Source organism: Schistocerca cancellata, chromosome 1 (genome assembly GCF_023864275.1).
Source record: "Schistocerca cancellata isolate TAMUIC-IGC-003103 chromosome 1, iqSchCanc2.1, whole genome shotgun sequence".
Lineage (NCBI taxonomy): Eukaryota > Metazoa > Arthropoda > Insecta > Orthoptera > Acrididae > Schistocerca > Schistocerca cancellata.
The window spans coordinates 198,320,717-198,609,074 of record NC_064626.1 but is presented as its reverse complement, the minus strand read 5'-3'; the positions used below and the strand labels follow the sequence as shown (position 1 = coordinate 198,609,074).

General features: G+C 40.9%; 1 protein-coding gene and 1 pseudogene across 1 annotated transcript; both read right to left on the bottom strand.

The window, feature by feature from the left end:
* Positions 1-23,298: 23,298 nt before the first annotated feature.
* Positions 23,299-23,416, bottom strand: LOC126099837 (5S ribosomal RNA; annotated as a pseudogene).
* Positions 23,417-81,903: 58,487 nt separating this feature from the next.
* On the bottom strand, positions 81,904-263,109 carry LOC126163057 (carbonic anhydrase 2-like). Its single transcript, XM_049919995.1, has 6 exons — positions 263,045-263,109; positions 260,000-260,103; positions 111,375-111,599; positions 107,462-107,606; positions 96,407-96,512; positions 81,904-82,137 (listed from the first exon to the last, which is right to left on the bottom strand). The coding sequence occupies exons 1-6, from the start codon at positions 263,107-263,109 to the stop codon at positions 81,904-81,906; spliced, it is 879 nt and encodes a 292-aa protein (XP_049775952.1).
* Between the last annotated feature and the right edge of the window lie 25,249 nt (positions 263,110-288,358).

The following is a 288,358-nucleotide window of genomic DNA, read 5'->3' as shown; positions in this document are numbered from 1 at the left end:
TGGCAGGTAACTTTCCAAGGGTTCAGGAAGACATTAGCAAATCTCGCTCAAAAGCTTCCCATCTACGAATCACGACGCCATGTAACACACCTATTTGATACACCCAGTATTTTCCACAGAAAAAATTCTCTGTGAATGCCTTGCTGGAATCACCAATAAAGATGAAATTAATTTCTACAGATTTGTAAAATCATCATTTCTCTTATTAAACATTTGTTGCCATTTTTGTGCAATGGGTAATGAAGCAAAACCTTCAGAATAATGTATTTGATCGTATAATTTATTTAGTACTGCAGTTTCTACGTAAGGATCATCTGCATTTGAAATGAGTTTCTGTAGATTTAAATCTTCAACTACATTAACAAAATGCTCAAATTCAACATTGCATTTTAAATTTATTGACAAAGCACTACTCAGTTCATTGTGCAGTTACTCAACCGATGTGTAATACGCAAAATTACGAACAGCTTTTGTGGTCTTTTTATTATTTATTTAAAATGATTCCCACAAAAAATTGAACTATGCGAAATTAAATATTTTCCAGCTGTACCCTCGGCCCTAACGCGCCTTAGCAAAGGCCTAAATCCTGGGAAAAAAAGGAGAACGAGTTTCACTGGAGAATCTGCGCTAAAGCCTGTTAGATTACAGATGTTGAGCTCTTGATAAATTTGTTAACGATCGATATAACTGTCACAGCTAAATTGCAGACAATTGTACACTACTAGCCATTAAAATTGCTACACCACGAAGATGACGTGCTACAGACGCGAAATTTAACCGAAAGGAAGAAGATGCTGTGATATGCAAATGATCAGCTTTTCAGAGCATTCACACAAGGTTGGCGCCGGTGGCGACACCTTCAACGTGATGACATGAGGAAAGTTTCCTACCGGTTTCTCATACACAAACAGCAGTTGACCGGCGTTGCCTGGTGAAACGTTGTTGTGATGCCTCGTGTAAGGAGGAGAAATGCGTAGCATCACTTTTCCAACTTTGATGAAGGTCGGATTGTAGCCTATCGCGATTGTGGTTTATTGTATCGAGACATTGCTGCTCGGGTTGATCGAGATCCAATTATTGATAGCAGAATATGGAATCGGTGGGTTCAGGAGGGTAATACGGAACGCCGTGCTGGATCCCAACGGCCTCTTATCACTAGCAGTCGAGGTGACAGGCATCTTATCCGCACTGCTGTAACGGATCGTGCAGCCACGTCTCGATCCCTGAGTCAACAGATGGGGACGTTTGCAAGACAACAACCATCTGCACAAACAGCTCGACGGTGTTTGCAGCAGTATGGACTATCAGCTCTGAGACCATGTCTGCGGTTACCCTTGACGCTGCATCACAGACAGGAGCGCCCGTGATGGTGTACTCAACGACGAACGTGGGTGCACGAATGGCAAAACGTCATTTTTTCGGATGAATCCAGTTTCTGTTTACAGCGCCATGATGGTCGCATCCGTGTTTGGCGACATCGCGGTGAACGCACATTGGAAGCGTGTATTCGTCATCGCCATACTGGCGTATCACCCGGCGTGATGGTATGGGGTGCCATTGGTTACACTTGTCGGTCACCTGTTGTTCGCAACGACGGCACATTGAACAGTGGACGTTACATTTCAGATGTGTTACGACCGGTGGCTCTACTCCTTATTCGATCCCTGCGAAACCCTACATTTCAGCAGGGTAATGCACGACCGCATGTTGCAGGTCCTGTACCGGCCTTTCTGGATACAGAAAATGTTCGACTGCTGCCCTGGCCAGCACATTCTCCAGATCGCTCACCAATTGAAAACGTCTGGTCAATGGTGGCCGAGCAACTGGCTCGTCACAATATGCCAGTCACTACACTTGATGAACTGTGGTATCGTGTTGAAGCTGCATGGGCAGCTGTACCTGCACACGCCATCCAAGCTTTGTTGGACTCAATGCCCAGGCGTATCTAGGTCGTTATTGTGGCCAGAGGTGGTTGTTCTGGGTACTGTTTTCTCAGGATCTATGCACCCAAATTGCGTGTAAATGTAATCACATCTCAGTTGGAGTATAATATATTTGTCTAATGAATACCCGTTTGTCATCTGCATTTCTTCTTGGTGTAGCAATTTTAATGGCCGGTAGTGTATATGGACGTTGGTGGTATAAGTGCATGTCTTCAGAAAGAGGCTTAGATTATTTGGAAGCTTGTGGGACCTAAATACGCACGAATTTTACGTTCTGCACAGACCAGACTGCACAGAAGGTAACCCCAAGGACAAAAGAAAGAAGATACAGAGAGGGGATTGTACACTGATTAAACAAGTCATTAATTGCCAATCTGTACACCACAGCATCGCAATTATTACACGAAGTTCCTCCTTCTCTAAACATTCGTCAAATACAGCAGGAAACATCCCACTTCACACTTCCACCCAGCGCCACTCCATGGAGGACGCGGAGTAGGGAAAACTGCGAACATGCCGTATTTAGATGGCAACGCAGTGGCGTTGCATACGACCTTGTTTCATATTTCACATTTGTCAACGACACAACTCTCAAACGGAACAAATATTCATTATTATTTAATTATATTTGGCGCGTTGAAAACGTAATTTGTATCTGGTAAAAACTGTCGGCATACGAATAGACGCAGACAATTTCAAATATTTTCGCACTCAGGTGATAGGTAATTTTGAGTTATTGAGGTTTATAATCGAGAAAAGGCGTTTCACGCACATACTATATGTTGAACGAAATATTGTAGCACTTTTTCAATGTCATAACGGAGACGTAGAAACTCTATCTCAGAAAAACGATGTAGACTTCCTGGACAGTTTTAACGTAAAAGAGCTTGTATTTGTACGGGAAATACATTTAGATCGATTACTTACATCTGCACATACATTAGGATTCTTTAAAAAAACAGCTCGAAAGTAAACGTAAGCTTGGCAGTGTCCTCAAAACTTTTAGAAAACTTTACTTGTGATTCGTTGAATTCTTCAAACTTCGAGTTTTCTTTAACACCAGAGAAGTAGGGAACTGACCTGTCTTTAACAGAATTTGCTCCTTCTACAAATGCGATTTGCTTTCTAAATTATCCCCACTAAATCATAAATAAGTCTGTTAAAGATATTTTCAGATTCTGGATCCTACTTAGATAATGGAAACTCTTTAAAATGCTTGTTTTTAATATAAGTCAATAATAATTAACGAATTTTGTTTTTTTTTAATTTTTTTTACGATGAGGTACAGTACCCCCACCCCAACCCCGCTCCTGGTAATGTGCGTTATGCGAGGTCTGCAATTCATTCCTTTTTATCAAACTTCTTGAAGGTGGGCGTAAAGTACCCCTCTTCAATCCATTCCAGGTATTCTTCCTTTCGTTCCTGCACTCCTTTTTCCTCCACAAATTCAACAATAGCCCGTTTTAGATCGAAAAATTATTCCACGCTTGCCCCTTGACTTAAACGAACGTGCTTCCCAGTAATATATAAAGTTTCCTTACTCTTCGTTCAGTTTCACTGAAAACAGTTGCAGATGACAGTGCATTAACGCGCGTAAGTATTCGTACCGCCAATTTGTTCACGTGCTACATGCCTGCAAATTTAGGTCAGCCTGCTTCTTGTATAGAACAGTGAATCCCGTCTGTCGATTGTTGTAATTTTGTATTTCATTGTTAACTAAATCTTTAAATTCTTACTGCGTGGTGTAATATTCAGAGTAACCTTGTGGTAGCAGTCGTCTATGCAACTACATAACAGGTATTGGGAATTCTCATCCCATTATTCTGTCATTCCCATTCCGTTTAAAGCCTCCTAACAATAGATCGCTAGAGTGCCTCTTTTTGTGCAAGCAGACACTATATCTGTGAACATCATACATACTGAAAACAACTAGGGAGGGTAAACGACGCTGACACTGCTAATCTGCCGAACTGAAGAGATTTGTGCCCACCAAAAAATACCACACTGCAATACTAAATGAAGTGATGCGCTGTACTAGATACTTCCGAGAAGGACCGAACAAAGCCGAGAAAGGCCGAGCGTCACCACATTCGTTGTTTGACATCCTAGGGCCAGCCATGATCAGTAAAATTAGATGCCTGGGTGAAGGGGAAACTTAAGGTAAAAAAGGTTTACAAAATACTAAGCGATGATTTGAATGTAAAGAAATGTAACATTATGACCACCGACCTACTATCGATATAAACCCGTCCAGGCGATAGCAAAGTCACCTGCCAAGGAATGACCGCTAGACAGACACACGCATGGTGCATGTAGTATCAGTGAGCATGTGTCCATGTGTAGAATGGGGAAGGTGCACGAACTATCTGAGTTTGACGAAAGGCAGATTGCGATGGCTTAGAGGCTCAGCACGAGTATTTCGGAAACTGTAGCGTGTTTCACGAGTGCTGTGGTAAGCGTAATCAAAACGTTGTGTAACAAAGGTGAAACCACGTCCAGATGGCTTGGGGCTGAGCAGCCAATCCTAATTACAGGTGTCAGGTGTCGTAGGCTGGGCAGACTGGTAAAACAAGACAGGCGGCGAAATTGTGGAACTAACGTCAAACTTCAATGCTGGGCAGAATAAAAGTGAACCAAAAACTTATAACGACGGGCGTTTACACCTGACAACTCATGCATGTGGCAATGTTAACATCACATCGGCAATTATGACTGGAATGGGCACATGACCATCGGCACCGGATCTTGGCCAGTGGCAGAGTGTTGCATGATCTAGTGAATCCTGATACCTTCTTCATCGTACCAATCCATCTTCTTCCACCTTGACACTTACAGTGTGGGGTGGAGGCAGACTGGTGGTGGCTTCATTACACTCTGGGGAACCTTCATGTCGACATCCGCGGGTCTAGTGAAGCTCGTGCAAGGCACCATGATGGCCAAAGAATATTGTACACTTGTTGCAGACCACGTACACCACTTCCTGACGATCATGTTTCCCGACAGCAGTTTTAATTTTTCAACAAGATATTGCGTCATGTCATAAGGCTATAAGTGTAATGGAGTTGTTCGAGAAACACAGCGGCGCGTTGCAGTTGATGTGCTGGCTGTCTGACTCGTAAGATCTGAACCCAATCGAATACATATGGGATGTGATTGAACGTGGGATCAGAGCTCATCAACACCCCCGCCCCCTCCCTGGAATTTATGGGAATCAGATGACTTGTGTATGCAGATGCGTGCCAACTCCCTCCAGCAACCTAACAAGATCTCACTGCTTCCATTTCATGACCGGCCGCCGCTGTTATCTGTGCCAAAGATGGAAATATCGGCTATTAGGTAAGTGGTCACAATTCTGAGTCATCAGTGTATTGTGCTTACATAGACGGCAGCTGAGAGAGTAGCTATTGAAGAATTGTTGCTTATGAATTCGACGACTTGTTTAGTTAGCATGGCTTGCTGATAGTGCCACACTATCATGAGATAGAATTCCGACTGGTTATAAACCACCTATGTACCAAGAACTGTATAGTGTGTCACTTCTCATATAACTTATTATAAAGAAAATTATCACTCTACAACCAAACAATAGTGTAGTACAGCAAAGTACTAGTCCTAGGAGAGGTGTTGTTGCTACTGTAACAAAGAAATCATCAGACAAAATGAAAAAGTATAGATTTTGCTTGTGATTATCGCTCCTCTAAGTAGTACAGTGACGCATGCATATTTAATATCAGGCATTACAGAAATTCCAGATACTATATAGCAGCTTCAGTACTTCTCCGCCAGAGACCTAAATACGATGCACGTTTCGGCTGGTAAATGCACAATATATTTTAATGTTCACTAGTGGATGTACAGACACTTTTTATCATATAACGTGTACACAGAGTAGATCACACAGTGCTTTAGATGCAACTAAATGGGAGGCAACCTCGTAGCTGTTTCAGTATTATCTATTTCTGTGAAGTGAAACATAAATGTCCTCTTTCTGGCATTGCACCAGTGACAGATTACACTCTGCTCACAAAGACAGCGTCTTTGAAACGAAATGTAAGTGACGGATGTGATCATAAAACACATTTTTATGCTTGAGGATGGTAACAGAATTGTTTCATCAGCCATGTAAAGCCCAAGTAGCATCTCTATTGGAGACCAACGACCTTGGCAGTGGTTTTTGCTGTCAGTATGTTGTTTCTGTTCTGGAGGTTCGTACACTTAAAAGTTCGTGACCAAACTCTGTATATAGCTGTATACAGGTAGAAATAGTATGTCAGGATGCTGAAATGTTTGTAATATCTTATTTCTGGAAATATTCTCAATGACCGAGACACAAGTTACATAAAAGTTGCAGAGTGTGATTAAAACTGGTGGCTCTGGCTGGTCCCAAAATACGCCAGCAGCCAGCGTGATGACTCGAGGCAGAGGCTCACCATTCTCGCAACCAAAAGATGGTAGTTAAATGTCTATATACAGTAGTTAACCGCCCACACTCATTCATAGCAGCATGAGCCATATCGACAGTAGCAGCACAGCCATGGACTGGTGGCTGCGGCGTGACGAAGAGAAGCATAGTAGAGCCCAGTGGGAGCACATCACAGATGAGGCAGCAGCAGCACTGGCAGAGGCACGAGTGACCAGGGCATTCCCCCTTCGATTTTGTTTGTGTTAAATAAAGGGCAAACCTGTCCTGTTCCTGACGGAATGGTGGTGTTGGTAGCAGCACCAGTGGGTGATGGAAAATGGTAAAACATAGGAGATTAATGTAATTTACCGGTGTCACGTGTGTCACATGAGGTGGATACGTTTTTTGATTAACAGTGTCAGCAGTTCTACACATGGGGTATCAGTATAATTTGTCCAAGTAATGTACTGTATAAATGTTTAACCAATCCCAAAGAAAGCAGGTGTTGACAGATGTGAAAATTACCGAACTATCAGTTTAACAAGTCACGGCTGCAAAATACTAACACGAATTCTTTACGGACGAATGGAAAAACCAGTAGAAGCCGACCTCGGGGAAGATCTGTTTGGATTCCGTAGAAATATCGGAACACGTGAGGCAATACTGACCCTACGACATATCTTAGAAGCTAGATTAAGGAAAGGCAAACCTACGTTTCTAGCATTTGTAGATTTAGAGAAAGCTTTCGACAATGTTGACTGGAATACTCTCTTTCAAATTCTAAAGGTGGCAGGGGTAAATTAAATGGAGCGAAAAGCTATTTACAATTTGTACAGAAACCAGATCGCAGTTATAAGAGTCGAGGGACATCAAAGGGAAGCAGAGGTTGGGAAGGGAGTGAGACAGGGTTGTAGCCTCTCCCCAATGTTATTCAATCTCTACATTGAGCAAGCACTGAAGGAAACAAAAGAAAAATTCGGAGTAGATATTAAAATCCATGAAGAAGAAATAGAAACTTTGAGGTTCGCCGATGACATTGTAATTCTGTCAGAGACAGCAAAGGACTTGGAAGAGCAGTTGAACGGAATGGACAGTGTCTTGAAAGGAGGATATAAGATGAACATCAACAAAAGCAAAACGAGGATAATGGAATGTAGTCGAATTAAGTCGGGTGATGCTGAGGGAATTAGATTAGGTAATGAGACACTAAAAGTATTAAAGGAGTTTTGCTATTTGGGGAGAAAAATAACTGATGGTCGAAGTAGAGAGAATATCAAATGTAGACTAGCAATGGCAAGGAAAGCATTTATGAAGGAGAGAAATTTGTTAACATCAAGTATAGATTTAAGTGTCAGGAAGTCGTTTCTGAAAGTATTATTATGGAGTGTAGCCATGTATGGAAGTGTAACATGGATGATAAATAGTTTGGACAAGAAGAGAATAGAAGCTTTCGAAATGTGGTGCTACAGAAGAATCCTGAAGATTATATGGGTAAATCACATAACTAATGAGGAAGTATTGAATAGGATAGGGGAAAAGAGAAGTTTGTGGCACAACTTGACTAGAAGAAGGGATCGGTTGGTAGGACATGTTCTGAGACATCGAGGGATCACCAATTTACTATTGGAGGGCAGCGTGGAGGGTAAAATTCGTAGAGAGAGACCAAGAGATGAATACACTAAGCAGATTCAGAAGGATTTAGGTTGCAGTAGGTATTGGGAGATGCAGAAGCTTGCACAGGATAGAGTAGCATGGAAAGCTGCATCAAACCAGTCTCAGGACTGAAGACCACAACAACAACAAATGTTTAACAGTTAAAATCTCATATTTATATGTGTCTTTGAATGTTGATTTTGGAAAGTACGTTTTTGGAATACTAGAAAAAAATCACTAAATATTATATCAAATATCTACAAAATTGTAAATATAAATGAAGATAGTCATATATTCCGGAAAATGCCATTTGACTGCCATGATATTATAGTAACTCAGTTACTAGGTTAATTACCCAACATTTTTCACACATACACTGTACTTTCTTGGGTCATAAGCACAGTAATTAATGTATGAGTGATTTAATATAGTGGGACCCATATTTTTATAGTGGTCACTAACTATATTAACTTAGTGAAGTTGAATATCACACTGGTCAATAATTTATTAAGATAATTCAACCAATAAAACACCCTTCCTTTGAAATCCACTGTAATGCCAAAATCTTGGACTCCATAAATCAAGTAATTCAGCCTGCCATGTCACTTACATCACTCTTTTGCGCTAGAAGAAAAGGAGGAGTGGGGTGGAGGAAGGACTGCGGTGAGGTGGCAAAATGGGGGGGGGGTCATATGGATAAATATCCATGTTAAACAAATGATAAGAACACAAGTGCCCATTTTGTTTACATAAGTGATGCCATTCTTTATATAAGAGTCTGATACAAGTGAGTCCTTTGTTCATATAGATGATGTGATTTTTAGATTTATAGGAGAAGACATTCATGGTTTATATGCATAAGGGACAAAGCCAACTGTGATTGTTTACTCTTGGGAACCAGATGACAATGTCGGAGATAGCTGTCGAAAGCTCAGATGTTTCATTTGAAAAGACACGGCTTCTAAAACGACAAGTTTGTTCCTGCATGTCGCCACAGTAGACTGCAAGGAAACAAAATGTGATCTTTGTTCTGAAAATGGCACAGCCCACCTACAAAAGCTACTTTGCGTAACTTGACACATTATGAGCTGTTAGTCTGTTCCCAATAAGAAATGGAAATAAGTGGTCGCATTAACTTATCTGTGTTAGTTTCTTAAGTATACCAGTTCAGTAACAGGATCCAGCTGTACTCCACTGACAATTAAAATGTTTCCGACTCCAGCGAAACACTTCTCGGTCTCTAACGTCTATGTCACAATAACAGGTTTCAGGTTATTACCGTCCTGAAAATAAATCTGCTGCAAGGCTATGCTGATTGAAAACCTGTATTGCTTACCAGTTCTCATGACATGCAGTAACTGTTCAAAAGTATCCAAGCACCTAATAACCGACACCAATATGGGGTGTATGCACCCTTCGACTTTATGACAGATTGCTGGTGCCTCTTTCAGTGAGGTGACTGAATGTCTGTAGAGGAATGGCAGTGCATTCTCTCACAGAAATCGGAACCAGAGAACGTAATGATGTTGGACGCTGGGGTCTGGAGCCGACATTGTAACTCATCTCAAAGGTGTTCCACTGGGTTGCATCCTCGTAACACACAATGCTGTAGAATCTCTTTTTATGATTCCACAGTGAGTGCTTTCTTAACCGCAATAGGAGGACCACATCCTAACAACGAAAAGCACCCACATACCGTAACACCACCTGCTTTGTTACTGCACTGTTGGTATTAAACATGATGGTAGGTTAACGTTCTCCAGGTATTCACCAAACCCATACCCTTCCATCACATTACCGTAGAGTATAGTGTGATTCATCACACCAAATCACCGCTGTCCAGTAGCTTCATTCTTTACACAACCACACGCGGCGCTTAGCACTTCTTAAATAAATCTGTGGCTCGCCCGTTGTATGACATTCTTTTTACTTCACTGCTCAGTCTCGTAACATCAAGTGTTCAATACTGCAATACATAGATGTGTCTGATACGTCTGATCAGTTATTGCATGAACAGTGTTCATAATACCGTATTTTTGTATTTATGAGCAATCTGTATAAATTTTTCGATACTGCATGTTAGCTGGATACATTACTAAATTGGTTATTAAAATACCTATTTTAGGTTCGTTTAGTATACACAGAATATACTAGTGTTAAAAAGAACCAGCCTGCATTCCTGTGATATTAATGAAGAAACATCTTATTGTGGATAGCAGCCTTAGGAAAAAGTAGAAGAAATGAAAGTGTTTTTATTTAGGTTAACATATTACATATTTTTGGAAACGTTATTAGTAATACAACTACAACACTAGCACTATACAATTATATCTATCTAACTGGTAACAACGTAGCAACAGAAACGTATATCAACAATGCTTGAAATGGTTAAGGGACATACTGAAACATTATTAGTACCTCAACAACGATACCAGCACCACAAAATTTAAAACCAATCTAACTGGTAACAGCGTATTAACAGAAACGTAAATCAACAATGCTTCAAATTGTAGAGAGAATTATCACTAATTCAACAACTGTAGCAGCCAAACACAACATAGAATCCAACTAAATGGTAACAACATATCAACAAAAACGTAAATCAACAATGCATTAAATTGCAGAGACAAAGTAGAGTTCGACATCGGACTGGAACCCATCGTTCTGCTGCGTCCTCTTCTTCTGCATTCCACGTAGTACTTGTTACCTATTATGATGCTACATTTCACACATAAACAACTCAGTCTATATTCGGCAAATACTAACAAAATTTCGCCTCACCTATAAAGATAAAAACAACACCAAGACATGATTTAGCACTGGGCATAGAAAAGTTATACATTGCTGGAGAGGAATTATGGGTTATGCAAGACATCGTTTTATAGTGATAGTGCCCGAACATGCTTCAGCACTTTCTGTGCTATCTTTAGCAGATTTTTTTTTGCTTATTTTCTTTATCACAAGACGTTATTAGTTGTGTATTGGTAGCTTTATATCTACCATACATTCTAGAGCTTGTCATGGCTTTTTGATGTCGCAATCTTTTTTCCTCGTTTATGATGTGTTAGAGCATTCATCTATTTTGTTGTTGTCATTCCGTACTGTTACACATCCAGTTCATATAATTTATCACCAAAGCACAGGGTTTATGCCACCATTTTACTTACGACCAAAATAAGTGCTGTCATACAAAGGGGAAGCAAAACCACAACATCAAAAAACCAATGTCAAACTGAAGAATTTGGGGTAGATATAAAGCTACAAGCATACACAACTAATAGCATCATGAGAGAAAAAAAAAGTATCCAAAAAATCCCGAAAAAGGTGGAACACAAAGTACTGAAACGTGTTTGAATAATAACAAAATGATAAAGCGGTGTCTTGCATAAGGCAGAAATCCTATCCAGTGTTTCTTAGCAAACACCGAAAATATTCATCCAGAAGATGATTATGTCATACATGAACTAGGTGAAGAAAGAAAGGAACTCTGAATAAAGAGCACCAAGAACTGAGGTCATGAAAACTTACTTTTTATATTTTCTGATTTCCTACTAAGATTTGATTTTTAAAAGTTATTCTCCAAGCTTAAAATGAAACACAAAAAAATGAACATATCAGAAGGTGTCATATGTAACTTTCATACATCCATGAAATAGGTAAAGCTATAATGATATTTCCATTACATAACTAGATTATTTTCATTCCTTTATTTCCTTTAGCACATATAATATTAAGGAAGCTCATAACATCACGCTTAACGTGCGGTACTCAGGGCGTCTCAGATATGTTGCGACAAAGTGCAAGCGGAGGCGGGGCACATCATAAGGGCTGAGAATTGCACAGCAGACCATGACCGCAAACGTGAAGGGTAAACGGTAACAGTGATTAAAGATTGGAAAGAAAACGAGAAGGTGATTCATTTGAAACATTTATTGAACATAATAACTAAATAGGGTGTACGACATCAATACAGTTCTAATATTACATGAGATCCTCAATGTTTGCACCAGCAGGCGCCAAGCATGCCTGACACCGACGGAGCAATGACTACCGGGGAAGCTCGAACACACTGGGAGTTTCTTTGGCTGGATGGACTGTTCTTGCAATAAGATCGATTTCAGACTCCACAGGGTCGGGCTACGTTAGCGATTTCATGGCTCCCCTCAGAAGAAAAATCAACGCTCGATAAATCCGGTGAGCGTGGGGGCCAGAGAACCAGTTCAACACGGACAATCCATCATGCTGGAATGACCTGTCCAAATTCCTACTAACAGCCAGTCCAAAATGAACAGGCGCCCTATTATGTTGCACCCACATGCTGTGTCTCACATTTTCTGGAACATTTTCAAGCAAGCTGGGAAGAATTTGTTCCAGAAGGGTCTGATAACTCGTGGCGGTCAAACGAGATGGTAAAAGGAACAGCCCGACTAAGCAGTTGCCGATCAAACCCGTCCACACATTGACTGTGAAGCGATATTGTATTGCGTGGTGCCGCACACCATGGGCGTTTTTTGCTTATTGTGGTGAGTGAAGACGCCATCCCTAATGAATGTGGCTTCATCAGTGAACAGTACATCAGCTTGGAAACGTACATGTCAGCCACTGTCTTGCAGAAACTACCGTGCGAAACGCAAAAGTTCGGGATGGTGTTCGGTGTGCAATAATTGGCCCCTTTGGAGATTAAAGGTGTGCAACGACTCGGCGTTCAAAACAGGCTGGACACTGCCACAAGACATTCTGAAGTCAAAGGCAATGGCACATATGCTGGTGCTTGGAGTAGTCTCCGCAGCATACAATACGCTTTCTTCTCTAACGACCTAATACATCAATCGTGGCCTGTCCTCAGTAGCCCTGCCACGTCTTAATAACCTGTACTCGAATAAACTACGATGCAGACGTGCAAAGTAGCAGTGGTGTGGTTCAAATGGCTCTAAGCACTATGGGACAACATCTAAGGTCATCAGTCCCCTAGACTCAGAACTACTTAAACCTAACTAACCGAAGGACACCACACACATCCACATCGGAGGCACGATTCGAACCTGCAACCGCAGCAGCAGCAGGGTTCCGGACTGAAGCGCCTAAACCGCTTGGTCATAGCGGCTGGCTAACTGTGGTATGGTTGATGTCTGTTCTGTCGTGTACAAAACCACATTGCGGCGTCGATGACGTTCGCAGCCATGGGTTGCTTTGCAAGAGTCAGTCCTTATGATGTGCGCCATCTCCCCTAGAAGTTTTTCGCAACTTTTCTGGGGCACCCTGTGTACAGAATTACTGAACAGCTGCAGCAGTACCATCCTTTGAGGGAACGACAGCTCATTTACACGCGAGAGGAAAGGACGTGGCTTAGTCCTACGACAGTCGGCTAGCCTAAACTGCCAGTGGACCGGGGAATGAAAATTAACATTGCCAAGGCCGAAAAGGATCAAGGATGTAGGTGCCAAGCCGTCAATATATTATTAAATTATTAACTAACACCAATAACTATTAAAGACAATGATCTCAGGGATTTCACCACCATACCTTGTACAATGTAGAGACTGCAGAAAGTCTATTGGCCCTGTAGCGGATTTTAGGAAGAGGGATATTGCAGCGCCTATAACCATCACTTCTGTCTCTATGCTGTTTATTTTTTGACCACAACCTACAACCAGCTTAGAGACAGAAGTGATGACATTTTCTGTACGACCTGACCTGCATTTTCCAGCAAGCACGTACAGTGTTACTGATTTGTTTGACTGAGGGGGCTGCTAAGTGTAGTACCACCTACTGCTCTCCACTGACTTAAGCCCTAGTCAGTTCAACTCGATTTTTAAACTGAAGGAAATACTTCACGGCATTCACTTCAGAACTGCCACAAATTCTTCGGGCAATAGACCGCGCCGCTCAAACTGTCAACACAACTGGCACTGCTAAGAGTATCCTACGACTTCCACATCGCTGGCAACGGATTGTACACAATGCTGGTGACTACTTTGAAGGTCAGTAAAACTTTGGAACACGTATCTATTTTGTACGGGCTGTAAATAAATAGTTGCCACTTTTAAAGTTCCACCCCTTGTATATGTAATTCCGGTACAAGGGGAGGACATTTTGCCTGAAAGTCGCTGCCTGGTATCGACGGATAAATACGATGTTGCAGAACATGTGTTGTTAAAAAGTACTATGCAATATTCCTTCGAACATGCATGCATACGTTTTTGTCAAACATGGTCACAGGCGATGAAACATGGATTCATCACTTCCAACAGGAAACAAAACAGCAATCCATGGGGTGGCACCACATCACCTCTCCTCCGGAGAAAAAGTTCAGCCGCTAAAGTCATGGAGACGGTAGTCTGGGACTCTGAAGGTGTTATTCTGTTTGATGTCCTCCCTCACGGCGGAACTATCATTTCGAAAGTGTATCCTTCAGCGTGTTCGTCGCCACAAAAATGTAAACGAACTTCTCCTTCTCGACGACAATTCAAGGCGACACTCAAGTCGACGCACCCGATGTGAAGTCGACGCACCCGACTCACAGAAGTTTATTGGACTGTTCTTCCTCATGCACTCTACAGCCCGGATCTCCCATCTTCCGACTTACATCTGTTTGACCCAATGAAGGATGCACTCCATGGACAGCTGTATGTGGATGTTGGGGAGCAGTACACTGGTACCACGCTGGTATACAGGCCCTCATAGTAAGGTGGCGTAAGGCCTTCGCACTCAACGGAGGTTATGTTGAAAAACAGAGTTTTGTAGCCTAAAGAGTGGTGAATAATATGGCGTAGTGGAATATTGAATAAAATTAACCTGCTTTCATAACATATTGAATGCCTCTCGTATAGGTTATATAGCTCAGTGTTCCTTCTAGATCTTCAGAAACCACTGTTATCCTGAACCGCTCCATAGATCTAGCGCATAATGGTGTGTTCAAATGTCATGAGCTGCTGCACATCTATATTCGTTAGAGTCCGTGTTTCACATCCGTAGGTTACCAACTCGCCTGACCGTGACCCTATAAATTTGCAGGTTGAGCTTTCTATTTAACAACCGAGAGGCCAACAATTTCTTAAACGTGTGGAATCATCTATTGCAGGTTAGCATGAGCCGTTTTATTTCATTTGGTATGCAGTTCGTCCTATTAATGCTACATGTCAGATAGTCAAAGATCAGCACATGTTCGAAATTGAAACGTGCTGCTGATAGAGTATCCAAGTTGTTGTTTTCCTTCCTGGTGCAATTCATGTACTTAGTCTTCATTTCATTGATACCAAGGGCTCTAGGTTTTGCGGCTTCTTTCAGCTCACCTACTGTTCTCTCCAGTCGAGCTCTTCTTCTACTGATAATTGCTACATCATCAACATATGTACATACTTGAGTTGTGCCCATGTAAACAGATATTCAAAGCTTTCAAACGGCTGCTTGAAGAGTCAGACTGAAAAGCCGTGTAGAGTGAACATCCCCTTGGTTGACACCTCTGGCAATTCCAAACGATTTACTCTGTTCTCCATCCACTCGCATTGCAGTATTGGAACCAGCCATCGTTGTTGGAGTAAGTGAAACATACTTACATGGTATACCAAGAAGTACCAATCCATTCACCATTTCTTCCCTATCAAGACTATGAAGGCTGGAAGTCCGCCTAGAGGTTATGAAGCTCATATACCCTTTTCATGTATTTGCCTCAGCACAAACATCTGATCTGTCGTTCACCAATTAGGCCTAAATCCACACTGATGTTCTGGCAGAATGTTTTCTGCATCTGGAGCTAGCCTGTTGTATATAATACCAGAGACAATCTTACAGGTTACACTGAGCAAGGCAATTCCTCGTTAATTCGAACAAGTCTTGTCTCTTTTCTTACGTATTCGTTGAATTACACCTACAGTCTACTCTTGTGGAATTCCTTCCGGATTCCATGTCAAATTAATATGTTTTCAGATTCACCTATGGAGTCCATATCCACATTTTGCAACAGTTCTGCAATTATTTCATCCGTTCCTTGTGCTCTGTAAGTTTTTAGACAGTGAGCTACCTTCTTCATTTGCTTTAATGTGGATTCTTCCATCTCTGGATCCGCAGCATAATTGAGTGTCTGCTCGCTCCTGGTAGAACTGCCCTCCCGAACTCTCCTGAAGTGTTCTCTTCATCTATCCGCAGCATCTTGTTTGTCTGTCAGGAAATTTCCCTCGTTGTCTTCACATGTTGTTATTTTCGGGCTGCAGTCTTGAGTTCCATGTTACATTTTCTTATAAAATTTTCTACTCCCATTCCTTTCGTAATGCTCTTCCATATTCTCTATCCTTGTTCTAATGGCTTCCCCTTTTTTCCTCCGACATACACTTGCTACCTCGGTTTTCTTTTCATTATATAATGCCTGATTTGATCTTTCATTTGTCTGCAAGCTCTTCAGTCTTGCGTCCTTTTTCCGTTCTTCTGCCTGTCTACATCAATCATCATACCAGCTTCACTTTCAGGTCTCCCTGATTCCCCAAGTATTTCATGTGTTGTTGTCAAAATGGCATTTTTAATATAGTTCCATTCTATATCTACAAGATTTCCATCCTCTTTTCTTTCTAACCCCCGTCTCAATCTGTTTCACCGGCTATGGGAGCCCTTTAGTGGCCATAATGAACTGAACCATATCAAGAAATTCCATTTTCAGTGACGTTACGCTGTAAATCACACGCCAGATGTCGACAAAAACGTTAATGATGAGCGCAAGGCAGTCGATCTATACCTTGACCTAAAAGCCATCCTGTCAGACGATCTAAATACATTATATTTTGTAATATGACGAAAGCACGAAACAAAGACATCTTCCTTTAACAATAATTGTAATTTCAGTTCGGAGAGATTTCAGGTAGCTCTTACGTTTTGATAAATGAAGTCCCATTATTTGAAAGATACGGATCTTCTACGAACAAAGAGTGCTGTGAGAATCACAATAAAAATTTCCTGTAAAGTAGCTGTCCATTTGATATCATTTTCAGAAGCGACTTCATTAAAGATTGTATTTTAATAGTATCCACAGCTTGATGAGATCCTTACGAAAGGACAAATAAAATCAAGAATAAAATAACAGAAGGCAATTATGCACTGATTTCGTATGTCGTATGTCGTTCTTAAGTTTTACTTTCCCACTGCAGCGCAATTTTTACTTATTTTATGTATGTATTCGTCTTCGTTTACTCATTTATTTCGTACGTACATTATCCGGTGGCGCTTATCTAGTTTCAAAAGTTACATTTACTTTATGATCTATAAACAACCATGTTGATTGCAATCATCTTCTTCCTGAAAAGCTGAACGTGTCTGATCAGTATCTCTGACATTTTTCTGCAGGTTAGTCGTTTATTACAAAGTAAACTGTGACTGTGAATTCCCAGCCAAGACATCAATATCGCAGGCAGCATGAGCCTGGTCCTACCGTAGCCACATGACGCATCTCCACCGCTACTAGAGTCTATGATCACCGGAACGAGTGCACATCTCGCTGCTCTATCGAGTATAGAGCGCTAAAACGATCTACGTCTACATAAATCGCATATAATCGGCAAACCATCATATAGTGTATGGCCGAGGGAACTATTTACCACTAGTAGTAATTTCCTTTCCTACTACACTCATAAATGGCGTGAGGGGTAGACAACTAATTTCTCTTGTCATGCCTTAGTGCTCCATAAACGAAATGCACACTGGTGGTAGTCGAATCGTTCTACGGTCAGCTGCAAATTCCGGTTCTCTAAACTTCCTCAACACTGTTTCGAGAAAAGAATGTCATCTTTTCTTCAGCGATCCCTATTTGAGATCATAGAGCATCTTTGTAACACTCGCATGTTGATCGAAACTACCGGTAACAGATCTATCACCTAGCTTCCGAATTGCTTACAAGTATTCCTTTAATCCGACGTAGTGGGGATACCAAACACTCGAGCAGTACCAACTCAAAAATGGGACGCATAGGTGTTCTTCACGTGGTCTCCATTGTAGACGATCTACACGTTCCTAAAATTATAAACCGAAGTCGACCATTCGCCTCCCCTATTCCGTCCTTACGTGCTAGTTTCAGTTCATATCGCTTTACAATATTACGTCTAGATATTTAATGGACTTGACTGTGTCAAAGCAGCACGCCACTAACTGCATTCGAACATTACAGGATTGTGTTTCCTACTACCTGTATTAACTTACATTTTTCTACATTTAGAGCAAGCTGACATCCATCACACCAAATAGAAATTCTGATTAAATTGTCCTGTACCCTTAAACTGTCAATAAACAACGATACTTTCAGACATACTACAGCGTCATCATCAAACAGTCGCAGAAAGCTGTTAACCCTATCTCTGTGATTATTTATGTATGTAGAGAGCAACTGTGGTCCTGTCGCACTTCCCCGAGGCATTCGTGACGATACCCTTGTCTCTGATGAACTATCACTACCGGGGACAATGTATTTAGTTATAGATTTTGCTTGTCGGCAACTGCAGGTTCTTTTTTGGCCCGAGCATCCGCCAATCACCGCTTGTTCAGCATTTTCGGGATGGTTTAATAAAACCAATGTTGGTCTGTTCTGTTCTTAATATGTTCAGAACTATGATCCAGTGATTGAATCCACGCGGTTGATGAAGAGCAAATATTTAATTATGAAATCTAATGGTACCTTAATATCTGTGATAGCTAGTGAAATGTACCAGGCAATGTGTATACTAGTATAACTGCTGGTGTCCTCCAATGAACGTTCGTCCCTGTTGTTCACTGGGGAAACACAGTAAATAATACATCATACAGTAAACTCTGTTGCAGTTCCTAAACTGTCAAAGTGAAGTGCTATTCCAGGAGGAAAATATGCGTGCACATACGTCTCAGTCAGGCCAACGAACTCTCGAAGATGTTCTCGGTTTGCATAGCGACCCTAAGCACTAGACTGGTGCTCCACTGAACATGTGTGAGGAAGTGTGCACCTATGGCTGGTACAGGCAGGATCGTGGGTAACATCCTCTTGTTCAGTTGAGGTAACAAGCGACGGAGCGCGGAACACATTTCACTGTTGAGGGTCATTCCGAAACTTAACAACACTTGCATATTTTCATGGAAAGTAGAACAGATGCAGGAAGCGTACTAACATAGTTAAACAAGCCAAGATTTTAACTACGTAGTGTCATTTATTTACGTAGTAATCACCATCAATTATGCACTTCTGCTAAGGGTGAACAAAGGACGGTATACTGCGCTCGTAAAATCCTGACGTAACTGTCTTACAGCGTTGACTACAGTATTATCACTGGAAAATATTGAACAAATTGTTGATCTTTTATAGGACCTAAGAGAACGAAGTGAAGTCTGAAAGTGATAAATCAGAATTGCGGCATGACATTCATAAGAAATTTAGCAATGAGTTTCATGGTCACATAACTGCTCTGGGATTCGACGTTATCGAGAAGCTAACAGAAGCTTGTCTTCTTATGTGAGGTGAATCGATAAATCTGGGCTTCCACCCTCGACTGAGGAAATTCAGTTTTTGTTTTCCATGGAGTAAATTTTTGGAGAGACCTGTTTGAACGACCATTACCCCCTATCAAGATATAGCAGTTTTAGTTTCGTCGCAGTGCATGCTGCAGTCTGTTGCCACTTACCGAAAAAGCGTCGGCCACTCTTGGGACGATCAGGTTCTGCATCTGGAGGGGCTTCTTGTTCGTTCTCCGTCCAGTCAGGCGAAAAACGGGTTTGTCGCTTCTCGGCTGGCACCCCCTCACTGCAAAAACGTTTTAGACGTAAGAGATCCAAGTGAAGTCTGAAACTGATTTCAGAACTGCGATAGGACATTCGCACCAAATTTAGCAATGAGTTTCATCGTCACAAAATTTCCCTCGGATCTGGCGTTAATGAGAATCAAACGGAAGTTAGTTCTCTTCTCTGTTTTGACTCAATAATTTTGGACTTTCAGTCTATTAGACACACACGATTGAGGAAATTCAATTTTTGTTTTCCATAATGTAAATACTTGGAGAGATCTGTTTTGCACGACCATTACCTCCTATCAAGATACAGCAGTTTCAGTTCTATCATAGCGCTTGCTTCAATTTTCAACAACAAGAAGAATAAATACGACCGAGATTAGCTTTACATCAAACTTAAAATGTAAGACGATGCAGGATGGATAGAAATTGATTTACACACTCTGACATGAAATCAACAACGACGAATAGAATGAAGTTCCACGACGCGATTCAATATTAGTTAATTTCGTAAGGAAATGCTAAACTCCAGTGAAACGTATAGATCGTGACTAACAAAAACGTATGTGTCAAAGGGACTTGACACCGGACTCATGGTTATCGCGAACATTCGCCCAACCCTTAAGCTATTTCAGCGCGCCTGCAGGCCGGCTTGATTTCAAAGTCTCACTGTCACAGTTGTTTCCCACTGTCATTTAAGAATGTCGCTACCAGAGGTTGCTCTGTATACACGATATGTGTGAATTTCTCCGGCGATACATGGAGTAATACGAGGACACATCCCTGTCAATGAGACATTGACCACTACGTTGAAAGACTAGCCACCCAACCACTTTCAAGTAGCATAGGCGACAGGGAATGCACAGATCAGAGATGCAACAGTGCCTGTGATTCGACGCAGAAGTGTTCCACACGGTTCGTTTTAAAGCGGAGATGCGACTGCCTGAATGTGGGGCAGCAGCCGAGGTTCGTAAACATCCGCAATAACGTGTATGCTGTTGAGGTTTTCCTTTATACGAATGATTCAAGATACTGTGGTGAATGCAACAACTGCCAAATCATTACACTATTTCGTTAATCTCCCGATAATCATGCTGTAGCACTGCGGTCATTATGTTACGTTTGGATGTTTGCAGACAGTATTATAGGGTACACTGAAGTGGGAGTCGTCCTAAAACACAACATTTTCCAGTCAGAGATTCAAAAGCATCTCTGACGTGCTAATCACACTCATAAAATTGTGATCCGATGACGCCTCAGGGCTCAGAACGACTCGGCGGCCGGTTGGTACCGTTGGGCTTTCAAGGCATGTTCGGGCGGTGTTGGTTTTGTTTTTTGTTTCTAAAAAGTCGATACCGATGCAACGTGATGCATTACACCTACCTACGCCGCCGCACATGGCATCGAGCCTCCAAAATAGATAGGTTCATACCTGTTGCAGTGCATTGAGTTAAGACTGAGGACGAAGCTGTGCGTCTGTTGCACCACGAGAGCACGCTGATGCCTTGCACTAGACGCCTTGTGCAATCCAGTAACTGCTCCTTACTGTGCATGGCCGTCTTATAACCACTGTTTACATAAATGTGTTTCCGTCGAAGGAAAATGCACTGCACGAACCAAATTATTATGATGAGAGGAACATGTCGTGGACATCGGCCACTTGGCGCGGTTGGAACTCGGTGATGTTCTGATATTGTGTAACCTCCCGTCGAATAAGCATACTGACATTCACATTTTCGCTTTCATGGCATTTCAGTCAACACATAGTCTCCACTTCTTTATGTAATATGTCACTCACACATACATATATCCGTCTAGTACTCCGCAATATTTTGTACGATGAAATGTTGTATATTAAACGAGTGTTTCAAATAACGTCTCCTAATTGAATTAACTCGAAACATGAAACATGGTAATTGGATATGTTAACTGCGGTTTCATGTTCCGATCTAGAGGAGAAATGCCCAATCCAGTTATAACATTATTCACAGGAATATTGTGCAAACTACTATGAAGTTCGTCGCACAGGTATTTCCCATTGTACCATACATTGAGGTTTCCTCCAGTCCCATTCACACATAGAGAGCGGGAAAATGACTGCTTAAGTGCCTCTCTGCAAGCTGTAATTAATTTTACGACCCCTGCAACAGTGTTATGAGGCTGCAGTATATTCCTAGATTCATGACAGCCAGCTCAAGTTCTTTACATTTTCTTGGTCCTCTCTCGTGTATTAAACAGACATGTTATCAACCGTGATGCTCTTCTTTGTATGCGTTAATTATGTGCTGACAGTCCTGTTTCGTATGGACTCCACATACCTGAGAAAATAGTGTACGATAGCTTGCACGAGTGTTTTGTAAGCAATCTCTGTCGTAGACTGACCTAATTTTACCGCTTCCCTTATCCTACCAAAGGTACCACCATAGGCAGATGGCAGTGTTTGTTAGGTTCAAATGGCTCTGAGCACTATGGGACTTAACATCTATGGTCATCAGTCCCCTAGAACTTAGAACTACTTAAACCTAACTAACCTAAGGACAGCACACAACACCCAGCCATCACGAGGCAGAGAAAATCCCTGACCCCGCCGGGAATCGAACCCGGGAACCCGGGCGTGGGAAGCGAGTTTGTTAGGAGTTTGAGAGATAATTTCATGAGTGAGACTACAAGTGAAGATTTTAAATAGGCACTCGTTACAAATATTCACTCATAGTTATCTAAAGACAGAATGATACACGCCATCAAAATCAGTTAACGATGGATAATATTAGGTGTAATAACTTTGGGAAATTAGTTCCTCTCTTTCCCCTAATTTATCGTTTTCTGTACTTCCAAAAAATAACAGGACGAGATGTACAAGTGGCAGAAATACATATGGATAAAAACTGGCAAAACGACACCTCAGAATGAGTAGTGCTACGAATCTTGTAGTGAAATTGCATTATTAATATTGCAAGCCAAATCTTCACACGTTTAAGCATTTTTGTATCAAAGATATATTAACATAAACAGAAAAATTTATTCCGACATTCCTAATTGCCTGAAAAAGAGTTCTGGATAATTTCCGAGTTGTTGTTAGAACTGGTGGAAGTATTTGCATATTGGGTGCTCCACATTCAAAGTGCGCATTCACACCTATTCTTCTTTCTCTTTGTCAATGAATACGTTTATGTGACGAACGAATCACTGTCACTGATGTCATGTGATGTACAGAATATTGTTTTTGCTTCACACGTGGCAACTAACACACGTAAATAGCGATTTGAACAGCCGCAGGGAAAAATTTCTGTGAGCAAGGCGAGAAGACTGCGCGACGAGCGAGGTGCTAGCCGCAAGGCTGCAGTGTAACTCACCATCACTCCTTAATTTACATGCACTCCGTCTTCAGGCCACAAGTGGCCCATAGAGACCAACCGACCACCGTGTAATCCTCAGTGAGGATGCGGATAGGAGGGGCGTGTGGTCAGCACACCGCACTCCCGGCCGTTATGATGGTTTTCTTTGATCTGAGCCGCTACTCTTCGATCGAGTAGCTCCTCAATTGCCATCACGAGGCTGAGTGCACCCCGAAAAATGGCAACAGCGCATGGCGGCCTGGATGGTCACCCATCCAAGTGCCGGCCACGCCCAACAGTGATTAACTTCGGTGATCTCACGGGAACCGGTGTATCCACTGCGGCAAAGCCGTTGCTTTAATTTACATAGTACAAATTTGTTAAATAATTATTGTAGTAACTCGGTCGCACAGTTGAGAGGTGGCATGAGCCCCCTCTCATATTTCTATCTTACGATTCTCCTCTCTAATTGCATGCGGTGGAAAGTTGCTATTCCTTCACACGCGGACTTCCCACGCAGCGTCTCTCGTCATCCGGGTGGTACAGTGACAGGCGGGCTGTGTTTGACTTTGAAAGGGTAAGCCGACAGGTGTGAGGGAGTCGAGTGAATGCTTTCCAGAGGCCGACATTGTCTAGAGGCACGCACGCAGGGCCTGAAGTAGCGGCTGGGCCAGAGGTTCCGTTACTTCGCAGAAACTTAGCGAAAACACTTTCTGGCGGGCTACCAGCAAGGCGTGGGAATGACTTGTGCACCCAGGCAGCTGTGGCGGGAAAATTCCCGCGCTTTCTGTGATTGGCTTGCTCAGGGCATAGCTCCATGACGTAGCAAGATCGGCGCAGAAATTGGCGCCAAGAATCTCCATTGGTGGAATGATAGCGTTCCAGCAATGGAGTGGAATTTTTCCACGGTTTTCGAGTTGCTGATTGGAACGTTTAACCACGGCCACTGTCGTGGAGGCGGGAATGTTCTGTGTTCGGTTTTGTACGGGTGCTCTTGTGGGTAGTCGGCTCTCGCCTTTCAGTCGAGGACGTTGAAGCAACCAGCCAACGGCTCCGGTACGCCAGATTGTGTCCTGGCAGTCAAGAATGTATGTCCGCAGCACCGGCAGATAGGGATTTTCCTAGGTGATAATCAGAGCTCAGCAGAGTGCGCCTGTTCGTCTTTTTTCTAACTTTGTTCTGTCTTGGGTAGCAGCAATTAATGTTGGGTTGGCTATGTGTTTTCTCTAAGATTTGAGTTGCAAGGAATTGGCTGCACATACCACTTCGTCATAATCCTCACAATCTAGTTTAGGGACAACTTCACATTCACAGCGTTTGTTTGAGTATCCAATATGAGCCAATTTGACGTATTGTAAATATTTCATGTGTTTTTGTTTATTATTTTGTGTTTAGTCTTAATAAATCATATTGTTATTTTGGACAGAACTTTCATTCTGTTAATCGGTAGAGCAACCCTATCATTCCTCAATATGTTAATGAAACCTTCGTTTATTTAACTTATTTATCAAATTAAATTATTGCAGGTGCCAAACTCTCATCTACTCCACTGGCAGGGTTGATTAGAGTCAGTTCGCGTATTTTTTTTATCCTTGTGCAACAGCAAAAGTTGGAGTTAGAATAGGGGGGGCTTAGAGCATCATGTACATATGTGGATTCTAGAAGAATTGAGTGTTAAATACACTGCTAGCCCCGGCTCCTCGCATAAAATGGCGACTCTTAGCCTAGGATCTTTCCTGTGAATCGCTGATAAGCTAGCACTATTAGTAGTAGGGACATTCAGAATTTTTTTTGCTTAATTCTTATTATTGATTAATACCCACGTTTTTTTCTGGTAGTTCCGCGTTTAGTTTTAAGTAGCGGCGCATGATTACAGTTTTTGTTTTCGGTGTATACACTCCTGGAAATGGAGAAAAGAACACATTGACACCGGTGTGTCAGACCCACCATACTTGCTCCGGACACTGCGAGAGGGCTGTACAAGCAATGATCACATGCACGGCACAGCGGACACACCAGGAACCGCGGTGTTGGCCGTCGAATGGCGCTAGCTGCGCAGCATTTGTGCACCGCCGCCGTCAGTGTCAGCCAGTTTGCCGTGGCATACGGAGCTCCATCGCAATCTTTAACACTGGTAGCATGCCGCGACAGCGTGGACGTGAACCGTATGTGCAGTTGACGGACTTTGAGCGAGGGCGTATAGTGGGCATGCGGGAGGCCGGGTGGACGTACCGCCGAATTGCTCAACACGTGGGGCGTGAGGTCTCCACAGTACATCGATGTTGTCGCCAGTGGTCGGCGGAAGGTGCACGTGCCCGTCGACCTGGGACCGGACCGCAGCGACGCACGGATGCACGCCAAGACCGTAAGATCCTACGCAGTGCTGTAAGGGACAGCACCGCCACTTCCCAGCAAATTAGGGACACTGTTGCTCCTGGGGTAATGGCGAGGACCATTCGCAACCGTCTCCATGAAGCTGGGCTACGGTCCCGCACACCGTTAGGCCGTCTTCCGCTCACGCCCCAACATCGTGCTGCCCGCCTCCAGTGGTGTCGCGACAGGCGTGAATGGAGGGACGAATGGAGACGTGTCGTCTTCAGCGATGGGAGTCGCTTCTGCCTTGGTGCCAATGATGGTCGTATGCGTGTTTGGCGCCGTGCAGGTGAGCGCCACAATCAGGACTGCATACGACCGAGGCACACAGGGCCAACACCCGGCATCATGGTGTGGGGAGCGATCTCCTACACTGGCCGTACACCACTGGTGATCGTCGAGGGGACACTGAATAGTGCACGGTACATCCAAACCGTCATCGAACCCATCGTTCTACCATTCCTAGACCGGCAAGGGAACTTGCTGTTCCAACAGGACAATGCACGTCCGCATGTATCCCGTGCCACCCAACGTGCTCTAGAAGGTGTAAGTCAACTACCCTGGCCAGCAAGATCTCTGGATCTGTCCCCCATTGAGCATGTTTGGGACTGGATGAAGCGTCGTCTCACGCGGTCTGCACGTCCAGCACGAACGCTGGTCCAACTGAGGCGCCAAGTGGAAATGGCATGGCAAGCCGTTCCACAGGACTACATCCAGCATCTCTACGATCGTCTCCATGGGAGAATAGCAGCCTGCATTGCTGCGAAAGGTGGATATACACTGTACTAGTGCCGACATTGTGCATGCTCTGTTGCCTGTGTCTATGTGCCTGTGGTTCTGTCAGTGTGATCATGTGATGTATCTGACCCCAGGAATGTGTCAATAAAGTTTCCCCTTCCTGGGACAATGAATTCACGGTGTTCTTATTTCAATTTCCAGGAGTGTATATTCTTTTGTTCATTGTTTTTGTGTTCCTTTGATGGTGTGTCCGTATCACATCACACTATGTCGGGTTTGTGTGCGGTTTCTCTACCACAACAAATCGTGCGTATAATTACAGCGTTGGAGAGGCGTTGTTGAAATTTTTTGTCTATGTGTAAAAAATATATGGAGTAGATTAATTTTATTGTGCATTTTAGATAAATTTGTTTTTCATGAATGTTAACGAGAAGGAAGGCACGACTATTATCGAGTGTAGCTACAACAAAAGAGGATACATAATGGATAAGGGGCAGTTTACTGACGGGAATAGGTTCGGAGATGAGATGGGCACATTTTTAGCAGGACAGGACGCCAGGGTCGTTGATGAGGATGGTGATTTGGACGCGATCTCAGAGCAGCGTTGCGGCCGTGATTATGATAGTGAAGTAGAGGATGAAACAGAAACAGGTACACAGGTCGAGACGGTAGCAGAAGTTTATAATCAAACGAACGAGAGCAGACAGAGGATAGCTCGGCCACGTCAGAGCTCTAGCGCCCAGGTGTCCAGAGTTACATCTCCCACGTTTGAAGAGGATCAAAAAGATGACATAAACCCAATACTGAGCTTCCTACGATCAATGAAAGAAGAAGCTGACGAACAGCGTAAGAGGGAGAAGGAAGAAGAGGAGAAACAACGTAAGAAGGAGAAGGAAGAAGCTGACGAACAGCGTAAGAAGGACACTGAAGCAATAATTTCGCATATAGGGGAAATTCGTGGGGAATTACTAACAATAAAGAAAGAATGTAAAGAAGCAACAAATGTCAATGGTAGCACAAAAAGTAGCAGGCCTAGCCAAAACGGCAGCAACAGGGGCAATGAAAATCGCAAAAGTAACTTCTCAACTCGCAGGGCGCTTGCGACGTGCAACACAAGCACACTCAAAATCCCTAGCGGTCTTAAAGACTCAAGGTAATATTGTGGTTACGAACATCACGAAACGAATGAAAGAAGTAGAGAGTCGGATAGCAAAACTAGAGCGAAACGGGCACACGAGCACTGCGCGTTCGGATACCAATGATGGAGTACACAGAATTGTGTCTCCGAGGAAAAGCCCGCCGTGCTCTAGCCCAGTGACAGCGTGCGGAACGAACAATGCACACGCAGAAACAGCAAGTAATAGCTCCAATAATTGCAGCCCACTTAGAAGAGTGAATGCTGAATGCCACTTCCACTGTGATACAGACGTAGCACATCACAGTTATCAGCAAGATAGATCAGGACACTCAGCAGACGTGCAAGTATCGGAAACCAGTGACAACACCAGTGCGAGGATCGGACAGAATTTTGATCACAATCACTTCCTGTCGATACTAAAATTCCAGAAATTCAAAGATAATGGAGGGTCGATGCATCCGAAGAGCTGGGTGATGCAATTTACAAATTCATTACCGTCGTCATGGCCAACACAGGCCAAATTAGAATTCATGTGTGGACACATCGAAGGCCAAGCTGCGGAAAAGATGCGGGGCGTGGCAGCGACGTGTCGGACTTATCAGGAATTTGTTGGTGCATTCCTGCGGACCTACTGGTCAAAGGAAACGCAAGACAGGATTAAAGAGGAAATAATTTTTGTCCTGAACTGGAAGTGTCCGGGCATAGAAGCGCAACCAAATTTTTTTATGATTTACTCAAGAAGAATCAGTTTTTAGATAGTCCATATAGCAACGGAGAAATCATTAAATTTTGCTTTTCCAAACTGCCTGTTAGGTATCAACAGACACTTGTCGGGAAGTGTGGAGCTGACATAGAAGCATTCAAGAGTCTATTGCGCGAACTCGAAGTAGTCTTCGATAAACAAGACGCAAAGGACAGGAAGAAGGCGCAAAATAACAAATACCACGGGCCAGCAAGGGAAGACGACAACAGATCGCATAATAGCACTCGTCAGTTAGGAAACCAGGGTTACGGAAATCAAGGTTACGCTTTTCAAGGTTATGGAAACCAGAGACACGGAAACCAGAACGTCAGGGAACAGGGTCAATCTAGACAAGGAATCTAGGACAGGAGGAATAACGAACGGCAAAGCGACCGTAATTGGAGAGAACGAAATCAATGACAACAGGAGAACCAGGAGATTGAAATTAGACCTGCAAATCCTAATGCACGTCAGAGGAGGGGGAGTCTAACAAGGGATTGGCGCTAGTCCATAGGATTCCACCACATCTCTCACACAAAGAAGTTCGTGGAATAATAGTAGCTTAAGTGGTGTACATAGTAGAATAGGCAAATATTGAACCTTTCTTCGGGGAACGATAATCGTTGCATTAATAGATTAAGATTGTTAAAATATTAACACGCTGCGTTTTCTCGCATATGAATTTACTGCTGTTAACTTTTTGTCTATGTTCGGGATCTCCTCTGTCGTTGCGGTAAGAGGCACTACCTTTCCATGAGCAATGTTTTTGCCCTTTCCTATCTGGTGTCCATGTTAAGGGGTAAAGATGAGTGACGAGATGTCGCACAAACGGGCGCATACAAGAACGTGCTCTTAGAAGCGTTCTGAGAAGTCGTGATACGCTCCATAGCGGCCACAACCAGTTCGTGAGACGTTCATACCAATGCTTGCAGGCACGCGTCAGTGCACTGCAAGATTGTGGTATATTGCGCGATTTCGAGGATGAATATGGGCAGTATAGTTTCTGCAGAGCTGCGCCAGCATCGTTGTCTTGCAAGTCGGGGTGAACCTGTGAGCGTTTGACTCCAATGGTGCCCTAGACGAGAGAAATGCGGGCATAAAGCCTACCATGCCAATGTGTTGGTTGGGGATTTAGCGTGCTGCTCGTGACTGTCACAGATGAATAACCAGGGACTTATACTTGGATATTCGTGACATGCTGTGTAGCTGGCGTGTGTTGGGCGACTGAATCCGCAACAGGAACCAGTCCTGGCGTGGTCATATTATATTGCCTCTGGAAAGGTGTGCTTTGATCACGAATACTGTATAACATAAAAAAAAGAAGTTGCAACTATAAATTTATTGTCGTGTATAGCCATGGCTAACCCAGTCTCTGGAGTTTCAGTGAGGCGTAGTGAGAACTCGGAGGCCATGTCGTATGGCGCGCACATCACTGTCGTCAATAGCGGCGTGCAGCGAGACATCTCAGCGGAACAGGAATTATGTAAGAGTGTTGTATAAGGTGAAAAGAAAAAAAATATAATAATAATAGAGAGAGTACCATATACTAGGATAAATTAAACTTTAGGATTTTTACAATAACTAGATCCTTAATAGTGTGGCGGTTTTCTACCACTAGTGTTCAGCAGAGCGCGCCTGTTGAGATGCTATTTTTCAGGTCACCAAACCATAGACCCGAGATGGAGGGACGACTGGCGAGCGAAAGTAGCATAGTTGCATGTTCTTTAAAGCACAGTAAAACTTAGACCTGCATAACAACATAATTTAATTAAAAGACATAGAATGTAGATCGTTGGCAAATGGTAGTTAATTCTTGAGCATGTCTACTGTCGATCTATATAATTAATAGTAATATTAGTGCGGGCCCACACATTTAGCTGTTCATCCAGTGTAGCGTCACACACCATGTGCAGTAGTGAGACCGTTCTCTATTATGTTATAATGATAGCCATAGATTAATAGCTATAAAAGTAAAATAAGAGTGTCTGAAATGACAGACCATCAATGTGTCATTATGTAAATTTATTATAACATAGAAGGTCATGGAAAAAAAAAGTTAGGCATAAGATTTTTGTCAGAACTGTGCAGATGACAGGTATCGTGGCAATGCAGAGGCCAGCCAGCGCAAAAACAAGAGGTCTTCGGCCACCTGACGCGAAGGGCGCGAGAGCATCCGGTTCTACAAGCTGACAGTCACCGGGCCGTATACCTGAGGGATTAGGCGGCAGACAGCCCTCGCCGGGCCACAAGCGACAGTGAGGCTGGCCATGGACACTGACACGCGACCCACACATGACAGCCAACTAGCTCTCCGGACGCGGCAGCCGTTTGGAGGGATTCCCTGCGGCAGACCACGTTGTCGTGAGTACACGAAGAAGATTACATATGGTGTCATAACCGGCGTCTCATGTGCCTCAGGACAGAAAGGGACGCTATATACTCACCTGTTTGGGTTTTTACAACTCACTAGCATTGGCCGATCTGCATACACAAAGCAGTATCGTGCCACACTAACAAATGTATGGTCTCATTTCTAACTTCTCCTCTCCATTAGAGAGCAGTTTTAACAATCATCGCTCCTAGTTCGATCCTGTATGGATGACCTCACACACTTGTGGAGTCACTCCACATACCATCATCCGTCGTCGAACTGCAATTTTGGGAAACGTAAAGTACTGTCCAGCGAGAGAAGAGACCTAGACTAGTGATGTATCCCAACAAGTAGACCTCAGAGACAATTAATCGACGTGAGGAGGGCCTATCACTGTGTCTTCCTACCGTACTGCCGTGATCATATGCGTGGGTCTGACTACAATCTCAACAGCGTACTGCAGACGCTCCAGCACTCCCTATTGCTGTAGCAACAATGTAGCAACAGCACCCGACATTTAGCACTATGTGATGTCAGTACTGTGGCCCCATCCCAAAAGCCCCCCTCCAATGCTCAAGACATGGAACCACGTGCATCAATGCATATGACTCAACATACCTACCCCCTCAGAGAAACTAATGAATTTGTGAAGTGCTTCGAACATTTCTAACAATGTGATTTAGTGCCTCATTCTCAGCACAGTCGTGAACAGTGTGCAATGTGCACGCACAACTTAATGTCCCATGAACCTTGTTTTTTTTTCTTAAATTTCTTTCTCTAGTGTTGTTTTTGTAATGTATGTGATACCTTGTATGTGTTTGTTTTACACAGTAATTCTTATTACAAATTACTGTATTGTTCTCCACACCATGTTTTTTTTGTATCTTGTATTTATTGTTGTGTGTATGCAAACAGTGTGCCTGAAGTCCCCATAAACTGAAGCCGATACCACCACTGTCATTGTGAATGGACCATCAGTTCAGGGAACATTTTGTAAAGGTTATTCTTGCTGCAGGGAGACAGAATGAATCGGAGGTTGTAATTAGATTCTGAAAGCTCACAAAGAGATTGTTAACTTAAATAGTATCATGTGTGAGTGAGTTCAGGTTAGTTTAATGATTAAAATAATTGTTACATCTTGGGCATTTAATTGCGGAGCACTCCAACTCTGATTGTAAAGAATAAATTGCTCCATATTTGGCTCACATGTCCGGGCCATATTTAGAGAGTGAATGTCTGTGTGAATCGGTGTTTGGAAGGGGCTCCCAGGGTATGGATGTGTGATGTGAGTGTTAGTGTTCCATATTAAGAAGGTGAAGTTGGCCACATCATAAATAATCCTCCCTCTATGAGCTGCATTTTTCAGTTGCAGTGATTTTCTTTATAGAGTGCGGCATGTGCAGCCAGTTTGCGAGATTTTTCTTGGGCGATTGACTCACTACCTTGCTCCTAAGTGAGCCAACGGCTCACCAATTACAATCTAAAATGGCGTAGGGGCTATGAGAGGTGGCTTGAGCCCCCTCTCATATTTCTATCTTACGATTCTCCTCTCTAATTGCATGCGGTGGAAAGTTGCTATTCCTTCACACGCGGACTTCCCACGCAGCGTCTCTCGTCACCCAGGTGGTCCAGTGACAGGCGGGCTCTGTTTGACTTTGAAAGGGTAAGCCGACAGGTGTGAGGGAGTCGAGTGAACGCTTTCCAGACGCCGACATTGTCTAGAGGCACGCACGCAGGGCCTGAAGTAGCGGCTGGGCCAGAGGTTCCGTTACTTCGCAGAAACTTAGCGAAAACACTTTCTGGTGGGCTACCAGCGAGGCGTGGGAATGACTTGTGTACCCAGGCAGCTGTGGCGGGAAAATTCCCGCGCTTTCTGCAAAACAGTAACTGTGATTGGCTTGCTCAGGGCATAGCTCCGTGACGTAGCAAGATCGGCGCAGAAATTGGCGCCAAGAATCTCCATAGGTGGAATGGTAGCGTTCCGGCAATGGAGTGGAATTTTCCGCCGGTTTTCGAGTTGCTGATTGGAACGTTTAACCATGGCCACTGTCGTGGGGGCGGGAATGTTCTGTGTTCGGTTTTGTACGGGTGCTCTTGTGGGTAGTCGGCTCTCACCTTTCGGTCGAGGACGTTGAAGCAACCAGCCAACGGCTCCGGTACGCCAGATCGTGTCCTGGCAGTCAATAAGACAGTCTGGTAATGTATGTCCGCAGCACCGGCAGATAGGGATTTTCCTAGGTGATAATCAGAGCTCAGCAGAGCGCGCCTGTTCGTCTTTTTTCTAACTTTGTTCTGTCTTGGGTAGCAGCAATTAATGTTGGGTTGGCTATGTGTTTTCTCTAAGATTTGAGTTGCAAGGAATTGGCTGCACATACCACTTCGTCATAATCCTCACAATCTAGTTTAGGGACAACTTCACATTCACAGCGTTTGTTTGAGTATCCAATTTGAGCCAATTTGATGTATTGTAAATATTTCATGTGTTTTCGTTTATTATTTTGTGTTTAGTCTTAATAAATCATATTGTTATTTTGGACAGAACTTTCATTCTGTTAATCGGTAGAGCACCCCTATTATTCCTCACTATATTAATGAAACCTTCGTTTATTTAACTTATTTATCAAATTAAATTATTGCAGGTGCCAAACTCTCTTCTACTCCACTGGCAGGGTTGATTAGAGTCAGTTCGCGTATTTTTTTTATCCTTGTGCAACAGCAAAAGTTGGAGTTAGAATAGGGGGGCTTAGAGCATCATGTACATATGTGGATTCTAGAAGAATTGAGTGTTAAATACACTGCTAGCCCCGGCACCTCGCACAGTTATTTACTTAAGTTTCTTGGAATGAAACGTCTACGATGTATCTTACTGAATCGTATTATTTTCGTTTATGAAAAAGATATCCAGTGTTTGCATTTTAGAATAGCTAATCGTTCATTTATATTATGTCCCAGACATAATAGATTTGATCACGATCGAGAATACAATGAACTGACGCAATTTCCTGAAGGATGGCGATTCAGTCCCTCTTCTGGTCAACCTGTGTTAGTTTTCCATGGTTTCACAAAATTTCTTATCGCAGATGCCATAACGAGTCCTTTGTAATGGACACAACAAATTTCATTTGCCATCTGTCTCCGAGCTTCGCATCGACATCGACGAAACGTTTCACTGTAATCTTTCTTCTTCCCTACATAATCCAATCTTCTAGCCTAGAATTGACAGGCCTGTCATTATCTTTGCCAGTATTAGAGATTCTACTGAATAATATATTTCGTTCGTACATGCTTCTTGAGAATACGATTACATTCCACACCCTCTTCACATTGTTTTCAGACCTTTGCCGATACCTGTGTCCTATGTCTTGAGCTCAGTCTTTTCCCAACTTCATAATGGGAGAGTCAGAAGTATTAATCACTGATTTTGAAGAGTCGTAGTTACGTTATGGTGAGACTTGTGCTGAGTATCTGACTAGTTTCTGAGAAACTCGATGTTGAAGTTCTATGCGCACTTCCTATAATCCGTATCGTTACATGTATTTCGCCCAGCCGAGCACAGTGCAGGGGTAAGTCCCATAGCTACCACACTGATTTTACGGGTTCAGACCATGCACGTGCAGATTTTTTTTTCCAGTTTCATCATATAAAATATCATTAAACGCTATATGTCACGCAAAATTATTCAAAAACACTCACTTTCGGCATACTAGTTTCTAATCAAATCAATCATCATACTAAACTTTCTTCATATGTGTAATCCGTTTGCTTCAGAGTAGATTGCACAATCGTCTTATTTGATATCGCTTACTGCGCTGCAGGAGCAACCGCAACACAGATTAGATGATGACCACGTAAATTTAATGAAACCTAATGCCTTTCAGGCACACAGAGCTTTTACAAGGAGTGTCGGCCAATACAGTTTGTTTGAACTGAAAAAGACTGTTCTTCCCTCGACCAACTTTGACATGGACCAGGCATATTTGATCATTCTTGTTATAGCTGGTGTACAAAATTAATACAGAATTAAAAAATGCATTTTTGTTGAATATTCCTCCTAAGCGGTTCTCTATCACTCTTTATAGCAAGTAGGGAGAATTTTGAATTTTTTTCGTCAAAATTTTGACATTCCTGCTTTTACAAACATCACAGGGTTGATCAAGTGGAGTAAATTTGTGTGGGATAATTTTTACGGTGCAGATGCATGCTTATCTTTCATATACAAAGATTAGATCACAAAGTGTCTGCTCATTCTGCCGTCACCACGAGTCAATAACGTAAAGAATTTTTTCATGTCCAATGTAAGTAAGATTGATAGACTTCAAAAACCTTTCTAGAGCAGTTCCCTGACCGCTTACAGGACACGGTCAAACTTTTTGTATTTATGAGTTGTCAACAATTTGACCGAATCCCCGGATGGTTATTTCACGCACAACAAAACGCAAGGGAATCGCTTCCACGATGTAGCGCTGTGAAGAAGCGCTTGTTCAAACCGATTTTCGCTCCTTGTTCCGCAAGTAATGTATAGCACGTCGAGTTTTGCTGGAAAAATCAGGGATGAGTACTATCGTCTGTTTATAGAATACTTCCGCAGCTGATAATACTTCGTCTGTCGCTGAGAACTGTTCGGCGCTGACCACATATTTGGAATATTAATTCAGGACCACAACGAGATACACATTTGAACAACGTGTGCTGTAGTGATTTATTGACAAAATTCCTAATGCGACAATGCCTCTTCTGGAAGAAGTTTCATGACGTTTGATATTTTATGCTATTCTCTACGATGAAATTGGAAAAAAAAGAAAATTACATGGCTAGGGTTTGAAACCGTATCGTTGGTGTGATAGTTACGAACTCTAGCACCTGCACTATGCTCGATCAGTCGAATTACGTTTAACATTGTGGATGTAGGAAGTCTGCGTTAAGCTTCAACATCCATTTTCTCGGAAACTAGGAGCCGTCGCAAGAAAAGGCACTAGAAATGCGCTTAGGAGAGGTCCCTCTACGAACATACCTAACATTCATCAAAATCCGTGATTAAGAGGTGTTATGGTTTCCTTCTCAGACATTGTTTCTGAATTCCTAGCTTCTCTGTGAAAAGGATTGATTGTAATGTCCATTTATTTTCATTTTTCTATTTTAAATCGGCATTCCACATACATTTGATTCCTCTGTGCCAAATATCATCGTCCTCTTTCCAACTCACTCAATACATTTTCTTATTTGACGTCATTACCTCTGAACTTCCTCCTTTAGGTGTGCTTGTAACTTATTCTGGTTATCAGCGGAAGCGTAATGATACCGATTTTTATTCATTGAATTTCTATGTAATTTATCTGTCATGAGACACCGGGTATTTATTTTAACAGTCAGAAATATCTTCCTTTCTCGGAGGGATAACTGATACTCTGTGACCCTATTGAATAACTTCACGCTAATGCTTCAACCCTTATTTTAATTAACAGGAACTTGTTCACCTGACATACTGCTGGCGATGAAAACTTTATATGCAACCTTTCTTCCGCGGCGGCCGAGTGGTTCTAGGCGCTTCATTGCTGAACCGCGCGACTGCTACGGTCGCAGGCTCGAATCCTGCCTCGGGCATGGATGTGTGTGATGTCCTTAGGTTAGTTAGGTTCAAGTAGTTCTAAGTTATAGGGGCCTGATGACCCATAGTGCTCAGAGCCATTTGAAACAATCGATTACATCAGCAAATATTAGTCCCTAAGAATTTTTTATTTATTTTTTTTTTTTTGCTGGTTGTCTCATGGCTATCGTATCTTCGCCAAGCAGCGCAAATGATATCCCATCCGTCGGCAGCGATATGGGGATGTGATCGATTATTCGATAGCGCGCAGGGCATGGACAATGCGCCGTGCAGCAGCAGGTGCCGACAGAGGCAACTCCTTTGGTTTTTCAGCCGCTTGGGAAAATTGGCCGTAGAGCAGTTCTCACACTGAAAATCAGGGGTGGCCAGGATTTCGGCTAGATGGCCATGCCTGAGCCCGAGTACCAAAGTGCTCAGCCTGACTGGCTGGCCACGCAACGCTATCTGAGCGTGAGGAGGGGAAGGAGAGAAATCTGAGAATGTGCCGTATTTAAATGGCAGTGTAGTCCACTACATACAATTTCGTTTTATATTTCACATCTCTCAACAACACAGATCACAAACAATCAAAATTACCGGTATTATTTAATTGTTTTTGATGCACTGAATAACATAATTTTTATTGGGCACAAACTGTTGGCAAATGGGCAGACGCAGATAATTACAGACAACTTCTCATTCAAATAGCCATGTAATCATGACTTATTTAGTTTTATAATCGAAAAAATGTCTTTAAAACAATTATGTCTGTCGAAGTATTGTGGCACTTTTGCAACCTCATTATGGACACACTATCTGAGTAAAGCAATGTAGATATCCGAAACAGTTTTAATGAAAAAGACTTGTCACTGAAACTGGAATTACGTGGCAGGTCAGTCAGTTACATTCGCACATACACAGGGCGCTTTGAAAAGAAATCGCAAATAGTCTTGAAAACAGCTTGAAACAGTTGCAAGATTTACAATGTCCTCAAAGCCTTCATAAAACTATCCTTGTTATTCTTTCAATGCCAAAATGAATTCTGCAAACCTCGCAGCTTCTTTGATGTTAGTCGGATTAGTGAACTGGAGTGTCATTGTTAGAATAATCCCGCTGAACAATGTGATTTTATATTTAAATGCATCCCTACCAAATCAGAACATAGTTACCTTGAAATGGGTCACTGTGGACAGTGTACAGTCTAGTCCACTAAAAACACGACGTCTGCAATTCGTTTCAGATGTCCCAGTTTTCGTTTGTGCACCACTATTTCCCTCATAAATTCAACGTTAGCGAATTTTAATTCAAAATTAGTCATGTCTCTTGACTTAGACAACGTACTTTGCAGTTATATATGTAGTCTCCATACTCTTTAATGAGTTCCATTGAAAACTGTTGCAAATGGCAAAAAAATGGATGCCACTAGAGAAATTTTACTATTTATACCACAAATTTATCCACAGACTTCATGCCTGCAAACTTAGCACAAAGAGCTTCTTGATATGCAGAACAATGAATCCCGACTGCCAATCATTGAAATCTTTTACTCTGTATTGCACGTAAATATTTAATTGCATTCTATGTGGTATTGTAATATTGCTTCACAGCATACATGCAGTATCGGTCTCTAATGCAAGTTGAGAAATCTCGTCCCTCTCCTCTGACATTCCCATTCATTTCGAAAGTCTTTGACAATAAGAAAGTAGACTGCCTTCTTTGTTCAAACAGAGTAGTACTTGTATATGGGGTTTCTGGGCCAAAGAGAAAATTTTTTGAAAATACCCTAATATAAAGTCCACAGCTCGTGGTCGTGCAGTAGCGTTCTCGCTTCCCATGCACGGATTTCCGGGTTCGATTCCCGGCGGGGTCAGGTATTTTCTCTGCCTCGTGATGACTGGGTGTTGTGTGCTGTCCTAAGGTTAGTTAGGTTTAGGTAGTTCTAAGTTCTAGGGGACTGATGACCATAGATGTTAAGTCCCATAGTGCTCAGAGCCAGAGCCTAATATAAAACGAGATTTTACTTTTGTTCTTTCCCTATTTAAGAACTTATCTGTATCTGTGAATGAAATTTTCATTCAATTAAAATTTAATGTTAAAGAAAATAAATTTAAAAAATACAAAATTTCCAAATTTTGTTTAAAATTCTATAACATAAACTCATGTACCTTTAGGTTGTTTTTTACCTTGATAAATAAAATTCAATGCAATAATTTTTGCTAATTTATCTTCATCTTTTGAAATGATCTTAGTATAACAATATGGAAGAGTAATTTACATTTATCATTTAAAAGCAATGAAAATTTTTCACCATATTTAGTTATCAAAATTTAAGCTTTTGAAATATTGTAAGATTTATTTTTTTTCAGCTCTGACAATTTAGTGATCCCCTCGTATCACCATTACTATTATAACTCTTACGTTCACTTCCTAGATTTTAATGACGATGCTCATGCTGCTTTTTTCTGTTTTATGTATATATGAAAAACTAGTTTCTCCAATATTTCACAGAATTTCATTGTTGTCTTATGAGAGGGTAAAACATTAATCCTTCTAGTCATATTCATGACATAGACAAGAACATTTTGAATAAAATTAAATGGATATACATTTACATCGTCATGTAATTGTGTTTTTAAACCTCTAAAAGGATCACAAGGTTTTTAAATGTTATTTGAGGGGTCAAGATGACACAATTATTGAGAAAAAATTTCATTTTCTCCATTTTAGACAGATATTTTACAATTTAACATATTCAAATACAGAAGAATGATTTAACAGATTATTTTTCGATTAGTTTGGTAAAGAACTAAAATGAAGTAAATCATATCAAATTCAGCAGAATTATAATAAGTAGTAATATCTAGTTGAAAATTTCTTTTTCAATGTAATCTGCCAAATTCAAATGTTTGTATTTGAAAGAAATATACTGCAATTTTTGGATTTTTCAGTCCGTCTTCTTGTAGTCCAAGCAAACACTTACTTTATACAACAATTTTACCTTGTTTTAAAAGTGTACTGTTGTCATTATTACTAGTCCATCGAAGAACAGAATCTTCATGATTTTTTTCTTTAACTCCAAGTAAAAATTACTGTTAAATATTCTTCCCACATTATTTCGTTAAAATCCTTAAAAATCATCAATATAAATCTAATGAGTAATGTAAATCATTTTGTTTGTTTTTAATTGTATCATTGTTCAGAATATGTTCTTCTATAGTTATTTCATTTGAGACGAATGAAGTTCATCGATTAAAACTTGACGAAGAAATATATGGATGTACTATTCTAGCAAAAATTTAATTGTAATAATATCAGACAATTTTAACACGTAATTATCAATTAGTTTAACATTCGATTGAATATTGTATGCTGAAAAGTCTCTACCATCTGCATATTATTTCAAATGTCATATAAAGTAGTGAACAATTAGGATGAATCCATCTACTGCTAAGATTAATTTCTCTTTTGTTGCTAGAAAATTTTAATTTTTTTCGCATTAACAGTTAATGAGTCCAGTTGTTAACTCTCGATTATGTTCAGGATTTATTAACGAAACAATTTTTTAATTCATTTTTAAAATTAGTCAATCAAATTACAATTTTCATGAGTGATGATAATTATTATATTTTGAACAAAATTCAAATTTCGAATGTTTATAGGTTAATTTGGTTCATAAATTATTGCTTCTACAAATTAAATATTAGGTAGAGATGAAGAAATATTATTAGTTTCTTTGTGAAAATCATAATTATGTTTAATAAACATTTTATTAGCTAGATCAAACTTCGTATTTTTTAAATAACTCTGCTGCGGTTTTGATGATTTATTATTGACAATCTAGATATAGTTAGAGAAAATTTTACTAGACATAAAGATAAGCGAATAGATTGTATTTACTTAGGTCAAACCTATTTAAAAATACAAAAATAATTACTTAGAGATACCCTAATTTTTTAAATTTTCGCAGACAAGATGTCAGAAATTGAAATCACATTTATCATAAATTTGTTTGGGGTAATTTAAAATTAGTCGATTTTAAGGAATTGTGTAGTAAGTGTTGGAATAATGATGAATTTGTTGGAATAATGATGAATTTGATATGACAGGAAAAATTAATAAAGCTAAATACAGAAAAAGATAATGAATTTTTCAAAAATTAAATGTTAAGCATAAAAATATTGAACATATAAATGTTGATTGTAAAAACGCTACACGCAAAATGTTGAGATTAAAAACATTGTACATAATAATATTAAACATAAAATGCTGAACATAAAACGTCAAGCACAAATGATGAACATAAAATAAAAATAATTATTGTATTTTTGTCTTTAATAAATGTTTGCAAAATTGGCATCAAAACTCGTTGAGTAAACCTAAACAAAATAGAACGATGAAAGGAAAATTAAGAGAAGAGTTTGAAAAATAGTAAAAACAAACGAATAGATTTTGAAGAATTTTAAGAAAGTAGATCATCCAGTTATTGATCTAACAAAACAAGTTAAACAAGGAACTTATGATTCAGGTGATAAGGTTTTGAACAAAACTGAAGAAAACAGGGAAGTTCAGATACCAATGGTTCCTTGCATTATTTATAAAAATTGAACAGTCTTACAACAACTAAAGAATGTGATAGTGATGAAAGAGATTACACAGTAAGTGAAACAGAAATATATGACTTATTCAAAAAATATGAAGAATATGTTAAAGAAAGAAGTAAATTAAAAGAGAAAATGTTTAAAACTAAATATAAGGGAAACATCAATTTATAAGTGATAGTGAAGATACAGTTTTTGGATTAAGCCTGCTGATAATTATAATAAATTGGTATATATCCAGTTGATTTCAACAGTGATAAATTAAAACTGCTGAAAAACACTATGAAGGCACTGAAGGATATTGGAACTTTTAACTAAATAAACATATAACTATACATGATCTATGCTAGAATTTAATTTGACCTAAATGATATATATTCTGATATCAATACAATTCAAATAAGTCAAATAATGGAAATGAATATAATAATATGAGAAGAACCATTCTACACAGGTATTGTCCTAGTTTCTTGAGAACTAAACTGAAAGATTCAGTTCAAAAGGTTGGTGGAGGTTTAGTAAAATAATGTTCTGAAAAACAAGCTGAATGTATTTGGATGAATGATGTTCATTAATTGAGAGATTAAAAGTTATCTACAGGATTAATAAAAATGTTAAATTATAGCTTTCATGATTTTATAATTAACAATCCCAAAGCAATAACATTTTATTATAATTTTGAATAATTTACCACACCCATTTAGGCAAAGTGAATATGGAAAATGCTTAGTTACTGATGCAGTTATGAATTTATCAGCTGAAATGCATTTACCTATGCATTTGTGGTGTGGCCCTGAGACTAAAGTAAACGACGGATTAGGAAGTGGAGATCAAGGAAAAGATGTAAGAGATGACGCATGAAATTTTTACACTGATAGTAAAGAATTCAAAACAGACATAAGGCTAAAAAATAACTTCAGTTAGCAATAAAAGAAAGAATGTATGCATCATATGCTTCAATAGGCGAAAAATTAGATGCAATGGCAGCAAGAGAATAGTGTATGGAGGATAAAAATTACTACTTGCATTAAATGTTGGTAAAATTGATGGGGATTATAATTTTTTTAAATTTTCAACCTATATAAATGAACTTTACTATTGATTATATTAAATTTATAAAGAAACAAAAATCAATTAAATTTTAATTAATTAATTAACAATTAGCCATTTATAACTGAAAAAAGTAACGTAAAACACTTGTGGAAATTTACTTATTACATTTGATGTTTCTCATGTCACAAAAATTGAATAATTAATGAACCAAAAAGAAACAAAACATGATAGTGGATTATTACATATTTTAATTAACTTAATAAAACTAAACTTACTTCACAAAAAAGATAAAAGCGTTTTCATACTATTTCTCAAAAACAGATTTAATTCCATTCTTGAACAATTTAAATAATCTTAAACATAAAGTATGTGATAAACAAATAATCGAATTCACTTTTTCATCTAGAGACGAAGAAAAAATGCACAATTTCAATGTATATGATATTATTCCAATAAATGTTGTTAATTTTGCTAATAATATAAACAGAAATTTAAGAATTAATTATGGAGATCATTTGAAGAGCGTTATTGACAACCATTATAAAATTACTCCTAACATATGATCAATAATAATAATATGCAAATCAAAAATACTAACCATAAGATTAAAATATTCAGCTAAAACTTTTCCAGTTGATGTTAAGTTATATAAATTTGGTGATAGTTAATTTACTTTTTATTCTATATAAATGAAGATTCGTAATGTAGTAATGTAGTAAGTTTCTTGAAACACCTAATACTCATAGAGGAACAACTAAAATTGCAAAATAGAGAATTGAAGGATCTTCTTCAATTTTGTGAACAGAAAAACAGCAAATTTGTTAAAAGAATTTACTAACGGAAAAAAATTCATGAAGAAACTGCCAATGAATGACACAAACCATTGAGAATAATTCTAAGATTTATGGCAATCTTATTTAGTCGAAATTGATTCTGAAAAATTAAAATGAATTTCAAAAAATAAAGGATATAAATATCAATTAACTGTTATAGATAAAATATGCTTAAGCTATTCCAGTAGAATTAAAACTGATAAATATAGTTGACTCATTTCAAAAACTATTCAAGTTAAGAAAATCAAAAGAATTAGAAACCGATAATATAAAATGATCTTATAATAAAGAACTACAAGAATTAATAAAAACATTTATGCTAATCGTTTTAAACTTCATTACAATTAAATGCATCTTATCTCAAAAGTTTTAATAGAACATTATTAAATTATATATGGAAAAAATTGAGTTTTAGGAAATTTTAAATAGGTTGAACTAGATTTGAAATTAGTTAATGGATATAACAACACAAAACATTCAACAATAAAAATAGAACCAAAAGATGCAAACAAACAGAAGTAATAACAGTATCTGTAACCAACATGTCAGAAGCTAACACTAAATACAAAATTGATGATAAAATAAGAATGCGCATGTTACAAAAAATTTCGAAAAAGGATACACATCATATTTATCTAAAGAAATTTTTGAAACTGAAGATATTATTCATTCTGATCCAGTCATGTATAAATGGTGAAGATATAAAAGAAAATTTTGTGAACACCAACCTGATGTTTATCTTGCTGAAAAAGTTTGAAGTATGAAAGGTAATAAAGTAAATTTTAAATGGTTAGGATTTGATAATTTACATAATAGTTGCATAAGAAAAAAAATGTTTCATATACTTTTTATATATAAATGGACAGTCTAAAAGCTAAAGGAAAACAACTGGAAATAAAATGTTAATCTAGCCAAAAAGGGAAAAAATTTACATTGATTAGTAATTGATAAAAGTTACATTTTTAAGAAAATATATTAATTTTATTCAACAACTGGAACAATTGAAAAAAATTGTTGAAAATATTAAGAAGGAAAATATACATTAAATATATTTAATTTAGATAAACTTTTTATCTTATAATTTCAAGATAAAATTGAATGAGAACAAATTTCATGTGAACAATTATTATCTGAAAATTTTATCACCGAATTTGAAGATAACGTTGATTGGGTTAAAATTGCAATGTATCAAGAATTAACTGGAGATTTTATAAAAGATGTTGAAGATAAAATACATTCCAGGATTATATGATATATTCAAGAATTAGTTGAAGTTTTTATTTGTGATCATGATCTATTTGAAATGGTTGATATTTATATCTATAAAGTGTTATTTATAGTTTTATAAGAGAGTTTAAGGATGTATTAGACTGATAAAAATTGAGTGGAGTCATGTAATGAAAATTTTAAGATGTTTGCTATTGAATATTGGACTCATTTTTCGTATTGTTTTATTCATATTCACATTCACATAGACGTTAACAAAAATGTATTAATGATGGAATTATTCGAAAATTTTAAAATTTGCCTAATGTAATCAACTGGTTTCAACGAATTTTCTTTATTATATGATACATAACTCGTTATCATTGTTATTTAAAATTTAAAATGAAATATGCTTGGAAATTTTGCTTTATATACTAAGAAACATCAAGGTGATTAGTTATCTCATCATACAATTGTAATGTGAATAATTATTCAAATTATCGAAATAATATCAGCAACGAATTACTCATAAAGTTTCTTTAATTCAATCATATAAATTTATGCAAATACTTACATACTTAATTCTTACAAATTCTTCACAATTTTCTGTGTATTAGTAATATTTTTTGATTTTACAACATTTCTAAAATTTGTTGATATAACATACTCATCATAACCAACAATATTATTGGGTAATACTAAAATAACAAAGGAAGGTCATCAGTTTCATCAGGTAATTTTGAAACAAATGATAATAACCTAGTTATTTGTGTATTTGTTTAATGGAAAGCATATAAAATTCTATAACACTTCTGTTCTCATTTCTAAATAAAATTATCCTTAATTTATTTACATCTTTTAATAACTCACTGACCTTCATAAAGTTGCTATTCATTCATATTTATCTCATATACGTTATGTTTTCGAATTGATGGTTAAATATCATTAGTAACATAGGTTTCATTCTTATTTTTTAGATTTTGGAATTAAAAAATAACTTCCTTCATTGATGAAATTAGTTAATTTTTCATTTCTTATCTGTTCCTCCAAATTGGTGGTTTTAACTTTTCTAATGTTACAGTGTCATTGGGACAGTGTCATTAAAGAATCAATAGAAATACGGGTCCACAAGAATCTTGTGAACAGGGGCAAAGGTTATCAACTGAGTGCGGCCTAGAATCCAGCATAAGCTGCAATATACCAGGAACGCACAAAGAACTGTCACGAGACGCGACCGAATGCTCTGATGGAGACACGAATGGCACACACTTTCCCCCTTTACCCCACCCGCTGGCTCCTCTGGACCCAGCCTCCCGCAGCCAGGTGGTGGAGGGCACACCACAGGTATAAAGGGACTGGCATCCGCAAAGTCGTGGCACTTCACCAGAAGATAACGAGTATGTCACTCGTCAAAATGTCACAGTTTGAAGACACTGCCACCTGGGTGGAATCCCGAGAACTCTTCGCCAAAAACTTTTTATCATTATATATATATATATATATTTAATTAGTTATTTTTAGATCTAAAATTTTTGAAATAATGGAAATTATTACATTTAATTTTTTAAAATGGAATGTAATTTCCTTTTTATAAATGAAATGATGAAACAAAACAAGTAATTCATTGTGGAAACAAGACAGAGGTATAAAAAAGGAAATAAAAATTGCAAACAACAATACTCCTCAAAAATCGGTTGTATTGTCTGTATAATAAATAAGCGCAACTAATATAGATAAAATAATTCCGAACTTATCAATGAACTTATTATTAAATGGAATAAAGAAACATTTCCCTGTCAAACTTTTAAAAATGGAACTATTAATTATTCTATATATAGTCATAGCTACAACAATAATCAAAAATATAAAGAAAAATTATTTTCAAATAGTTGAATGTTTTTGTGGAAAATTTGTAATTTGTATTGAAAACGTATCAAAAACTACAATGAACTGAAAAAATTATAAAAAGGGTTAAATTTCTATTTCATGATTTATTTTTGTTAATCTCCCTACAACTGTGTAAGTCATGTAATAAATCAGATATAATCATACATTATTGTGTTTGAGTTTAATATATTATATCCATATGAGAATGCATTAATTCCATCTTGTAATATAATATGTTATCATTGTCAGAACAATATTATTACTTTCAAATGTATACAATTCATGTTTAAACGATCTAATTTAATTCATTTTCATATGTTGTTTGATATTGTCATCTAAATAATTGTTATGGTCAATCCTAATTGCACTTTTTGACAACAGATTTTTAAAGGCCTTATTTTTTCTCTTGTTCATCAATGTTACACGCATACATTTTCGATTCTGAACTAACGTGGTCCAACAAAATTTTCTCACAATTTTCGTCTCATATTTGTACTCTAACTTTCTTCTTTAGATTTGGAATTCCCCATCTCTCATGTTCTGAATGACCACTTGTGTCAAACTCGTTTATCATTGACTTCATATATTTATAAAAATTTTCAGTTCTTATACCACAAATAATACAATCTGTAACCATACAATTGAAAACAATATTTTTACCATATTTTCGTATATTACTTCATAATGTAAATCATACATTTCTATTTTCGAAATATGTAGATTGAAATATAAATTGGTTTACTGCATGTTACTTTTGTTTTTTCACATGAAATGCAACTAGACTTTCTGAAAATTCGGTAGTATGTTCATAATCTCGTTTTGAAATATATGTTATGTACTTAGCTGGATTTGCATTTATTTTAATAATGTGCCTATTTCTTATGTATTCCACTGTTTCTCCATATAGTGAATTATTCATTAATTTATAGAAATTTTTTCCAGATTCATTAGTAGCATTTTTCTCGTGTTGAATTAAATTCAGTGTATTTATCCAACGAAATTGATTCTTCAAGTGAAAAGATTTTATGAATTTTAATAAATTTTCGTCCAAGTTTTAAACATTGTTTAAGATTTCTATAATGTAAATTATGGTCTTCTTTATTATTTAATGTTGTTCATAATTTATTTCCTCTTTCTAGTGCTAATGGTAAATCTTTATGGAAATCATGTAATTTTTGGATGTTCTAAATTGATTTCTACCATATGAACATATTTATTATTGCATGTTATTTTAAGTATTTTTTGGTAATTAATACATTTTAGTTCAAAATGCTCAAAATTTTTTATTTTTAAAAGTTGAGACATTACCCAACCATATAAATTATTTACATATCAATATCCAATTTATTTTGATTGTTTCTCTGGCTCAAATTTTTTCTATTTTTTCAATACTTTGAGAAATTCCTACTCAAATTTCTTTTTCAAGAAATAAAATCATGTCATAATAGTCTAATAAATCAATTTCGAATTGCGTCATTTTTAACACACAATACCAACATAGACAAGGAGTTGTAAAATACCAAGATGGATCGAGTTTATAATAATTCATTCACGTATTGCTGAATTTTCGAAAATATCTGCAAAAATTAAAATGTCAGCTTTATTATGTAATTTGAAAAAATTTAGCATGAATATTATCTTTGGCAGATGTATTTTGTTTATTAAATCTCGAATAAGAACAGGCATTTTTAGGAAATATTTTTCCTTGTAATTTTTCTGCAGAATTCATATTTTCGTATGGATAACCTTTTTTTTTAATTATTAAATCTGATTGTTCGCATTTAAAATATATTGCTGTTTCTCTATATTGTTCTTGTGTAAGATTAGAAATAAATTTGTCAGTACTCGAAGCCATAAAGTTTAACCTATCCCAAAAAACCTTAATATTAACTCTATACTGTTCTAATGAGTGGAATACATTTTTGATCATTATTTGGAGTAACGTTAATATTCTCTTCTCTTACTGCTATTTCTTTAATAATCAAATGAACATTGTGAATATAAACTGGAATAAAATAACGATTTTGATCATTACAATGTTTGTGGGCACTTCCTCAATATTTTCCTGTTAAATGGCAATGAGCTCTTACCTTTTTTCACCAACAGTAAATTCTTTTCCACTTGTAACAAGTTTGTGAGTTTTTAAATTTAATTTCATTTTCGATTCTCGTTATCATTGGTACATTTTGACCATATATTCTTTAATTCTTGTTTTAATATTTCAATGATCCATTTTGGCTGCATCTTTACCAGTATACATAACAGGGTATCTACAATTACCATTAGAAGCTTAGACATAATAAATAAATGAAATCGGTAAATGTGCCTAATATTTATGAATAAAAAACTTTTCAGTGTTTCGTTGACTAGTGATAACATCTTTAAAAAGACTTTTGAAAGCTCCATTAATCACAAAAGGTACTTGTAATGATTATAAATTTTAAATTTAATTTTTTCGCCTGCTACAGCCCCATCTATTTAAAGTTCTATATGCTCTTTACATTCATTTCTGGACTCTTTAAATTTTCCTGTGAATAAGAATATCTTAAACATCGATCACAAGGATAAATTTTTGATTTGTGTTTAGTTATTTGTGATTTAATTAGTGTACAGTGTTATTCTACATGATGGACCTATCTTCAAAACTTCGTATTTATCAAAGTACAAATCCAGAATAAACAAGCTTTATACCAATGAGAAGAGAGTTTCACATTTTTTAAATAATGTCTGATATCAATTTAAGAAATTTAATAACTTTTAATTACTTGCAATTATTTAGGTTTTTATAATTATTTCATAATTACAAATGTGATAAATTTTCAATGTGGCCATTGTTGGCTGCTCAGCAAATATCGACATGATAGCTAAACTTGTCCCCCACACGTGAAAGTGTACCTTCTATTGCTGCGTGCAGCAGTGATCTGATTCTGCAGATCATTAGTTGGTAGAGGTGGGATGTAACAGCTTACTTTGCATAACCCCACAAGAAATAGTCGCAGTGTGTGAGATCAGTAGATCTCAGTGGCCTGATGTGCAGAGCCAGGTCCTCAAGTCCCCTGTGACTGATCCAGAGCTGAGGAAGGAGGTCATTCAAAATCCCCTGTACATTGTCATGCTAATGGTGTGGAGCACCAACCTGTTGACAAAAGAAGTCATGGGAAGCTTCCATAACTGTAGGGAACAGCCATTGTTCCTACATGTCTTGGTATGTCATTCCCCTTATAGTTTTTTCTGCAAATGGCCCATAAACCTTTGTATGGGATAGGGCTCAGAACATGTGTATCTTCGGTGAGTGAACATTATGACTGTTAACTTTTCCACTGAGGTGGGTCGTTGCTTCATCACTAAAAATTACAACTGTAGAAATGTGTCATCCTCCATCATTGTAGCACACAACCACAAAATGTGAGGTGCTTCTCTTTGTCATTGGGATTGAGAGCCTGCACAAGTTGTAATTGGTAGGGCTTGTACAGCAAACGCCATCTCATAACGATCCATACTGTTTGTTGGGGTACTACAAGTTCTTGATTGGCTCTTGCTAGACTTACTGGGATTGCACACAAAACTCTTGAATTAATTACACATCATCCTTTGACACACATGGTCAGCCTGTGCTTCTTCCTTTTGCACACACTCCTAGTCCATTTAAATTGCTTAAACCAATGGCTACTGCTTTTGCAAGTCAGTTGTTGAATACCAGATTTGGTACGTAATACCCACTGCACTGCATTACACTGTGACTGACTTTTCGTGAACTCAAGACTGCAGAAAACTTTGTGCTCCACAGTCACCATCCCACTCACAACTGACAGTGAAACGGAATGACGGACGTATTGCCATGCCAAATCTTCTCCACTTCTCAAACCATCATCGCTCACTCAGCATCACCCACCAAAAAATTTGAAACTTTCTCTTTTCACTGGTATACAGCTTATTCATTTTGGATTTGTGCTTGAATAAATACGAATATTAGAAAATGGGTCCATCATTCAGAATAACTGTGTATATAAACCTTCTATCTAACGATAATGAGAATTATTTTATTCTTGAATTAAAAGAATAGTAACATGTTATTCTTGATGATTCTGTTATGGTAAAGAGGATATACAATAAACTTTTCATCATATGCATAAACATTAATTGAAGTATTTGACTTATCTTCAAATTTTGGAATATCTGTTGACTGAAGAGAAGAAATTATTTTTTTCTTTTTCAAAAATGTCATCTAATTCTAATTCAATGTTTTTGTAATTTTAACTCTTTCATCATGATTATTTGCTGCACATAAAGCTGATTTCATTGAATACAGAAAAGATTTATGATATTTATTTTTCATATTATTAATTTTTTATGTTTAATTTCTTTTGGTAAATCGATACAAGAAAAACCTGAAATCAGATTGTGTCTACTAACACTTAATTCTAAACTCATCATATAAATTAAAAAACTAACCATACTTTTTCCTTTGCATTTTTTCCATTTCAATTAAGAGTTTATTCAATTGTTTTTATAATCAATGTTCTAAATTAGTTGTTCTTAATAAAGCTTCATTACCTGTTTCAAAATTAAATTCTTATGTTTCGTCTTGCCTTTTAAAATTACAATAGAATTTCATATTAAGTTTGATTTCTCTTGTTTGTATTAAAATATCTTAAATTTAGTGATTACTTCTTCTTTAATCTGATTAAAAACTCATATGCTTTAACAATATTATGACATTCTTAGTTTTGTAAGTTTTTATTCTAGGTTTAACAATAGAATCTTTTCCATTCATTCATTTAGGGTATTTTAAAGAACTTGTCATCATCTACAAAACTGAAACCAGGTAGATTTTTCTGATAGTTTTTGTGTAATTCCTTGATATACATTTACTGTAAATGTTTGTAAATCATTCTCATTATGGATGTTATTACTATTACCTTCAGATCTCTTTATGAAATTGTTTAGCTGTTGTTTATTAAGTTTAGAATAACTTTTTAAAATTTTCGTTTTACAGATTTGATGAAGTTCTTTTAACATTTTGTATTCAAATTGTTGTCATTATATTAATATTGTTCTCAGACTTTTTGATAAGAGCATTTATTCATTCATATTGATACAATGAATAAATTCATCTAGATCTCATTTAGTTGCATTTGAACAACCTTTTTCTTTATAGTAATTTTCGAAATCTGTGGAACTTCATCCACGTTTTTTACAACAATTTCCTAAATTTCAATAGCTCACTTTTGTAGTCATTTTGTTTTGTTCTTATTTATAGAGAAAAATTTAGTTTAAAAAAATTAAAACATTTACTACTGAAATATATTTTGAGATTTTACTTGAAATTTCAATGAATGATATAAATCGATGAGGTTTGATAGAGTTTATTTATAAAGACAAAAATTTATTAATTTTTTATTTTTTTAAATAATTGAAAATTTGGTTCATAAATGTAGATAAACAGACTCTTGGCGAATTTATTTATAGAGAAAACAATTTCATTACATTTTTTCTTTTTAAACAAATTAAAATATTGCTCATGGATACAGACAATTTTTTAAATAGGGGAAACAACAAAACTAAAACCTTGTTTTACATTAGGAAATTTTTAAAAAACGTTCTCTTTGGTCCAGGGAACCTAGACATATACTACAAAACAGCCATTGGACCTGTGAACATCCCTGATACCACGAGCAACTAGTGAAGAGTTAACAGCACTGACACCACGACTCTTTAATACTGTAGAATGTTTTACGATTGTAACTTACTGCACTGTAAAGCTGTTCCAGGTACAGCCAGAAGGACTGAGCAAAGCTAAGCGACAGGCCTGGCCTTGGCCCGCACATGTTGCACGCATGGAGTTTGGCACACTACGGCCGGCCCTGCTGTACATGGAATACTCAGTTATGTAGCATTATGGTATTGTGCTGATTGCCTCGCTGTGGACTTGGATATCAACTTATATAAAACTGAGATTTTGTGAACACTACCTATGAGAGACTTGGTAACCGCTCTGGAATTTTTCGACTTGCAGCTTCCAGCTTGAAGTTCCACATCGCAGCCTCTTTGCTCCAGTCTGTATTTTACTCTGAGCAGAAGTAACTCGCCTATCATGCATGTAAAGATCAGTTTCTGCTTGTATTCAGGGGGATAGAAAAGCAGTATTCTTCGTAAGCTTCATTCCATAATTGTATTAGTCTTACTTGCCTCTTTTTCTTGATGCACTATGCATGTGATATATTCACACAAATGCTCTGGGATGTCAGTGACCTCCTTTCACCTATATGGATGGCATGCCACTGCACTGTCATCAGTCAGATATTAATATCACATTCTATTTCGCAAATAAGGGGATATCGATTTCTGCTTCTATGATTTATTATTCCTTTAACTCCTTATGTGGAGCATAGGGCTGCAACAAAGGAACTCCATCTTGTTCTGCCTTTGCTAGTATTTTCACTTCTTCCCATCCAATTCCCTGCTGTTTCCCTTGTGCTTCAACTGATCGTCTCCACATCTTTCTAGGCCTGCCTCGTCTCTGTCGTCCCAACAGAAGCCAATATGGCAATTTCTCTGCATTATGTTCATTTGGTCTCCTAAGTGTATGTTCTAACCATCGCCCCTTCTTGCTTCTTATTTGCAGCTTAGTTGGCTTCTGGTTGTTTCTTTTCCAGAGTGTTTCGTTAGAGATGAAATTTGGTCACCATATCCCCAGGATGTTCCTCAGACATCTGTTGTTGAATGTCTGCAGCTTATGCATTAGCTGCTTTGTCACTTTCCATGTTTCACATCCATATAGAAAAAGATTTTACATTACTTGCTATTAAGATAGTTACTCTACAATACAAATCATATGTACAGAGTTAAGAGAAACGAAGGGAATAATGTGAGGGAATGAAAGGTATGAAAATGAGGTTAAACATTGGAAATCATTACTTTCGTGACTAGTCCGTTATTAAGACAGTTGTCATATTTCTGAAGACAGTGAAACATCATTTCAATAACAATCTATATTTCCCAGATGAAAAGTTCAAAATGGTTTGGATGCTATCCCACGACAGTCTAAATCCTTCCAGTAAATGTCTTATAGGTTTGGTATAATGCGGAATGATATGGGGCTCCAGTTATTATTTAAGACGCCCTCCAGTACGACAACGATGATAACCGGAGAAATATATGTATTTTACTAGTGTCTGTACTGCCAGACACGTGTCCAGAAGAACAGGCAGCGATCGTGATGCACTGGTGCACTGGTGCATACATTTATCTGAGACAGAGAATGGGGTAAGAAAGGGAAGGGACGGGTGATAATTCGTGACTTTCAGCTGCACAGTGGATTGTGGTAATGCAATATCAGAAGTTGAAAAATTGTGCTGTATCGGGACTCGAATCCGGATTAGCCGTTTCTCATGAACGATTGACACATCTGCTTTCGCCAGACGCAGTCCCGCACTGGCTCAGATTTCTAACTCATCGCACGCTGCAATCAAGCCTCCCCTATCCATTAAACTTAGCGAGCTGTGCATGTCTGACAGAACAGGTACCACTCAAATACATACACGTCAGTAAGAGTGCGTCAGCTCCTTGACGTTTGTTTCAGTGCGGATGCACTAATAACGTCCGAACTCCTGTGGGAATCATTAATTTGTGAGCAGGAGGTTAATGGACAAGGAACGCTGCATTGCAGCGTGGTGTAAGTTCGAAATTTGAGGCGGTAGGGGACCGTGTCCATGTGACCGAAGCGATTAAGGCAACGTCTTCTGAGAAGCGATAAATCCGGGTTCGTGTCCCGTTCTGGTACAAATTTTAAAGTTTAGGTGTTGTATTACCACAATTCCCTGTACGTGTGGAAGTCACCAATTCCCACACGTCCCTCTCCTTTCTCTCTCCATTCTCTATTTTATATAAAAGACAGCTGGTGACTAAAATTCCGCGACCAGCCACTTGTCGCATGGTACCTGAACTGGTCGCCTTTGAGGGATATCTTGGTGCCAGGAGGGACGACGTGCAGTACAGTGCGGCCCATGGGAGGGTGCGCCTTCCGCCAGTTCCTCAGCAGCGGATTCCCGTCCAGGCCGTACACACTGCGTAGGGCCTCCAACTGCAACAGTCCGAACCACCTTACTTAGTTGCACAGGCTGTTATTAATATTTGGTCACTACAACTGTCACTAGTAGAATATTCCCTTTTTTTCACGTAATTAAATCTCAATAAATGAGAATTTCTCTCTCTCTTAATAGACAGAGTGATTAATACTAATGTTTAAAAACCCAAGAAGCAACGTATATGACTCTGGGACGACTGCTTTAATGTAAGACACATGGGGCGGGAAATGTCAGGAAATAGCCAGAAATTAGATGAGAAATGTTGTACATTTGACGTCAGTAGATAACTTATTTCGCCGGACGTGCAGAGTTGGACTTCAGCGTGAACATGCGGTTGAGCCACGCTCTACTTGCATTCGGACAACGCTGCAATTTCGAAAACTTTATGTAAATGTGATCTGTTTTAAAAAATGGTTCTAATGGCTCTGAGCACTATGGGACTTAACAGCTATGGTCATCAGTCCCCTAGAACTTAGAACTACTTAAACCTAACTAACCTAAGGACATCACACAACATCCAGTGATCTGTTTTAAACACGGGAGTTACAAAATTATTGTACCAATGAAAAGCTGTTCTTACTTTGTGTTGCTCCCCTTCTGCCTCTTCTTTATTGTTTACTGAGATTATTTAATAAAGAAAAGGTGGTCTATTTACTGGTAACAACGCATTTGCGAACCTTATTCTCATTTACTTATGACCAAATACCGTTGGTTTTTGTTGTACTGTATTTTGCAACGAACCAGCAAAGACCGTGAGACCTGTAAACAAATAATAAATCTTTCCTCAATGTAAACACGTACCTGTCTAACTCAGTGAAAAAAATACTGCCCGCCAGATGCATAACTCAAACCCTGAGCCAGACCCGCAGAAGTCGCGCACATGGGCCCGGTGCCACAGCGATGTAAATACAGGACTAGTGTTGGGATGATTAAGTGTGACTGACCGATGACTCAACAGCTGCAAATGCGGCGCCGTACGTCATCTGCCGACGTCACATGTTCAACATTTCTCATCCATTTTCAGGGTATTTCGCGACATTTGCGACCCCATATGTCCTGTATTAAATTACTTGTAGCGTTACCTACGTCGCTTCAGAGGTTTTTAAACGTTACTAACAATCATCCTGTATGTAAAATATTGTAAATAATTTCTTAAACAATATATCAGAATACTTTCATAAATAATATTTCACGACGTAGTGCTATCGTGTCTTCAGTATTCAGTCATGACGTAAATGTTCCTCAATCCAGGAATAATATTAGATCTCAGTGTTTTGTGGCATACTGCTTCTGTTCTATAAACACTTACAAACGCTCCTTCGCGTTCCCAACGATTTGTTCCAGTGCGATCAGGCCCAGTTAGTTTACTTTCTTTCTTCAGTTTCTTTTTGAATGTCTTTTGTGGTTTGGCTGTAGTCCTCGTGGTACTTGCACAGAAATCGTTCCTTAAGTTCTCTACGGTGTAACGCTCGTCGACTGAGATATTGTCTGAATAACTCTGAGATAATTATAAAGAAACTTTTCTTTCGCATGGTTTGAGTCGTTTCATTGTAATAATTTGAACGTCAATCTCATCCCCAGTTTCTCTACACTCCTACTCATAGTTTGCTTCATGATATTTAGGTGTCCCTCCTCGTATGACGTGCTGTCAATGAAAAGAATCTCTCCAAACCCAGATAACAGTTAACACCGCCACCCTAAAGCGCTCACATAGTTAATTACACATGTCTGCACTGCAACTCGTCATCAGGCTATAGCCACATTATAGTTATTCGTTTAATTTTTTATCATTAATAAATATAACATCATTACCCCACTCTGATCCTTTGTCATCCAGGTACCTAGCGAATTTCAGCCTTTTGCCTCAGTCTACTGTGTTCACGTATGGTGTTTTCCGTACCACTCTTCCGTTAGACACTTCTTCCCTGATAACCCTCCGGGCAGCTGATTAAATGCATGCTCACCGAGGATTACGTGTAATATTTCTCATAATTAATTGCCCTTCTCTTTCATTTAACTTCCTTAACTGCCACTTTAGAGAGACATATTCTCTGCGATCCTCTTAAAATCATCTTATAATATACTACTTCTGGATAGTACTTCTGGATGTATTCGGCAAACTTGCAGTATTTCCGTTACTGCGAGCATTCGCCTGCTGCAATACGACAATTTCCCGCTTTTTAAGCGTTGTGTTAGTTCCCTTTGGGTCCAAATGCTACAATGCAGACCACACAGCACTGCGAAAAAAAAAACATTTGACGTAGTTAAGGCATCAGTGATTTCGGTATCGGCAGTGATCAGTTATAATTTTCGCTAATAACATTGCAATCTTCAACGCAAGCGAAGAATACTTATAGGACACACTGAAAGTTTTGAACAGTCTACTGAGCGCAAAATATGGATTGAGAGAAAACTGTAGAAAGTCAAAACAAAATGTTCAAATGTGTGTGAAATCTTGTCGGACTTAACTGTTAAGGTCATCAGTCCCTAAGCTTACACACTACTTAACCTAAGGACAAAGATACACACCCATGCCCGAGAGAGGACTCGAACCTCCGCCGAGACCAGCCGCACAGTCCACGACTGCAGCGCCTAAGACCGCTCGCTAATCCCGCACGGCAGAAAGTCAAAAGCAATGAGGAATAGGATATTATATTAGCGGGATTCTTGCCATCAAAATTAGGTACTATAGAGGAGAGCAAGTAAAGAAATATTGCTACCTTGGAAACAAAATTATACATGACAGAAGACGTACGGGAGACGTAAAGAAGGCATTCATGGCCGAAAGAAGACTACTAGTATGAAACATCAGCCTTAATTTCAGGAAGAAATCTCCGAGGATTTACGTTTCTAGTGTAGCATTGTTTTTTTTTTCTTGGTCATCAGTCTACTGACTGGTTTGATGCGGCCCGCCACGAATTCCTTTCCTGTGCTAACCTCTTCATCTCAGAGTAGCACTTGCAACCTACGTCCACAATTATTTACTTGACGTATTCCAATCTCTGTCTTCCTCTACAGTTTTTGCCCTCTACAGCTCCCTCTAGTACCATGGCAGTCATTCCCTCATGTCTTAGCAGATGTCCTATCATCCTGTCCCTTCTCCTTATCAGTGTTTTCCACATATTCCTTTCCTCTCCGACTCTGCGTAGAACCTCCTCATTCATTACCTTATCAGTCCACCTAATTTTCAACATTCGTCTATAGCACCACATCTCAAATGCTTCGATTCTCTTCTGTTCCGGTTTTCCCACAGTCCATGTTTCACTACCATACAATGCTGCACTCCAGACGTATATCCTCAGAAATTTCTTACTCAAATTAAGGCCGGTATTTGATATTAGTAGACTTCTCTTGGCCAGAAATGCCTTTTTTGCCATAGCGAGTCTGCTTTTGATGTCCTCCTTGCTCCGTCCGTCATTGGTTATTTTACTGCCTAGGTAGCAGAATTCTTTAACTTCATTGACTTCGTGACCATCAATCCTGATGTTAAGTTTCTCGCTGTTCTCATTTCTACTACTTCTCATTACCTTCGTCTTTCTCCGATTTACTCTCAAACCATACTGTGTACTCATTAGACTGTTCATTCCGTTCAGCAGATCATTTAATTCTTCTTCACTTTCACTCAGGATAGCAATGTCATCAGCGAATCCTACACTGATATCCTTTCACCTTGTATTTTAATTCCACTCCTGAACCTTTCTTTTATTTCCATCATTGCTTCCTCGATGTACAGATTGAAGAGTAGGGGCGAAAGGCTACAGCCTTGTCTTACACCCTTCTTAATACGAGCACTTCGTTCTTGATCCTCCACTCTTATTATTCCCTCTTGGTTGTTGTACATATTGTATATGACCCGTCTCTCCCTGTAGCTTACCCCTACTTTTTTCAGAATCTCGAACAGCTTGCACCATTTTATATTGTCGAACGCTTTTTCCAGGTCGACAAATCCTATGAAAGTGTCTTGATTTTTTTTAGCCTTGCTTCCATTATTAGCCGTAACGTCAGAATTGCCTCTCTCGTCCCTTTACTTTTCCTAAAGCCAAACTGATCGTCACCTAGCGCATTCTCAATTTTCTTTTCCATTCTTCTGTATATTATTCTTGTAAGCAGCTTCGATGCATGAGCTGTTAAGCTGATTGTGCGATAATTCTCCCACTTGTCAGCTCTTGCAGTCTTCAGAATTGTGTGGATGATGCTTTTCCGAAAGTCAGATGGTATATCGCCAGACTCATATATTCTACACACCAACGTGAATAGTCGTTTTGTCGCCACTTCCCCCAATGATTTTAGAAATTCTGATGGAATGTTATCTATCCCTTCTGCCTTATTTGACCGTAAGTCATCCAAAGCTCTTTTAAATTCCGATTCTAATACTGGAGCCCCTATCTCTTCTAAATCGACTCCTGTTTCTTCTTCTATCACATCAGACAAATCTTCACCCTCATAGAGGCTTTCAATGTATTCTTTCCACCTATCTGCTCTCTCCCCTGCATTTAACGGTGGAATTCCCGTTGCACTCTTAATGTTACCACCGTTGCTTTTAATGTCACCAAAGGTTGTTTTCACTTTCCTGTATTCTGAGTCTGTCCTTCCGACAATCATATCTTTTTCGATGTCTTCACATTTTTCCTGCAGCCATTTCGTCTTAGCTTCCCTGCACTTCCTATTTATTTCATTCCTCAGCCACTTGTATTTCTATATTCCTGATTTTCTCGGAACATGTTTGTACTTCCTCCTTTCATCAATCAACTGAAGTATTTCTTCTGTTACCCATGGTTTCTTCGCAGGTACCTTCTTTGTACATATGTTTTCCTTCCCAACTTCTGTGATGGCCCTTTTCTAGAGATGTCCATTCCTCTTCAACTGTACTGCCTACTGCGCTATTCCTTATTGCTGTATCTATAGCGTTAGAGAACTTCAAACGTATCTCGTCATTCCTGAGTACTTCCGTATCCCACTTCTTTGCGTATTGATTCTTCCTGGCTAATGTCTTGAACTTCGGCCTACTCTTCATCACTACTATATTGTGTTCTGAGTCTACATCTGCTCCTGGGTACGCCTTACCATCCAGTATCTGATTTCGGAATCTGTGTCTGACAATGATGTAATCTAATTGAAATCTTCCCGTATCTCCCGGCCTTTTCCAAGTATACCTCCTCCTCTTGTGATTCTTGAACAGGGTATTCGCTATTACTAGCTGAACCTTGTTACAGAACTCAATTAGTCTTTCTCCTCTCTCAATCCTTGTCCCAAGCCCATATTCTCCTGTAACCTTTTCTTCTACTCCTTCCCCTACAACTGCATTCCAGTCGCCCATGACTATTAGATTTTCGTCCCCCTTCACATACTGCATTACCCTTTCAATATCCTCATACACTTATTCTATCTGTTCATCTTCAGCTTGCGACATCGACATGTATACCTGAACTATCGTTGTCGATGTTGGTCTGCTGTCGATTCTGATTTGAACAACCCGGTCACTGAACTGTTCACAGTAACACATCCTCTGCCCTACCTTCCTATTCATAACGAATCCTACACCTGTTCTACCATTTTCTGCTGCTGTTGATATTACCCGATACTCATCTGACCAGAAATCCTTGTCTTCCTTCCACTTCACTTCACTGACCCCTACTATATCTAGACTGAGCCTATGCATTTCCCTTTTCAGATTTTCTAGTTTCCCTACCGCATTCAAGCTTCTGACATTCCACGCCCCTACTCGTAGAACGTTATCCTTTCGTTGATTATTCAATCTTTTTCTCATGGTAACCTCCCCCTTGGCAGTCCCCTCCTGGAGATCCGAATGGGGGACTATTCCGGAATCTTTTGCCAATGGAGAGATCATCATGACACTTCTTCAATTACAGGCCACATTTCCTGTGGATACACGTTACGTGTCTTTAATGCAGTGGTTTCCATTGCCTTCTGCATCCTCAAGTCGTTGATCATTGCTGATTCTTCCGCCTTTAGGGGCAATTTCGCACCCTTTCTTTTCTTTTTTTTTTTCTCTCTCATTTAGATCGCTTTTGTTCGTTGCATCTGCTCGGGGCGGACGTCGTAAGACATCCATTTATGTTCGTTGTTGATCGAGTGACTCAGTTTTTTTATTACAGAGGGCATGTAATTCTCTGACCGAACACGCTGAGCTACCATGCCAGCGACCCCTAGGACAAGAGAGTGCCCTGAACCTCTATCAGCTCCTCCGCCCTCTTTGACAAGGCCGTTGGCAGAATGAGGCTGACTTCTTATGCCGGAAGTCTTCGGCCGCCAATGCTGATTATTTATCAAAATTTAGGCAGTGGCAGGGATCGAACCCGGGACCGAAGACGTTTTGATTATGAATCAAAGACGCTACCCCTAGACCACGGGTAGTTTCCTGTAGCATTGTACGGAAGTGATTTATTGACTGTACTAAACGAGAAAAAAGAGAATCAAAGTATATGTCATGTAGTGTTGTAGAAGGATGCTGAAATCAGGTGTACGGACAAACACAGGAATGAGGTGGTCCTCCCTAGAATCGACGAAGAGAGGAACATATGGAAAACACTGAAAAGAAGAAGGGACAGGATGATAGGACGTGCGAAATCAGACGTTACTAGAGAGAACTGTTGAGTGTAAAAGACTGTAAATTGGAATATATCCAAGAAATAACTGAGAACGTTGGATGCAAATCTTACTCTGAGATGATAAAGCGGTGACACAGCAGAGCAATTATCGATTGGCAAAGCAGAACTAGTCAGAAACTAGTTGACTCACAAAAAAAGGAAAGATTGAATATTTTCATTGATGTCGTCAGAAGATTTCGAAAACCTGGTCAGTACAACTGAACTGTAATACAGAATCAACAACTAATTATTGCAATTCAGTAAATCGAAAGAAAGAATGGCAAAACACTGTATTTTCTGGACTCGTTTGCAAGTTTGATGTGTCTTCAAAGCATCAACGACATGGCTCATCTTGTAGTAGTATCATAAAAATGTTTAGTTGTTCAAACTCTAAGAACGAAGTGGATGTTTTCACCAGTGCAGAAAACGCGTCTTGTGTAGTCAAACGCAGTCAGAAACTGAAGCAGATGTAACGCCATTGCATTAGTATGTCTATGCAGTCATAGTATAGACCATAAACGTAATTTTTCACCAATATGGAAATCATGGTACGGATATAGAAATGATGAACAAGCTTTCCTAACTACAGTTCCCGCACACCAATTCGGACAACCCACTAATCTGAAATACTACTATGCACATGTATCTAGCTCAAAAGATAAAGGTTTACATAATTGGAGTTGGAAGTGTGTACAATCGTGTGTTTCTGAAGTTCATGCAGATTTGCGTACTGGAAGTGTTGTTGTAAATTATGAATATAACCCTACTTTTCTTAAAATTCCAAAAGTTACTAATGTTGATATATTTCCCATTTCTGTAACTCAAAAAGGTGTGCCTCAACGATATACACATAATGGTGATAAGCATTCCAATCCATTTATGACGTGCGATAATTTTTCGAAAGTACCTTTAGAACCAGCACAAATCCAAAACAGTTAGTATCAGCCATTAGACCAGTAACAAATAAGGATTCATCGGGATATAATGATTTGATTGAATAAGCTGATATTGCATCTAGTGGGTATAATATTAGACTGCATGATACTAATGTACAACCAAGTCTTCATATAGGGATAAATCCTACTTATGCTTTAAGTACCAGTAGTTTGAACAGTGATGTTTCAAAACGGAGTTGTGGCTCCGAAACGCGTTGGGCAGTAATTATAAAATAAGAATGTTGTAATTGAAGAAGGAACATTATCTCTATATATAAAAGTCAATGACCCGACTGACTGACTCACTCATTGACTCATCAACGACCAGCCAAAATCACTAAGGATAGAAACTTGAAATTTCCACAGGGTGCTGAGCCCATATTTTATGTGTCTTTTAGGAAAGGATTTTTCGATATTTGGTCAGAAACACCTGAAACAGTGTATGAAAGTTTTTTGAAAAATGTCCCATTTAAGGCAATTTTGAAAACATAACTACCATAAATTGGTATTTCACATCTCGGTCATAAACAAAAAAAAATACGTGTTTCAATATTTTTGGAAATTCAACCCCTAATGGGGTGAAATAAGGGATGAAAAGATTTGTAAAGATCCATGAAATTTCGTATTTGGCTTTTCGGTTAGAAATTAAAAAGTACATACTTCAATGTTTGTCGAAATTCAGCCTCTAGAGGTATGAAATACGGGATGAAAGTTATTATGGAATTATTTCATTATTAAAGCATTTATTTCACCCCCTGGGGTTGAAATTCAAAATACATTGAAAACACATATTTTTTATTTCCAACCAAAAATTCAATTACCAATTTTCATAAATTTCTCTTCAAAAATTCTTTCATAATGAATCATTTGTATACAGACTTTCATCTCCTATTTCACCCCCTTATGACCTGAATTTCCTAAAACACTGTAACAGTTGTTATTTCATTTCCCGGTTAGAACCTAAACACGAATTTTCATAGATTTAGGTTTATAAATACTCTCGTAATGCAATATTTTCGTAGCCCTCTGCATGACCTATTTCATCCCCTTTGAAACTTAATTCCGAAAACTACTGAAACACTTTTTTTTAACTGTGAAGTCCATACCAACCAGTTTTCATAGATTTATCTTTAGCATCAACAGTTCTTTAATAATGACTTTTTTCTCAGTAAACGAACTCTAGCCTCCTGATCGCCCTCAATAGAGATTTAATTTCCAGAATTGCTGAGACGTACGTTTTATTTCTGACCGATAAATCAAATATCAGTTATCTTAGCTCTAGCTACTACAATCGCTTTTTGCACAGTGTGTACAGTTACACATAAGCAATGGCCGTAACAACATACAAATTAGACTAAAGGAAAAGAATTACAAAAAATCTGTGCAAACCACACAGTCTACACGAGCAAAGCAGAGCGTGTTGAGCCAGTTAATTAATATATGCCTATCCTAGAAGTTGGTCACAGACAGAGGACTACTTAACATCTATAATAACGTAATCTGCACACCTCCCGCCAGTAAACAGCCATCTCGATCTGGGTCGGTAACGAGAAACTTCTTCCAAAGGGAGCGCGCACAAACGAGCCCTTTCTTTTGATGTACTGGCACTGCGAATCTGTCGTTGCGACACATAGCTACACGGTTTGCGTCCACACTGTAAGCGGTGAACCCCTTTGTTTGGTTTTGCGCAGCGCGACGCGTCCGATGCGGACGCCGCTTCAGACTGATTGAATAACGTTCTGTTTAATAATAGCTATTTCTCTTCTGATACGTAGCATTTATGTGTGCGTTTGATACGTAATGACGCGACTGATATCGAAAATTATTAAAAACCGGAGCGGATCTAATATTGACAGCTCCTGTACTGTGGTGTTCACACTGACGAGCAAGAGTATCTTTATCAGAGAGGGTAACCAACGAAGGCGGTGACTCGTCCGGAAAAGTAAGCCGTTAAAACACTAAAAGCGCTGTAGTGCCAAAGGAAGCATGACTGCTCAACTGCTAGTCACATCTCATTAATATTGCTCGGAAAAAAATCTTTAAGTGAAAGGCGAAGACAATACATCTGCATTTACTGTATATTCTAATTCAAAGTGGTCACACATTGCTGTACTTGCAGAAAACTGATGATTCGACAGCGTTTACTACATTAGGGTATATAGAAAATGTCTGACTATAATCCCATACGTCTTTTTGGATATGATGAAAGAGAAAGATGTTTACAGTGCACAGTTGATCAGTATTCTCAACATTATTTTCATCTCTTACCTACGTCTCGTGTCCTATACGAAGTTATGACATCCATAGCTATACAGTAATGTATGGTATCAAAATAGAAACACTTAGAAATGCTTGTCATAATTATAAGGTGGTCATATATTGTAGGTAGAAATTGTAAGAATCATTAAACATAATGATATATTTAAGATAGATAACATCAGTACTCCATCTCCTTCGCAACATATGCGTGTTTTAGTGTGTAGTAGGGTTGGTTCTCTCAGTTAGCATTGTGTGTCGCTGGAAATTTTTGTGGGTGACGTTGGGGGAAGAGGAACAAGTGATCCGGCAGAATCTTTGCAGATTCTCTTTCGCTTGGTGTGGAATCCGAATCAATGATGGATGCTAATGACACATAATAGGATAACCAATATGAGCAGAAATATTATTGTCAATTTACGCATAGAACGAGAAAAATATGAAAACTATGGAGATTATGGAAAAATATAGAGAATTTCGAAGAACACGTAATATGTGGAAGAAGGCGGATACAGAATGGGTATACAAGATAGCACTAGATATATGTACTTATACACAAGGAGAAATCGGAATTTGTATCATCAGCTGCAGGACTTTACTGTAAGCACTAGGTAATAGGCTGATGATACCACAAGTATATGCTTTAATAGTGGAAAGTTGGGCTATTCTAGGGACATGATGTGAAGACGAATCTGCCATATTCCCCTACACATGGACAATAATGCATCAGCAAAACGTAAATTGGGAAAAATTAGCACAGAACCGCTGGAAGCGATTTAGAGGAAGTAGGAAGAACAAAAAACCTATGGCTGTGTCATATCAAGTGGATTTGCCCAACATTAAAAGGCATGTTCTAATGGATCAAACGCCTGGACTATTGCATCAGGTTCGTATACACGATTTTTTTATCACTTTATGGAAGCGGATGTATTGCAAGACATCGCTGGGATTTTTAACAAAATGGAAATTTGTGTTTACCTAACATGGATCCATGACCTCTGTGTGCAAGAGAAAGAATTCCAGGGAACTGGTTATGTTATTCACAATACATATGCCTTTTCGTGTATATAAGCATTGATGTTGATGTAACTTTTTCTGGGTTGACGTTTGCAATAAGAGTTACAAGTGATCTTGCAGACACTTCGAAGATTGTCTCTGGCGTGGTGGGAAATCCGAATCACTGTTCAATGCTACAGAAACCTGGTACGGCAAGCAACCAGTGAGAACTATTCTTCAACGTTTACACGAAGTATATGGGAAAAATATGGAAAGCATTGAAAACATGCAAAAATATACAAATGTGGAAGAAATATGGAGAATATGGGAAACATTGAAAAATATGGTGGTAAGGTTGATGAGCGAATAACGGAATTTGTTGCTGATACCTACATTGCAGTCGCTTTCCTCTTAGGTCACTATCCAACAGGAGAGAGACAAAACGCATCCTGTATTATTGGTGACCTCCATTACAGTTCCACAACTGTTGGTAATAGATTCAAAACAATTCATACAAAAAATTGGTGGCCAACCCCTAAATAAATAAATTGTAATGACTGCATACATTTTGTCAACATGCACATCTCCATTACTTCGATCAGCAATTAATATTACTGGTCGCTGTTCACTTAATTTTAAGTCAGTTATCATAATTTTAAAACATAAGATGCTGATTTTTGATACTCTACATAGTTTTACATCGCATTTGAGATACAAATTCACAGATTCTAATCTCATTTCCTCGGAGATGGCTCTCCCTCATCGCTCGTAACTATGACCGCCTAACCACGCCACTGTGTGTTAGGTCAATACTGCCACTGTTGACTTGTCAGAGCAGCAATGCTAAATAACAGCCAGCAACTGTCTGTTTGCATCCCATGATTTAAACAGTAACAATTACTGCAGTGCAGTTTTACACAAACAAACTACGATAGAAAGTGGAGCTGCATGATGTTAAAAATGGGTGTTCTAAAGTGGAGCCGCATGATGTTAAAAATGGGTGTTCTAACGGATCGACCCCCAAGACTGCTGCAACAGCTGCTATCGCTTTGAACAAGAACAGTATTATGCATGAGTGCCACATTATTACAGCTTGACGATCATTTTTTTCCAATTCAGGATGCTGTTCTTTACAATACTGCCAAAATGTTGGGTATTATTGATTAGAATTACCTACTTTCAAGGTTGACACCTAATTCTAGCATTACTGCCGCTCTGAAATTTGTCTAGTGGGGTAATAAGAACACGCGAAGGTGTATCTATGTGGAGAAACACTCTCCAGACAATCATGACTGAGAAAAGGTTATAAACTGTGCTCTGTACAGTATTTAATTATTTGTCTGTAAACATACGAAAATGTACGTTACGCATTCGATTTCACTGCTTTGCAGGAGTAATGGCTTTTCAGCATAAGAAAGTTGCATTTCAAAACCAGGAAGATGGAAATTGAAGGGTGTATGGCCAGGAAGACTAGCGTCTTAATGAAACATTTTGTAAAGGGAGGTCTGCAGAGACACACAGCAGTGCTCTAGTATAAAGGGAAACTGCCAGGAGTATTTTATGCTATATGTTGGTGGAAACCAATGATACACATCTATTCCATTGATGCGCTGGAGTATTGGCTATTCTTCATTAGCAAATTGCATTCCAAAATCAGGATATATATATGTCGTAAATGACTTAGTTTTTAATGGGACATTTGTTAATGGTGGGATGCGTAATAAAACATCAATAACTACAAAAAAGACTATCTGTTGGTGGAAATCGATGTTATGTATCTGATTCCCTTTATCTGCAGCAGTACTGGCTATTTGTTGTACGCAAATTGCATTTATAAATAAGGAAGGGATGTGTATGCCGCAGAAGACTGTAGGAGGCAATACCATACTTTACTCTGCTTAAAAAAAAGAGGACTGACAGCCATACATATGCAACATGTAGGATGAGCTACAAAAATAGGGGGCAGACATGCCTATTGCAGACAATCTTTGTTTACACAGTGTTCAACAAAGATGACAATGATATTATATATAAGTATTATACACTCCTGGAAATTGAAATAAGAACACCGTGAATTCATTGTCCCAGGAAGGGGAAACTTTATTGACACATTCCTGGGGTCAGATACATCACATGATCACACTGACAGAACCACAGGCCCATAGACACAGGCAACAGAGCATGCACAATGTCGGCACTAGTACAGTGTATATCCACATTTCGCAGCAATGCAGGCTGCTATTCTCCCATGGAGACGATCATAGAGATGCTGGATGTAGTCCTGTGGAACGGCTTGCCATGCCATTTCCACCTGGCGCCTCAGTTGGACCAGCGTTCGTGCTGGACGTGCAGACCGCGTGAGACGACGCTTCATCCAGTCCCAAACATGCTCAATGGGGGACAGATCCGGAGATCTTGCTGGCCAGGGTAGTTGACTTACACCTTCTAGAGCACGTTGGGTGGCACGGGATACATGCGGACGTGCATTGTCCTGTTGGAACAGCAAGTTCCCTTGCCGGTCTAGGAATGGTAGAACGATGGGTTCGATGACGGTTTGGATGTACCGTGCACTATTCAGTGTCCCCTCGACGATCACCAGTGGTGTACGGCCAGTGTAGGAGATCGCTCCCCACACCATGATGCCGGGTGTTGGCCCTGTGTGCCTCGGTCGTATGCAGTCCTGATTGTGGCGCTCACCTGCACGGCGCCAAACACGCATACGACCATCATTGGCACCAAGGCAGAAGCGACTCTCATCGCTGAAGACGACACGTCTCCATTCGTCCCTCCATTCACGCCTGTCGCGACACCACTGGAGGCGGGCTGCACGATGTTGGGGCGTGAGCGGAAGACGGCCTAACGGTGTGCGGGACCGTAGCCCAGCTTCATGGAGACGGTTGCGAATGATCCTCGCCGATACCCCAGGAGCAACAGTGTCCCTAATTTGCTGGGAAGTGGCGGTGCTTTCCCCTACGGCACTGCGTAGGATCCTACGGTCTTGGCGTGCATCCGTGCGTCGCTGCGGTCCGGTCCCAGGTCGACGGGCACGTGCACCTTCCGCCGACCACTGGCGACAACATCGAAGTACTGTGGAGACCTCACGCCCCACGTGTTGAGCAATTCGGCGGTACGTCCACCCGGCCTCCCGCATGCCCACTATACGCCCTCGCTCAAAGTCCGTCAACTGCACATACGGTTCACGTCCACGCTGTCGCGGCATGCTACCAGTGTTAAAGACTGCGATGGAGCTCCGTATGCCACGGCAAACTGGCTGACACTGACGGCGGCGGTGCACAAATGCTGCGCAGCTAGCGCCATTCGACGGCCAACACCGCGGTTCCTGGTGTGTCCGCTGTGCCGTGCGTGTGATCATTGCTTGTACAGCCCTCTTGCAGTGTCCGGAGCAAGTATGGTGGGTCTGACACACCGGTGTCAATGTGTTCTTTTTTCCATTTCCAGGAGTGTATTTTAGCTGGGGAACCTTTTTTTCTCATTTTAGGACTTTGTTAAAGTGATACACCATAAATCGAATTTCTATACGTTGATATGAAAGATACCTAAACGAACCAATGAATAGAGCATACTTAAATCCCATTATACATACTTAAGCCTTCTTCATATTGTCTACTGGTTGGAGGGGGAGGTTACTACAGACAAATGTAAGCAGGATGGCATAGACTAGTACACCTTCCAGACAATCAAGACCAAGAAATACTGAAAGCTACATTCTGTCTGCCTATCGTTTTGATCCTCTACCTGTAAACTAAGTCTAATTTGTTTATAAAAACTACTACGAAGATAATAACTTCCATATTATACATAACTATTATATTAAAGCTGGAGGAAACGTATTTTTCTCCATCTAGGATCTTGCTCTCCACAACACCATCAAATATAGATATTGGAGAATTAGGACTGATTCTCACAAATAATGTTATTCAACTACTCCTAAGGAAGAACAAATGTTTCAAACACTCGTAAAACATATCCTACTAATAAATTATATTCCTAGCTATAGTTAATGTGTTGCGTTTATGAAAATAAAAGCTGGAATTATAAGATCGAATAAACAAAACGAAAGGTACTGGAGTATATGGCGGAAACTCTTGTCATGATGGAGGAATAAAGATTGTTGTTAGATAAATAAGAAGCTATTGCAGATATGTAGACAAGGCTCACATATTATTTTAAACACAGTGTACAGAAGTATCTGGTTATGAGTGGGGTATACAAAATACATGCATTTACTGTAAACATCAAGGGCAAATGGTCGTAAATTGAGTCATTCCCAGGAGCCAATGGATCAACGGATTTATACTATATTACAGGATGCACGAAAAATAGTGTAATGTTAGTTCTTAGAACCAAGTGCAATTGTCTGATTCGTTTCTGAGGAACACGACATCACTGGAAACTAGCAATTTATAATTAAAGGTGCAGCAGTCAGGCTCAGTTGACCACTCCTCTGGAGAAGCTTTAATAGTAGTATGTCTCCCCATATATTCTCATTAAAAATCTATTGTCCGCAAGATATACAGCACTTACGTTTCTATAACAGTTCTATATCAGAACTTGGCGCTCGTAGGACAGTGCATCCATCCCGTACGTGACAGATGGTAATTGATATCTCAAAACTCCCACAGCACCCTGGTTGACGTAACATCCGAGTAATTATATGAAAGTAATCTATTAAATAATGAAATTGAAACGTTTTTAGATGATGCACTAATAAAGTCTAATATTATAAAGGATGAATGGCGGTGCTGTATAAGGATGATGGAATTGCGAAGCTGACACGAACAGATTAGTGCTTTGCTATTCTGAGGGTACTGGCTTCTTCCGTTTTTAATGTCCCTGCTACTGCATACCGATTAAATAATACTTAACTAATTTCGGACCGCTGCATTGCATGACAACGTCAGATTCTGCTTTCAGATCATTTTATTCGTAATAGGAAGATCATAAAATTTTATTATTTATTTCGGCTTCCGTTTTCTTCGTAGAGAACTGTCGTAGGTAACGAAGTTTGATGATGCCTTGTAGGAACAAACCTTAGGACGCATTTTGCACAGTGACCTGTGATACACAATCAGTGGCATTCTCATACAGCGATCTTAATTTTCCACTATATACATAAACAAAACGCAAATTTAATGATTCCCTCACAGTTGTAAGTCTTAGGCAGTCACCAGGAAACAACTCACTGTATAATTGTCATTGCTAATGTCCCAGAAGGTTTTAGCACAGCCGACTTAAATAAAAACAAATGTTAACGTAAAAGATAAATTTGCTAGCAGTAGTAGTATTTTCTCAAGATGATTCATGTTAATAATAACTCATTGCTGGGCATATCCTTGAGAATTAGATACAGACATATAATTAACATGTTGTATTAGATCGTTTCAAGACAGGCTTTTGGTGTCTCCGCGATCCTTGAGTAGCATCCTGACAGTGTCTGCTGATACCATGATACATAAATCTCGTTGCTTGTGTTCTGCCGGTCCTATCTCAAGTGTGTGGGACGTTGAGCCATGCGTGATCAGCATGACGGTGCCCAAGAGGCTATTCTCCCTCTCACTCGCTCTCTCTCCAGTAGCAATATCTACGTTGTGCGGGCGATTTTGTGGTGACTGGTGCGACAGAGTAGGGACCATTCTCCATATCACTCGCTATCATCTATCAGATTTGTGGGCCACTCGGTGCGTGATGTCCGCAACGTGCGAGTTGAGGCCTGCCCGCTGCAGTATCTGGCATGTCTCGCAGTCAGCACATGGCGGGAGAAAGCTGTCAAGGCAGTATTTCCCCACACAGATCCTGTTACGATATATACAAGGCTGCAGTGGCGGCGGTAGAAACTTCGCTAACTATCTGAAGACTTGTGCAGGACTATGGAGATGATTGCACGTGGGACTATTTCTCGCATTTTTATTGTTTGTTTTAAATGAAGTGCATGTCTACCCTCTTCGCAAGCTATGACGATGGGGATAAATGTTTGTCGTGTACATTTAGCAGTGTGTTGTGTCATTTCATACTTGGATTCTTTCCGTCGTCATAAGTCTGCCATAAACCTGCTGTGTCAGCATCGCCTAAGCAGGTTGATAGTAACGTCATCGTTTTAACCCAGTAATAATGCAGGGATAAGCTCTTTGTAGACTTGACACGGAGTGAGAGTGTATTTGTTGCAGTGTGGTTATTGTTTAACGTGGGATATAAGTGTATTTGTTAAAACATCACGCTGAACTAATTGTTTAAAGCCGAATATCTCTGCCGAGTGGTTAATATGAGATACTGGTGTACTCGTTAAAATGTCATACTTTGGCAGTTGTTGAACATATGAAGTCTGGTATTTATGTGTTTTTTGCTTCATTATCTAGTTTAAAATTGTAAATAGCGACGGTAGGAGGTCGTGCATTGGAGTACTTACAGAAAATGCGAGATATTCTGGCTTCTAGTTGTGCTAATTAAAATAAACAACTTTAAGGCAGCCATTTGGCAGCATTAATTATGGTAATTAACGTAATATCTGCCGCAACAACACTGTGTCACGCAATTTGCCTTGAGGAACGGGTGGAGAGAGATGGACGGTCTAATTACATTCGAATGTGACGTTCCTCTTAATATTTTTATTCTCGGAGGGCGAAGGGGGGGGGGGGGCAGTTGCTGATTTCTCTGAAGATCCTCTCACTACAGCGCACAGATCTAGAATGGCGAAGCTCATACAATTGGCATAGAAAGAAAAGGGGGAGGGTGTAATTGTTTTCCCATCATTTTAAGTCAGTCTATTGGCGTAGACCATTGGTGGGAGGGTGACCTTGTCTTAGATCATCATCTGAGCAATAACCAGCCAGCGGATGTCTTACCTTCATTTTTTAGTCACAAAGTTGCCCTACAGGCGTTGGTGCCCTGAAGCAGGTTACCTTAACACGTAACAGATATCAGGTTACATGCTGACCTTAAATATATCTCATGCAGCTGGTCAAGAGACGTTAGCAGAGTATCAAGTTAAATACTGCTTTTAAGATAAGATACTTATCTGTACTGATCCTGTAACTGACACCTGTCTCCATCTCTCTTATTTAGTGCCTTAATTATTACATTCTTCTTGACGTATGAAGACTTTTTGTCTACCTAACGTATCTTTCACGCCAGGTGGGATAGGTTTGTCATAGCCGGTTGTCCCAAGGATTTCTATACTAATTCTGAGGGAACATCGACTGCTCCATGGAATCTGTTTGGAGTTCGATGTTTCACAGCTGGGTCAAATTTTTGTGGGAATCTCATATTTCACATCACACCTTTGTCTAGTTCCTTTTCCTTCCTATACAACCTTCTTCAAGTTAGTTTATCTTGTATACCCCTTTTGTATATTGCTTCTACTTTTAAACCTGCCTTCCTCATACAAATGATTCCCCTTGCTCTAATTTTATTTAAGTTTCCTCTAGGCGGCATCTACCTATCCCATAGTGATGCATGCTACTACAGCTTTGCACTTCTCCTTTAACTATTCTTGCTATAATATTTACACATTTTGTCAGTCTCAATTTTTTAGAACTTTTCACTGATTTTTGTGTGTTCCTTTGCTCTACTTTAAATTTTCTCCTGTCGTAAATTGAATTCAATATCTCGTGTGTCATTCAAGTACTGCACCTTGTGCTTTTTTCCCATTTTATATCCTGACTCTCAAATTATTTAATCTTTCAAAGCTAACTATTCGTCTTCTACTCTTTTATTTTCTTGTTTTTCACTCAATCATTGTATCTGCTCACTTTAAATTATCTAAATTTCTCGTTCTTTCAATTTATTTCCTTAACTTCCCACCGCTCTGGAATATGCTTCAGATTCAATCTACAGTTCATCTCCAACAAATTTTGCTGATAGTCTGCAGCTACCCTTTGAAATGCATTTATATAAATTTTGAACTTTTGCGGCAGTACAACACTTCACTGACCTAATCCCGATTTTGCCCATTACAAATACTTGTCGATTTATATCTACTATGAGTACCGAATCCAGTTAAAATCTGTTGCGATACCCAACAAATTCGTATTTTGTTCACTTAACAGCAGTGTGGAAGTGTACTGAATGCCTTCCGGAAGCCGATGATTGCAGCGTCAAACTGGAAGCCGCTCTGTATCCCATAGATGAACATATAGGGCGGCATTTCGCAGATTAATCTCAGTAGATGTGATTTTAGTTCTCTAAAAACATCATAATGCGTAAGCACAGAACTTCTTCCACAATCTGCAGTAGATTGACGTCAGTGATGCAGGTATATAATTACGAAGGTGTGATGAATAGTTATGCCTTCGAATTTTTTTGTGACAACTCTTAAGACTTATTAAAGAAAACAAACGTTATCATCATTCTACATGTTTATTCTTCATGTCTACACATTTATTTCTGAACGCACTCACCTCCAACGACGGACCAGTTTGTTGACACCTTCACTGTAGAATGTGTGGCTATATCGACGGAGTCACAACCTCACTTCAGCTTCCAGAATGAGATTTTCACTCTGCAGTGGAGTGTACGCTGATATAAAACTTCCTAGTAGATTAAAACTTTATGCCGGCCCGAGACTCGAAATCGGGACCTTTGCCTTTCGCGGGCAAGTTCTCTACCGACGTTTTTTTCTTTTCCTTGATCTCATTTTGTTCGTGATTGTTCGTTCTGTTTGTTCCGTGTGGACGTTCCATGACGCTTATTGATGTTCATCGTCGTTCCATTATCTCAGTTTTTTATTACAGAGGCATGCAAACCCTCTAACCGAACACGCTGAGCTACCGTGCTGGCATTGTCTGAGCTATCCAACGACGACTCACAACCAGTCCTTGCAGCCTCAATTCTGCAAATACCTCGTCTCCTACCTTCGAAACATCAGAGAAGCTCTTCTGCGAAACGAGGTACTGGCAGAACTGCTTGGGTAGCTCAGCCGGTAGAGCACTTGTCTGCAAAAAGCAAAGGTCTCGAGTTCGAGTCTCAGTCTGGCACAGTTTTAATCTGCCAGGAAGTTTCATTTCAGTACACACTCCGCTGCAGGGTGAAAATCTCATTCTGGAAACATCCCACAGGCTGTGGCTAAGCCATGTTCCCACAATATCCTTTCTTTCAGGAGGGCTTCTTCTGCAAGTTTCGCAGAAGAGCTTCTGTGAAGTTTGCAAGGTAGGAGATGAGGCACCGGCAGAACTGAAGCTGAGGAAGGGTCGTAAGTTGTGTTTGGGTAGCTCAGTCGGTAGAGCACTTGCACGCAAATGGCAAAGGTCCCGAGTTCGAGTCTTCGTCCGGGACACAGTTTTGATCTACTAGAAGTTTACCTTCAGCTTGCAGAGCTTCATCAATGTCAAAGTGAAGCCCTCAAAGGTGTACTTCAAGTTTTGGAAACAGATGAAAATCAGGTGGGACTAAGGCGTGACTGTATGGAGGATGGTCGATGACAGTGAACACAAGGCGTCCGACTGTTGGAGATGGTGCAGTGGGAGTGTATGATGCAACTCTCCTTGCTACCCTATTCTGCGCAAGCTTCTTCATCTCCAAATAACTAATGCAGCCTACATCCTTCGGAATCTGCTTACTGTATTCATATCCTGGTCTCACTCTACGATTCTTACCCTCCACGCCGGCCGGTGTGGCCGTGCGGTTAAAGGTGCTTCAGTCTGGAACCGCGTGACCGCTGCGGTCGCAGGTTCGTATCGTGCCTCGGGCATAGACGTGTGTGATGTCCTTAGGTTAGTTAGGTTTAATTAGTTCTAAGTTCTAGGCGACTGATGACCTCAGAAGTTAAGTCGCATATTGCTCAGAGCCATTTGAACCATTTTACCCTCCACGCTGCTCTCCAATACTAAATTGGTGATCCCCTGATGCCTCAGAACACGTACTACCAACCGATCCCTTCTGCTAGTCAAGTCGTGCCACAAATTCCACTTCTCCCCAATTCCATTCAGTACCTCCTCATTCGTTACGTGATATAGCCATCTAATATTCAGCATTTCGAAAGCTTCTATACTCTTCTCCTCTAAACTATTTATCGTCAATGTTTCACTTCCATACATGGCTACACTCCGTATAAATACATTCAGGAGAGACTTTAGACACTTGAATCTATACTCGATGTTAACAAATTTCTCTTCTTCAGAAACGCTGTCCTTGCCATTACCAGTCTACATTTTATGTCCTCTCTACTTCGACCATCACCATCAGTTGTTTTGCTCCCCAAACAGCAAAACTCATTTACTAAATTGTTTCATATCCTAATCTAATATCCTCAGCATCATCTGATTCAATTCTACTACATTCCATTATCCTCGTTTTGCTTTTGTTGATGTTCATCTTATATCCCTCTTTCAAGACACTGTCCATTCCGTTCAACTGCTCCTCCAGGTCCTTTGCTGTCTCTGACAGAATTACAATGTCATCGGCCAACCTCAAAGTTTCCATTTCTTCTCCATGGATTTTAATTTCTACTCCAAATTTTTCTTTTGTTTCCTTTACTGCTTCCTCAATATATAGATCGGGGATAGGATACAAGACTGTTTCACTCCCTTCCCAACCACTGCTTCCCTTTCATGCCACTCGATCCTTATAACTACCATCTTGTTCCTGTACAAATAGTAAATAGCCTTTCGCTCTCTGTATATGACCCCTGCCACCTTCGGAATTTGAAAGAGGGTATTCCAGTCAGCATTGTCAAAAGCTTTTTCTATGTCTACAAATGCTAGAAACGTAGGTTTGCATTTTCTTAGTCTGTCTTCTAAGATAAGTCGTAAGGTCAGTATTGTCTCACGTGTTCCAACCTTTCTATGGAATCCAAATTGATCTTCTCCAAGCTCGGCTTCTACCAGTTTTTCCATCCATATGTAAGAAATTCGTGTCAGTATTTTGCAGCCGTGACTTATTAAACTGAGAGTTCGGTAATTTTCACACCTGTCAACACCTGGTTTCTTTGGGATTGGAATTATTGTATTCTTCTTGAAGTATGAGGGTATTTCATCTGTCTCATACATTTTGCTCACCAGATGTTAGAGTTTTGTCAGGGCTGGCTCTCCGAAGGCTTTCAGTAGTTCTAATGGAATGTTGTCTACTCCCGGGGCCATGTTTCAACTTAGGTCTTTCAGTGGTCTGTGAAATTCTTCACGGAGTATCACAGCTATGATTTGATCTTCATCTACGTCCTCTTCCATATCCAGGCTGTTGCCTTCAAGTATATCGTCCTTGTATAGACCATCTATATACTCCTTCCACCTTTCTGCTTTAACTTCTTTGCTTAGAACTGGTGTTGATACTCATAGAATGGTTCTCTTTTCTCCAAAGGTCTCTCTAATTTTCCTATAGGCAGTATTTATCTTACCCCTAGTGATACAGGCAGCTACATCCTCAGATTCGTCCTCTAGCCATCACTGCTTAGCCAATTTGCTCTTCCTGTCGATCTCATTTTTGAGACGTTTGTATTCCTTTCTGCCTGATTCATTTACTGCATTTTTAATTTTCTCCTCTCATCAACTAAATATCTCTTCTGTTGGCCTCGTCTTTTTACCTTCTTGATCCTCTGCTGCCTTCTCTATTTCATCTCTCATAGCTACCCATTCGTCTTCTACTGTATTTTTCCCCCGTTCTTGTCAATCGTTCCCTAATGCTCTCTCTGAAACTCTCTACAACCTCTCGTTCTTTCAGTTTATCCAGGTCCCTTCTCCTTAAATTCCCTCACTTTTGCAGATTCTTCATTTTCAATCTACACTTCATAACCCATAGATTGTGATCAGAGTCCACATCTACCCCTGGAAATGTATGTTTCCCAAAACCTCTGTCTCACGATTATATAGTCTATCTGAAACCTTACAGTTTCTCCAGGCCTCTTCCACGTATACAACCTTCTTTCATGATTATTAAACCAACTGTTTGCTATGATTAAGTTATTCTCTGTGCAAAATTCTATCAGGCGGCTTCCTGTTTCATTCCACACTATTTATTCAACTATTACCTATCCTTGTCTTCCTTTTCCTACTATCGGATTCCAGTCCCTCATGACTATTATATTTCCTTCTCCCTTCACTATCCCAATAATTTCTTTTATCTCATCACACATTTCTTCAATGACTTCGCAATCTGCGGAGCTACACTCATGCTCATAAATTAAGGATAATCCCAGTATGTGGTATCACACAACGTGACACTACACAAACCTGGCGCTAATAGCATACGCACATAGGGAACACACACGACAAGGACCTGTAAATCCACGGTATTGGTGATAATTTGAGAAATCCGTCCCGAAACACATCTGCTACAAAACGCCACTGTTTCCTGCGCTTGTACCCCGACATCAGTATGGGATATGATCACCATGCACACGTACACAGACCGCAAACGGGTTGGCATACTCTGGATCAGGTGATTTATCAGCTGCTGGGGTATAGATTCCCATTCTTGCACCAGTGCCTGTCGGACCTCATGAAGTGTCCTAGCGGTGTGAAGACGTGCAGCGATACGTCGACCGAGAGCATCCTAGACGTGCTCGATGTGGTTTAGGTCTGGAGAACAGGCAGGCCACTCCATTCGCCTGATATCTTCTGTTTCAAGGCACTCCTCCACTATAGTAGCTTGGTGGGGCCATGAGCTATAATCCATCATTCGGAAGGTGGGACCCACTGCACCTCTGAAAACGCGGACATACTGGTGCAAAATGACGTACAGATAAACCTGCCTGTTACAATTCCTCTGTAAAAGGCATGAAGGGGTGTACGTGCCCCAATTATAATCCCACCTTACACCATCAAACCACGACATCCATACAGGTCCCTTTCAAGGACATTAAAGGGTTGGTATCTGGTTCCTGGTTCACGCCAGATGAAAATCCGGCGAGAATCACTGTTCAGACTATATCCGGACTTGTCCGTGAACATAACCTGGGACCACTGTTCCAATGACCATGTACTGTGTTCTTGACACCAGGCTTTATGGGCTCTCCTGTGACCAGGGGTCAGTGGAATGCACCTTGTACGAATAAACTATGTCCGTTCAATAGTCTGTAGACTGTGTGTCTGTAGACAACTGTTCCAGTGGCTACGGTAAGGCCCCGAGCAAGGCTACCTGCAACACTTTGTGGAAGTTTGCGGGCACTGATGGTGAGATATCGGCCTTCTTGTGGTGTTGTGTACTGTGGACGTCCAGTACTGTATCGCTTGGACACGTCTCCTGTCTGCTGGAATCTTTGCCATAATCTTGAGATCACACTTTGTGGCACACGGAGGGCCTGTGCTACGACCTGCTGTGTTTGACCAGCCTCCAGTCGCCCTATTATTCTACACCTCATAACGTCATCAATATGTGTTCTTTGAGCAAGTTTCGACACACAGTCACCATTAGCACGTCTGACAACGTCTGCACACTTACTCGCAGCACCGTACTCTGACATGCACCAACACACACCTCTTGGTATGTGGACTGCTGCCAGCGCCATCGTGCGACCACCGCAGGTCAAATGCACCGCAGGTGATTTAAGCGCGCAAACCGCCCACCAGAGCGTTCTTTCACCATATATCACCATTATCCTTAGTTTATGAGCATGAGTGTAGTTGGCGTATAAACCTGTACTACTGTGGTAGGCGTGGGCTTCTTTTCTGTTTTGGTTGGAATAATGTGTTCACTATGCTGTTCGTAGTAGCTTACCAGCACTCGTATTCTTTTATTCATTATTAAACCTACTCCTGCATTACACCTATTCGATTTTTTATTTATAACACTGTATTCAACTGACCAGATGTCTTGTTCCTCTACCACCGAACTTCACTATTTCCCACTTTATCTAACTTTAACCTATCCACTTCCCTTTTTAAATTTTCTAACCTATCTAGCCGATTAAGGGATCTGAAATTCCTCACTCCGATCTGTAGAATGCCAGTTTTCTTTCTTCTGATAACGATGTACTCCTGAGTAGTCCCCGCCCGGAGATCCAAATGGGGAACTACTTTACCTCCGGAGTATTTTACCCAAGAGGACGTTATCATCATTTAACCATGATAAACTGTTAGAAAAACCGGAGGAAGTTCACCGGCCGTGGTGGTCTAGCGGTTCTAGGCGCTCAGTCCGGAACCGCGTGACTGCTACGGTCGCAGGTTCGAATCCTGCCTAGGGCATGGATGTGTGTGATGTCCTTAGGTTAGTTAGGTTTACGTAGTTCTAAGTTCTAGCGGACTGATGACCACAGATGTTAAGTCCCATAGTGCTCAGAGCCATTTGAACCATTTTGAACCGGAGGAAGTTCTTCCATTTAATCAGTTTAGAATTTAACATGTAACTCATCTATTCAGATGTCTTTCCACTACTAATTTTCTATTTGACGATCACTAATTTCAGTATCTATGATTTCGGTTTTCATGCGTTGATTGATAGGAGAAACTGTATTACGGTCGTTCATATAGAACAAAAAATTCAGAAGACTGAATTCGCTATTTAAGTCTTACTACTGTCATCTCCTGCCTTGCTGGCATTATGATCAATGATCGAATGATCAGATAATCCGTTTATTGTATTTCCGTAAGGCGAAAGATTGAGATTCTTGGCAAAATTATACTTTCCAGTTCATTGATTGCTTCTAACATTGCTCTTCCAACGCTCATTTTGGATTAGATCAGCTTCTGTGTGTTGACTAGGCTCATTCTTGTTTTAAATTTATTTTGACATTGCTTTCACCGCAAGTTTCTAACATCGCTATTGAAACCACAGCGAGCCTCTCCCAGTTCTGACATCTCTGCGTGGCATATACAGGTTTATAGCCTGTTCTATAATTCTTTTGATTATCATCTATTTGCGGTTTATGTTTTCGTCCCCAGAGCTGAATATTTAACTTTCCGAAAAAATATTTTTCTACCTTTGTTAACATTCGTTGTAATATCCGCAGTCATCGCTGCTTATGATCACTGGTCTCTCCTCTACGTTAGTTGATTATAAAAGTTAGCATCTGATAATAAAAGTTAGCATCAGATAATTCCTATGTGGTTTTATAATTTGTCCTTATGACTCGGTTATACAACTGGGTTCGAAATATTATTCAGAAGAAACCTTCAGAACAATCTCACGCAAATTCCTGTCTCGGAGAGCAGATTTAATGACACTCTCCCATTACAGAGCTGGCCAAATGCTGTCTCCTCCGCATACTATCGCATGATCAGGGAAATTATGCGCGATATACCCTAAGTTTCCTCTGAGACGCTCTGCCACTGCAGTTCGTGAGGAACGTAGTATATAAAGAGCAATTGATTGCCACGTTTGATGGTTATCCTCACCCAACCTATTTTCAGCCGCAGAATCTGTAATATCCTCATTCGATATTACCTTGCTCTTTATGGTGATAAATGCCGCCACCACTGGTGTCTAGCCAATGCTTGCGATGTACTTTCCCATCTGAATTTAAGACTTCTGGGTGCAGCCACCTCTCTATTCCTAATATTACGTGAGCATTAATATCTTTAATACATGATACCTATTCCGAGACCTTACTATGGACACTCCAGGAGTATTCTAAAATCACGTTCATTTTGTCTGTTTCTGCTCAAAGTGGACGAAAGCTTATGACGTTACAGATTTTTCCCCAATTACTGCATCAGTGACCCTATGGAAGAATTCCTCAAACTTTGAAGTTCCACCTGCACACTAAACGCGTTTTGCTGCCAGGATAATAATTTGCTTTTTGCAGCGTTTTCGCCTGTTGAGAGCCATAGAATTCTGCAACTGACAGAAAAGGCCGAGAAATGCTCTTCCGTGATCGTCACAGAATGTGCGGATCCTCTTGTATAGATCTTTCCTCCAAACCGGAAAAGCCTGGCCGATTTTGGATACAGTGCTGCACGAATAGTGGGCCGTGCTTCCACCTTGCAAACAGGGTTAGCAGTCATCAGTTCATTCAACAGTCTAGACGGACCGAGGGTGGCTCCAGTGCCAAGGGGGAAACTGTCAATCCTGCTGACATGATGCACGTTTTGACAGATTTACTTTCAAAATTCGGACAAGATCTCCCAGCAGACATAGACAATGTACCCTGATCTAATTTTCTAGTTTGGTGGCTGTTTGCCTGAGGACTCTATTACCATCTAACGTTGGAGCTCCCAATGACTAACAAACCGCCTCTGTGTTTGTCCAGACTTGTGAAAATTGGCCACTGACCAGTCAGCCGAGGCTACTCGTGTTGATTAAGATGTGTTATCAACATTGGGCAGACGCGTATAATAAGCACAGACCCAACCCGTTTCCAACTGCTCTAAAAGAAAAAAGATAAAAATCCAACTACAGTGTCTTTCAGATGGAGTTTGTAATGGTTCTTTATTTACGTGACCATTAAGGCACTCCAACCCCAGTTCTCGATATCGGTAATATCGTACTACTTTTCTGCGAAGTAACAGACATATTTTTGTGACAATATTCACATTTGCTTTTATTAATGTACAGGTACTCCGATGTATCGATATGTTACAGTGATATGGTTTTTGTGTGTATTCATTTCTGTGAGACTGTCATAGTCTTTAACTTACTTGTAACCGTTTTGGCGCGAATGCGCACAGAGTAGTTTTTGTTTCACATTACCGAAGTTAAGTTGTTATTTCGCTTTGTAAAAGAACAGTCATGTCTTGTGTTTGGTTAAAGTGGAAATTAAATATATGAAGATTGATATAAAACTGTTTTCTTGATGATGTGACAATTAAGAAGAAGTATATGTGAATTTACAAGAAGTTTGATAAAAATGTGGATCGTGAACACCAAGTCAAAAATTATTTCTACCATACCATTGTTCTGAAAAAATGGTTCAAATGGCTCTGAGCACTATGGGACTTAACAGCTGTGGTCATCAGTCCCCTAGAACTTAGAACTACTTAAACCTAACTAACCTAAGGACATCACACACATCCATGCCCGAGGCAGGATTCGAACCTGCGACCGTAGCAGTCGCGCGGTTCCGGACTGCGCGCCTAGAACCGCGAGACCACCGCGGCCGGCCATTGTTCTGATCTGGGATTGTTTGATCATTAAGAATTTCCTGAAAAACGCATTTGTTAGGTCTTCAAATATTGTTAAAATACAGATCTGAACCTTCTAGCAGTCAAAGTGGAATCACCCTAGAACCAACAAGATGAGCCATAACAACTTCGACGAAATCTACGTGGGAATCCATTCAAGATAAGTGCCAAAATTGATGACTTTTTTACAGTGACTTCATTATTTCCATTCTGACGATACCATCCACAGTCAATAACTTTGTTGTTGCCCGATAAAGCGAACATATGCTGGGTGAGCAACATTATTAATCTGATTTCTAACCTACTTTGCAAATGGTGGTATTGTTAGATGTTGAAGGCAATAATACTGGCCAATGGCGACAATAAATTAAACGCACATTATACTGTATGACCACGACCTCTCTGAGCACTCTGATAGCTAACCAAACATAGGATTTCAGCTGACCTGTCGCTTGGAGATGGAGAGGGGCTGGTAGCGGACGATCCAGGTAAGTGCGTGCGCACACTTGCCGGTGAGTAGCGAGCCCATGTACAGGAGGTAGTCCGTGGGAAAACTCGGCACCAGCTCAGCCAGCGGTAGCGGCCCGAAGCGGGTCGACTTCATTGCGCACGCCACCTTCGGCAGTGCTTGTATCATCGGCTCCAGGTGCGGGTTGTCCTTCTTGGCCAGCTGCAAGCCAAGTACACGTATCACTACAACACAGTATCGTGATATTATAAAGACAAAAATGTTATTCACGTGTTTATTAATTTAAGCTATCTCAGATATGGAAAATTTTTACCTTTACACGTTCCTGGCCTTAGGAGAGCTGCAATACAAGCTGTGAAACTTTACCTACAACTTGTGCAGAAAGCAGACTGTAATCATAAGAGTCCAAGGACGTGGAAGGGAAGCAGTTCAGAAGGGCGTAAGGTAAGGTTGTAATCTAACCCAGTTTATTGAATCAGGCCACGGAGTACATCCGGCGACACAGCCTTTTCAATTGTGTCCTCTGTTCAGACTCACTCAGCGTCCTTCAGAGGCTATGTACCCTGTGCATCTCCCATCCCTTAGTGTAGCGGGTCCAGGAAAACTGTCTCTTGCTCACTCTTGGTGGAGCCAGTGTGATGCTTCTGTGGATTCCTGGTCATGTTGGTTTGCCAGGAAACAAGGCTGCTGACGCTGCTGTCAAGGATGCAGTCCTCGTACCTCAACCCGCGAGTTCCTATGTTCCCTCCGATTACCCCTGTGTTGCCGTCGGTCACGAGGTGGTGTCCCTTTGGCATCGCCAATGGTGCTCCCTTCACGGGAATAAGCTCAAGATTATTAAGCCTCTCCCAGCGTCTTGGACGACCTCCTCTCGGCCCTCCCGCCGGGAGGAGGTCATTTTAACTAGACTGCGTATTGGCCACTGCCTTTTTAATCATTGTCATTTGATAAGGGGCGCTACCCCACCACTTTGTACACATTGCGCCCAAGTTTTAACTATCCGCCACCTCTTGATGGAATGTCCATTTTTTAACCGTTTACGTTCCCGCTTGGGATTGCCGTCTGAGTTTTCGGCTGTTTTAGCAAATGACGCACAGGCTGCCGACCGTGTTTTACTACCGAGCGAGGTGGCGCAGTGGTAGCACACTGGACTCGCATTCGGGAGGACGACGGTTCAATCCCGCATCCGGCCATCCTGATTTAGGTTTTCCGTGATTTCCCTAAATCGCTCCAGGCAAATTCTGGGATGGTTCCTTTGAAAGGGCACGGCCGACTTCCTTCCCCATCCTTCCCTAATCCGATGAGACCGATGACCTCGCTGTTTGGTCTCTTCCCCCAACCAAACCAACCAACCGTGTTTTACTTTTTATCCGCAAAAGAAATATGGCGACGACCATTTCATTTTTAGTTCTGGACCTCCGTTTCAGTATGGTGTCTTTTTTATACCTTTTTCCACGAGCCTGTTTTTAGCTGTCTTCTATTATGAAAATATGGACTGACGTATAGTTGTTTTTTAACTCCTTTCGGTCTTCGTGTTCTATAGTTTTGACTTGGACGCGTATGACCCCAGCTGTTTTTTGCACCCTGAAGCAAAACAAAACTGAAACCAAACCTACACTGAACAAGCAGTAACAGAAACCAAGGAGAAATATGTAATGAAAATGATGATTCGTAAAAAAGAAACATAAACGTTAAGATTCGGCGACGAAATATTGATTCTTTCAGAGACAGTAAATGCCTAGGAAGATCAAATGAATGAAATGGATAGTGCCTTGAAAAGAGGCTATAACAAAAACATAAAATTTAGGTGAATTAAAGGTAGAAGTGAATCGTGTGATACCGAGGGAATTAGACTAGGAAATGAGTCGGCGTAAGTATTACATGAGTTACACTATTTGGCCAATGAAATAATGAACTAAAGCAGAAGACAAGAAAATGTAAAACGTTGACTTGCAACAGTAGGACTAGATATTCTGACACAGAGAGATATGGTAACAATGAATATAAATTTAAGTGTTACGGAGTTTTGATTCTGAAATTATTTATCACTTACACGGCAGTGAAACAAAGAGGACTATAAACAGATCAGGCAAGAAAAGAGTCGAAGTTTTTAATGTGAATAAGATTTCATGGGTAGACCTGATAACTAATGAGGAGGACTGAATCGAATCAGGGAGAAAACAAATTTATGGCACAACTTGGCTGTGCGAAAGGATCGATTGATAGAACATGTCCTGAGGCATCAATGAGTAGTAACGTTTAGTGGGCAAAAACTGTAGAGGGATGCCAAAGCGTCACTATGATAAACGGGTTGGAGTGGACGTGAACTGCAATAATTATGAAGGGATGTAGATGTTTCCATAAGATGGCCTAGCACGGACAGTTACATAAAAACAGCCTCTGGACCGCAACAACAGTGACTGGTAAACTAACTGCAAAATGTAAAACCCAGAACATATTCATTCTTTGACAAGGAAACACAAATCACTGTGTAATTGGAGAATACATTGTTACTCGAGTACAGGAAACTTCAGTGTGTGGACATATGGACGTCAGCCTAACAATAAACAATCTAGGTGCACAAAAGCTGGCGATTTTTTTAAACATATAGTATCTAGGCATCAACCTTTTGTTGTTTGGAATTTGGTACTATGCAGGTGTCATTATGATCAAAAACCATTACATACCCTTCTCCATGTTTGACTTGATCGTGGGGAAAAATTAGTCGTTAGTACACTTCCCCCGGGATCCATCAGTAGCAAAAACACCTTTCTGCATAGAATAATATAAATTTTTACTCGTCTGACCATATCACAAATTTAAACAGGTGTGTAATTATATTTCAGTTCTCCGTGCGCCACTAAAGCATTTACCTCCGCTACAAAGGTTTGGCAATACCAACTCTATGAAGATATTTTGTTCATGCAGCCCCCTGTCACACTGTTCTCGTTACCACTGTTGGATGTCTGTTTAACGCCCACTTCATTTCAAATGAATACAATATCACAGTGATAACAAATGAACTGGAAGCAAACGAACAGCTGCAACAATGTTATAGTACAAGGAAAGAAAATGCAGAATAGATAATGCCAGTGTTAAGGTAAGTTAAAACACCAGATACGAGGATGAAATATTTCTACTAACTTATTCGCTGTAGTTTGTTGTCAGCAGTGTTTCCAGTTTACCAGAGCCCTGGAAAACAAGCGATGGCTCAGATAAACCGACAGCAACGGTCTCCAAGTGCATGGTGATGTCCTCTACCCACTCTATGAAGATATTTTGTTCATGCAGCCCCCTGTCACACTGTTCTCGTTACCACTGTTGGATGTCTGTTTAACGCCCACTTCATTTCAAATGAATACAATATCACAGTGATAACAAATGAACTGGAAGCAAACGAACAGCTGCAACAATGTTATAGTACAAGGAAAGAAAATGCAGAATAGATAATGCCAGTGGTAAGGTAAGTTAAAACACCAGATACGAGGATGAAATATTTCTACTAACTTATTCGCTGTAGTTTGTTGTCAGCAGTGTGTCCAGTTTACCAGAGCCCTGGAAAACAAGTGATGGCTCAGATAAACCGACAGCAACGGTCTCCAAGTGCATGGTGATGTCCTCTACCCACGGCAAAGCATCACGAAAGAGGGGCAATCACGAATTAAATCTTCAGGCCACGGTGATCGGTAGGGTCGAATAACGAGTACAGTTTGCACAAATAAGAAAAGTGCCAACTTGTAAGGTGGTCAAAAAGATGGCAGAAATCAATTAGTCTTTCGAAGAAACTACTATTGCTGTTGCAAGTTGATGGTGAGGCGTTGCTAAAGTACGAGGGTAAGTCAATTACTATCTGCAATTTAGTTACATTTTTATTTATTTTGGTAGTACTGTTGTTTTACGTTGATGACGCATGCTTTTTTTATTTGTTGTTTGCAATTTTCTAGCTGCTAGGATAGTTTCATTATCTCTGCCGAGCTGTTAATCATGGCTGCTCCGCTGTCTATTTGCACCAAAGAAGAGCAACGTTCAGTGATCCGTTTTTTGTGGACTGAAGGCGTATCAGGGACCGAAATTCATTGAAGTACAGTACGGGAACAGTGGTTTGCCTCAACAAAGTGTCTACGACTGCATTGAAAAATTCCGAAATGGTCGCATAAGTGTTACGCACGATGAAGGAGCCGGACGACCGTTTACCGCCACAAATGAAGAAACTATTGAGCGTTCATGTGAAATGATTCTCTTAGACAGACGATTCACTATTGACGAAGTGGCACATCGTCTGCAGATTAGTCACGGCTCTGCCTACGAAATCATCCACGACAGATTTAGGTTTCATAAAGTCTGTGCAAGATGGGTCCCAAAACAACTCACACAGTTGCAGAAACAAACGCGCTTGGACATCTGCAAAAAACATTTGGGTCGCTATGGTAACGAAGGGGACAACTTTTTAGACATAATCATTACTGGTGACCAAACGTGAAGCCATCATTACGAGCCTGAGAGTAGACGGTAGATTATGGAATGGAAACATCCAAATTCGCTGGACAAGGAAAAAATTCAATACCCAACCGTCCGCAGAAAAACTGATGCTTACGGTTTTTTGGGACGCGCAAGGTCCAGTACGGGAACATTATGGGGAAAGGGGCACAACAATAAACTGTGTACGTTACAGTGAGATGCTTACTGCCCGACTAAAGCCTGTAATTCGAAGCAAACGGCGAGGATTGCTGCTAAAAGGTGTTGTGTTGTTGCACGACAATGCCAGTCCGCATAGTGCTACCCACAGTGCTGAAACGCTCCAGAAACTCAAATGTGAAGTACTGGATCATCCTCCATATAGTCCCGAACTTGGCCCTTCTGTCTATCACTTGTTTGGTCCACTCAGACATTAAGGGGCCGTCGATTTGCCTCGGATGAAGCAGTGAAAGAAGTGGTGCACTCCTGTCTCGCAGCTCAACCGAGAACCTTCTTTTATGAGAGCATCAGAAAGCTTGTTCAAGTGGGTTGAAACGCAAGGAGACTATGTTGATAAATTATGTTCTTGTAAGTTTCCTATTTGATTACAATAAAATTTTATAACTACACTCCTGGAAATGGAAAAAAGAACACATTGACACCGGTGTGTCAGACCCACCATACTTGCTCCGGACACTGCGAGAGGGCTGTACAAGCAATGATCACACGCACGGCACAGCGGACACACCAGGAACCGCGGTGTTGGCCGTCGAATGGCGCTAGCTGCGCAGCATTTGTGCACCGCCGCCGTCAGTGTCAGCCAGTTTGCCGTGGCATACGGAGCTCCATCGCAGTCTTTAACACTGGTAGCATGCCGCGACAGCGTGGACGTGAACCGTATGTGCAGTTGACGGACTTTGAGCGAGGGCGTATAGTGGGCATGCGGGAGGCCGGGTGGACGTACCGCCGAATTGCTCAACACGTGGGGCGTGAGGTCTCCACAGTACATCGACGTTGTCGCCAGTGGTCGGCGGAAGGTGCACGTGCCCGTCGACCTGGGACCGGACCGCAGCGACGCACGGATGCACGCCAAGACCGTAGGATCCTACGCAGTGCCGTAGGGGACCGCACCGCCACTTCCCAGCAAATTAGGGACACTGTTGCTCCTGGGGTATCGGCGAGGACCATTCGCAACCGTCTCCATGAAGCTGGGCTACGGTCCCGCACACCATTAGGCCGTCTTTCGCTCACGCCCCAACATCGTGCAGCCCGCCTCCAGTGGTGTCGCGACAGGCGTGAATGGAGGGACGAATGGAGCCGTGTCGTCTTCAGCGATGAGAGTCGCTTCTGCCTTGGTGCCAATGATGGTCATATGCGTGTTTGGCGCCGTGCAGGTGAGCGCCACAATCAGGACTGCATACGACCGAGGCACACAGGGCCAACACCCGGCATCATGGTGTGGGGAGCGATCTCCTACACTGGCCGTACACCACTGGTGATCGTCGAGGGGACACTGAATAGTGCACGGTACATCCAAACCGTCATCGAACCCATCGTTCTACCATCCCTAGACCGGCAAGGGAACTTGCTGTTCCAACAGGACAATGCACGTCCGCATGTATCCCGTGCCACCCAACGTGCTCTATAAGGTGTAAGTCAACTACCCTGGCCAGCAAGATCTCCGGATCTGTCCCCATTGAGCATGTTTGGGACTGGATGAAGCGTCGTCTCACGCGGTCTGCACGTCCAGCACGAACGCTGGTCCAACTGAGGCGCCAGGTGGAAATGGCATGGCAGGCCGTTCCACAGGACTACATCCAGCATATCTACGATCGTCTCCATGGGAGAATAGCAGCCTGCATTGCTGCGAAAGGTGGATATACACTGTACTAGTGCCGACATTGTGCATGCTCTGTTGCCTGTGTCTATGTGCCTGTGGTTCTGTCAGTGTGATCATGTGATGTATCTGACCCCAGGAATGTGTCAATAAAGTTTCCCCTTCCTGGGACAATGAATTCACGGTGTTCTTATTTCAATTTCCAGGAGTGTATTTTTAGCGGATAATAATTGACTTGCCTCGTAGCACTACAGGGCAGCATTACATTTCCACGTTTCCCATTCAGTTGCTGCTCCGACAATGTTAGGGGTATGTGTCCCAGAGGAAGCTACAAGCGTCCTGTAGCATCGTTTCCCGTCTCATAATTGATAGTTGCCTCACTACAGAGCGTGGTATATGCAGGGGGAGCTTTCGCCAAGGGCTCCACGAGTATGACGGGTGCGTGGTCTACAAATATACCAAATTTTGAGTTGCCAAAAGCGTATAAAGCCTTCATAACTGAACTTTTATCTTTAATGTTAGTGTTCATCAGCAAATCTACTTGTAAATTATTAAGGAAAGTTTACTTTCTGCGTTCATGTGCCGCCTCGTCGAGGTAACAATCAGCCGCCATCACGACGGTTACTAAATCCATAAACTTGGGTTTGATCACAGTTCAGTAGACATTCCAACTGAGGGAGACCTAAAAACTGTTGCACGAGTCGAGATTCTTTAGTTCGTAAATCGTGTTTAGGGTTCGTCAGTCTGCAGCGTCGCAAAACGTCAAGTTTATGTCCGTGAAACTCATCGGCAGCATCGTTAAGGGGATATGGAATCGCCTACTCCCGAAATGTTAAATTATTTCTGCTATAGGGAACATTTTCTCACAAACTACTGGAGCTATAGAGATAGAATTCTTACTGTAAGTACACTGACGTGTTGAATCAATATTGAAACAATAGTTTTTTGTCGAAGAAATTAACTACATAGATACTTTATTTGTAGCTTACAGTAAATTTTTTCAATCACTTTTCACTATATTATATCATTTAAATCAAGTAATATTATATCATTTAAATCAAGTAATTCTCCGTACGTACAACAACCTATGTGACTCCGTTGTAAAAATCTCAGACTTTTAGGTTCTACAAAAGAATAGATAATGTTCCTAGAAGAAGTAAAAAAGTAAACTTACCGGAAACGAAGAAGGAAGGTTAAAACAATGCTGATCCATAGTTAATACCCTCTTCGTAGCTTCATAATCGTATTCAAGTCTTCTTTTGGCAGCCTTTGTACCTGCCTTGCTTTCATTGCTGACATCTTGATTATATTGTCTGCATGCCTTAGTATGTGCCGATCTAAAATCAACATAGCACGTTTTGTATGGCAACCAACACACAAGCCTAACATTTCAAAGATATGGCATTTAGTAATATCCTCAAGACTGAAGGTTGCCACAGCATCACACACTCCGAAATGCAGTTATTTATTCTAAGAAACACTGTTTTTGGGGAGCGCTGCCATATCACACAACTCAAGAACTGCGTTCTGCGTTCTTTCATGAAGACATTTCACCATGAGATTTCTGTCACCCATATCTCTGAAGCTGGGCATTATTTCTTCCATGGTGAATGCTGGTAGACTGTGGTGATGACTATTTCTCCCCAGTGATTAGACTCTGTTTCATTTATACCCTTTCTTTTCACTTTTCGAGCACAAATCGTATTCCAGATGCTCATCTGTGGATGTGGCGTGGAAATACAAGGCCCACATACCTGTCCTCATTTCTCCAAGACTGCGTTTAGTTTACCTGATTGCTAGGCCATAGCAATTCTGAATGTGGTCTGTCATGGAATCTTTCCCATCCAAGGTTCTCCCATCATGTACTTTCTTCTTTTCCTTTCATAATTGATTTGAACCTTCTCAGCCTGGCACCCGTGCTTTTCTGCACATGTCTTATACATTCACGTTTTCTTAGATTTACACTGTTCCCACACAGTTTGCTTTCCAAAACGTCTTTGAACGCTTTGGAGTTACTATCTCCCAGATACTGGACACAGCGAACATTATACCATTCAGAAGAGCCTCCATGCCACCATTCACACCATAATAATTATCAACGAAGTCATCACCATGTTCATTTTTCAGCCTATCTGTGCTTGTACATTATTGGGACATTATTGCAGCATCAATAACCTTACCATTGTCAACAGTAGTCGCTGTGACGACACGATTATTGGAGACTTGACCTTTTTTTGCCATGTGCCATCAAAACTACCGTGAGGTCACGGTTGTCATCATTTTCTTTCACTGCTTCTTCTACAGCTTGTTGCATTGACTTCTGTGTTACATCTTCAAGTACAGATTCTAGTGTATAGTTGTAAGCATCAAACATTGAAGGTACACTGAGAATATTTGAACACTATATAGCATATCACCTGCTGCTTTCTCCTTATCAGTTGCTCGCAACCCACAGACTAACCTAGGTTTCATGTATCCATCATTTACAGTTACTGAAATAGAAATTTACAGCTGTATTTACAAACACGGCATATTTAATTAAACTAGGAAGCCAGGTCAGTATGGGATTCTACTTTCAGGGGAAACGTTTCCTTGATTTTTTTTGCAGCACACACTGTCTTCAAGAGCTTTGCGCAATATACTGGTATCAATGAGTTCAAAAACTTCCTTCCCTTTATCAAATAAAGTATATTGCTCTTCCAAATCTCTGAATTTCTTATGAGAAGCACTGTTTTCGTTTGGAGTAAGTTCGATCTGCAAGTCAGAAGTGGACTCAGATTTTCCAACAATGTTGACAAAGAATGCTTCGCTATGCTAGTGAATCATCGTTTCTTTTCTTTTACCGGTTCACGTGCTTTGTGACCACATTCCCTCTAGCTGTAGTAATGTTCGCTGCTGGGAATGAAGCACTTAATACGAAAAAACTCGACACAACTAGTTTTATGTAGCAAACTGTTTACGAACAATACAAAGTCAAAAAACAAAGAGTAACTTCATAAAACCGGAGACAAACATTTTCGGACAAATAGAGTAAAAAGAGCCGCTGGAAAGCGGGATAAATGTCTCACATGAACATTCTGCCAAAATGTTTATGATCAGCTATGGCAGAAGTGTATCAAAAAATTCAATCCCGATGTCAAAAATCTATAAAAATAAAATAGTTATAATTCTAATAGAGCCGTATATGATATGTCATTTAAAGAGGAACTTTGAGACATCTAATAAGTCAATAAAACGAAAATCAGTGTTTTCGACCAAAATCCGATTCCATATCCTCTTAAGACGAACTAACGTTAATTACTATAAACAGCCTGAAACATCAACAACAGAACGAAATATCGGAATAGCGACTTTCAAATAGCAAAGGTGCTAGTAGACGAACAACGTAACTGAAATGCACGGCAGTAGATTGTGATGCATCGCAAATACGCCGATCAGTCAGAGCATTATGATTTATGAATAACGACCAACTATCGATATACAGGGTGTTTCAAAAAGACCGGTATATTTGAAACGGCAATAAAAACTGAACGAGCAGCGATAGAAATACACCGTTTGTTGCAATATGCTTGGGACAACAGTACATTTTCAGGCGGACAAACTTTCGAAATTACAGTAGTTACAATTTTCAACAACAGATGGCGCTGCAAGTGATGTGAAAGATATAGAAAAGAACGCAGTCTGTGGGTGCGCCATTCTGTACGTCGTCTTTCTGCTGTAAGCGTGTGCTGTTCACAACGTGCAAGTGTGCTGTGGACAACATGGTTTATTCCTTAGAACAGAGGATTTTTCTGGTGTTGGAATTCCACCGCCTAGAACACAGTGTTATTGCAACAAGACGAAGTTTTCAACAGAGGTTTAATGTAACCAAAGGACCGAAAAGCGATACAATAAAGGATCTGTTTGAAAAATTTCAACGGACTGGGAACGTGACGGATGAACGTGCTAGAAAGGTAGGGCGACCGCGTACGGCAACCACAGAGGGCAACGCGCAGCTAGTGCAGCAGGTGATCCAACAGCGGCCTCGGGTTTCCGTTCGCCGTGTTGCAGCTGCGGTCCAAATGACGCCAACGTCCACGTATCGTCTCATGCGCCAAAGTTTGCACCTCTATCCATACAAAATTCAAATGCGGCAACTCCTCAGCGCCGCTACCATTGCTGCACGAGAGACATTTGCTAACGATATAGTGCACAGGACTGATGACGGCGATATGCATGTGGGCAGCATTTGGTTTACTGACGAAGCTTATTTTTACCTGGACGGCTTCGTCAATAAACAGAACTGGCGCATATGGGGAACCGAAAAGCCCCATGTTGCAGTCCAATCGTCCCTGCATCCTCAAAAAGTACTAGTCTGCGCCGCCATTTCTTCCAAAGGAATCATTGGCCCATTTTTCAGATCCGAAACGATTACTGCATCTCGCTATCTGGACATTCTTCGTGAATTTGTGGCGGTACAAACTGCCTTAGACGACACTGCGAACACCTCGTGGTTTATGCAAGATGGTGCCCGGCCACATCGCACGGCCGACGTCTTTAATTTCCTGAATGGATATTTCGATGATCGTGTGATTGCTTTGGGCTATCCGAAACATACAGGAGGCGGCGTGGATTGGCCTCCCTATTCGCCAGACATGAACCCCTGTGACTTCTTTCTGTGGGACACGTGAAAGACCAGGTGTATCGCCAGAATCCAGAAACAATTGAACAGCTGAAGCAGTACATCTCATCTGCATGTGAAGCCATTCCGCCAGACACGTTGTCAAAGGTTTCGGGTAATTTGATTCAGAGACTACGCCATATTATTGCTACGCATGGTGGATATGTGGAAAATATGTACTATAGAGGTTCCCAGACCGCAGCGCCATCTGTTGTTGACAATTGTAACTACTGTAATTTCGAAAGTTTGTCTGCCTGAAAATGTACTGTTGTCCCAAGCATATTGCAACAAACGGTGTATTTCTATCGCTGCTCGTTTAGTTTGTATTGCCGTTTCAAATATACCGGTCATTTTTGAAACACCCTGTAAATTCGTCCACAGCGTCACCTGGCGCGGAGTGATTGCTAGTCAGACACACGCACGCTGCATGCCGTATCAGTGACCGTGTTGTCCGTGTGCAGAATGGGGAACGCACGCTATCCGAGTATTACCGAGGTCAGATTGTTATGGTCAGGAGGCTAGGCACGAGCATTTGGGAAACAGCACGACTTGTCGGGTGTGCTGTGGTGCGCGTGTTCAGCACGTAGCGAAACCAAGGTGAAACCATGTCCAGACGTCGTGATGTTGGACGACCACCAATCATTACCCATGTCCGCGTAGTAGGTTGGGCTGACTGGTAAAACAGGACGGGCGGCGAACTGTGGGGGAACTAACATCAGACATTAATGCTGGGCAACAAATGTTTATAAACACCTAGTGCACCGAACACTCCTAACGACGGGCCTCCGCAGCCGACGACCCGTGATATCAGCAACTACGACTGAAATGGGCACGTGACCATCGGCACTGGGCGCTGGTGCAGTGGCAGAGCATTGCATGGTCTGATGAATCCCAATACCTTCTTCATCAGACCGATCTGAGGGCGTGAATCCGTCGTCTTCCAGGGAAACAGTTTCTTGACACCTGCACTGCGTGGCAGGACAAGCTGGCGGCGGCTGCATTATGCTCTGGGTAATATTCATGAGGGTACTCATTGGTCTAAAGGAGCTCTTGCGAGACACCACGATGGCCAAGGAAAATCGTACACTGGTTGCAGACCACGTACACCCCTTCATGACGATCAAGTTTCCCGACGGCAATGGCATTTTTAACAAATGTGTAAGAGAAGCTAAAACAAAGAAGCAGAAGTACAACAGTCTAAGTAAACCAAAACAGTATTGTGGACAGTGTCATAAACATGTGTGTAACACACATTCAGAAAAAACTGTGAAGTGTGTCTCTTGCCTTGAAGTTGAGGACTCAGAGTAGTCTACTGTATATGAACACATCTGTATTTTGTATTGTAATATGTCATTTTTATTCACTCGATCCAATATTTATAACAATTAACAACATTTATAAACCGATGCCTTAATAAAATACATAAACCATTTTGAAAGTTGTAATTTTTCGTCAGTAAACTTATTTAATACCTGTGGGCTCGCCGAATCCCCCTCCCCCCCCCTAGGCATCCAAGTTAGAAAAAAAGGCATGGGCGTCCTAGGGTTAAGTCGAAGGGAACGCAAGCGAAAGCATAACAGCGAACGAGAATTCTCTGGCTCAGACACTACGGCCTTCAATCGCGTTTGGTTCGCAGTCGCTTGTTATAGCTCGTGGTTCATCGGTTGACGATCGTTTAGCGAACCATTAATGGAAGTTCACGTCGGCACCAACAGCTTTCGTCTGCTGTCTTGTTCACTTTTGTTGTCGTTGAAATGAGTTGCGGGAGCGATGGAATGGTCCAAACAGTGTGTAATATTGCTGACAGAGAAATATAGATACCGTACGTGCTTCTGGGATCCAAAGGATCCACTGCAAAAACACCACATAAAAAGAAGTGTTGATTGGTACAAAATTGCCTAAGCACCCAATGGTGGTACTGGGGACGATGAATTCAGTAAATTCTAGCATGAGTCGAGAACGGAGTGGTTAAGAACAAGCTTTATAATGCTTTCTATTAAAAGGTAAAGTGCAATAAATTTCCTTTAAGGTAAACAATAGCGAACGGATAGGTACGTATTTCGCTGATTAAAATTAAAAGTATATGAAAGACCTGATCATTCTCAATGCTTACGTACATAGTAGCTGTAATCACATGACTGATGTATCACTTTAATGTTAAAAGATTTTTTATGACAAAAGAATGGTTTACCCGGGAACACGCTCCCTGCCCCCTAGCAAACTATATATTAGATTTTACAAAGTAGCGTATATGACATATCATATACATATTTCACATTTCATTAATCGTGTGTTACTGGCTTTATACGTACTAACAAAACTCTTAAGTGCTTCGTATGTGCTGTTGCAGACGTTAGAAACTTCCTGATATATAGCAGCTACTGAAATAGGAAACAATTATTAACGTGCCTTCGGTTACTAATACCCATAGCGTAGTTCTTCAGGTTGAATTAGTCGTCAGTAGTCAGTGACCGATTCTTAACCTTCCTTCTCTTCTGTAATGGAAAGCCAGAGAAAATAGTCAACCAAGAATGTTAAAAGTTTTGGAATGATGTTTACGGAAGCTGCAGTTGCACTACAATGTTAAGCACTACACTTCCACGTATTTAACACATACGTACAAATTCCGACATCAAAAATTATCTTCGTGAAAAACATACAAAAATATGCTCTCTGAATATTGAACGTTTTCATCGTGGCTGTATAGTGCTGTATTCTGTGTGCCGTTTATTAGGTTGGTTGGTGGATTTGTGGGAGGGGACCAAAAAGCGAGGTCATTGGTCCCATCGGACTAGGCAAGGATGGGGAAGAAAGTCGGCTGTGTCCTTTTCAAAGGAACCATTCCGGCGTTTGTAGGAAGTGATTTAGGAAAATCACGGAAAACCTAAATCAGGATGACCGGACGCAGGTTTGAATCCGACTCCAGCGTGCTAACTATTGTGCCATGTAGCTCGGTGCCGTTTGTTAACGCCAAAAAATAACAAAGTAGCGTTCATGGGCTATGCTCGTTATCTGGTGGTCTCTTCCGTTGCCTCTAGCATAAATGCTTGTTTACAGATACAATCGAATGGTACAGAACAAAATGTTCAAATGTGTGTGAAATGTATTGGACTCAACTGCTAAGGTCATCAGTCCCCAAGCTTACACACTAGTTAACTTAAATTATCCTAAGGACAAACACACACACCCATGTCCGAGGGAGGACTCGAACCTCCGCCGAGACCAGCCGCACAGTCCATGACTGCAGCGCCCTAGACCGCTCCGCTAATCCCGCGCGGCGGTACAGAACACTGGCGAATTATCTTTGAATGCACATTCCCTTGTATTCGCTTCGATTCGCTTTTGTCCGAAGGCGGATTGAAAAGCTAACACATGGACACAGTTCCCGCGCTATTCATCATATTCATCATACACTCAAAAATATCTCTTCACTTTTAAGGTAAGCTTGACCATGCAGACAGTTGCGTGTAATACATGCTGAAACGTATGTGAATGCGGAATGGTCAACTTGCGCTCACCTGAAAGAAGTAGGCAACTTCGACAACTCCGTCCATCTCCTTGAGAGCGGCCTCCTGGGTGAGGTAGCGACTCTTGAAGAGCACCATATGCATCTCAAGCGGGAAACTGCAAACAGACAGGACACCAATGTATCACAACCAGCATAGTTACAGAAAACATGATACTGCTGCACTTCATAATCAAGGTACGCTGACGAAAAAAAAACCGTAACACCAAAAACTAATTAATGTAGGGTAATATAATTTCTGGAATAAATCTGTCTAGGTGACATATGTAAGTACTCAACTTTGCAAGATCACAGGTTAATGTAAGCGCGAGATATGCCATTGGAAATGTGAAATGCTGGGAAATTAACAGCTGGTGTGTCCGCCAAAATGTTGAATGCAAGCTTGCAAACGTGAATGCATTGTGAAACTTCCTGGCAGATTAAAACTGTGTGCCCGACCGAGACTCGAACTCGGGACCTTTGCCTTTCGCGGGTAAGTGCTCTACCATCTGAGCTACCGAAGCACGACTCACGTCCGGTCCTCACAGCTTCACTTCTGCCAGTATCTCGTCTCCTACCTTCCAAACTTTACAGAAGCTCTCCTGCGAAACTTGCAGAACTAGCACTCCTGAAAGAAAGGATATTGCGGAGACATGGCTTAGCCAGAGCCTGGGGGATGTTTTCAGAATGAGATTTTCACTCTGCAGCGGACTGTGCGCTGATATGAAACTTCCTGGCAGATTAAAACTGTGTGCCCGACCGAGACTCGAACTCGGGACCTTTGCCTTTCGCGGGCAAGTGCTCTACCATCTGAGCTACCAAAGCACGACTCACGGCCGGTCCTCACAGCTTTCATATCAGCGCACACTCCGCTGCAGAGTAAAAATCTCATTCTGGAAACATCCCCCAGGCTGTGGCTAAGCCATGTCTCCGCAATATCCTTTCTTTCAGAAGTGCTAGTTCTGCAAGGTTCGTAGGAGAGCTTCTGTAAAGTTTGGAAGGTAGGAGACGAGATACTGGCAGACGTGAAGCTGTGAGGACCGAGCGTGACTCGTGCTTCGGTAGCTAAGGTGGTAGAGCACTTGCCCGCGAAAGGCAAAGGTCCCGAGTTCGAGTCTCGGTCGGGCACACAGTTTTAATCTGTCAGGAAGTTTCATATCAGTGCACACTCCGCTGCAGAGTGAAAAATCTCATTCTGTGAATGCATTGTGTTGTACAGGTGCCTAATGTCAGTTTGTGGGATGGAGTTCCATGCCTGTTACACTTGGTCGCTCGATACAGTGATGGTTACTTCTACTAGTGGATGACACTGGAGTTATCATAAGACGATGTTCCATATGTGCTCGGTTGGAAACAGATCTGGTGATTGAGCAGGCCAAAGCAGCTTGCTGACACACCGTAGGGCGTGGTGTTACGTATGAGGGCTAACGTTACCCTGTTGAAAACACCCCCTGGATGGCTGCTCATGAATGGCAGCACAACAGGTAGATTCACCGGACTGACGTAAAAATTTGCAGTCAGGGTGCGTGTGATAACCGCGGAGGGCTCCTACTATCATACGAAATGGCACCTCAGACAATACTGCAGGTTTAGGTACAGTGTGGCTGGCCTCCTAACCAACACAAGGCCATCACTGGCACCGAGGCAGAACCATCTTTCATCAGCAAACACCAGAGACCTCCACCCAGCCACCTAATGAGCTCTCGCTTGACACCACGGAAGTAGCAAAGGGCAGTGGTTTGGGTCAGTGGAACGCACGCTACAGAGGGTCTGGCTCGGAGCATCCTTGAAGTAATCGATTTGTAACAGTTTGTTGTGGTACTATAGTGCCAACTGCTGCTCGAATAGCTGCTGCAGATGCAGTTCGATGCGTTGGAGCCATACGCCGAACACGATATCTTCCGTTTCGGTAGCGCCACTTGGCCGTCCGGAGCCCGGGCTTCTTGCGATCGTACATTCCCATGACCACCGCTGCCAGAAATTATGTACAGTAGGGTGTCCCTTATTTGCCGACTTCAGTATTTTTGAGCCCTCACCCTCCAACATTTTTTCAATGACTAACATGCCTGTACAAAATTTTGTTGCGACCGAAGTTCTGCAACTCGACCGAGCATGAATGTCCGCAGATGTCTCACTGACATCACCTCAGCTTTTCAGTAAGTGTTCATCAGAGCGGTCAGTTGTTTATTTGTTCCCGATCTTACTGCACGAATTTTCCAATCACTACCTAATGTTACATCAGTTACTCAGTGCCAGGAAAACCGTGTTTGTAGTAGGAGATACTGTATAAAACACGAAATAACTGCAGGAGGAAGAAGTGAAGTTTGGAAGGTAGGAGACGAAGTAGTGGCGGAAGTAAAGCTGTGAGGGCGGGTCATGAGTGTTGCTTGTGTAGCTCAGTTGGCACCCCATGGTCGACTGGACGCGGGTTTGAGCCATTCACGCGTCCTTCCTGTCAACTTTAGTGCGATCGACGTGGTATGTGGTCACTTACGAGAAATTTCCGACCCGACGAAGGCTACATATTTACCTAACTGACGACCCTAAGTGCTCTCGCTGCGCGACGGTAGATACGGACGAACACAGACTGAATGTGGCCCAGCATGCGAGTGCTGGAATCTGATCCGCCAGACACTGGCTTTCCTGCTACGCCGCTCCTATGTTTCGATTGCTCCCCTGCACCCCTTTTATCCCGATGCTATTTACAGATGACCCGGATGAAAGCGGTCAGTTGGGTCCAAGGAACAGCGATATACTACATTTACCGCGACGGCGAAAAGGAAGTTCTCGATTTGTGGCAATGCATGATCGACGAGTTCCTGGTCTTAACGAACCGAACGGAGTACCGGAACATTCTTACTAACTACTTTCGGTCGTCATTCATACACTCACCGCTCAGCTCGGGTGTGTCGGGTGTGAGAAGATATTGTCTTGTAGACGTGGTGTCTCCATGTATCCCCTATGATAACAGAAACAGTCTCTGACTGTGTGCAGCGGCCCCGGACGCTCCGACGGTTGATGACTGCTGATGTCCATTGCAATGACGACCGCCTCGTACTGGCCGCCCGCATCGATAAGGCGAGCCCAGCGGGCAAGATTCCCCTTTTTAGTTCACATTATCGGCATAATTTTTGGAGTATGGCTCCCTTGGTTTTGTTACTTCTTATAAGAAAAAGATGATGGTTCGCGTAAGTGGTAGGAGGAGAGAGACATCGTGGCTAGGCCTCGGAATTCGACTCCTCCCCGCCATGCCTCCTCCATCCTGCCGCTGACTGTGCTACTAAAACAATCCATTTCTTTTTAATTTATTCCGAATACAAGAGGTAGAAGCAATGCGGTAATCGTTTTTGCCATAAAGCAGACAAAACCTCTCTTTTTCACATAAACAGAAGATAAAAAAAAGAAAAAAGTTGATAGAGCATTTGCTCGAGAAAAGCAAAGGTACCGAGTTCGAGTCTCGGTCGGGCACACAGTTTTAATCTGTCAGGAAGTTTCAACTGCACGTAGGCCTACTAATAACGGTCGTGAAATAAACACAGATCTAGACCCAAGCATTTGGCCTATGCGTTAACATCGTCCATTATGGATGAAATTGTGCAGAAAGGCCCTACTAAAGCTGTAGGTTTTGGTTAACCTTTCAATAAAAACAGAAGAAAACTTCGAACTCATTTTTATATAATAACTTTACCTAATGTAGAAAAAATGGGTCGAAAATGGGTTCTGTATTCGAAATATAGAGAAACCAGTGACACTCTCTATCAAGGTAATGATGGTAATTTCTTGCTTTGATTGAAATGATATCGAAATCTGGCCTTGTTCCGCAGTAGCATTTAAGTAGGGTAAAAACTCAACAACTTCATGACCATTATCTTGGAAAAAACATCCAAAATAAACTCATAAAAATCCTTGCCAAAGAGTAAAGTACGGCACTGTTAATTCTGTAGAGGAAAGTAAATATAATGAACAAATAACACCGATTGTTAGACCTGTAAACTTATCACAAGACCAATGACCGTAGAAGAACACTTTTTCGAATTCTGAACGCCACTTCAACTACAGGAGAAAGTTTGACTGAAACCTTTTTGTTGAAACTATATCAACTACATCTCTATATTCATGACTGCAGACGCCAGGCTTCCGATAAGGCGCAAATATAAAAGGTCATAGAAGATGTGTTCAAGCCCAAATCGTAAGTCTAATCCAAAAGAATTTTATACGCCATATACTACCACAGTGGCAAAACCTACAGCAAAAGCAGTGACATTTTTTAGTATAATTCAAAGAACGTTCATTATTTTTTGTGTATCCACTCAGATACAGATGGGAAATCTTATTGAACAGGGTACCTGCTTTAATAGTGAAGAAGCTTTCAGATACTCGAGAAAGTAGGGTACTGAGCGTCAGTACTATAGCGTACCAGGCAAGAGAAGTAAGAGATGTCCCATCTTGAGGAGATCAGTAGCACTGATGAATCGAAAACAAAGAGTGAATCACACTCGCTTGCTGTGAACGAATTAGAAATCTTCGGGTCTACTGTAGGCATTGTCATAAGGCATGATCTTCTCTTCGATTTTAATGCGGTAAGTAGGACACTTCAAACAGAAAACATGGACGTGAAAGTCGTAAGTAAATTTCTTGAAGTTTATTGAGAATTTCAATGTTGAAGGTTTTGTTAACGTGCAGACAACTGCGAAATAGATAGTTGAAAGTTTACAGATCGAGCCAGAATTTCATGAAAACAGAATTGGCAAGACGACGAAGCATTTTGATTATGAAAGTGACGACGTGGTTTGCGGGACACAACTTCCAGATGAGGAATACAAAGCTGATATTTTCTACGCTGTCGTTGACACAGTATCAAAAAATTTGAAAGAAAGGTTTGGGCAACTAGCTACGTATTCCGAAATATTCGACTTTTTGTTTTCTCCAGAAAGTTTAAGACACACACTGGACTAAGAACTGAAAAGTGCTCCGCGAAATGGTGCCCAAGCATATGAAAACGCCAGAACTAATATTGCAGATGCAGCATCTCGTCGACGCCTCGGGTACTCACGCTGACCAAACTGTCTATGCGGCGGTTAATAATAAAATCAACATTATGCCTTTCCCATTTGTTTGACCTGAAATTACAACGAAATCCAGACTTTTAGCTGCTTACAGGCGTTGATAAATATCAACAAGGACCGTTGAAAATGTGTTCCCCGACCGGGACTCGAACCTGGAATTCCTGCTTACAGGCCAGGCGCTCTATCCGTCTGAGCTACCGAGGACACAGAGGATAGTGTGACTGCAGAGACTTATCTCTGGCACGCTCCCCGTGAGACCCACATTCCCAATTTACTGTCCACACATTACATTTATAGTGCCCCTGCACACTATACTCATTACTCGCGGCAGTCAATCCACCGGTTCCCGTAAGAGTTCGAGTAATGTGAGTGCATCCGCACTGAAGAAGATCATTGAAAAAGGGCTCTGAGCACTATGGGACTTAACTTCTAAGGTCATCAGTTCCCTCGAACTTAGAACTACTTAAACCTAAGAACACCACACACATCCATGCCCGAGGCAGGATTCGAACCTGCGACAGTAGCGGTCGCGCAATTCCAGACTGTAGCGCCTACAACCGGTCGGCCAGAAGATCATTGGCCGGTTAGTTTAATCTGTATGAATATGATATACTACCCCGCTTTAGTGGGCCAGTCGAAATGTGATGGTGCGCCTGAATTGAGTGTTCGTCGAGCCCGGAAGCTTTGCGAGCAGCTCTCAACACTGCTGTCGTCACCTTGGAAGACGAATGTGTTGTGACTTGGCAAGACAGCCAAGTCACTATGCGAGGATGCCGAAATGCACGCGTTTAAGCTGGCGTGAGGTCTGGAACAGTTAAAGGAGTTGAGTCTAATAAATAAAGTACGAAGCTCTTTGAATACTTAACTTTAATCCACAATTGGAGAACATCGCTCTTGTTGATACAGGTTGCAATATCTCAATATCAACTGGTAATGGCGCCTTGCTAGGTCGTAGCAAATGACGTAGCTGAAGGCTAGGCTAACTATCGTCTCGGCAAATGAGAACGTAGTTGTCAGTGTAGCATCGCTAGCAAAGTCGGCTGTACAACTGGGGGCGAGTGCTAGGACGTCTCTCTAGACCTGCCATGTGGCGGCGCTCGGTCTGCAATCACTGACAGTGGCGACACGCGGGTACGACGTATACTAACGGACCGCGGCCGATTTAAAGCTACCACCTAGCAAGTGTGGTGCCTCGCGGTGACACCACAGAATGTATCTACAGTATATTCATAATGAAAATATACAAGAAAGAGCTACAAAAATGGTTCAAATGGCTCTGAGCACTATGCGACTTAACGTCTGAGGTCATCAGTCGCCTAGAACTTAGAACTAATTAAACCTAACGAACCTAAGGACAACATACACATCCATGCACGAGGCAGGATTCGAACCTGCGACCGTAGCGGTCGCTCGGCTCCAGACTGTAGCGCCCAGAACCGCACGGCCACTCCGGCCGGCGAAAGAGCTACACTTGTTGAACTAGAATACGCAAATAAAGTCGGCCGTTGTGGCCGAGCGATTCTAGGCGCTTCAGTCTGGAACCGCGTGACCGCTACGGTCGCAGGTTCGAATCCTGCCTCGGGCATGGATGTGTGTGATGACCTTAGGTTAGTTAGGTGTAAGTAGTTCTAAGTTCTAGGGGACTGATGACCTCAGCAGTTGAGGCGCCACGACACTGTGCGAAAGCAACACCGGAAATATCAAAGAGCCACCTACTGCTTGAACAGCACCTTCTACATGCATCAGTTTAAAATGTTCAATGGGCATCGCTGAACTCGATGCCCTGCATCATTCTGAAGGACGGAAAACAGCAACTCATCGACCTCCTAAATGATTCTAGTCACCAGCATCTGTTTATTTGGCCCACTGATGTGGAGTTTCCGGTGCCGCAGTGATCAGTGAGAAATCCGACAACAAATGTCCATAGCATGCAGTTCCCTTCGCAATATTTGCTCAGAAACTGGGTAGATGGGCCCCATAATTACTAACTGCAGTCATTTCTATCGGGTACCAAACGAACTGTTACTGACAAAGCGTGACACTCCTCTCTGGTCCCAGCCTATTATAACCTTTTTACGAGCACTGTTTTTACACTGTGTTAGATGGCTGCTGGAGCTACATCGTTATTGGGGAAGCATGCATTGATACACTAAGAAGTCGGGAAAAGTCATTCACTGAGTGGCCATGGGCACATCCAAACATAGCAGCTCCTTCTTGTTATTCTGTCACCTCTTCACATCGATCGATCATATTGCTCGATTCTTTACAACCGTCTGAAATGTACACACCACTCGACAGCTATGAGATAGGACAATGGTGAATGGTCACAAAACCACCTGTTATCAACTACGCATCAAGTGAAGCCCTTCACAACGAGCTACGTGCTCTTTTAAGCTGGTGATTATTATTTTTTTCTGATGAAATAAACGTTTTTCCGACGCTAATAAGATTCTTCGTTCATCATTACTACTCCTACAGCGACTAGAACACTGTCTGTTGTAGTCATGATAACTGGTAAACTGTCACGTTTGTAAGGTAAACCTAATTTGCAGGTAACAGCGCATTTTACTTAATTTTCAGTTTTGCTATTTCACATACGTGAAGTGAAGTGAATGTATCGGCGCTGCAGTATGTATGGAATAAGGAGCTGGCCAGCAGAGGCGGTTGGCCATCTGGCGCTTTCAGAGCCAGTGTGACGAGGAACCGATACAGAAACCGCTCGTAACGTCAGCACAGAGATACGCAGAGAAAGTACTTTTATTCTGGCACGAATCAAGTGACTTATTAATACATGTTTGTAACAAAAGTTGTCTTTTGCTACTGAGACATTAGGAGTGGTCTACGGGTCATAAAACGTTCCTTTAAGCAATTTTACAATGCCAAGAAACCCTGATATCAATAAACAAACGCATAACTTTGGCATAACTGAAGATGTACAATCTTATACGAACAATAACGATTGTACACTCAAGTCGCAGACAGTGCGCCAAAGTCGGCAGTCGTCTATAGGATGCCTTTCGATCTAGTCATGCGGTAGACCATGCTCTTGTGCCGTTATTAGTTAGTCAGTGTGAACAAGTTCATTTTACGGTGTTTCTTAAATAAACGCACGATAATGTCATTCAGTGCAAAAATTATTTGCACAAACAAATTCTTCCAGCATCATTAAGTAAAACATAGGCTGTAGTATTGCACTTTCAGAATCCGACGGCACTACTACGACTCTGAAATGGGACGTAAGACTATGAGAGCAGGCAACAGGTAGGAAGAATTTCTACACGGCGGATCAGAGAGTCAGTTCATGGTCGGACTGGCTCCATTACCACAAAACTCGGGTGTGAAAACGTTGCCAGTTATACGGTACGCCCCTTACACGAACTCACCGGCTAATCTGAGACGCTTCTTGAGGTTTAGTACGGTTGGGGCTTACTGCACTTGACGCAACTTGTGTGTGTCTGTCAACAGTAGAATCATGCGGCTGACTTGACAGGTAAACCTGTAGCGGCATGTGTGTAGCAAGGATAATCATAAGTTTCAATAACCACCTCGAAAAAAGTAAAAGTTACACAATTAATTTTTGTGTTTGTTTGGAGTTACAAGAAAGAAGTAATGACACACAGTACAATGTCAGACGGCTGGTGAAGGAAAAGCATAGTAACGTAGGTAACGTAGCCTGTTTATAAAGTCGGGTATCGTGCGGTAAATCGTTTTCCGCATTTGAAGGGGAGTAACGCTGGAGCAATCTAAACTGCGTTGGTGGAAGTATACGCTAAAATGCACCACCTTATGACACAGTGGTTAGACGGAGCAAACGCTTCCACCAGAGTCAAACTAGTGTAAATCAAGAAGAACGAAATGGCAACTGCCCTTCTATGAAGAACAGCGAATCTTAAGAGAGTTAGAGATCTCTGTTCTCGAAGACCAGCGTATTACACTCGAGGCAGTAGTAGAAAAATTGAAGATCAAGTCATGTGTAAGTCAAGTCATGCATCAGTTTTCAACGTTTTACATTACATTTTGATCATGCCACTAGTCAGCGCCCGCTGGGTTCCGTGATTGCCCATATTATCCATTCAGTAAGACCACTGAAGCGAAGCTTCTGCGGAAATGCTGCAAATGTATCAAGTCACAGTCTGATACATACAAATTCGTAAGCCGCGCTACTCTGTTGTGGAAGTGGTTACCGTTTGACAGTTGGCTCGACACTAGCGCTCCAAGCGGCGAGAAAGCAGTGACATGAGTCTTAAGGATAGCGTTTGTTCTTTATTACTTTTCCACTTAATTAACAAAATAGTTTTATATTCTTGTGTTTCATGCATTACCAAATTACCAAGAGACATGGATTACTGTGAAATAAATGTAAAGACAGCGGAATATCACTGATTGAGTACCATACCGTTAAGCTATAACATATTCATGAAGAAATACTTCCGAATATGTGCATACTTGCAGCTTAGTCTGCTGAAACAAATAAAATACAAAGAAGCATTTCATTTCATGCATAGGAAGCATATTTTTTGTTGTTGTCTGTTCATATTATGATAGGCACTTTTCTTGACATGTAAAAGAAATTTATAGTGTCTAATGATACGCCCATTCTTACACTTGACTCGACTTTCTGATATATGAATATTTTTGCAAATGTAATTACTTTTGCTTCAAAATCGAATTGAGGATCTCCAGCGTTTAGTAGCAATTTTTCGTTCTTAAAAGAAAACAACATTCTTCAGTATATATCCCTACGTTACAAGTGAACTGTGAAGGGACTACGCTGTCATGCACTGTTTCCAACCTTACAGAGCCCTTTGAGAACTAAAGAAAGACAATTATGGAGTCACTTTTTAGTTACTGTCGCTTTTTATGGTACTACACACACTCGCTATTGAAAGAACTATGTTAGAAATCAGTGTAAACGACCTACTCTAAGAACTATGCTAGAAGTCAGTTTAAATGATACTATTCCCTCTCATCCGATATCGCATTCAGAAGCGTAGCTTGCTGGCCGATTGGAGCGCTGCTATCGCAGTAAGTGAGAAAAGCGAATGTTACGTTACCTTTTGGTCAAGTCATACATGGTACTTCTTTATCAGCCTCATCACCATGGGCAAGAACTAAGTGTGCCGCTATGACAGCAGGACAAAGGGAAAAATCAAATAGTGAAGCCACGAGGATTAGTCACTTCCGAAAAAAGTGAAGGCCCGACCATCATAGGGCAAAGTCATGGTGAGTATTTTTTGACCCTGGCATGTTGTAGTGCTGACACATTACGCTGATAAGTGAAAAGCTGTCGAAAGAGCATGTCGAAAGGGCATGCCGAAAGAGCATATTTCTTAATCTCCATAGGTGATATTGGGACGATGTTAAGACGAAGAAGCATCACAAGAAGCTGTCCAACGGGGTATTTTTGCTTCACAACGAAACGCTAGTTCATTCTGCACAGGCAACAGTCACACATATTGCTTCTTTGGCCCATCAGATTTTGTCTTATGCCACATATTCTCGCTTTTACAAAGTGACATCTTCCTCTGTTCAAATGGATCTGAGCACTATGGGGCTTAACATCTATGGTCATCAGTCCCCTATAACTTAGAACTACTTAAACCTAACTAACCTAAAGACATCACACAACACCCAGTCATCACGAGGCAGAGAAAATCCCTGACCCCGCCGGGAATCGAACCCGGGAACCCGAGAACAGGTCTTCCTCTGTCCTCAGATGAAACAACCACTGTACGGAAGGCGTTGCTAGAATGACGACGAGGTGTTTCCAGGATGAAATGTTTCTTCAACAGCCAAAATGCAGACTTCTACAATCAAGGACTTTGCCAAGCTATCCATCGTTGTGGAAAATGTATTGCATTCCAGGGTGAATATGCCGAGAACGGGTAACAAGATCACCAAGTTTTGCGGCCCCAGCTCGTTGTCTTGGAAGTGTTAGTCACGAGTTACTGACTAGCCCGCGTACACTTGTGGCTACAAGGAGTGGCGCGCGCTCGACTCACCTGTCGCCCTGCAGCGTGTGCTCGCTGCCCTCGGTGTCCTGCTGTCCCCAGTGGAAGTGCAGCTGGGAGAACACGTAGCGGCCCAGCAGGGGGCCGCCGGTCAAATGCGCCCGCACCTTCGCTCGCCACTTAGCACTCACCATCACTGCAGGCACATCAGCAACATACTGGAGGCGAGCGTCCGTGATTTCCTTGAGGTATGTTATGAAATTTATTGAATGAGTAATATGAATCTGCCTATTAACAATTTCAGTATGAGGCACAAAGTATTTTTTTCCACATTTCATGCGAAACCTGTTTCTACGGTTACATCACAGACAGTTGGAAAGCATCATATACGTAACTTAATCTTGTATTTTTAAAATGAAGTCAATCCGTGCTTTCGTGATTCGACTTTGCTATTGCTTTAGATACTACATAGTTAACGGTGCAAAGTGATGCCAGAGGGATATTAGTCCGTCACTTCGTGTACATTCTATTGGATTCTGTAAAACGATATTATTTTCATAGGGACCTCAGTCAATGACACATGCCATTTTAAAAGTAAAAAGGCATCAGTCGTAACTATAGAGAGCAGCACGGACGATGATGCAGCATATCATTTAATACTTCCTATGTCCCCCCCCCCCCTGTCAATCTATCTTGCACATACATTATAAACACTGATACAAACACGATATGTGTCTACCATGAGGGTGAAGGAAAGAAAGTCCATTTGAAGCATGCTCATGTATAAGTGTAAATAGAAAAGATATACCATAAGAATACACCGACCATCGTCTGTTCTTAAACAACTGCTCAGCCCAGAATAACCATCACACTCACAGCAAAGGACAGATACTCCTACCTGAAACATCTTCCACTACACACCATGTGTGTGTGTGTGTGTGTGTGTGTGTGTGTGTGTGTGGCTTTAGAAAGATACTTAGGATCTCACTTCAACGAATTAACACGTGTGGAACTCGATCAAAATAACAGCGTCGCAAAGCGTTGTCCCGCTGTCAAAAGAAGAGGCCACTCAGACGTCTAATTTGATCTACGAAATGTAAGCAGACACGTAAGAAGCAGATTAGCACTCGGAAAGAAGGCTTTCATCATTGATAGAAGTCCACTAGTATCAAACATGTGCCTCAGTTCAAGGGTAAGATGTCTGAGAATGTACGAATTGAACACTGCACTGTATGGAAATGAAGCATGGAATGTAGGAAAACTGAAAAAGAAGAAGATATAGTCGTTTGAGATTTGCTGTTATTCAAGAAAACTGAAAATCAAGTTGACTGAAATGGTAAGAAATGAGGAGATGAGACAAATTGATAGAACATGTGTTAAGACATTATGGAATGACTTCTATTGTACGAGGAGCCGTAGAGGGTAAAACTGTACGGGAAGACAAAAATTGGAATATGTTGTTGTAGTCTTCTGTCCGAAGACTCGTTTGACGAAACTCTTCACGCTACTCTATCCTGTGAGAGCCCCTTCACCTCCGAATAACTACTGCAAATAACATCCATTTGAATCTATCTACTACTCTCATCTCTTGGGACCCTTTACAATTTTTACCCCACACAGTTATAAACTGACGGTTCCTACATACTTCAAGGAGCGTCTTATTAACCAGTTCCTTCTTTTAGGAAAATGGTGCCAGAAATACCTTTTCTCCCCAATTTGATTCAGTGCCTCCTCTTTAGTTACTCGAGCTACCCCTCTCATCTTCAGTATTCTTCCGTGGCACCACATTTCGAAAGCTTAAATTCTCTTGTTGTCTGATCTATTTACCGTCGACGTTTGACTTTTTTTCTCCAACAAACACATTCAGGGAATACTTCCTAACATTTAAATTTGTATTCGATGTAGATGAATTTCTCTTCTTCAGAAATTTCTTTCTTGTCATCGCACGTCTGCATTTTATGCCATTATTTATTTTACTATCGAAATATCAAAACTAGTCCATTACTTTTACTTTGTCATTTCATAAAATAATACATTCAGCATTGCCTGATTTAATTTCATAACCCTTGTTTTACTCTTTTCGAGAGAATAGCTAATGCACTGAGCTGCACTTCCAAGTCCTTTGTTGTCTTTGACGAAATTACAATATCATCGGCAAACCTCAAATTTTTTAGATCTTCCTTCCGCATGTAAATTCCCTCTTCAAATACCTCCTTGGTTTTCTACAATGCTTCCTCAGTAAACAGTAACATTGGGGACAGGCTGCAAGCCAGCATCACTCCATTCTAAACCACTGTTTCCCTCTTATTTCCTTCGATTCTTATAACTATGAGGTTGCTCGTGCAGATGTTGTAAATAAACTTTCGTTTCCTGTATTTTATTTCGGTTACTTTCAAAATTCCAAAGAGTTTAGTCTATACAACTTTGTCAAAAGCTTCTCTCTCAATCAAAAAATGCTATAAACGTAACATCACCTTATATTTGTACTAGTGTGGAACCGGGGACCTAGAAACGACGGAGAGGCTAGCGGCTTTGTCCCCGCCGTAGCCCTCAGTGGTTCACAGCCCCACAACAGGCTACAGCAGTCCACTCACCCCACCGACGCCCCACACCGAACCCAGGGTTATTGTGCGGTTCGGCCCCTAGTGGAGCCCCCCGAGAACATCTCACACCAGACGAGTGTAACACCAATGTTCACGTGGTAGAGTACTTATGGTGTACGCGTGCGGGGAGAAAGTGTTTGCGCAGCAATCGCCGACATAGTGTAACAGAGGCGGAATAAGGGGAACCAGCCCGCATTCGCCGAGGGTGATGGAAAACCGCCTTAAAAACCATCCACAAGCTGGTGGGCATACCGGACCTCGACACTAATCCACTAGGAGGATTCGTGTCGGGGACGTCGGGGACGTCTTCCCGCCCGGAAAGCAGTGCGTTAAACCGCACGGCTCACAGTGCGCAGCGTTACCTTACTTTAACACATCTGCTAAGATTAGCTGCAGAGTCACTATTGCCTCGCGTGTTCCTACATTCCTCCGGAACCCAAAGTGACATTCCCTTCAGCTTCTACCTCTTTTTCCATTCTTATTTACAAAAATCGTACCATTATTTTATAAATTGACTTATGAAACCAGTAGTTCGTCAATATTCACAACTATCAGAAACTACATTATTTGTAATTGGAACTAATACATTCTTCTTGAAGTCTTAGGATATTTCGCCTGTCTCATGTATCTTGCACACTAGGTGGATTTGTTTAGTCGTGGCTGGCTCTCCCAAGCATCACTATATTTCTAGGAGAATGTCGTCTACTCCAGGGGCCTCATCTGACTTACGTCTTTCAGCGCCCTGTCAAATTCTTCTCGCAGTATCGTATCTATCAGTCCATTTTTGTCTGATTGCTCTTGGCTTTTATAATTTTGCCTTCAACTTCATTTCTCTTGTGTAGGCATTCTATATATTCATCCCCCTCTCAGCTTTCCCTTCGTTGCTTACTCCTGGTTTGCGATCTGAAGTCCTGATATTCATATAGCTGTTTTCCCTTCCTCCGAAGGTCTCTTTACTATTACTGTTAGCGGAATCTATCTTCCCTTAGTTACTGAAGTAACGACTGCAGTTTTTCGTTGATTCTGGCGATCGCAATACTGGGACAGAAAGGCCACTTTGGCTAATGCTACAAGCTCAGTCAGTAAGTTGTCCGAAGTGTTGTCATTGCAGCCACTAAAAAGGCGGCTGTCCGTCTTGAGGAACCAAATTTTCTACTAGCCTCTGCACAAACACCAACCTGTTGTGGTTGCGCGTAATCTCCGAGTATCAGTGTCGTTGAGGCAAGCAGGTCACCCAAGGTCAACATGGATCATGAGGGTTACGACTGGAATTTATGCAACAAATAAATAAGAACGGTGGGCGTGAGTGCTACTCTGAGCTGAAGAGGTTGGCGTAGGAGAGGAGGCCGTGGTGCCCGCACCTGTGCAGCCGGTGTTAGTGAGCCTCATCTTGTAGGGCTGGTGTCCCCAGTGGTGCCAGCGCAGCGGCGGCAGAGTGGCGCACGGCTTGGCCGTGTCCAGGTGGAGCTCGGTGGGCGAGGGCAGCAGCCCCTTGCCACGCGCCATCTCCATGGCGTCCATCACGGCGCGCGCCGCAGCCTCCGCCGCCTCCTCGTCCTGCTCCTCGCCTTGCGTGGAGGATACCCCTGCGGACAGCGGCGCGGTGCACTCCACAAGCTCACATTACAGTACGAGTCAAAATAATGGAACACGTCCTGTTTCTCCTGCTGTGAAACGAAGAAGATCAGTTTACAGAATTGTATTTGCTGTGGGTTCACAGTCTTACTGAAATTTCAACATAACAGCAATTGCACCGTACACTGCACCATTTGTTATAATTTCTACACTAGCAGTTTCGACTTGTAATCATTCTCAAGTGCTTAAGTTGCAGTTACTGACAGATACTCAAGTTAGGTATTCACCCGCCAGGGTAGCCGACAGCGCTAATCCGCTGCTTCCTGGACTCGGGTAGGCGCGCCGGCCCCGGATCGAATCCGCCCGGCGGATTAACGACGACAGCCGGTGTGCCGGCCAGCCTGGATGTGGATTTTAGGCGGTTTTCCACATCTACATCTACATCTACATCTACATGATTACTCTGCAGTTCACATTTAAGTGCTTGGCAGAGGGTGCATCGAACCACAATCATACTATCTCTCTACCATTCCACTCCCGAACAGCGCGCGGGAAAAACGAACACCTAAACCTTTCTGTTCGAGCTCTGATTTCTCTTATTTTATTTTGATGATCATTCCTACCTATGTAGGCTGGGCTCAACAAAATATTTTCGCATTCGGAAGAGGAAGTTGGTGACAATAAATAGATCTCGCCGCGACGAAAAACGTCTTTGCTTTAATGACTTCCATACCAACTCGCGTATCATATCTGCCACACTCTCTCCCCTGTTACGTGATAATACAAAACCAGCTGCGTTTTTTTGCACCCTTTCGATGTCCTCCGTCAATCCCACCTGGTAAGGATCCCACACCGCGCAGCAATACTCTAACAGAGGACGAACGAGTGTAGTGTAAGCTGTCTCTTTAGTGGACTTGTTGCATCTTCTAAGTGACCTGCCAATGAAACGCAACCTTTGGCTCGTCTTCCCCACAATATTATCTATGTGGTCTTTCCAACTGAAGTTGTTCGTAATTTTAACACCCAGGTACTTAGTTGAATTGACAGCCTTGAGAATTGTACTATTTATCGAATAATCCAATTCCAACGGATTTCTTTTGGAACTCATGTGGATCACCTCACACTTTTCGTTATTTAGCGTCAACTGCCACCTGCCACACCATACGGCAATCTTTTCTAAATCGCTTTGCAACTGATACTGGTCTTCGGATGACCTTACTAGACTGTAAATTACAGCATCATCTGCGAACAACCTAAGAGAACTGCTCAGATTGTCACCCAGGTCATTTGTATAGATCGGGAACAGCAGAGGTCCAAGGACGCTTCCTTGGGGAACACCTGATATCACTTCAGTTTTACTCGATGATTTTCCGTCTATTACTACGAACTGCGACCTTCCTGACAGGAAACCACGAATCCAGTCGCACAACCGAGACGATACCCCATAGGCCCGGAGCTTGATTAGAAGTCGCTTGTGAGGAACGGTGTCAAAAGCTTTCCGGAAATCTAGAAATACGGAATCAACTTGAGATCCCCTGCCGATAGCGGCCATTACTTCGTGCGGCCATTACTTCTGCGTTGCACAAGAACGATGTTTTCTGAAACCATGCTGATTACATATCAATAGATCGTTCCCTTCGAGGTGATTCATAGTGTTTGAATACAGTATATACTCCAAACCCCTACTGCAAACCGACGTCTTACTAGATGAATACCGGGCTGGTCCCCACGTCCCGCCTCAGTTACATGACTCGCAAACATTTGGGACTCATTCACACTATTTCACGATTTGCACTAGACGCAGGCAGCTAGGGTACACTACTTCCATCCCAGAGGATCTGGGGTGGCGGAAGGAAGGACATCCAACCACCCCTTAAAATTAACCATGCCAACTCCATACTTAACCCTGCCGACCCTGCGCACACTGCGGGATAACGGCAGTAGCAAAAGAAGAAGAAGACTCAAGTTAGGTATTCCCCAATCTGAACACACACTTGTTTAACACAACTCACATGAAATAACAAACTCAAACAAATTTCGTCCGAACAAGCGTCGGAAGGCTCAATGGAACCGACCGACCGCCGTCTCATCCTCCGGCGACAGGCGTTACCAGAGACAGATCTGGAGACATATGTCGTCAGCATACCGCTCTCCCGGCCGTTGTTAGGTTTCGTGACCAAAGCCGCTGCTTCTAATTATAGTAGCTCCTCACTTGGCTTCACAAGGGCTGGGTTCAGCCCCCATGCCAACAGCAGACTTAGACCCGGACGGTCACCCATCCAAGTGCGAGCCAAGCCCACCAGCGCTTAACTGTGTGTTCTAACGGAAACAGGCGCTATCACTGCGGCAATGTTCTTGCTGTGAAATAATCCACACTGATAACTGACACGTTTCTTCTGTGGAACAAGCATGCTTTTGACTCTGGAACATCTAACTTTAGTATTCGTTACCAATTACAGCTTAACCACCTGACAATGAATTAAATATCGAAATTTCACTTGTGCAAATTGTAATAAATAGTACAGTCCACAGTCAATATGTTAGCTTTCCAGAAATATGATAAGTTTGTTGGTGTGGTCATTTTTGGCAGTAGATTCCAAGACCTTTATCTGGTAGCAACATTTTTTTTTTTCCCCAGTTGCCTTTCGTGCTTTAAAGTTAGAGGCACATTCCAATGATTTTCTTCTCAAATAATGCAGAGAACTTCACTTACTAAAAATCAGGACATGTTTGCGTAGGGATCGCTCGGTTTTGTTGTTTCCCTAATTCCTTCGTCTTTAGCTACATTATGTCAAATACTTCTGATTTAGCAAGTATTTCAGATAATAGTACCAGAACTCTGATGTTTAGAATGGAATTCAACCCTTGTCACACGATATCGACTATCTCATTTTTCCAGTATCTTAGCGTGATGTTAATACCACTGTGACATACGACACAAAACATTTCATTACCTTTTTAATGTTAGACTCGCACGCATACAGGTGCTCGCAGAACACACACACACACACACACACGAAGAGATAGAAAGGACATACAGAAACGGACTATAGGTTGCCAACACGTATACACAGAAACAACACTTGAACAGGGTTACGACACAGTGGACAGCGTTACGACAAAACACTGCCTCTAACATACGACCAGATGCGAGATACGCCGAACAGATGAGTAACTGCAAACAATATTTCATTCAAGTAAAAACTGTAGTGTGAACAGTATTTAATCTGTTGGTAACAAGTGTGAAACAAAATTCTATAGTTGCAGAAAAACCGCTTTAGATGTCTTTGACATAAAAACGAAACACATCTGCAACATAAGTAATCGAACATCACAAATGAATTTCTCGGAACCCACCATAATATCTATGGTAAAGCGTACATTACATATGACTGCAAGTCTAACTTTCTGGAATGCTCTCTCGATCAATTTCGAGGATAAGTTTCTCCACGAGAAAGCCTCTCCTCTAGCGATTGCCGCAGGAGCAAATAACGGCCTTCGTAATACTCTTAGTAAATTAAACGTGAATCTATGCTTTGAATGTTCACTTTCTATCTTCTATTTAATTGCATGTGGTGTAAGGCGGCAGAATAAATGAAGGTCAGATTCGCACCTTACATGAGAAAAAATGGCTGACATCGACATAAGCTGACATAGAAATAAGTGTCCAAGGAATAGAAAAGTAACTGGAATCACTCAACCGAGGGAAGTCCACTGGACCTGACGGAATACCAATTCGATTCTACACAGAGTACGCGAAAGAACTTGCCCCCCTTCTAACAGCCGTGTACCGCAAGTCTCTAGAGGAACGGAAGGTTCCAAATGATTGGAAAAGAGCACAGGTAGTCCCAATCTTCAAGAAGGGTCGTCGAACAGATACGCAAAACTATAGACCTATATCTCTGACGTCGATCTGTTTTAGAATTTTAGAACATGTTTTTTGCTCCAGTATCATGTCGTTTTTGGAAACTCAGAATCTACTATATAGGAATCAACATGGATTCCGGAAACAGCGATCGTGTGAGACCCAACTCGCTTTATTTGTACATGAGACCCAGAAAATATTAGATACAGGCTCCCAGGTAGATGCTATTTTCCTTGACTTCCGGAAGGCGTTCGATACAGTTCCGCACTGTCGCCTGATAAACAAAGTAAGAGCCTACGGAATATCAGACCAGCTGTGTGGCTGGATTGAAGAGTTTTTAGCAAACAGAACACAGCATGTTGTTACCAATGGAGAGACGTCTACAGACGTTAAAGTAACCTCTGGCGTGCCACAGGGGAGTGTTATGGGACCATTGCTTTTCACGATATATATATAAATGACCTAGTAGATAGTGTCGGAAGTTCCATGCGGCTTTTCGCGGATGATGCTGTAATATACAGAGAAGTTGCAGCATTAGAAAATTGTAGCGAAATGCAGGAAGATCTGCAGCGGTTAGGCACTTGGTGCAGGGAGTGGCAACTGACCCTTAACATAGACAAATGTAATGTATTGCGAATACGTAGAAAGAAGGATCCTTTGTTGTATGATTATATGATAGCAGAACAAACACTGGTAGCAGTTACTTCTGTAAAAGATCTGGGAGTATGTGTGCGGAGCGATTTGAAGTGGAATGATCATATAAAATTAATTGTTGGTAAGGCGGGTAACAGGTTGAGATTCATTGGGAGAGTCATTAGAAAATGTAGTCCATCAACAAAGGAGGTGGCTTACAAAACACTCGTTCGACCTATACTTGAGTATTGCGCATCAGTGTGGGATCCGTACCAGATCGGGTTGACGGAGGAGATAGAGAAGACCCAAAGAAGAGCGGCGCGTTTCGTCACAGGGTTATTTGGTAACCGTGATAGCGTTACGGAGATGTTTAACAAATTCAAGTGGCAGACTCTGCAAGAGAGGCGCTCTGCATCGCGGTGTAGCTTGCTCGCCAGGTTTCGAAAGGGTGCGTTTCTGGATGAGTATCGAATATATTGCTTCCCCCTGCTTATACCTCCTGAGGAGATCACGAATGTAAAATTAGAGAGATTAGAGCGCACACGGAGGCTTTCAGACAGTCGTTCTTCCCGCGAACCATACGCGACTGGAACAGGAAAGGGAGGTAATGACAGTGGCACGTAAAGTGCCCTCCGCCACGCACCGTTGGGTGGTTTGCGGAGTATAAATGTAGATGTAGATGTAGAGAGCTCTATACATCGCAACGGGAAGGTGAATATGACACCTAACTTAATTCGGCAGTAATGAGCAAATTTGCCTATCAGTATGTAATGCAAAAAGGGATGACAATCAATGGTAATTAACACACCGTTCCTACAATACATGTTTGAGTGAAAGGTGAAACAAGCAGTGAGAGGCGTTTTAGTTTGGAATTCAGAGGGACAAGGGCAGAGGCAAGGGCGCACTACAGGGGGTACCACCGAAACCAGTTTCAGGGGTGCCCAGGCGGAAAGTCAATGATCGTCCAGATGACTCAGACGGGGAAAGCGAGTATAACGGCCCATCTGAGGGAGGACAGGAAAGGAAGCTTTTAAAAAGCTGCGTTTCAGAATTCCAAATGGATATGAAACAAGACCAGTGACGCATTTTCGATCATGTCTCCAGCGAGTGGTACACACGCGAGAGAGTCAATGTATGCATTTAGGGGGCTGGAACCGGCACAAAACGTCTGATTGGCGGAAACGCGTTTGGAACGAAAAAAGAGCCAAAGTTTCAATGCAATTTAATGGTAGGGACCGTGTGATTGGCAGAGAGAGTTTCCAAAAAATAACAGAAAGGCTCCTATTGGTCGAAAAAAAAGTGATATTAAGAACGAAAGAACACACATGGGGAGACAGTGTATATCGCCAAATTCTAAGACTAGGGATGAGTACATGTTCTTTCGCATAATGAGAAACATTGGGAAAGTTTCTGCTGGAAAATTCAGCAGAGGTGTAATTAGTTTTAAAGGAATTTCAACGGAAGAGAGCAGCCTTGTAGACGACAGCTCATCATAGCTTAAGGTAAATACCGCATCCAGAGGTCTAAACTTGTAGGTACACCAGCTTGCGTCCACTGTATACTCGAGCGATTTTGGGTAATCTTTTGCTCAATTTGTCACATAGCTAACTATCCACCATAGACTCGATTGTCATCCTAAAAATGGTGCCAAACTTTGAACAGGAATCGGACGGTTTTCGTAGTACCGACCAACATCATGACATAAGTGTAGGAGCAATTTTGTAATGAAACTTCTAGTCAAACTTCGATATTGTCATGTTTAGGATAATTTAACCATCTGAGTGTTAATATTTAATGTTGTTGTGTTCAGGATTATTTCACTTTTGAATACTGATGAGATGCATTATCCTGACAACTGTTTTTTGTTGTCACATTGAAAACTGTGTGAAAGCGTGTATTTTTGTGCTAATATTGCGACATTAAACATGTCATTTCAACTTACACAGTTGTCTTCAATCCTAAAATAAGTAAACCACAAATATTGCGCCTTACAAGTGGCGACCCTGCCAGGATGGTAATTGGTCTGCCTGGATGGCAATTAGTCAGATTAGAAAGAAAAATAAAAATTTATTACTTTAGAAAAAAAAATTGTGTTGTTTTGTGATGAGGTTACCCAATGTATGTAAATGTATAGTGGACAGAATACAGTAAATGTGTAGAAAAGTGTAGAAAAGTTGTGTTAGCAAGTAGAACAACATTTGTCATTGTGTAGAATTAGCTTGTGCGCGAATCACGGCGTTGTTGGGTTGGGTTTGAAAATCCACACACAATGAACAGTGTTGCTAATGATGTGTACATAATCCAAGAAACTTTCTATGATATTCTGGGAACATGTAAGGTCATATAACTTGATGTTGACGAGAGCGCAAGCTTGCGCTAATCGAGAAAGACGGAGCTTAGCGAGACGATCACAGATAGCGGAAGAACGGAGAGTGTCGCAGACAGGTGAAACTGAAGATCTTGACAAGATAGAGATGGATGTAGAACAAAAAGTATCTAGTGCGAGTCACGGAACGGAACGTAGTGATAGTGCAGATGGTAGCAGCTTCACGATTGGTATCACAGTCTGAGAATGCACGAAAACAAACAAATGACGGATGTAGTGGGTCAGAAATAGAGTCAGAGGAAGAGCAACTTATGTATGTTGAACCAAATACTGTAATTTTGCCGGCCGCGGTGGTCTAGCGGTTCTGGCGCTGCAGTTCGGAACCGCAGGACTGCTACGGTCGCAGTTTCGAATCCTGCCTCGGTCATGGGTGGTTGTGATGTCCTTAGGTTCGTTAGGTTTAAGTAGTTCTAAGTTCTAGGGGACTTATCACCTAAGATATTGAGTCCCATAGTGCTTAGAGCCATTTGAACCATTTTGAACTGTAATTTTGAACCAAACGGGACAGTTTCCAACAGGAAGAATGTGTGTAAGTGCGTCCGCACTGTGTACGGAAGTCGGTGAGACACCACGGGAAAGACGCGAATGGGAAAATTTTCATCAAATAGCGACAGGTGACGATTGCGAAGAATCAGACAGTGTGGTCGTAATACTGAAGCAACTCACGATGGTCGTAAAACAGACAAATACAGGGTTAGCAGACTTAAAAACAGAAACAGCCGATTTAAAATTTGAAATAAATGCAGCGTTACCGAATTTAAAGTTAGCAACAAATGTTGGACTAACAGACTTAAAAGCAGAAACAAATGCAGGGTTAGCAAATTTAAAATCAGAGACAAATGCTGCATTAAATAGTCTCCAATTGGAAAATTACGCTGGGTTCGAAAAATTCCGCGAAGATCAACAAAAACTATGAACAGAAGTCAATGAACAGTTTACTGAAATCCGGAGAGAGGCGAGAGACTCACGCGAGCTTACATAATCGTTAATGGCTGACCAGAAAAAGATGCGTTCTGACGTTGGCCAGGTGCAGGATGCAGTGTCTAACGTTAATCAATGAGTGGATAAGTTAGCACGTAAGACGTCTGGTAAGGCGCAGCAAATCGTGGAAAAGCTCAATGTCAGAAAACGTGCCACGCGAGCCGCAGTAAAACGATTCGACACACGCATTGAGAACATGGTCTCGAAAAATCAGAAACAGTATGAAGACCTTCGTACATAACTGAAACAGTGTATCGAAAATCGTACAGAAAACAGCAGCGATGTGACGGAATCGGTAGTATCATCCGACATAGTGATGGACAGAAATCCAGAAATAAACAAGTCAGTAGCGCATTCTTCCGTAGCAGTAGCGGAAACACAAAAACGTCATGAAATTCCAGTCGTATATTAACAGAGGTTTCGTCGATAATTACGGAAGCGAAACGAAGACAAATAGGAAAGAACAGTTTACACAGCTGAGCGAACCATGAAATGTACGGTCACAGCCGACAATGGAGCGAGAAATGGTAAATGCACGCATTCCAACAGAGCGGCAGCCGACCGTCCGAACGTACGTGAGTGACGCGAGAGCAGAGCAAGTTACGGATCTTTCAGTCCGATACAATAGGAACGGTACGGTGTACATAACTGCACACCACTGCGTAGATACGATGCTAGATGGGACATAAATACGTCATACCTAGACCCAACGAGTACAAGGGAACATGACACTTCGAAGAGAACGAGTAACGTTGTGAAAACACAAACGCCGTATGGTGAAAGAGAAAAATTTGACTATGATCACTCTTTGACAGTCAGAAAATTCCAACATTACAAAGAAAGTGGGAACGGCTTACATCCACGCACATTCATCAATCAATTTTAGATCGGTTTACGATAACATTGACCACTTAGCCATAAACTTGACTTCATTTGTGAGTGTATGGACGGCGCAATAGCTGTAAACTGTCAATCGTATGAGCAATTTAAATCCGCATTCTTGGAGTGATAATGGTCCACAGAAACACAAAATAGAATAAAGTATGAGTTATTACAGAAAGAGTTGTTCGAAACTTCTTCAGGAGAAAAGAAACCCGTTAGATTTTTCGAGGAAATGACAAAAAATAATCAGTGTTTAGATAATCCAAACAGTGATGGGGAACTGATACGAATGTGCACAATGAAGTTACTGTTACGCTATCAGTAGTCATTGGTTGGTAGGGCAGGAGATAATATACAAGCATTTAAAGGAATGTTAAGAGAACTTCAATTCATATTCAATGAAGATGACGCAAAGAAAAATCGTACAACTAGAGAAAACATAAATAGGGGGCATAACAGCAACCGATCAGATTTAATAATAATAATTCCAATGGCAATAATAACGTAGGAAAAGGTAATGCTTTTGGAAGGAGTGGTAATCACCCAAGGGATAACAATAATAATTATGGTTTTGGAAACACACAGAGAGCAAATAACAATTACGGTTTTGGTGGGCGGCGGAATTACAATGGTGGATTTGGTCCTAGAAATTACATTGGTAACTATGACCTGAGATACAATCTCCGTGCAAACATAGGTGGATGGTTTAGAGGTTTTCAGCAGCAAAATCCAGGTTATTCAGGTGGTAATGGAATGGCCAGAATACAGAAAGATTGGGAAATCAAGCTTCATCGGGACAAAACGCGCGAAATGAACCGGTAGAAGAAGTCGAGTTGAGGCCATCAAACCCAGGTAAAAGACAGAATTGACGATATGAACGGCACGAAGACCATTAGCAATATTCAAGTTAGAAGTGAAGCCCCTCCAGTACCTAAAGTTAAACATCGACGTTTTGTAAAATTAGCACTCAGCAATTTGAAAGCTGCAGCATTAAAGAGAAAGAACCGAGCAGACAGAACGGCAAGCACACGAGTATTTTCACTAGGACAAAAGGTACTAGTAAGCCCCATGGAAGTAAGTAAAGTAGTCCATGGTAATGCAGTCGAACTGATTAATACAAAAACAGGGAAATCACTAGGTTTGCACCATGTGAGTCATTTAAGAGTACATAAACGTTAAACAAAAGAAAAAAGAGTAATTCCACACGAGAATTTAGTTGCATTAAATGTCCAGAAATCAAAGAGTATGAAAGATAGCAAAGTGCACACAGATAAAACATTTAACTTGTACATATCTCAGTTAAATAAATAAAATAAAAGTTGTTAGGAAGGTAAATAGAGAATGATGAAGAAGTGACAGGAAAATAAAAACTAAAGTAACTCTTCCACAAACGAGATGTATTCTGGGGAAAGAGTTTAAAGTAAGGAGAAAAATAGAGAACAACATAGTTTGACGAAATAGTAGTAGATTCCTTCTTAAAGAAGTAGTGTGAAGAAGGAGGAAGTTGATTTTTGTACACGAAAGGAGGTGAAGTAGGAGCGAAATAGTTAATTAGGTGGGAAGGAGACAGGCATTTTTAATTTGTTCCGTTGAGGATGGTGAACAAATAATTGAGGAGATATTTTGGGGGAATATGTGAAGCATATACACTCCTGGAAATGGAAAAAAGAACACATTGACACCAGTGTGTCAGACCCACCATACTTGCTCTGGACACTGCGAGAGGGCTGTACAAGCAATGATCACACGCACGGCACAGCGGACACACCAGGAAGCGCGGTGTTGGCCGTCGAATGGCGCTAGCTGCGCAGCATTTGTGCACCGCCGCCGTCAGTGTCAGCCAGTTTGCCGTGGCATACGGAGCTCCATCGCAGTCTTTAACACTGGTAGCATGCCGCGACAGCGTGGACGTGAACCGTATGTGCAGTTGACGGACTTTGAGCGAGGGCGTATAGTGGGCATGCGGGAGGCCGGGTGGACGTACCGCCGGATTGCTCAACATGTGGGGCGTGAGGTCTCCACAGTACATCGATGTTGTCGCCAGTGGTCGGCGGAAGGTGCACGTGCCCGTCGACCTGGGACCGGACCGCAGCGACGCACGGATGCACGCCAAGACCGTAGGATCCTACACAGTGCCGTAGGGGACCGCACCGCCACTTCCCAGCAAATTAGGGACACTGTTGCTCCTGGGGTATCGGCGAGGACCATTCGCAACCGTCTCCATGAAGCTGGGCTACGGTCCCGCACACCGTTAGGCCGTCTTCCGCTCACGCCCCAACATCGTGCAGCCCGCCTCCAGTGGTGTCGCGACAGGCGTGAATGGAGGGACGAATGGAGACGTGTCGTCTTCAGCGATGAGAGTCGCTTCTGCCTTGGTGCCAATGATGGTCGTATGCGTGTTTGGCGCCGTGCAGGTGAGCGCCACAATCAGGACTGCATACGACCGAGGCACACAGGGCCAACACCCGGCATCATGGCGTGGGGAGCGATCTCCTACACTGGCCGTACACCACTGGTGATCGTCGAGGGGACACTGAATAGTGCACGGTACATCCAAACCGTCATCGAACCCATCGTTCTACCATTCCTAGACCGGCAAGGGAAGCTGCTGTTCCAACAGGACAATGCACGTCCGCATGTATCCCGTGCCACCCAACGTGCTCTAGAAGGTGGAAGTCAACTACCCGGGCCAGCAAGATCGCCGGATCTGTCCCCCATTGAGCATGTTTGGGACTGGATGAAGCGTCGTCTCACGCGGTCTGCACGTCCAGCACGAATGCTGGTCCAACTGAGGCGCCAGGTGGAAATGGCATGGCAAGCCGTTCCACAGGACTACATCCAGCATCTCTACGATCGTCTCCATGGGAGAATAGCAGCCTGCATTGCTGCGAAAGGTGGATATACACTGTACTAGTGCCGACATTGTGCATGTTCTGTTGCCTGTGTCTATGTGCCTGTGGTTCTGTCAGTGTGATCATGTGATGTATCTGACCCCAGGAATGTGTCAATAAAGTTTCCCCTTCCTGGGACAATTAATTCACGGTGTTCTTATTTCAATTTCCAGGAGTGTATGATTTGTGAAAAGTACCACAATCTGATGCTCTTAGTAAATTAAATGCGGATCTATACTTTGAATGTTCACTTTCTTTCTTATTACTCGTATGTGGTGTAAGGTGGCAGAATAAATGAAGGTCAGATACGCACCTTACATGAGAGCTTTATGCATCGCAATGGGAAGGTGAATATGACACCTAACTTATCTCAGCAGTAATGAGCAAATTTGCCTACCAGTATGTAATGCCAAACGGGATGATAATCGATGGTAATTAACACACCGTTCCTGTAATACATGGTTCAAATGGCTCTGAGCACTATGGGACTTAACTTCTGAGGTCATCAGTCCCTTAAACTTAGAACTACTTAAACCTAACTAACCTAAGGACATCACACACATCCATGGCCGAGGCAGGATTCGAACCTGCGACAGTAGCGGTCGCGCCGTTCCAGACTGTAGTGACTAGAACCGCTTGGCCACCCCGGCCGGCAATACATGTTTGAGTGGAAGGTGAAACAAGCAGTGAGAGGCGTTTTAGTTTGGAATTCAGAGGAACGAGGGCAGAGGCAAGGCTGCACTACTGGAGGTACCACCGAAACCACTTAAAGGGGTGTCCCAGGCACAAAGTCAAAGACCAACCAGATAACTCAGATGGGGAGAGCGAGTATAATGGCCAACCTGAGTGAGGACAGGAAAGAAAGCTTTTAGAAAACTGCATTTCAGAATTCCAAATGGATATTAAACAAGACCAGTGACGCATTTTCGATCATGTGTCCAGTGAGTGGTACACACGTGAGAGAGTCAAGTATGCATTTAGGCGTCTGGGATGGGCACAAAAAGTCCGATTGGTGGAAACGCGCTAGGAAAAAGAGCGAAAGTTTCGACGCAATTTAATGGTAGGGACCTTGTGATTGGTAGAGAGAGTTTCCACAAAATAAGAGGAATGCTCCTATTGTTCTAAAAAAGCCGTGGCGTGAAGAACAAAAGAACCCATGTGGGGACACAGTTTGGCTATGAGTAATACAAGACGGAAATTTTTCATTAACTCTTCTCTGAATAGGCGACCAGTGGAGGATGGAGCGCATAAAGCTATGTAAGACACAGAGGATTAATTTGTGTGGACACTGCATTCTCAACGGCTGATATCCAGCTAGAAATTAGCTGTAGCATCGCTTACCTCCAACTGTGGAGAAACGAACCAGCCAATTAGTTAATTGTTCTTGTGAGAACTGAGGGGGCATTATAATTTGCATGCTGCTCCAACCATACGTGTGTATATCGCCACTATCTAAGACTAGAGATGAGTACATGTTCTCTCGCATAACGAGAAACATAGGGATAGGAATTTCAGCGGAAGAGAGCGGCTTATCAGAGGACAGCTCATCGCAGCTTAAGGTAAAAACGGTGTGCAGAGGCGTGAACTTGTTGGTTCACTAGCTTGCATCCAATGTAAACTCGAGTGACCTTGGGTAATCTTTTGCTCAATTTGTCACATATCTAACTATCCACAGTAGACTTAATTGTCATCTTAAAAATAGTACCGAACTTTGAACCGGAATCGGACGATTTTCCTAGCACTGATCCACATCATCACGTAAGTGTAGAAACTTCTATTTACACTTTAATACTGTCGTGTTTATTATAATTTAATCTTCTGAGAGTTAATATTTAATATGGTTGTGCTTAGGATTATTTCACTTTTTGATGTTGACTAGATGCATTATCCTGACCTTTTTTTTTTGGCACATTGAAAACTGTGTAAAAGCGTGTATTTTTATGCTAGTGTTGCGACATTAAACGCGTCATTTCCACTTACACGGTTGTCTTCAACCCTAGAATAAGTAAACCACAAATATTGCACCTTACAGTGGTAAGAATTTGAAATTTTTCATTGATACTGGAACTTTGTCAGTGACAGCAACATACTTGGACAATCAAGACGAGAACAGAATGGCCTTGCGAAAACGGGTTTAAAGCTGAACGTCAACATAAGTAAAACAAGAATCACTGAGTTTAGCTGAACTAAATCATAAAGTTTGCTACCTGTAAAGAAAATTAAACTGCAATGGCAGAAACACAGAAACATAAAATGCAGGCTTGCAATAAAAAGAAAATTTTTACTGAAAAAGAGAAATGTGTTGACATGGAAGAGTTAGGAAGTCTCATACAAAGCTATTTAGAGTATAGCCTCGTACGCAAGTAAAACATGGACGATAATCTGTACAGACAACAAATGACTAGAGTCTTTTGAAATGCGCCACAGAGTAATGCTGGAGACTACATCAGTAGAGGGGACAACGATTGAGGAACAAGAAAATCGACTAGAGGAGAAAAATTATTTATGGCACAGATTGAGCAAAAGAAGGATTTATTGATCGGGCACATCCTGAGGCATCAAGGTATGGTCGGTTTATTGATGGGAGGAAGTGAACGGGAGCGTTAAAACTGTAGAGAGAGACCATGGCTTATCTACACTAAGCCGCTTCAAGTGAATGGTTGTTGCGGTAGTTACAAAGAGGTGAAGAGGCTTGGATAGGGCAGGCTGGCCTGCAGCGCTGCAGCAAACCAATCTACAGGCTGAAAATCGCAGCAACATGAGGAGTTCACCGCAGACTAACAGTCGTGAGTGGTTGTTTTTGCGAAAAATATCTAAGCTTCCTTCTTCGAGAACAAAACACATTTGCTTAAGATTGCGCTGATATTATCCTGTCATATGTCTTTTCTACAACCCGTTTTTGTAAGCTTCCTTATTTGAGCATAAATTACATTTCCTTGAAACTCCGCTAAATAGCCTGTTAGCATCTATCTTTCTATAACCAGATTTCGGCGGTAGTTCCACGTTAAACCACTATGGGAGCTTACGCAGTCTTTTCTACAACCAGTGTTTGTAAGCTTCCTCATTCCAGGACGAAGTACATTTCCTTGAAACTCCACTGAACATCCTCTTGGTACCTGACTTTTCCATAACCATTTTTCGGAAGCAGTTCCACGTTAAACCTTTCTGGACGCATGTGTCAACATATTCAACCGTTCAGGTTTTGTCAAGTAAGTAATCGTCAATCCAAAGATAATGCATTTTCTGAATATTTACGCACTGTATGCTAGATTTGTTTATAACGAGAGTCGACTAACAATTCCTGATCCAAGCTTTGGTTCGCCGCTGGTTTTGTAGTTTTTGCTACAGATTCCTAGCGCTGTGACTTCTGTACCTGGAATAGCACCATCCACGAACAACCTGCTCATATATTGCAGCATAGGAACGTATTCACGGACAATGTGGGCAGCACACAGTAAGTAGCTCAGACGAAAGTAAACTAAAATAATGTAATGTTCTTCTCGTTTGCTACGGCAAGTGATTGGAGCGACGTGGTTTGGAAAGCATGCAAGGTAGTCTGCCAGGGACTTCTGTTTATAAGTAGAAGAGAAGGAAGGAAAGTTGTAGCTCAATTTCCTGCCGTCGTAAAGGTCATTCGAATCGAATAGGACCTCAGTGGGACAATGATGGGGAAGGAAACTAGCTATTTCATTTTGAAGCCACACGAATTTATTCATCCCATGTTGTTGTTGTTGTGGTCTTCAGTCCTGAGACTGGTTTGATGCAGCTCTCCATGTTACTCTATCCTGTGCAAGCTTCTTCATCTCCCAGTACGTACTGCACCCTACATCCTTCTGAATCTGCTTAGTGAATTCATGTCTTGGTCCCTCTCTACGATTTTTACCCTCCACGCTGCCCTCCAGTACTAAATTGGTGATCCCTTGATGCCTCAGAACATGTCCTACCAACCGATCCCTTCTTCTAGTCAAGTAGTGCCACAAACTCCTCTTCTCCCCAATCCTATTCAGTACCTCCTCATCAGTTATGTGATCTACCCATATAATCTTCGGCATTCTTCTGTAGCACCACATTTCGAAAGCTTCTATTCTCTTCTTGTCCAAACTAGTTATCGTCCATGTTTCACTTCCATACATGGCTACACTCCATACAAATACTTTCAGAAACGAATTCCCGACTCTTAAATCTATACTCGATGTTAAAAAATTTCTCTTCTTCAAAATCGCTTTCCTTGCCATTGCCAGTCTACATTTTATATCCTCTCTACTTCCACCATCGTCAGTAATTTTGCTCCCCAAATAGCAAAACTCCTTTACTACTTTGAGCGTCTCATTTCTTAATCTAATTCCCTCAGTATCACCGACTTAATTCGACTACATTCCATTATCCTCGTTTTGCTTTTGTTCATGTTCATCTTATATCCTTCTTTCACGACACTGTCCATTCCGTTCAGCTGCTCTTCCAAGTCCTTTGCTGTCTCTGACAGTATTGTAATGTCATCGGCGAACCTCAAATTTTTTATTTCTTCTCTACGGATTTTAATTCCTTCTCCTAATTTTTCTTTTGTTTCCTTCACTGCTTGCTCAATATACAGATTGAATAACATCGGGGAGAAGCTACAACCCTGTCTCACTCACTTCCCAACCACTGCTTCCTTTCGTGTCCCTGGACTCTTATAACTGCCATCTGGTTTCTGTACAAATTGTAAATAGCCTGTCCCTTCCTTGTACTCGTATTTCACCCTTGCCACATTCAGAATTTGAAAGAGAGTATTCGAATCAACATTGCCAACAGCTTTCTCTAAGTCTACAAATGCTAGACACATAGGTTTGCCTTTTCTTAATCTAGCTTCTAAAATATGTCGTAGGGTCAGTATTGCCTCACGTGTTCCCATATTTCTACGGAATCCAAACTGATCTTCCCCGAGGTCGGCTTCTACCAGTTTTTTCATTCGTCAGTAATGAATTCGCGTTAATATTTTGCAGCCATGACTTATTAGAATGATAGTTCGGTAATTTTCACATCTGTCAACACCTGCTTTCTTTGGGATTGGAATTATTATATTCTTCTTGAAGTCTGAGGGTATTTCGCCTGTCTCATACATTTTGCTCACCAGAAGGTAGAGTTCTGTCAGGACTGGCTCTCCCAAGGCTGTCCGTAGTTCTAATGGAATGTTATCTACTCCCGGGGCCTTGTTTCCACTTAGGCCTTTCAGTGCTCCATCAAACTCTTCACGCAGTATCATATGTCCCATTTCATCTTCATCTACATCCTCTTCCATTTCCATAATATTGTCCTCAAGTACATCGCCCTTGTATAGACCCGCTATATACTCCTTCCACCTTTCTGCTTTCCCCTCTTTGCTTAGAACTGGGTTTCCATCTGAGCTCTTGATATTCATGCAAGTGGTTCTCTTTTCTCCAAAGGTCTCTTTAATTTTCCTGTAGGCAGTATCTCTCTTACCCCTCGTGAGATATGCCTCTACATCCTTACATTTGTCCTCTAGCCATCCCTGCTTAGCCATTTTGCACTTCCTGTCGATCTCATTTTTGAGACGTTTGTATTCCTCTTTACCAGCTTCATTTACTGCATTTTTGTATTTTCTCCTTTCATCAATTAAATTCAGTATCTCTTTTGTTACCCAAGGATTTCGTCTTTTTACCTACTTGATCCTCTGCTGCCTTCACTATTTCATCCCTCAAAGCTACCCATTCCTCTTCTACTGTATTTCTTTCCCCCATTCCTGTCAATTCTTCCCTTACGCTCTCCCTGAAACTCTCTACAACCTCTGGTTCTTTCAGTTTATCCAGGCCCCATCTCCTTACATTCCCACCTTTTTGCAGTTTCTTCAGTTTTAATCTACAGTTCATAACCAACAGATTGTGGTCAGGGTCCACATCTGCCCCTGGAAATGTTTTACAATTTAAAACCTGGTTCCTAAATCTCTGTCTTACCATTATATAATCTATCTGAAACCTTTTAGTATCTCCAGGATTCTTCCATGTATACAACCTTCTTTCATGATTCTGGAACCAAGTGTTAGCTATGATTAAGTATGCTCTGTGCAAAATTCTATCAGGCGGCTTCCTCTTCCATTTCTTAGCCCTAATCCATATTCACCTACTACGTTTCCTTCTCTCCCTTTTCCTACACTCGAATTCCAGTCACCCATGACTATTAAATTTTCGTCTCCCTTAACTATCTGAATAATTTCTTTTATTTCATCATACATTTCTTCAATTTCTTCGTCATCTGCAGAGCTAGTTGGCATGTAAACTTGTACTACTGTAGTAGGCGTGGGTTTTGTGTCTATCTTGGCCACAATATTGAGTTCGCTATGCTGTTTGTAGTATCTTACCCGCAATCCTATTTTTTTATTCATTATTAAACCTACTCCTGCATTACTCCTATTTGATTTTGTATTTATAACCCTGTATTTACCTGACCAAATGTCTTGTTCCTCCTGCCACCGAACTTCATTAATTCCCACTATATCTAACTTTAATCTATTCATTTCCCTTTTTAAATTTTCTAACCTACCTGCCCGATTAAGGGATCTGACATTCCACGCTCCGATCAGTAGAACGCCAGTTTTTTTCTTCCTGATAACGACGTCCTCTTGAGTAGTCCCTGGCCGAAGATCCGAATGGGGGACTATTTTACCTCCGGAATATTTCACCCAAGAGGACCCCATCATAAATTAATTACGGCTGTAGTTTCCCCTTGCTTTCTGCCGTTCGCAGTACCACAACAGCAAGGCCATTTTGGTTAGCGTTACAAGGCCAGATCAGTCAATCACCCAGACTGTTGCTCCTGCAACTACTGAAAAGGCTGCTGCCCCTCTTCAGGAACCACACGTTTGTCTGGCCTCTCAACAGATACCCCTCCTTTGTGGTTGCACCTATGGTACGGCTATCTGTATCGTTGAGGCACGCAAGCCTCCCCACCAACGGCATGGTCCACGATTCATAGGGGGGTACTGTTAGTAGCTGTAACAAATGTACTCTCCACGCTACTAAATAAACGTTTTATGAAACTGTACTCATCGCGCAAAAATATATCGTAGAGTAAAAAATGACATTTCTTTCTACCATTCTGAAATTGGGATTTGTGCTCGGTACAGAGTACTCACTAGCTACCGACATTGCATCGTCAAACGATATTTGAAGCTCAAGGGTAGCTACAGGCGGTGAACAACATAGATGAGTGGCGTTGTTACACACCTGGTAAGAACTCTTGACCACTCCAGCGCGTCAGAGCCGGAAACACCGTAGGTGTGTTTCTTCCTCCCATCGCAGAAGCGCTTCATAGATAGCGAGGCAACCTGAAAACCTGCACATGATCAGATACCCAGAGAGAATTTTTACTCTTAAACACGTGTGGCTATACAAATGCGATAAGCTTGTTATAACTGAACTGAACACATGAAGCAGTCGCTATATGGTAACGGAACATTAGGAATTGCTTAGAAACAATATGTGTCGCTATTAAATAAAATTATGTGTTTAGAAACACGACGTCTTTACATAATGTTATTATTTTATTGAATCCAGTGACAAAACACCTATATATTAAGGAGAATGCATTAAGTGTTTAAAATGTTTTGCGCCAACTAACGTTGGGAGATCATGATTCCTTATACAAAGAAAACTCGGCATATACTGTAAACGCCATCATAAATCCTTCTCATATCAATCGTTTCTTATTTCGCATCGATTCTTCTTTCGTGCGACGGGTGCTATTAGCAACACCAAAAAGCCACATGCTCTTTCCTGTGCAGTGTGCAAGAGAGGCTGTTCAAATGCGCATGCAACAAAACAAGCCAAATTTTATAGATTTATGCTTGTAACCAGAGTTCGTTCACACATCACACAGTCATCGACACAACGCGTTCCCACAAATCTCTCGTGAAGAAGAGCCTTAAAAAAATGCTGCACGAGTCAACTTATACATTAACAGGCAGAAACAAGCACTGCTGGGCACTTCACTAAAGTACCGTACACTAGCAACTAATTGTGGCTATCGATAATTTACTCAAACTGATAATTATAGTAGTTACTATTAAATTACTTTATATACGTATGTTACGAGAAAAATAGTTACTTTGAAAAAGTCAAAGCTCCTTTTTCATACTACTCGGCTTTTGTTGTTAGCTAATACTTTGAATAAACAATTTTAACTTTACCCAGACCGCTTTTAACTATCTATACACGGTTATTCTAAATGATGGACCCATTTTCAAAACTTCGTATTTATTCAAGAACAAATCGAAAATGAACAAGCCCTATACTTATGAAAAGAGGCGTTTCGAAGTTTATTTTTCATGATGTTTGATATCAATTTAAAACTTTCTTGATTCCGTCAGAGGTCATCCTGTGACAAACGCGGTCAGCCTGTGCTCTTTCCTTCGCACACACTCCACGGCTGTTTAAATTGCTTAAACCAACGGTTGATGCTATTGTAGCTGAATGCCGAATTTGGTACGAAGTGTCTGCTGCACCGCAATTTGCGGCTCACTTTTCGCAAACTCAAGAGTGCCGGAAACCTAGTGCTCCACAGTCGCCATCTCACTCACAACTGACAGTGAAACGCAATGACGGCCCTATTGCCGCGCAAATTCTACCTGCCGCTTCTCAAACCATCACCGCCCTCCAAAAGCTTTGAAACTTCCTCTTTTCGCTGGTATGAAGGTTGTTCATTTTTGATTTGTACTTGAATACATACGAATTTTTGAAAATAGGCCCATCATTTAAAATAACCCTGTATACTGCAAAATAGGGATCTATCTGATTAAAATATTAAAATCAGGTAGAATTTACATTCCTGAGTCCAAGTATTAAGATACATTACAGAAGGAGTGACTATTCAAGTATTCTTTTACTTTGTATTTCGCTGTTTGGAGGTGTTAAATTTACTGCCTGGTTTCCACTGACAGCCTGTTTTAGTTTTTGTACCAGAATATGAAATAACATTGTGAACCCCTGAAAGGGATGCATAGTCGATATGGAAATTACGAGGGCATGCTGAAAAGTTACTCCTCCGAATTTTTTTAAACTGTTCTCATAATCAGCTGAGTTTTCACATATCATGCATATTACTCTGTCGACTTTCCCGCTTCGCTGACGCAAATTGTAAGTCTCTGCCGCTGGAGTGTTCCAAATTGTAGCGTATAACTTGGCAGTGTGTAAAGTAACTACGAGGGTCACTCCAAAAGAAAAGCACACTATTTTTTAAATCCATCTTTTATTCTACATGTTTGAAAGTTTTACAGTGTGTAGATGCATCCTTTAGGAACAATATTTTCATTTCTCCACATAATTTCAAACCCTCTCAACTGCCTTACGCCATCTTGCAACCAGCGCCTGTATACCTGCACGGTACAATTCAGGACCAACCCGTTGGAGCCACTGTTTGGCAGCGTGCACAAGGGAGTCATCATCTTCAAACCTTGTTCCACAAAGAGAGACTTTCAGTTTCCTAAAGAGACCAGGTCAGGACTGTAAGGTGGGTGTTTCAGTTTTGTCCATCCGAGTTTTGTGATCGCTTCCATGGTTTTTTGACTGACATGTGGCCGTGCATTGTCGTGCAACAGCAAATCATCATGCTTTTGCCAATGTGGTCGAACATGACTCAGCCGAGCTTGAAGTTTCTTCAGCGTCGTCACATTTGCATCAGAATTTATGGTGGTTCCACTTGGCATGATGTCCACAAGCAAGAGTCCTTCGGAATCGAAAAACACCGTAGCCATAACTTTTCCAGCAGAAGGTGTGGTTTTGAATTATTTTTTACTTGGGTGAATTTGCATGATGTCACTCCACTGATTGCCTCTTCGTATTTGGTAAAAATGATGGAGCCATGTTTCGTCACCGGTCACAATTCTTCCAAGAAATTCATCTCCACCATTCTCATACTGTTCCAAAAGTTCGCTGCATACCGTTTTTCTCGTTTCTTTGTGAGCCACTGTCAACATCCTGGGAACGCACCTGGCGCAGACCTTTTTCAACGTCAACACTTTCAGTATTCTGTAAACACTTCCTTCCCCTATCCCAACGTAGCGTGACAATTCGTTCACTGTGATGCGCCTGTGAGCTGTCACCAATTCGTTAACTCTCTGCACATTGTCTGGAGTGTGTAAAGTACGAGGCCTGTCGCTGCGAGGACAATCTTCAATATTGCCGTGCCCGCTTTCATCACGTAACCTGCTTGCTCACCGACTAACTGTACTGTGATCGACAGCAGCATCTCCATACACCTTTTTCAACCTCTTGTGGATGTTTCTCACAGTCTCGTTTTAACACCACAGGAATTATATGACAGCACGTTGCTTCTGACGAACGACAAGTGTAGCAGTCACCTTCAAGACAAGCTGTGACGGCGCCACTCAAGGGAACAGATTGAACTAAGTTTGAAAACAAGCGAGAAGGATGTATCTACACGCTGTAAATCTTTCACACATGCAGAATGAAAACTGCATTTTTACAAAAATAGTGTACATTCCTTTTGGAGTGATCATCGTATGTCTGTGAGTGAGAAACAGCGCGCTGTAATCGAGTTTCTAACCACAGAAAATGTCCTCCAATTGAAATCCATAGATGAATGAAAGCTATGTACGTTGATGATTGTATCGACATCAGTAATGTGCGACGTTGAGTTGTTCTTGTTCGTAATGAAGGAAACGATAGTTATAACCTCAATGCGTTTGACAGAGCTCGGAGTGGACGAGCGTGTACGGCAACCGACGAGGCTCATCAGAATCGGTTTTATGAACTCATCAGCGAAAATCGTCGAATAACACAGACATGGTTCTCAGGTAAATTTGGAATATCATGACAGAGTGTACAGGCAAGCATTGCAGGACTGCAGTACAGAAAACTGTGAGCACGATGGTTGACTCGAATGCTCAGTGCTGACGTGAAAGAGAGCAGATTGGACACCTGTCAACCGTTTGTTACGCTTTTTAAGCATCAGTATGATGGGTTCCTTAAAAACATTTGTGACAGGTAATGAAAGCTGGGTACACCATTTTTACTTCCAAAACCACAGAACAACAATGGAGTTCCGCCACAAAGAATCATTGAGGCCAAAAAAGTTTAAGATCACGCCATCAGCAGTGTTCTAGGATGTTCAAGGTGTGGCGCACATGGAATTTATGCCTAAAGACACCTCCATGAACTCTGCAAGGTACTGCGAGATCCTCAAAAAACTGGAAGCACAAATTCGAAGATTTCATCCGCACATGGAGCACTCTCTTCTTCAGCAATGCAATGCAAGGCCACACACGAGCGCTGCATCTGCTACAATCCAACGCCTTGTGTTCATCGTCATCGACCATCCTCCATATAGTCCCACGCTGGCCCCCATGAGCTTTTCATCTTTTCCCACAACTTAAAGAACGCCTTGGGGGACATCACTTTGATAGTGATGAAGCAGTGCAAGCAGATGATAGGTTGTGGCTCCGTCAACAACGTTAAACATTTTACAGTGACCGTATCAACAAACTGGTCCTTGGGAGAAATTTGTTCGTCACCAGGATAGCTATGTTGAGAAATAAATATGTAGACACGAAGAGTAAAGATGTAGACTGTTAATAAAGATTGATTTGTTCAAAAAGCTTTGAAAGTTTTCACATAAAATTTCGGAGGCATTACTTTTAAGCGAGCCCTCATATTCTACTTCTAATATTGTGGTTGCGGATTGTTGAGTCGGCCGTAATTCACTGTTGTATTAGCCAAAAAAAAATTATGGGTTATATGTACAGGCATGTAAATGGAAGAATCTTTAGACCCCTAAAAAGCTTCTAAAAGGCATTCACTTATCAACTTAACACAACATTCGTATTGCACGCTTGTGTAGAATAAACACTTCCTTTTCATTTAAGCTGGAATGCCCTAGAAGATTACACCATGCGACAGAACTGACTAACAGCATGCGCAGCATGCTAGAAAAGTTGTGTGTAGGTCAACACATCAGAAGAGATTTCTGAGGCGGAACTGAGCTTTTTAATTAACTTATCCACATGCTGGTGTTACTACAGTATATTACCCATCAGGATGTCCAGGAACTTCACATACTGACCCTCATCCAGTGCATACCCACTGATCTGTGTTACCAGTAATGTTGGTTGTGAACCAGTTGCCAGACTGTTGCATTATTTTCCTGCCTTTACCTGCTATGGATGTGTTTGGCACAACTATCAATACTAACGTCATCAGCAAGTATTACAGCTCTTGACAAGGCGTCCAATGTCCCCAGTAGAGTATTGATGTAGACCAAGAACAGAAAGGGACAAGCACCGAACCCCGTGGCTCACCATATTTCACGTTTACCCCCTCTGAATTTAAACTGATTCCTGTTGTATCATTTGGTAATGTGACCTTCTGTTTTCACTTGCAAGATATGACTCTATCCATTCAAGGTAATCTTTAATGCTATACCATTTTAGTTTCCCTACCAGAATGTTGTGCTCTACATTCTATACAGTCAAAGGACTTTGCAAGATCACAGAAAATGCCGTCAATGATAACATTTATCGTGGTTTTTCTATTTTATCAGAATCGAGGCGCAAAAAGTAATTATTGAGCACGGTAAGGCTAACAATTTTTATCTTAAGTATGCTACTTAAATCAAAATACCGAAGTAACAAAAATAAATAAAGATGACATAATTAGAGCTCACCAATTCTCCTCTTGCTTTCTCGAGAAGATGTCATTTCCGTTCATTCCTGTAACTATAATAAGTTTTGTTAGCTTCAAGTGCAATACAGCAATCGAAATAAAAAACTTAAGATGGTAATGTTTACGTCATAACCAAGTCTAACATATGCGCAATTGGATCAAACACTTATTTATGGATTATTCCGTACTTATTGGTAGAACAATTCCATATTTAAGGCTAAATAGTGAGTACACTGTTTTTCATCTAATAATTTTTGTTTATTTCGAACTAGTTTTCGGTTAATTAGACCATTTCATGAAACAAGCCTCTGGAAGGGACTGCGGTTCTTAGATAACCAAAAATTATAGGCGAAGATACAGACACCTGCACATAGTGTTTGCATCATACTTGTTTCTTAAAGTTGAAATTACACTTTATATAATGGACAATGTTAAGCACAATAAATAGTTAAACTACACAATATTACAAGTTAAATTATCTTCTTTTTTTCCTGAGATTCTGTTAAACTGAGTACTATTCATATATGTTGTGCAACAAACACATTTTTTTTTTACATTTTAAACTAAACTTTAGGCAATGGACAGTATTGTACGCAATAATTACAGGTTGTATGACTGTGGTGGTTCTAATGGTTCACATGGCTCTGAGCACTATGGGACTTAACATCTGAGGTCATCAGTCCCCTAGAACTTAGAACTACTTAAATCTAACAAACCTAAGGACATCACACACATCCATGCCCGAGGCAGGATTCGAACCTGCGACCGTAGCAGTCACGCGGTTCCAGACTGCAGCGCCTAGAACCGCTCGGCCACACGGGCCGGCGTATGACTGTGATATCTTAGTTTGTTAGGTAGGGGTTGTGACATTGGTTGAGAACTACCTAACTGAGCACTAGTAACTTATATGGAGAAACAAACATGTTTTACATTGTAAATAACTTTTTTATGCAATGGGCAATATTGAACATAGTTCATGGTTAAAATACACAATATCCAGGTATTACAAGTTTTATTGATGAAGTTTGTATGGTAAGTGAATGGTTCGAATGGTTCTGAGCACTATGGGACTTAACTGCTGAGGTCATCAGTCCCCTAGAACTTAGAACTACTTAAACCTAACTAACATAAGGACATCACACACATCCATGCCCGAGGCAGGATTCGAACCTGCGACCGTAGCGGTCGCGCGGTATCAGACTGTAGCGCCTAGAACCGCTCGGCCACTCCGGCCAGGCTGTATGGTAGGCAAGGGCAAATTCTGTTGTGTTTTGTGTAGCAGTATATGTCATTGTGGATGTTTGATTGCATCATGTGAAGCTTAAAAGTGGGGATGTGCTTAACTGTAATTCTCATATAGAAACAGCTGGATATTTTGAGCTAAATGTCTGCTTCTAATAGGCTTAGTTTCCTTCCTTAGTTAGCTACATGTAATACTTCAACGTGAATTTGATATTTGTGTCCTTCCTTCAGCTGAGGTATTAACCTTGACTGTAACATGTGTAAATCATTTGCGCCATACATATTCCGTTCAATAAAGCACAGTCCAAGCAGATGCTGTGACGTCATCACTGCCAATATCATTACGTGGTATGGATATCTTTCTAACTCGACTGTGTAATGAGGATTCTCATTTGCCCAAACAGCAATATTTCTAGCATTTGAGCTGTGATAAATGAAAACATGACCTTGGCGTGGTTCACTGCATTTGGAAATTGAGTTAAGCAATCTCAGCATGCTAGAACGCGCTCATTCCTCGGGTCTCTATCCGATAACTTGTTTACGAATGTCAGTCTTTCTTCATGTGATCTCGCACTGTTGTCCTCGTTATACTGATCTCCGCAGCACATGTACGTGTCGAAGTCATAGGTGAATATGACAATCGAAACAGAGATTCCGGAACGTGTTTTTCTCGTGTTTTCTTCCTTCCAACGCGTGGCCCGTCTCTAACATTGCCACAAGCAAAAACACGTCTTTCCCAATCCGTAAGTGTTGCCTTTTGCGCCGGAGCCTTATTAATTCTTTATGGAATGCTCCCATAATCTATTCTCATTGTCTACCCCGTATATTGTCGTTGGTGTACCCACAGACCTGTCACGAAGCGCTCCTCAATAGTTTTAACTATGACTGTTCACATCTGCCATGGTTAGAAATTAAAGTTCGACTGCGACTGCAAAAACATGTAAACATGAATTCCAACAATTGAAACCAACAACTGATAAGAAGTAACATAGCGACTAACCTTAATAACATCATATTGCTGCACAAGACATAAACGTGTTATTCTACACATATTATAAGCAGCATCGATCTTAATTGTTCCCTGATACTGGCGTTAACGAGGCACATACACCATGTGATCAAAAGTATCCGGACACCTGGCTGAAAATCACTGACAGGTTCGTGGCGCCCTCAATGTGTAATGCTGGAATTCAATATGGTGTTGGCCCACCCTTAGCCTTGATAACAGCTTCCACTCTCGCACGCATACGTTCATTCAGATGCTGGAAGATCTGTTGTGGAATGGTAGGCCATTCTTCACGTAGTGCTGCACTGAGGAGAGGTATCTATGTCGGTTGTTGAGGCCTGGCACGAAGTCGGCGTTCCAAAACATTCCAAAGGTGTTCTTTGGGATTTACGTCAGGACTCTGTGCGGGGCAGTCCATTACAGGGATGTTATTGGCGTGTAACTACTCCGCCAATGGCCGTGCATTATGAACAGGTGCTTGATCGTGTTGAAAGATCGCCATGCCCGTTCTGCTCTTCAGTAGTGAGAAGCAAGAAGCTGCTTAAAACATCAATGTAGGCCTGTGCTGTGATAGTGCCACGCAAAACAACAAGGGGTGCAAGCCCCTCCATGAAAAATCTTAGTAGTTAGTGCCTTCAGTAGTTAGAATCTTTTATTTAGCTGGCAGTACTGGCGCTCGCTGTATTGCAGTAGTTCGAGTAACGAAGATTTTTGTGAGGTAAGAATTCATGAAAGGTTTAAGTTAATGTTAGTCAAGGCCATTCTTTTGCAGGGATTACTGGAAGTCAGATTGCGTTGCGCTAAAAATATTGTGTGTCAGTTTAGTGTTGTTCAGAATAATTAAAGAGAATAATGTCTGAGTACGTTCAGTTTTGCTCAGCTGTTTGAAAATCAATAATTTAAGAGGTTCATCAGAACAGTAATTCATTAATTTTTCTAAGGGGGCATTACATATGTCGACCCTTAGCCGAGGATACCTCACTGGAATCTTCTGATTTTTTCTTGTAGTTTGTGTAATTAGTGTAGCTATTGTTTATTGCTAGCACGTAATTGTAGAGAGAATTTCCTTTGTAGTTGTAGTTTTTCATTGTTGTACAGTAAAACAGTTGTGGCATGCATGTAGTTTGCACCAAGTATTTTGCAGCTGCGCTTGCAATTAACTAGATATTATTTTCAGTGCTATGTTAATGTGTTTTCTTATTTTTATCTTCAAATTGTGCTTTTCTGTGTTATCGTGTGAAATATTGCGATAATAATGGCGTGTGGAAAACGTAATACTAGGCTCCAAAGTGAACTGGGAAATGACAGTGAAGACGAAAGCAGTGTGTTAGCGCCACCGAGTAATGAATTAACTAATGTTCAAAGCAGTAATTTGGTAACTATGCATAGGGAAATGGAGTGGGCTGCAAATAATGGTGTAGACAGTGAAACAATTAGTGAACAGGGAAGCATTATCGATCGATCGGTCGGCAACAGCTCGCCTCAGGAATCCGAAATGACAGGACACAATCTTGCAAATACTGTAGATTCAGGTTTTGCGTCCTCACCGTTTTCTCAAGTAAGTCAAGACACATTTTCTGCTCGTCAAAATGTGAATGTTGCCGGTGAAAATGCACTGCCGAAAAGCATAGAGGAACAGATTCCAGACATTAATACATTATTATTGCTATTAATGCAACAAATGAAACAAAATCAGAGACAAACACATCAACAGTTAGACACAATGGAACAAAATCTTCAAAAGTTAGACACAATGGAACAACACCAGAGACATACACAGCAACAGTTAGACGCAATGGAACAGCACCAGAGACAAACACAGCGACCGTTAGACGTAATGGAACAAAATCAAAAAGAGTCACAGCAACAGCTTCAAAGGTTAGACACTACACTTGAACAAACACGTGAAGGTTTAACTGCTGAGTTACTTAAAATCGAGTCGAAATGTCAAAAAGTCTGTAATGACGTAAAAGCACAAATTTGTGAGCATTTCCAAACTATTTTTTCGCTTCATGGAAATGCATTACAGAATCACGAAGCAGCCATAACAGAACTGCAAACTATTGTTCATGAAAATCACGACACATTGAAAGCTAAAATTGACTGAGTTGCATATGCTGATTCGGTTAGGCAACTTGCAAAAACTCAGGAAAACTTAAAGGGCACAATAGATACGATTTCAACACAAATGGACACTCTGAACTTGGTTCAGAAAAACACACTGAGGAAATCAGTTCATTATCGGAGAAAGTAGCCGAACTTTCGGATCAGTTCACTAATTTATCTACGAAGGTAGATGATAATCTGAATGATACAAGACCGGTAGTCTTGATACAGAAGAGTACGAGCAAATCAGGAAATTCAAACAAAATCAGATCCAAATTAATACGCAACACAAAAGAGAAATCCGGGAAGTACAAGATCAGTTGGCACAAATAACACAAGAATTACATATTTCAGAGGAGACTCGCGCTCAAACACGGGAAGAGGGACACAGAAATAAATTGGCAAGGTACACCGAAACGACGTAACAATGACCGATATGCGACTCGCCGACATGATGATTTTGACTATAAGCTGTTCATTACTACATGTAAATTCAAAACATTTAAGAATTCTGGCAACGACATTCATCCACAAGCATGGCTCCATCATTTCTCTCATTGTTCTCCCCCCAACTGGTCATTAGAGCACAGATTAGAATTTACGTGTGGCTACTTAGAGAATGAACCAGCTATAAGAATGCGATCGGTCATTCATGATTGTCACAGTGAAGGAGAATTTGATCATGCCTTCCTCTCAGCATATTGGTCTCAAGCTACACAAGACCGAGTAAAACATACCATCGTAATGATGAAACATTTCGAACAATCTGAATTTTCCAGTCTTGTGAAATATTTCAAAGACATGTTACATAATAATCAGTACCTGTCAAACCCATACAGCCCCTCAGAACTCATCCGCATTTGCTTAATCAAATTGCCTGAACATTTACAACATATTATTTTGGCAGGACGTTGCCAAGACGACATTCAAGTTTTTCAGGGACTCTTACAAGAATTGGAAATTTACACTGACAATCGCGGGAAACGAAAACTGGAACTCAACAATTATATGTCACATCCATCACAATTCTGCAATTAAAGAAATAATAACTGACACGGCAAGGCTATTCTTACAATGGAAATCGTGAACAAAACAGACACCACCCATATGACAACCACTGCCAGAGTAATAGTTATGGAGAAAGATCGCACTTCCGTAGTAATGAATACGACAGAGATAACCATAGAAATAGACAGTATGGGAACCAAAACAATTATTATCAAGGGAGACAGAATAACTTCAGATGCAACAGTTCAGCGCGCAGTTACGATTCAGGGAGAAATTCTCCACCAAGTGACCGACAAGAAGGAAATTATGGAATCTACCGACATGACGACAGACGATATGATCGTAACGACAGACCTGAATTTCATCAGAACTGGCGGTATTCAGACAGGGCAGGGCCCTCTCGACAAGGTGAATTTGTAGAAGTTAGGTCTTCTAATCCTAATAACGACGCGCGCCAACAAAGAGACAGACAATGACTCACACCGCAGACAGCCACGTGCGCTCGCTGGCTCCGAGAAAAATAACAGAAGACGCTAACCTTGAGAAAAATTTTAGCATTCCTTACCGACATACACGACATGATATTTGCATTGAAGTTGAAACTCTGCACACTAGAAGGGGTAAAAGATTGCACCACATTTCAAATATATAACCGTTTACTGAGAGATAATCTGCTTTTTATCTTAGTCTCTGCCATACAATTTTTCACTTCATGTTACTAGTACGCTTTGTCACACTTAGAAAACTGTTACCATGCAACTATGTTTTAAAGTTAACTATCCAATCTAGATCCTAGGGAACATATTTAGCAGTAATTACGAATTCATTGTTATAGTGAACAGACGGCGCAGTGTTGTTATTTGTACATTCTTGCTTGTTGGTTGCACTATTATGTAACGAATATATGGCTTACATACTTAGAACATATACTGCTAATGAGATTTTAATGCAACATTTTGGTTTACTTGAGAATACATTCTGGATTTAAAGTACTTTCTGTGAGATTAAAGATGACTTAGCATTTGGTTTCTTTGACAGCTACACGATTATATCACGACGCTACTAATGTGTGACACAATTTAAATTGTTGCTTTTGCGGTGTATCTGTTTTATATCTGCACAGTTTTTCTGAATTCTTCTGGAAAGTAAAACATGTATTAGTAGTAACTTTTGTGGTATAGCTACAATGAGACAGCCTTTTTCGTAGCACAATACATTACAGTATAGTACTTTCTTGATATGGTACTGTACGTAATAAGTACGATATCTATACGCATAGCATTTCGCTGTTGTTTATTACGAGGTAAGTACATTGACTTCCACAGAACATTGCTTACGGACGACGATAATTATGACACTTGGCACATTTTTTACACTTAAGTAATGACAGAGATTATCTTACAACAAGACGCACAGTTTAGCGCTACAGCACACGTATTTGAGTGATTAATTTTGCACTTAAAACAGTTATTTTTAAAGATTTTTGAATTACAAAGATACAAGGGTTTTCCGTGATACATTTCATTCCATTGCTGTAATTTGTAACACTTGATGGTATAATTACATTAATCCTCAGGAGGGTACACGCTTACTTTGTGTACCATGTGTCAGGCAAGCACAAGGAATCCTAGCTAATATGGTATTTGCATGTACAACTTTACACATCGGACCATGTTTCTCTAACACATAAATTACACAGCTGTCTGATCATTTAACTGAGAGAGACAAACATTTAATTTACTACATCGTCAGTGACAGATGTTTACGTAACTACACCGTTGGATAACTTCACACTTATGAAATTGTATTTTGTCTGTACTTTGTGAACTGTTCATATTTTTCGGAACCATTGTGATACTATGAGAGCTTTTTAATTATGTATTTGGTATGGGATCATGATTTTTAAAGTATGTTTGAGGTAGATGACACTACTGAAATGAACAGAGAATTTTTTTTAGGTTTTGAAATTATTGCAGAAAGCTACGATGTATTTGAGATTTGACTGAGGTGTTATGATGTTATTATTACGACGACGATGTGTATTATGCTGTTGAGGTACGTTTATGATCAATAAGCCGATGCTATATGAGGAATTTGACTATGCTACATATGTATAATGATGAAATATTGAAGAATGTCGACGAATATGTATATGTGTAATAAGGTAAGGAATAATGAGAAGTGGTTAGGGACGTTGATTTGTGAAAAAGGATGTTGGAAACCTAGAATCATACTTAAAGAGTATGAAATGTGTGTAAATGCATGAATGTATTACAATGCCGACGAAAATTTTTTGGACACTGTTATATTTATAGGATTTTGTTTCTACACATTTGAAACGCAAATTCTCAACCTGTGTATTTTTTATGTGAGACTGTCACTGCTGTCGTTAATATTTTGGTAAGAAAGTTAAGTGACCTTCACGTAATGCGTCGCGGGCACCCAGCAGTGCCACCTGCCTGGAGAAAAAGCCATTAGGTGGAGAAAAAAAGAGGCCATTAACCTCGCTATTGACATTCCTTTGTAGAAAGCATCGCAATTATGACACGCTATTACTTGGAAACATATGATTATACTGTGGAGCACATACTTTGTGCTACTTACTGAAATGCTTATGAATTGATGGGAAATATTCTTACATCTGCACACCTGATTATGACAAGTGTCTTTCTACGAGAATTGAGAGAATTTCTACTAACTTTTGAAATGCCACATGACTATTGAATGATATTGTTATGCTTTGCTTTACATAGTTGGTTATTTCATTTGATATCTGTTTTCCAACTGTGGTGCAGCATTGGTTTTATAAAATAAAATAAAATGCATTTGCTAATGTGACCACTTTCTGTCAACAGATCTATTAAATAATAATTTTATGATCCACATTCTTCGAAAAATGAGCACTTGGAAAGGAAAGAACAATAAGAAGGAACTAATAACAGTAACTGCATACATAATTTTCTTTTCAAGTACTTGGTAATTTTTTTTGTAGAATAAGTTGTGGTGCACCACTTTAATGACATAGACACTAAGATGTAAATAGACGTTTCCCTTATCTGCATTGTTGTCTTTACTGTAATATTTTTTCTGCTTGAGCTTTGTCATGATTAGATATAAGTTACTGCATTTGCTGCTGCTGTTTGCCAGGCATAGTGCTACTGAATTTCACTTTGTATTACTCTGTTAAGCCAGTTTTACTACTGATTTATTTTTCTTATTTGCTGCACATAGCCTGATATTAGTTTTAATGTTGCAGTTGCTTTGCAAGTTTAGATATATTGCTGCTTGCTTGGCCATTTTGCATTTTTTTTGTCATTGCTGTTTGTGTTACTTGTTTCGTGCTGCTGCATTGCCTCGTCCCTTAGTTTAGCATCTGAACTCAGTAGATTTAAGTTAGCTTAAGAGGGGGTAGGCTATATAAGAGAGTGAGTTGTGATGAATTGGAAGAAATGCATTGACAAGGTATTTAAAAAAAGTGAAATAAGAGGAGACATCTATGAAATGAAGTTTTGGGTTGGACTGCAGTACCAAATGTCACACTGAAAACAAATCCTGACCTGTCCTTTGTGTTATTCCACTATGTGTCTGTGTACCTTGTGTATTTGTGTTCTTCCTGTCTTTATGTGTTAACCTGATAAGACTTATGTTGTAGAACTTTTCTTATACTCAGCTACATTCACTATGATGAAGAATACTGTTATCCTCAAACATAATTTGCATTTATAATATGTTATTTACTTTGTAAAGATGTTTAGACATTAGTTATTCTGTTTTTTTTTTAAAGCTCACATGTGAAGTTGAGATGTTTTGAAAGTTATTCAGGCCTTTTATGTATTTACTTATGTCATAATTCCTGTGACACTGATGTATACGTTTATTTCCATTCTTTTGTAAAGCCTGTATTATTAAAATGTTATCTGTATTGTTATGCTCTTTAATGATGTATTTGTACCTTTGTAATTGTATTCTTATGTTGAAAATTTGTAATTGTATAGACACCAGTTCTTCAAATTAAGTTACATTTCACTGCACACATTTCTGTTGATCATAGTATATGCACAATAGATGAGAAGTTGGGACTGTTAGTGTTTGCAAGTGTGTTGATAATTCAGCAAGGGACTGGTTAACTGTGTGAGTGCGCAAGTGGTGGTTTATGGACTTGCTATATTATCCGCAAGACTCTTCGATGGTGATTGTGCACCTGCACAGTCGCAACAGATGGCTGCTGGCCATCTCTACAAGCACTGCAGTGAGTCTGCAACTCTGGTGGCCCACCAATACCGTAATCTCTACCAGGACTACAGTGGGTCTGCTCTGTGATGATCTACCTACCAATATTCTTCAAAACTTCGACTGACTCTGCTGTGGGTTTGCTCTGTTGTGGACCATTACCTATCTGCATGTCAAGAGTCAGCATTGTCTTTCTGTTGGAAGGACAACACTACTTCTTCAAGACTGCATGGAAATCCACTACTTCCGTGTGCATTTTCTTTTCCTGCTCAGACTTTGTGCATAAAAGTGTAATTAATACTGTGATGAATGATCAGGACTGTCTTTATGGACTGTGAGAAAATTTTAGCTTTTGACCAACATTGTATCAATAAGTGTGTGGATTTGATATCTTTGTTACTGTAATTATGAAAAATTTTATCAAATCATTATTGGCCACTGCCCAAAACAATTTGTAAAATTTTTTGTGGGGAGCATGGGGGCTATGTAAGTAGGCTGTGTAGGTTTTTTTATTGGTAACGCCACGTAGCGCTCTATATGAAAATCACTGGCTGTGCTGTGTGCAGTCTGTGGCTGGTTTGCATTGTTGTTTGCTATTGGGCAGCTGGATGTTAACAGCGCATTGCGTTGCGCAGTTGGAGGTGAGCCGCCAGCAGTGGTGGATGTGGGGAGTGAGATGGCGGAGTTTTGAGAGCGGATGATCTGGACAGAGACAGTAAATTTGTAAGACTGTATGTCATGAACTGATATATATTTATTATGATTTTTGAACACTATTAAGGTAAATACATTGTTTGTTCTCTACCTAAATCTTTCATTTGCTAACTATGCATATCAGTAGTTAGTGCCTTCAGTAGTTTTATTTAGCTGGCAGTATTGGCGCTCGCTGTATTGCAGTAGTTCGAGTAACGAAGATTTTTGTGAGGTAAGAATTCATGAAAGGTATAGGTTATTGTTAGTTAGGGCCATTCTTTTGTAGGGATTACTGAAAGTCAGATTGCGTTGCGCTAAAAATATTGTGTGTCAGTTTAGTGTTGATCAGAATAAGTAAAGAGAGTAACGTCTGAGTACGTTCAGTTTTGCTCAGCTGTTTGAAAAGCAAATAATTTAAGAGGTTTATCAGCACAGTAATTCATTAATTTTTCTAAGGGGACGTTACAATTGAAGTGAATGCTGGAATTGTTGCATGGTGTCTGAGGGAGATTACTTTGAAATTCTGTAATGGAATTAGAATAAAGGTGAGCAGTATTTTGCACTAATTAAATCCTTCAGGTTTTGTTGACACCCTCTCGTATAAGTCGACTTCAGGATTTTCCTTTGTGTGAGGCTGTGTTGGCCACATACTTTTGGACCGTTTCTAAATCCTAGATTCTGACATTCTACCGCTCATGTTGTTTTCACACAATCTTTCACTGGTTTTGTCAATAACCGTCTGTACTGTGGTACTTCTTATAAACGTTTGGACACATTATCGTCATCCATAATTAATCGTTCCATAATTTCATTATATAAATGTTGAAATGATGAAGAAAGGTATGTTTTTAGAGCTTTTGGACGCCTACAAACGTAGATTTTATAAATTTTCGTAAGCTATGAATATTGGGCATAACCTGTTTCGTGGTACATCAGCATTTTATGATCTACACCTACAGCAAATAACTAACATGTGTACAGTGTGTTTGTATCCTCTTTTAACAAGAGTGTATACTGCCTGCATTAAGACTATTGCCAAAATTGTTAATAGTCTGGAAAACATGCTCTATTCTCGGGTACAACTTGAATTATTTGCCGTACATAAGCAACTGGAAATCGCTGTGACCATAGTCAAGTGATTGGAAGCTGTTGTAAATGGGTGTATTTGGAGAGCTAACGAGAATCATGAGAGATATCAAAGGTTCTTCAAGTACTAGTCCCTACATGACTATTGTTTCTTCTGCAGGAAATAGGCTCTATAACTACTCATCCACTCGACTGTGGGTGCTGTGCAAATGATAGGTATAGGTATAGGTATCCTGTACAGGGCAGACAGGGAGCATGGAGAACTCAGGATGTTACGCCCATCTCCCTAACCAACAACTCCGAGATGCTGTCTTTGACTGAAACTGAGCTAAGAAGACTCATGTAACCTGTTGGGAAATGTGCTGACTCCCATGTGAAGGAGAGGCAAACGCAAAAGGGTTGGGTATATTAATCGTTGGCAGTCCAAACGTATGGCAAATAATGTTACGTGTGTATGCCTGGTAGGCCATTCAATAAATCAGGCAGCCATGATGGAACACAGTGTAAGCAATTGCAAACTACGGCACACCTTGGGACAAAAGATGCTTCTCGTCTGGGCTCCAAGGTCATACTTGCATCCTTCCAATGACTGGCACAGAAGGTTCAGAATACCAGCCTTGCTTACCGAGTTTCAACGAGGCTCACTATCTGCTGCGTTATTCTCAGAACACATCGCGTCCCGAGGTTATGAGTCGTGTGGAATGCGTAAACCAGAGAGTGAAGGTTCTGTGGCAAGCTATGCTGCGACTTCCTGGATTTGCATCATACGATTGAGAAATACAGGGTTCCCCATAAATGGGTAAAGTGAGCACCACGCATCTGAGGATGTTACCAACGTACCTGACTTTGTGTGCGTTGCACAAAAGAGTTTTTTTGACTAAGTAACTCTCCATTCAGTTTCGATAATGATCCAACGAAATGCCCCCTCCTCCTCAGTCGAGAGTATTAAAATCCTGGTTGTTATCTGCAGAAGCATCGCTACAAGGCGCCAAAGTTTGAATGTCTCCTAAGAAGTATTGAAGGTAAAGTAATATTAGGCGCAGAAAGCTGGTTAAAACACGAAGTTGACAGCAGTGCGGGTTTTGGAGAAGAATCTAGTGCATATTGATAGGCTAACAGGACATGGAGAAGGTTTATATGGTCCATTAGACAAGTAACATAACTCCACCGAGACAGAAAAGGAAGCCGTGTGTAAGACTCAGTAATTATCAGGCTTGAGGATAACATTATAATTAGATCCTTCTATTGTCCAATCAAGATCGCTAGTACGAAAGTCCCCCAATCATAAAGTAATCATCGGGAGAGACTTTAATCATCCAACAGTCAACAGGGATAATTACAGTTTTGTTAGTGGTGGGAAAGACAAGACAACTTGTGAAACATCGCTAAATGCGTTTACTGAAAACTGCCTAGAAGAGATGGTTTAGAAATCCACTCATGGTGGCGATGTATTACATCCAGTGCCAACAAATAGACTTGACCGCTTCCAGGATGTCCACATCGACATTGGTATCAGTGACCACTGGTCAGTTGTTACAGCAATTATTATTCAAGTGCAGTGGGTAACTAAAATAAGCGGAGAGATTCATATGTTCGGAATCTAGATAACGAAGCTGTAGTGTCATATCTTAATGAGGAACTTGAAACTTTCAGCTCAGGAGGAGAGCATAACCATGACTCAAGTTTAAAAGAATAGTTGTCTATGGACTCGATATAGAACTGTTTGTGATGGGAGGGACCCTACGTGGTATTCAATCAGAAACAGAGATTATTGCATAAAAAGTGTTAAACCAAGCATGAGGCCGTAGTAAGTCAGGTGCTGAATGAAACGCGTTTTGCTGACAAGAGAGCAAAGCGTTAAGCCTATAATCACCACTGTAGCACAATACTGTCGAAAAATCTCATAGAAAACCCAAAGAAATTCTCGTCGAATGTAAAGGCTGTTGGTGGTACCAAAGATAAGAGTCCACGCACTCACAGATCATACAGGAACTAGATTTATGGGCAGCAGAGCCAAATCAGAAATGTTTTATTCAGTTTTGAAATGTTCGTTTAAAAAGGAAAACCCAGTAGTATTCCCCGAATTTAAATCTCATACCACTGAAAAGAGGAGCGAAATAGATATTAGCGTCAGTGGCGTTGAGGACCAGCTCAAAACTGAATGAAGTTCCAGGTTTGATCAGATTCTCTACTGAATTTCCACCTGGGGAAGGGTAGCACAAGTTATCCACAAAACCACCGTTCAGTATGTCTGACGTCCATTTGTTGAAGAGCTCAAATGTAATGTTGTATCTCGAAAAGCGACCTCCTCCATACCAACCGGCATGAATTCCGAAAACATCGATTACGAAGAACCCAAATGGCTTGTTTCTCAAACGATATTCTAAAAGCCATGGATCAAGGCAGTCAGGTAGAGGCATTATTTCTCGATTTCCAAAAAGCATTTGATTCAGTACCACACCTACGCCTACCATGAAAAGTACTAATTCATATGGTATAAAGTGAAATTTGTGACTGGACTGAAATAAGGAGCACGCAGCATTTTATCTTGGATATAGAATCACCGACAGATATACAGGAACTAATGGGTGTGCTATAGGGAAGTGTTAGGAGCCTTGTTATTAATTTTGTTTATTAATGACCATGCAGACCATATTAATAGCAACCTCAGAATTTTCGCAGATGATGCAGTTAACTGCAATGAAATACTGTCTGAAAGAAGCTGCAAAAATATTCAGTCAGGCGTTGATAAGATACCAAAGTGGTGGAAAGCTTAGCAACTTGCTTGAAACATTCTGAAATACAAAATTTTGCACTTCACAAAACGGAGATACGTAGTATTTTATGTATATAATATCAATGAGAAACAGCGGCAATCGGTCAACTCCTACAAATTTCTGAGTGCAACAATTTGTCGAGATTTCAAATGGAACAATCACATAGTCCCAGTCGTAGGTAACACAGGTGGGAGACAGCGGTCGATTAATAGGAAATTTCATCAGTTTACAAAAGGAAATTGTGTATAAAACAGTCGTGCTATCTGTCCTGGAATACTGCTCAAGTTTGTGGGACCTGTACCAAATAGGGGCTAACATGGGATATTTAACGGATACAAAGAAGAGCAGCACCAATGGTCAGAGGTTTGCTCTGCCCATGGGTGAGTGTCATGTAGATGCTGAAATAACTGGATTTGCAGACGTTTGAAGATACGTGTATTACTAAAGGGGGAACGGAGCGGAGGTATGCCCATCAAAAAAAAATTTTTTTTAATGTCAGCGTATTGTTAATTCTGGGGTCCAGAAGTTGAAAATATCTTTTAACACGCACTTAAAAATTTTAAAAAAATGTTCAAATGTGTGTGAAATCTTATGGGACTTAACTGCTATGGTGATCAGTCCCTAAGCTTACACACTACTTAACTTAAATTATCCTAAGGACAAACACAGACACCCATGCCAGAGGGAGGACTGGAACCTCCGCCAGGACCAGCCGCACAGTTCATGACAGCAGCGCCTTAGACCGCTCGGCTAATCGCGCGCGGCACTTAAAAATTCCAAAGTACTTTCAGTAATACGTGCTACCGAGCAGGTGGAAGGTACTTGTGACCGCTACAAAAAGCTTTAAGATATGCAAATTTCGTTAATTAATGTTGACTTTTATACCTAATATAGTTATTAAAGAGTTACTGATAAGGTCCTAAAACTGAAATACTGAATGTGAGTTCCACTGTGAAAAGTCACATCTACTATGGAGACAAATTTGCAGGTTGAGTTTAACTGAAAAATTTAAAACATTTATAGAGTCTGGTCCAAGGTCGCACTGGATAGCCGCGCGGTCTAGGGCGCCTTGCATGGTTCGCGCGGCTTCCCCCGTCGGAGGCTCGAGTCCTCCCTCGGCCATGAGTGTGTGTGTTGTCCTTCGCGTAAGTTCATTTAAGTTAGATTAAGTAGTTTGTAAGCCTAGGAACCGATGACCTCAGCAGTTTGGTCCCATAGGAACTTACCACAAATTTCCAAATTTTCTGGTAGAAGACCTCATTAAAAACAATTAATATTTTTTTCATAATAGTAAATACCTGACTAGATTACAGCAGTTTCAAAAGGTAGGTGCGAAGTACTCCCCCTTCCTTCCCCCCTCCCCCCCCCCCCACCCTGCCTTTGTTACTGTGAGAGTTAAGGGCTGAATGTAGGAATATATCACAATTTTCTACGTAACGCTCCCAAAGAGAACACGAAGACAATATTAAACTAATTACAGTGCGCATGCAGATATTTGAGCAATAATTCTTGCCTCGCTCCATCCGTGAATGATTTGGAAAAAAGGAATAACAACAGGTATAATGGGAGCTACCCTCTGCCATGCACTTCACAGTGCCTGACAGAGTTTGGATGTAGATGCAGATGTATACGTTTAAGTAAGACCGTGAAGTCCTTACTACGTAAATCTACTGAAAAATATTTAGAAGAGGTAGCATATTAAAGTAAGAACATCATCGCAGAGAAATACAAGACTCAATGCAGATAAAGAAATTACATGCCGCAAAAGTAACGAAATTTACGTCGTGCCCTTGTACGAGCAAATCAGCTAAAGCTACGTATTGGTCCTCGCTGTCAAATATAACATTTCGTTAAGCAAAAAAAAAAAATGAAATTAGTTGTAGTACATACCTTGACGTTCTCTTGAGTCAAGCGTATGGTGTTATACATTTATTTATTACGAATAAATAGTTATTAACGATATTCTCTAAAATATAGATCGAAGGTTCACAGCAATATTGAGAACAATTGTCTCGAGCATACGTAATAATCTTACTAGTTGGGTGTAGGCAATCAGAAACAATATGACGTTTGCGACGCCACCGGTGGAGGAAATTGTAAACCTTATAAGAAACAAACGTATGTGTCGCCACTACCGGAATAAGCGTGAACTTGAATAGGTTGTTGCAGTCGCAGAGCCGCTACCAAAGTAAAACGCAAACATAACAAACAAAAGTTGTACGATTTCCGTTCAGTGAAATATATTGCAATATGTTTAAAGGGATCCACCTCTGATGTATGGACCAATTATATTGGAAGCGGAATATATTGTTCGCAACTAACAAAATTAGGAAACAGTTTCCACGTAATTCTTACAGTGTCTTTTACATATTATACGTATTCTATGATGGTAATTAGCAATAAAAATTACGTGTTAGAGGAAACGCTACTGTAGTTGTGTTGGAAGCATTATATATTTCTCATGTGCTATCTTTCATATACACTCATGCTCATAAATTAAGAATAATGCTGATACATGGTGAAACAACGCTCTGGTGGGCGGTTTGGGAGTTTAAATCACCTCCGGGTATGACCATGGGGTGCATTTGACCTGCGGTCGTCGCACGGTGGCGCTGGCAGCAGTCCACATACCAAGAGGTGTGTCGGTGCATGTCAGAGTACGGTGCAGCGAGTAAGTGTGCAGACGTTTTCAGGCGTGCTAATGGTGACTGTGTGTTGAAAATGGCTCAAAGAACATATATTGATGACGTTATGAGGGGTAGAATACTAGGGCGACTGGAGGCTGGTAAAACACAGCAGGTCGTAACACGGGCCCCCTCCGTGTGCCACAAAGTGTGATCTCAAGATTATGGCAAAGATTCCAGCAGACAGGATACGTGTCCAGGCGCTACAGTACGGGACGTCCACAGTGTACAACACCACAAGAAGACAGATATCTCACCATCAGTGCCCACAGACGGCCACAAAGTACTGCAGGTAGCCTGGCTCGGGGCCTTACCGCAGCCACTGGAACACTTGTCTCCAGAAACACAGTCTACAGACGACTGAACAGACGTATTTTATTCGTACGAGGTGCATTCCACTGACCCCTGATCACAGGAGAGCTCGTAAAGCCTGGTGTCAAGAACACAGTACATAGTCATTGGAATAGTGGTCCCAGGTTATGTTCACAGACGAGTCCAGGTATAGTCTGAACAGCGATTCTCGCCGGGTTTTCATCTGGCGTGAACCAGGAACCAAATACCAACCCCTTAATGTCCTTGAAAGGGACCTGTATGGAGGTCGTGGTTTGATGGTGTGTGGTGGGATTATGATTGGTGCACGTACACCCCTGTATTTGACAGAGGAACTGTAACAGGTCAGGTGTATCGGAAAGTCATTTTGCCTTTTGAGGGGTGCTGCGGGTTCCACCTTCCTCCTGATGGATGATAACGAACGACCCCACCGAGCTGCCGTCATGGAAGAGTACCTTGAAACAGAAGATATCAGGCGAATGGAGTGGCCTGTCTGTTGTCCATACCTAAACCTCATCGAGGACGTCTAGGATGCTCTCGGTCGACGTATCGCTACACGTCTTCAAACCTCTACGGCACTTCAGAAGCTCCGACAGGCACTGGTGCAAGAATGAGAGGCTGTAGTCTAGCAGCTGCTCGACCACCTGATCCAGAGTATGCCAACCCGTTGTGCGGCCTCTGTACGCGTGCATGGTGATCATATCCCTTATTAATGTCGGGGTAAATGCGCAGGAAAAATGGCGTTTTGTAGCACATCTGTTTCAGGAAGGTTTTCTTAACTTATCACCAATACCGTGGACTTAAAGATCAGTGTCGTGTGTGTTCCTTATGTGCCTATGCTATTAACGCCAGTTTTGTGTAGCGCCATGTTGTGTGACACCACACTCTGCAATTATCCTTGATTTATGAGCATGAGTGTATCTGGAAGTATGATGCGATAACGAATATAACGATAATTGCAATGCCAACTGGATTAAGGTTATTGAAAATATTGATACAGATAGACGCAAACAACTGAGAAGGCCTACAAACAAAGTTTCTAGAATTAGCTAGAACGTTAAGAATGTAGGTACAACTCTGTACATATCGCTTCCGTAGGAATAGTGGTGATGAGATTAGATTAATACAGCACACAAAGAGGCATGTCAGAAGTCATTCTCCCGACGGTCAGCACGTGAACTGAACTCGAAGTCAAGAAGTGCGCCTATACCCGAGGGAAGGGGCGGGGAGGGGGGTGGGGGAAGGGGCACATCACCCCTCCCTCTAGCTCCCAGGAAAAGGAAAGAATATAGTGTTGTCTGGCTATTTCTTTGAAGAAAATGAGAAGTCGGTATTATGCAGGTTTTTAATAGAATCGGAATTGGACCTCATTTATGGCTTCTTACTAATCGCCCTTTGTCTTCCAAAATATTAATACCACCTCGATTTGTTCGCTCCACCCCAACAAAATACTGTATAACGCCGTTGAACACTAATAATAGGTGCAATAGGAAGTACCTCTACAAAGAAGTTCACAGTCGTTTATAAAATATGCATGTAGACAGACATACGTTTACTATCCTATTGTTACCTCTCCGTCTAGCAAAATAGCATGAAATTGTTGACATTGAGGTGAGTGTAGAAACCTGTCTGTGAGGACAGGCTCATCTTTAGCGTAGTTCGAGGTCCAGTTTAGGTTTGAATGCAACAGCTCGATTGTCGGTTGGTAAAGACAACGAATGTGAAAGCAAAAAACGTGGTAGATTTGTCTGTAGCGTAGTCCGAGGTCTAGGTTAGGAGGGAATGCAACATTTTGTGAAATAGCGAAGACAACGAATGCGATAGCGAAACACGTGTCTGTGGCGACAGACTGATCTGTAACGTGGCCTGAAGTCTAGGTTAGGCTGGAATGCAACATTTTGTTTGCGAGTAGGCGAAGCGAACGAATGTGATAGTAAAAACGATGTCTGTGGTCAGAGATTGTTCTGTTGCGTAGCCCGAGGTCTAGGTTACGTTAGAATGCAACCGTCTGTGAGTTCGTGAAGCAAACGAATGAGATGGCGAAAAACGTGCCAGTAATGACACGCTGATCAGTTCCTTACTCAGTCCAAACTTCAGGCGTTAGATATTAAATAATATTTACGCCATTTGAAAGGTGTTTGAAGTGCTTTTCCTTAAATATTTGATTGTATTCCGAATCTGACATGTCTAGTGCGAAATTTCCTTTCTCTTCTGAATGGGAATTGAGTTGTCAGATACAGAAGTGACATATATTCTTTTATGTGTATTCGACTTGTGTTCCTTTCGTTTCGTAATTACAGTCGGTAAAAGTACGCTGTGTCTTCCAGTGGTTGTCGATATACAATGCTGTATTTATACAGTTAGCTATTGGTTGGAGTTATTGTCAAACATTTGATTTTTCCCCTTTTTTCAGTTGCATTGTCTTTGTCTGTCTTTCTTTCGAAAAGTAAGTAGTTTCGCGCTTAGTTAAATAATGTTAGCTTCGAACGTATAGTGAGTATTTGTCGCGCCTTAAAAGTGAGCCAGCGAGTCGATCTGAAGTTGCTGCATAGTCTGAAAGAGGCAAATTCTAAATTGCTGTGTGGCGAGTGGATTCATGGCGAAAAAGAGAAGCAATGAAGCTGTTACCAAAGAAGAGTTTGAGTGACGGATTCATATGGAAGTGTCGGGTAGGGTAAAGAGGAGTAATTGGCACTAGAAACAATGTTCGATAAGAAAAGATTCCTGGTTTACAGACAGCAACTTCCGATAAGTGCCATTCTGCGATTGACATACTTTTGAGTGTATGAATGTCTCAACAAATACATTTATTACGAGTTACGACTTCGTAGTGAGTCTGGTGTTGACTGGAAAGAATACTGTAGAGAAGTTTGTATTGCTGTGTGTTTAGAGAAAAGTGAAAACTTGGGGGACGGGGAAGATGTAATCGTGGAAAACGATGAATCTCTATTTGGCAAGAAAAACTGTGGGAGGGGCAATAACGCACAAGGGCGATAGTTACTCGGCGCTTGAAAGAGTCACTGGTAAGTTCCTTTTTCATGTTGTTCAAGAAAACTCTAAAGATATACTTTAGGAGATAATTAATGAAAATGTTTTACCTGTGACAACAATAGTGTCCGATTGTTTCAGTCCCTAAACATGCCTAAAAGATGATTTTATCCGTAAGTAATAACAGGATCCATAAACTGAATCACATACAAACACCAAGGAATGTTGTCTGCAACTAAATGGTCAATGTCAGGAACAACGCAGGGCACAGAGTTCTTTGACTCTTATTTATTTGAATACACATGAAGAAAGGAAAGTAAAGACAAAAAAACTTATTCATGTTTTTCATGAATAGTGTAGCTCGTCTGTATGACGGCAAATCGTACGCGATTACATGTGCCGGTCTACCGCTAAATTATACAAGTATAAGTATTTGGTAGTCTACAGTTTGCTCCATACAAATGCAAAAAAAAAAATACTTGTTGACCATTTTCCACTCGCATTTGTGTCACAGACGTACCTTCCAATAGCACGCCTCATTTTTGTGTTGCATTTGTGTTTGCTCCAGTATTCGTTTCCTTGAAAGTTATTTGTGATTTATGGCATGGATCTTGGATTATTCCTACCTACAAGAACTGAAACAATCATACTGTGAAATTATCTCCTGCAGGTTGATTAAATATGACAACACGGATAAAACAGAGATTGTCTTTTTCACTTAGCAGAATACCTCTGCCGGCCGCGGTGGCCGTGCGGTCTAGGCGCTGCAGTCTGGAACCGCGGGACTGCTACGGTCGCAGGTTCGAATCCTGCCTCGGGCATGGGTGTGTGTGATGTCCTTAGGTTAGTTAGGTTTAAGTAGTTCTAAGTTCTAGGGGACTGATGACCTAAGATGTTAAGTCCCATAGTGCTCAGAGCCATTTTAGCCAGAATACCTCTGCCCTGTTTACAATTTTTATAAGGCCAAATATAGATTCCTGTTTCTGCTATTACGTACGTCCTGCCAACCATTTCATTATCTCTAAAAACATTTCAGTTCACTCTTTTCCCCGTTCATTCCAATTGACAGCAGATTTATTTAAAACTAAGTCACCTCAAATAAGACGTTTCTTATACCGTCCTTATCTACCTCTCGAAAATTATGGTTTATTGATGGTTTGTTGTGTGTAATCTGAGTACCATTTCGATTTCAACGTCCACTTCCCTTATTGCCATACCTACATTCTTTGTATGTACAAGACTCACTGTACAATGACTCTTCTCACAAATTCTCTCTTTCGTGATAAACGCAATGGTCTACTGCCAATGTGAGAAGCTGACTCTTAATCTACTAGCTGAGTCGTGAAATCTGAATTGCTTTTCTATCCTACTTGCTTTCCCGCTGCGTATAATGTCATTATGACGCTTCGGGAACCGAGCTTTCTCCTTGGTTGAACGATTTTCAAGTTTCTGAACTATCTGTCGTTCTCAACATTCGCCCCCATTTGAGATACTTTTCCTTATAAATTAATAAAACTGCAAGATAAATTGAGAAATGTTTTAGACGATAGAAAAAAATTTGCTGATTATTTCGGTGCTAAATAATTCTGTATTGTTTCGTAATGCAGGAACGTTGTGAAGATAGCTTACTTATCCGATTGATGTACGTTATAAGACATACTGATTGATATTCAGAAATGCGAGGGGGTCCAATACGTACCTTTTACAAAGCACTTCGATAAGAAACGAGCCACACATGCTTTTACTAATTCTCGTTATTTACAAACACCTATTTCTGTTTGAATTGTATCTACAGAATCACAATGAGAATAAAAAACGCGTACGTATTGAACTCTTCATTTTTGGTTGAATAATTTCTGAATTATCTCATTTGAGTCTCTATTTACCTTTTCAAAAATCTCATTACATGTGAAACCTGTTGGAACGCCACCTGATGGAGAAAAAAATATCGGAAAGAACATAGGAGTTAAACATTTATTACCGCAAATGCCAGTCTTATGAATCTCCGCGCTAGAAAAACCTCACTTCACAAAGAATTTCCAGCGATGTGAACTATGACTTGATTACCTTATATCAGACATACGTATTCACTCCAGTTTTCATTCGAAGCTCTGCTGTGTTGTTCGAGCTTTGGGAGTACAAAGAAGTAACAAAATATTTCAGTGGGAGTCAGAGTGGTGCATATAGTAGAATTTGCTTCTTAATCATATCGAATGAATGAAATGTTACGTACACGAGAACTTTACGAAATTTGCAAGTAATTAACAAGAGCATCTAAAATAATTAACGTGTATTCTGGATTATAATAAGTCACATTCCTGGTTCCAAGTCACACATCATTGAATTTTGTACAATATAGACAAATCAGTCAAGAGTCCGTGTATCTGTGAATTATTGTCTTATTATCGCCGCAGCTTTTAACGGAATATGTGCTAGTGATGAAACAGACTAGATGGCATATTTTGGACTTGTTTGTAAGCGGAATGGTTTTAAGCATTGTTGTAACATCATTTGTTATCTTTAAAGAAGTAAATGCTGTATGCATTCTTTGTAAAAGGATTTTCTGCAACAATTATGAGGATTTTCGAGGTTGTTCATTCTGGCAACGCTCGTAAGTACTCTGGAGGTCCTTTACCAATAGCTGGACAACAAAATAGATATCGACAAAATTTTATATCCGGTTGCAAGCAGGTACTTAACGACAGCCGTTGTCCTTTTTATTAGTACATTTCTAGTAAGTAGCGACGAACAAAGCAAAGCGTTTTCTATCTGCTGCTGCATATATCTAATGTATTCGGCAGAAAGCATTCGATTTCCACAGTATAACCCAAAGAAGCGGTTCCTTTGTTTTGAAAAAGTGAAAACTAACAACAAAGTTCAACATATTTACAATAAAACGATGTCACATCTGCTATTATCATTATGTCAATTGTAGAACACAATGGCTAGTAATACAAATACATTTAGATTCCTTAACAATTTCAATAACTTTGAAGTTAAATTGTACTTTGAAATACATCGCTTTCAAAATTATCCATATCTTTCTTTCGATAATCATGCATTTGACAGTGATGTATGCTATAGTCATGCAATCGTCTATGGGAAAGCGTAACACACTTGAAATAAAATTAAATACATGCACAAAATCTGTTCACGCCCATGGTTACAGGAGCCCATGTTCGTAAAAGCCTTGTCCTTGTACGTAGTTCGCAGCTACACAAATATGAAAGCAATAGAAAAAATGTTCGTTCATGTGGAATTCACATGCCACAAAGAAATGGAAAGCGATGACGACAAAGCAGAAATAAACTTGAAAACGAACTGTCATTATTGTAATTAACTTAACCTCCACCAACAATTCGTTTTTGCTATAAACACTTACCTTTGCCGCTCAGAACAAATCTTTTACGTTAACGCTAGAAATTTGATCCATTTCGATGGTTCTACCCGTAGACGAACTATTTTGATTTTCTTAACCGTAATTGCCCCATACTGACGTAGCATCAGCCAAAGAGTAAATACGAGGCAGGCTGGGTTACAAGCAGAGACGTTACGATCTAATAAGTCATACGGCGCATTCTCTGCTCGTAATTTCAACTCCTTCCGCAATTAATATCGACTTTTGTAATATGTACGAAGCGTACTTTCAGAAGAATCAATTTTTCCCACTCAGGCAGCACGAATGTAAACTGAAACTTTACTTTGATGTCCAAATGAATTACTAATGTCAGAAGATTCACGTTAACTAAAAATATGTGCGATTAATTGCACTGTAACTGTACTAGCCTATAGCAGTAATTTAGTAAACCCAATCCGAAAGAAAACGTCATTTTCCACATATTTATCCTGTCTCTCCATTCTCATATGTGTGAACCTGTAAAGTTTAGATTGTTTTGGAGAGCCTCTTCTCTTCGTCGAGAATTATCTGTTTCATAAATTCATATGTACCGACGTGCGCGTAATTTTAATTGCGTCTCTACTGATGTTACCTTTGCAAAGTATATATAGAAATATACCTAAAACGCGGCAAACATAACTTTTCCTTTTTGTATTCTATGTTTATAAAGTATTACGGAAGAATAAGTAATTCACATGAAACATGTAACTTGGGAGTAGTCTCTGGCGTACTAATGTAACAATAATGTTTCCTGCTTAGTCATTATCTCCTTCTTGTTGAATTTTCAAATGCCACTACTACTTTCAGCAACGACGTGGTCATCTTTCGGTGGACCATGACAGTAAGCTTCAACATTTAGAAAATGTAGGGAGCCTTTAAAGTCATTTCTTACGTTAGTTTGCATGGAAAATAAATTTTTGTCTGCTGAGTATGATGTTATAATTAATTTCAAATATTTTGAGTTCGCTGGATAAAAGTAGGGCCATTGCTGTCAAAAATAGTCTATCAACTATCAGTTTAAGATTTTTATCATTCTGATCGATTATGGTAGCTTATTAAAATGGAATTAAAATTTGCTCCGGCACAAACTATAAAATGCGGTTATTAATAGTGTTAACAGCGATATTGTAGTAGCAACTTGAAATTAATTTGCAAAACTTACAACACTACAAAGAAACTTCTCTGATTTCCTTGGGTAGATAATCTTAGGAATGTTATGCTTGTGTTCCCTGTATCATAATATTGGCACCAGTGTCACATCATTTTCCCCCTTACAGCTTACATGAACTTCTGAGCTTTGGCCTTCCTTCCGCATGTGTCGACACATTTTTACTGTTTGAAGCGTTGCCGTGCCCGAGGGTGACATCGTAGGATGCTACGCACCGCTTCAGAGGAAGGCTGCAGGCACTTTTCAGACAAATTTCCAACTTCTGCGTCACAATGGGAGACTATCACTTGGTTTCGAAAAAGTGATCCTATAATTGCGTTGCACAGTTTAGATAAGTCTGAACAGCTCAGAAACATTGTGACGCCTAGCAGGATTTTTCAAATATCTCTCCCTTTCGTTTTTCTGTTTTAAACGTTATCTCGGTAGCGTGGTCAGTTGTTCCACTGGCACGTTTTTAATGTTTCCCGTTTTTCAAGACAGGCTGGATGTTTCTAAGGTTTCATGGTTGTAAACATTCAGACCTTAAGATTCCTCTGAGTTTGAAAACCAGTAAAAAAGATTTTATGTATTGTTTAAACTAGCGTCTGTGCTAAAGAGTCTATAGCAAAAACAGTAAAACTTTTGGTTTATTATTGAGGATACTATGCAGGTTCTCAGAAAATTCTTACCATTTGGCTGACTGTAATAGAAGCAATCAGACGTCAGCTGACGGTTAGCATCTTTCGTCTTATTCTTATCGCCTTCCCTGAAAACAGAAACAAATACTCCATCTACGTTTAGAGATGCTCCGCTTCCCGTTTTAAAGAAGTCAATCTTTAGATGTATCGGAAGAGAAAAAGCCGTCGAGAGATTCCATAAAACTAAGTATCATTACTACTTTCAGTGGTTTCTTCTTCATTCAAACCCTCTTCATCCTGTGCACTGACCTCTAATCTGTTTCCGTTTACATTACAATTATCTACACGATTTTATACATTTCCTTTGAGCTCTTTAGTTCCTTCGTGATCGTCTTGTCTAGCGGTCCCTACACTTTCGTTACTTTTGTCAGTTTTTTCACCAACCAAAAATTCACTTTCAGATTGAGAAAATTTTACACATTCTTCGATGTCTTTCTAGTCTGGCGCTTTTTGAATAGAGGATGGTGAGACATAGAAAGTTTAATAAGTTTTAACATTGAGCTAGAGAGCGACTGGTCTTCCAGAACTTTGGTCCTCTATTTGTTTTTAATATAGGTTTTAAATTACATTTCTGAAAAAGAAAGAAATTTTATCTAAGAAATTATTTATTTTGTTCAGTAACAAAACGCATATTGATAAAAGCGAAATGAATATAAAGAAATGTTCCTTCTGCAATTGCAAACAGCATTTACTTGTCAGCATTTAATGATACTGAAATAATTACGCCCAAAACAAAGGAAATCTCAGTTCTGTGAAATCTCTCTTCTGTGCTGTCAGAGTGACAGCACAGAAGTTTTCTAGCATTAATGTACTTCAATCCTCTAAGCATTTTGTATCTACAACGTTGGGAAGCGTTATACACACACAACCTTCCGTTGCAACAGCACGCTATGGTGAACATGTGTGCTAGAGCAGATGTGACGTTTCTTCGTTTTAACCGGTGTTGCCTCTGTTCTCCTCGTGCTTTTGTTGTTCCTCCTACTGCTGAGTTGGTACTTCTCTGTCGATCATAGACAACTTCATTCTCTCAAACGATATAGGACATATGGCTATTACCAGTTTTCTGACAAAGTTTTTACCGCACTGGCGTTGAAAAAATAGGACACAGGAAAGGGCCATGTGCTAATTTCGTGCCCTACACAATACTTGTTGCATAGCTGTTTGCATGTCTCCAAGCTTACCTTAGTGTAGTTTTAGAAAGTCACATTTTTTATAGGTACCAGAATCGTCATATATTTTGTCATCACTTCCAATTGCTTATTACTCAATAACGATAATGTTGCACATGGCCGTTACAGAAACACGCGGTGAGGTTAAAGTAAACATATAAAGCAGTGACGCAATGCACTGTCGATGTTTTCAGGTCAGTTGTGCAAATACTGTCAACACCGATTAGATTACAAGCTGACTCGTGATAAACTGACCGATGCACCCTCACTCCCAGGTCCAACAATATTGTGGTCGACTAATATATTAAACCTAAACAGCGAGACTTCCCCGGAACGTAAAACACCACGCATACACTGAAGCGACAAATAATCTGGTATAGGCATGCGTATTCAAACACAGATATATGTTAACAGGCAGAATAAGGCACTACGGTCGGCAACGCTCGTATAAGACAAGTGTCTGGCGCAGTTATTAGATCGGTTACTGCTGCTACAATGGCAGGTTATCAAGATTTAAGGGAGTTTGAAAATGGTACTCGGCACAAGAGTGATGGGACACAGCATTTCCGAGGTAGCGATGAAATGGGGTCGTTGCTGTACGACCATTTTACGAGTGTACTGTGCATATCAGGAATCCGGTAAAAAGTCTAATCTCTGATATCGCCGAGGCCGGAAAAAGATCCTGCAAGAACGGGACCATCGACGACTGAAGAGACTCGTTCAATGTGACAGAAGTGCAACCTTTCAGCAAACTGCTGCAGATTTCAGTGGTGGGCCATCAACAAAAGTCAGCGTGCGAACCACTCAACGACATCTCATCGATATGGGCTTTCGGAGCCGGAGGCCCGTATTTGTACCCTTGATGACTGTACGACACAAAGCTTTACGCCTCGCCTGAGCCCGTCAACACCGATATTGGACTGTTGATGACTGGAAACACGTTGCCTGGTCGGACGAGTGTCGTTTAAAATTATATCGAGTAGATGGACGTGTACGGATATGAAGACAACCTCAAGACTCCATTGACCCTGCTTGTCAGCAGGGGTCTGTTCAAGCTGATGGAGGCTCTGTAATGAGTGGGGCGTGTGCAGTTGGATAGATATGGGACCCCTGAAACGCCTAGATACGACTCTTGACAGGTGACACAAACGGAAGCATTCTGTCTGATCACCTGCATCCATTCATGTCCATTGTGCATTCCGACGGACTTGGGCAACTCCAGCAGGACAATGTGACGCCCCACACTTCCAGAATTGCTAGAAAATGGCTCCAGGAATACTCTTCTGAATTTAAACACTTTCGGCGGCACCCAAATGCCCCAGACATGAACATTATTGAGCACATCTGGGATGCCATGCCACGTGCTGTTCAGAAGAGTTCTCCACGCACTCGTACTCTTACGAATTTATGGACAGCGCTGCTGGATTCATGGTGTCAGTTCCCCCCAGCACTACTTCAGACATTAGTCGAGTCCATGCCATGTCGTATTGCGACACTTCTGCGTGTTCATATCGATAACGGCGAGAGGGCCGGCCGGAGTGGCCGAGTAGTTCTAGGCGCTACAGTCTGGAACCGCGCGACCGCTACGGTCGCAGGTTCGAATTCTGCCTCGGGCACGGATGTGTGTGATGTCCTTAGGTTAGTTAGGTTTAAGTAGTTCTAAGTTCTAGGGGACTAATGACCTCAGGTTTTAAGTCCCATAGTGCTCAGAGCCATTTGAACCATTTTTTGAATGGCGAGAGGGAGGTTGGTGTGTCAGATGTCAATGGTTATGTTTCTCCCGTGCGTTTAATATGAGTAACAAGATGTTTAAGAACACGTGAAAGGCAACTAGTTACTCATCAGTCGTCAGACACTCTGTAATAAAATATGCTCTCGTGCATTTTTTTCCCACTGGAGTCAGACATTCACCAGTAAAAAATAATAGGCAGACGTTTTTCACCTCTTAATCACGTACGTAACCTATAAATCCCGAATCAGACTATTATCTGACGTCGTAGTTGCATTAATTAATAATCAACGCATATTGTATTTTTTCTTCTAATTTTCAGTGTGTCATTGTTACTATACAATATAATGTACCATATTGGAAGCTACAGCGGAAAACAGACCTGATTTTTTGTTAGACTAGTTTTATGCTTGAGTCCTGCGTTATCACATCAAAGTACTTGGTCTCGATAGCTCCAGATAGATGTATGATAATAATATTGCGTTTTTAAGAGGACTTCTTTACTATGTGGCCATTAGTGATTCTGACCGTTTCAACACCAGAATTCTCGGTAATACCTAAATGAGTACCATATTCATTTTTTTAAACCTTATCCTGTTTCAGCTCAGAGGAAAACCTCACAGATTCACCATCAATGGCGCAAAGTAAATTCGCAAGAATTTTCAGTCATTTCGCATCAAGGAAAAGAAAGCCTTCATCACCTGCTTTACGACTAAGAGAAGAAAGCCTGTTGTACAAAAGATGTTCATAAATACTTCCATTCACTTTCATGCAAATGAATAAATATTTTATTCACTATTCTGTAACCTATATCTTGCGGAGAGAAACACTCGCGTTCAATCACGAACGGTAATGGAAAAATGGCAACAGTCGCGTCGCATTAGTCGCACAACAGCGGCAGTTTGGAGTAAAACAATAATACCAACAATGACTCGGATTACGCTGTTGCAGACATATAGACAATAAAAGAAAATGCGCTGTTTTGTTCAAGCGCTGTTTTAGTGGCAAAACGCGCACACGCAAAAGAGCCAGCCCTAATCCATAAGCTGTCTAGATGACCGCTCACTCCCATCAGTGTCAGGAGAGACACGAAGAAACAAAAATTTACAACTCGTGCCACAGGCAGTAGCGAGTTTTCTCTCCTCCTCCTCTCGCCCCCCCCCCCCCCCCCCCGCTCTCTTATAGAGCTGGTACCCCGTGCGGACCGCAGCCTCGCACCCCCCTTGCCCTTGCTACGCTACTGCTTCTTGTTGTTGCTGGAGTCCTACAGCTGTCGTCGCGTCGCACTTCTCTGTCGCTAGACGGCTCGATCTCGCCATTCTTGCTTATCCCCTTCCATTTCTCTTCCCTCCAAAGTTTCTCACTGAGCCTCAGCTACCCTTTCCGTGGTCTTCCACTTTCGCTCCTTCCAGGAGGTTGCCATGAAAGTACTCTCTTGGGCTATCGGCCTCCTTCCATTCTTTTGACAAGCCCTAACCATACTACCCGTCTTTCTTCTGTCGGTAATACTTTATTTGCTCGTTTCTTACGTGGTCAAGTCGGTAAATTGTACACTCTCTCTCAAGTAGTCCGTTTCTAATGTTCTAGGTCTGTATTTATTTCTTTGTGTGAATTCCTAGCACTCACTGCCACAGCATGTTACTGATTTCACGATGGGTTTCTATAAACAAGTTTTAACATTTACACTCATTTTCGAGGGCTAACATATAGGATTTAATTTCCGGGTAGCCACCATTCCCTGCCTGATCCTTTGTTGGATATCTCTGCCACGACATTCAGCACATGATAGGATACTACTGAGGTACTTAAACTCCTTACACACTTCAATATAATGTCCGCCAACGTGCAAGTTACTTCCCTCCTCTCCGCAACACAGATATACCGTCTTCTCAAAGTTAATTTTCAAATACCACTTTTTATTCTCTTCCGATAATTTCATAAGCATGTAAAATGTACGCTCTTCAACGTTTTCTGCAGCGACCTGATCATCAGCATAGAAAAGTGTGTACGTACAGTGGTTACCTACTTCAATCCGCTTGCTCATGCAGTTTCTATACCACAAATGCAATACCTTCTGCACATACTTCCTTAAGAGTGTGGGAGACAGGCAACATCCTTGTTTCTGTCCTTTAGCTATTCTAAAGGCATCTCTACAAATTTCTTGCCCCACTTTAATTGCAGATTCTGCCAATGTGTAGAGGTTTTGATACTTCGTAATGCACAGATGTCACTTGAAAGATGGTGAATATTTGTCGTTCGAGAATAGAGTAAAACCATATTACAGCAGTGAAAGAGGTAAACAAATCAAGTTAATTTACAAAGTAGTGTAAATTCATAGATTTATAGTAAAATTCGCCATATGTATGCACTGGGCTTTGTATGTCAATTTCGTCTTCGGTCGTCTCAAGTTTCGCCTTTTAAGTAAGGTAGCCGACAGAGAGAATCTCCGTGGACCTTGGTCTGTTAAACGCTAGTACAATACTTAGAGGAAAAAGTGCTCGCGCCACTATAGCTCCAAAAGAAACAATTCTTACGCCTTCGTCAGCGTAGTCATAAGCTGATTGTATGTAAATTCCATCAAAAAAAAAAAACATAAGAACTATTATCTCTGGCTAAAATTTACTTACACATTCACACAGTGAACTTGCTCACGGCTACCAAGTAACTATGGAATGTATGAACTGTCTGAGGATGGAATAATTGCAGCGACATCAACATAACATCGTGGCGCAGGTGGCTTCCTTCGTCCTTCAGCTACGTTCAGTCTCGTGGTGCACGATGAACCCAGACCCCACCGACAAATTTAGGAGACTGTCCTAGAATATTTGTGCACTATTTTGATACAAACAAACTGTGATCTCAGGCGCCTCGTTAGTGATGAATTGCATTTAGTTTGATTTCGTACCTATATTTATCTATGTATCCGTTAACTGTGCAGCATTGTAAACATCTACACAACAGTGCAGATATCGACAGCATGTACTGTGTGTCTTGTTTGTTACCAAACTTGTTTCATCCACACACTGTACTACCCTAACATAATATTGTTGCACTTCGCTTGCCGTGGCCGTTACTGGAAACACGTGGTGACGCTACAATAAACAAGTATAGTGCTGGACCATGGAAGACGCATCAATCTGTGAGTGATTTCAAGACTGCTGTGCATTGTTTTAGTGAAATTGGAGGTTTCAGGGAAAGGATACCATCACTGGGGATAGTGCACCTTCACTGGCCCATTTAATGAAAGTGGTTTACTGATTCCAGTTCTGTCAAACAGTACACATTGGCTAGGGATAGTGCACTATCACTAGTGAATACATTCCTGGAAATTGAAATAAGAACACCGTGAATTCATTGTCCCAGGAAGGAGAAACTTTATTGACACATTCCTGGGGTCAGATACATCACATGATCACACTGACAGAACCACAGGCACATAGACACAGGCAACAGAGCATGCACAATGTCGGCACTAGTACAGTGTATATCCACCTTTCGCAGCAATGCAGGCTGCTATTCTCCCATGGCGACGATCGTAGAGATGCTGGATGTAGTCCTGTGGAACGGCTTGCCATCCCATTTCCACCTGGCGCCTCAGTTGGACCAGCGTTCGTGCTGGACGTGCAGACCGCGTGAGACGACGCTTCATCCAGTCCCAAACATGCTCAATGGGGGACAGAACCGGAGATCTTGCTGGCCAGGGTAGTTGACTTACACCTTCTAGAGCACGTTGGGTGGCACGGGATACATGCGGACGTGCATTGTCCTGTTGGAACAGCAAGTTCCCTTGCCGGTCTAGGAATGGTAGAACGATGGGTTTGATGACGGTTTGGATGTACCGTGCACTATTCAGTGTCCCCTCGACGATCACCAGTGGTGTACGGCCAGTGTAGGAGATCGCTCCCCACACCATGATGCCGGGTGTTGGCCCTGTGTGCCTCGGTCGTATGCAGTCCTGATTGTGGCGCTCACCTGCATGGCGCCAAACACGCATACGACCATCATTGGCACCAAGGCAGAAGCGACTCTCATCGCTGAAGACGACACGTCTCCATTCGTCCCTCCATTCACGCCTGTCGCGACACCACTGGAGGCGGGCTGCACGATGTTGGGGCGTGAGCGGAAGACGGCCTAACGGTGTGCGGGACCGTAGCCCAGCTTCATGGAGACGGTTGCGAATGGTCCTCGCCGATACCCCAGGAGCAACAGTGTCCCTAATTTGCTGGGAAGTGGCGGTGCGGTCCCCTACGGCACTGCGTAGGATCCTACGGTCTTGGCGTGCATCCGTGAGTCGCTGCGGTCCGGTCCCAGGTCGACGGGCACGTGCACCTTCCGCCGACCCCTGGCGACAACATCGATGTACTGTGGAGACCTCACGCCCCAAGTGTTGAGCAATTCGGCGGTACGTCCACCCGGCCTCCCGCATGCCCACTATACGCCCTCGCTCAAAGTCCGTCAACTGCACATACGGTTCACGTCCACGCTGTCGCGGCATGCTACCAAAGACTGCGATGGAGCTCCGTATGCCACGGCAAACTGGCTGACACTGACGGCGGCGGTGCACAAATGCTGCGCAGCTAGCGCCATTCGACGGCCATCGCCGCGGTTCCTGGTGTGTCCGCTGTGCCGTGCGTGTGATCATTGCTTGTACAGCCCTCTCGCAGTGTCCGGAGCAAGTATGGTGGGTCTGACACACCGGTGTCAATGTGTTCTTTTTTCCATTTCCAGGAGTGTATATACCTTCACCGCCAAGAGGTAAGTAATGTGAACCATGGCTGTAATAACAAACAGTGGTACTTCGAAAACTACATTTAGCACCTGTAGTTTCAAAATATAGTCATATTATGTAACATTCATTTATTGCAGCAAGGACGTGCACTTTGAGTTGCACAACATATTTTTGTGTTTGCAGAAGCATCTCATAGTATGACATTTTTGCAGGCAGTTGCATTTGAAGAATCGATGGCTGCTTCCCCTCGACTGAAACGTCGCATCTGTCCTCAAGGCAATAGTTCTCTCTGGTGGAACTTCTTCCTCTGAGATTATTCTCAGAGGGTAAGTACTGAACCTGGACCTGAAACAAAATGTTGTAGCCTCAGTGGCATATCGTATCGTCCCTTCCATAATTATTTAAAAACAAACAATTTACTACCGTGCGTGTAGTGCTAAGCACAACATCTCTCGTCCAGATTCTGTAGAATCTATCGGCCGTTGTCTCGAGGACGACACTCAAGATCTACCTAGCATCTCCCTCTATCGAAGTTGGGAACTGGAACTTTCACAGTACAGCCCTTTCTCACTGTTGGAAAGCGGCGATCTAAACACTGCAGCATTCTTTGCGCTTGTTCTTCTAAGCACTTGTACGCTTCAATTCTGTGTGTTTTAATAGCACGAGTTGACTCATCTAAATCAGTCAGGTAGTGACCATTATTGTCAGTAATACTTTCCTTCTCTCTGTTCTCACCTCTGTTCCTGTTGGTATGTTATCCTCTTGCAATGGAAATTTACTGTGATCATTATCCTGCTACGTTTCAGTCCCTGTCTCACTGCTAATATGGTTCTGAGCACTATGCGACTTAACTTCTGAGGTCATCAGTCGCCTAAATCTTAGAACTAATTAAACCTAACTAACCTAAGGACATCATACACATCCATGCTCGAGGCAGGATTCAAACCTGCGGCCGGAGCGGTCGCTCGGCTCCAGACTGTAGCGCCTAGAAGCGCACGGCCACTCCGGCCGGCTCACTGCTAATACTCACTTGATGAATTATAATTTCAAGGCACAGTAATCCTCATAGTGAACATTCATCAATGCTTCAGAAGGTAAACTTGCTGAAGACAAACCATTGGAGATGGGCAAAGTCGTTCATCCTTTGGAACTAGTTCACTGGTGATCGCTCTTTTTTGAGAACCGTTCATTTTTACTCGTTCACCGTTCATTGTGCCAATATGGTTCTTATGAAAAAAAGAAAATTAGTAGCATAGGTGACCGAAGATGGAAGGCGCCAAGAGGGGGCACTTGCCTCCCCCCTGGAGTACAGAGTTTCTATTCATAACAGATTTCTCACACACTTGTAATTTTCGTGATCCTGCAAAACATCTCGTTTAGCCAACTGTAGCGTTATGTGGGTAATCGCAGTGAACTAATATAAGGTGGCGCACGGAAAACCGGCCCCGATTACAGACTGCTCGCCAATTACGCACGATTTGTTGACCGCTACGAGCACAGTAGATAAACATGTAATACTTAGGCAGTGAAGAAATAACAAATAAGCTAATGCAAACTAGTTCGAAACAATGGATGACGATTGGTAAGCGACAATAAACAGCCTAGTGCTACGGGCCGATTTTTCATTCGCCATCCTGTACCACTGAAATAATAGTGTACGGGTTATCATATTCTCTTTACAAAATGGGACACCATACACTCAGTTACTAAGCGCGGGCTTCATTCGGTTGTAAGTTAGTCTGCCTTCCATAACAATGAACATGCTCTTTTACCTTAGATTTTAAAAAAAAGATGGAAAATGGCCACTCTTGTGTGCCGTGTACCGAGTTCCTTTGCACGTGTAATAACAAAAAAAATCTTGCCTTTTTACAAGTATTTCTTCTGCTGTTAATCGAAATAGTGAAGTAAGCTCATATGACGTTTTGTTACCTGAAAAGATGTATGTATTACATACCACGTAATTTTTATGTAATTATAAAATACATTTTAATTACGGTCCTGGACGCTTAATAGAAGAAAAAAGAACCAGAAGTTCAGAGTTCAAAAAAGGTTTGAAACAGATCTAGAATGTGCGTGGCAATCGAACGAAACAAACTCGATACTGAACTAACTTCAGTCGGCAGTGGAACTGAGAAGAGGGGCCACGTAAAGAAGGACGAGTCCGGCCGAGCGAGACCGAGACAGACGGGAACGGGACCGAGGCTGGAACGAGACCGGCCGACTTACCGCTGCGGGAATGACAGCGACCGTATCCCGTTACCGGGAACTATAAGTAGAAAGCCGCGACCGAAGTGAACTATGAAAGACCGTTCCTTAGAAATCTTTCATCGCTCGTTCCGTTCATCTTGATGAACCGTTCCTTTGAACCTGTTAGTTCGTGAACGACCCATCTCTCTAAACCATGTTTAGGAGAGCAGCCAAATATTGCTTCGTACAGAGATCTTTTAATTCCAAAATGTGCAGGACTATTCTTCATTAGCTGCACAAATCTTACTGCACTCCGCAGTGTTGTGCTCCTACATCCATGTAGTTAGCATATTTTCTATGTCTTGATTTGCACACTCTACGCTGCCTTGGCTCTGCCTGTGTCTAGGTTTAGTGTGGAGAATCTTAAAATTGGGCCATAGTTCAGTTAAGATGCTCATTATTTTGTTCCCCTGCCATTGTCAGACTGCCATACTGAGGGAGTGCTTAACAACGCAAACATGTCAATAATGTTATCGCATACCTCTTCAGCTGTTTTGGACTTCAGTGGTCAGAGAACAACGAATTTAGTCAGGTGGTCCTGATAAATTGTTGTGTACATAGTTCCGCGTAGTCAGGGCGTACACAACTTTCCCACTAGAGCGCGCCCCGCTAAGCACAACAGCGCAGTAGCACAACAGCGCAGGCGCAGCGCTCGTCCGTCTCCACACTATGAGATGGCGCTGCCTTAGAGATGGACCAAATTCTGCTTCCGCCGATCCGCGTATTAATATGTTACGCAGCCGATGAGATTGCTGCTAACGTAGAACCTTTTTTCCTCGCGGATCACACTCGTGCTTTGATACCTGAACGCGCGAGGTATTATAACGAGTGTACAGACCTCCGACTAGTCAGTCTGCATTAGTCTGTACCAGTCTGCATTTGTCTGCACCAGTCTGTACCAGTCTGCATTACTCTGTACCATTCTATAGTCAAGTTTCAGTCTGTGCCTAATAAGATTACCATATTCCTGTACATAGCCATGAAGATAAATGAATATACACTTTGTCAAGTATCAGAGATATGTGAGAATAAGATTAACGTACCAAGACCTAAGGAACTTCAGATTCTTAATTGTAAACAGCATCCAGAATCTAGTTACGTAATGTCTACGCTTTTTATTATTTTAATAAATATGTATGAAAATTAATCAAGTTCTGTTTAAAGTTGGTCACCGTTGTAACCTCCCCACAAAAATTTCGTAAGACAATTATTTAATATAAATGGAGCCAAGTGAAACCTTCCCACAAAAATGTTGACCAGACAATAATTTGAATGTTAACAAGAATACAACCTAACGTAATCTCCCAGCAAATAAATTTACTGACAATGACAATTAAACAAAAATTCGCAATCTGACTCTGGTGTAAGCTCCCGCAAAAATAATGAAAAACAATTCAGTGCCAATGAAATCTCAGTGATAATGATAATTCAATTAGACCGAAATATTGGTCTTTGGCCCTGTGCAAATCAGAATTAAATTCTTACCTCATTGTAACTGCTAGTCAAATTTCTGCTCTTATTCTTGCGCACAGCTTGGAGGAACTGCATTGCAAATAATAATATTTCCTTTTTTTTTGTAATTTAACTGAAACTTTTCTTTAAGGGAAGTGGAACGAAATCGTTAATTCAATTAAATAAATTTTTTTTGTAAAATTGCTTTTGAAATCAAAATTATTATTGGGGCACTTGTTTGAAATTAATTACAATAAATAACCTTTACATTATCTGATGATTACCTTAATTAACAATATACCTCATTCAGCATCTTGACCAGTGTTGCCGACAGACTACATCACACAACCGCACTGGGCTGCTACTACTGACCGACTGCTCTGCATGACGATTACAACTAAACTGCTTGCAACACTCGCGCGGTCAAGCGCAGACTAACTACGATTATAGGCTCTCTGGTCAAAGATTTTAACGTGCCTCACCATCGCTGCTATGTTACATACGTGTTTCATAACCCTCCACTGGGGGGGCAAAAATTTGGCAGCGATGGTGAGTCATTTGGACTTGCCATCGCAAGAAATTTTTACAATTTACAGAATATGTACATAAATTAAATGTTGTGCACATGCACCGAATACAAAACATTTCAGACAAAGACAGGATGTGAATACAAAACATAGTAGTAAATCAGGAAACTGCATATACAAATTATTTGACAGATAGCAAAGTGCACACGCACTGAAAAAAAAATTCTTTAGCATTTTCAGAACAAATAAACAGAATGGCAGAACATCGTGTTGATAAGTGACATGAGTGTACTCGCACTGGAGTTGAGAACATATTAGCAATTTACGAAATGTATATATAATTAGTAATAAATGACATAAGTGTATACGTACTGAAGTATTGAATATACAGAATGAGTACAAATCATATTGAAAATGTACAGGCACTGAAGTTCAGTAGAAAACATTTTAACACACAACATAAGTGCACATGCACTGTAGTTCAGAACATATCATTAAAATAAAATAATAAATAAAAAATGTATATACAATATAAAAGACAAGAGTGCACATACTGTACTTGAGAACAAATCGAAAAAATGTCTTAGGCATTTTTGCAATAAATAAACATAATGGCAAAAATCATATCACAAGTGACATAAGTGTACTTGCACTGGAGTTCAGCGAATCAAAAAAAAAAAAAAAAGTGTATAACCCATGAACATAAATAATGTCAGCAAAAAAAATGATTTTCACTATGTGACAAGAATTAGGATAGGAAAGGGAAGGATTGCATCATGGTTGTAGCACTTTAGATTGCACACAGCTGTTCTGAAAGTCCATATCTTTCCACAGAAGTACAACACCAAGTGACACAATTTGAAGTTTCTTTCCCATCAGAATTTACCAGTGTAGCCAAGACACTGAACTCTCGTAGTAACATTTCATGTTCTCATTTTGGCAGTACATTAGGTACACCAAACAGTGGGACCATAATAACGTCTTCATCGCTCACGGTGGTGGACAGCATGTCGTGTCAACACCACGCTCTTACAAGGCACGCCAACGTAGAATTAGTGCAAAACCAAAGATAGTGCTCCATGATCACTAGTATAGACAGGACAAATGGACATTGCAGTAATTCAGGGTAGTTAGCTCATGAGGTGAAGGACATTAAGTCACATAATATTGACAATTACAGTCTCCATTAGTAGTGTGCAGCATTCATAGCCCAGTGATTGAACATTTCTGTACCAAGTATGTAGTATTACAGAAAAATGTTCATTAATTGTTTTACATAGAATCAGTAACCTTCTTTTCCTAGTTACAAAGCATTATTAAATAATCGCATTCTTTTCCAGTTACAAAGTATACCATAGTTAATTAATCATTGGTCATTCCAATAGTAATAATCATTAGCCTTCTCCTAATTACAAAGCATTATTAAACAATCACATTCTTTCCCAATTATAAAGCATAGTTAATCATTTGTCATTTCAATATAGTAAGAATCATATTCTTTTCCAGTTACAAAGTATCAACATTGAAAACAAGAGCTAATTAATGGCATAATTAATAACATAATTCATTGAGTGACATTAATTATTGGCACTCAGTGGCCATCAAGTATCGAATAGTATAAAACATTGTTCCTCATTCAGTATTATTCAGATCATTAAGAAGTAATAACAATTCATTGAGTGACATTCAGATCATTATGAAGTCATTATTAAAAATCAGCTAATTACAGTCATAGCATTAATAATCATACACATTATAAGTAGTCTCATTACAATAAACAGTGGCAGTTATTAGCCAGTTACAAAGCATTATTTTATATATATATTTTTTTGTATCATTACGAAGTCATTACTGAAGTGACATACTATTCAGAGTTGATCAGTATTATTCAGAACTTTCTCAAACTGGTATCACTATTTGGGACTGGTAATACATTTTTTGTTAGCAATGCATTGCGTTTGGTAATTATAAGAGAAAGCAAGAAGAGAAAAAAAAGAAGAAAAAAAAAATTGGTACTGGGTTGTTCCTGTAAATCAAAAATGGGTAGTTGTTCCTGTAAATCAAAAATGTGTAACGTCATTCGTCATGAGTCAGCTGTAGCAAGGTTATGAAACAAGGCAGTATATGTGATCACATTTATAAATGATAAACACAAATGGGTTAAAAAATAAAAATGCAAGTACTAGAACAGGTATAATAAGTAACAGGTTTAGTAAGTATCATGAAAAACTTCTCCTGGAAAAAATACAAAATGGATTATTGACTTGAAAGAAGAAACGCACACTATGCTGAAAAGTAGTGAACTTCGAATTAACAAGTAGTGAAATGTGTATAAACATGTGTTCCATAGCTGTCCTTTCCAAAACTTTCTGTCATCCTACTATGCAATATAACACCTGCTGTCAAAACAAACTGCAACAAATACTTAAATAACTACGTAGCATAAATACATAACTTCAACATTATCCTCATCTGTAAAGAAAAAACTTCATTATCAATCACTTCATTATCAATATTATCATAACTTCATTATTATCATCACCTGTAAAGAAAAACTTCATTATTCATAATAGCATATTCTTCATCATTATTCATCAGTATTCATTATAATCTGCAAAAATATCACTTCATTACTCATTATACAACTATTCCTTATCTCTAGCATATTTCATCACTAAAACTAAGATGTGTAGGTCTGTCCGACAGCCTGCATCAATCACCTTGTATTCTGAAAGAAAAAATTAGTTAAGACTGCTATTCTACGATGAGTATAGTATATTCTTGTTAATGCTTGTTAATCCTGATCCATTTACTCTTCCTTATAAAGTTATTGCATCTTCTATCGTTTATTCCATAGGTGAAATTCCCATTTCTGTTGAATTTATTTCTTACACGCATCATTTCTTTCTGAAATTGATGAACAGAGATTAACGTCTTGCATTTAAATCATATACCCACTAAATAATGACTGGTTTATGGTGACACAATTAACCATACAGCATAACATTACAGACAACGTAATATGTCAAAGACATTGACAGTGTTCAAAGCCAAAATGTACAGAGAATATCACAATGCAGCAGCAAAAAATGTAAAAGTCACGATGTTGAGATGTCATAAGGCCAAAAAAAATGTCAAAGTCGACTGGTGTGTGTTATATCTTAACTATTTCACAGTGCATATAGACAAAACTGGAATACAATCGTACATAAAAAAGTGGAAAATGTGCATGGTCTGATGTGTAACGACAAGAAAAGCGACCTGCTAACCTTACCTTGCCGGGCACTTGCCAAGAAAAAATACGATAATCATCAGTAATTAGTCAGGTGAATATAATTGCATTAGTAAATGTCATCATAGCATGTTACATCATAAAGTGATTTCATTCAATAAACGGTTTAATGTTTGAGATATGGTGATTGCCTTTCGATTTTCTGGTTCTCAAAGTTTCGACGTGTACAACATTGGGGTGAGGGATGCTGCGAATCCGATATGGACCTGCGTATAGAAGTTCAAATTTACTGCACTTACCTTTTAATTTGCTGGATAAATAGTGTGTACGTACTAATATTTTCTGTCCAACGTGAAAGTCGCGGCGTGTACAAACCTGTTTTTGCTGTCTTCTCCGGCGCTCTGCGGCACGTTTGATGTTGTTCAGCGCAATGTCAATTATTTCGTGGTGTCGTAAGCGACGAGATGTAGGAAAATTTACAAATTCTTTAATTTTGTTTGGTGGTTCAACGTTTTTCAGTATAACAGACGGAGATAGCATAGTGGATTCATTTGGAATGGAATTAATTACATCTTGGAATGAGAGTATGTGTGTATCCCAATCAATATGTCTTTTGTGGCAGTATATTCGGCACAGCTTACCAATTTCTTTCATTAATCTTTCACAGGGGTTCGAAGAAGCGTGATACTTGGATATATAGATCGGAGAAATGTTTCTGGCTCGTAACATGCGTGTCCATACGCTACTACGAAATTGAGATCCATTGTCAGAAATTACTTTCATCACATGCCCTACATGAAATAGAAAATGTTTTACAAATGCTTTCGAAACAGTTTTAGCAGTAGCTTTGCGTAACGGAGTGAAGGTAACAAATTTTGAAGTGAGCTCAACAGCGACAAAGATGTAGCAAAAACCTCTGTTAGTTCTCGGAATCGGACCAAAAATATCTACTGCGGCCATGTGTCTTAATTTAACAGGTACAATGGGTATAAAGGAGGAATATGTGAAGTGGTGTCTGATTTAGCTTCCTGGCAAATTTTACAAGACGCTAAAACTCGTCGTATACGTTTCTCCATGTTGTTAAAATAACAGTTCTGTCTCAGTATAAGAAAACATTTTCGTGCTCCGTAATGTGCGTAACTTAAATGAGTGTACCAGATTAGTTTGTTAACAAGTTCGTCGGGGATGCATAATAACCAATTGTTGCTGTCAGGATGAGAGCGGCGAAACAGAATATCATTGCGTACAGTGTAGTGGTTCCTAATCGTAACATTTTTCCTATCTTGCCAAAGGTGTTTAATTTCTTTCCACACATTGTCTTTACTTTGCTCTTTTGCTATGTCCTGTAATGACGACGAAATAAAATTTTCAAATGCTACTTGCTGAATGTACATGACACTGAAATTTGTTTTGCAGAAGTTGGTTGCTACGTCTTGCTGATTGTTGCCGAGAGAACGCGATAGTGCATCTGCTATAACATTTTGCGTACCGGGAATGTGAACTATTGTAAAATTAAATTCCTGTAAATAAAGTTTCCATCTGCTTAATCTGTCGTGAGTGAATTTAGCCGAAAGTAAAAATTGTATCGCTCTGTGGTCTGTGTACACGGTGGTATGTCTGCCATAAAGAAAGTGCCGAAATCTCGTAAAAGCCCATACAACACATAATGTTTCCAATTCTGTAACGGAGTAATTTCGTTCAGCAGGTGACAAAATGCGGCTTGCAAATGCGATGTTTTTAATTACTGTAGAACCATCTTCTTCAATTTCCTGGAAAATGTGTACGCCTAAAGCGGTGTTAGAACTGTCGGTGGCAATGGAAAAATTTCTGGTAAGATCTGGGTGCGATAAAAGTGGAGCATTCAACAAAGCGTATTTCAAATAACATTTTCGTGGACAAGATTCTGCGTGTCTAAGGTATTGCTTGCGTTACTGAAATATGCAATCGGTACTGTATTTTAATCAAATTCTATCTGACGTGTTACTATTTTCAGGGGGACACTGTGGAATTTTGACTATTTGAACTATTCTGTTATTTCTTCCTGACGTATTACGCTATGTATGACACCTACTGCCTGGTTCATTCATGAAAATATGTTGTTGCTGATCATTTTGTTGCTTGTAGGACTGACTGTTATTAAACGTACGCTGAAAATTGTGCTCATTATTTTTACGTCTGTCGTGATAGTCATTCCTATACGGTGTATTGCGATAGGAATTGAAATACTGCCTTCTTTGTACGTGGTTGTTTCCTTGCTGCCGTACGTTACTATTTGTTGTATCCGGGACTATACGTGCACGCGGCGGAACATTAAAGCCTGGTTGACCTTGTGCATTACATTGTTGGTTACGTATGCTAACCGGTTGACTTTCATGCTGTTGCGGTGGAAAACTTCTATTGTTACAAAAATGTGTTTACTGTTACTGAAAATTTTGACGATTGCTGAAAATACTATACATACTGATGATTAAAATTTTGTCAGTTATTAAAATTACGCTGGTAGTTGTGGAGTGCCTAATAAAAATTGTCACTTTCGGTAAAAACTTGTCTTATCGGGTTTTCATTACATATTCTTAATTCTAAATAGAGCAATAGTTAAAGAGCGGTTTTGATAGATATAAAGGATAGTAGAAGAGAAGGCAGCAGTGCAGAAAACTAAAGATGAAACAGCACTACTACAGCTCGGGGCCCTATGCTCGCTACGGCACATATTCATTAAAGCGTAATGAATCCCCTGAGGTCTATTACGCACTGCAAATACTTTTCAGCTTTTGCCTTACAGGCAATGCCGGTAAAAATTCAGAAATAAATTGCTGTATCCATACTAATTCATGTTTTTGCTTTACACGAAATGTTGGTAAAAATTCAAGAGCAAATTGTCGTATCCAGTTCAAAGCTAGTTTCTGCGTTACAGGTAATAGCGGTGAAAGTACAAAAATAAATCGTCGTATACAGTTCAAATCGTGTATCTGTGCTCTGTCATTATTAAATTCCTTAGTTTTTCTTATGGATAAAAATTGTTCGTAATCAACGTTCTCGTCTCTGAATTTGAGAACACGTTCAGGTTTGTGTGAAAATCTGTTTGTCTGTGTCATTTCGGATTTCAATTTGCGTAACTTTTCAGATTTTAAGTCGCGTAGCTTTTCGGATTTTAATTCGCGTAGTCTCTGTAAATTGCTCAAATTATACACGCTGCGTGAGTATGAAAATTGTTCGCTAAGTGGCGGATTCTGTGACGTATTGGTGACTGAAATAATTGTTAATTCTGTTACTGTAATACTTTCGTCAATTTGGTTGTTGTGTCGTGCAAATTTCTCGTCAACTTCCGTATTCGGAGTGTGTGAAACTTCCGCTGACTCTAAATTAAACTCGTCGCGTATCTGTACTGTGTTTTTACGGCATTGTTCAGTGACTGCATTAATTTCGTGTATCTGTGTTTCGTTCGCTGAACATTGTTCAGTGACTGCATTAATCTTGTCTTTATGTGATTCTGTTGTGCCTACACGTGTGCTACTCACTTCTTGTGCAACAGTGCCAACTACTTCATTACTGTTATTAGCACAAGCCTTAGTATCCTCACGTAATTGTTTTTTAGTGTCCTGACATTGCACGGTAACAGCTGTAATCTGTTCACTAACTTGCTTGTTCTGTTCGTTAAGGTTGTCTTGTTTTTCGTTCGTCAGTTTGAAACTCTCATCAATCGTTTCGCTAAGTTGTTTGAAATGGTTGTCGAAACTTTCACTAATTGTTTCGCGAAGTTGTTTGTTTCGTTCTCTAAATTGTTTGTTCAATTCTTCAAGTTGTTTGTTCTGTTTATCAAGTTTCTCATTAAGTTGTTTATTCATTTGTAGCAAAAATGCCATAATTTGATCCCGCCTGCTAATCGGATGCGCATTGTTAGTTACTACCTCGGAATTAAATGAATCCATCGTACTTTCAGTACACTGTCCATTTTCATTAGAAAAATTTGTCTGTTCATTACTTGAATTTTCCAAACCGGGTGTGTTAAGCTGGGCAGCGCTCATTACAATAGAGCGTTCCGCGTCATCAATTGTCGTCAAATTAACAGACGAGACAATTGAGTTCGTTTGTTCATCATTAAGGTAAAAGTCATCATTAGTGGTTGTAATGTACTGATCGTTAGTGAACGCAGGATTGTCATCATTACACTGCGTGTCACATGTCCTATCGGTAAAGTCGTTTGAGCCGGTAATTTCGTTCGTAATACCTCGCGATACACTATTCACAGTCTTTCGCGGCATTTTTACAATAGTCACAATTTTTCACAAAATAAATAAGCACAATGCAAAAGCAACACACAAATACAACAGAGCAACGAATTGCCGTTGACCTGTAGAAAGAAAGTCACAAGTTAATAAAAGCGTTGCGCCAAATCCTAATTATATCTAAGCAAATAAGAGCAGATATCTGACTGTTGTTCAAAAGACTCTCAACGAAACACGATCCTGGACTGGGTGTCGCCAAGTGTAACCTCCCCACAAAAATTTTGTAAGACAATTATTTAATATAAATGGAGCCAAGTGAAACCTTCCCACAAAAATGTTGACCGGACAATAATTTGAATGTTAACAAGAATACAACCTAACGTAATCTCCCAGCAAATAAATTTACTGACAATGACAATTAAACAAAAATTCGCAATCTGACTCTGGTGTAAGCTCCCGCAAAAATAATGAAAAACAATTCAGTGCCAATGAAATCTCAGTGATAATGATAATTCAATTAGACCGAAATATTGGTCTTTGGCCCTGTGCAAATCAGAATTAAATTCTTACCTCATTGTAACTGCTAGTCAAATTTCTGCTCTTATTCTTGCGCACAGCTTGGAGGAACTGCATTGCAGATAATAATATTCCCTTTTTTTTTGTAATTTAACTGAAACTTTTCTTTAAGGGAAGTGGAACGAAATCGTTAATTCAATTAAATAAATTTTTTTTGTAAAATTGCTTTTGAAATCAAAATTATTATTGGGGCACTTGTTGGAAATTAATTACAATAAATAACCTTTACATTATCTGATGATTACCTTAATTAACAATATACCTTATTCAGCATCTTGACCAGTGTTGCCGACAGACTACATCACACAACCGCACTGGGCTGCTACTACTGACCAACTGCTCTGCATGACGATTACAACTGAACTGCTTGCAACACTCGCGCGGTCAAGCGCAGACTAACTACGATTATAGGCTCTCTGGTCAAAGATTTTAACGTGCCTCACCATCGCTGCTATGTTACATACGTGTTTCACCGTCAATCTGCTACTCTAATCGTGCAAGTGGCATTTCTATCGTCTGACCTAGCGGCAGAAGATAAACACGCCACGATAAGACCAAGAGACATATTGCTGACACTCACCTACTTCGTTAGAGCGGCAAGTCAAATAATCTGATGGTGTGTGTACCGAAGGTCTTACAGTACGCACACCACATAAATCATTACGAATTTGTAATCTCCATCTGGTTGCGATTGGAAGTCGATGAGATCAACTTGACATCTGTAATTTAGCTCTTGAACAGCACTGGCTTCACTATTATTCCTTTTTCTGACCTTTTTGCTTTTGTAAACAACGCTCACACAAACGAAGATAAATTTGGACATCTCTGTATATTATACACTATGTGATCAAATGTATCTGGACACCTGGTTGAAAATGACTTACAAGTTCGTGGCGCACTCCGACGGTACTGCTGGAATTCAAGTGGCCCACCCTTAGCCTTGATGAGACCTTCCACTTTCCCAGGCATACGTTTGTTGGGGAATGGAAGACCATTCTTCACGGAGTGCTGCACTGAAAAAAGGTATAGATGGCGGTCGGCGAGGCCTGGCACGAAGTCGGCGTTCCAAAACATCTCAAAGGTGTTATTTGGGATTCAGGTCAGGGCTCTGTGCAGGCCAGTCCATTACAGGGATGTTATTCCCGTGACTTACAAGTTCGTGGCGCACTCCGACGGTAGTGCTGGAATTCAAGTGGACCACCCTTAGCCTTGATGACAGCTTCCACTTTCCGCCAAAAGCCGTGCATTATTAACAGGTGCTTGATAGCGTTGAAAGATGCAATCGCCATCCCAGAATTGTTCTTCATCATCGGGAAGCAAGAAGGCACTTAAAACATTAGTGTAGATCTGTGCTGTCGTAGTGTCGCGCAAAACAACAAGGGGTGCAAGCCCCCTCCATGAAAACACGACCACACCTTAACACCACCGCCTCTGAGTTTTACTGTTGGCAGTACACACCGTGGCAGATGACGTTCACTGGGCTTTCGCCATACCCACACCCTGCCATTGGATCGCCATATTGTGTACCGTGATTCGTCACTTCACACAAAGTTTTTCCACTATTCAATCGTCCAATGTTTACGCTCCTTACTCCAAGCGAGACTTCGTTTGGCATTTACCGGTGTGCTGTACGGGTCCCTTCACGTTTCCACCTCACTATCATATCGGAAACAGTGCTTGGAAGTGTGGAAATCTCGCGGACAGACGTATGACACAAGTGACACCCAATCACCTTACCACATTAGTAGTCTGGAAGTTCCGCGGAGCGTTCCATTCTGCTCTCTCACGATGTCTAGTGACTACTGAGGTCGCTGATATTGCGTACCTGGCTGTATGTGGCAGCACAATACACCTGATGTGAAAACGTTTGTTTATGGAGGTGTCCGGATACTTTTGATCACATAGTGTATTACAGAACTTTTACTTCAACCATGTCATCATTCGGTCGCGTCCACCGTGGTCAGTCTTTACATGAGGATCATGCAGAATATTATACAGTTCTTCAGCATAATCATAGTATTTAATTTTACCTTCTTCAGTTACAGGTCGTATTAATTTGTTTACTGCATTGACTACCAGCACTTCATATCTCTTCAAAAACTTGTAGTTGTTGCCGTCCCTCATTCGTCCAGATTTTAGTGATTTAGCCTTGCTGATGAGTAACCCGTCCTTTTCCCTGTCCATAAAGACATAATTATAACAGAGATTTCCCCGTTCCACTCTAAGATGTTTTCAGAACTTCACTGATTCAACCATACCTGCACTGATGTGAACCACTGCACTACTGTCAACCACAGCTCTTCAGTCTTATATTCAGTACCGATCAGTCCCGTTTCGGATTCGTTTTTCCAGTAATGATGGTTGTACGTTAACAGTGATACACAACAGTGAAATTTAAAATAGTGCGCTACATAAAACAAAAACAAAAAAATAGTATCCTTTGACAATAACATCAAGAAGTCATAACTGTAGTCTGCCAACACATACAAATGCCTCGGTGTAATAAACTGTTGGGATATGAAATGGAATGAGCACGTAGGCTCAGGCGTGGGTAAAGCAGGTGGTAGAGATCGGTTTATTGGGAAAGTACTGGGGAAATGCTGTCAGTCTACAGAAGAGAATGCTAACAAGTCACTTCTGCGACCAGTTCTCGAATATTGCTTTAGTGTGTGGAACTCGTACCAAATAGGACTAACAGGGGATATTGGTAGTATAGAGAGAAGGGCAGCATGGATGGTTACAGGTTTATTTGGCTCGTGGAAGAGTGTCACAGAAGTGCTGAAGAAACTGAACTTAGTTTTGAATGGTGGCTCTAGGTGTGTACAACAGCCTACATATCGTTCAGATAGGGATCGTGAGGAGAAAATTTAATTAATTACAGTACGCACAGAGGCAATGAACTAATCATTCTTTCCTCACCCCATTCGCAAGTGGAACGGGAAGAAACCTAACAACTGGCTCAGTGGGACACACTTCACAGTGGTTTGCAGGGTAGGGGTGTAGATGGTGTAGGTGTTGATGTAGATATGGATTGGCTTACTGATGAAGGGCTGGGAGATATGCACTTCGTGTATGGGTTCACGGAATGCAATGGGAGAGAGGCACTACGACGCTGTGGTCAGCCGTTTCCACAGCGACGCCTGTGAGAAACCATATCCTTCCGGGCGATGGTGATAGAGGGTTTTAGTATTCCTTAAACCTACAAAATTCATACAACAAATAAACAATGGGGCACGATCAAAGCAAATACAATGCTGATATTATCCTGTGAAAAAACATACACAAAATTTTAGTTTGAACAGGGATGTGCAACCTTTCAGCTTACCTGGACCACATTGGAAGAAGGAGAGTAGAGGAAGATGCATATTTTTGGGCCGCACAAAAAATAAGTAAATAAATAAATATTAGGGACGGCTGAAGGTATATAGCTAAAATTATAATATATTTAGAATTTGTTAATTTTAAGATTTTTACCCTACAGATGCAAGACTGAATAGGTGACAAAAATCAGGAATACCTCCTAATATAACACCGCATCTCGTTTTGCTCTGTGTATTGACGTGGCATTTGGCATGGACTCAACACGTCGTTGGAAGTCCCCCACAGAAACATTGAGCGATGCTGCCTCTATAACAATCCATAATTGCGAAAGTGTTGCCGCTGCAGGATTTTGAGCACGAGCTATCCTCTCTATTCTGTCCCATATATTTTCAATGGGATTCTTGCTGGGCGTTATGGGTGACCAAACCATTCGCTCGAATTATCCGGATTGTTCTTCAAATCAGTCGCCAATAGTTGTGGCTTGGTGACATATTTGGGAGCGTGAAGTCCATGAATGGCTGCAAATAGTTTGCAAGAAGCCGAACATAGCCATTTACGGTCAATGCTCGGTTCAATTGGACCAAAGAACAAGGTCCATTCCATGGAAACACAGTCTACACCATTATAGAGCCGCCACTAGCTTGCACAGGGCCTTGTTAACGACCAGTGCCCATGACTTTGTGGAATCTGTGCCACACACAAACCCTGCCATCAGCCCTTACCCACTGAAATCGGGACTGATCTGACCAGGACACGTTTTTCCAGTCGGCTAGGGCCCAGCCGATATGGTCAAGAGCCCAGGAGAGTCGCTGCAGGTGTTGTCACGACGTTAGCAAAGGCATTCGCATCGGTCATGTGCTCCCATAGCCCATTGCCGCCAAATTTCGCCCCACTGTCCTTAATGGATACGTTCGTCGTACGTCGCACATTGATTTCGCTGTTTGTTCACGCAGTCTGTTAGCACTTACAACTCTACGCCAACGCCGCTGTTCTCGGTCGTTGAATGAAGACCATGGGGCACTACGTTGTTCGTGGTGAAAGATAATGCCTGATATTTTGTATTCTCGACACACTTCACAAACGTATCCATTTGTAAATTAAGATGACTTGGAATGCATGTGTGTTCTGCAAGGGATATTTGTCTGTGAACAAGTATGATTTTAGAAGTCCAACAAAGATACACGATCAAATTTTTCTTTTAGTTAAATGTCAGACTGCAACTCTATGTAGTCTATCCGAAAATCTTCTGGCAACGTATCTATATTGTCTCTAAAAGGCATCGTATAAATGCCAAAAATCTGATTGTGTTTTCGAAAATCCTGAAACTGATATTCAAATTCTTGCAGCAAATCTAAAAGTATATTATAATATTTCATTCCGTCTGTGGGATTATGCATCAGTTTATCACAACTTTACAAAAACGAATTTTTTTTACCGATTGTGTGTAGTCACTTCTTGGGCTGCTTTGATCCTTTTTTGGACCACATGCGGCCCCCGGGCCCAGGGTTGGACACCCCTCGCTTTGAAAGATCCATGCCAGCAAATGTGCCCTAAAACAAAGATGCAAAATGCAGCAGCTAAGAGAATTTTTCTCTCTCGTTTGACGGTTTTACAGAAATAAATACATGGAATAAGTTATAACAGAGTAGAACTCTGTAATAAGCCGCCGGATACGGCCGGTCAATTACCCCAAAAAACTCTGAAGATACGCGTGAAGAACGTCGGAAATTTTGTTGATGGAGCCCGCATTCATGCTGCATGCTTTCCATCAACCATTTTTGAATCTGTAATACTTTCCACGCCGTACTTACCTACATACACTCCTGGAAATTGAAATAAGACACCGTGAATTCATTGTCCCAGGAAGGGGAAACTTTATTGACACATTCCTGAGGTCAGATACATCACATGATCACACTGACAGAACCACAGGCACATAGACACAGGCAACAGAGCATGCACAATGTCGGCACTAGTACAGTGTATATCCATCTTTCGCAGCAATGCAGGCTGCTATTCTCCCATGGAGACGATCGTAGAGATGCTGGATGTAGTCCTGTGGAACGGCTTGCCATGCCATTTCCACCTGGCGCCTCAGTTGGACCAGCGTTCGTGCTGGACGTGCAGACCGCGTGAGACGACGCTTCATCCAGTCCCAAACATGCTCAATGGGGGACAGATCCGGAGATCTTGCTGGCCAGGGTAGTTGACTTACACCTTCTAGAGCACGTTGGGTGGCACGGGATACATGCGGACGTGCATTGTCCCGTTGGAACAGAAAGTTCCCTTGCCGGTCTAGGAATGGTAGAACGATGGGTTCGATGACGGTTTGGATGTACCGTGCACTATTCAGTGTCCCCTCGACGATCACCAGTGGTATACGGCCAGTGTAGGAGATCGCTCCCCACACCATGATGCCGGGTGTTGGCCCTGTGTGCCTCGGTCGTATGCAGTCCTGATTGTGGCGCTCACCTGCACGGCGCCAAACACGCATACGACCATCATTGGCACCAAGGCAGAAGCGACTCTCATCGCTGAAGACGACACGTCTCCATTCGTCCCTCCATTCACGCCTGTCGCGACACCACTGGAGGCGGGCTGCACGATGTTGGGGCGTGAGCGGAAGACGGCCTAACGGTGTGCGGGACCGTAGCCCAGCTTCATGGAGACGGTTGCGAATGGTCCTCGCCGAGACCCCGGAGCAACAGTGTCCCTAATTTGCTGGGAAGTGGCGGTGCGGTCCCCTACGGCACTGCGTAGGATCCTACGGTCTTGGCGTGCATCCGTGCGTCGCTGCAGTCCGGTCCCAGGTCGACGGGCACGTGCACCTTCCGCCGACCACTGGCGACAACATCGATGTACTGTGGAGACCTCACGCCCCACGTGTTGGGCAATTCGGCGGTACGTCCACCCGGCCTCCCGCATGCCCACTATACGCCCTCGCTCAAAGTCCGTCAAGTGCACATACGGTTCACGTCCACGCTGTCGCGGCATGCTACCAGTGTTAAAGACTGCGATGGAGCTCCGTATGCCAAGGCAAACTGGCTGACACTGACGGCGGCGGTGCACAAATGCTGCGCAGCTAGCGCCATTCGACGGCCAACACCGCGGTTCCTGGTGTGTCCGCTGTGCCGTGTGTGTGATCATTGCTTGTACAGCCCTCTCGCAGTGTCCGGAGCAAGTATGGTGGGTCTGACACACCGGTGTCAATGTGTTCTTTTTTCCATTTCCAGGAGTGTATATCGATGTATCCAAAATCTGCTAGTAGTGGAAGTGGTCATTTACAGCATAAGCAGTGTATCCTTTCCCAAGACGACGATCTGGTGATAAAAGATGCGTAGCACTGTTTATGCATACAGGTTAGCTCCTTCCTGTTCTAAGTGGTGTTCCCTGGCAGAGACAGTATGCAGTATTTCCTCTCCATCTAGTTTCCTCCTCCTGAGACTCCAAAGAAGTGTTCACGAACACTAAAATCGCTTTCAAATCGCCATCTTGGCTCTTGGTTCATTCGCTCTTACCTGCCTTATTGCGCAATGAAAGATAATCAATTATTGTACGCGTTTAAAGTCTCCGCTTTGTTTACTAGAAGGATCTGTTCACGAGGATACTAGTTAAAACTACTATAGGCCGCATATTCCTGTAATTTATTTGTAAATTAGACATATTTTTCAGCTTGATAAAAAATATGGACGTAAGGATAACGATGTAATGCTGTTCCTCAGAGCCACGGTTGTGGTGCGTTGTAGCCATATACTTCAAGAGTAGTAGAAATATTTTTTCTTTACTCTAGTAATTGTTTTGCCATTTGTCTAAAGTTTTGGTGGTTTGAGTTGAATGTTTAGTAGTCTTTCAAAAACTGTACTTATTGCAAAGGCTCTTTTGTGTGCTCTTACTTATTACATGACACATATTCGCAGCAGAAATGTAATAAATTTCCTTGAGAAGAAAAATCTCCTTTCCACGAATTAGCACGATTTTAGAAAGCATCCCGCTTGCGAAATGCAGCTTGCTCTTCTCTCACATGATATCCTGTGAACTGTGCATGAAAGGCAACCGGCAGATTCCATAATCCTGATTTTATGAACGTATTTGACACAGTGTCTGACCGCAGACTGTTAACGACGGTACAAACGTACGGAATAATTTCCCCGGTATGTGGGTGACTCGAAGACTTCTTAAGGAACACAACCCAGTCCCAGGGTCATCGACGGCGAGCATTCCGCAAAGACTAGGGTACCGTCAAGAGTGCCCCAGCGAAGTGTGAGGGGATCGCCGTAATTTTCTGTACACATAAATTATCTGGCGGACAGGATGAGCAGCACTCTGCGGCTGTTTGCTAATGATGCTGTGGTGTATGGCAATATGTCTGTCGTTAAGTGACCTTAGGAGGATACAAAATGACTTAAGTTGGACAAAAACTTCTAGCTGATGTGATGGATGGCAGCTGTATCCAAGCGTAGAAAAATGTAAGTTAATGCAGATGAGTAGGAAAAACAAACCCGCAATGTTCGAATAAAGCATTAGCGGTGTGCTGATTCACATCGATCAATTATCTAGGCGTAATGTTGCAAAACGATGTGAAATGGAACGAGCATGTAAGGATTCTACTAACAAGGGCACCTCCCCATCGCACCCCCCTCAGATTTAGTTATAAGTTGGCACAGTGGATAGGCCTTGAAAAACTGAACATAGGTCAAGTGAGAAAACAGGAAGAAATTGTGTGGAACTATGAAAAAAATAAGGAAAATATACAAACTGAGTAGTCCATGCGCAGGATATGCAACATCAAGGATAATATGAGCTCAGGAGCGTCGTGGTCCCGTGGTTAGCGTGAGAAACTGCGGCACGAGAGGACCTTGTTTGAGTCATGCCTCGAGTGAAAAATTTACCTTCTTTATTTTTGCAAAGTTATGATCTGTCCGTTCGTTCATTGACGTCTCTGTTCACTGTAATAAGTTTAGTGTCTGTGTTTTGCGACCGCACCGCAAAGGACGTGCCTCTCCAATGGGAACTGAAAACATTTGATCGCAAGGTCATAGGTCAACCGATTCCTGAAAATACGCCTGATATATTCTATACGATACTGGTGACGGCATGTGCGTCACATGACAGGAATATGTTGTCGACCCACCTAACTTGTACACTTGGCGAATGGGTAAAAAGATTCTTCTACCTTGCCCGATTTAGGTTTTCTTGTGGATGTGATAATCACTCCCAAAAATGTAATGAAAACATAATAGTTTGTCACATAAACTGCAACAAATCAATGCAACAGTTTCACAGTCGCACAGTTTTCCCTGTGCTCTATCAAAACATATGTTTTTAACGTTTTCATACAACGTCCCCATACTACGGCGCAGTTACCTCGCATCGGACGGACGGACGGACAGATAATAATTATCTGAAAATAAAAAAAAATCAGCTTTTCAATCGAGGGAAGACTTGAACCAAGGACCTCTCGTTCCACATCTGCTCACGCTGACCACGGTACCACGCCACTCCTCAACTCACATTCTCCTTGATGTTGCATATCTTGCGCATGGACTAGTCAGTTTGTATATTTCGCTTATTTTTTTCATACTTCCACACAACTTCTTCCTGTTTTCTCGATTGATCTGTGTTCAGTTTTTCAAGGCCTATCCACTGTGCCAACTTATAACTAAATCTGAGGGGGGTGCGATGGGGAGGTTCCCTTGTAAGAAACGCGAATGATCGACTTCGGTTTATTGGGAAAATTTTAAGAAAGTGTGGTCCGTTCCTAAAGAAGACCGCGCGTAGGACACTAGTACGACCCAATTTTGAGTATTACTCGACTGTTTGGGATCCGCACCAGGTTGGATTAAAGGAAGACCTCAAAACAGTTCACAGACGTGCTGCTAGACTTGTTACCGGTAGGTCAGAACAATACGCAAGCATTACGAAGATGCTTCGGGAACTCAAATGGGAATCCCTGGAGGGAAGGAGACATTCTTTTAGAAAAACACTATTGACAAAATTTAGAGACACATTCCGCTGACGCCTAAGTACATATCGCGTTAAGGTACATACAGATAAGGTAAAAGAAGCATAGAGGCAGTCGTTTTTCCCTGGCTCTGTTTGCGAGTAGAAGAGGATAGAAAATGACTAGTACTGCTACAGGGTACTTTGCGCCACGCGCCGTACGGTGGCTTGAGGAGTCTGTAACTAGGCGTGGGTGTACATCATAGTTGTACCCAACGAACATTATGCTATTTTACCGTTTCCTCGTTGGCAGATATAATTCAAATTTTGTACTAAATGTTTCCCAAACTGAAGATGATAAGGGCTTTTTTTTGTCATTTTTTAAATATTTTTATCTAGTCGTCAGAATGTTAGATGTGTTATAAGTGAGGCTTTCTCCTTCTCATTGCTCTTCCACTGACAGAAGAAACTATATCGAGTAATGAAAATTTTTAGTTGACCGCATAATGAGACTTTTGTTGGGAAAAGTGCGGCGCCTATAAAATCTCTGTTTTTCCGTTTACGCTACCGACTGAATAATTAAATATTGTAGTTTCGGCAATAGAAAGATATAATTTATTGGCCACCGCTGGATGTCACATCTTCAACTTGGACACAAATCTGTTGCTTACTAGAAAGTGCATCCTCATGAATCCCGAAGTTATATATCCAGAAGTATCGCCGATAATAACCCGCCTCTGTCATCAACACCAAAGCACCAGTGTTTTCTGCAAGCCTATCAACAGTTCTCGCAGAGTACAATTTTGACTCCTAGTGTATCTTCTTTTTGCCTCCTTTGTTACTTCTGTTCCCTCCAAGTGGATATCACGCCTCTTTTTCAATCCTTCTTGTTCTGCACATTCTTACGAGGAATTGTGTTAACCATACAATCTATGACATCGGTTGTAAATATATTTAGCTTTTTTATGAAAATAACATCGAAACTGTTGTGTACATAGTTCCGCGTAGTCAGCGCGTACACAACTTTCCCACTAGAGCGCGCCCCGCTAAGCACAACAGCGCAGGCGCAGCGCTCGTCCGTCTCCACACTACTAGATGGCGCTGTCATAAAGACGGACCAAATTCTGCTTCCGCCGATCCGCGTATTAATGTGTAACGCAGCCAATGAGATTTCTCCTCGCGGATCACACTCGCGCCGTGATACCTGAACGTTCGAGGTATTATAACGAGTGTACAGACCTCCGATTAGTCAGTCTGCATCAGTCTGCATTAGTCTGTAGTCAAGTTTCAGTCTGCGCCTAATAAGATTATCATATTCCTGTACATAGCCATGAAGATAAATGTGTAGACACTTTGTCAAGTATCAGATATATGTGAGAATAAGATTAACGTTCCAAGACCAAAGGAACTTCAGATTGTCAGTTGTAAACAGCATCCAGAATCAAGTTACGCAATGTCTACGCTTTTTATTATTTTAATAAATGTGTATGAAAATTAATCAAGTTCTGTTTAAAGTTGGTCACGGTCAATCTGCTACTCTAAGCGTGCAAGTGGCATTTCTATCGTCTGACCTAACGGCAGAAGATAAACACGCCACGATAAGACCACGAGACATATTGCTGACACTCGCCTACTTCGTTAGAGCGACAATTCAAATAATCTGATGGTGTGTGCCGAAGGTCTTACAGTACGCACACCACAGAAACCTAGAATCAAAAAAGCACTGACATATAGCACACAACAAGGCAAATATACAGTTCTTTCATTAACACTGTATTAATGGACACATTCAGGTACTGCACGAGGTCTATCTGAGATGACTTTACAACGCCAAGTGGATTAGTTTGTACGGGATTTCTCTACGAAACTTCTAACAGCAACTTTCTCAAGAGCTGTTCTGTTATCCATTACGTATACACATCTATGATTTTCAATTTTACAATCAGCCCTTGTGAGACCAATTGAGGAGCTACTTGACTACGAAGTAGCGGCTCCGGTCACGAAGACTGAAGCCGGCCGGAGTGGCCGAGCGGTTAAAGGCGCTACAGTCTGGAACCGCACGAGCGCTACGGTCGCAGGTTCGAATCCTGCCTCGGGCATGGATGTGTGTGATGTCCTTAGGTTAGTTAGGTTTAAGTAGTTCTAAGTTCTAGGGGACTTATGACCACAGCAGTTGAGTCCCATAGTGCTGAGAGCCCCACGAAGACTGACAACGGCCGGGAGATCGATGTGCTGGCCACATACGTTTTCCAGTGATGCCTATGGACTCAGGATGAGATGGCGGTCGGTTGATACTGTTCGTCTTTCAAAGTATGTTCGGACGGAATTTGTTTTGTTGTACCTGCAGAGTTTACAGCCTATGTATGAACTGCTCACAGGCATTTGCACTGTGTTTCAAACCGGGTTTCAAGTGGCGTCAGTCTGGCATTAAGTAACGAACTTCACCGGGCACGACAGTGCGTCCAGCGCAACGCTATTCGTTATCTTTCAGTCACTCATCATTTCGTAACTGTGAATACTCGTTTCCCGCAAAAGATAACAGGTTAAATTTTATGAGAAGATCTTCACAGTCTCTTATAGTGATTTCCAATATTTTATTTTCTTATTTTCCTAAGTAAGTTTTACTTTTGAATAGTAATACTTAACAGAGGAAAGGATTTATTTTAAATTCTGTGCTTCATGGGTATTTTCTGTTGCGAAAAATTTTTTTGTAATGCACAAGCATCGTTAAGTTCACTGCTGTGACATTAAGCTTACGTCCTGATGTACGAGGGTTGCCCGTAAAACAAGGTTCCCATGGCGCTACAGTCCTCTAAGGCGCTGTTAAGGTGGATCCCGCGATTCTGTAGTGTACCTTGGTTCCCCCACTCCACACCCATCCCTAGCGAGCTGCCTGCGGAGCTCAGTCTTGGCTTGACAGCCAGCCGTATGTGAAGGATCTCCCACTCGCTTCGCCCGCCCTGTGTCAGCTGCGCTCGGTGATCCGTTTCCTGTCTGCAAAAAACATTGCACCGGCAGAAATCCATTCCCAGCTATGTGAAATCTATGGAGACAAGTGTATGAGTGTACAACACGTGCGCAAATGGTGCCGAGAGTTCAAGAACGGGCGTACTGACGTCCATGATGAGGAGCGTTCCGGACGGCCATCTGTCTCTGACGAAACAATCGCAAAATAGGAGGCAGCGGTGCTCTCTGATAGAAGAGTGACGGTTCGTGAGCTATCCGAAATGATCCCTGATATCAGCAAAACCTCTATTGACAAGATTTTCACGGAGCATCTAGGACCTAGGTTATGCTAAGGTTTGCGCGAGGTAGCTGCTAAGAATGTTGACCGAAGAACACAACTAGCAACGCGTTGAAGCGACCCAAGAACTTCTTCAACATCACGTAACTCATAGCGAAGACTACCTCGACTCCATCGTCAATGGAGACGAGACTTGGGTGCACTACCGCACACCCGAAACCAAAGAATAGTCCAAACAATTGAAGCACCCAGAGTCGCCGAGATCGCGAAAATTCAAACAAACGCAAAGTGATGGCAACAGTGTTTTGGGACAGGAAGGTGATATTGTTGTGCGAGTTCTTGCCCACAGGTACAACAGTCAACGGTGCCCGGTACTGCGAGACACTACCCCCTGTCCAAGGGGGTGCGTTCGCATCAGGATAACGCTCAACCGCACACCGCTAAAGCCGCCAACAGCGGAGCCGCAAAATTTGGATGGGGTGTTGTCAAACATCCACCCTACAGCCCAGACTTAGCCCCAAGTGATTACCATCTCTTCCCTGACATGAAGAAAAACCTGGGTGGAACGCATTTCGGCGACAGAGAAGAGCTGGAAGAAGCGGTTCTCAGGTATCTGCGCGGCTTGGCTGCAGTTTTACTCCGGAATTCAAAAGTTCGTACACTGCATGCAAAAATGTATTGACCTCTATGGCGACTATGTAGAAAAATAGGTTGAAGTCTGAACTTTCCAAAAATGTACGCATTCGTGAAATAAACATGTTTTACACTGTGAAAAAAATGGGAACCTTATTTCACTGACGCCCCTCGTATTATCTGCCACCTCTAACTGTAATACAAAATCATCCGTGATATTTGACTGCACAGTGTAGCGTTTCAGATAAATTACTTGTACGGAGTTGACGAACTTACATTTGAGATTCCAAAACTATTGAAGAAATGCTTGTACAAGCAAACAAGCGGTGAAAATTTATCTGTATGAAATAACGGACACTTTGCGTTACGTTTATCATCACACAGCGAACTTCGAATTTGGAATTGCGGTAATTATGTTGTCTCTTAGCTACAATTATCATCGCTGCTACTTGTACCATCCTATGTCAACAATCTTGCATAACGCCTGATTTTCGGCTTACTATCAGTCCATATTCTGTATTCATTACACTGTTAATTCCATTAAACAGCCGGCCGGAGTGGCCGTGCGGTTCTAGGCGCTACAGTCTGGAACCGAGCGACCGCTACGGTCGCATGTTCGAATCCTGCCTCGGGCATGGATGTGTGTGATGTTCTTAGGTTAGTTAGGTTTAATTAGTTCTAAATTCTATGTGACTAATGACCTCATAAGTTTATTCGCATAGTGCTCAGAGCCATTTGAACCACTTCCATTAAACAGATCCTGTAATTCTTCTCCACTTCCACTGAGGATAGCAATGTCGTCGGCGAATCTTATCATTGATATATTTTCACATTGTATTTTAATCCCACTTCCTTTTATTTTCGTCATTTATTCTTCGATGCGTTGTTTGAACAATACAGTATATCGAGGTAGCCTTATACTTCTATTTTAATTTTTAATTTTTTGAAACTACTGGACACGAAACAAGTTAGATATCACCACAGACATTGTAACTCTTTATGTCTATAGTTACTCAGTGTTTAGGTAAGTAAAAATGTGCACTAACTATTTCCTGTTAGAGGAAAATTTCTGTTTCAACACTAGTACAAAATTACATTGTCATGTAGTGTAACTTTAGACCACTCTTAAAAAACACACAATTTTTCCTGTATCTAATGCTCTGCGCAAATTTAGCTCGTGTTAGAAAGAAATCAGGTGTTAATAAGGAGCGGAAACAAACAGTATAAATTTAGTAGTGCAGGTTTACTTTGAAATATCAAGATATTTGTATCGAACTGACGTTATTTAACTTAAATCCGTCTCGCCAGATGTTATCGTCACAGTCATTGCAATTAAAGAATAATCACATCTCTGAGAGCTTGTAAGGAGGTGGGAAGACAAGTGAAATTCTAATTAGAAGTAACAGAGATAATAAAACTGATACTTTTGATACAAGTGATGCAAGTAGGTGGAGTGTCGCAGCCATTTGAAACAAAAGTAGTAAGTGATAGAAAGATACCCTGACAGGTAAAAAGTTACCCTGACTGACTGCAGGGGCGAAAGATTGCATAACTGTCTTACACAGTTCTTAGTCCGAGCACTGGATTCTTGGTTTTCGATTCTTATTCTTGTCTCTTTCGATTCTTATTCCTGTCTCTTCGTTCTTCTATATATTGTACAATACTCTTTCTACCTACTCGCTCTGCCGGCCGCGGTGGCCGTGCGGTTCTAGGCGCTCCAGTCCGGAGCCGCGCTGCTGCTACGGTCGCAGGTTCGAATCCTGCCTCGGGTATGGGTGTGTGTGATGTCCTTAGGTTAGTTAGGTTTAAGTAGTTCTAAGTTCTAGGGGACTGATGACCACAGCAGTTGAGTCCCATAGTGCTCAGAGCCATTTGAACCATTTGAACCTACTCGCTCTCTCCGCTTAACAGCGGAATTTCCATTAGATTCATTATTTTTACGAGTGGCGGCTGTGGTGTAAGAGCACAAGCGGATGTGAACACCCTGACTTTTGACACCTGGATTTGTCGATTATTTTTCTTTGAATGCTGTTAAACGTAACGTAGATGCGGTAATTTGAAATACACGGCACTAAGTCTACCACTCCATGCTACAAAGGACATTCAAAAAGTTTTGCACAGTCGTCTCTAATTTTTTTTTATTTTTTGCAGGACAAGAATGAGATATTTTGTGAACATACTTGTAACATTTAGCTTATCATTGAGCCTACTCACTGTAGCCTTCATCAGCTGTCACGCATCTGGCCCAACGTTCTTTCCATGATGTAAGTGCACTTTGGTAAAATTCTGGGGATTAACTTTTACACAATCGCTTGACACAGTAAATAATTTCTCTCTCACTATCAAATGTTTTACCGCGCAGGTGGGCCTTCAGACGACCAAAGAGGTAAAAGTCAGACAGAACCCAGTTCGGACTGTAGGGACGATGAGGAACAATTTTCCAACACATTTTCCTGATTTTCTCCTGCGTCATATGGGCTGTATGGGGTTTGGCATTGTCATGGCGTAGTCTGATGAGCTTACCCTGATGCTGTGGTCTGTGGATCTTGATGGCACGTCGCAGCTTGTCCAATGACAAACAGTAACGACCCCAGTTAATTGTGGAGCCAGGTTCCAAAAACGTCAATGAAAATGACACCCCACTGATCCCAGAAGAAGGAGGCCTCTTGCTCTCTTGCATTTAAACTTGGCCGTCTAGAATTTTTAGAACGGTACTGACAGTAGATCTGACCTCTGAACTACAACTTTAAGAGACCTTTTATTTGTTATCATTTACATCTAGGCCTTGAAACCGGGTATAGCTCTATTATTTAATACGTTTGATCACGTGCTGTAAACAGAACTTTCTAGCATTAATACAACAGATACTTAATCTGCTACAAATAAGGACATTTTTGTTCCAATTAAGTTTTCAGTAAATTACTCGAAAAGTACTAGAGGTAGCTCAGTGGGATCACGTAGTTACTGTTTTTATGTTGAACTGAAGCTTCATACTAATTTTCATATTTCTAAGCCTAATTTTTAGCGCCTTCAATTTTTCTTAAAAACGTAGATTGTGACCAAAATATTTCTATAATCGCGTTGTGACTTGTACCAGTTAAATTTGACATACGTCTGCACATTATGACCAATTTTAAGCTTCCTAGCTTTATTATTTAGCGCCACTTATTTTTTCTTAAAATCTATGCATGTAGGGAAAGATATTCATCTGATCCATCTGAGATTTGCTAATTTAAACGTTAATACATTGAAGCATATGTTGACAAAGTTTGGGAAAGCGACTTTAATTTTTAATTTCATTCTTAAATTATGGTGCAGTACTTGTATGCTGCGCACAGACTCTGAACTGGGGTAAGTCCCGGCATACTAGCCCGCCTCTGTATCTCTCAAATGATACAGTCCTTGTTTAGCCACAAATGCAGTACACGTCCGTGCCTCACCTGCATGAAAAATAATCTTTCGTTTATCAGACTATATACAGTAAAACGTGATCAAAAAATTCACTTGACACCTGAGAGACAAACTCCACTCATTCAAAATTAATTATGTAAGTGTAGAGCAGATGTGGCTTAAATTCAGAGAAATAGTATCAGCTGCAATTGAGAGATTTATACCAAATAAATTAACAAACGACGGAGCTGATCCTCCTTGGTACACAAAACGGGTTAGAACACTGTTGCAGAAACAACGAAACAAGCATGCCAAATTTAAACAGACTCAAAATCCCCAAGATTGGCGATCTTTTACAGAAGCTCGAAATTTAGCACGGACTTCAATGCGAGATGCCTATAAAAGTTTCCACAACGAAACTTTGTCTCGAAACCTGGCAGAAAACATGAAGAGACTCTCGTCGTATGTGAAGTATGTTAGCAGCAAGAAACAATCAATGCCTTCTCCAATAGCAATTGAGATACTATCGAAGACAGTGCTGCCAAAGCAGAGTTACTAAACACAGCCTTCCAAAGTGCCTTCACAAAAGAAGACGAAGTTAATATTCTATAATTCGAATGGAGAACAGCTGCCAACATGAGCAACGTAGAAGTAAATATCCTCGGGGTAGTGAAGCAACTTAAATCACTTAATAAAAGCAAGTCTTCTGGTCCAGACTGTATACCAATTAGGTTCCTTTCGGAGTATGCTGATACATTAGCTCCATGCTTAACAATCATATACAACCGTTCGCTCGACGAAAGATCCGTACCCAAAGACTGGAAAGTTGCACACGTTACACCAATATTCAAGAAAGGTAGTAGTAGTAATCCACTAAATTACATTCCCATATCGTTAACGTCGATGTGTAGCAGGATCTTAGAACATACATTGTGTTCGAACATTATGAATTACCTCGAAGAAAACGGTCTATTGACACACAGTCAACATGGGTTTAGAAAACATCGTTCTTGTGAAACACAACTAGCTCTTTATTCACATGATGTGCTGAATGCTATTGACAAGGGATTTCAGATCGATTCCGTATTTCTGGATTTCCGGAAGGCTTTCGACACTGTACCACACAAGCGGCTCGTAGTGAAATTGCGTGCTTATGGAATATCGTCTCAGTTATGTGACTGGATCTGTGGTTTCCTATCACAGAGGTCGCAGTTCGTAGTAATTGACGGAAAGTCATCGAGTATAACAGAAGTGATTTCTGGCGTTCCCCAAGGTAGTGTTATAGGCCCGTTGCTGTTCCTTATCTATATAAACGATTTGGGAGACAATCTGAGCAGCTGTCTTCGGTTATTTGCAGATGGCGCTGTCGGTCATCGACTAGTAAAGTCATCAGAAGATCAAAACAAACTGTAAAACGATTTAGAAAAGACATCGGAATGGTGCGAAAAGTGGCAGTTGACCTTAAATAACGAAACGTGTGAGGTCATCCACATGACTGCAAAAAGGAACTCGTTAAACTTCGGTTACACGATAAATCAGTCTAATCCAAAAGCCGTAAAATCAACTAAATACCAAGGCATTACAATTACGAACAACTTAAATTGGAAGCAATATATAGAAAATGTTATGGGGAAGGCTAACCAAAGACTGCATTTTATTGGCAGGACACTTAGAAAATGTAACAGACCTACTAAGGAGACTGCCTACACTACGCTTGTCCGTCCTCTTTTAGAATACTGCAGCGCGGTATGGGATCCTTACAGATAGGACTGACGGAGTACATTGAAAAAGTTCAAAGAAAGGCAGCACGTTATGTATTATCGCGAAATATGTAAGAGAGTGTCACAGAAATGATACAGGATTTGGGATGGGCGTCATTAAAAGAAAGGCGTTTTTCGTTGCGACGGAATCTTCTCACGAAATTTCAATCACCAACTTTCTCCTCCGAATGCGAAAATATTTTGTTGACACCGATTTACATAGGGAGGAACGATCATCAAGATAAAATAAGAGAAATCAGAGCTCGTACGGAAAGATATAGGTGTTCATTCTTTCCGCGCGCTATACGAGATTGGAATAATAGAGAATTGTGAAGGTGGTTCGATGAATCCTCTGTCAGGCACTTAAATGTCATTTGCAGAGTATCGATGTAGATGTAAAGTGCAGCGTATATAATCCGGAAATCTACCCAGACTGCACAAGTAAATAGTCTCGACACGACCAGTACACTTTTATATGTTAATTTTTTGTGTAAAGTGGAAGGTGCCTAAAGCGGAAACGTAATGCAAATTTTAAGACCTTATGGATAACTCATTGTATAATGCAGAAAAGAGCTTATACGGTACTACTGTATTACAGTATACAGTAGTTATTCACGACACTACGTGAATGCTACTTTTAACACAAAGACAGTGTATAGAACTGACAACGCTGTTAAGCGGCGAAAGACAAAGAAAATAGGTCCGGAGCTGCTGGTCTGGATATCAAACCACGCCGCTTTGTACAACAACGAACAAGTTATGCGCAATGTCGGTACGTCAGAGGAAAAGATTCGTCTGTGAATGCTCTCTTTGTAGGCGTTTCAGTTTCACGTTATAATGACGCGTGCGGTTCACACTAAAATACTGTTGCGCACCAGTGAATACTTGGCTGCAATCTGGACAGTGAAAGAGGTGCGTGTTGTTCCGTTAAACAATGATTTTACCCACCAAGGTCAAGCATTCCTACGAAATCACTACCTGCTTTATTTTCCACCAGCTTCAGTTAACGAGTAGGACTTCAAGCGATAACATGATGTCGAACAAGTGGCGTGTGAAATTAACACTTAAAAGAAAAGAATAAGGTAATCGAGGCGTGTGAGAAAAACACTCTTTCAGTGCGTTCAACCAGCCTCCCACATTCATGGGCCAAGGGATTATGCACACTTATAAGTACCATTAGAGGCGAATGAAGATGCAGTCTCCTGTTCCTAGCGTTGAAGAAGCCGAAAGCGCATTTCATCTTGCACGGTCAGTTTATGTCCTGAGTGCAGTACGCTGGATTGGCTTGTCAGTGTGGGAATGAAAGACCACAACTGGTACCAAGTACTTCAACAAAGCGTGATTTGCAGGTCAAGAACAAGACGTTGCTGCGGCCATCGAAGCTCGTGAAAACGCAGCAGCAATAGTGAAATTGAAATGTGAAACATTTCATGTAGTACAGATGACTACATTCGAAGTGATGACTTCCTGACAGCTCACTCCAATTTTACACTTCAGCAAAACATTTAATAGAAGTCCGCAACACAGAGGATAATCAGGAAGAAATAAAGGAAGAACAACGGGATCAAAATGACTTTAGAGAAAAATTATTAAGCCTGATGACGTTATTACATGCGTAAACGATGTTAAGCAGTTTGCAGGACACACAAATTTTCCAATACTGTTGAAACTATTTTAAAGTGCAAAAATTTGCACAGTAAAGACAATTTTTAATAAGAAATCCGAAGAAGTTTCCCTCTTGGATATATGGAAGAAAGGGGAACGGTAAATCAATAATACACAGGGAATAATACGAGTATGTGTGTACTAACATACCTGAAAGTATCCGAACGGCCTGAATTGCGCTTCGCCTGATTTGCGTGCAGCCCACATAACGCAGCTGTCTTACAGCTTTCTTTGCAGTACTGTCGTTTGACTATACTGAACGGATACCACAAGAGATCTTGAAGTTAATCAATCCAGATGTAAATCAACACCACAATACTTCAAATACTAGGGAACATGCCATTCGAGATGAGGTAATTCTTAATGCTTGTAACTCAGTTTCATTACAACATGTACATTTCAAAATTTCACTATCCCACACATTGGAATTTAAGTTAACTAACATCGTCGCATAAACGATTGCAGCAATTCTTAAGCGAAATTTGATATTTTTATGAACAAGATATTTTGACACAATATCTGGACGTCTATAGTTATATGAAAATTCTAAGTAATTTTTGTTCTTTACAAGGTTCCTGATACGAGTGGCTAGACATAAACTAGATGTTGAACTAACCAGTTAAAAGCAACACAGTTACCAGTGGCAAGCGCTCTGTGGAAATCTCAAAATTAACTTTCCATCACTATCTGTTTCTCTGTAGTCATTATTGCGCAATTATGTAAGTATATGTTTGAACTTCAGAGGACATGATGAGCTCTTTTTGTCCTGGATCTCGATTGAAACTAGGCTGCAGCCATTGTATCTAACCAAAGCTTTCGAGCCAGACCATACTCGATCACAGCAATGTTCGTCTTTGGCTACTAGGCATAAGCAATAGTGAAACATCGACGATTTGACCAGTATCAGTTAGCAAATCTGTATTTGAAAATTTTTATGCTCTGCCTGGAATCCTGTCAACATATATAATTTCGTGTAACGAAGTTTGGACGTTCTTAAAACGAAGTACCAAGATGTAAAATTCGTGACACGGACTCGAATCCAGCATATAATCAGATTGCTAACTAAGTAAAATCAGATGTCACATATTGATTTGTTTCCTCGGCAACGAGACGTTTGAATCTGAAATGGAGTTTTTGCCTTTGCCTGAATGGAAAAAGAACCCGGTACTTACTGCCATTGGTTTCGATGCACCGACTGTATGCTCACCAGCAATGAAAAGTATCCATGACTGACTAAAAATAATGGCACCTATCGTTACTGATGTCAACGCATGAAGAGACATTAAAAATGAAAATTATTTACCACTAGTAGTTTGGTGTGCTTAGGCTAGGTCTAGAAATGAAACCATGAATATTTTTGTGCTGGACCATGATTCGAACTTATATATGCTCCTGTCGTGGAAACCTATTGGAGTTCGCAGTATTGGGGAAAACAACTAAATGATCCAGTTATATCGTTCTAGAGGGGAAAGATATCACGAAAGTGAACATCCGAGTTCGAAATCGTCTCAAGTTCAGATGAAGTAAGAGCCCTGTAATCTTAAATGACCATCGGCTCATTAAATAAAATGAAGTTTCTAGTGTAAGAAAGCTAATTTCCGCATCTGCTATGGCTCAACCTAAACCAGCTCTTCCCAGCTGGTAGCAGAGTGATGTGATGTTCATAATTCGGATTTCGAACTACGGTGCAACCTTATGTTCTTCACTTGTCATTACTAGAGGTGTAGGAGAACTGTCCGTGAGTGTTTAAAATACAAGAGGAAAATGGAATCGAATCCTTACCTCACAACTAAGAAACTAGAATCAGTCCATCAAATCACTGAAGCCCACGTACGTTATTTTATCGGTTGTGTCGTAATGTATGATGCACTTGAATTGTAAGTCAGATACCGTGAACAAAATTCAGTTTCTCCCTTAACTGGCTGGTAATTACAAGGATTCTGACACGGATATTGTGCTAGTCTCATGTCAGTGGGTTGTGAAGATGACCTTAGCTACCGTACCCTCGATTCGAAGCCATATCAAGAAATTTCTTAGATCGGGAAATAGCAGTGCAGAGTATACTTCGATTATTACTGCCATTATCGCTATTAACTTGTGTCTTCTGCTGCTGATACATGCAGACTCGAAGGAAGAATTTAATGCTTCTTGGTCATTTTTAGAAACAGTTGACCAAAAACAGGTAAATATTTAGTTCGCAGCAAGTGGTTGAGTCGTTCGGTGGCAAATGGATCGTAACAAGTAGTTATTTATTTCTTTCCATGTCTAGGGAATACTTTTAAAGTTAATATCGGACATCTCCAATTATTCGTAGATTACATTAAAAGCAAATTAACTCATGAAGATTTTACTCCATAACAGAAATTATGTTGGGTTCTGCATTTACTTGGCTTTCAAAGCCAGAGGATGCTCATTTCTTCTGTTAAACGTCACGATCATTCTCTCCAGGCGACTTGGTTGACGTTACCTATTTTGAGTAGAACAAGGAAGAAAATATTGCAGCAGATCAACTATTCTCCGTTGGAATAAACTCAGTTTATGTGGTCTAAGTCCAACATGTTCGCGGAATTACCCTAACTGTAGTATCCACTTTATAAAAGTAGAAAAATGTTTCAACCTTGTAAAACTGACATTCGACACTGAGGCTTTACACTTAATACCAACCAGGGATTCTAACTCTGTCGGGTACAATTTTGAGTAAACTGATGTGGTGAAGGCTGTTTACCATTGCTCTTTCTCACCAGAAAATATGCAGTTGACTTACTGGGCTCTACAGCTGTACAGCAACAGCAATTTCGTGAGCAAGTAATGCGGACGAATTGCAGAATTTAATGGTGCCACCGTTTCTACTTCTGTATATTCCTGACCTAAGCTGGCTCTGCATAATTCCAGGCCCCAGGTACTGCAACGTTATATTGATACCAACAGTGTGCTCGTACTGTCAACTTCATTATTCGTTCCACTTGATTCTGTAATCACTGAAACAATAGTCACATGACCTCCCAAAATGAGAGGCTTCATTTCGTCCCTTATTTTCTTCTGGGAGATGGGTTGTCAAGTCAGTAGGCTTTTTGCCTTCTAACCAGCGAAATGCAGCAAAATGGGGCCAATGATCGCTTCACAAACCGCTGTTAGTGCTATTAAGAAGATTTATTTTAAGGTAGTCGCATGCAAAGGAATTTAGCTTAATCTTAAAACATCTTAAGCAGCAACTTTCAAATATTTACAGAGTAAGAAAAGCTTATTCTCCGGGTAGGAAAAGGTTTAAAAACAGAGTCCTTAACGTCTGGGCCATGTCGATATTTTCGTCTGATAGCACTGCATTATAATCTGCCAGAGAGTCATCACACGTTGTGTTCCTGTAGCTGTGGAAATCATTAGTGGAAACAGGGTTTAACTTCTTAGGGCATGGTACTGTTAAAGAAAAAAGCAGAAACGATTAACAACCAAAGGTCAAGTTCATCCTCAAACTGAGGTAGGGAAACCAACTGAGCCTGTTTGTCCTTGTCTGCCTTCATCAAGCTTTGGAAGACATATACTCAAATCTTTACAATAGTATGAGTACTATTGAACGTTATAATTGACGTTGTCCACCTAAACCAACAATTCTTTGTTTAAAACGAATTAACGTTTGTTGAAGTGGGAGGATTCGAACTCGATAACAAGAGAGTACCACCTCATCGGTTTACCTTACTCCACTATCCAACCACTTGCATGAAGCGCTGTTACAGGCCGTGTGATACGTGGGTAGCACAGGTGACTAAAATACGATAGTCGAAGCTCCATGACCTGCGTCACAACGTGAATCTAAATTTTACCTCTAATCTCTGAAAACGGTGTCATTCTTGTTACTATGTATGATGTTTAGAGCCAAAAACATTTTCACGATACTCTGAACAATACAAGGAACTCATTTATTAAATCTTTTTTCCAAGCACGTAAACTGGACGAATTTTACTTCTGAGGCGAAAGAAGTGCTCTCTACCTTGTATCGCACTTCGTTCTCTTATGCCTTCTCAATGAAATGAAATGAAGTGTGGCTAGGGGCTTCCGTCCGGTAGACCTGTCACCTGGTGCGATTCTTTCGAGGTGACGGCACATCGGCGACTTCCGTTTAGATGGGGATGATATGATGGTGATGAAGACCACACAACACCCAGTCCCTGAGCGGATAAAATCTACAACCCAGCCGGAATTCGAACCCGGGTCCCTTTGCACGGCGTTCCGTCGCACTGACCACTTTTTTTTTATTCGTTATTGATAGTTGTGTTTGGTCGTTGCAGACGTCCCAAGACATCCTATTCAAGTTCGGTGGTTGATACTTCCACTCAATTTTTTTTATTACAGAGGCCAACCGGCTCTCCACTCACCTATCGAGGCGAACCGCCTTTTCAATAGTTCCTCGCTTGTGCAATGTCACGCCTCAAGGAATTTGATAAAGGCCAGATTATTGCGCATTATGAAGATGAATGTTGTATCAGACCATTTCCCGTGTCCTAGTATACAGAAAATCCTACGATACGTCTCTGGGCGAAGAGAATGGCGGAGGAAGGGCATGTCAACCGTCGTCGTCGCCCTGGACGTCCACGGACAGTCGCGGAGGAACAAGACAGTAGTACACTCCATTGCCGTGATGAAGACCCTTTCAGGACTAGCGCAGAGATTAGGAACATCCTGAAGCTAAGTGTGAACAAGTTGTCGTCTCGACAAGAAAGGAGGATATGGACGAAAATCGGCGGTTAAGGAAATGTTGAAGGAACAACATAAGGTTGGTTCAAATGGCTCTGAGCACTATGGGACTTAACTTCTGAGGTCATCAGTCCCCTAGAACTTAGAACTACTTAAACCTAACTAACCTAAGGACATCACACACATCCATGCCCGAGGCAGGATGCGAACCTGCGACCGTAGCGGTCACGCGGTTCCCAACTGAAGCGCTTAGAACCGCACGGCCACACCAGACCGGCTAACAACATAAGGCTGCCAGATTTAACTTCGCACAGGTGTACAGAAGAAAACAGCTTTCGTACCGAGAGCAAGCTGTATTTACTGACGAGAAGGTGTTTTCTACAGCACCAAATACTTCATTCCATGAATATCGAACAAATGGAGCGAAATTCGACAACAGATTTGTCCATCAGAGGAAGAAGTGCAGTTCAACTACTGTCATGGGGTTTGGATGGACGTCAGGAAGTGTTTGCGATGTTGTGTGGCAGTTGTACCGTCCGTTTTCTAGTCATTACTACTGCGAAGTACTGGGGAATGTTTTGCTTTCTTCTGTTCGTCAGAGGCATAATAATCTTCCGACATGCCCGTCCTCCTGCCCACACAGAGAACTTCGTAAAACGCTGTGCTCTAAGGAACGGAGACGTTGAGCTGTTGGACTGGCCACATGAAGGTGCTCATCTCAGTCCCATACAGTATTTACGAGCAGAGATGGAGAAAATAGTTGAGTGTTGAAGACCAGCACCGAAAAGTAAGCGAGCGCTGTCCGAAGATTCATCTGATAACTTGTTGCCTCTATTCGCCGGCGACTAAATGCAGTTGTAGAGGAGTAAGGAAACTGGACACGGTACTGAATCATTGTTCTGTTAGGGCGAAAATTATTTACGACAAATCAGCGTTTTTTATTCCCTCGAAGACGAGGAAAATTCGTTTGTCTTATCTTTTTTGTTTTTTAAAAAAAGAAGGGCAGATTATTCATGAGAAGCAGGATGTTTTTTGCACTCTTTTCAGTCGTTCAATAGACTATTGATTTTAAATCGTTTTATGACCATTAATCAAAAGAGCTGAGACAAACACGAAACGAATTTCTTATTGTCACAGTGCCCATGACCTCAATGCCGATGAAAGTGTCAAAAAGGAAGTATCTCGTTTTCTTACGCCGAGAAAAAGCATCATATTTTTTGTGACTGACAATTCGCAATTTTTCACAAACACAACTTTTATTGAGGTAAGTTCACAAGTTTGATGACTGAACAACAAACGAAAAGGTAATAATAACGATGCCAGTAAAAGCCTCCTAATTGAGCAAACAAAAGTTCACATCTAATTTTCCACAAAGGTTCGTAGTAACACAACCACGCACACTAGTGAGAGTTCAATTCAGAGACGAAGACGTATTTTTCAGCGGTCGAAGTACACGAGGTCGGCATCCGGGGTGAACTGGTTCTAGCCCCCAGCCAATCAGGTTTTGGTGTAGTGATACTTCCTGCAGGCCGTGGCTCGAGTCCCCCTGCAGGAAGTAGTGCTCCGAATGTCTGTTTCCATTATCTTGTATCTAAGTAGCCGGTGTTTACCACGGTGCCTTTTTGTACGCCTTGGACATAGACAAACTCGTCCTCTGTGATGTAATATGGGTTGCCGGCCCTCAGGGGCTGCCTTGGCTCCGGCATAACAATATTAATTTGTGTTTTCTTTATTTACATGCAAACAGGACGCCAGTACCGACAAAAGCACAAATGACTAGAAAGTTGAAACTACAAAACAATAAGAGAAAAAGTGATGTAAGTCCGGCGCGTTGACGTAAAGTCGAACGTATAGTTAAGGTGATGATACCGAAATGCTGTATTATGTATTAGCTAGAGTAATAATCTCATGGAATGTTGTACAGTGCATGGGGGCTTAATAAAAATGAAAAATGAAAATGCAAATAATTTTAGTAGCTGTATGTCCGATTACGCAAGTCTCGTAAACGGCTGGCCCTGACAACTGATTGTTACGCTATCTGACTGCATAGAATGACAACAAAGAATGAAATGAAACTTTCAGTTAATACAATTAATTAATTAAGTCCCCAGCAACTATAAAATCTACGAATCCAACAAAGCACAAGTGTAACTGTTCTGTATGTGGTAGTATGACTCAACGCACATCTGGCCCGGTTCTTCTTCAACAAGACAAGAATTTTTAAATATCATTTATACTGACGTGATAAAAGAAAATTAGAAATACTATAATTGTACAAGAAAGCCAAAATTACACTCTAATACAAGAACACAAGCCAGATGCTTTGTTGACTGAACCTGTAATGACACATTATTCAGGACACACAAATAATAAGAAAATAAATAACAGTAGTTAGTTACCTTAATTTATATTGACGAAAAGCACTCAGATCATTACAATATCTCCATTAGAATAACATCTGCTATCTCTCCCATCACATAGCTGCATAAAACATCGAACAAACACTCACTACTACCCCATCTCATTCCAACTTCAGCTACAAGCAGTGTCCACCACAACTTCCCGGCAAGAACTCTCGGCAAGAACTGCCCGCTGCTACCTCTCAACACGCACTGCCAGTGGAGGCGGCGGAACAATACTCTCTCTGGCGCGATTTTTGGCGCTGTGGCTCAGTGTAGCCACCTTTCATATGCCCTTCCTCCACGGGCTAGAATTTGATGGTATTTTTGCCAGCATTGGTGGTGAAAATACCACCAAATTCGTCAAAAAGAAAATACAGACAAAAATAAAAGATAATATTAATACGTAAATAACATATAACTAGATAAAATTTTGGCTTTGCACTGACCTTTCAATAGCCTAATATATAAAATACAGTAAGCAATACAAATTCTTTCATACATGTGACTTTACATAATAGTTTACAGAAATATCATGTGGTTAAACAGTTCAATCAATAGCATCAGCAATGATGAATATGTACAGGTGAGGGTCTCATAACTTTTCACAAACAGTAATACACAAAAAATCAGTTAATACAAATATTCACAACAAGTAATTCACAGTTCCAGCAGTAGCACCCAGCACTGTTGAATAGGTGCTGACAGCAACAAGTGACATCATCTCAGTAGAAGCAGTTCATCAGTGGCACCCAGCATTGTGGAACAGGTGCAAACAGCAACAGGTGACATCATCTCAGTAGAATCAGTCCATCAGTGGCACCCAGCAATGTTGAACAGGTGCTACAGCAACAAGTGACACCATTTCAGTAGAAGCAGTTCCATCAGTGGCACCCAGCATTGTGGAACAGGTGCTACAGCAACAAGTGACACCATTTCAGTAGAAGCAGTCCATCAGTGGCACCCAGCATTGTGGAGTAGATGCAGACCCCAACAAATGACATTAAACAACTATCACTGATTACACTGTTCCTAAGCACAAATTAAACATGTCCTAGTGGCACCAATCATGTAGAAACAGTACAAGTAACAGTCCATAATTTCATCCCTACTCAGACAGTTCAAGCATGAACAATAGTTTGAATACACTTACAAATGCTTTTACAATGCTTTTACACTAAACATACAAATCATAACAACACACAAATGATATCAGATAATTGTTATATTACTATTACAAATACACAAACATCAGTTAATAATTATGGGTGTCAGTGCAAGCCACTACAAACAAATAAAATATTATTTAGGAGATAGGTGGGTAGGATTAGGAAAGGAAAACACACAAAACACACTCACTCATCTTTCATCCACATTAAGTACTACTGTGTAATTGTATAGTGTTAAATGTCTGAATCCACTTCTGTCGAATTTCATGTTCATCATGTGTATCAAGTAGTAGTGATAGCAATGTATAACAGTCAATAATAGTTAAGTCAACGTCATAGTCATCATGTCAAGACCAATGTTTGCCAAGCCAGATCAAAATGTACTGTTACTGAACAACTGTCAGTGTGCCAAGATATGGAACTTCCTCTCTCCAAAAAAAAATACATACTGCTTAGTGATTTAACAAAGTGTGTGTAGACAATCTTCCTTCCATTTTAGTGTTCTAGTCTGCTATCTTCATCCTCCTTGTTCCATATAGACCAACAACAAAAAAATATGCACCTCACTTACTTGCCTCTTATCCACTAAAACTCAAATCAACTTCATATAATCTCAATACCTCTATAATACCTCTTCAATACGTCGCTACATATAAACCTTATTGCCAGTTTCATTTCACTTCCATAATAACTCTTTCCTCTAGTCAGTTTCGTCGATAAAATCCTAATGCAAACCTCCTCATCCCATACAATCCGAAGACACACTGTCAACACACAACCTCTGTGTAATCCATCTGACCAAAATCTTCTACTCATTATGAATTATAAACAAAGAATGCATACATGACCTCTAACAGACTTAGTTCGAATAACTCTCAGTAATTAAGTACGATTACGGAGTCTGAATGATCATAATATTTCACAGTGTGCACACCACTTCAAGAATTATGGCAAACAGAAGCAAACATGTGGAGTATTTCTTGTGTCAAGTGTCACATCCTCTTTCAATTGCTCACGAAAAATGCAGTGTAATACTGTGTTGGTATGTCATGTCGATAGCTTTCTTCCTATTGGCATACATTTATACAGCTTTTCTAAAACCTCCAGCTCATGTGACTTCTATGACGTTTCTTGTACTAATGTCATTCGTCGAGTTATTGCAGTTCATTTTCTTATATTAAAATATAAAGCACTGAGCGTAAGCAAAACAAGCAATAGCGAGTAGATATACCAGAAGTGAGCAGAATGTCAACAAGTGGATGCAGCACAATTCTTACAACGAGGCTCTGCCAAGCGAACAATCTATAACTAATACCATAGTGTAACCTAAACTCTATGTTCATACACAGTATAATAGCATTTCTATATACAAAATTAAAGAGTAGTTGTGACAACAAACAGAAATGTATAAATATGCAATCCATACGCATAGCAGCAAACATATCTTACGTAATAAACAGGTCATCAGCATCGTATAACCGTAAGCAAATAAATGTTCATATGTAATCTAATAAATAAACATGAAGGCGCAAGCAAATAAGTAAACATGAAGGCGCAAGCAGATAAATCACAAAGTATAACTTACATACCTAACCACATCAGCACAATTAATCAGGTGACAATTATAATTTAAATAAATAGGCACAGCAGGCACATAATTAAAAAATATGACATCAGTGAAAAAGCAGTGCAGCCAATCGATGCATAATATACACAAGTAACAATCCAGTTCATTAAAAAAAATTGTCAAAATCAGTTAACGTACGCAAGCACGTCGCTTCACAAGTAATTTCATAGAACATGTAATTAGCACAAAGTATGAATCACGTAATCGCGAGCAGCAAATTACGTCTAAAGTACGTACCTAAGTGGAAATATGTTACCTGAAAAATAAACTCAATTAATAGTTACCTTTTTAGTTTATTACTTTCTTCTTCGAAATGACATTTTTCCTGAAATTTTCTCGATAGCAAGTCGTCTCAACGTCGGACACGCACAGAATTTACCTGAGGTTCTTAAATACCTTATAGAACCGTATCCTGAAAAATACTGAATGTTAATAACAGAATTTATCAAGTCACTATAGCTTTATACTGAATTTAGTCGGAGAAATTAGACTGTATTTATTTACGGCTGTCAGTGCATTCGCACTGAGCGCTCGATCAGCTGTAGGCGCGTGACGTAGGAAGTGATTGTTTGCGGTCAACGTCTGCCCTGTGCGGCGCGCAGACTTGACTGTTGCTTTGAGTATACGCCGCCGCCAAAACACAGCGCGGTATCCTTGTACTCTCCGCATGTTTACATGTAGCTGTTAGTTTCTCAAAAGTATGTCATTCTACAAAAAACATTTTCAAAAGTATATCATTCCACAAAAATTTTAACGTTTGATATATGATGTATTCCTTTAGAGCGTCGTGATTTAAGAGTTTCTACTTCTACAGTGTTATCATGAATAATTTTGCGAATTCTATATGGGCCGTTATAAAGCAGAAAAAATTTTGCGACACAAGCCTTTTCCTTTGTGAGACAAACGGTGAGACTTAATTAACACTTTCTGACCAACTGACAAGATTTTTAAACGACCAGGACGCTTAGCTGATTTCTCTCTTCTAGCAGCCGCAGATGCAATATTTTGTAGAGCCAGGTTGACAACTTCAGAATGCCGCAGTTTCCGTGAAGGCGGAAAAGGAACGATTTCAGAAATGCGATTTGTCGGTGCTTTGTTTTTTAATATCAGTATAGGTGGTAAAGAAGTTGAGTCGTTAGGAAGTTCATTCAGAATGTTTTGAAAAATATGAAGATACTGATCCCAAGTTCTGTGATTCTGATGACAATAAAGACGACACAATTTATTGATTTCCTTCATCCATCTCTCTGAAGCGTTAGATTGAGGGTGAAAAAGTGAAATGAAAATTGGTTTAATTTTACGACGCCGTAGAGTATGAAGCCAAATTTTAGAACGAAACTGTGATCCATTATCTGATATAACCTTATCAACATGACCCACTTCTTTAAGAAAATGTTTGATGAAAGCATTAGATACTGAACGAGCTGTTGCTTTGCGTAACGGTGTAAAACACACATTTTTTGATGTCAACTCCACTGCTACGAAAATGTACGCAAAACCATTAGTAGATCGAACCACTGGACCGAACAAATCAACTGCAGCCAGGTCCTTTAATTTTGCTGGAATGATAGGAAACAACGGTGCTCTGTGAGAAACTGTCGGCGGGTTAGCCTTTTGACATAATTTGCATTTGGCAAGAACAAATCGAATACGTTTTTCCATATTATTGAAGTAGCAATTTTCTCGTAATGTATGAAAGCATTTTCTGGGACCAAAGTGTGCATAACTGAAATGCGTATACCAAATCAGCTTATTAACCCACTCATCAGGAATACAAACTAACCAAACAGAGTTGTCGACCGATTTTCGTTTAAAAAGAACTTTCCAGATAAATCGAACGAGGTGTGGCCAAATTGTCCAATCTAACAAATCGTCTAAGAAAATTGCAGACACCAAGGAAACTACGAACATCACGTTTTGTAGTAGGAACAGCATAATTACGAATAGCGTCTAATTTCTCTGGATCAGGAAGAATACCTTCTGTAGAAATAATGTGACCGAGAAATTTCACCTGTGAACGACCAAATTCAGATTTTTCTAAGTTCACCGTAATGCCAACTCTTGCAAAGATACGTAACAATGAATCCAAAATTTTGTTGTGCTCACTCCAAGAATTTTTAGCAATAAGAATGTCGTCAACATATGAAGTAATATTGTGACGAAGATAAACAGGTAAAATTTCATTTAAACTACAAATGAATGCTGCAGAAAATATAGTAAGTCCAAACGGTAATTTCCGAAGTCACTTTTAGGTAAACTAGTCATATCATGTTATTGTTTACTACTGTCTAGATAGATTGACAGTCGAAGAGTTGTTTCGATAGATGCAAAGAATAGTGAAAGAGTAGGCAGCAGTGCAGAAAACTAAAAGAGAAATAGCACTACTACAGCTCGGGGCCCTATGCTCGCTACGGCACATATTCACTTAGAGTAGTGAATCCCCTGAGGACTTTAATAGCTGCACATTAATTTTAGTTTGTGACTTTGTGGCACATCTGGCGGAAGTGCGTACGTAAATTGATATAACCATGCACATGGATGTATGTCATTCTTAGAATTGCGGAAGATCTTAAATTTCCGAACAGTCAAAAAGTGTTTATAGTCAAAGTTTTCGCCTCGTGGCGACAAAGACCTACCGCGTCTGTCCCAGTCCAAATGTCGATTATTGTCAAGTTCGCGCGCCTGTCGCTCTCTTGTTGCATCTCGTAAATGAAACAAATTATTTTCTTCAAACCCCTCTGGTATCTGTGATTCTAAATTTCTTTTGCCGTCTTTTCTTACGATTTCGCCTTCAATTTGTTTGACTTGCTTTTTTAATGCCTCAAATTCCCTTTTCACGCGTTCATTAAATTTTCCCTGATTTTCAACATGTTTATTTATGTTCTGATACTCTTCGGTTTCTGCAAATGGCAATGGTGCTGTGTCATCTGAATCTTTGTCCCCATCTAAACTAAGACTTGTCAGTTTATCTGAAATCTCTTCAACTCTTTCCGATAAATCACCTATTTGTTCTTTCTGTTTATTTACGTCTTCCGTAAGTGTCGCGACTCGCGTTTCGGTATTGTCACCTTTAATAGTTAACTGTTCACACTGTTGCGTTAAGTTATTTATTCTGTCAATTGGTACGGATTCCTCGATTCTCTCAAATATTTCTTTCTTATCGTGTGCACGTTGTAAATTTAATTCTGAAAATTTCTGTACTATCACGCGATCTTTTTCCTCCTGTTCTCTATCCTGTTCCCTTTGTCTAATCTCTACTGCAACTAATCTATTATTGTGAGAATTCAAAATCGGTTGTACTTCTTCTCTGATTTCTTTCTTTAATTCATCTTTCATATTTTTGAAACATGTCCCTATTCGTGAGTCTAACCGGGTTTCCATTGTTTCCATATCAGCTTCTAATCGTGTTGCCAAAGTTCCCATTTGTGATCCTAGAGAGTCTAACCGTGCTTCCATTGTTTCCCTTTGTGAGTCTAACCGTGTTGCCATTGTTTCCCTATCTGTTTTTAATTCAGATCTAAACTGAGTTTGCATTGTTCCCATTTGTGATTCTAACCGAGATCCCAAATTTAGTATTGCACTCATCAACTGCTCCATGTTAAGTTGTACGAAATTCTTTTCGCCCCTAACATTTCCCACAAAACTAACTTCCTTCTGCATAGCCATAAAGCTATCTGTATTCGATACTATTCCAGAATCTTCTGTCGTTAATCTCGGGTTCTGTGAATTTTCTGATTGAGAAAAATTTTGAAATGGTTCCGGACTATTTTCCCGACTCATTACATTGTTTTCCACTTCATTATCCATCACACTGTTGTCCTGTGTTAGCGAGTTCGCCATGTTAACAATTTCGTCATTCTCACTATCCATCAATTTTGCCTTTTTCATCGACCGCGTAATCATTTACAAAATGTACAAAACTCGTCACTATATGAAATTTATACACAATGACACTTTATCACCAACAATATCAATCACACGAAATGCTTCCTTCAAACACGATTAACGAACAATAGAAGAATGACAATCACCAAATCTACACATGCAATACAAGCTACAATTACTAAACTACAAATTACTACAACAATACTACTGTCTACTATTTTTACAATCAGAAGATTTCCAAGGGACGATCCGAAGCAGCGGTCGCCACGTGCATGGGGGCTTAATAAAAATGAAAAATGAAAATGCAAATAATTTTAGTAGCTGTATGTCCGATTACGCAAGTCTCGTAAACGGCTGGCCCTGACAACTAATTGTTACGCTATCTGACTGCATAGAATGACAACAAAGAATGAAATGAAACTTTCAGTTAATACAATTAATTAATTAAGTCCCCAGCAACTATAAAATCTACGAATCCAACAAAGCACAAGTGTAACTGTTCTGTATGTGGTAGTATGACTCAACGCACATCTGGCCCGGTTCTTCTTCAACAAGACAAGAATTTTTAAATATCATTTATACTGACGTGATAAAAGAAAATTAGAAATACTATAATTGTACAAGAAAGCCAAAATTACACTCTAATGCAAGAACACAAGCCAGATGCTTTGTTGACTGAACCTGTAATGACACATTATTCAGGACACACAAATAATAAGAAAATAAATAACAGTAGTTAGTTACCTTAATTTATATTGACGAAAAGCACTCAGATCATTACAATATCTCCATTAGAATAACATCTGCTATCTCTCCCATCACATAGCTGCATAAAACATCGAACAAACACTCACTACTACCCCATCTCATTCCAACTTCAGCTACAAGCAGTGTCCACCACAACTTCCCGGCAAGAACTCTCGGCAAGAACTGCCCGCTGCTACCTCTCAACACGCACTGCCAGTGGAGGCGGCGGAACAATACTCTCTCTGGCGCGATTTTTGGCGCTGTGGCTCAGTGTAGCCACCTTTCAACAGGACATAGTAAATAAACATTACTGTGCAGGAGTGAAGTTGCGTAAATACGTACATAAGTACAAATTTATACCTCTGTACGTGATACCTGTCAGATTTGAGAAGTATGTAGCCTAGTGAGTTTTGCGTAATTTGGAAACTGATCAAATTTGGAAAATTATTTTAGTCCAATGCGATCCCGTTTTGAGCATGTTTTACTGTGCGGTAGTTAGCGTGCAGACAGCGACAGAATATAAAAATCTCGCGCGACGCGCATGCACTGTAGCGTAGGCGGTGTTTGTAGGGAAATTTATGTTAGAAGTTCCGCGACTTGGCAGACAACGGGCGATCTGTATAAAAATTATTCGCCTCAACTTCCTCTACACAGTATTGGTACGTTATAACCAATTATCATTTACTATCTGTCCAGAACCAATTGTGGTTACTGTTGAAATACCTCCTGCTTTTACGAGTCGCTTGCTTCTACCATGAAAGGTCACCTTCTAGTCGAATTGGGTCCATGTCCTTTCTCGTGAGTCTCGTGAGCTAGAATGCTATTGCTAGCGGAAGCGTCGATTGTCAAAAGTTTCATATTGAGTCAGAAACGAAACTTAGTCTTTCCAACTTTCACATTTGATATGCTCACCGGAGTTGAATGAGGCATTATCGATTCACGTGAGGAAGATATTCGTTTAGTATTGAGTGGTGCCGTCAGAAAATTTTGACATGACCGACGAAACATAGTCAGTACGTTTTCATAAAGCTTCACCATTAATTACGTCAAGATTTCGGTTTTAAATCACAGGCAGTTGTACTCTTTTTCGACCAGTTTTCGTATGTCGGCCCACAATTAATCATACGCTATGGATATAGCATCTGCTTGAGATAACGAATTATTAGTTTGGAAATCTGAAATAGTCCTAAAACAGCAACTGGGAAATTTTTTTAAAAAGTTGTAGTCTTAGATACGTTTGCAGTTAGTTACAAAGAGTTAGTTACAAAATGAGGAAAACATTATGAGAATCTCACAATGCCCATAACGATCAAAATATGTGCGTGCTGCATATGTCCGTATTATGTGATTGCGGAGTGAATATTCATCATAATGGATTCTGACAATGTCGACGGAGTCTTTATAAATACTGTCGGACATCATTAACTGCACTCGCTGTAAATTGGGGTCCTTTGTTAGCGCTTGCATGCTGATTCGGTAGCAGATGTTACTTCAAAAGCTGTCTGAATAACGAATGGAAGTTGGTACAAAACCAATTTGCATCTGCGCTCCCCAGGCAACGCGGAAATAATACATGTCCATCCTTTTTCAGAGTTCAATGAAAACTATGAACTGATGTTTTCTGTGATGCATTGCAAATTAACGTGAATAAAAGAAAAAATGCTGGTAGGAATCCGATCTTGTAGCTTTTTGTCTCTGCCACTCCAGCACTGCAAATGCAACCTGCGGATATGGGACAGACAATGGTTACATATTTCTTTTTTAACAGCACCGCTGAATAAAATGTTAGCTCGCTTTTGGCCCATATAGAAGAAGTGATTGGTTGGTTGAATTGGTGGTGAGGACCAAACACGAGGTCAGGAGAGGTGAATTCAGCCTTAATTCAGTTCCCTTTTCTTTGAGATTCACAGATTCGTGGTTTCATATTAGAGGAAAAATTATTAGGTGAACTCTGTCTATTATCGCACCTCAGCATAATATCGTACCCTTTTAAATAACGCAAAGTAGATGCTGCCACCTGGCGGGATTAGTTTCATCAGGTGTGTAGGAGCAACAATTCAGTATTGAGTCATCTTTGGTTGGATGTGCACCAGCGTTCAGTTTGTGTAATTTTTCGAAAGTTTTTGCACAGCAATTTTTTTTTCATTTCAAAATCACAGTAATCAATTTTTTAAGAGGTAAACTATTTTTAAACAGTGCAGCATAAAACAGAACCACAGAATAATGTAGCTTAACAGGACATTGGCATATTGTTGTTTGTCTTGTTAGTTTTGGGAGTAGAGTCGGCCACAATGGTATGTTAACTTGCTGCTAATATCGCAGTTCTGTCCGCCTGCTTAGCTGGGTGACAACGTGCCTCACATGCTAGCGGGCCTGGGTTCGATTCCCGCCTCCGTTGGAGATTTTCTCCGCTCGTAGACCGGGTGTTGTCTTCATCACCATAACATCCTCTCACCGGCGCGCAACTCGCATAATGTGTCGTCGACTAAAATAACACTTGCACTTGGCGGCCGTATTTCCCCGGATGGGGCCTCCCAGCCAGCGATGCCATACGCTTATTTAATTTTTTATCCCATCTCTACTGTCGTTCTAATATCGCACTGTGTGATAATGCGCTCGGTTTTTTATGTATACCATTTCAAACATTCCATCGCTCTATTTGTACATGCTGTAAGTTATAACGTACAGATATCTCCAAAAAGAGAAAGTAGTGGACGTGGGAAAATATGAAAAGAGCTCATTGCTCTTAGGAATCGATAGACAGGTCTCGGACGTGCATCGAAGCAATTTGACGTTCCAAAATAAACTTTGAAAGATAAAGTTAAATCTGGAGATACTGATTTAAACAAGTTAGTGTCAGTTAAACTTGGAAGAAAACCTACGCTTAACACTGAGCTAGACCAATCCCTTGTCAAATATTGCCTGAATATGAGTTCTTTACGAACACCTTTTCATAAAGAGACAACTATTGCTGGCTGGAAATGGCTCCATTCATTTATGCGGAGACACCCAGAGCTTAGTTTAAGAAAACATCAACAAACATCAGTGAAACGTATTAGAGGATTTAGCAGGGAAAATGTTCTGCAGTTTTTTGAAATTTTCGAACCCCTTCTAGAAAAGATAAATTTTGACTCTAACAGACTTTACAACTGTGATGAGACTTGTCTGGCAGTCCTGCTGCATAAGACAACGAAAGTTATTGCATTGAAAGGTAAACTCCAAGTTGGCTCTGTATCCTCAGCACAGAGAGGATTGTTAGTAACAGTTGTCACTTGCATGAGTGCCACAGATCGCTTTATCCCTCCGTTATTCGTATTTCCACGAAAAAATCAAAAGCCAGAGTTATTAGATGGGGCACCGAATGGAAGCATGGCTGTCTACCAAACACCAGGATGGAATGAATCTGGAAGTTTCCTTAAATGATTTGAAGATCAGTTTTTAGAAAGTTTTAAACCTACCAAGGAAGACCCTGTGATCCTGGTCATAGATGGCCGCTACTCTCACACGAGAAACATACCCTTACTTGAGTCAGCTAGGGAAAATGGTGTACACATAGTGAGTTTACCACCTCACTGTTTCCATAAGATGCAAGCTCTTGACAGGGGTTTCATGTTTCTCCTGAAAACTTTCCAATATACTACTCCAGGCGGGTGTAAAATGAATGTGCGCAACGGAAAGTAATAAACGCTAAAATGATGACTTGGCCCTGTCTGACTACCCCCTAAAGCAGATCTTAGGATTTCTTCATTCTCTTTTTATATATAAATTATAATCTTAACATAAATGTATGATGAAGGCAACTAATACTACTAAATGATAAACGTTGTCGTTCAATATATGTGTATTATAGATTAAAATCTACCTTTTAAGTACAATTGTCTATATTTCTTAACTAAAATTATTAATCACTTGCCCAACTCTGCCCCTTATTATGAATGCGCAATCTAATATCAATAACACGAAATGACTGGCATCATCTAAGTACCAAACACTAGAAGACACTACTTTCAAAGATGATCTACGGTGGTGCGGAACCTCAGTGGAAATAAACTAACGTGATCACATTATAGCCCTAATAAGCCGAAGCAATTTGCGATATAACCATATGTTCTGCGTCTGCTGCGTTGTAGTGATGGTTCTCGTACTCGTCTGCGATGATGGAAGAATGCCAGCGACAAATAAACTCTTTCCAACACTAGGACGGCTGAAAGCGGTTCTCTTACTAATATGCTCTAATACTGTCTTCTCCTCCCTGTGTTCTACAGAGCCGATAAAGAGACTGATTATCTTGCAAGAACGCCCCGAAGATACTCTCTAATTCGTAGTGAGTGGCACTAATACTCGGTAATTTGATGTGTTTCCTAATCCAACTCTTCGCCACACTTCATTGTTTTCTCAACAATGCACAATTTACTACAGAACATAAATCAGTTGGTAAACGGATTTCAAACGAATACAGGCCGTAGCGAAATGTTCCGGGATTCCGTCCTCTGCGCTATCGACAGTCCTGAGAGCGTAGCGGATCCGGCGAGATTAGTTCCCGCCTCTTGAACAATGCTCATTGAAGTGGCTCACTCAGTGTAGAGTATAAAGTATACCTGTTGGACGCTGCATTTTCAAGGCGGGTTAACACTAGACCACCGATGGACAACGAAAGCAGCCATTCCCTTCGTTGGCCGAAATTTGCTTAGGGTAGTGCCACACTAGGCGATTTTCTCCCCTCGATAATTATCGCGGCTGAAATAGTCGCCTAGGGTGCCACACTTCAAACGATTATAAAAGTCGCGCCGACGAAATTGTATGCCGCAATAGCGACAAAAATCGGTGGCTTCTGCAGCTGTGTTGCAACCAGCCACGAGAGACACAATTCGTGATGACCGATCATTCAAAACTGAAATATTTAGCTGCAGTAGCATTGTATGTATTTCGACGCTGCAGAATGTGTAACAGCCAACGAAAATGCTGGATTCATCCAGTTATTATGAATCTTCCAAGTGAAGGAAAGTTTGTGCTGTTACGAAAGAAACTTACGAGTTATGCAGAGAAATTCTTTGATTATTACCGTACGTGCTTAGCATCTTTCGACTTTCTGCTCTCGAATATAAAAAACTAACTTACAAAAGAAGGAAACCACGTTACGTGACTGTGCTGACGCGGAAAAAAACCTGCAGTAACATTGAGTAACGCTTTTTAATTAAATAGAGTAAATAATTTATGGAAATGAACATACACTTAACATAACTTTAAATTAAACTAGGTTATAATTAAGGAGTTTACATTACAAGTTCGCACGACTACTACGGTCGCAGGTTCGAATCCTGCCTCGGGCATGGATGTGTGTGATGTCTTTAGGTTAGTTAGGTTTAAGTAGTTCTAAGTTATAGGGGACTGATGACCACAGATGTTAAGTCCCATAGTGCTCAGAGCCATTTGAACCATTACAAGTTCATGTCGGCTGCCTAATCACTTGCAATATTCTTCAAATGACAAGATCGAGTCCTCATCCGGCAGCCCAGTAACTGGTGGAAAATAAGCGATTGGAGTCTCAAGAGGCGGGAAATCACCTCGCCGGATCCGCTACCATCTCAGGATTGTCAATAGCGTGGAGGATGGAATCCTGGAACATTTTGCTACGGCCTGTATTCGTTTGAAATCTGTTTACCAACTGATTTATGTTCTGTAGTAAATTGTGCATTGATGAGAAAACAATGAAGTGTGGCGAAGAGTTGGATTACGAAACACATCAAATTACCGAGTAGCCGCGCGGGATTAGCCGAGCTGTCTACGGCGCTGCAGTCATGGACCGTGCGGCTGGTCCCCGCGGAGATTCGAGTCCTCCCTCGGGCATGGGTGTGTGTGTTTCTCCTTAGGATAATTTAGGTTAAGTAGTGTGTAAGCTTAGGGACTGATGACCGTAGGAGTTAAGTCCCATAAGATTTCACACACATTTGAACTTTAAAAAAAATTACCGAGTATTAGAGTGCCACTGACTACGAACTACAGAGTGTCTGTTGGGCGTTCTTGGAAGATAATCAGTCTCTTTATAGGCTATACCAAAACACAAAGCATTTTTCGATTTACCGAGGTTTCTTCAAGACACTTGATAACCAGTTTGATTTATCGACAAATTCGATTTATCGAGTTTCGAATTACGAGTCGGCTATACCACCATAAAAGACATTTATAGCTTTGTGTGTTTGTCGATGTCGACGTACCTGACGGAGCAGTATTTATGAAGGAGTCAGTAGCAGTGCTGCTCTCTACAGTCTTTCGGCTGTAAGATTTTATTAATTGTAATGTTTTTATTTGAAAGTCTATCGTCGGTAGTCATTTCTTTTAAGTAAGGTAAAAGAGATGTCAAAAACAACTCATCAGGATCATTTGTGGTACAGCACAAGTTCAACTATGTGTCAAAACTGTTATCAACTCTCTTTCAAATTGGTCGTGAAGTTTACTTTATTTGCTTTAGCAGTGGCAGGCTTAGCAGCAGTGTTAGGTGGCGGTGCACTGTCTTCATGGTGCTTTTCCGCTTCCTCATCCTCAAAAATAGAGCCATCACTCATCTTTCCTGAGGTCCTGAAATTAAAATAACATTTTTAGGAAAACCCACACGCCACTTTGTGCTGTGAAAATGTGTGTGATGTGATAAGTACATATTAAGTCGGTATGGAATAGGTAATTAACCACCATATCCATTGCAAATACGTAATACATAAATGTTACAAAATTCCAGAAGAATTCCATGACTTCTTGCAGGAAAGACGTCTGTCTATAGTAGACATCGTTTTTTTTTGTAGTCATTGCGCTGCCTCTGTTCTTGTTTTTTGTAATTCTTTCAGGCTGCGACTGTATGGATCACACATATTTTCTTCAGCGTTCTTGTATCTCTTTTCCTGTAGGAATGTTAAAAATAGGTGTTCTTACACCTGCTCGTCAAAATTAATTTATTTCCATCAACCTGATATTATGTTTTATACTCTACTTATTTATAACAGGTATCTTGGAACGGGATGCTCCATGTAGTCTCTGCACTATGAGCGTTTACTAGGACGCTCAACTATTGCAACTGTAATTGATGATACATGTAGAGTAATTTGCAACCGCTTACAACCAAAGTACATGTCAATGCCAATGAAAAAGGACTTACAAGAAATAGCTCTGAATTTAGCGAAAACTATAAATTGTTCTCACTGCATAGGTGCTATTGACGGTAAACACGTGCGGTTGGTGAAGCACTCGAATGGTGGAAGTAAATGTTTTTATCATTCCGTAGTGCTAATGGCAGTTGCGGATAGTGCTTTGATATAAGAGGATATGGACACGATGGTGATTCAAATATTTTAAAAGGAACTAACTACGGAAGAGCACTTCATAATGGAAGGTTACCTTTTCCACACGCCAAACCTTCGACAAATGAACCAAACAATGAAAATGTGCCTTTCGTATTTATAGGTGACGCAGGTTTTGCTCTTGATAAACACTTGATGCACCCTTCTGCAAGAAAAATCACTCTCATTCTCGAGGATAGTGTATAATTATAGGCTGAGAAGAGCAAGGCGTGTAGTAGAATCTTCGTTTGGCATCAGTACCAACAAGTGGCGAATTTTCCACAGAGTCATACACGTTAATATTAACTTGGCTGAAAATATTATAAAAACTGGTTGCGCGCTGCATAACTTCGTGAGGGAACATGATGGCTATCAGTTTGAAGACACTTTAATCTGTTCTCTGGAATCTATGGAAAACGTACGACTAAGAGGCAGCAACCGTGGTTGTGACATTAGAGATACGTTTAGCAACTACTTCTGCTCTGTGGAAGCATCAGTTCCTTGGCAAAATGCATACGCTGTCGGCAAAGATAACTAGCCGTCTGCAGATGAGGATGTCATTGTTGTCATAAGCTGTACTTAGTTGTATTAATAGTTGACACATTTCATGTTGACATTGCCATGTTACACTATTTGGTTTATGACTTAAATACATAATGCCACGAGTACATTCACAAGAATACCGTTCTTTCAAACAACCGTTTGTAGTTTTCCTTTTAACTTTTGAAATAACGTATTCCATGAAACCAAAAGTTTTCCATTTTTTCAACTGTATATTCCTAACTGTTATTTCTTTACCTTAGGTAATACTGGATTAAGGTATTAGTAAGAAAAATTTGCACAAATTCAGAATATTTTCTTTTACTTTTTTAAAATATTGGAAATGGTCTGAAAATACCTCTAAATACATTGTATTAAATCATGCAAAGTTTCAACACAATTCATTGAACTGTTTTGGCGCAACATGTTTGTATGCATACCGAACGGTTACAGGGAGAGGGAAAAATAAAAATGAAATCACTTTTTAGGAGTTGTCCAGGTGAAAGCTAAGCCGATTGTTATGAAACTTTGCATGAATCTATATACAAATATGTACGTATATCATCTTACTTATAGCGTTTTTCTGTCTTCAGCAGACGATCTTTATAATCTTGCTATTTTATATTGTACAGAGAGGGGTATTTCTCCACCTCAACGAATTATCAGTTCACTGCCCAAATGATCCATTCGAGCGACATTTACAGAGTTTACATTGCCATACACAGACGAAACAGAACTGCGTGCAGTATCGTCGTGGCTGCTGCGCGTCTGGCAATAATAACCGTCTAGTGCGGCAGGGATGCCGACGATTATTGCCGAGCCAAAAATAGGCTGGAGCCGATTCGACAGCGACAGTCGCCCGCTGGAACTTAACGTAGCGACAAATGCAGCCTAGTGTGGCACCTTCCGTTTGCAACATGGAATTGCATTTCCGGCGCGACAAAAATCGTTGACCTTCTTCGGAGAAAATCGACTGGTGTGATATTAGCCTTAGTGTGTACAGACGGCAGATCGGAGCAAACGAAGCTGCTGTCCTTGGTTGCGGTTCGCTGAGTTGGGATTGGGGCCCACCTACTAGTCTGGACGTTGGATCGAATGTTCGTTGGTTCAGTAGCGATTTCTGTTTCTGTTGAACAGGTTTATTTATTGTGTCCAAAAATTTTGTAGTATTCAATTGTATACGGTGGGCAGCATTAACGCTGATAGTTTGTTTTATTCTGAAAGACGGTGTTTATGGGACCGTACGGATTGCGATTGTGAAAACAAATATAAAAGATTAGACGCTCCGAGGGAAATAAGTGAGGTGTTAGAAAGTACTGCGCATGATGTGAAAAAGAAAATATGATCTTCACGGATACGATTTTACTGCAGGTACAGCTCTCCTAAATGAGGTGCCACCTTTTGAAATTTTAGGCCCTACGTAACACAATAACAATTCGAAATTTGTAGCTCTTATTCACAAATATTATGAAATAGCCCATATTTCAGTTCAGCTTTAAGATCAGACAGTACGTTTGTCCCAACATAACGTTCCCTACTTTTTAAAATAGAGGTCGTAAACCCAGCGTCGCTTCTTTTTCTTTTTCTGATTAATAGGGTTCTCACAGAAAAATACATGTCGTAAATGAGACGACTGCCAGATTCTCTTCGTTCCTCATAATATCGGCTGCGAAGCCGTTATGAAACGCTACTTTATAACACTAAGAAAATGAGGACAACCCCGACAAGTCATCAGAGCCACCCACGATTCCACGTGGCCGTTCCCCTAGTCCCAACCCTTGGTTTCGTGAGGATGACACACCGAATTCCAATACATTGGTAACCATCATTAGACCGAATCCATTAGCTGCCGTTCGTTTGCCTTCGTTTGGCTAGCGTGTACAGGCCTTCAAAGAAGACTGTCATTCGCTATTAGCCAGAGCTATGAGAGCTTCATCGGTAGTGAAGCTGGCTCATTAGCTTTAATAAAAATGTATAGCTTTGTTTTTAAGAAAATTTATGGAGACAATGAGAGCGTTGATGACAATTTTTTTCAGCATAGCAAAATGAATAAAATTTTTCTGATGTTTTCTCGGAAATCTGGAGACCTATGACTTTCGTTGAATGTTTTAAAATAAATAAAAAATAAAGGTTATCAGAAATTACCACAACCAGTCGCCTTCGTAAATACACTCCTGGAAATGGAAAAAAGAACACATTGACACCGGTGTGTCAGACCCACCATACTTGCTCCGGACACTGCGAGAGGGCTGTACAAGCAATGATCACACGCACGGCACAGCGGACACACCAGGAACCGCGGTGTTGGCCGTCGAATGGCGCTAGCTGCGCAGCATTTGTGCACCGCCGCCGTCAGTGTCAGCCAGTTTGCCGTGCCATACGGAGCTCCATCGCAGTCTTTAACACTGGTAGCATGCCGCGACAGCGTGGACGTGAACCGTATGTGCAGTTGACGGACTTTGAGCGAGGGCGTATAGTGGGCATGCGGGAGGCCGGGTGGACGTACCGCCGAATTGCTCAACACGTGGGGCGTGAGGTCTCCACAGTACATCGATGTTGTCGCCAGTGGTCGGCGGAAGGTGCACGTGCCCGTCGACCTGGGACCGGACCGCAGCGACGCACGGATCCACGCCAAGACCGTAGGATCCTACGCAGTTCCGTAGGGGACCGCACCGCCACTTCTCAGCAAATTAGGGACACTGTTGCTCCTGGGGTATCGGCGAGGACCATTCGCAACCGTCTCCATGAAGCTGGGCTACGGTCCCGCACACCGTTAGGCCGTCTTCCGCTCACGCCCCAACATCGTGCAGCCCGCCTCCAGTGGTATCGCGACAGGCGTGAATGGAGGGACGAATGGAGACGTGTCGTCTTCAGCGATGAGAGTCGCTTCTGCCTTGGTGCCAATGATGGTCGTATGCGTGTTTGGCGCCGTGCAGGTGAGCGCCACAATCAGGACTGCATACGACCGAGGCACACAGGGCCAACACCCGGCATCATGGTGTGGGGAGCGATCTCCTACACTGGCCGTACACCACTGGTGATCGTCGAGGGGACACTGAATAGTGCACGGTACATCCAAACCGTCATCGAACCCATCGTTCTACCATTCCTAGACCGGCAAGGGAACTTGCTGTTCCAACAGGACAATGCACGTCCGCATGTATCCCGTGCCACCCAACGTGCTCTAGAAGGTGTAAGTCAACTACCCTGGCCAGCAAGATCTCCGGATCTGTCCCCCATTGAGCATGTTTGGGACTGGACGAAGCGTCGTCTCACGCGGTCTGCACGTCCAGCACGAACGCTGGTCCAACTGAGGCGCCAGGTGGAAATGGCATGGCAAGCCGTTCCACAGGACTACATCCAGCATCTCTACGATCGTCTCCATGGGAGAATAGCAGCCTGCATTGCTGCGAAAGGTGGATATACACTGTACTAGTGCCGACATTGTGCATGCTCTGTTGCCTGTGTCTATGTGCCTGTGGTTCTGTCAGTGTGATCATGTGATGTATCTGACCCCAGCAATGTGTCAATAAAGTTTCCCCTTCCTGGGACAATGAATTCACGGTGTTCTTATTTCAATTTCCAGGTGTGTAGATATATTTCAGTAAACCGTGAGCGGTTTCGAGCGGCCTAGCAGTTCATCTTCGTATGGTACGTATACAGGGTGGTCCAGTGATCGTGACTGGGCCAAATATCTCACGAAATAAGCGTCAAACGAAAAAAACTACAAACAACGAAACTTGTCTAGGTTGAAGGGGGAAACCAATGGCGCTATGGTTGGCCCGATAGATGGCGTCAACCGTCTAGGTCAAAAGGATATCAACTGCGTTTTTTAAAATAGGATCCCCCATTTTTATTACATATTCGTGTAGTACTTAAAGAAATATAAATGTTTTAGTTGGACCACTTTTTTCGCTTTGTGATAGATGGCGCTGTAATAGTCGCAAGCAGTGGCCGAGCGGTTCAAGGCGCTACAGTCTGGAACCGCACGACCGCTACGGTCGCAGGTTCGAATCCTGCCTCGGGCATGGATGTGTGTGATGTCCTTAGGTTAGTTAGGTTTAAGTAGTTCTAAGTTCTAGGGGACTGATGACCTCAGCAGTTAAGTCCTATAGTGCTCAGAGCCATTTGAACCAATAGTCACAAACATATGGCTCACAATTTTAGACGAACAGTTGGTAACAGGTAGGTTTTTTAAATTAAAATACAGAACGTAGGTACGTTTTCACAATTTATTTCGATTGTTCCAATGTGATACATGTACCTTTGTGAACTTGTCATTTCTGAGAACGCATGCTGTTACAGCGTGATTACCTGTAAATACCACATTAATGCAATAAATGCTCAAAATGGTGTCTGTCAACCTCAATGCATTTGGCAATACGTGTAACGACATTCCTCGCAACAGCGAGTAGTTCGCCTTCCGTAATGTTCGCACATCCATTGACAATGCGCAGACGCATGTTGTCAGGCGTTGTCGGTGGATCAAGATAGCAAATATCCTTCAACGTTCCCTACAGAAAGAAATCCGGGGACGTCAGATCCGGTGAACGTGCGGGCCATGGTGTGGTCCTTCGACGACCAATCCACCTGTCATGAAATATGCTATTCAGTACCGCTTCAACCGCACGAGAGCTATGTGCCGGACATCCATCATGTTGAAAGTACATCGCCATTCTGTCATGCAGTGAAAAATCTTGTAGGGACATCGGTAGAACATTACGTAGGAAATCAGCATATATTCCACCATTTAGATTGCCATCGATAAAATGGGGGCCAATTATCCTTCCTCCCATAATGCCGCACCATACATTAACTCGCCAAGGTCGCTGATGTTCCACTTGTCGCAGCCATCGTGGATTTTCCGTTGCCCAATAGTGCATATTATGCCGGTTTACGTTACGCCTGTTGGTGAATGACGCTTCGTCGCTAAGTAGAACGCGTGCAAAAAATCTGTCAACGTCCCGTAATTTCTCTGTGCACAGTACACGACGTTCAAAGTCGTCGCCATGCAATTCCTGGTGCATAGAAATATGGTACGGGTGCAATCGATGTTGATGTAGCATTCTCAACACCGACGTTTATGAGTTTCCTGATTCTCGCGCAATTTCTGCTACTGATGTTCGGATTAGCCGCGACAGCAGCTAAAACACCTACTTGGGCATCATCATTTGTTGCAGGTCGTGGCTGACGTTTCACATGTGGCTGAACACTTCCAGTTTCCTTAAATAACGTAACTATCCGGCGAACGGTACGGGCACTTGGATGATGTCGTCCAGGATACCGAGCAGCATACATAGCACACGCCCGTTGGGCATTTTGATCACAATAGCCATACATCAACACGATATCGACCTTTTCCGCAATTGGTAAACGGTCCATTTTAACACGTGTAATGTATCACGAAGCAAATAACGCCGCACTGGCGGAATGTTACGTGATACCACGTACTTATACGTTTGTGACTTTACGTACTACACGAATATGTAATAAATATGGGAGTTCCTATTTTAAAAAACGCAGTTAATATCCCTTTGACCTATGGCAGAGCCATCTAGCGGGCCAACCATAGCGCCATCTGGGTTCCCCCTTGAAGCTAGACGAGTTTCATTCTTTGTAGTTTTTTTCGTCTGATGCTTATTTCGTGAGATATTTGGCCCGGTCACTATTAATGGACCACTCTTATACATTTAGTGCTTTTTTGTTGTAGTTTTGTGAGGCTTGTGTATCTGTGGCTAGATAGAGAACGACAGCAAGTAAGCTCTACATATGGTACAGTTTTACCAAATATTTACAATATAAGTTCTACTTAATGGTGTTACATATACGCAGGATCTGCAACCCTATAAGTTTCCCATTGAAAAATTCAAAATAAATAAATAATGAAGATGTTAACAGATTACCATAATCAGTCGCCTTTTTAAATAGTTATATTTCAGTAAACTGTGACCGGTTTCGAGCTGCGTAGCAGGTCAACTCTAACAAGGGAACCTCCCCATCGCACCCCCCTCAGATTTAGTTATAAGTTGGCACAGTGGATAGACCTTGAAAAACTGAACACACATCAATCGAGAAAACAGGAAGAAATTGTGTGGAACTATGAAAAAATGAGCAAAATATATAAACTCAGTAGTCCATGTGCAAGATAAGCAACATCAAGGATATCACAAACACAGGAGCGTCGTGGTCCCGTGGTTAGTGTGAGTAGCTGCGGAACGAGAGGTCCTTGGTTCAAGTCTTCCCTCGAGTGAAAAGTTTAATTTTTTATTTTCAGTTTATGTGACGAACTATTATGTTTTCATCAGTGTTTTGAAAGTGATTATCATATCCACAAGAAAACCTAAATCGGGCAAGGTAGAAGAATCTTTTTACCCATTCGCCAAGTGTACAAGTTGGGTGGGTCGACAACAAATTCCTGTCATGTGACACACATGCCGTGACCAGTGTCGTATAGAATATATCATACGTGTTTTTCTGTGGAGGAATCGGTTGACCTATGACCTTGCGATCAAATGTTTTCGGTTCCCATTGGAGAGGCACGTCCTTTAGTCTACTAATCGCACGGTTTTGCGGTGCGTTCGCAAAACACAGACACTAAACTTATTACAGTGAATAGTGATGTCAATGAACGAACAGACAGATCATAACTTTGCGAAAATAAAGAAAGAGAATTTTTCACTCGAGGGAGGACTTGAACCAAGGACCTCTCGCTCCAAAGCTGCTTACGCTTACCACGAGACCACGGCGCTACTGAACCTACACTGTCCTTGATGTTGCCTATGTTGCACATGGACTACTCTGTTTGTAAAAAAATGGTTCAAATGGCTCTGAGCACTATGGGACTTAACTGCTGAGGTCATGAGTCCCCTAGAACTTAGAACTACTTAAACCTAACTAACCTAAGGACATCACACACAGCCATGCCCGAGGCAGGATTCGAACCTGCGACCGTAGCGGTCGTGCGGTTCCAGACTGTAGCGCCTAGAACCGCTTGGCCACTCCGGCCGGCCTCTGTTTGTATATTTTGCTTATTTTTTCATAGTTCCATACAAATTATTCCTGATTTCTCGATTGATGTGTGTTCAGTTCTTCAAGGCCTATCCACTGTGCCAACTTATAACTAAATCTGAGGGGGGTGCGATGGGGAGGTTCCCTTGTAAGTAACACCTTATATAGACTTTTATTGCAAATATGTCGTGAAACCGTACCACATGTAGCGCTTATTTGCTGTCGTTTTCTGTCTTGCCACAGATACACAATAAGCCTCACTAAGCTACAACAAAAAAGCAATGAATGTATATATGTACTACCTGAAGATGAACTGCTAGGCAGCTCGAAACCGGTCATGGTTTACTGAAATATATCTATTTAAAAAGGCGACTGGTTGTGGTAATTTCTGAAAACTTTTTCATATTACAGTCGTAATGTCCCACATCCGCTATGGATAAAAGTTTTAAATTAAAAATAATCTAAAGTCTTTTTTTTATCCCTTGAATTTCGAATTGTCAACAGTACACTGTATTTGTCTTTGTAGATGACTGGCGTGAAACTTTGGAACATGCTAAGGCAGGATTCATTTCCTTCGCGCGTGTTAAATCCGTTTAACGCCATAGCTAACTATTTATCTTGGACACAATCATTCATTCTTCTTTGAAGACGGATAATGAGATGACAGCGACACAAAACTTTATGAAACCCGCTAGAACGGACACAAGTTTACGTTAATCAGTATTTCAGTTACATGGGCAGAAGCACAAACACTGAGCTGCTGCACATAAACACGGACGCTAATGAAGACGAATAGTGCTCCCGTGGGCGCCACACGAGCAGATATCGCAGCCTTGCGGCGCGGTGGAGGGGAGCAGCCCGCGCTGTGACGTCATCCGCTGCTCCGGGGGAGGCGGGCTTTCACGGCGAGAGTAATTAGGGGAGAGGCAGCATCACTTAGCGGACAGCGCCGGAAACCACGCCAGCCGGCTGCGAGCTCACGGTGGAGCTTCTTGCTGCGCGCCGCGGGGTTTCCACCAAGTTTGTCCGCGACTCGCTGTTAATTGCGAACACATACCAACACACCCACAACGTCTCGGTGTTACTTCGTTCCGCACGTCTTGTACACTACGTCCTACAAATGAGTCGCTTAGATGCAAAACTGTCCATGTCTACTTAAAAAAAAAAAATGAGTTGGCAACTCTGGATTGTAGAGCATGACATTTTACACATGCTTGAAATGCTATTTATGCTCAAGGCTCTCCATGTCCTATGGAAAACAGCTCACGAAAAGCGTGGTTAGATCCAAAACTGTCCATGTCCGTCAGTAAGTTGGTTGCAAAACTTGCCTTGTCCCTTTTGACAAATCGCATTGAAGGCTGGGGTCATGTGACTGTAATGCAAGATGGCTACCATAACCATGTAAACATTATACTTGTGTGGTCTCTTACAGCTGTTTATTCTGAAAGTTATACACATTCTCAGAATGCTATAAAAGTCCAAGGGGAGCCTAATTATAAGTCTAAAATCAACCTACCAGTGTCCGTATGCAGACGTGGGAAACACTTAGGACACATAAACTCGAGCTGCATTACGAACACGGTTGTTCCTATTAATGAAAAGAAACTGGAGGATGTTTCAAATCTCCTCGAGAAACACTATGGTAAGTCCTGGAGGGAACGTGAATCCCTGTCGTGGTACATGACATTACTAGGTTCCAGCGGGTAAGGGGCATCAGTTGAATCAGAATGCCTAGCAGGAGAAGATGAAGACATTGTTCCAGATATGATGTATTAAGTGGAATGCAGTTTGTCAGTTGTTACACCATGTACCTTCAGAAATATTAAAAGAAATTAAAACTGAATACACAGTTTTATGTTCACCCCATATCCTCTCCTCATGTCCAACCAGTCAGGTTAAAAACTGTCTATGTCCATTTCAGTTGCATGCCATCTGCTAAGTCAGATGCAAAACTGTCCAAGTCCATTTTTATTTTGCTTATATCTTACATGCATTGAGTTCTTGATTTTTTTTCAGTAGCCCAAATGATTTTGTGCTAATCCATACTTATGTATACAACATACAGTGTAGGGCAGTGTGTACTTATTTACCCAGTGAAAACAGTTTTTCCACTTTTTCTCAAAACCGGTTATGGAGGACATGGACAGTTTTGCATCTAGGCGACTCAAATGTATACGAGCTGAAGCAGCCAAGACAGGACAAATCACCACCGATCACTTAAATTGCAACGCTAGGAAGGTTAATAAATAGCGAAATTTGAACTACGTTTTGGGGTTTCGTATGTCAGTTGCTAAAATGGAACCCTTACACAGGGTGAAAAGTATTTAAACCAACAAACTCTGGAGGTTGTAGGGGACATCAAAACAAATATTTTTCCCTAATGGCATTGTTTCCTGTGAGGAATATTTAAACCGGTAGACTAAGATTTCTCTGGCGGCAAATTAATTAAACCAACAAACACTTTTCCATTTTTTTATGACCAAGAGACAACACATTAACACAACCCAATTTGAAGTACAGTAGATTTTAAAAAATGCCTCCATTGACATGTAAACAAAGTTTACACCGTCGGATCATGCTCTGTCTGACACGGGCGAAAACTCCAGGAGTACCTTGAATTGTTCCTGCTGCTGCTACTATCCGGGCTACCAGATCCTCTTCTGATGCAACAGGAGTTGTGTAAACAAGGTTGCGCATCTCTCCCCACACAAAAAAGTCCAGAGAGGACATATCTGGGGATCGAGCAGGTCATGGTACAGACCACCTCTGTCAATCCACTTTTTGGGAACCGTCGGTCCAGGAATCGACGCACACGACTGAAATGTGCTGGTGCCCCATCATGTTGGAACCACATGCGTTGTCCTGTAGGGAGCGGGACGTCTTCCAGCAAGTCTGGAAATGCTCTGGCGAGAAAATTGTAACAGTGCCTGCCATTTAATGGCCTAGGTAGCAGATACGGCTCAATTAAACAGTCCCCAATAACAACGACTCACACATTAACGAAGAACCGCACTTGTTTTTGATAAACCCGCTGTGCAGCTCGTCTGTTGCGGTGTGCTACGTAGTACGCACAAACCATATCACTGTACTCACTCCAGGTGTATCGCTCCATTAGTAAACAGAGACAATGCACTACTACACTGGTGGACAGCAGTTGCCTGCAACTGAAGAGCGTAATACGCCCTCTAACAACTAAAGGTCGTAATACGGCCTCTAACAACTGAAGAGCGTAATACAGCCTCCACCGGTTTAAATAATCCTCATAGGAAAAAATGACATTAGGGAAAAATATTTGTTTTGATGTCCCCTACAACCTCCCAAACTTTGTCGGTTTAAATACTTTTCACCCTGTAGATTCACTTTCTTGCTCGTCTGTCTGTCTGTGCGACTACTCAAAACCCATTTTATCAGGAATTTGCAGATGAGTTAAGTTAAAAGTCATGTTAGAAACCAGGACTTTTCGATCTCTTGGTCATGTAATAAATGTAAGCTCCTATGAGAAAGGCAATCAAACGAGAAGACCATTTACGCCACATATTTTGATGCCCGCAAACTAACCTGTCAAAATCTGTAGAATACGTCTCGTTGGGCACGGATCACGAAGTTTGGCAAGAAGCAGCGTTTCACAGCACAACTAAACGAAAAAATCCACAAATTTTTAATTTTTAATTACATCACACGAAGTAATTTTTTGTTGTCCGACTATCTGTATGTCCGTCAGTCTGTACAGACAGCATTTTCTTTGGCAATGGGAGACACATCAAGTTGAAATTTATGCCCCATACTAAGGTTTACGCCCTCTTGGTGGTTTAATAAATGTAAGCTTCTAAGTCAATGGAGTCAAAAGAAACGACCATTTACGTCACAGAATTTGATACTTGCAAACTCACTCATTACATAGTATACTCCCCGTTGACCTATACTCATGAAATCTGGTAAGAAGCCAGGTTTCACAGTTGTACTGCGCCACCCTTTACATACCACTACCTCGTTGGAGAAAGAAAACTGGCATTCTACGGATCGGAGCATGGAATGTCAGATCCATTAATCGGGCAGGTAGGTTAGAAAATTTAAAAACGAAAATGGATAGGTTAAAGTTAGATATAGTGGGATTTAGTGAAGTTCGGTGGCAGGAGGAACAAGACTTCTGGTCAGGTGAATACAGGGTTATAAATACAAAATCAAATAGGGGTAATGCTGGAGTAGGTTTAATAATGAATAAAAAAACAGGAGTGCGGGTAAGCTACTACAAACAGCATAGTGAACGTATTATAGTGGCCAAGATATACACGAAGCCCATGCCTACTACAGTAGTACAAGTTTATATGCCAACTAGCTCTGCAGATGACGAAGAAATTGAAGAAATGAATGATGAGATAAAAGAAATTATTCAGGTAGTGAAGGGAGACGAAAATTTAATAGTCATGGGTGACTGGAATTCGAGAGTAGGAAAAGGGAGAGAAGGAAACGTAGTAGGTGAATATGGATTGGGGCTAAGAAATGAAAGAGGAAGCCGTCTGTTAGAATTTTGCACAGAGCATAACTTAATCATAGCTAACACTTGGTTCAAGAATCATGAAAGAAGGTTGTATACATGGAAGAACCCTGGCGATACTAAAAGATTTCAGATAGATTATATAATGGTAAGACAGAGATTTAGGAACCAGATTTTTAATTGTAAGACATTTCCAGGGGCAGATGTGGACTCTGACCGCAATCTATTGGTTATGAACTGTAGATTAAAACTGAAGAAACTGCAAAAAGGTGGGATTTTAAGGTGATGGGACCTGGATAAACTGAAAGAACCAGAGGTTGTACAGAGTTTCAGGGAGAGCATAAGGGAACAATTGACAGGAATGGGGGAAAGAAATACAGTAGAAGACGAATGGGTAGCTCTGAGGGATGAAGTAGTGAAGGCAATAGAGGACGAAGTAGGTAAAAAGACGAGGGCTAGTAGAAATCCTTGGGTAACAGAAGAAATATTGAATTTAATTGATGAAAGGAGAAAATATAAAAATGCAGTAAATGAAGCAGGCAAAAAGGAATACAAACGTCTCAAAAATGAGATCGACAGGAAGTGCAAAATGGCTAAGCAGGGATGGCTAGATGTAACCTCCCCACAGAATTATATAAAAATTAGTAACCATGAACCAAGTGTACGTCTTACATAGAGGACAAATGTAAGGATGTAGAGGCTTATCTCTCTAGGGGTAAGATAGATACAGCCTACAGGAAAATTAAAGAGACCTTTGGAGAAAAGAGAGCCACTTGTATGGATATCAAGAGCTCAGATGGAAACCCAGTTCTAAGCAAAGAGGAGAAAGCAGAAAGGTGGAAGGAGTATATAGAGGGTCTATACAAGGGCGATGTACTTGAGGACAATATTATGGAAATGGAAGAGGAGGTAGATGAAGATGAAATGGGAGATACGATACTACGTGAAGAGTTTGACAGAGCACTGAAAGTCCCCGGGAGTTGACAACATTCCATTAGAACTACTGACGGCCTTGGGAGAGCCAGTCCTGACAAAACTCTACCGTCTGGTGAGCAAGCTGTATGAGACAGGCGAAATACCCTCAGACTTCAAGAAGAATATAATAATTCCAATCCCAAAGAAAGCAGGTGTTGACAGATGTGAAAATTACCGAACTATCAGTTTAATAAGTCACAGCTGCAAAATACTGACGCCAATTCTTTACAGACGAATGGAAAAACTGGTAGAAGCCGACCTCGGGGAAGATCAGTTTGGATTCCGTAGAAATGTTGGAACACGTGAGGCAATACTGACCTTACGACTTATCTTGGAAGAAAGATTAAGGAAAGGCAAACCTACATTTCTAGCATTTGTAGACTAAGAGAAAGCTTTTGACAATATTGACTGGAATACTTTCTTTCAAATTCTAAAGGTGGCAGGGGTAAAATACAGGGAGCGAAAGGCTATTTACAATTTGTACAGAAACTAGATGGCAGTTATAAGAGTCGAGGGCCATGAAAGGGAAGCAGTGGTTGGGAAGGGAGTGAGACATGGTTGTAGCCTCTCCCCGATGTTATTCAATCTGTATATTGAGCAAGCAGTAAAGGAAACAAAAGAAAAATTTGGAGTTGGTATTAAAATCCATGGAGAAGAAATAAAAAGTCTGAGGTTCGCCGATGACATTGTAATTCTGTCAGAGATAGCACAGGATTTGGAAGAACAGTTGAACGGAATGGACAGTGTCATGAAAGGAGGATATAAAATGAAGATCAACAAAAGCAAAACGAGGATAATGGAATGTAGTCGAATTAAGTCGGGTGATGCTGAAGGAATTAGATTAGGAAATGAGACACTTAAAGTAGTAAAGGAGTTTTGCTATTTGGGGAGCAAAATAACTGATGATGGTGAAGTAGAGACGATATAAAATGTAGACTGGTAATGGGAAGGAAAGCGTTTCTGAAGAAGAGAAATTCGTTAACATCGAGTATAGATTTAAGTGTCAGGAAGTCGTTTCTGAAAGTATTTGTATGGAGTGTAGCCATGTATGGAAGTGAAACATGGACAATAAATAGTTTGGACAAGAAGAGAATAGAAGCTTTCGAAATGTGGTGCTACATAAGAATGCTGAAGATTAGATGGGTAGATGACAGAACTAATGAGGAGCTATTGAATAGAATTTGGGAGGAGTTTGTGGCACAACTTGAAGATGGGATCGGTTGGTAGGACATGTCCTGAGGCATCAAGGGATCACAAATTTAGCATTGGAGGGCTGCGTGGTGGGTAAAAATCGTAGAGGGAGACCAAGAGATGAATACACTAAGCAGATTCAGAAGGATGTAGGTTGCAGTAGGTACTGGGAGATGAAGGAGCTTGCACAGGATAGATTAGCATGGAGAGCTGCATCAAACCAGTCTCAGGACTGAAGACCACAAAGTAATAAGTTGTACTGATAAGACCTTGCCTACGCTCAACGATGTCATCTGTGTCATTTGCAATAATCGTCAGTACTAACACAACGATGCCAGGTAAGATTTGATATTCAGTTTCTCACGTTATAAATCTCTCAACAGCTCGCTACAGCATGAATTTGTACAAATGGATGGACGCAATAACACTTTTCGGGGTATAATGGGATCAGTAATAGCTATCTAGATATTAATTGCAACAACGCATCTGATTATCAGCGTTCACTAGGTTCGAAAGATAAACTTCCACCTAACCTAGTATCAGTCACCAGGAAAATACTAAATGCGAGGGTCTACTGGACGTAACAATAATACATTTACTTTACCTATAACAGCACCGTATAGCGAAGTTTAGTCTGTGTACTTTGACAACTAAGCTCCTTTTCAACAACGTCATTACTAGAAACGGCGACTTTCGTGTATAGAGGTGAAAACGTCATATAGATCAGTTGTCTCTTGTAGTTGCTCCTTTTTTAAATCTTCAACGAATAATTATATATACAAACAGTCAGTGTGAACGTTATAAATTTGGACTTAAACTGGAGAATACGTTCACAAGGCAAGTATATAATTTAATATTGTTTATCTTTCGTTATCAATCAATGATAACCCCTATAAGTAGCGCCTTGCTACAATAGTATCCTTGACTCTATTGAAATTTTGTCATAATAAATTATTTAGTCTGCCTCAATCTTTCAGGATTAAATGAAATAACTTTTCATTTATAACAAATCACTTTTCAATGAAATGTAAACTTCCTTTCCCTGTCTAAATACAGATTAATTATCTTTCTTTCCGTTGCAAGTTATTAACTGAAAAATACTATTCCATCTCTTTACGGTTTTAATTTCTTTGAACTTTATTTTCTTTTATTGGCCTTTGGGTTTACATTTGGAAATGTAATAAGGAAAATAAAACAAAAAAACCTGTGTCTTGACCACATTTCAACTATATGATCTTTAATTAAACAACCAAAGTTCGTCCACTTAAGGTGTTGACTTCCGCGACCCACTAATACTTAAAACTCAAAACACAGCACTCGATTACCTCTTTTAGATATAATTAGCGTGTTCTCTAATAAATGCTTCTTAATTTGTTGTTTAGTGAAAAGAGTGAAAGCTATTAAATTTTGAATAAACGGCCGATTGTTTCTCAATGAATAACTTTAAGAACTCACACTATAGATAAAATGTGGTCAAAATATTATTGCAGTCTCTTAAAAAGAAACTCACTCTGGGTGAATATCTTGGGAAAATGGATAATTGATCTGAACTTGGGTACTGAAGAAAGAAAGAAAATCTGCTGTTCAAGCAGAGAGAAATTATTCACCGATAGAAATCCGTAACTACTGATAACTGAAAGCAAAATATATTATGGAAAGGTGCAACTGAGTTCTAGCACATCTGACTACCATGAGTTAGTGGACGCTGAAGAAGGGTTGCATTGTTGAATGCCTCTTTGGCTTTGATACGGAATTGCCAGTAACAGAGTAATGTATAGACCAATGAAATAGAGCTAAGATAAAGCCCACAAAACTACATTGAAATTAAGCGAAATCTTCTTTCAGGGAGGAACAAGAGGAAATCTGAAAATACGTGACTGAGACGATACATAAGTAGAAATTATTGATTCGTTTAAAGACATGTTCACATTTCTAGTAAAAGTGAAAAATTGTTAGTGTTGACTTCCCTAACCAAAGAATGACTGTGTTCTTAATTGAGTTCATGTATATTCAAAACAGACTAATTTTAGGACACCTAAGAAAAGTTGAAGCTAATTAATTAATTATTTTTATTATTAAACACTGGCCTATCGAATTTTCCCAGACAAAGGCAACTCACACTTAACCTATTCATTTATTACCAATAATATACAAGCCCAACGCAATCTGACTGTTATACATTGGCAGCATGACTTCCAATAATTAACACAAACCAATGTCCCTGAATTGCAAGAAATCCTAAGAATAACACAAATTCAAAAAAGAAAAAGAAATTAAAGAACTATGAAACTACTTCCAACTCTGTTAGTCGCCCAAACTCATTTCAATCACGAATCCGAATAGCGCAAACCCAACTCTTTTTTCATAAATCACTTACATCACAGTAAATCTTCATAACACAAACTACAGCAATTTCAGCAAGCAACATCGATGGCCAGCTAAATAAAAAGATTCTAACTACCATAGACTCTAACTACTAGCAGGCATATGGTTAGCAAAAATAAAGATTTTCTGAAGAGCAAACAATGTATTTAGAAAATTTTATCGTATTCATGTGATATCCAGTTACAAAAATTATATGTTGTTGTTGTTGTGGTCTTGAGTCCTGAGACTGGTTTGATGCAGCTCTCCATGCTACTCTATCCTGTGCAAGCTTCTTCATCTCCCAGTATCTACTGCAACCTACATCCTTCTGAATCTGCTTAGTGTATTCATCTCTTGGTCTCCCCCTACGATTTTTACCCTCCACACTGCCCTCCAATGCTAAATTTGTGATCCCTTGATGCATCAAAACATGTCCTACCAACCGATCCCTTCTTCTAGTCAAGTTGTGCCACAAACTTCTCTTCTCCCCAATCCTATTCAATACCTCCTCATTAGTTACGTGATCTACCCACCTTATCTTCAGCATTCTTCTGTAGCACCACATTTCGAAAGCTTCTATTCTCTTCTTGTCCAAACTAGTTATCGTCCATGTTTCACTTCCATACATGGCTACACTCCATACAAATACTTTCAGAAACGACTTCCTGACACTTAAATCTATACTCGATGTTAACAAATTCCTCTTCTTGAGAAACGCTTTCCTTCCCATTGCCAGTCTACATTTTATATCCTCTCTACTTCGACCATCATCGGTTATTTTACTCCCTAAATAGCAAAACTCCTTTACTACTTTAAGTGTCTCATTTCCTAATCTAATTCCCTCAGCATCACCCGACTTAATTTGACTACATTCCATTATCCTCGTTTTGCTTTTGTTGATGTTCATCTTATATCCTCCTTTCAAGACACTGTTCATTCCGTTCAACTGTTCTTCCAAGTCCTTTGCTGTCTCTGACAGAATTACAATGTCATCGGCGAACCTAAAAGTTTTCACTTCTTCTCCATGAATTTTAATACCTACACCGAATTTTTCTTTTGTTTCCTTTACTGCTTGCTCAATATACAGATTGAATAACATCGGGGAGAGGCTACAACCCTGTCTTACTCCTTTCCCAACCACTGCTTCCCTTTCATGCCCCTCGACTCTTATAACTGCCATCTGGTTCTGTAGAAACTGTAAATAGCCTTTCGCTCCCTGTATTTTACCCCTGCCACCTTCAGAATTTGAAAGAGAGTATTCCAGTTAACATTGTCAAAAGCTTTCTCTAAGTCTACAAATGCGAGAAACGTAGGTTTGCCTTTTATTAATCTTTCTTCCAAGATAAGTCGTAAGGTCAGTATTGCCTCACGTGTTCCAACATTTCTACGGAATCCAAACTGATCTTCCCCGAGGTCGGCTTCTACCAGTTTTTCCATTCGTCTGTAAAGAATTGGCGTCAGTATTTTGCAGCTGTGACTTATTAAACTGATAGTTCGGTAATTTTCACATCTGTCAACACCTGCTTTCTTTGGGATTGGAATTATTATATTCTTCATGAAGTCTGAGGGTATTTCGCCTGTCTCATACATCGTGCTCACCAGATGGTAGAGTTTTGTCATGACTGGCTCTCCCGAGGCCATCAGTAGTTCAAATGGAATGTTGTCTACTCCCGGGGCCTTGTTTCGACTCAGGTCTTTCAGTGCTCTGTCAAACTATTCACACAGTATCTTATCTCCCATTTCGTCTTCTACTACATCCTCTTCCATTTCCATAATATTGTCCTCAAGTACATCGCCCTTGTATAAACCCTCTATATACTCCTTCCACCTTTCTGCCTTCCCTTCTTTGCTTAGAACTGGGTTTCCATCTGAGCTCTTGATGTTCATACAAGTGGTTCTCTTATCTCCAAAGGTCTCTTTAATTTTCCTGTAGGCAGTATCTATCTTACCCCTAGTGAGATAAGCCTCTACATCTTTACATTTGTCCTCTAGCCATCCCTGCTTAGCCATTTTGCACTTCCTGTCGATATCATTTTTGAAACGTCTGTATTCCTTTTTGCCTGCTTCATTTACTGCATTTTTGTATTTTCTCCTTTCATCAATTAAATTCAATATTTCTTCTGTTACCCAGGGATTTCTATTAGCCCTCGTCTTTTTACCTACTTGATCCTCTGCTGCCTTCACTACTTCATCCCTCAGAGCTACCCATTCTTCTTCTACTGTATTTATTTCCCCCATTCCTGTCAATTGTTCCCTTATGCTCTCCCTGAAACTCTGTACAACCTCTGGTTCTTTCAGTTTATCCAGGTCCCATCTCCTTAAATTCCCACCTTTTTGCAGTTTCTTCAGTTTCAATCTGCAGTTCATAACCAATAGATTGTGGTCAGAATCCACATCTGCCCCAGGAAATGTCTTACAATTTAAAACCTGGTTCCTAAATCTCTGTCTTACCATTATATAATCTATCTGATACCTACTAGTATCTCCAGGATTCTTCCAGGTATACAACCTTCTTTTATGATTCTTGAACTAACTGTTGACTATGATTAAGTTATGCTCTGTGCAAAATTCTACAAGGCGGCTTCCTCTTTCATTCCTTCCCCCCAATCCATATTCACCTACTATGTTTCCTTCTCTCCCTTTTCCTACTGACGAATTCCAGTCACCCATGACTATTAAATTTTCGTCTCCTTTCACTACCTGAATAATTTCTTTTACCTCGTCATACATTTCATCTATTTCTTCATCATCTGCAGAGGTAGTTGGCATATAAACTTGTACTACTGTAGTAGGCATGGGCTTTGTGTCTATCTTGGCCACAATAATGCGTTCACTATGCTGTTTGTAGTAGCTAACCCGCACTCCTATTTTTTTATTCATTATTAAACCTACTCCTGCATTACCCCTATTTGATTTTGTATTTATAACCCTGTAATCACCTGACCAAAAGTCTTGTTCCTCCTGCCACCGAACCTCACTAATTCCCACTATATCTAACTTTAACCTATCCATTTCACTTTTTAAATTTTCTAACCTACCTGCCCGATTAAGGGATCTGACATTCCACGCTCCGATCCGTAGAACGCCAGTTTTCTTTCTCCTGATAACGACGTCCTCCTGAGTAGTTCCCGCCCGGAGATCCGAATGGGGGACTATTTTACCTCCGGAATATTTTACCCAAGAGGACGCCATCATCATTTAATCATACAGTAGAGCTGCATGTCCTCGGGAAAAATTACGGCTGTAGTTTCCCCTTGCTTTCAGCCGTTCGCAGTACCAGCACAGCAAGGCCGTTTTGGTTAATGTTACAAGGCCAGATCAGTCAATCATCCAGACTGTTGCCCCTGGAACTACTGAAAAGGCTGCTGCCCCTCTTCAGGAACCACATGTTTGTCTGGCCTCTCAACAGATACCCCTCCGTTGTTGCACCTACGGTACGGCCATCTGTATCGCTGAGGCACGCAAGCCTCCCCACCAGCGGCAAGGTCCATGGTTCATGGGGGGGAAAAAATTATATAATAGTCAATAATTCCACTACAAAAACATTAGCAACAACATTCATCATCATATATTTCCTTGTGTACATTGTTATGAACACATCATTTCATTTCAACTTATAATGCATGTCCTACCAACACAGAGTCTCCACTGTTGGAGTCAAGTACTGCAGTACATTTCATGTCATTTGTTGTTACGAGTATCACAGGATATGCAATATTGTTCTGTTTAATGTCATGTTCTTGGAGTAAGATGTCCCTTATGTCTTCCATTTTCACATAATTGATAGTCGTGCCAGCTACGTCGTCACTCTCGTAAGTACGTTTTGTAGCTGCCTGCGGTGCGAGTCATTGTCTATTATCTCTTTGTTATCGCGCATCGTTACTGGGATTTGGAGGTCTAATTTCTACAATTTCAGCTTGCTGAGAGGGTCCTGCCCTATTTGAATCATGCCAGTTCTGATTAAACTCAGGTCTGCTGTCATGACTATACCGTCTGTCAACTTGTCGGTAATTTCTATAATTTCTTTCTTGTCGATTAAGTGGTGGAGAATTTCTCCCAGAATCATAATTGTGAGGTGGACTGTTGCTTCCGAAGTTATTTTGTCTTCCCTGATAATAATTATTCTGGTTCCCATATTGTCTATTTCTACGGTTGTCATTACCACGGATATGTGATTTGTGTCTGTAACTATTGTTATTCTGCCAAAGGCTGTCATAAACGGTGATGTCTGTTTTGGTCACGATTTGTGTTATAACTTTAAACTTGTTGTGTAGGGTTATTGTTTCTGTTGTCACAAAATTGTCACGGATGTGACCTGTAATTGTTGTTGTTTTCCTGTTTTCACATCATGCGATTGTCCGCGTCAGTTTCCAGTTCTTGCAAAAGTCCCTGAAAAGCTTCGATACCAACTTTACAAAGTTCAGCCAAAATAATGTGTCATAAGTGTTCTGGAAATTTAATTAACCAAATGCAAATAAGTTCCGAGGGGCTGCATGGGTTTGACAAATACTGATTCTTGTGTGTCATATCTTCAAAATACTTCATGGGGCTGGAAAATTCACACCGTTCGAAATGCTTCATCATTATAATACCGTGTTTTACTCAATCTAGTGTTTCCTGAGACCAATGTGCAGAAAGGAAGGCATGATAGAAATCTCCATCACTGTGACAGTCGTGAATAACTGATCGCATGCTTAAAGCTGGTTCATTTTCTAAATAGCCACCCATAAATTCTAATCTACGCTCTAATGACCAGTTAGGGGGGAAAATTGAGAAAATTGATGAAGTCAAGCTTTTAGCTGTATGTCAGTACTAGAATTCTTCAATGTTCTAAATTTACGCGTTGTGATGAAGAGTTTATAGTCAAAGTGATCGTGTCGGCGAATCGCAAATCGGTCTTTACGTCGTGTAGGGGGTTCCATCTCAAGGCTCGGTGCACCCTGCCGACTCTTTTCAAGATCTCCGACATACCATTTATTATTACCGTGTGACTTTTCCGTATTTCTAAATCCCTCTTCCCGCGTCTGAGCGCGAGTATCCTCTGAAATCTGTAATACCTGCATTCCTTGTACCAACTGATCTTGTACTTCTCGTATTCCTCTTTTGTGTTGTGTATTAATTTGTTTCTGACTGTTTAAATTTTAATTTCCACGTACTCCACTGTGTCAGTAAAGGCCACCGGTCTTGTATCATTCAAATCATCATCTACCTTCGTAGATAAATTTGTTAACTGATCCGAAAGTTCGGCTACTTTTTCCGATAATGTGCTGGTTTCCTCTGTATGTTTTTCTCAGCCTAGTTTTAGATTGTCCATTTGTGTCGTAATCGTATCTGCTGTGTGCTTTAAGTCTCCCTGATATTTTTACAAGTTGCGTAACAGAATCGATAGATGCAACAGAGTCAATTTTAGCCCGAAAGGTGTCGTAATTTTTGTGTACAGTGATCTGCAGTTCCTTTATTGATGCTTCAACGCTCTGTAACGTGTCTTCATGTTAATGTGTTTGTTTAATTTCGTCAGTTGTGTAATTTTTGAAGCGTGTTTCTGATCTTGTTCCATTGTGTCTAACGTTTGAAACATTTGGTCGGTTTGATTAAATTTTTGAATTAATTGCAATAACAATGCATTAGTTCCTTTGCGTTTTTCGTCAGTGCGTTTGCACCGGCAATATTCGTATATTGTAAGCAGAGAGTGTGCCTTGACTTAATTGAGAAAAGTCTATTGATGCAAAACCCGAATCTACGCTATTTGCAAGACTTTTGGTCTATTATTTCGCATTCCTAAAGCGTACTGTTAGCGACCGATCGATCGTCAATAGTTCCCCTGTTCACTGATTGTTTCAATTTCTACCCCGTTATTTACTGTCTGGTCCACGTCCCTATGCACTATCACCAAATTATTGTCTTGAACATTTGTCAATTCGTTAGTAAGTGGTGCTAATAAACTAGCTCGTCATCACTGTCATTTCTCAATTTGCTTTGCAGGCTAGTGTTGCGCTTTTCACTCGCCATGATTATGACACAATTTTACACAATAACACACAAAAAACAAATTGAAAAGGAAAAATAAGAAGAAATACTAAAACAGCACCGAAAATAATAAATATCTAATTAGTTGCAAAAGCAATTGTGAGATACTTACTGCAAGCCCACATGCATGTCCCAACTACTTTGCTCATGACAATACAGTAAAAAAATAAGAAACTACAACAATAAGCATATATTATTACGCGCTAGTAGTAAACAATAATAAATTTCTGATCATGCACTAATTATTCAAACGAAAAGGAAATCAGAAGATTACCATGAAGTATCCTCGGCTAAGGGTCGACAAGTGGAACTAACTCTTTAATTATTTTTTTTTATTAAACTAGGACCTACCGAATTTTCCTTGACAAAGGCAATGCAAACTTAACTTATTCATTTATTACCCACACTATACAAGCACAACGCAACTGACTGCTATATGTTGACAACATGACTTCCAGTAATTAACACAAAAGAGTTATCCTAAATTGCAAGGAATCCTAACAATAATACAAATCCAAAAAATATTAAATTAAATAAATATGAAACTAGTTCCAACTCTGTTAATTTCATACACACATTTTAACCACAAGTCCCAATAGTACCAACCACATTCTCTTTCGTAAGTCACTTACCTCACAGAAAATCTTCATAACACTACAACAATTACAGCAAGTAGTAACGACGACCAGCTAAATAAAAACATTCTACCTACTACAGACTCTAACTATGGTTGGCAAAAAGAAAGATTTTCTTGGAGATCAAACAATGTATATAGAAAATTTTACCTTATTCATGAGACATCCAGTTCCAAAAATTATATAGTTGTAAATAATTGCACTACCCAAACATGATCAACAACATTCATCGCCACACACTTCCTTGCGTATTTTCTTAAAAACATATCATTTCATGCATGTCCTATCAACACAGAGTGTTCACTAAGAATATCATGTCCATACACTTCCTTATCCACTCGCTATCTGCTAGTCCATCCAACCACAGAATCCCTTGCTGAGGGCACAGAGTGCTGTCAGCGATATTAACACAGTCTATAGCGCTGCCAACATACAAACAGGCTGCTTACAAAGTGTAAAAACTTTTCACATCAGACTGGATTCTCAAAATTCGCTGTATTGAGGCCAAACAACTGTATTATAGCCGGATGTAGTGAGACTTACACTATGTACATTTGTACAGGTCATCAAAACATGGACGTAATGATAGCTGGAGCAAACTTGAACACAATGTACAAAAAAAAAAAAAATTAAATATATGGTGTCAAGAACCAGACCATTGGTTTATTTCACTTTATTCACTCTTTTTTTTTTAAGTCATAGCTTTATTAATCATAACAGTAGCAGGAAAAATTTACAATTTGGTTGCTAAACACAGTAAGCTCTGTAAACCTTTTTTAAGAGCACCATTGTCAGGCGTTTATCGTGCATGTCCCTCAGCTAACACTGCAGCATAACGAAGCAGCAGAGTTAGTTCTGTAGGTCCCCGCGCGCACACACACACACACACACACACACACACGTGCACAGACACCCACATGCTCAGTTCGTTGACAGTGGTTGCGACAGTATGGAAGTAGCCGCTGCAGGTCCTGGTAACGAGTTTGCACGTTGAATTCTCCTCTCGGGCGTCTCGTTGTGCCCCAGCAGACGAGGTCCCCATCTCTGCGTGTGCTGTCCTGCAATCAGCCTTCGTTGCCCCTGCTGTGTCAGTGTCTGATTGGGCCGGCGCCCACGTTATCTGCTGTATCTCACCCCTGCCCCAGTTCTCTCCTCCCACCCCCCTCACAGCGCCCCCTCCGCTTCTTGTACACGTGCCCACGGGCACAGTTTGAAGGGAGGTTTCGTCTCCTCACTCCGTGCCTCGCTGCGGCAAGTCGTTTCACAAGTTCCCCCTAGGATCTCGAGATTAATTAATCAGGCACGAAAAGCGAATCACACTTCATCTTATCAGACTCAAACTGAGGGGTTACTTGCTGAAACCTAACTTAAGACAGATATAGGTTTTCTTTCATTTTGTTCTCTACAAAGATGTGATTTTACGTACTAGCCACTTTGATACTTTACGTATAATTCTTTAGTGATTTGAGGGAGTGTCTGATAGCAGCTAACCTAAATAAGCCGGTCGTGAGAGGTCCAAAGCGACAAGAAATATTTCCATGTAACAATTATATCCATATCCATCGTAGTGAGAAACCATTTTCGCAAGGAGGAGTGTGGTAAAGTTTTCCTTCTTTCTTTCACTACTGCCTTTATCCCTCATTGTGCGCAGGGTCGGATTTGGCATGGTTAAGTTAAGGGGTGGTCGGACGTCCTTCCTGCTGCCACCCCATACCCCCCGGGACGGAATTAGTGTACCCCAGCTGTCTGCATCTAGTGTAAATCGTGAAATAGTGTGAATGTGTTTCAAATATCTGCGAGTCGTGTAACTGAGGCGGAGCGTGGGGACCAGCCCGGTATTCACATAGTAGGATGTGGGAAACCGCCTAAAAACCACATCCAGGGTGGCCGGCACACCGGCCACCGTCGTTAATCCGCCGGGCGGATTCGATCCGGGGCCGGCACGCCTACCTGAGTCCAGGAAGCAGCGCGTTTGCGCTCTCGCCTATCCTGGCGGGTCGAGTGTGATAAAGTTTATTAGTGTAAAAAGCGTTAGAAAAAATGTATAAAAGTAGCAATGATAGATACCTAAATAACAGCAATGATAAACAGAACTGCCTGTGACCTACGACATCGTTGGATTATCTGTGAAATAAACTGACAACTACATAAAGCAATAACACCAAAGGAACTCAATTAACAAGCAATAGACAGTGACAGAACCAGCGCTAGCATATGGATATAAAAAGTGTCAGACGTACGTAAAAATGTATAATAGTGAAATCCATTTAATAATTACCTATAACATTAGAAATAATGTACCAAAATTATATACCAGTACTTACAGATAAACTGTTGGTGGCAATTCAGCAGAAATAGTCCAAGAGCAAAAAAAAAAAAAAAGCAGTCACACTTAGCATTGTATTTGTGGTTATAATGTCCTTAAAAGACTTATACTACACATAGTGAGCAGCAGAATATAAATTGTTGATATAAATTAATCATAAGTAGTGAAGCCTCCAACAATATGTGAACCAGTCTGATAATGCTGGTATTCTCCAATCGACTTCACGCAGGTAGAAACATTAATTCGCAGTGAAACGTTTCATAAGGCCATATTTGTCTTGCCTTTTCTTGATGATTGTTCGATACGGACCGTAACAGGTAAATCTTTGGCAGAATAAGCTTACAAGAATAACAGAGTGATGGTCGGAGCTGTCTTTCAGCAGCGACACTTCTTGATGATTTGTCTGGCGTTGCGACCGATAAGCGTCTCAGTTGTTGGCAGCAAACGCTAAACGCCAACCACCTGGAACCACTTCATAATAACAAGTTCTTTGTTTCACGAGCTGCGTCACATTACTTTTTCTGCACTCACGCAAGGTGTTAAGAGGTTTTTGTTAAAGCTCAACAAATAATTTCGTTCGAGCAGTGAACATGAAGGTACCATGAGTCCGCTGTTTACGTTCAAGCAAAAATGCTATTGTATGGCAAATGGCGAGATCGTTCCTTTGAAAGGACAGAGCAGGTCCGCATCCCCATCCTTCCTGCTCCATCTGAAATGACTTTAATGTCTACAGGACGTTAAACGTAATCATCATACCTTCCATTATCACTGACTTCTCAATCTCGCGCACTGAATATAACGAATAACTCACATTAAAACAACCCTTCTTGAAAGAGCACAAAAGTGAAGAGCTGCAAACGCCGTCTGTCTCCTCCACCCCATCCCTTATTAATATCCAATGCGCACAAAATGTCACAGATGTGCCGGCCGCGGTGATCTAGCGGTTCTGGCGCTGCAGTCCGGAACCGCGGGACTGCTACGGTCGCAGGTTCGAATCCTGCCTTGGGCATGGGTGTGTGCGATGTCCTTAGGTTAGTTAGGTTTAAGTAGTTCTAAGTTCTAGGGGACTTATGACCTAAGATGTTGAGTCCCATAGTGCTCAGAGCCATTTGTCACAGATGCTAGACTTTTTCCATTTGGTGCTCCGTCTTTAACGCTTAAACAACACTCTTTATAACCTTCAAGTGTGGAACATTCAAAGTGTCCCATAGAAAAGTAGCAGAACAATCAATAAAAAATTACATTTGACGCAGCAACGTGCTTGATAATTTGCCGAAAAAAAACACCATGCACTTTCTCACGAACCTACTTTGTTCGGGTAAAATTTGTCGGCAATTATAACTTGCATCGCTCAACATTCCTCGCACCCTACGATTACACTGCTTTAGCGATGGTTACATCACTGTTGTTACTAGTCAGCGTTCTCTCAGGTTGTAGAAGATATTTATCGCGGAAAACGAAACTACAAGAATGAATAGTTTTATGATTATCAATGTCAATGCTGCAACGTGGGCTATAGATCGTAAGCGCAAAGCGCGAAGCCGGCTGACGTCTGAATTTATGTGACTGCGTGATGTCTGTTCTTTCGGACATGTCCGAAAGAACAGACACCACGCATCAATATAATTGATTCGCGTCGACAGGCTATCAATCCACCACTTTCAGTGCGAATGCACTATCACATTCGGCCTCCCGAGGGAATCTTAAAGTAGCGAGAAGGGGGATGGGGATGTGGGTCGGCAGAGAGGCGTGCCAAGACAGTCTCCGCAGGCGCAGTAAACACTGTGTCCGGGTGGTGCAGTGGTTGACACAGCTGACTAGGAAGCAGCAGATAATAGGTTCGAATACCGGTCCCCCAAACATTGTTCACTCGTATCCACTGACTCCACACGAAGTCCCGATGCAGTTGACATAATGAATTCCTTCCCTTTCGTTCATTTCTTCTCCCACTTCCATTCTCAATTAACATAAGGACGTCAGGAGGCTGGTGACTGATGGCTGCTGTCTGCTGAATCGAGGGGAAGCCCTTATTGACCATTGATCGTTCTGACTAAGAAAGGCAGCCACGTCTCTTATATGAGTATTTGTTTTTGGAACGTTTATCTGTTACTGGCGGCAAAAAAAGGAAGTAAATTATGTTTTTTGTTCCATCCGATTGATGCTTTTAGTAGACGAAGTGTAGTTTAAAAAGTTATTGGTAGTGGGCTATAACTACCGACCGGCTATTTTCAGTTGAGGAGAGTGCTGATCCTGGAGGATAGGATCACATGACTTTTCTGGTCAGTGTTTCAATCTAATGACTGGCTTCTTATGTGATATGAGGTTGCTTTTTGTGCAGTGTTTGTAAATGTTAAGAGTTCCGCATATTTAAGTTCTGCATAATACATTAAAGCCATTTGGAGTTAAATTGTAAGTGGGCTGCTTCTGTGTTGGCAGCGCTGTGTAGCTCTTTGCATTGGAGCTCTGACTTCGCTTTCTTTGTAAGAGACTCTGTGACCGGTTGGACTCATTGTTGGAAGTGGTCCTGCAGTTGGAAGTTAGTTGCCAGAAGTGATGGAAGTACTGTTGGGCAGCTGGAGGTGAACAGCCAGCTGTGATGGATGTTAAATGTGAGAAGTTAGCACTGATGGAGGGTAGAGGTCTGAAGTGTTAGCGTAGGCTAACGATCTGGAAGTATCCGACTTGGAGATTGAAAATTATTCATGTTTATACATCTTTGTACTGGATGTCAATGACGATTTATATTCGTGTTCGAACTGGATGTCACATTATTAAGGTAAAAAATACATTATTTGGTTTGCAGCAAAATCTTTTCTTTGCTAACCACATGACTATTAGTAGTTAGTGGCTTTAGTAGTTAGAATCTTTTATTTAGCTGGCAGTATTGATCGCTCGCTGTATTGCAGCAGTTCGCGTAATGAAGATTTTTGTGAGGAAAGTGCTTAATGAACTGTGTAGGTTATTGTTAAGATTTCTTAGTCAAGGCCATTCTTTTAAATTGATAATTTGAACTCAGGCTGTAGTTTTTTTGAGCAGTCAGATTGCGCTGCCCTAGAATATTGTGATAAGAAAAAGTAAAGGCAAAGTAGGGTCAGTACGTTCAGTTTTACTCAGCTGTTTCAGAATCAAATAACGTAGAAGTTTCATCTTCTCACTCATTCTGCAATTTAAGTACAGACACACACATTTAAATAAAGAAGTTTCATCTGTCGACCCTTAGCCGATGATACCTCACTGCAATCTTCAGATTTTTCTGGTAGTTTGAATAATTATTGCATGATTAGAAATTATTGTTACGGTTAGAGCGTAATTGTATAGAGAATTTCCTTTGTAGTTGTAGTTTTTCATTCCTGTACAATATTGTAATGAGCAAAGCAGTTGTGGCATGCATGTGGAGTTGCACCAAGTATTTCGCAGTCACGTTTGCAATTAATTATGTATTATTTTCAATGCTATTTTAATATGTTTCTTATTTTTGCTATTCAAATTGTGTTTTTCTGTATTGTTGTGTGAAATTCTGTGATAATCATGGCGTCTGAAAAGCGCAACACTAGGCTCCAAAGTAAACTGAGAAATGACAGTGAAGACGAGAGTAGCGTGTCAGCACCACCTACTGATGAAGTGACAAATGTCCAAAATAACTTGGTAATTGTATATTGGAAAATGGACCAGGCAGTAAATAACGGTGTACATACTAAAACAGTTAGTGAACAGGAAAGAACTGTCGATCGATCGGTCGGCAACAGCTCGCCACAGGAATGCGAAATGACAGAACAAAATCTTGCAAATACTGTAGATTCAGGTTTTGCCTTATTACCCTTTTCTCAATTAAGTCAAGACTCACACTCTGCTTTTCAAAAAGCGAATGTTGCCGGTGCAAATGCACTGCCGAAAAGCACAAAGGAACATTTTCCAGACACTGATATATTGTTATTACAATTAATGCAACAAATTGGAGAAAATCTTCGAAAGTTAGACACAATGGAACAAAATCAGGAACGAACACAGCGAAAGGTACAAAAGTTAGACACAATTCTTAAATAAATACGTGAAGGTTTAACTGCTGACTTACTTAAAATCGAATCTAAATGTCAAAAAGTTTGTAAAGAAGTAAAAAAGCAGATTTCTGAGCATTTTCAACCTATTTTGTCACGACATTACAGAATCATGAAGCAGCCATAAAAGAACTGCAGACTATTGTTCACGAAAGACACGACACCTTGCAGGCTAAAACTGATTCAGTTGCATCTACCGATACGGTCACGCAACTTGTACAAAATCAGGAAAACCTAAAGGACACAGTAGTTACGATTTCGACACAAATGAACACACTGAAACTTGGTTCAGAAAAACACACAGAGGAAATCAGTAAATTATCGGAAAAAGTAGTCAAACTTTCGGACTAACTAACTACTTTATCTACGAAGGTAGATGATGATCTGAATGATACAAGAGCGGTAACCTTTACTGACGCAGAAGAGTATGAGCAAATTAGGAAACTCAAACAAAATCAGAAACAAATCAATACACAGAACAAAAGAGAAATCCAGGAAGTACGAGGTCAGTTGGCTCACGTAATACAATAATTACGTATTTCAGAGGGCTCCGACACGGGAAGAGGGTTTCAGAAATAAGGAAAAGCCACAAAGTAACAACACAGGGTATTTTGGAGTTTTTTAAGGGAGTTGGTAACGTGCACCGATAAACTCTTTATCATTACACGTAAATTTAAAACATTTAAGAATTCCGGTAATGACATTCATCCACAACCTTGGCTTCATCACTTTGCTCATTGTTTTCCTCCGAATTGGTCTCTGACGCACAGATTAGAATTTTTGTGTAGCTATCTAGAAAATGAACCAGCAGTATGAATGCAATCAATCGGTCATTCGTGACTGTCACAGTGAAGGAGATTTCTGTGACGCTTTCCTGCATATTGGTCACAGGCTACTCAAGATAGAGTGAAACACAGTATTATAATGATGAAACATTTTGAACAGTCTGAATTCTTCGGCCCAGTAAAATATTTTGAAGATATGTTGCATAAATATCTGTAGTTGTCAGACCCATACATCCCCTCAGAACTCATCTGCATTTGCTTAATTAAATTGCATGAACATTTAAGACATATTATTTTGGCAGGACGTTGTAAAGACGACATTGAAGTTTTTCAGGGACTTTTACAAGAACCGTAAATCGACACAGACTGTCGTGGGATGCAAAAATAGGAATACACCAATTACAGGTCACATCCGTCACAATTTGTCACATCCGTCACAATTCCACGACGACAGAAATAATAACCAGACACGACAAGACTACTTTTATAATGCAAATCGTGACCAAAACAGACACCACCCATACGATAAACGTTGGCAGAATAACAATACTTACAGGGAAATATCACCTCTCTGTGGTAATAATTATGACAGAGGCAATCGTAGAAACAGATAATATGGGAACCAGAACAATTATTACCAACGGAGACACAACAGCTCATCTCGTAATTTATGATTCAGGGAGAAATTCTCCACCACTTAACTGACAAGAAAGAAACTACAGAAACTACCGACATGACGACAGACGATATAATCATGACGACAGACCTGAATTTAATCAGAACTGGAGAGATTCAAACAGGGCAGGTCCCTCTCGAAAAGTTGAAATTGTAGAAGTAAGATCTCCAAATCCCAGTAACGACACGCAACAACAAAAAAATAATAGACAATGACTCGCTCCGCCGGAAGCAACTTGCGCTGGCTGGCTCTGAGAAAAATAACATATAAGCTGACCCTGAGAAAAATTTCAGTATTCTTTACCGACATATACCGCATGATAATTGCTTTGAAGTTGAAACTCTGCGTACTAAGAAAAGTAAAGGACTAATCAACATCTCTCATGTAAAACCGTTTATTGAGAAAGAATTTGCTTTCTAACTTAGTCTTTGCTATAAAATTTTTTACTTCACATTACTATTACGCTTTGTCATACTTGGAAACTGTTAACATGCAACAATGTTTTTAAGTCAACTAGCCAGTCAAGAACGTATGGAACATATTAATAAGATGATTTTACGAGTTCACTTTTGTTAAGAACGGAAGACAGTCACATGGTGTGTACACTTTTTCTTGTTAATTGCACAATTACGACACAACTATAAAGTTCACATTCTTGGAACATAAACATACTGCTGATGAGGTTTTAATGCAACATTTTGGCTTACTTGAAAAGACATTTTTAATTAAAATACTTCCTGAGAGGTTACAGTCGACACAGTATTTGATTTATTTGACAGCTACATGATTGTAGTATGACACTACTAATGAGTGACACAGTTTTCATTATTTTTGGGCCATATTTTTTTTATATCTCCATTCTTCTGAAAAGTGAAACATATTTTGGTAAAGACTCTTGTGACATAGCTACAATGAGATAAGTATTTTCTCGCAACACAACAATACAGTACAGTACAGTAATTGGTCACGGTAATGTATGTAATAACTACGACATCTATACGCACAACATTTTTACTTTCGTGTATGACAAGTTAAGTACATTGACTTGTGGAGTTATTTGCTTATGAATGACGATAACTTGGCACATTTCTACCATTAGCCAATGACAGAAATTATCTTACAGCAAGATGCATAGTTTAGCGCTACATGACACGCATTTGAGTGATTATTTTTCGTACTTGGAATATTTTTAGAAATATTTTAGAACGACTATGATACAGAGAAGATTTTTGGTGATACATTTCATTCCGTTGTTATTATTTGTAACACCTTAGGGTGTAATTACATCAACCCTCAGGGGGGTACACGCTTGCTTTGTATACCATGCATGTGGCAAGCACAAGGAGCCCTAGCTAATAAGATATTTGCTTATACAACTTTACACAACGGTACCATATTTCTCTAACGCAGAATTAAACAGCTATCTGATAATTTAACTGAGAGAGAGACAAACATTTTTTTTTACTACGTCATTGACACATATTTACGTAATTACAGTCAGATTACTTCACACTTACAAAATTGTACTTTGTCGGCATTTTGGGAAATTTTCACATTTACTTTAAGAACTGCTGTGATATTACGAGAGCTTTGAGTGATATATCTTGTATGGGATCATGATTTTTCAAGTACGTTTGAGGTAGATGATTCTACTGAAGCGAGTAGACAGAATTTTTTTTAGAGGTATTGAGGTTACTGAAGGAAGCTACGACTATCTGAGATGTGATTGATCTGTTATGAGATGTTATTATAGAATTGTACATGAAGAGTAATGAGATGTGAATATATATGTGAATGTGAGTACCACAACGCTGACGGAAATTTTTGGGCACTGTTATTGATGAGATTTCGTTTCTACACTTTACTAACGTAAATTTTCAAGCCGTGAAATTTTTTGTTGATATCGAACTGTCATTGTAGCTCAAACTGCTGCCGTAAATATTTCGGTTCAGTGTGTATGCAACCTTGACGTAACGCTGCGCTGCGTGCTAGACACATTAAAATATACTTATTGTTGTGTGGACTTTTAACTTTCCTTCTGCCGCTTTAGCTGCTTTGAAGCTACCCGCACTTTCGCAAGTGCTATCATGGTTGTAGAAAAGAGGGGCTGTTGACCTTGTTATTGACATTTCTTTGCAGAATGCATCACAAACATGACACGCTATTACTTGGAAACACATGATTACACTGTAGAGCTCGTACTTTGTGCTATTTACTGAAATGCTTATGATGTGACAAGAAATATTTTTACGTCTACACACCTGATTATGACAAGTAACTTTCTACGAGTGTTGAGAGAATTTTACTGACTTGTGAAACGCCATATGGCTAGTGTATTTTTTTTTTTTTTTTGCTTTGCCTTGTACATATTTGTTTATTTTATTTTATATCTAGTATCTGGGTGCGCTGTAGCATTGGTCTTATAAAATAAAATGTAATACATGTACTAATGTAAACACTTTCTATCTACAGATCTATTAAACAATAATTTTATGATCTACATTCTTAAAAAAAAGGAGCACTAAGAAATGAAAGAAGCGTGAGAAGGAGAAGTGATTGATAACAAGAACTGTATACATAATTTCCTTTTCAACGACTTGGTGATTTTTAGGTAGAATAGGTTGTTGTGGTGCATCACTTCAGTGTTAAGACGTGACACCGGCCTAAAATGTAAAGACATTCCCTTACCTGCATTGCTATCTTTACTGTAATATTTTTTCTGCTTGTGCTTTGTCATGTTTAGGTATAAGTTACTGCATTTGCTGCTACTATTTGCCAGGGGTTGTCCTACTGAATGTTACTTTGTACTACTCTGATAAGCCAGTTAGCACCAATTTATTTTTCTTGTTTGCTGCATATTGCTGGCCGGTGTGGCCGTGCGGTTCTAGGCGCGTCAGTCTGGAGCCGCGTGACCGCTACGGTCGCAGGTTCGAATCCTGCCTCGGGCATGGATGTGTGTGATGTCCTGAGGGTTAGTTAGGTTTAAGTAGTTCTAAGTTCTAGGGGACTGATGACCACAGATGTTGAGTCCCATAGTGCTCAGAGCCATTTGAACCATTTTTTTTTTTTTTTTGCTGCATATTGCCTTATATTAGTTGTGATATTGCATTTGCTTTGCTAATTTAGATATAGTGCTGCTTACTTTGCCAATTTGCATTTTTTGTTATTGCTGTTTTTGTTAATTGTTTTGTGCTGCTGCATTGGCTCGTTCTCTAGTTTATGTATCTGAGCTGAGTAGATTTAAGCTAGTTTAAAAGGGAGGATGCTGTAGAAGAAAATGAATTGTGATGATTTGCAAAAAAAGTATTGAGAAGCTATAAGAAAAAAAGTTGGCCAAAAGACTATTGTATATTGAGGAATAGTTATTTTGAAAGAGGAAATGAACTGATAAGTAGGGTTTAGGGAGAACAGGTTTAGGTAGGATTTTCTTGGATGCAAATGATGAGGCAAGACCATGGAAAATAAATGATGAGGTAAGAAATATGTGAAAGTAAATACAGAAAGCATGCTTAGATAGGATTTTTCTTTGTGGGATCAAATGTTGAAATAAGAAAAAAAGACCTATGTGAAACGAAGTTGTAAGTGAAAATGAAATATCGTAAGTATTTCAATACTAAATGTTACACTGAAAACTAACACTGTCTTTTCCTTTTGTGTTATCCCGCTATGTGTTTATGTGTACCCTTGTGCACCTGTGTTTTTCCTGTCTCTGTGTATTTACCTGATAATATTAATTTAATTTTTCTTTTCTAGTACTAAGCCGCATTTATTATGATGAGGAATACTGTTATCTTCAAATCTAATATATTCTTTACTTTGGAAAGATGTTTAGTTATTATTTATTTTGTTATGTTTTCTTTTAATGCTCATGTGTCAAGTTAATATTTCAATGGATATTCTCATTTTTCATTTATTTACTTATGCCACAATTACTTTAACACTCATGTATGTGCTTATTTCTATTCCATTGTAAAGCCTGTATTACTACAAATGTTATCTGTATTATCATGTTCTTTAATGATGTTTTCTGTACCTTTTTAACTGTATGCTTATGCCATAAAATTGTGAACTGTATAGACACCAGTTCTTCAAATGAAGTAAATAGTAGGGATTCATTTTACTGCACACATTTCTGTTGGTGATACTGTATGTGTAAAATCTCAGAGGCTAAATGACTGCATTAGCAGTTGTACGTGTGTTGATAATTCAACAAGGGACTGATTAACAGCATTGCTGGTTCTAAGGACATTGTAAAAAAAAAAAAAAAAAAAAAAAAAAAAAACAAGTGGTGGTTTATGGACTTGCTATATTATTCACAATACTCTTCAATTGTGATTGTGCAACTGCACAGTGGCAATGGTTGGCTGCTAGCTATCTCTACAAGGACTACAGTGAGTCTGCACCCTTGGTGGCCTACTACTACCATAATTTCTATAAGGACTACAGGGGGTCTGCACCCTCGGTGGCCCACTACAGCCATAATCTCTACAAGAAATACTGTGGGTCTGCTCTGTGGTGACCGACTAACTCTACCAATATTCTTCAAGACTTCGACTGACTCTGCTGTACGTTTGCTCTGTTGTGGCCCATTACCAATACTCATGTCAAGAGTCAGCACTGTGTTTCCGTTGGGAGGACAACACTTTTTCATGACTGCATGGAGATCCACTACTTGCGTGTGCATTTTCTTTTACTGCTCATATTTTGTGCATAAAACTGTCACAGACTACCACTCTGCTATATGATTAGGACTGTCCTTAGGGACTGGAGGACAATATTTGCTTTTGACCAACAGTGCATTAATAATTGCGTGCATTTGATCTATTTGATATTGTTAGTATAAAAACTTTTAACAAATTGATCCTGGCCACTGCCCAAAATAATTAGTAATTTTTTTGTGCGGAGCAGGGGGCGGCGGAGGGGGGGCGGCTATGTAAATCGGCTGCTTCTGTGTTGGAAGCGCTGTGTAGCACTTTGCAATGGATCTCTGACTGGACTTTCTTTGTAAGAGAATCTGTGGCTGGTTGCACTCGTTGATGGAAATTAGTCGCCAGCAGTGATGGAAGTTAGATGTGAGAAGTTAGCATTGATGGAGGGTAGAGGTCTGAAGTGTTAGCGTAGGCTAACTATGTGTACATGTTCGACTTGGAGACTGAATATTGTTTATGATTATATAATTTTTGGAACTTGATATCTTGGACGATTATATAATTTTTGAACTGGTTGTCACATTCTTAAGGTAAATATACATGTTTTGCTTTGCAACAAAATCTTTCGTTTGCTAACCACATGCCTATCAGTAGTTAAGCCTTCAGTAGTTAGAATCTTTTATTTAGCTGGCAGTATTGGTGCTTGCATCATTGTATTAATTATTTGAAGTCGGGTTATCATTATTGAGCACCCAGATTGCGTTGCTCTAGGATAGTGTGAACCACTGTTGAAATGATAAGAATAAGAAAAGAGAGAGTAGGCTCAGTACGCTCAGTTTCAATCAGAAGTTACGCAATTTAATAAAGGAGTTTCACTTCCAATTTCTATTGAACACCACCAAGTCGTCAATGTAATGGAAGCCTAAATTTGATATCAGAAACAAGTCCAATAAATGAGGCAGTACAGCAGCACTAGTAGCAAGATCAAATGGCACCAGATTAAATTTAAAAAGTTTCCAGTCAGTAACGAATGCCATAATTTGTTTCGACCTCTCACTTGAAGGAATCTCATAGCCTGATTAAGGTCCAAGATAGTAAATATTTGGGCACCCACAAACCATCCAAAAAAAGTGCGCAAGTTTGTTAGCGTCATGAACTGGAGGACCACCTTCTTATTCAGTGCTCCATAATCGACTACAGATCTGTACTTGCCTGAGAGTGTGGCACCATTGATATGGCAGGAAAGTACAGTGATTTAGACAGATGGAACCATCGATTCTGACATTTCCTCCACTATTACTTTCAATTTCTTCATTCACTGCGGCACAGTCGATACGGCGATCGCTGACCAGCACTCTGTCCGTCACTTTAACTCTGTGCTTAATGAGACCCTTGAGCCCCAACCTGTTAGTCAAGAAATCTGTAAATCTTCTACACAACATATGCAGCTGTTCCCTCTGACTTAAAGATAAGTCCTCTAACTGCACCAACCCACACCTTCATTCAGTTGGACTGTGGCTGCAGGAACTTCACAATGCTGACCGAAGGAGAACATCCCGTTCCTACGTAGGTCTACGTGGTCTTTTCCCAAACTGAAGATAAAACCTCCCATTTTAATGACTTCAACCACCAAAACGTTCTTTGCAGCCCAGTAACAAACGAACTGGGGTTAGCAGTAACGTCAGACATGAGACTCCATGGCCTAGAGTCAGCTGGCATAGTAGCTTAGCGTGTTCGGTCAGAGGGATGGCTAAACACTGTAATAAAAAAAATGAGTGAATTGTTCAACGATGTACTTGAAGGAGTGTCATGTGACGTCCGCCCAGAACAAGTTCCAAGGACAATGACCAACAAAATTAAAAAAGAAGAAGTAGCGTCTTTGAATGCTAATCAAAACCTCCTGAGCCCGGGGTTCAAACCCAGTCATTGCTTAAATTTTGAATAAAAATCGTCAGTAATAATGACCGCAGACTTCCAGCATAAACAGTCAACCTCTTTCTGCTAACGACCTTGTCAAAGGGGGCCGAGGAGTAGGCAGATGTTCAGTGCACTCTCTTCCCCTGTCCCTAAAAGGCGAAAGAATCAGCAATGATCAACGAACGCCATGAGGATGCAGAAGGCAATGAAAACTACTGAATTAAAGACAACTCACAACTATATTAAGGGCAAATCATGTGCAACCACAGGATATGTGACCTGTAATTGAAAAAGTGTCATGATGATAACTCAATTGGCGAAAGTTTCTGGATTTGTCCCTCATTCGGATCTCCGAGAGGGGGCTGCCAAAGGCGTTGAAAAAAAGGTGAAATAACGAAAGGATAATATTCTAAGAGTCGGAGCATGAAACGTGAGAGATTTGAACGTGTTAGGGAAGCTAAAAAAATCTGAAAAGAGGAATGCAACCGCTCAGTCTAGATAGAGTGGCAATTGGCAATGGAAAGGAGGTAAGTATTTCTGCTCAGACGAATCTAAAAAAATATTAAGAGCAGCATGAAATACAGCTCTTTACGAATGAGTTACTGTGAACAGTTTAGTGACAGGGTTCGTCTCATCAGATTCGACAGAAAAACAACGCCAATAAGAAGAGGTCAGATATACGTGCCGATGTCGCAAGGAGAAGATGAACAGATACAGAAAGTCTATGCGGATGTTGAGTGGTTTAATGCAGTATGTAAGGGAGATGCAAATTTCATTAACAGGGGGGAAATGGGGGAATGGAATGCGGTTGTAGGGTAAGGAATAGGAGAAAGATTTGCTGGAGAATATGGACTTGGTAGTATGAGTAATGGGGGAGAGAGAGTAATTGAGTTCAGCAGAGGAGAAGATTAAACCTCTGAAAGGCCTGAAGATGCGAGAAGATGCTAGGCGGAGTACACTATGATCAGAGAGAGATCCTGAAATCAGATACTATTTTTTAAGGTGTTCCTAAGAGCAAATATAGACTCGGATAACAATTTAGTAATGATGGAAAGAAGACTGAAGTTTAAGAGAACCGTACATAAGAATCATAGTGTAAGGAAGTGGAGTACTAAAGTACTGAGGAATGGTGAGATGTGTTTGAAATTTGCTAAAGATGTGGACACTGCGATGAGGAATAACGCAGCAGGCAATTCAGTTGAGGAGGAGTGGACACTCCTAAAAAGAGCAATCACAGATGCTACAAGGGTAGAATGGGTACAAGGAAGGTGACTTTAAAGAAACCTTGGATTATGGTAGAAATACTGAAACTGCTGGAGAAAAGGAGGAAGTATAGAAATGTCAGGGAAAGACAGGAATACAACAATATAAATCACATAGAATAAAATAAATAGGAAGTGCAGGGAAACAAAGACGAAATGGCTACAGGAAAAGTGTGAAGATATCGAAAAAGGAATGACCGTCGGAGGGACTGACTCAGCATATAGAAAAGTCAAAACAACCTTCGCTGAAATTAAAAACAAGAGCAGAAACATAAAGAGTGCAATGGGAACTCCACTGTTAAATGTAGAGGAGAGAGCTTACAGGTGGAAAGAGTACACTGAAGGACTCTATGTGTGAGAGGAACTGTGTGATGACGTGATAGAAGGAGAAACAGGAGTCGAAATGGAAGAGATAGGGTAGATGGTATTAGAGTAAAAAATTAAACACCTTTCGAAGATTTGAGATTAAATAAGGCAGAAGGGATAGATAAATATTCCATCGAAATTTTAAAATCATTAGGAGAATTGGCTACCAAACGATTATTCAAGTTTGTGTGTAGATTCTATGAGACAGGTACAACATCAGACTATTGGAAAAACATCATCCACCCAATTCCAAAGATAGCACGACAATTATCGGACAATCAGCTTAATAGCTCACGCATCCAAGTTGTTGACATGAATAATAATTACAGAAGAATGGAAGACAAGTGAGAAAGGAGAGTGGGCATTTTTTGAGGTGTTGATAGGTAATGCAGTCGTGACCGGGAGAAGTGTTGCGTTTCTTGTGGAATACTTATTTTGCTTTTATTTCAGTTATTTTAAAATTTTGGACATGGCTGGAACAACAACCATAGGATGAAATCTTCTTGTAGGATTAATGAACAGCCAATTAGTTGTAAACGGTTGTAACTGATTACCTCTTTTCTTAACTGTGCAAGAAGATTTTGAAGTTACTATATTTGGTGTTAAGTTAATTGGAAAATTGGGTTGTTTAAATGTCTCATGCGCTCAGCTGACTGTATGTTTCATACTGTTAATAAATTCTGTTGATAAAGTTACATTACAGTTGGTCAAGAGTGAACGCTTGCACAGACCGCTAGGCAGACTCCATTTCCACTAAATCCTGTGTCGGTGAATCCAATTGACAACTGGCTCCGACGCACCTCCTGTCGCTGACCCGAGGTGGTGCTTGCGACGCACTACGAGCCCTGGTGGCGACCTCACGCATCTCCGGCCACACAGTCTAATCGAAGACACCCCCAATATTGGTGGACAAGATGAATGTACAGCAATACATGGCACGAAATTTATTTGCTTCAAAATACGTTTCTTCTGGCCATATCTCTATCTTCTAAGAGTCTCCGACCCAATATACTATACTATTCTCGTTGTTCACAAGCTATGTGCATATTCGAAGATGACGTGAAAACTACAGATGCAATAAACAATTATGTACCATGAATACCTCAATTGATTTATAACATTGTTTTGGATACTAGAAAAAAATTATTGTAAACGTCACCATTAAATCTCTTGCGGTACAATTTTTTTCTAATTCTTCCTGTTATAGCTTACAAAAAGACGAAGTATGGTTTTTACTAAAATAATGACCTTGATACGATACAACCACTGCAACAAAACATGTCCCAAGAAAATCTAAATTAACAAACTGAAAGCACACGACTCGAAAATAAAAAAAATAGTCGCATAGATATCGTGTCGCGAAAACTAGTGAAAACGCCAATACCCAGCGAAACGAAACCCTTATACCCCAGAGAAAATTGCCGTGTGTAACTTGAAAATCAACGGAAAAGACAAATCGTTTCGAAAATACCTTATTACCAGTCAGAAAAACAGACTTTTCTACTAATCGATTACTGCTTCTTCAGCGATGCAGTGTTATTGTTTAAAATGATGTAGTCTGACGTGTAGTTGTCTTCCAGAAGATCTACTTGTGCCCGTTCCTTTGAAGTGCGCCCCTTACGCAGAATCGAGCGACCACCCCTTGAGACAGGCTCGCTGTCAGGTGCCCTCGAAGCCCCAGCGGCGTCGACCCTCCACTTCTCTTTCATGCGATGAATGTCAAAAGGGCTTTTATACCGGCAGCTCCGCTCTCTGCTTCATACTGTGTCGGAGAGAGCTGCGCAAGACTGCCACTGAAACGGAATTCTCTAAACAACAGTTTTTCTTCTTTCGTGTACTGCTCTAGTTCTCTTCTACCTTATCACTTGATACTACTACACGTTGCCGATCTCTTATCGAATACAACAGAAATTTATCTGGATTGACAAATAAAACTATGTTGACAATAGAACTACTGTTTTCCAAAATACCCATTTAAATAGGTATTATTGTTTAACAGGTACTGTTCTTTTCACTTTCAACTTCCCTAGACAGCCGAGATCGCCATCAAGCAATGAAGCTCGCCTCGGAATAAGCTGGGTCAAAACCTGGTAGTGTGAGACTTTTTATGAACTGTTTTCGACCGGCCAGCAGACGACATGTTGTGGCCTAAAGTTTTTGTTCATCACTATGCAAATTCCAGTAATTAAATTTTAAACTCCTCCACAGTGCCTTATGGAGTGAGTGAATGTGATAATGTTGTTGATGGTGATTTCTCTGTAGGATGGGGCCGGTAATTTCGACGCCTCTTCTACAGCTATATTACGGAACCCTGGATTCCTTTCATCCATAAAAACTTCCAGCTGTGACTCTCTGTAGCGAAGGTCAGTTTCACATACTTCTGCATTCTACATCTACATCACCACGATTATTCTGCAATTCACACTTAAGTGCCTCGCAGAGGGTTCGTCGGACCACCTTCAAGCTGCTTCTCTACTATTCCAATCTCGAACAACGCGCGAGAAAAACGAACTCTTGAATCTTTCCGTGGGAGTTCTGATTTCTCTAATTTTATTATGATAGTCATTTCTCGCTATGTAGGACACTCTGTGGAGAAAGATGGTGACGGAAAGGTTTTGTTTTAACGACGGTGATTCCAATTCCTGTACCATGTCAGTGACACTCTCTCCGTTATCTCGCAATACTGCAAAACGAGCTGCCCTTTTTTCAACTTTTTCGTTGTCCTTCGTCAATCCTATCTGTTGCAGATCCCAGACTGAACAGCAGCACTCCAGAAGAGGGTGGACTTGCGTAGTATAAGCAGTCCCTTTAGTAGACTTGTTACATGTTCTAAATTTTCTCTCAATAAATCACAGTTTTTGGTTTGCTTTCCACAACATTATCTATGTAATCGTTTAATTTAAGTTAGTCGTAATTAAAATTCCTAAATATTTAGCTAAGTTTACAGCCTTTATATTTGTGTGATTTATCGTGTAACTGAAATTTAGTGGACTCCTTTTATTACTCATGGATGACTTCACACTTTTCATCATTTAGACTCAATTGCCACTTTTTATGTCATGTAAATTCATGTCAATTTTGTAATTGATTTTGACCACCTGTTGGCATTACATGACAGTAAATGACAGCATCATACACAAACAGTATAGGAGGGCTGCCCATAATGTCTCCTAAACTGTTAATGTTAATCAGGAACAGCAGAGGACCTATAATACTGCTTTGGGCAACGCCTGATATTTCTCGTATTTTGCTCGATGACTTTCCGTCACGAGGTCTTTCTGACAGGTAATCACGAATCCAGTCACGCAGTTCAGACGAAACTCCATAGGCACACAATTTGATTGGAAATCGCTTGTGATTAACCGTGTCAAAAGTCTTCTGGAAATCTAAAAATATGGAATCTACTTGACACACCTGTCGAAAGCACTCACTTCGTGAGAGCTAGTTATGTTTGACAAGAACGATATTTTCTGAGACTGTAGTAGCTATTTCTAAATAAATCATTTTCTGCGAGGTAATTCATAATGTTCCAGTACAGTATACACTCCAAAGTGCTACTGCAAATTGAAATCCTACTGCAAATTGCCATTAGGGATATGGGTCTGCAATTGAGTCCTAGAGATGCTCGAAGAACTTTAGACTCTTAAGAACCAAGTTAAGCCTAACCACTTACAAATTCCGCAACAGACATGAGCCCAGAGGGATCACGTTACGTGGCAAGGAAGCCCTACTTCAAATATTTGAGAGGTAACCTGGACAGGGCCCTGATGTACAAGCAACACTGAGCCAACGGCAAACTGAACGTCTGTTGCTGAAATAATATAGTAACTTACGATGCTTAGTCATGATTAAAACTACAGCAGTGTAAATCTGCCTATTCCACTGACAAATACGCATCTCTTGGTAAAAATCCGCCCGCACTTAGCAGTCATTTGCACAACGAGGCGTGCGACATCATCACTGGCTATCTGAGGGCTGCTCCTGTAGATAAGCTGCACCACCTAGGCGTACAGTATAAGAGTTCTTAAAAAAATCATTACAAAACCAAGCAGAGAACCCACCACTAATATCAGTGACAAACTGAGAAAAAAGTTTAAGAGCGGTAACTTAATTCTCACCGATAAGGACAAATAATGTATAAATATGAACCCAAGTGCCCCAAAACTCAGAGCAAAACCGAAAATACATAAAGAAAACATCCCAGTTAGGGCTACTATGAACTGCATATTTAGCTTAGCGTACAAAATTACGAAAAACTAGATAGATGGCTGAAAGACTACGACACTTCAGAAGAAATATATATAAATCGTAATTCTCGTGAGATTTTGCAGGAGACGAAAGACGTGTGAGTGCCAGAAATCAGCATATTGGTATTATTTCATTTTGCAAATATCTATATGAACATCCCAATGACTGAAACTATAGATTTAATATGGGGGAAGCTAAGTAAGCACAAAAAGTGTATGTGGCTGAAATTATTGAAGCATTTGAATTATTGGAGTTGACCACAGCCCATAATTATTTCACATTTCGAAGTAAAAGATATATATGCAGCAAGATGGTTTTACTGTGGGCACCTGTCTGGCACAGACACTGGCTATCATACTTATGATTAATTTAGAAATATGCTCCGTTTAAGGAATTTGAATACTCATTAACCAAGGTCTGGTATTATAAAACATTTGCATATGACACACTAGTCCTTCCTGAACTTTCTCTTTATGATGATGAATTAATTCGCAATGATTTAAATAGCCTCCATCACAAAGTTCTGTTTACCAGAGAAACGGATTAAAATGGAACCATTAATTTACCTGGCTTGATAATTTTTACAGTTGGAAACTCATGCAAAATCATAAAATTCCCGAAACTTACAACTACCGACTGCCTAAGTAATAACTAGCCTCTCATTCAACCAGCTGTATAAGAGCCTACTTGAAAGCAATGATAAATGTGCTACTAAATGTATCACTAAATAGATAAGAGATTGAAAAAGAACTACAAATTTTACAAGAGATTGTTGTAAACAATGTGTGGAGGGCAGATATTATAACAAAATTATTGTGAAAAGAAAAGCAGGGTTAACAACTTTGGAAATCACCATGGCCGGAGAGAAGGAGAAAGAGGATAGGTCAAGTTTATTACTATGCCATACTTAGGTACACTACCAGAAACAACTCCAAAAGTTTTTGAGAAACAAAAGTTTTCATTGGGTTTCTCACTAAAGACAACATAGGTAATATTCTAGGCAAGATACCAGTAGCATTAGCGTAATGAATAGGTCTAGGAATTCAGACATTTAGTGTGACACATGTATGAAGTGTTATACCGGATAAAGAGGGTGCTCTTTTCAAGATAGGAGCGTGTTAGGAAAACAGATAATAGCGCTTCTACATTTATTAAGCATCTACAAGAAACTAAACACCAAATGAAGGAGATTGACTGAGCTATATCGATAATACATATGGTACCTAAAAGTAGGAACATGGACATACTAGAGAAATTAGAAATATACAATTGTATGATCAACTCACCTAATGATCTACTGAATGACCTATTAAAACTACATAACAAGAAACATTTAGAATACTCTTTAGATATCATTAAGTGTCGGCATTTCTAAACTATTATTCCCTCACCTGAATTTACTGTTGTAATGTACATCTAGCCAATACAAATGTATCCCCCCTCCACACCATTATCCAGTGTCATATATGACTTCTAAATAAGTAAACACGGTGAAAGGTGAATGTTATTTGTGTCTATCTTAGGTAATTTCATTTTTGAGCCGTTGAGGGTTTATATTTCATCTTTATACAATCCCCATTGTTCTGACACGTGTTGATGCCTGAGAAAGGATTTCTAATCGACAGTTTATTTTATTCCATTTCCTCGTGTAAGTACTGAGATCAGTGGCCTCATTCCCTTTATTATGCTAATTAGGTACATAGCCACTTGCATAAAAATGCTAACACGGCATATTTGAGATAATTCCTTCTTTCCCTTTTCCCTCACCCAGGACAAGTCGACCTTCTTAAAACTTGGCCCGCGGGAAGGAACCTCAAAAGGCGGCAACGCACATTCTCGGCATTTTCAAAACCCATTCTCTAGATTGGTGAGAGAGAGGTGCTTACAGAATGTACGAGAACTTCCTCCTCAAGGCAGTGAGGCTATAAGAAGCCTCCTGCGTATTTTCCAGTCCCTCTGATTAACTTAGTGAGGTGCGCTGTCTAGTAGGTGTTTGAGACTGATCGAGACTGTCCCCACTATAAGATTTTTGCTGTGGACTCAGCGTCCATTGGGAATCTTAAGGTCTTGGTGAAAAGACACTCTTGTTCCTGATATGTAACTGCTAGAATGTTAGTTCGGGTTGAAATTAACAAGTTTCTCGCGTTCTGGCCTGATGGAATCAGCGCCACGAGCCGTAGGGAGTGGCTCATTGTACTCGCTTTGACAAACGCCAGTGTGTTTTAATCATATCGTGTGAAGTTTTAAACCGACCACCTGGCATTTGTGTTACCCACGAACCACCTCTGTGTTTATATCATGAAATCAGTGGTGAATCTTGTGCTGACTCTTCCCTTTAAATTAGCAAACGTAGAAAGGATTGTGTAGCACTCACTTCACAGTATCTATGGAAATAGTGTCGAGTGAGCCTACATCTGCTCTAGTATGGGGCACATCGCTTCGTGATCACAGGTCGCTGTCCTTACAGAAATAGTATCAAACAGTTTATTCACAGCTTTATTAAATTCTGATGTCGTTGGTGATACTATCGTTTGTCTTTCTAGTTTCTGTCTGTGCCGGTTTCTTTTGTTGCGTGCATGTCCGCTTTCCTATCATTAATCAAATTAAATCGTCTGTATATGATAAGGTTACCCTGCAATGAAATATCACAGTGAGAACCTAACGCCTAGGCTATACTTAGGGGACATGTTTAACATGTGTTAGGAAAAATGTTGGATATCTTTAATAAATGATAGTGAAAGTGAATAAAAATGAATTATAATGTTAGTTCATTCCATATTCTTCTCCTCGACAAAGTATACAACCACTTTCAGTGATTTATCAAAGAAAATGTACAGTGAGTGAAGTTCGTCACTGCACCGTGGTACTGTAACTTAGCGTTTCCGTTGCATGTAGTCAGATTTAAGAGAAAAGTGTAGGGCCAAATGTCTCATTTTAATCATTCATGACTCAGTGCAACAATTACACGTGCAGTGAACGGTTTAGCCACCCATGAGGTGATTCATAGCAAGTAAAGTCTCAACCCCCCCCCCCCCTCCCCAACGAACATAGCCCACGACAGTCAGAGAACTGTGTGGATAAGGGAAGAGACCATAACCATAACAACCCCCTTTCAGATATACATCAATGCATTGTTCATTGTTTTCAAAAATGAATATGAGACACTTTTTTATGCATGTCAAGATACAGGTTTCGTATATTAGTGTTATTGGAAATATTAGACGTGTTGACAAACGCCCATTTTGTGTGCTCCTTTTCCCTTCCTCCCCCCCCCCCCCTCCTGACCATTCCTCTTGTTCAAAATCGGTAAACGTTACATACTAGAAAATACCACCTCAGCCTTCTTATTTCATTCCGGAATTCCCATGCATTAAACACTAACCTCAACGACTATTGATGACTAATAACCACCACATCTTGTCTGACAAGCAGAACTGTTCTTAAAAGAAGCTGATTCTGCAGCACCACTCCTATGTCCCACGCGAAGAGATATTGTCATTTGTGGTGTTTTAGATCTTCTTATGTCCGTGTTTGCTATGAAAAGAGAACGAGGAAGTCTGCCTTATGCAAGACATCTTCTCAGTTTCGTTTCACCCAGACATATTTCAGCACTTTTGTGTTATCTTCAGTGGGTTATTTTAGATTTTTACTGTAAAATTGTTGTTACATGTTAACATTTAGGGAACATTTCGATACAAAATGTTAACAACAGCGAATGAATAATTGTTGCAAAATATTATACAACATTTATTTACAGTTCACAGTTGAGACATGTATTAACGAAATGATGCATTGTATGTTGTTTACTGCATTATGTCTAAATTTCTAGTTAGAGCTTGATTGGCAAAAGAGTCGATGTATGCATTAGTTTACATACCTTACATGAAGCTATTGGGTATTTATGTTGGTAGGTAGTCTGCTACACAATCTACAACTTGTCATCTGCAAATAGGAAAACGTAATTTTTTATTTTTCTGTTTATTATGCTGTTACAAACGTAAAGGAAAGTATATCACCTTTTTGTGTGTAACTCAGGGCTTTGATGTTGTAGTGTTTTCTCATATGTTTTGGCGAGGTAAATACGCTGATTTCTGTGACTTATGGCCATCTGACAACGCACTTTCTACGAATTTTCAAACACGGGCAGAGTTTTCTCCGCCATTACGTGTTGTTGTAGCTGTGTAGTATTCATTTGTTTCGTTGCGTTTTGTCTGGGTGAGGCACCCAAGTTTGAAGTGTATTTAGCGCTTGTCGTGATTGGTTTGCGTCTGTGTGTGTGTGTGTGTGTGTGTGTGTGTGTGTGTATGTGTGTGCATGTGCTCAGGACTGTGGCAGATAGAGAGAGAGAGAGAGAGAATGGGTGTTTCTTTTCATGAGTAGTTTTGCTGTTGGTGTTATTTGTATAGTTCTTCAATTGTGACAAGGAGGGTTTTATTGCACAGTGATGTGTGTTCTTTTAGTGCTTACTTTCCTTGGGCTCTTGGTTTTTGGATGTGATAATTTGCTTCTATAGTCAGTTTTTGGTATAAGCAGCTTCTAGTTTTAAGGATCTGTAAGTCAGTTTCAATGTTTGTTGGGTTGTGACTGTGTGCTATAAGGCAATCGGCGAATGGTGGGGGTCTTGGGATGTTGCTGTATCAATCTTTTGGTTCAAATGGCTCTGAGCACTATGGGACTCAACATCTGAGGTCATCAGGCTCCTAGAACTTAGAACTACTTAAACCTAACTAACCTAAGGACATCACATACATCCATGCCCGAGGCGGGATTCGAACCTGCGACCGTAGCAGTCACGCGGTTCGGGACTGAAGTGCCTAGAACCGCACAGCCACCGCGGTCGGCTATCAATTTTTAATGTATGTTTCTGTAAAAACAGTTTCTATGTTTTTCAGAATTTTCTGTAAGTTACTTTCGTATCGATTTGTTGTATCACTTCTTAATTCTGTGATGTTGTTTCTTTATATTGCACTATTACAGCTAGCATCCTTCCCCCTCTCGTCCTTAGTGTACAGGAAACTCAGGGCAGGGACCACCATCATCCTTCCTCCCCTGTAACAAGTCTGCTGTCATTGGTCAGCACCTCCCACAAAGGTAAGAATAAATTAACCTTATTGTAATACACAGTTTATACGTTCACCATCAACATCTACTGCTGATACACCAGGGGAAAGATTTTGAAGAGTGAGTCTGGAACAGTACATGCTGGGAAAGTAGAGGAATTGAGGTAGTGAAGTTGGCCGAGGTTAATAAGCCAGTGGCGCAGTGATATACCACACAGAAAGCGCACTCGGAAAGTGTAGTGTCGAACAACACACATATGCTGCAGAAGCTGACAAGAGAGGTGATGGACTCCAGTACTGGATGCAAGAAGCATCATGGCAAGACCACCGCATTCCCTAGTGGACAGCTTCTGGGTTGAGAGAGCGACTATTTATCACACGTTACATATGCAGTTGAGTCCCGTCTTGTTGTCACCAGAACAATTTTTATCGGGGCTGAGAAAAGTACAGAGAGAATTTCAGTCAGAGCTAGGAAGGATAGCAGAGTCTAGGGGGCTGAATCTGCCTTTCTATTACCGTACTGCATCAGTGGAATTGAGGACAGAAGAAGCACAATTCTACGTGTCTCGTTAGAATCCCAGTGTTGCACGGACATGAGCGTTTTATGTTCTAACTAACCCCTACTCTCCTATGAGATAAAACTGAGGGCCACAGAGATAATATTTGGTGCAAGGAGGACAGGTGGTGTGTTGCTGATACCTGAAGAGGAAGACAGTGATGCACTGCTGACAGAGGAAGAACTGCATTCATTCATGGGTAGAGGAGGTGGTAGGCATTGTCCGAGGGATATTGAGGATCCTAGGCTGTATTTTCAGGAAGCAGATCTGCACTGGTTTTATTCCGTATATGCCAGTGTGATAATGAGAAGGCTTCGGGGGGCGAGAAAGTTGGAACTGAAAGAGAGTGGGTTGTTCATTAATGAGACAGCATGAGACGTAACAAGGCCAACTTTTTGCCTGCCAGCCACGATGCCCAGAGTTACTCATTTCAACATAACACAGTCACAGCTGTACTGGCTGGATGAGCAACTAGAGACACTCCCTAAGCTGAACCTGACATTTCTGAACCAAACGTGGGGAGCTGACGTAATCCATTCCAGAACCAATTAACAGCAGCGCAAGAGAGATGAATCTGTAAGGAGCACCTAATGTAGCACGTAAAATAACATCGAAAAGGGAACGATGATAACTGTGACCTTACGCGTGACAAGACCTAGCGCTGTAGTAATACTGATCCTGGTAGAGTCTGAAAGGGAGTATGGTGTTATAAAATGTAATAATTTGTATCTAATACACTCCTGGAAATTGAAATAAGAACACCGTGAATTCATTGTCCCAGGAAGGGGAAACTATATTGACACATTCCTGGGGTCAGATACATCACATGATCACACTGACAGAACCACAGGCACATAGACACAGGCAACAGAGCATGCACAATGTCGGCACTAGTACAGTGTATATCCACCTTTCGCAGCAATGCAGGCTGCTATTCTCCCATGGAGACGATCGTAGAGATGCTGGATGTAGTCCTGTGGAACGGCTTGCCACGCCATTTCCACCTGGCGCCTCAGTTGGACCAGCGTTCGTGCTGGATGTACAGACCGCGTGAGACGACGCTTCATCCAGTCCCAAACATGCTCAATGGGGGACAGATCCGGAGATCTTGCTGGCCAGGGTAGTTGACTTACACCTTCTAGAGCACGTTGGGTGGCACGGGATACATGCGGACGTGCATTGTCCTGTTGGAACAGCAAGTTCCCTTGCCGGTCTAGGAATGGTAGAACGATGGGTTCGATGACGGTTTGGATGTACCGTGCACTATTCAGTGTCCCCTCGACGATCACCAGTGGTGTACGGCCAGTGTAGGAGATCGCTCCCCACACCATGATGCCGGGTGTTGGCCCTGTGTGCCTCGGTCGTATGCAGTCCTGATTGTGGCGCTCACCTGCACGGTGCCAAACACGCATACGACCATCATTGGCACCAAGGCAGAAGCGACTCTCATCGCTGAAGACGACACGTCTCCATTCGTCCCTCCATTCACGCCTGTCGCGACACCACTGGAAGCGGGCTGCACGATGTTGGGGCGTGAGCGAAAGACGGCCTAACGGTGTGCGGGACCGTAGCCCAGCTTCATGGAGACGGTTGCGAATGGTCCTCGCCGATACCCCAGGAGCAACAGTGTCCCTAATTTGCTGGGAAGTGGCGGTGCGGTCCCCTACGGCACTGCGTAGGATCCTACGGTCTTGGCGTGCATGCGTGCGTCGCTGCGGTCCGGTCCCAGGTCGACAGGCACGTGCACCTTCCGCCGACCACTGGCGACAACATCGATGTACTGTGGAGACCTCACGCCCCACGTGTTGAGCAATTCGGCGGTACGTCCACCCGGCCTCCCGCATGCCCACTATACGCCCTCGCTCAAAGTCCGTCAACTGCACATACGGTTCACGTCCACGCTGTCGCGGCATGCTACCAGTGTTAAAGACTGCGATGGAGCTCCGTATGCCACGGCAAACTGGCTGACACTGACGGCGGCGGTGCACAAATGCTGCGCAGCTAGCGCCATTCGACGGCCAACACCGCGGTTCCTGGTGTGTCCGGTGTGCCGTGCGTGTGATCATTGCTTGTACAGCCCTCTCGCAGTGTCCGGAGCAAGTATGGTGGATCTGACACACCGGTGTCAATGTGTTCTTTTTTCCATTTCCAGGAGTGTAGAATTTAACTGGGTATGAGCGGCTAAGTAAGCACTGAATGCTTGCAAATTCTCAAGGGCATACATTGTGACAGAATACGAGAAGTGTAGAAGCACAAAATGTTGAAGGTCCTAGGGGAACTGGTGGACTGTTAAGTGTGGTAGATGTAAGCAACTAAATAGCGCGAGGACACATTTACTATGCAAAGACTGAAGTCAAATGCAGACCCCGAGCTTTCAAAATTGTAGCAACAGATGTTTCGTAAGTGGAACTTGCGTCGTATATGTAACGCATGGTGCTGAACGAGTCCTAAGGAAGACCCAAGATTTTCCCTGTAAGGAGGGGGTGACGTATCGCTGCTACTAAGTTAAGAGTTAAAGTTTTTGAGAAGGTTCTGTGGAACACTGCGTTAGAGAGCAGAGCTGGCGAGGGTGGCATCATTGGCCTGGCATCCAGTATCCTCTCTCAGCCCTTCAGCCGCCTGACAACAAGCATATGAAATATGCTCGGCATAACTTGCCATCACAGCAACAATGCATAGTGCAGGCAATGCGAAGTCTCCATCGTCAGGGTTTCAGTGATGTTGCTGAGTACGTGACCAGGAGTGGTGTGTCAGCACAACACATGCTCTGGTACCTCGTATGAATTTTTGATTTCGTAGCAGAATCATTTGCAGCCCAGCAGTACCACCAGACGAGGGTCCAGCACCAGACATGGAGGGAGTCAACAGCCGCAGCCTCAGGTTCGAGTCCATCGCAGAGTGCCAGCTTCCTGCCCTAAGTCCGTCCACCATCCACCTGGTGCCACAGCACAACACGCCTGCCGGTCATCTCCAGCAACAGCCAGACTTCTGCTGGGAGTTACTGGGAACAGCAACTGCCTTCTGACAATTCTGTGGGCGCATCTCGTGCTGCTCACTTTGACCACATGGGTGCAGTCATTTAAGAGGAGTTGCCTCTGCAAGATTCCAGTATGCGCCGCTGACGTCGATGCTGTGGCTCACGCAACGTAGCTACGGACTCGGCGCTGAGTGCAGGCGTCAGCAAATCCATGCTCCAGCTCGTGTTCCAGCCAGCTAGACAGTTGCTAGCCGCTGGATAACCGACTACCGGCCCACTCCTGTGGGGCAGTGGCGTGAACGCGTCACCATAACGCTGCTATCAATCTGTAAGTTGGAAAAAAATGTTCAAATGTGTGTGAAATCTTATGAGACTTAATTTCTAAGGTCATCAGTCCCTAAGCTTACACACTACTTAATCTAAATTATCCTAAGGACAAACAAACAAACCCATGCCCGAGGGAGGACTGGAACCTCCACCGGGGCCAGTCGCACAGTCCATGACTGCAGACCCCCTGACCGCTCGGCTAATCCCGCGCGGCTAAGTTGGAAATAAAATGCTAATTGTGATAGCTGTTTCCTTCTGTGTTTTTCTGGGCTGCCATCTAATATTACCCCTTAGCCACACAGCCGCCTAACAATGTAGCTGCCCCAGGCCACGCCAGCGTGGCTGTATTTTGAAAGTTTGTCAGGTTTCAGCACCTTCAGTCGTCCACAATGCGGCATCGCCTTTATATAACCACTAACTAATTCTTTTCTCTGTTCATCCGAGCAGGATCTAGGAATTACTCCATTAAAGGGATGGATGAACACAATGGAGGGTGTTGTTCTTATATCTGGTTCGAAAATCTGAAACTGCCTCTTGCGTATTAAATTTTCTTCTAACATGTGCTTGTTTAGCCAGGTTACACCTCCGACATTGCGTGACTTGTGCAAGAAAGCTGCAGATGGCTCATATTGCTGCAAATGATTTAATCTCGATTCAGGAATGCATTCAAGATCCGATCCATGCCCTATCAGTTGATTATTTTGTATAGTCTCTTTCATTCTGTCTTTTTATATAATCGATTTGTCCATGGACAGCGTCCTGCGACAGTGAAAAATCTTGATCTATTCTTTTCGTCGTATTACATAACTCAGTTTCCGTTTGACTCTCCATGTGGTCATGTCCGGCTAGGGGATCCTTCGTAACTTTGCTAACCACTTATTGGACCTTCGTTTCTGTATTTCGTTCTATTTGCGCACTCTTTTCGGACATCCGACACATAAATTTCTTCTACAACTTGCTGCTCTTGTTGCTTAAATTGCTCTCACAGCGATTTTTTGTTTCTATTCGCACAATATCCACCCTCGCCCTCGCGGCTATATCGCAGACTGTCCCAGATAAAGCTGTCTGTTTAATTTCGTCAACTTCGGCAGAAAGTATCCCATCTGTATTCAGTGAATCGTGTGTTAGAGCATTTTGCTTTGCAGCGAGTTTTCATACCTGTTGGAATCCTGAATTTTAGTAATCGCCTCATGATTTTGAGTTACTGTCTCCTATTTTGCACCTTTGTTCCCCAATTTTGCGACCGTTTTGTCAATTCGCTGATTCAGTGCCGTTTCCTTGATCATTAACGACATAGCTTCTAACTTTTACATAAGTACTGCGGTCAGGTATATCACTGGGTTTTCTTGTATGCCGATTCCTCCACTGTAGGCCCCAAGTGAATGAAATTACTCTTACTAAATACCATCGCTATTTTCTGAAATCGAGTTTTACCGTGCTTTACAATTACTACCAGTCTTGAAAATAATATGTCTATTTTGCAAACACACTGAACATTAATACGAAGTACCTTCGTATGACTTAGTAACATCAAAGATTGTGTCACATGCTTGCGAACGAGAACCAGTCTAACGACGTATTGCGAGCTCATTGGTAACATTCGGAGTAGCAACTGAACTGCGTGTTCACTGAGGTCTTACCGGTAGAGCAATCTGTGATTGGGCATCCACACAATCTACAATAACGCTGTCCCAAATGAACTTGAGTGCCGGTCTGCACTGCTGCTTTTGACCCAAGTAATGAAGCATCGATGCGGCTTAGCGTAATAGTCAGTTAAATTTTATAGAATAAACACAAGTATTCAAACATATATTGAAACAGAATGATTAACAATTGAAATGAAGTATAGTATCTCGAAAGATATGTGGGTAGCCTAATGCATTCATCTTGTAAACTTCATCTTGTAAATTTACTTTCCAGCAAAGGCTCATATAATGCAAACATGTACGAAAAGTTGGCCACATTTACCACATATTTCTAAATAAACGGGCAGCAGAAGCTTCAATGAATCAGTCTATATAACTGAGCAAAACAAAAAGAGCATGAACGGAAAGTTCCAAACACTAAGGAATCTCAGAGTTGTAGCACTTGTTGCACAGATTCAACACTCTGAAGTGTATCCAGAGTTCCACTAAACCTCGTTAAAGACCGTATTAGCTCCGACACTGACATCAGTCCCATTATTCACTTGTTTAATATTTTAATTTATGTTAATGACACGTCTGCCGTGGTTATTACTTGTTATACATGAAAAGATACCCAAACTTTAACACCTTCTAAACAAAATGTCGGACAAAATCACTGTTATAACTTTATTATGTTCTAGAACTTGTGTCCTCTCGAAAATGTCCTTATATTTTCTGTAACGCAATTGTATCTCCAGGGAGAGATACAATTGCGTTACAGAAAATATACTAAAAGGTATCAGATGCTAAAAGGTATCAGATAGATTATATAATGGTAAGACAGAGATTTAGGAACCAGGTTCTAAATTGTAAGACATTTCCAGGGGCAGATGTGGACTCTGACCACAATCTATTGATATGACCTGTAGATTAAAACTGAAGAAACTGCAAAAAGGTGGGAATTTAAGGAGATGGGACCTGGATAAACTGAAAGAACCAGAGGTTGTACAGAGTTTCAAGGAGAGCATAAGGGAACAATTGACAGGAATGGGGGAAAGAAATACAGTAGAAGAAGAATGGGTAGCTTTGAGGGATGAAGTAGTGAAGGCAGCAGAGGACCAAGTAGGTAAAAAGACGAGGGCTAGTAGAAATTATTGGGTAACAGAAGAAATATTGAATTTAATTGATGAAAGGAGAAAATATAAAAATGCAGTAAATGAAGCAGGCGAAAAGGAATACAAACGTCTCAAAAATGAGATCGACAGGAAGTGCAAAATGGCTAAGCAGGGATGGCTAGAGGACAAATGTAAGGATGTAGAGGCTTATCTCACTAAGGGTAAGATAGATACTGCCTACAGGAAAATTAAAGAGACTTTTGGAGATAAGAGAACCACTTGTATGAACATCAAGAGCTCAGATGGAAACCCAGTTCTAAGCAAAGAAGGGAAAGCAGAGAAGTGGAAGGAGTATATAGAGGGTCTATACAAGGGCGATGTACTTGAGGACAATATTGTGGAAATGGAAGAGGATGTAGATGAAGATGAAATGGGAGATACGATACTGCGTGAAGAGTTTGACAGAGCACTGAAAGGGCTAAGTCAAAACAAGGCCCCCGGAGTAGACAACATTCCATTGGAACTACTGACGGCCTTGGGAGAGCTAGTCCTGACAAAACTCTACCATCTGGTGAGCAAGATGTATGAAACAGGCGAAATACCCTCAGACTTCAAGAAGAATATAATAATTCCAATCCAAAAGAAAGCAGGTGTTGACAGATGTGAAAATTACCGAACAATCAGTTTAATAAGCCACAGTTGCAAAATACTAACACGAATTCTTTACAGACGAATGGAAAAACTAGTAGATGCCGACCTCGGGGAAGATCAGTTTGGATTCCGTAGAAATACTGGAACACGTGAGGCAACACTGACCTTACGACTTATCTTAGAAGAAAGATTAAGGAAAGACAAACCTACGTTTCTAGCATTTGTAGACTTAGAGACAGCTTTTGACAATGTTGACTGGAATACTCTCTTTCAAATTCTAAAGGTGGCAGGGGTAAAATACAGGGAGCGAAAGGCTATTTACAATTTGTACAGAAACCAGATGGCAGTTATAAGAGTCGAGGGACATGAAAGGGAAGCAGTGTTTGGGAAGGGAGTAAGACAGGGTTGTAGCCTCTCGCCGATGTTATTCAATCTGTATATTTAGCAAGCAGTAAAGGAAACAAAAGAAAAATTCGGAGTAGGTATTAAAATCCATGGAGAAGAAATGAAAACTTTGAGGTTCGCCGATGACATTGTAATTCTGTCAGAGACAGCAAAGGGCTTGGAAGAACAGTTGAATGGAATGGACAGTGTCTTGAAAGGAGGATATAAAATGAACATCAACAAAAGCAAAACAAGGATAATGGAACGTAGTCGAATTAAGTCGGGTGATGCAGAGGGAATTAGATTAGGAAATGAGACACTTAAAGTAGTAAAGGAGTTTTGCTATTTGGGGAGCAAAATAACTGATGATGGTCGAAGTAGAGAGGATATAAAATGTAGACTGGCAATGGCAAGGAAAGCGTTTCTGAAGAAGAGAAATTTGTTAACATCGAGTATAGATTTAAGTGTTAGGAAGTCATTTCTGAAAGTATTTATATGGAGTGTAGCCATGTATGGAAGTGAAACATGGATGGTAAATAGTTTCGACAAGAAGAGAATAGAAGCTTTTGAAATGTGGTGCTACAGAAGAATGCTGAAGAATATATGGGTAGATCACATAACTAATGAGGAAGTACTGAATAGGATTGGGGAGAAGAGAAGTTTGTGGCACAACTTGACTAGAAGAAGGGATCGGTTGGTAGGACATGTTCTGAGGCATCAAGGGATCACCAATTTAGTATTGGAGGGCAGCGTGGAGGGTAAAAATCGTAGGGGGAGACCAAGAGATGAATACACTAAGCAGATTCAGAAGGATGTAGGTTGCAGTAGGTACTGGGAGATGAAGAAGCTTGCACAGGATAGAGTAGCATGGAGAGCTGCATCAAACCAGTCTCAGGACTGAAGACCACAACAACAACCACAATGCAATTGTAGACATTTTTGGCTGTTATAGTGAATGTGCAATGCTTTTAAAGTAACCCAATCCGTCTGATGTAGAGAACAGCAAAAGTTGCAAGATACAGCTTTTTTTATTTAATTATTGACTAGTTTCGGGTTACCTCTTCACATTTCATCCAAACAGAAAAAACAGTGTATTCTGTAACAGCATGGACACATTGTTAAGACTTATTCATGTTTTTGATTTGCAGCTCTTTTACTTTTTCGTATTTACAGTTAAAATTAGTACAGGTCTTTTTGACCAATTACTAAGTAATTCCTTCTAATTTTAACTGCGGCGCTATTTGGTAACAAATGTGACAAGTAAAATTGAGACAACTTGTGATACCAGTCTCAAGTAGAAAAGAGCCAAAGTAGCAAGTTGTATGTTTCACCTGCCAATGTTCATAGCAAAGCTTGACTTTGATATACTTGTATCTACAATCTTAACATGTTGGATATAGTTTCCTGAAAACACTGTTTTTTCTTGTTACCCAAACATGTTTTAGCACCTCCGTGCGATCATCAGTGGGTTTTCGTTGTTGAAAAAGTGTAAAAGTGAATTTATTTCAGGTTGTAAATGATTTATCAAAAGGGGACCTAAAGACAGTTTTGTTCGTGCTTGTTCTTACCTTGATTTTACATTACACGCTTTTGGAGGACCATCTGTATCTTCACCTGCATTGATAGCTTGTCATCTGCAAACCGAACGATGTAAATGTGAGTTTTATCAGCGTATTTACATCTCCATTGATTTTTTTTAAACGTGATATTGTTGTGACTAAATATTTTGCGTATACATTTGGTATTACTTACTTTTTATGTGACACATCCATCGTCTTTCACGTTCTGAAAGCACTGCACACACATATGAAATGTACATTGCATAATTATGGTTTAACAAACGCCTTTTTACTTGGCAAAAGTATATGATATTTTCAAACAGTTTACGGTAATTCAGCCAGGTAAAATTTACAGCGACCACCGATATTTCGGCGGGAGTACATCCCGCCATTTTCAAGGCACAAGGCAGTTTGTGCCTTGAGAATGGCGGGGTGTACCCCGGCCGAAATATAGGCGGTTGCTGTAAATTTTGCCTGTTTGAATTCCCGTAAGTTGTTTGAAAACTGAATACGCCAGGAGAAACTCAGGATATGATATTGTTGTGTGTCGTAATCCCCACAGCGTTCATTTCTTCTCGTGTGAGTTTCACGCCGAATTCGAATGTTCTTTACTTTTATCTCTCTCGCTCACACTCACACACACACGCACACACACACTCGTGCACGCATTCACACACTGATAAAGAGAAATAAAAATAAACAAAATTCTAATTCGGCGTGAAACTCACAGGAGAAGAAATGAACACTGTTGGGGTTAAAACATACAGCATTGTTTACGCCACGTTTTGAAACGTAAAAGGACTTTCCTTAACCCAAAATTATGCAAAGTACATTTCATATGTGTATGCAGTGCTGTGAGGACGCAAAACAAGATGGATGTGTCACAATAAAATGTGAGTAATAACGAATATATACGCAAAACATTTTGCCACTCCAAAATCACGTTTTTTTAAAAATCAAAGGGCGTATTACCTCGCTGATACAATTTTCATTCATATCGTTTGGTTTACAGATGTCAAGCTGTTAGTGCGGCACACCATACGGATGGTCCTCCAAAACAGTATAATGTAAAACCAAGATAAGAAGAAAAACGAGTCTCTCTCTAGGCCTCATTTTGTTAGGTCAGTAACAATGTAAAATATGTTAACTTTTTACAATTTTTCAATAAACAAAACCCAGTGATGATGGCACAGAGGTGGCGAAACATGTTTTGCTAACAAATAAAAACAGTGTTTTGGGCAAAAGACGGAACGTATATCCAACATGTTAAGTTTGTACATACATCTGTATCAAAGTCACATTTTTCCATGAACATTGGCAGGACAAACATACAACTTTTAACTTTGGCTCTTTTCTACATGAAACTGGTTGACACAAGTTGTCTGAGTTGTACCTGTCACATGTGATACCAAATAGCATTGCAGTTAAAATTGCTACGGGTTACTTAGTAATTGGCCCAAAATGCTTGTACTAATTTTGTTGTGCTGTATTATCCAGCAAGCTCATTCCTTCGAGGCAGCACAAGGCACGTGATCCACTGAAGTCCATCAACACAGCAGCGGTCATGTGCACGTAAGGCCATCCCAACAATTTCTCAAAATATAAACAAATTCTCATAAATTATTGACCATAAAATGCAGACCCAGGATTCCCGGTGATGAGGCTGTCCAAACCCTCTGTGGAACATCCTCTGTATGCTGTAATTAGCTCTCAAATGAGATGTATACATGCGAATGAAATACACAAATGGAAAACATAAAGATGGTATAATTAAATGTATTTTATTTCACACCACGTAGTCCTCATCAAGAAGTCCTCCTGTCAGTAACTCGCATACATAAAATTCCATCCCTCACACCAAGTTATTCCCAGGTGCAGATTCACATATCTATAGTGACACAATAATAATTCATAAAGCTAATCCAAAATATCCTATAAATTTACATAACACTGTATATTTAGCACTCGGCGATGCCAGCAGTATCTTAAAACCTCATTCTTTCCCGCAATTTCCGTGGGCTATTAAATTCCTCGTTTACAAGTGACGAACATATTAAGAAGCTGTACCTCCGTGTACATTCAAATACCCACGTTAATAATCGCCCAGAATGATTATAAATGTGGCATGTAAGTAAATAATGGGCCAAGCGCCAAAGACTCATTTACAGATAATCAACAAAATGTTTATAGCACTTCAACAAAAGCAGTATAAAAGTTGGGGATCACTATAAAAACACAAAACTATACAGGTTTCTTGTCACGTGTGTGTTTTTATTCTAAGTTAATGGATTTAAGAACAAAACGATACAAAATTTGAAGAAAAAGAAACGTTCTGTTTGCAATGGGTTTAGCATAAAAAACGATACAAGTGCCATCATGTCCATTTTCGCTCATTTCACTAGTTTCTCGTAAGACTATTTATTCCCTTCTTTTACGAATGTTATTACTTTAGCTAAATCCTTCCTCGTTCACAGTGTAATGTTTCCAGGTGCACGTGCTGAAGATCAGAAGGCTTCACGTTTCTCTTCAATATGTAATATTCCTTGAATCTTCAGTCAGGCCGTTCAGCAGTCTGATCCATTGTGCTCTTGAAATATGTACATTGGTGAGATTCATATATTTTTCAGCAGCTGACTTAAAGTCGTAAAAATCTATTTCTCGCATAATAGTCATTATGAATGATGCTGTGTGCGTAACTTCAGTGATGAGGCGAACTAAATCTTTTCGAACTTCACAGACAGTTAGCCTCTTTCGTTTCTCAATTAGAGCAAAATCACGATCGCAAGAGACAAAAGAGTGTCCTTTCACCGAAAACTTGTGTGCTATTTCCGTAAAGTAACACTTTGCTGTACGGTAAACCCACAGAAACATCATCATCTTGTTTTTGTTCAGCCCACAGCAGTTGTCACTCGACATTATAAGTTTGTTTTTACAAGTAAGTGTCGAAGTAAATTCTTTGCGTACACAGGAAGCAATTTCATTCCCACCCCTGCCACATACGGCCTCATGCCAGAGAAACATGTGACCGGTTTGATTATCACTAACATGAATGCAAAAGTTGTAATTTGAGAGCTGTCGTAAATAGTACATTTCACTGCACCTTAATGAAGGAAGAGAAATCATTTTTTGCAAACCCATTGCAGCTGTAAATACTTCCGAATTAGGCCCTTGACTCTTGATTGTGTCATTTTTCATAGAATCCATAGCTTTCTTTGCTTTTCGGGGATGGCGTTCTAGCTGCAGTTTATTGTGTTTATGATTGGGATCACATCTCTATTTGGCTTTAAGAAGGTCACATGTAGAACAGGTGTCACTTGACAAACGATGAAATGTTATCTTGGGGAATTTGTCTTTTAATACTTTCGCATAGAAGTGGTATGTGATGTTAGTGTCTTCATGTTGCCTTTGAAATTCCTTAACTAAACGATAAACAGTCAGGTCTTCACTTAAGTATTGTCTGTCACCCGAAGGTCAAAAAGGTGGCATGAACGTCCATTAACGGAAGGTGTTGGAAATGATAACCATTGGTACCAATGCAGTGCTGCAATCTTCTTATCATGGACTGAGTGGTATTCCCTATCACATCTGCACTTATCGAAGCACCTTCTCTGATTATTCTCTGTCGCATATCTTCAGGTGTATTTGGAACGTCTTTATAAACAATGTCTTTTACGAATCCCCACAAGAAAAGATCCAGAGGTGTCAAGTCCGGCGAGCGAGCTGACCACGAAACATCTCCTCCGCGTCCTATCCAACGATTTGGGAAACGTCTCTGCAACTCATTTCTAGCCATAAGCAAAAAATGTGCTGGACACTCATCGTGTTGATACCACATTCTGTTCCTTGTTCCTAAAGGTATTTATTCCTGTAACACACTTAATGGTTTTTGCAGCAATGCGGTGTACTTCCTACCATTAAGATTTCCTTCGATGAAATAGGGGTCTATTATTCTGTCCTCCAGAATCCCACACCATACATTCACCGACCACGGTTTTTGATGTGCGACTTGCCGCAGTCAACATGGATTTTCAGTTGCCCAATAATGCATGTTAGGCAAATGAACATTTCCATGATTTGTGAATGTATCCTCATCAGTAAATAAAATCAAATCAGTAAATGTGTCATCCCTCAGTATCCCATCGACAGAATTCAATGCGACGCATACAATCTGTACCAGTTAATTCTTGGAGGAGACTGATGTGGTACGGATGATATTTATGGCGATGCAGAACACGTACACTACTCTGGCTCATGCCACATTCCCTTGCGATTTGAGGGGAACTAACAAGGATCTCGAACCACAATGGCAAGAGTACCAATTTCCGTTTCCACGTCAGTAACTTTACTTTGTCCGATATGTTTCCGATGCGTTAATGATCCAGTTGTTCTCAATTTATCATACACATATTTAAATGTAAGACGTGTAGGGTGAGTAAGTTGAAGATATCTTTCAGCGTATAAATCTCTAGCTCTCACTGAATTTCGTTGGCATTCTCTGTAAATGAGAATGTTCTTCGAAGAAACACATCACTCACATTCGCATGATTCGACGATACTAGTCTTACCGTTCCTATTGCGAAACCGTCGAATGGTGTTTACATGTGAGTGGTGAATGTCACTTTAGATGGGTACGAAGTATTCGGGCAATATTTACAGTTTGCACGATATACCAGAGAGAATTGTCAGAGCATGTGCTTCGACAAGTACCGAAGTGATAAGGAATACTACTCAATCCATGATAAGAAGATTGCAGCACTGCATTGATACCAATGGTCATCACTTCGAACACCTTCGGTAAATGGACGTTCGTGCCACCTTTATAGCCTTCAAAGACCTTACTGTTACGCATCATTGGATTCGTCTCGATAGCCGCTATCAGAAAATAAGTACCAAACTATAGGATCCCATTAAAAAAAATTACTTTCATGTCCCTGACGCGACCTCACCTAGCAACAAAAAACCAACGTATCATTGTGACCCCCGTTGTCCCATGCATTTCGGCTACTGTCATACGTTCGGAGTTATTCTAGGTGGCAACAGTTAGTGACTCACCCTGTGTATGCTATAGGCGTTGTCGGTTACAGCGGAATTTCACCTGTAACTCCAATTTTCATTTTTTGGCGCTGGACCCGTTATTTACTTACATATCACAAATTCACATATACATTTAAGTAACAAGCCCCCAAAATATAAGAAATACATGTATAAATTGACATAATAAGGATCTAAAATAATTGTAGCTGTACATACAGAGTCATGTAATACGCCCCCAAAATTTCTTAAAGTAGAAGTAATATAGTACATTTGCAGTAAATGGCAATTTCAAAGTTCCTATTCATTTATGCCTCCACCCCATATTTTTGAACTCAGTTATATTCCCCTACCCAAATGGCTTTTTAGAGGCTGGATACACTAACCTATGTATAAGCATTAGGGTGAGGACAAGCAATTATCTCAAAGTTCTCAAAGTACAATTAAAATAATTTTGACTTTTCGCAGTAGTATCACTGGATTTTTCCTTGGTGCTTACCAACACCATATCACTGTGTTTGAACTTAGTTGGATTATACTTTTGTCCAACTACCTTCATTGTCTCATGTCGTTCCTATAACATCTGTTGTCTGGTAAGCTGTACCTTCTCCTGACTTCTCAGACTTCGAGACAGAGGAAAATCTGTGTGTTCTGTAGTCAGATTGGTTGGCCTGAGGTCTTTCATGAGGTCCTAGCGTAAGGTTCCTGTCGCACAACAATTCACAATTTATTTCAGACCGCGCAAAAATATTATCGAATACACTCAGATCAGCTCTAGCGCAGTGCATCTTTAATCCACCTACCCTCATTAAATCGCTAACCCTATAACGTTTTGTTGACAGTTGCGTTATCGCCTTCATTGTTTTTTGTTGGCACGTGTTACTGAGACGTGCTGGGGTCTCCTAGATCTCTCCTAATGAACTACACGTCAATTTCCCTCAGTATAGTACAAAACGTGGTCGCAAGAACGTGTCAATTTTAATGGTCCTAAATTTGATGAATGTGTGGATGGAGGAAATTTTCAGTGAGGTAGTCAAGAAATATGCGACCAAGACGCAGATTTTACAAGAACATAGTTCCACTAGCGAACAAGACGACCATTCTCAGGAAGAACTTCAGAGCAATTAGGATGGAGTCAGGCAGCAAAAGCCGACTGAGAAAGACACAGCAACAGGGAAATAAACGCATTTGTCTTTTACGAGTTCCTAACCAGGAGTGAATTTTATTATATCATCTGTGGGCTTTAATAGATCAGTTTCTTGTGTTTCTGCGTGTAAATTTAATATCTAATAGCCACAGTTCTCGCGTTTTCGTTTGCGTCGGAAAGTAAACCGATTTTTGACATATTAAAAGTTCCTAACCGGGTGCAATTATTTAGTTTCACCTGGGTGCTTTGGTAGATAGGTTTTTGAATACCTGCGTATTACTAGACACAGTTCGTGCGTTTTCGTCAGGGTCTGCAGTAGAGTTGCACAGCACGTGCCTATAGTCCGTTTATCTGCATAGTTTAGTTTTTCACGGCCTTTAGTATGGACAGGGACTGCGATTATTGTGTGCGGATGCGAGCCGAGTTGGTGACACTTCGCTCTCAGCTTCAGGCTGTAATGGCTTCGGTTACACAGCTTGAGGCTGCAGTGGATGGGCACCACTGTTGTGGGCCGGCAGTGGGGATCCAACGGACGTCGAACACGTCAGAGTCCTCGGATCAGTCCTCACCGGTAGCCAACCCAGTGACTGGTGGCACTGAGGCTGACCCCCCACCTGTGGTCGAGTGGGAGGTCGCCCCGGGGCGAAGAAGACGGCGAAAGACTTCCCAGGCGGCCGCACGTAAGGCCTCCCCGGTTTGTCTGAGACACAGGTTCCAGGTGCTGTCTATGGCCGACACTGTCACTGAGCCAGATGCTGTCGCCTGTCCTGTTTCAGAGGAAACCACTCAGCCTGCAAGATCCAACGTTAGGCGCGTTATGGGGCCCCTTAGGGACTTGGCTGACAAGGAGGGTAAGAAATCCAATGTGCACTCCGTGTGCATACCGGTTGGAGTCATTCCAGGTGTGGAAAGGGTCCCCCCGGATGACATGAAGAGCACAGGGTGCAGCCAGCTGCGGATGGTGGCTCGCGTCGGTACCAATGATGTGTGTCACTTTGGATCAGAAGAGATTCTCTCTGGTTTCGAGCGGCTAACAGAAGTGGTAAAGGCTGCCAGTCCTGCTTGCGAGGTGAAAGCAGAGCTGACCATTTGCAGCATAGTCGACATTACCGATTGTGGACCTCTGGTACAGAGCCGAGTGGAGGGTCTGAATCAGAGGCTCAGACGGTTCTGCGACCGCTGCAGATTCCTCGACTTGTGCCAAAGGGTAGTTGGGTTTCGGGTTCCGCTGAATAGCTCAGGTGTCCACTATACGCAGGAGGCGGCTACAAGCGTAGCAGGGGCTGTGTGGCATGGACTGGGCGGTTTTTTAGGTTGGAGGGTCTCGGGAAAACAGAAGAAGGGCTTCAGTCACAAAGAGTGTAGGCTGAATACAGGAAAAAGATAGATACAGGAACCATTGGTGTAACAGTTGTAAATTGTCGTAGCTGTGT

Coding starts and splice junctions, on each gene's coding strand:
- LOC126163057 (XM_049919995.1), bottom strand. CDS start 263,109: ATGCGTGAGGTCGCCACCAGGGCTCGTAGTGCGTCGCAAGCACCACCT. Junction 107,607..111,374: donor CACTAACACCGGCTGCACAG/GTGCGGGCACCA, acceptor ATGTGCCTGCAG/TGATGGTGAGTGCTAAGTGG. Junction 96,513..107,461: donor CACACGCTGCAGGGCGACAG/GTGAGTCGAGCG, acceptor GTCTGTTTGCAG/TTTCCCGCTTGAGATGCATA.